This window comes from Anolis carolinensis, chromosome 3 (assembly GCF_035594765.1).
Source record: "Anolis carolinensis isolate JA03-04 chromosome 3, rAnoCar3.1.pri, whole genome shotgun sequence".
Taxonomy (NCBI): Eukaryota; Metazoa; Chordata; class Lepidosauria; order Squamata; family Dactyloidae; genus Anolis; species Anolis carolinensis.
The window spans coordinates 203,049,233-203,317,028 of record NC_085843.1 but is presented as its reverse complement, the minus strand read 5'-3'; the positions used below and the strand labels follow the sequence as shown (position 1 = coordinate 203,317,028).

Genomic DNA, 267,796 nt, shown 5'->3' with positions numbered 1-267,796 from the left:
AATTGTGCACAGCGTTCTGGATGTTTGTATAGCCATGGCGTAATGAGACGGGGTTGAGTATCTCTATAGAATAGGCACTGTAGAAGCACATGTTCCATTGCCTCTATGTGTCCTGAGTCACAGGGGCACAGTCTCTTGGAATATGGGGTCTTCTGGTAACGGCCTTCTCTGCCTATTAAGAAGAAACTTCCTGACATTCCCATTCCACATGTGAGTGATTTCTGGCACGAGAGGCAAAAAAAAGGAGCCCTGTTGCAAATCACACTCATGCTGGAGATCACCGACATGAGGACATGGATGAGATCATCAGGGAAATGTTTCTTGTTCAAGAGCAGAATTGACACCCCCCCCCCGGTCAATCCCAGTGGCCGTTTATTTGGAAATAGAATTTGGGGGACTTTTATGAGCCCAACAGCTTCTAAAGTAAGGTCTACATAGCAGTTATGAATAGGTTATGTATTTGTAACTACCCAAAAGAATTCTGGCAGTTATTACTTTGCTCCTTACCACTGGATTCATGGCACCAATTAGGTCATTTGGAAAGAAAGGCAGGCTGCATTGTCTTCCCTCACCAACCACCCGATCAGCTCACTATTGCACATGTAACTGGCAATTAATAAACAGTCCCTTGCTTGTAGACTTAGGTGTCAAAGCAAAATTTCATTTTGCTATATCAGAGCATAGCGGAGCCCTGGTGGCGAAGTGTGTTAAAGCACTGAGCTGCTGAACTTGCAGACCGAAAGATCCCAGGTTCAAATCCCGGGAGCGGAGTGAGCGCCCACTATTAGCTCCAGCTTCTGCCAACCTAGCCGTTCGAAAACATGCCAATGTGAGTAGATCAATAGGTACTGCTCTGGCGGGAAGGTAACGGCGCTCCATGCAGTCATGCCAGACACACATAGGTGTCTACGGACAACGCCAGCTCTTTGGCTTAGAAATGGAGATGAGCACCAACCCCCAGAGTCAGACATGACTGGACTTAATGTCAGGGGAAACCTTTACCTATATCAGAGCATGTTGTAATATTCAAGGAACAGGAACATATAAGTCTGAAATTATCCAGGACTAGAATTTCATAGAACTCAGACCAGAATCCTATTGGTGCCAGCACAATACTTTTGCTCCAGCATCCAAGGAGATATCAAATACCTTCTTGTTCAACACCTTTGCCCATTCCCAAAGGCCTGATCCCAGGATCAGTTCTCTTTCCCTCCCCCACCCAAACAACTGACACCTACTGTTTGCCCAGTAGGGTATGTCTCAGGTGTCTTTCCACTGTCCTTGTCCACCCAAGATTAGACATACTCCCCCAGTAGATCGATAGTAACTTGGTCCTGATCTCAATGTAGTAATCTCTGATTTTGACAACGTCTCTCTGAGCCCACATGAAGTCTAGAGTCATATCAGCTGATGTAAAATTGATGTCTAGGTCATAAAAAGATAAATTGCCCACTTTCCCCACTAGAGGGTAGCTGGAGGCCATAGAATTTGGTATAGGATTTACCGTGGAAAGAACTGTAAAGGGCATATTTTACTACAATTTTTTGTATGGATTTCCACTATACCTTTTGTAAAGAACTCAGTATTCAGAAATATGAATGATTGAAACTAGAATGGATATATGTACATCAGGACAAAATGTCTTTCTCAACATGCAGCAAAAGGAAGGCGACTGTTTTCGATGATAGTGTGTGATGGCAGAGTATCAGCATGGTGTAGTGGTTGAGCACTGGACTATGACTCCGGAGACCAGTATTTGAATCTTCACTCTGCCAAGGAATCATGAAATCACAGAATCATAGAATTGGAAGAGACCATCCAGTCTAAACTCCTGTCATACAAAAACACACAGATGGTCATCTAGCCTTTATTTAGAAACCTCCATGGAAGGAGACTCCACCATGCTCCAAGGTAACATATTCCACTGCCAAACAGCTGTTACTATCAGGAAGTTCATTCTAATGTTTAAGTGATTTTGTCATTCTCTCTACATGTGATTCAACTAGTCTCACAGTCATGTACAACCCACAGGGTATCACTCTTATGGCCATTGTGTCTGTTGAAGGCACACCTTCAAGATGACTGATATTAAAGACCACATTTCCCAACAAAGATGTAATTTACACCACTCCCAGCCTCCCCACAACAGCAATGTTGTGATTTATGCCATACAGCATTTTCAAATACTGATACCTCCCAATTTTGAATGTAGTACAGCTCTGCTGATAATTTATACATTCATTTTCTTTGACAGGAAAGTCAACAAATCTCTTTTATCTCGAGAAGAAGGATAAGTCTGCAACCATCCTAAAGACATTTATAGAGAAATAAGATTTGACTGAACATAATTGACCTGACTTCTGAGTAAACCTATGAGTTCCAAGTGATGGAGATTGTCAATGTCTAGTTATATTTCATATTAGAAAGCAGATACCGTTTATACTCGAGTATAAGCCGACAGAATATAAGCCGAGGCACCTAATTTTACCACAAAAAAACTGGGAAAACATTGACTCAAGTATAAGCTGAGGGTGGTAAATTTCAGAAATAAAAATAGATACCAATAAAATTACATTAGTTGAGGCATCAATAGGTTAAATGTTTTTGGATATTTACATAAAGCTCAAATTTAAGATAAGACTGTCCAACTCTGATTAAATCATTATTCTCATCTTCTTCAATGTAAATGTGCTTATGTATCCTTTTAATAACAATAGAGTAAAATAATAAATATAATAATAAATAGAGTAAAATAATAAATGTAATAATAATAAGATCAGAGTGAAATAATAAATGTATTAACAATAATAAAAATTAGAGTAAAATAAATGTAATAGTAGCAACAATAATAGAGAAAAATAATAAATGTACCTTATATTCTCGAGTATAAGCTGATCCAAATATAAGCCAACCAGGACCCTCACCCGAGTATAAGCTGAGGGGGGCTTTTTCAGTCTTAAAAAAAAAGGGCTGAAAAACTAAGCTTATACTCTAGTATATACAGTATTTTACATTAATAACACATTTTAAAATTAAATTTAGTCCTTGCCAACAACTGAAAGAGGTTCCTTGTGATTTGAAGCATCTGTAGCATTGGGCCAACATCCCTTCTTTCTGAAAAAGTTAAACTAGAGAACATATCATAGCCTAGTCTATAATTATTTCTCTATAGAGAATTCACTGGAAGAGCTAGTCATATGAATGAGATCTTCTGATAGCCAAGCAAAGCAATAATGTGACCTTCTGCTGTCAAGAATTCAAAGACTGCACGTTGCTTAAGTCGTATTTACCGACCCTCTGCGCAGGGTTCCATACTTTGCACAACTGTTCAGTGCTAAGTCTTCCCACCAAATGGAACTGTAGAGGAGAGTCTACTGAACAAGCCAGTACCTACTGTATACCAGTACTGCCATCTGTTAAGGAGTTACGAAGATGGAGGCATTACTTTTCATTCAACCTTCGCATTTTCAACATGACAGGGCACTACCCCATTATGGTACTAGTGTACAGTGATGGTTTGATCATCAGTTTCTACAGACATTGATTGGTCACCTATGGAATGACCTGTGAGACCTTTTGCTTGTGGGGCCACTTAAAAGATGTCGTGTACACGGAAAAGATTTGAGACATGGATCATTTAAAGGAATACATTCGAAAAACAATTACTGGCATTAGAACAGATATCTTAGAATATATTTACCATGAGTGGGGGGAAAGACTATGTGTGTGTGTGGGGGGGGGGGGGGGGTATAAAAAGAGGTGACCGACACATTGAGAATACTTTGTAAATATTTTGCAAAATATTGTAATGAATATTTTGTAGATAAGAGTACACTTAATTACAGTTTCCCATTTTCCTTATACAGTATATGCATCTTTTGAGACAACCTGTATGCTACTGCGCACACTGCTCTGTCTCCTGTCTCTCCAGCTCCCTCCTCACCTCTCCTTGTGTCCTCACAATCCTCCCTTTCTTTTCTTTTTGTGATCTCCTGTTCACCACTCACTTTCCTTTCCTAATGTATGAAATTATCAGGTGTAATGGTTTATCACAGACTGCAGAGTGCCTCCACATTTTCAGCATTTTTTGGCAAAAGATTTACTTAGTTAAAAAACAAAAGTCGGAGGATACTTGGGCAGATGATGGTTTAAACAGGCACCAGGTGGCATGCTGAGAATCTATATTAAAAACCATGAAGTTGGCAGCCTAAGGACCTCTTAACAAGCCTTCCCCCTTAGTACTGTTTTACTGGCAATCGCTGGCAAAATAGCAAGCATGCGGGGCATCTCATGGCACCTCACACAACATTCCTCCTTCCCCCATCAGACGGGGGGACAGGACAAGGTCCATTGGAGCTATCCGAAAAACACTTGCTGCTCCATAGTGGTCGAGGAAGCGTCTTGCAATGTTTCCTTGAAATGTGGAGGCTCAATGGGATGAATCTGCCGAGGGTCATGTGTTGGTGCTCAGCAAGCTCCTTCCTGGGAGCATTTGTCCCAGTGGGAGCATTTGTACAATGGGGCATTTGTCCCAGTGTAATGAAGTGGCAGAGTATCCTGAAGACATCAAAATTGTTTAAGAATGAGTGGGCTTTTTTAGTTTAAAAAACAGAGGAATGGGTTTTAAAATGCCAGTGTCTTTGGTTGGATCAGGGGTTGTGATAGTGAATGAAGTCCTAAAAGTTCCAGCAGGCAGCCAATGCAATCCTTTTCTCCATCTTAGCTTAGGGGACTCCATGTGAACTAGTTGCTCGTGACTACTTACTTTTTTCAACCTTCTTTTTTCATTTGCGGAATATACAGGGACATAGAGAACAGAGAAAAAAAGAGGGAAGAGAGAAACAGAAACACCCACCCACACACCAGCAATTCATTGAACCTGTCAGCATGAGTGCATTGCATGGTCTTGGTCCTTTCCTGCCAGGCTATTCATGGATCATTGCCCTTTCCACCTGACCTTTGGGATGAGCATGAATTGCAGCCACCTCATGGCTTCAAGGCAAGGGGAGCCATCATTTCAGATTATTGTTTCAAATGCAGCAGGAGGCTGTTGTGCTTCAGACCACCAGCGTGTGCTGTAGGCTGGAAGCTTTGGCTTTCTTGAGGGGGAATTGCAAAAATAATTAGTGAGGAGGAGTGCAACTTGGTTTGAGCTCACAGTTTGTGATCATTAATTTGTCCCTCTCTATTTTGGTTTGGAGTAGGGCAACATAAATGGTCAGTTTTTGAAATTAAGATGAAGACAAAAAATGCATTATAGTATACTGTACTCCCCAAATGTGTGAAGAATACATTCCAAGACAGTAATGCACTTCTCCATGGATATCTGAAACTAATGTGAAGAGTAAAACTTGCATTTTGATTATATTTGAGCTGGAAGCATACCATAGAAAAGCACTGGAGGACCCAGAGAAGCACACAAACATTTCCGACGGGGGAAAGTTTTTTTTGGAGCATGGATAAGTGAAACTGTGGGTATTGAATCTATGCATTAGGGGATCTCAATTATTTATGGATGTCAGAAGGATATGGTTGTTGATGATGACAATAACGATGGCACCATAAAGAGGTGTTTTAAAATAATGTATTTTAAATGAGATATCTGGTAATGCAAAATATGTTCAGGCACACACAAATTTGAATTCATGGGGAGCAGGGGGAAGTTACTAGGCAAATTGACCAACTAGGAAAACATAATCATTTTCTGTGAAATCACTGATTTAACTTCAGATGTCAAAGTGGCTTCTGAAAAAGGGCTACCGATATGGTAGGTCTTAATTTAAACCCAGTATCAAGAAATTATATAGAACTAGCTTTGCCTGGCCACGTGTTGCTCTGGCTTATGGGAATCCTTTGTTGGCCAGATGGAATAGCAGTGAATAGCTTTGCAGTCTCAAAGCCTGGCTGTTTTCTGGAGTAGCTGGAGCTTTTTGTTGTATGAACGTAGAGGCATGGATGAGGAGTTGTTCTGCCAAGTTTAGTGTTTCTGAGATGTGTAGTTTTGTTGTTTTGTCCTAGGCCGAAATTTCATTACCCTTTTATATATATAGATGGAAATTCAGTTAAGTTCTTTTAATTCTGCCATCATACCTGTAACAGGCTAGGTGCTGTATCTTTATATTGATTAAGCTCCCCAAGGCAGACCCTTGTATAATGCAAGAAGGTTTAAAAACAACAACAAAACAAATGTAACTGTAATTATTAGAATTGATCAGAAACTAGGATACAACTAAGTTACACTTCAGTTTATGTTATAGGCTGGAATCCTATTTACTCACAGGATTCCTTAACACTTCTGCTACGTAGCTATAGTTCCATAAAATACATTATATTACAGGATTCTCACCATAGTTGTGTGGGTGAGACCTCAATGACTAGCAGAGGAGGGATTTCAGATGGATCAATTACCAGCTTGTGTTTGTGTTTGAACTGGTGGCTTACACTCTGTTGAACTTGGTGTAGATGCAACAGAGGTAGGTGTATTTTGACTCCTAGACCAGCATATTGTGCATACACACGAGAGAGAGAGAGAAAGAACGAGAGAGCGCAAGCCATTAAAAGATTTTTTTAATGTAAGTATAATGTCAATTTCTGGTGGCTCTGAAACAATAACTGAGAAGATCAAAGCTCCAAAAACCATCTTATGAGGAATGCCTTGGGATGTTGGATATGTTTAGTTTGGAGAAAACAAAAAGCTGTCATTGCCATCTTTAATTATCTGAAGGATAATTAGAAGATGAAGCAAGCTTGTATTCTTTTCTTCAGAAGCTAAGGGTCTCCAAAGACTAGGAGTGCATCTACACTGAAAAATTAATGCAGTTTGACACCACTTTAACTGCTATTGCTCAGTACTATGGAATCCTGGAAGTTGCTATTTTAAATGTTTTTTAGCCTTCTCTGGCAAAGGGTGCTGGTGCGTCATCAAATTAAAAGGGGATTTTTCTTTAACCTGAAATAGAATTTGAGTTGGAAAATAATTTATAGTAAATTATGGATATTACAAGTTGCTTAGGCTGATTTTTTTTTTAAGGAAATAACAAATCACAATAGTATAATTGTTCCTGGGGCTCTCTTTCCAATCTCTGCATTGTTTGTCTCCCAGAGCCTGCAAATTCTACTACCGCAACTCAGACTGATGGTCCATGCACCATGACCTCTTTGATGTCAATCTGTGGGAAGTTTCTCAAAGCAGAGAAACAGTTTTAGCCAAAGGACTCAAGTATAGTTCTAATTCCTGGTGCATTATGTTATTTTTTTTGTCAGTCTGCTACATTAGACAGCATGAGAAGCACAGTGGTCTAAAGAGGTAGAAGCACAGCTTGAGCTACATTAGAAGATTAAAAATGAATCTAAGAAGATGGTATACTGGAAATTTCCATGCTGTGTCTATGTACCAGTGTCATGCTGTTCAGTAGCAACAAAGAGGGGGAAGGAAATTTTTACCTTGCCGATGGTGACAAAATACCTTGAGCTGGGCCTGCCTGAAAAGCAGTACAGGGAATCACATGTGGTCCTTGAGAAGATGCAAATAGTGAAATGCCAAACAGCGTCTTTGCTTATTAATGATACAGCAGTGTGAACAGAACATTTAAAGGTATCTTCTCTTTTGATCTCCAACCCAGAATGTCTCTTGCTGAGAGCCTGCAGTAATGACTGTCAGAATAAATTTGGGGCAATGCCTTTTTCTTTCCTCCCTTGCAAGCAGGTAGCTGCACATCCTTGAGGCAGTGAATGCTTTTACAAACAACTCCGTATAAGTCCAATTCTTAGTTGATATTTCATTAGAGCAGGAGGCTTGTAGGAAAACTTATTAATATGGCACAGTTGGGAGTCACAAAAGAGGCAAAAATGAGACTCTACTGTATTAATAAATAAATGTTTTGGAACAAACAACAGGAATAGAAGCTAGGCTTCCACTTAAATGGTGCTAACTCAAAGATGTGTTGACTGTAGGAGTTGAGCCTTTTCTCTCAGTAGATATGACTTTCCACTGGCAGAATTCTCTTCTGCTCTTGGACTTCAGAGGTCTGTTGAGAGAGCAATTTGCCAGCAGAACTGTTCTGCTGCCAAAGATCTGCTAATAGAATAGACCAAAGAGGCAGAGAAATGGTAGGGTTAGAGGGGGGCTGATTTGAACATCCAAATACCAGGGGTATTACAAAATGCTGGCAAGGTTAGGCTAGTATAGGTTCGTCTTAAGACCTTTCCAACACTCCTAGGCTTTGCAGTCACAACGTTGTCTCACCTAATGTTGGCACATCTGGCTTTCAGCCATCTAGGTGAGTTAGAATTTTTCTATTAGGAGAACGATAACAGCAGAATAATCTCTGTTATCTTTTCTTTCTGGTACTTTTTCTTCACTTTAATGGCCAAAAAATGTTTCCCTTGCATAACTACAGAAGTCAGATTTTCATTCTGAGAAAAAAAAAGTGTCATCTCAATTAACAATATCTATTAGACATCATCAAAACATAAAAGAACATACATTTTTGCCTCTTTTGTGACTCCCAACTGTGCCATATTAATAAGTTTTCCTACAAGCCTCCTGCTCTAATGTGTAGGAGAGGATCAAACTACAGTAGAGTCTCACTTATCCAACACTCACTTATCCAAGTTTCTGGATTATCCAAGCCATTTTTGTAGTCAATGTTTTCAATGTACCGTGATATTTCGGTGCTAAATTCGTAAATACAGTAATTACAACATAACATTACTGCGTATTGAACTGCTTTTTCTGTCAAATTTGTTGTTAAACATGATGTTTTGGTGCTTAATTTGTAAAATCATAACCTAATTTGATGTTTAATAGGCTTTTACTTAACCTCTCCTTATTATCCAAGATATTCGCTTATCCAAGCTTTTGCCGGCCTGTTTAGCTTGGATAAGTGAGACTCTACTGTAATAGTAAGTATGTGTATATGCTGATGAAGCTGGCTGCCACTAGAAATCGCCCTCCTCCCAGAACCATATAAATAGGTGTGAACAAAAAGCCTCCATACTAGCATAACCTACTTATTTTGTTTTCTGCCACAGCCATTCGTCTCTCATCCAAGAATTAATGGGGGATAGATTGAGAGATCTCCCCATACCAATCATTTTGATTCCTCTGTGCCTTGGCTTATCCTACGCTGCAATGTTGATAACTATTGCCACTGACTTCATGGGCCAGGAGAATGAGGAAGCATGTGGATGATGCAACAACTAGATATATTCTGCTGTTCATCTAAATGTCCACAGATCATTATATGCGTACACACACACACACACACACACACACACACACACACACTAAGATGACCACAAAATGGGTGTGGAAATCATATGCTGTCCTAGAGCTTGCCAGAAATGATTTTCCACTTAAAACAATTAAAAACAATAATAATACTGAAAGAATGGCACCTCTAAGGAGTTGATTTATCTATCAATCAAGCATCCATTTACACTATACAATTATAGCACAATCATTTTGCTTTAACCACCACAGTTCCATCCCATTATTCACATGACAAAAGGAAATACCAAATCCTTGATGTGCTACATTGTAGGCTTGTGTAATTCGGCTGGAGGATGATCAGTTTTTGGTATCCGAATTTTGTTGGGTACCCAGATCCGTTTTCAGGAGCCTCCTGAAAATGGGCTGTTATAGTAGTTATGTGGTGAATCCCAACCCAAACACCGCAATCTCCATTTGTCAGTCAGCAACTGCTGCAATCAACAGGGATCTGTTCAGCAGGAAGAAACTGTCTCACTCCTTTGTGCAAGTGTTCTCCATTGTGATAGGTAGAAATAAGATGGCTGTTGGAGTCCTTTACCACAGCAGAAATTGCTCATATGAGCAGGGTAGGTGGGTTGGGTTTGAAGACAATAATCTACCATTTCCTGATGGGGGAACAGACCCCATCAAGCTCAATAGGTGCTGGTAAGGGAGGGGGCGGTGTTGATGGATTTGATGGTCCCTATGTACCCCCTTAAATGAGGGGATATGAAGTAGTTATGAATATATAACTCTCAATTACATATTTGTAACCACCCAATAGGATTCTGCAACATTTAAGCACTATCATCGCTGTGGTGATATCCTATAGAATCCTTGATGTTTGTAGTTTAAGTGAAATCATAGTTCTTTAACTGGTTGCAAATGGCACCAAGTGCTAAATGGCTCTGTACCCAAACCCTAAAGCAGTGGTTCTCAATCTGTAGATCTGCAGGTGTTTTGGCCTACAACTCACAGAAATCTCAGCCGGTTTACCAGCTATTAGGATTTCTGGGAGTTAAAGGCCAAAACATCTGGGCACCCATAGGTTGAGAACTACTGCCCTAAAGGGTGTGTGTGCTGGAATAGCTAACATAAGCCACCAACAGGATTTTGGCTATAATTCCTACAGAAGGTTCATCAGCCATGGCCATTTTGTAAAGTTCCCAATTGGAAAACAAAATGGAGATCTACAGCGATGATGGGCAGCCATGGGCAAACTTTGGCCCTCTGGGTGTTTTGGACTTCAGCTCTCAGGAATCCTATCCAGCTTACCATGTTTGTGGGAGTTGAAGTCCAAAACACCTGGAGGGCCGAAGTTTTCCCATGCCTGATATAGGGGGTTAGGATGTTGACTGGGACTTGCAAGATCTGGATTGTTTCCCTACTGAGCCATGAAACTTACTGCCTGACTTTAGAATAGCCACTCTCAATCAGGATGCATCTAGAATCATGGGATTGTAATTGCACAAAGTATTAACCTTCTCTGCCAAAAAGTGCTAGTGCCTCACCAAACCACAATTCTTATGATTCCATAACATTAAGCTATGGCAGTTAAAGTGATGTCAAACAGCATTAATTTTATAATGTAGATAGGTAGTGTGGAAAGGAAAGCCATGTAGCACTGTTTTGAAGGGAGACAGATAAATATGTTCCTAATTTAAAATAAAATCTACAGGTTGAAGAACAGTGAGATACTTTTGGAAAATTCATTTTAAAGGTGCATACATTCCCTCCAGCCAAGGTTTCTAACAAAAGTTTTTTGGGTTTTTTTGCATCCAGAGAAGAGAATGTGTCACTCACTGTTAGCATTCAGTTCCTCTTGTAAAGCCAGCATTGTGTGACAGTATTTGTATTAGCTGCCTTGGATGGCAAAGTTGACCCAGTTTCTTGGTGGGATTTATTATATTCACTCTGTCATTTTACAAGCTCACAGACATTTTCACAAAATTGAGTCTCGCAACATTTAGGCAATTGACAGATTAGGTTAGATGGATCAACAAACTTTCAGTTAACTAAAATCGTATCCTAGGTTCACTGGACAGGTTTTAAATGTTGTTGATAACAGTGTTGGTGGTGGTGGTGATGATAACAATGAAAGAAATGGCAAAAAAAAAAATGCAAGTGCCAAGCGGTGTTTTATCTTAAGACTGGGCCTATCATTAGGCAAAGGTTGTCTCACATACTGAATGTCCTGTAATTCAACTTGAATATGTAGAATGAGTATCTGAATGTGGGACTTGATAACTAACAAGGAGGAAGATGTTCAACTTTTTGGCCCTAGCATTACACTATATTAACTTGATGTAGGACCTTGGCCAAAATGCTCTGTTGGCTCCTAAATTGCTTGGGAGACAGTAGGGCATCTTCTTCTTTAGACACATATTGCTTTTCCTGCTGTCCTCTCTGTCTATAGTAACTACAATCAGAGGCGGTTCAAACACCAGGCCAACTAGGCAGTTGCCTGTGGCGCCATCTTTTTGGGGGCGCCATCAAGGCAACTCCTGTCTCCTGCAGCCTGCCTCCGCAAGGAATTGAACTGCTTTTTCTGTTGATTTGTTGTAAAACATGATGTTTTAGTGCTTAATTTGTAAAATCTTAATGTAATTTGATGTTTAATAGGCTTTTCCTTAATCCCTCCTTATTATCAAACATTTTCCCTTATCCAACGCTTTTATTTTTCAGTGATTGGTTTGGGGGGGGGGGTGCCAAAATTCTGTTCGCCTACATTGAAAAATACCTAGGGCCGGCTCTGACTACAATCATATTGCTTCTGAAGCCACACTGCTCTCCAGCTTTCCAATTTTGATGGGGACTATCCTAATAAATTCTGTATTGTTACAGTTCTCCAGCTGCTTTTGAAATATCCCAGTTTTTCTCTCATCCTTGCACATTTATCCCTTTATTTGCTTTAATAGCTGCAAGTAGAGTGCAAAGTGCAAAAATAGCTTGCAATAATAATAATAATAATAATAATAATAATAATAATAATAATAATAAAGACTCTGGCAGAAGCCAGTACAGGTGGTCCCGGTGGTGATCAGCACATTGGGTGCCGTGCAAAAAGATCTCAGCAGGCATTTGGAAACAATAGATAAAATTACGATCTGCCAACTGCAAAAGGCCACCCTACTGGGATCTGCGCGTGTCATCAGAAAAAGTATCACACAGTCCTAAACAATTAAGAGCCACATCCACTGTTGTAATGTGGTGAGATGTGTTCCACACTGGGCATGCGTACTCAGCAGCAGAGTAGCAACGCGCAAGGGGCAGATGTCTTCACTGTCTCTGGTTGTGATCCCCAGGTTGTGCCAGTCAGCTTTTGTATGATATTCAAGCAAAACTTCTTGTAGGTCAGAGCACGATCCAGGGTTACTCCCAAGTATTTTGGTGTGCTGCAATGCTCCAGTGGGATTCCTTCCCTGGTAATCCTCAGAACTTGGGAATGCTTGTCAATTCTTAAGGTGAAAAGCACACGTCTGTGTTTTAAATGGGTTTTCAGGTAGTGTCCAAACAGTGCGGTGAACCTTGGATACTATGTCCTCTGTGGAAGGGCAACACCTGCTGTTCTAACTCAGGCTACATAATCTCGTGGGCTGGCCCTATCTTCACTCACACACAAAGGGAAAAGCTTTGTAAATGATGATGCCTATTGTGACATATAATGTCAACTAAAAACAGACATGTTTGCATTGGTAATAATGACCTTTTGTTGTTGTCATTTGTAGTTTTTTGGTTTTTTTTGCCTTCAGGTATTTCCAGCTTTTAGTGATCCTAATGCACACACATCATGAGGTTTTCAGGCCCCTTCTGCACTGCCATATACAATCCAGATTATCTACTTTGAACTGAATTATATAGAAGTATAGACTCAGATGGTGCCCCGGTGGCAGAGTGTGTAAAAGCACTGAGCTGGAGACCGAAAGGTCCCAGGTTCAAACCCCGGGAGCTGCGTGAGTGGCCGCTGTTAGCTCCAGCTCTTGCCAACCTAGCAGTTCGAAAACATGCCAATGTGAGTAGATCAATAGGTACCGCTCCGGCGGGAAGGTAACGATGCTCCACGTAGTCATGCCGGCCACATGACCTTGGAGGTGTATACGGACAACACCGGCTCTTTGGCTTAGTAATGGAGATGAGCACCAACCCCCAGAGTCAGACATGACTGGACTTAACGTCAGGGGAAAACCTTTACCTTTACTATAGACTCAGATAATCCAGTTCAAAGCAGATAATGTGGATTATCTGCTTTGATCATCTGGATTATATGGCAGTATAGAATGGGCCTCAGAAAAGTGTGTATATGAATGCAGCTTTAAAATTATATGATTCACAGATGGAAACTTCTGTAACCACTAATTCTATTTAAAAGTTACTCCTATTGCTTTCCCCAAGTTTTCATTTGTTCAAAGAGGTGGGGTTGGGTCAGAGGAATTGTTTAAAACAATTACTGGTATAATAAAAGACTCATGCACAAAGCAGAATCAATCAATCCTGGTTCTGGTATGGTTGTTTTTCTGAATATCTTCTCCATAGTCTCTTGACTTTGTTCAAAACATTTTGTAATTGTTTTGAGAGAAGGCATACATTTTTACATTCAAAGGGAGCACAAGAGCAGCTGATTTTCTCTGCAGTTAGTTAATTGCATGTATTCTGCTTTAATTCTCAAAAGCTTGGCTGGAAGTGGTCCAAACAATTTGTTTTTTAAAGAAACCTCATAAAATACAGCATCCATGCAAGTAGCATAGTGTGTAGTAAATTAAATATTTCACCAGGAGAGAAGGAGAAGAGTTTGTTGCCATCTAGCGGCAATAGAGATCAAATGATATGTGGTAATAAAGATCAAAATGACAAGACAAAATGTTGTCGAAGGCTTTCATAGCCAGAATAACTAGGTTGATGTGAGTTTTCCGCACTGTATGGCCATGTTCCAGAAGCATTCTCTCCTGATGTTTCTCCCACATCTATGGCAGGCATCCTCAGAGGTTGTGAAGTCTGTTGGAAACTAGACACATAGGGTTTATATATCGTGGAAGGTCCAGGGTGGGGGAAAGAACTCTTGTCTGCTTGAGCCAAGTGTGAATTTTGCAATTGGCTACCTTAATTAGAATTGAATGGCCTTGCAGCTTCAAAGTCTGGCTTATTCCTGCTTGGGAGAATCCTTTGTTGGGAGGTGTTAATTGATTGTTTCATGTCTGGAATTCCACTGTTTTCTGGGTGGTGTGTTCATTATATACTGCCCTGATTTTAGAGTTTTTTAAATACTAGTAGCCAGATTTTGTTCATTTTCATGGTTTCCTCCTTTCTGTTGAAATTGTCCACATGCTTGTCAACAGAAAGGAGGAAACCATGAAAATGAACAAAATCTGGTTCCCAGTATTTAAAAAAAACTGTAAAATCAGGACTGTAAATAAAGAACAACACTCTGAAAACAGGGGAACTCCAGACATGAACAATCAGGGCCAGCAAACATCTCCCAACAAAGAATTCCCTTAGGCATAAAGCAGCCAAGCTTTGAATCTGCAAGACCATTAAATGCTAGGTGATCAATTGCAACATTCACACTTGCCTCAAACAGACAAGAATTCTTTCTCCCACCTTGGACCTTCCACAGATATATAAATCCCACTTGCTTAGTTTCCAACAGACCTCACAACCTCTGAGGATGCCTGTCATAGATGTGGGAGAAACGTCAGGAGAGAATGCTTCAGGAACATTGCCATACAGCCCTGAAAACTCACAGCAACCCAGACAAAACAATAGTTCAGCTGAAAATGTTGAATTTGGTTAGTCTAGGTTCCTAGTTCCATATTAGAGTAAATCTTGGAAACAAAGTTCGGTTATATATCTGCCAACATTTCACAGATGCAAACCAGAATCTGTGTGACAGAGGCCCCTTCTACACTGCCATATAATCCAGATTATCAAAGTGGATAATCCACATTGTCTGCTTAAAACTGGATAATATGAGTCTACACTGTGATGTAATCCAGTTCAAAGCTGGATTTTCTATGGCATTATCAAAGGGGGCTGAGTAACTTCAAATGATGATCAAGGTGGCAAAAGGTATTGCAAACTGTAAAACTTTAGTGGTTTGCTTTTGCCTGAGTCTACAGGGAAAGGAAATATTTCTCCCACTTCTTTCATCTCCTTCCCACTCTTAATTAAATTAATTGAGTGCAAACTCCTTTGAAACTTGAGGATGAAGGGAGGAGTGGAAAGAGATATAGGGACATTTTAAAAACACCAAGAAAGTGGAGTGATCGAGGATTAGAGGGGACTGATCTAACCCCATTCAGGCAGTTGGGCTATATGAAGTCCATGAACTGAGAAAGAACCTAAATGAAAGTATATATGCTACTGTACTGCAGATAATGTTGTGACAAGATCTCACCAGATCCCTGCTTCACACTGTCACTTGCTGCTGGGAAAGGACTGGTTTTGTCAACCTTTAATGACCACTCTTCATGGCCACAAAATTGCCCTTTGGTGCAGCTGGTTCAGTGTTAAGGTGGATTTCAGGAACATTTATGATTGTGCAATGATTCCACAGTGGTAATGTGTCTAGGAAACAGTTATGTGGTCATTAAGTATTATCTATGATGACATTGTTACCGACTGGCTGTCAGACAGGATTTTTATGTGAAATTGCATTTTAGGTTTCTATGTGCTGTATTCTTTTCAGTCTGGGGTTCCCTCGGAATGTGCCTGTTGTACAGCCCTTTAGTAAGTGGTGGCAGCATTTTTATGGATTGATTTATTTTTGCAAACTGCAGCAAATAATGCTTCTAATAATCTGGAGGCTTCCTTTCTTGTCTTTGTTCACATCTGATTTAAGCATCAGCTAAGGAAGAGGAACCTACAATCTCAAATGTCTAATCAGGAAAGAAAATGTAAAAGGAAGATAAGTCATCAGTGGAAACCTAATAGTTAAATAACCAAGCCTGTCCTTTTGTGTTTCATGCTCCAAATGTAGCCCTGGTGCTTTCAAAGGATTTTTTTCTTATGAATGAGTACATTTATGCTTCATTTAATTTTCAGAGAGCCATGGATCGTTAAGGCACAAAGGTTGAAAAACACTTGATGGGCGTGAGCTACATACACAATAGCAACCATGTTTTCCATATGAAAGGATGTTGGTCATAATTAGAACATAATTTCAGAGAGATGTATGCCAGATAACAGAATTTAATGTGTTTTCTTAGGCAAGTAAGGGACAAATATGGTTGTAGGAAGAATTTTTACCTTTCACTGCAATCAGATAGTCTAAATATTTAAGTCCAAATAGGAACCTTTAACGAAGTGGGGATTCCTCCAGATATGAAGCCTTAAGAGGGAGGATGGGTCAAACTGAGGTGGTGCAAAACAATAAATATGGGTTCAACTCAATGTGAGAAAATACTTGTTCAGGCAACAGGTTTTTTCACCCTTTTACTCTTTTGCCCATAGCACCTATATTCTCCCGAAGGTCCCCAAGCCTCCAAGCAATATCGGTTGGGTAGTAGGGAGCTGCAAAAAAGAAGTGGAGTTTATTCCGGGGCTGGGCTGTGGCGCAGGCTGGTGAGCAGCCTGCTGCAATAAATCACTCTGACCATGAGGTCATGAGTTCGAGGCAGGGTGAAATTGCCCCTGCTCATTGCTGACCTAGCAACCCAAAAGATAGTTGCATCTATCAAGTAGGAAATAAGGTACTACTAATAAAGTGGGGAAGCAAATTTAACTAATTTACGACATGAGGAGGTGCTGTCACAGTGGATGATGAAGCAGCTGCTCCCCCCATGGCCAGAATCGAACATCCCCTCAGAAGGTTAAATTGCCTCTGCGTCTGTCTCTGTCTCGGTTCTATGTGTATATGGGCATTGAATGTCTGCCCTATATGTATATAATGTGATCCGCCTTGAGTCCCCTTCGGGGTGAGAAGGGCGGAATATAAATACTGCAAATAAATAAATAAATAAATAAATTCCACCATCTTTATTTGTTCTGCAAGTGGATTGCTACCATTGGATGCAAATGCACGCCACTTTGTGGAAAAATCACATGCTGTCCCTGTCGGGATGTGTCCGTACCAGCTTGAGATGAGCTGAATTATTAGTGAATTATGACATTATGTAATGGGAGACCAGCAAGAGTGTCCTGATCAGTCCCGATGCTGATCAGTTGCTTTGCTGGATTTTCTATTTAGTAATATAACCCTCTTGCTGAATAAGAACATTGCAAAGCTATTCTATTCAATTTCCTGCAGACATTAGTCCACTTACAAAAATACAAATCCTTGTCATTTTAAAAAAGACAAACTTTACACTTTAAAAAAGAACACAGGAATGCTATCTGTAGCTGTTCTGCAATACAAAACACATTCTTTCCCCCATTCATCTTACTATCAATCGGTACAACGAAGAATGACAGGATCATAAGTCCTCCTTTGAGCAATTCCATATTCCTCCTTCACCATTTACTTGGAACTAAAAGCGTAACTTTAGAAGTAACAATTATACTGTGTGCGGGTGAGATTATCCTTTGTTATGCAATGAATGTAATGCCATAAAGTTATTGGTAAAAGGATCTATTTTCAACTACAGTATTCAATTTTTTTTAAGGCAAGCCACTTCTGTCAGTATTGACTGGAGAATTTCATGCTAGTGGGGCAGTGAACCAGGCTGGGTTTTAGTCTGAATTTAGTGTCATGGTTTGCAAAGGTACTATATGTGTGCTAACTGAAAAATCAAATGCATGAAGCTGATTGGCTGAGTTTGCAATGACCTGGAAAATTGGTTTGCAACTGTTGCTGTCCTGCAGCTGGAGAACCGGTTTGAACAGGTGTGTGTGCTTGAATCTACTGAGTACTGGTTGAACAGATGGTTCTGTACTCAGAAAGGCCTGACTATTTCTGAGGCCTTGTTTGCTGCTGACCTTCACTGAAGCAGATTTATAGATTAAGAAAGGACTGCTTATGACTGCTGATTTCTGTAAGCAATCAGAGGGACTATTGTAAATACCACTGTTCTGTGATCTCTTGAATTCAGTAAAAGTTCCTGTGTCATTACTGGTGCATCTTCTGCAGGGCGACTCTGGGCTTATGGGCACACGTAAGAGCTTCTATCTATCATCCACAATCCCCAACACTTAGAAGTTCTCCAAGATGCTAAAACCTTTCACCTAGTAGACAGTTCCTTCACGTTCAGATTGAAACCCAGAACTTTCTATCAATGCTAAAGCTACCGTCCACAAATCTATTGTTAATGTTGTTATGCAGAGATCAATGTACACTCTCACCTGCTATTGCTATTTCTCTCAAGTACAGAAGCATTGCCTGCCACAAATGAGAACAGTTAAGAAGTGATGCTGCAAGGCAGTCTGGAAGTCAACAACAAAAGAAGTTTACTTTTTGTTTGCTGGGGGATCAATAAAAAAAGATTAAACTGTGTGCACAAAAAGCAGGTAAGAAACGGTACCCACTCCTGCTTCTTTCGTTTTGAGCTAATTTTTGTTTAGAAGAGGGGTTTATTGTATCATGTCCCCCAAATGAAACAAACGGTACAAAAACACGAATTAAGCGGCAAAAACAGGTACCGCACACATGACTACTGATAGTACCCCTTCCTTCCCCCACAATTACCATTGCTGGTGGGAAGTTGTGCATGTTGGGGGTGAACTAGACGAAGGACTACTTCTGCTGAGATCCACTGTGTGTCTTCTAGAGGCCTAAATGGATGATGAAATCTGTAGGGCTGTGCAAAGCTTCAGAGGTTCATTTCATAACTCTTGTATGATTCATTAATACAAATCTCTGAATTACTCATCGAAACAAGACCCTTCCAAAGCATTAGGAAACAAAACGGAAGCTTCCCTTTGTCAGCCAATCACACGGCTTTCTGCAAAGCTGGTCTCTTCCCCCCAGTTCTTTGTGGAGTTAATAAGAGAGAAAAAAACTTTTAAAAAATCCTAAAAATTAGTAGATGAATGAATCTTTCTGAAACTTTGCAAGATTGATGCCCTGCTTACGTTGTCTCATTGTGCAGAAAGTCAAGGGGATACCTCTTGTAGCTATAAGTGTGTGTGTGTGTAAATTTGTAAATAAATTCCTAAAACTCAGTTTTACAACTTGGCAGGCTTGAAAGTCATAAATTTTGCCTACAAGTGTGCCATGTTCCATCCTGATAGCCATAAAAATGACAGAGAAATGAGCCTCAAAATTTTCCCCAATGCCACTAATGGAACAAATTTTAATTCAGATTCAGATTATTAAATGAAACGGGACCCCTCCAAATCTTTGCGAAACAAAGCAGGAGCCATCTGAATCTCTGAAACAAATTACTAATCAGATTTCAGCCACTTCGCATACCTCTAGCAATCAGTTTGCATTTCACTACAGGGATTTAGCTAGTCTTCTCTGCTCTCCACCAGCAACAAAAAGGTGATAGGCAAGCTATCGCAGAAGTACAATGATTTCTGGAAAGGCTTTGGATATTGAGAAGAGAACCCAAAGCCCGTCCCGCTCCCCCCCCCCCCCCCAAATCATACATATGTATAAGTTGTGCTACACATATATATGTCACTAACAGGATGGCTGCCATTGTTTCATATGAGGTTTTAAACTATTTCTCCTCTGTAGCAACCTCTCTAGGGACCCAAGTGCATGGGGCAATAGAGAAAATACTCCCACAGTTGCATCCCATTGATTTCAATGGGAGTTCTTTGTTATGGTTAGCATGTTCATTGACACACACATCTTAAGAGTAAGAGGATGAAAACAAGAGACTAAGATCATTCATCTTGCTCCGTAATTTAGCTGATTTTCAGGAAACTTTATTGAATGTGAAAGGCAAATCAAATTATTTTGTGTAACAAATCACAGTCACAGTTTTGTGGAATGATATGGAATATGTAAGATCAGCTTTGCTGTACATAGCTTTAAATATAATAAACCTGTTATCAGTTTTATAAAAAGTTCACTGTGTTCAGCTGATCTCCAAATACACCTACTTCCTATTACTTGGGGGAAACTGTATAAATAATGTGTTTTTAAAAATCCATGACTAACAAAAAAGCTAAAACCTCACTGGCACTTCCACAATTGTGTCCAGGTTCCAGAAATTCAGCTTGATTTTTAAATAAAGTCTAAATGCATTTTTATACCAGCTCTAAAATGACACTATGACACCTAATTCCATGAACATTTAGACCACACTTGTATTTCTTATATCCATGCTGTCACAATGATACTGAGTGACAATGGTTTCTAAAAAATATGTTCAAGGATCCCCCAGTGAGATCTTACGCACATCAGTCAAAGTTTGTCATAAGCTACCTGTAGTTTGATATATAGTTACTAATAAACTGTAAGTATAAATTTTAAGTGATTACTTTACAGCAATCTACTGGATGAAGGAGCTAAATGGTTAGGATGATCTTGGCAGTGTGTTTGAAGCCCACAAGGCAAGTGTAGATATAGCACCTAACCATTTGTTAGCACCAGCCATGATTTTTTATTTATTTATTTATGCCTAGTTAAGAGTGAAAATCAGCAGTGGCTTTGCTTGTCATCTTATAAGCTGAGGAGCTAGAGAAATGTTTTATCACAGTTTATTTGGTGCTGAAGTATTACTTACTCATGGCTTATTCAAACCATGGCTTGAAAACCTACTTCAAATCATGCTTTCATCTTCCAATCTCCCAGGCTATCCTTAACCAAGGTTTAAGCATTTCGACATAATAGCTAATTGCAGTTAAGGAAAACAAATCACATTGTGTCTGCATGGTAGCATGGAAGCTGAATAGTCAGTGCTATCTAAGTAAGTTTTTCCAATAAAAACAAACAAAGAACAAGTTGTTGGTGTTAAAACAGTACAAAGGTCATTCCTAGTAAAATTCATTATTACAGAAACAGCATGAATCACTGATAGACTTCGAACCAAAATACTTAAGAGATATGCCTTAGTTGTAATTCAGGACACAGCTAACAGTTCAGCTGAACACTATTCAAAAGTACTTCACTAGAAGTGTACATGTTTACATGCATGTCTCTGAAGATATATTTATAATACTTGGTGAGATCTGTACATGGGGAAGAAGTGTAGTAATTTCTACCTAGAGAAGACCAGGCGGGGAAATTTTATCCTGAGTAAGAAGTAAAATCATGTTCGTATTCCTGTGGGGCACACTCCCACCCAAGTCCTTTGAATTGGCAGTATAAAATATCCAAATGTAATGTTCTTGGCAATTTCACTTTATAAACATCTGGTCGTTTTAGTTTATAAAGTAAGAGGTACTTGGGGAGTGCAGAAAAGGCAGAGGCTTTTAAGAATTACTGATAATTTAAAAGGAATTGCTCCATAATCCGTCTGCCTCAATGAAGATCAAGGCCACAAATTGATCAACAGTAAGTTTTTTTTAAAGTCCCATCTAAGTCAGAAAGAGATTTAAGCTACAGGACTTTAAAAAGGTTTATATGTAGCTGAGTGTGGCAAATCAGTAATAATCAAGGTTAATTCAGCAAGGTTAATTAAGACAGCGATGTGATATTGGAGCGTCCACCTGGGGGAGCAATAATCTTCTGCGCAGTACGTCTTGCAACGTGGTCATCTGTCTGAGATCCTAGAAGAAGAGATATGTAAGTGAATGTCTGCAAATAAACATGTCGGGAAATATAATGATTAGCATACCATTTCACTGTTATGACTATGAAGCCCCCGGTGGTACAATGGGTTAAAGCCTTGTGCCGACAGGACTGCTGACCAAAAGGTCAGCGGTTCAAATCCGGGGAGCGGGGTGAGTTTCCATCTGTCAGCTCCAGCTTGCCATGCAGGTACATGAGAGTAGTCTCCCACAGAATGGTAAAACATCTGGGCATCCCCTGGGCAATGTCCTTGCGGATGGCCAATTCTCTCACACCAGAAGCAACTTGAAGTTTCTCAAGTTGCTTCTGAGACGAAAAAAACTATTACGACTATGTGAGAGCTACAACAAACTCAATCGATAATAAGATCAATCAGAATCCTCTAAGCCAATTACAAATGTGTAACCTGAATTTACATTCTTGTGACTATTACTTATTTACAATCGACATGTAGCCCCTGTGAATGTCCCCCCAATCCTTACTCACCAGGAAATGGCAGCTGTGATCAATGGGTGTCTGTTTCTCTGTCAATCTGGAAGAACCTGGCTGATGGTCTTTCTAGCAACCTGCACTAATCATCTTCAGGACTAATAGATATTGCAACAGGGCCCCAGTTTTTATATGTTACATTGGAGATTTTCCATTAGAGGGGCTGAAAACAGCAGCTAGCTGTTTTCCAAGCAGCAGGGGAACAGACCACCATAGATCACAGCAGCTGCTTCCTGGTAAAATAAGGACAAATTCCATAAACCTCATAAAGGATTCCGGTCACAGAAAATTCAATTAGAAGTAAGTTTATCTAAGGTTCCAAGCTATTCTCAGAAGAAATGTCAATTGAACCAGATAGTGTTTACTTCTTAAGAGGATTAAACGTATTGATAGCTGAAAACCTGTAAAGTGTATGACTCCACCTGTACTATTGCAGGACAAACCTTTATGCCCACATTGAAAGTTTTTGGGGGGCTGAAATCGAACTGTTTCACCAGAGTATGAAAAACTGAGGAAGTTAAAGTACTTTTTAGGGAAGGTGGAAGTTGGTGCTTAACCTCTCACATTGCAATTAATGAGATTGGAAAGTACTTAGCTTGCTGGACTTGGTCCAAAGGTATTTTTGGACTGCTCTTAATAGCTAAACATTTCAAGACCAAAACAAGATTAAACACATCTAGGGTTTTGTGCTTGAATTGAGGGTAAGTATTATGTTATTCTAAACAATCATGGCAAAAAGTTTTTGAGACCACCACATTGTCAGACAAAAACATTTATTAAAGTAAGTTGGCAATCGTGGATGGTAAGGGGAGCATATTAGCCCCTTCAGGAGTTCTGAGTGTACAGTGGCCGGAAGGTGGAGGTCAAAAGCAGAGTAAAAATATCCTAATGTCCCTTAGAGGCTGTTGGGTGTGTGAGAGAGTATTTCTATTCTGAGGAAGAGACAGGGGCTGCAGAAAAAATCCTGGGGTGCTGCACATTGCCCACCTATATCCTAGAAGCATGGCAGGATTTCTTTCTTTTAAAAAAAGTAAATGGCTTTAAGAGGTATTAAATAACCATGTTAAATTAACTGTATATAATATATTTATATGAAGTCTAGAACTAATTCATATTTCCTTTTGAGCTCAGCTAGTATTAACAAACTGAAGTTAACACCAGTGGGGAGGACAATTCTATAAATCCTGAATGAAGTTTAAGGATTTCAGGCTAAATACCAGATCTAATAAGATGAATGTCATTTAGCTTTGAACCATAATCAAGTTTCTTAACAAAATCTATGCTCCTTTTTATTGCTTGGAAAACTGAGTTGCTTGGACTTCAGGTTCCACTTGTATTGGAGACTGGGGAATTCTGGGCTTCTAGATTTTGTAATCCCCAAAACTAACTTTCCAAGATCTGTTCTTATTTATAGTCTATGCAATAAGACTATAATTCTTATTTATAGTCTACTAGCTGTGCCCGGCCACGCGTTGCTGTGGCGAAGAATGGTGGTATGGGAAATAAAGTATTGAGGAATTGGTGGTAGATAAGGTAAAGGGTAAACGTTTTCCTCGGACATTAAGCCCAGTCATGTATGATTCTGGGGGTTGGTGCTCATCTCCATTTCTAAGCCGAAGAGCCGTCGTTGTCCGTAGACTCCTCCAAGGTCATGTGGGATGACTGCATGGAGCGGCGTTACCTTCCCACCGGAGCAGTACCTATTGATGCACTCACATTTACATGTTTTTGAACTTCTGGGTTGGCAGAAGCTGGGGCTAACAGTGGGGGCTCTGTCAGTTCCCCCAATTCAAACCTGCGGCCTTTCGGTCCAGAAGTTCAGCAGCTCAGCGCTTTAACATGCTGTGCCATCAGGGGACATTATTTCCTAAAGGTTGTGAATATGCAATATTTCTGATTGTTTTGTTTTTTTTTTGTCTGTTGGAGGCAAGTATGAATGCTGCAATTAGGAAAAATGATTAGGATGTAATGGCCTTGCAGATTTAAAGCCTAGCTGTTTCCTCCCTGAGTGATTTGTTTGTTGGGAGGTGTTAGCTGGCCCTGATTGTTTCCTGTCTGGAATTACCTTGTTTTCAGAGTGGTGTTGTTTGCGATATTTTATATGCTTCTACTGTCTGTGGCCCTGAGAAAACAGAGGATTGGCCAGACTTTGATGATGGGAATCCTTTGTTGGGAGGTGTTAGCTGGCCCTGATTGTTTTCTGTGTGGAATTCCCCTATTTTCAGAGTGTTGTTCTTTATTTAGTGTTCTGATTTTAGAGATTGTATTGTTCTGTTTTATTATACCACATTAATTTTTTTATATTCTGATTTTAGTGTTTTTGAATACTTGGAGCCAGATTGTATTCATTTTCACGGTTGACCGCAACACAATAATAATAATAATAATAATAATAATAATAATAATAATAATAATAATAATAGTAAGGATAGTAATAATAATGACTTTGGTAATACATAGTGCTTCACTGCCTTCTCAGCTTCCTTTCTGGAAGAATCCTTTCTTGGGAGGTGTTAGCTGGCCCTGATTGTTTCCTTTGTGGAATTTCCAATTTCCTTGCTTTATTTACTTTCTTTATTTCTTTATTACTGTCCTGGTTTTAGAGATTATATTGTTCTGCATTATTCTATCCTAGAAATTATTTCATATCAAAGTAGAATCTCACTTATCCAACATTCGCTTATACAATGTTCTGGATTATCCAACACAGTCTGCCTTTTCATAATCAATGTTTTTGTAGTCAGTGTTTCAAATTCATTGTGATATTTTACTGGTAAATTTGTAAATACAGTACAGTAGAGTCTCACTTATCCAACATAAGTGGGCTGGCAAAATGTTGGATAACCCAATATGTTGGATAATAAGGAGGCGTTAAGGAAAAGCTTATTAAATATCAAATTAGGTTATGATTTTACAAATGAAACACCAAAACATCATGTTAGACAACAAATTTGGCAGAAAAAGTAGTTCAATACGCAGTAATGCTATGTAGTAATTACTGTATTTATGAATTTAGCACCAAAATATCACGATATATTGAAAACATTGACTACAAAAATGCGTTGGATAATCCAGAACGTTGGATAAGCGAGTGTTGGATAAGTGAGACTCTACTGTAATTACTACATAGCATTACTGCGCATGGAACTACCTTTTTTGTCAAATTTGTTATATAATATGATGTTTTGGTGCTTAATTTGTATAACGATTACCTAATTTGATGTTTAATCAGCTTTTCCTGAATCCCTTCTTATTATCCAATATATTTACTTATCCTGCCGGCCTGTTTATGTTGGATAAGTGAGAGTCTACTGTATATTTCTAATCTTATATTATCTGCTCAGAACTGGATTATCTGAGGCCCCTTCTTCACAGCTGTATAAAATGCCCACTGAAGTGGATTATATGGCAGTGTGGAGTCAAGATAATCCAGTGCAAAGCAGATAATATAAGATTATAAATGGGTTATATAGCTGTGTGGAAGGGCCTTGAGTCTACACTACCATATATTCCAGTGCAAATTAGATAATCTGTGGAAGAAGCCTAAGTGAGGCCTAAATTTGCCTGTCCCCTAACTGAAACCTGGCTGTCCCTTGGTTGCTAGGCAACGAAGTGGGCAGAGATTAGCCCTCTAAACTGGCAGCAATTGGATAAAAACAATTATTGCTCTCCCTCTAATTAGGACTTTATTTTTCTTTTCTTTTTGTTGTATCAACCTAGAGGCGTGGATGATGGGTTGTGTTGTCAAATTTCGAGGTTGGGGGCCCTGTAGTTTTGTTGTTTTGTCCACTGCCCTGATGCCATCACTCTTTTATATATATAGATGCCATCCATCGGGGAAAGGTTCCCAGTCAGACCAGGGTTACATAATGGTGAATGCAACTGAATATCATTAAATAGCATGGCTTCTGCTCTTGGGACAATATAGAATTACCTTGGAGGATTCAGAGATTTCTAGAGGGGTAGGGAAGTAAAGGCAGTCCCTAAGTTACAATCAAGATGGGTTTTGTAGGTTTGTTTTAAGTTGAATTTGTATATTAGTCGGAACAGGTACATCTTTTAAATGTAACTCCAACCTGCCTGCCTGCCCGCCCGCACATCCAAGCTTTGGAAAGCACAGTGAAGGGTTAACACCCCTGTGGTGTTTGTTTTGTTGTCTGTGCTCCTGCTGTTCAGAAGATTTCACCTCACCTTCTTCCCTTGTGATAACTGGATTTTGCAAAAAAAAAAAAATTGCTTATTGTGGAAACAAGGATTGGTGCTAAAGCTTCAATGGAGATACTTTGGTAACTCTTTCAGGAGTGAATTTCCCTTTTGAGGGGTAGATTTCTCTCATTTCCTGTTGTCTCACGCCAATTCTTAAATTTGAGGCATTTGTAACTCTTATGTTTGTAACACAGGGACTGACTGTATACCATAAAATTGCCTGGAGAAACTATTCAATTTCTAGAGACAATTTTCCCCTGGGTGTGGTTAAGTGAAACCACTAATATGGGTTCCACTGTTACAGTGTTCTTCCTGTATTCTCTTTATAAATCTCATACTGCTGTTTATTTTACCCCTAAAATCAACTTACCGGACAAACTGAAGCCTGACTGATGCAGGTTACGAACTGAAGGAATCTGTATTTTGCCTGAACAGGTGGCTATTCTTGAGGTAGGAGTTGGTGCCACGGCTTTTGCAGTTACAATAACATCATGCACAGGTCCATCATAAAGCCCACGAGGAACACCGTGAATTTCGGCCAGCTACAAAACAAGAGGAAGAGTTCTAGTGGAGTGGAATGGTTAACGGATCACTCTGGGACATGTTCATGAGCATGTAGTTTAGAGCTGTAACTAAAAGGTTTTCAATATAATTTTGTTTTCTCATCCTTTTGATAGAAGGTAATTCTTTCCATAAGAGGGACTGATGATGAATTTGACCACTGCTACTATAGGGATGGTGAATCCACTCTTGAGACCCTACTGAATTATACCAATACAGTAGACATTCCACATTTGCAGGGTTTGAATATTCATGGATTTGAATATTCAGAGATTTGATGAATACAGTATTCATAGGACTTTCTAGGTTTTTCACTATGACACTATGATCAGCTTCTATCAGTTCAAAGAAAAGGCAGTTTTTATAATTTGTGGTTTTCCCACATTTGCAGGAATCCTGCACCCCTTTTCCCTTGTGAATGTGGAAGGCTGACTGTACAATTATTTCATTTTAACTGCCATGATTTCATTCTAAGGAATACGGGACTTATAATTTGTGCAGGCACTAGAGCTCCCTGGGTAAGAAATCTAAACACATTGCCGAGAGAATTCTAAAACTTCCCTAAGCTGAAACCACAAGGCTCTATAGAATGTTGCCATGGCAGTTAAGGTGAAATCACAGAATTATAACTGGATAGTGTGAAAGGGTCTCTGATCTCCTTTTAGGGCCCTGCACCAAATTGAATGGTTGCTTATCAGAAACCAGACTCTATTGTGGCATTAGAATGGTTCACATTCAGCTTATCGCAACAGTGGTAAAATCAAAAGTGAATTGCCTATTCCACCAACCACTATTTCTCCGTAAGAGCCTCCCCTCGTTTGATTAGACATTGCCTAAAGTGACAGAATGCAATGAAACTTGAACAATATGGTTACAACACACTATTCTTTTAAGAAGTAAGTTGGTATTATTTTTCTTTGTCAAGCCTCATTCATATACAGAAAGAAGAGTGAGAACCATTTCTGCTTGAGTCTTTTTAGGCAGTATGGGAAATCAAGCTACCACAGTGGCTGAGCCAATCATGTGTTTCTTTCCTACTCAAGGAGGTCAGATATCAATTCAATAGATTTTCACCCATGGGCTTACACCAAGGGGAGGTAGGTTTCATACCGTTCACTCAGTATGGTTCCATTGCTGCAGAATTCGAAGAGACATGGATGGAGGGCTTAAGGAAGAAACGTGCCAAGAGGAAGGCGCATCAAGCCAAACCTGATTGGGATCGTCTTCCAACTGGAAACCAATGTCTTCACTGTGGAAGAACATGCGGTTCAAGAATAGGTTTCCACAGCCACCTACGCATCCACCGCCAAGACACTACACTTGGAGGCCATCATCCTCGGGCTATGAGGGATCGTTGAATAAGTAAGTAATGCTTACGAACAAGAGAAGGTATACTTAACATTCTCTACAGTATCATTAATCTTCTACCTTGTGCCAGCCAACTTACATGTAAATTTCATTACATTGAAACAAAGTCAATATTCGGGACCTGCTTATCTTCATTACCACATTGTCCCTTACGAATCTAAACAATTTCTAAGATGTTCTGGGGAGGCCCTTCTCTCGCTCCCACTCCCGTCACAAGTGCGGTTGGTGGGGACGAGAGAGAGGGCCTTCTCAATGGTGGCCCCCCGGGTCTGGAACTCTCTCCCCAGGGAGAGTACACTGGCACCCACCCTGTCTACCTTCCATAAAGAACTAAAAACTTGGATGTTCCACTGTGCTTTTGACTAGATAGTTTCCCCAAATAATTTTGGCCCCCCAGCTATGATCCAAAACTAACTCTTATACATTACCACTATTCCCTATCTAGAGATATAGTGCTGTCTTTACATTGTCACCCCAGCTCCTAATCTTGTCATCTGTTTGTAGCACTTTATCCATCAGTCCTGTCCATGCAAATAATTTGAACCAGCCCACACACTCCAGCTCAGAATTGTGCAGTACTCAGACTATTGACAGTTGTTAGATGTTTGCTTTATATTGTATTATGTGTGGGGGGTTTTTTTACTGCTGAAATTGTTTTTATGAATTTTGTTGTGTTATATTTTAACTATGTTGAACTTGGGCTTGTCCTCATGTAAGCTGCCCCGAGTCCCTTCAGGGAGATGGAGGTGAGGTACAAAAATAGTTATATTATTATTATTATTATTATTATTATTATTATTATTATTATTATTATTATTAGTCCTGGGAGATAATCAACAGCTCAAATCCTGTTGCTTACTCCCACCTCGAGTGCACTCACTGAATTATTGCATGGTGAATCAACATGGATGGAAATCCAATTGATCCAATGGCTCTACTCTTATCAATATTATCAGTAGGATTTAGGTCGTCATTTTTAGGTTCTACATTTACAAAGAAAAGTGGACCCATACAACTAAAAAACTATGTTCTAATTCACTGCTAATTATATATCTCAAAACCATCACAAATATACATAGGAGTATCTCACAGTTATGGTAACACATAATTAAACTTGGGAATGGAATGATCCCCAACAGTGCTGGTTTAGAGCTCTGGAACACCAGAGTTCGAATTCCTTCTCAGCCATGGAAACTTACAGGGCAACCTTTGAGGGGTCACAACTTTATGAACTGCAGAAGAAGGCAATGGCAAACCACCTCTGAATAAAGCTTGTCAAGAAAACCCTGTCACCATATCATAGTAATCAGACTCAAGCTGAAGACACATAATAACAAAACACAAAGCACAGCAGAATGAATGACATGCAGGATGTTGAAACTGCAATGTCGATCTACTCTAGCCAGCACAGTCAGTGGTGTCACCAACTTAGCATTAATGATAAATTTAGTAAGAATAAAGCTGAGTCATGATAGTTACATACAGTCTCCAGGATAAGGTACATTAAAATTCTGAATAGTGTTCAAAGAGTAACTACTGTAGGAGACAGCTGTTGCCCTTGTGTCCTGCCTGGGGGGTTCATGTTGGACACTCTGGGAAAGAGGATACACTGGACTAGCTTGGCCTTTGTCTGATCCAGCTGGGCTCTTCTTATGTTCTTCCTATGTTGTGTTGTTATTTGACAAGGAAGCAAGAAGGGCAATGAAGACAGCCAGACTGAATGCCCAGAGAATAAAACAGAATTGCCGAAACATATTATCATCACAAGCAATCAGCAACCATCTAGTTTAGAGACAGGGAGTCTATGAACTTCCAGCTCAGCATAAATGAAGATGCATGTTTTTTCAGGAACTTAATTTCCAGGATGATTAAAAATGACACAATGTGTGTTTTTCTTTCCAACATAACATTAATACAGTCTGATTGGTAACAAACAGCCCACAGGACCTGAAACATCTCAGTTGGAAACAGACAGGGTTAAAAAATAGTCTTCCTCTCCTCCCAACTACACTCTTTTGAAAGTGCATAAACAGAAGTGGAGAATAATAATGTAGATGCATCTGAAGCTAGAAGGATATATTCAAATTAATACTTTTTATTCATTGAATGATGGTGATTCCTTCTTAGGTAATTCAGCACTTAATGCCACCACAAGGAAATAATATCTGTGGCAGGGTGGAAATTATGGAGCCCACAAAGGCTTTCTGTGTACTCTATTGGTAAAAAGAGTAGGTGGGAGTTACAACTGGAGCCTGCGGGCTGCATTCCTGATTGAAAAGTTCAAAAGAGTAGTAATCCAACACACTTGCAAGAGAGTTGGTTGGAAATTGCTAGTTCAGACTCCTGAAAGAAGGGGAAAGGGTGACACTAGGATAGTTCAGTTTAATGTAATCTAGGCTCCTTCTACATGGCCATATAAAATCCAAGAGTCCCCCTTGGGGTGAGAAGGGTGAGATAGAAATACAGTAAATAAATAAATAAATAATCCAGTTCAAAGCAGATCATGTGGATTATCTGATTTGATAATCTGGATTATATGGCAGTGTAGAAGGGGCCACAGTATACTGAAATGCTTGGTGACATAACATTTCTCATTTAATTGTTTCATGAGAATGTTTGGTGAATGGATGCTAACTAGTACTTGGGGGATGCAGATGATCCTAGATCTGTCTGTACAGATCTAGGGCAGTAGATCAGCCCTTGGCTCTAAATAAAGCTTGACTGAACTTTTTTTTGACATGTCTAGCCTCTGGTCAAATTCCCGGACAGCTGTGTCAATTTTGACCTAGATTGTTAAACTCTGAGATCCTCTAGGGTAGGCCTGCACAACCCATGGCTTTCTATGTGTTTTGGACTTCAGCTCCCAGAATTCGTGACCATTGGATAAGCTGGCTAAGGCTTCTGAGAGATGGAGCCCCAAACACCTGGAGGGCCACAAGTTATGTAGGCATGTTTTAGGGAGCCAAAAAAATATTACCTTTAGCATACATCTACACTAGTTCCTCATTTTTGGTTCTCAAAAGTTAGTGTTGAGGAATTCATCTAGATTTGGTCCTTAAAGTAAAAGGCAAGGACAATTTAATTCTGTGTCTCTTGCTGTGCACCTGCATTGTTACATTGAAGAAAGCCTTTAATTTCAATGAGGTTTTTTCACCCTTTGCAAATGGCAAGAGTGCCCCTTCCTGCTCAAAACTGGGACCGCTGGAGGGGGCAAATTCCTCCACCACGAAGAATCCTTGATTCACTTTATGACCCTCAACATGTCTTATCTTCTGAGTAGGAAAGAAGAAAGTTTGTTATGCATGCTGTATGTTAATAGAGCAGAGGTAAAAAAAATCTGAATATTTAGATGTTTTGGATGTCAGCTCCTAGAAGCCATACCCAGCATGGCCAATGGTTAAGAGATTGCAGAGTTGTCAGCCAAAGATCTTACAACTGCGCATCCTGTGACAAAAGCAACAATGAAACATTAAAGTAGCATTTTAAGTTCTATTGATTTAATTAATCTAATCTATTTGAGACTAAAACTGCTTCTACCTGAAGAATTAATACACTTTGACAACATGTTAACTGCCATGTCTCAATGCTTTGGAAACCTGGGATTTGTAGTTTGGTGAGGCACTGTCCTCAAATGGAAGCACATTGCCTTCATTCTCCTTTTGATTCTTCTTTCTTCTCCAAGAATCTTGTGTTCCATAAATATTGTTCACTTCAAAGCAAAAACATTACATTTGTATCTGGATCCAATTCATTATTTTCTTTGGAATGTAAAGAAAAGGGTATTATGCAAGCTTACACAGTCTGCAAGGTTGGTATTGAAAACTTGGATCTGATAGGTTCATGGAGGCCTTGCTTATTTTTCAAATCTTCAGAAACAGGTAGTGACATAAAAAGGCCTAAACCAAGCTGTTAATGGGAAGGATAAGTCATCTGTTCCATTGATTCGTTTTATCCAATTGGACTAAGATAGGGCTAAAATCTACCTAATACTTCAATTCTAGAAAACTCTGTGGGTCCTAATTGTTCCAGTCAGTGCTTTGATTAACCTCATTAATTAATTAAGCAAACATCTGCATGTAAGGGAATATTCAAGCAGAAATGGAATGGGCTTCATATTAAAAAAAGTTCTCACCCTGTTTCTTGCTTTTATTCTCTTGTAAACAAAATCAGGGAATGTCTTTCGAGGAACAAAGCGTCCAATGCCCTGGGTGACAAAGAGGTTTCCATCTTCCAACACAACCTTTCCTTGGCTTATAACCACAGTAGGGACACCACGACATTCTATTCCTTCAAATATGTTGTACTCCACATTCTAAGAAAACAAAGAAAAAGAGACTCGGTCTCAAGCATAGTATCAAAAAGTGGTATTCAGGTGTTGTCAATGGGAGCCAAATGGTGAATGTACAGAAAGAATGGTTGCTTACCTTAACTGCATTTCTTTGAGTGGTCATCTGTGAAATCCGCACATACGGTAGTTTGTTGCGCATGCACATCAAACTACCATATATGCAATTTCACAGAGAACATGAAGGAGAAACACTGACATTTGCATAGATTCAGATGAAGAAAGAGAGAAATGGGAACACACTATTACAATGTTACAATCTTCTCAGGTGATGCTAAGAAAAATGTCTAACTTCAAAATGTGCATACCTTGTCCAATCATTTTGTGTTGGGACTGTCCATGCTGCCTCATGAGTGTATGAAGCTAAGATTTCATGACTACTGTCCACTGTAACTTGGACCAAATTTAGTCCCAATTTCCGTGAGCAGTAGACCTGAAATCAATGGGAATAGACAACATGACATCTGAAGTGTATTCATTGCATTGAGTCTACTTGAACTAGGACTACAATTGGATTTAGCCTGATGCCTGGGTAATGTATAAAATATCTCTCATAATTTCAAATTCTCCACTGCAACCCAGTGATTATAGGTATCAACTAGGCTATACATACAATCCCATTTAAGCAATGTTAATCTTTGAAAGTCGCATCAGACAGTTTTGAAAGGCACATGAGCCCTGAGAGAAAGAAACTCCTCATTTCATGGAGTGAATGTTATCATTTTAAGGAAATGAAAAGGCCCCTAAGCGAAACATTTTCTGTCTTGCAATCTCTCTGTTATTCAAAGGGTTTTGTATCCTTCTATATCCTGGGAATGACAGAATCTCCAGAATGTCAGATTTATTTTCAGTCACTGTCTATCAGAACTTGAATTTATCTAAATCTCCCTATGGAAAAAGAGGTGTTAAAAATTAATAATGAATAGACTGCCCATTCTACAATGCCTGAAGTTGTCCTCTATGAATCTATCTCAGATATGGAGCAGATCTGGAATCTGGCCAGTGCATCGGAGACTGATGCTCCAGGGAGGAGCAACATAGACAGGGTGTTAAGTTAGTTTTGCTACAGAATGTTTTTCCTCAAGATGGAATGAGAAAAAGCCTCACCTGAAACCCTGGAGAAGTGCCAGCTGAGCTAGGTGGACCAACAAAATGAGTTGGTATACAGCAGCATTGTATGTTCCACCTTACCATTCCATGTGTAAAATACTAATATAATAAAACAGTATATAACACATGCATACATACATAGCTTTAGACTAATGTTTCCCAAACACTAGTCCTTCAAATTTGGACTTCAACTTCCAGAAGCCTCGGTTGTCTTGGGCAATGACCAGGAATTCTGGGAGATGAAGTCCCAAACACCTGGAAGACCAGAGTTTGGGAAACACTGCTTTAGAAAGGGGGAAAAACCCTTCACATTATAAGAGACTTGAGGCAAACAAAAAGATAAATACATTCAATAACCATTTTCCTCAATGACTGAGGACACATACAAGTATGCATTCACTTGTGATTTAACTCTCAACTGAACACAGTGGGACTTGCTTCTGATATGACATTCCTTTGCACACTTCCTCCTGAATTAGTAAGCTTCAGGTACTAGATTGCATTGCAGTCACAAGTCTATGTTCTTGGAAATCCCAATGAATTCACTACAACTTCCTTGCAAATAAATGCACATAGGATGTATTCATCTCAATTTCTAAGCTGAAGAGCCGCCGTTGTCCGTAGACACCTCCAAGGTCATGTGGCCGACATGACTGCATGGAGTGCTGTTACCTTCCCGCCAGAGCGGTACCTATTGATCTACTCACATTGGCATGTTTTCGAACTGCTAGGTTTGCAGGAGCTGGAGCTAACAGCGGCTGCTCACGCCACTCCCGGGGTTTGAACCTGGGACCTTTTGGTCTCCAGCTCAGTGCTTTAATGCACTTCGCCACCGGGGCCAATTAACTCAGCACCAATTAACTCAGTAGAACTTAAATACGTCAATCTTGGATGTATAAAAGGCTGCCAATTTAACTCCACTCAACACCAACAGCTTGAACTGCAGAAAATGTAGACTACCTACCTACCCCTCCATCCACTGATGCCAGGAGGTGAAGACATTGTTAAAGTCACTGTATCAGAAACTATTGGAAAAGCTAGCAGATCTAACCTTATCAAAACTGCCCCTCCTTATTTACAAATTCAGCATCCGTGGATTCAACCAACCATGGCTAGAAAATATTTGAGGAAAATTATCCCAAAGCAAACCTTGCTCTTTGCCATTTTAGGAAAGGAATGCCATTTTACTATACAACTGTCTATAATAGAATTTGGCTGTCCCTGGATTTTGGTATCCATGGAGGGTCTTAGAACCAAACTTCAGCTGATACAGAGGGCCCACTGTACATTCCCTTTATAAATTATGAAACTTCTAAATGGGTGAATGAAACAAAAATCTCCATTTCTTTTTTTCTTTACCATGTTGTGAGTTTTTCCAGAGATAATCTTCGTAGCTTTAGGATTCCAAATAATCAAATCAGCATCTGAAGCAACAGCAACCCGTCCTTTCCTGGGATAAAAGTTGAAAATCTTTGCTGCATTTGTACTGGTCACTGCAACAAATTCATTTTCATCCATCTTCCCTGTTGCCTAGATATGAAGAAGGGGAAAGGAGATATATTTAAGCTTTTACTTTCATCTCACAATGGCAATCTGCTTCAGGGGAAGAGTGTGTGCAGCCCTGAATATGCCCTAGATATGTCTAGAACACTTTGGGATGCTGTAGCAGCTCTACAGGTCATACAAAATAGTACACAAAGTGGGATCTATCAAAGGAGGACTTTCAAAAAGTACTAGTTTAGCCAATGTCAACTATGAGGTGACGAATCCTGTTAAGGCCGTAAGTTCTTCCCTTATGAATTTGGTAACACATTTTCTTCTGCGTTGCTTACCACACATTTTTCCCAAATGATGGACATTCGTTCCTCAATGCCATTTGTTCCTTCAGGGATCAGGGTGAAGTTATCCTTTCCAACAGCTTTCTGTGCAGTGGTGAAGGTACAATGAGCACTGCCAACCACGTGAAGGTCTCCACTAAGCAAGACAAATCATATGTTAAAGTCAGAAAGGTCCTTTGTTTACATATGTTGCCTTCCCTTGTTATCCTTATGTTAATGCTGACACTTGTTTCAATTTGATTTCTCATGGATACAAGCAATCAAAGAGACAGCATGACCATATAAACCCATTAGGTGATCTCAAGCAAGCGATACTTACCCAGCCTATAAGAGGAATGTAATGACAAACCTGTGTATAAAGCCTGCCAAGAAACACGTGATAGGTGGCCATAAGTAATGGCTGACTTGAAGGTAAATAGAAAGCTCACAAAATAAATGAGTAACAAACATTCAAGATTTTTTTTAAATGGTTACCAAAAATGGGCACAGGAGCTCTATTAATTTTTTATTTTTCTAAATATGTAAAGGAGGTTCGGGGCTTAGAGTCATGTTTTCTACACATGTGTTGATGGGAAAGGGCTAGGACCCCTTCACACTATGCAATTAAAGAAATATGATTCCACTTTAAATGTGATGGCTACATTTTATGGAATCCTGGGTTTGTAATTTGAGAACTGTAATCCCAGAATTCCATAGGATGATGCCAGTAGCAGTTAAAATGGGACCATGGTGCTATAATTATGTATTTTGAAAGTGTTCCGGTTGCAGAAGGTTGCAGAATTTCCACAGGATTGAGAGAACCCTGATAATCAAAGAGTTCCTAACTACACAGAACTTGACTGATACATACTCAGATCTCCATAATAGACTTCCCTGTCTGTACAGGAAGGTCAGAGCAGGAGTATATATCCGTGGTGCCCTCTAGACCTAGAGTGGGTTAGTATGAAAGATCTAGGGGCTTATTTTCTGCACCAGAACCTTCTAGGAGCTGCAGAACCTGTCAAAAAAAGCTCCCCAACCGAGGTGGTTGGAAGTCCTCTTCTTATTCTGGTCATTTTTGGATGTCAGAAGGAGGCTTTTTAGCCTGTTAAAAAGATGACTAACCTTACCTGGAGGCTTACAAGAGAGTAAAGTCATCCTTTAAAAAAAAGTTTTGCTAAGAAACAAAAGGTAGTCCAGAGAGTCTGGAAAGGTCAAAGCTGGCAGTATCAGCCAAGGCGATGGCTGAGTGTATTTCTCCATTCCTGCTCTAGACAACTGGAAGACAAAACACCTGACAAAGGCTAGAAAAGTACAGGAAACAGACTGCCAAGTGTGTATTCATCATCAGTTTTGACGCTGTCACATTTATTACTATGCTGACTTCCAAAATTGAAGATGGCAAGCTTAATGTCACTGCAGCTTAACATCTCAAAACAAATGGAGCAGGGACTGCCACTGATCTCTGTCCAAAGATTAACATAGCTTGCAATTCTTTCCCCTAGCTATAATTGCTCCATTTTAAAAAAAGATACTTGGACTACAATATTTGTCTTAGGAAATCCATATTCATTCTCCTTTTGAATACACAAGCCTTACAAGCACTGTTTTTGTGTTAACAGATTTAAGACCACCTCTCATAGTTCCAATCTCTAAAAGACTGGTTTAAAATTGTCCCTTCTACACCGCCATATAATCCAGATTATCAAAGCAGATAATCTACATTATCTGGTTTGAACTGGATTATGAGTCTAAACTGCCATGTAATCTAGTTCAAAGCAGATAATCTGAAGAAACCTCGATCCACAGTTCCTGCAGTCCAAACACATAAATGTGAAATGGCCACAGAAGAAAACCATGTTATTTTGGAAGAATTTCAAGCTTTTCTTATTTTACCTGTTGTGTCAATGAACCTTAACTGTAACCATTCATGGAAAGAGAACTTCTTTCTTTGATGACTTACCATGCCAAGAGCGAGGTGAGGTAATCAGGTGTGGAGGGGTCTGGGCTAAGGGGAGGAGAGGTCACAAAAGCAGCCGCTTTGGCCCAGTTCTTACTCCAGTAATGTGAGCCATCGGTACCAAGACTGGCGGTGATAGGCTCCCCATATACAACAGTGCCTAGAGAAAAAAAGAACAGTCACAACCATCCATTTTTGAATCAACAATGGAGATAGCTAGAGAGAGAGTCTTCCCTACCAGACAGAAATTTCCCACCTGCTCTGTGATTCTCCCCAAGACCCTCATACAAAGCTACATCCTGCAAGGTGGCTGCCTAGCTTTGAGGGTTTTACATCCCAACTCTTTTTTGGAGGGTTCTCTTTCTTGGTGACAGAAAGAGGGGAAAGAGGCATTGATTTTAGTCTGAAAGATGTAATGGAGATACAGCATAATCCTCATTATCTGTGGAGGTATGTTCCTGAACATAGCATGGAAAAAGGAAGCTGTGGATAACAGCAAACCCTACTGAAATGAATGACTTCAGCCAGAAGTTACTATAGAGTTGCCATGGAGGACCTGGAAAATTTCTAGAGGGGTTTACCAAGTCAGTGGTTCCCAACCTTTGTACCTCCAGGTGTTATGGACTTCAACTCCTAGAAATCCCAGCCAGCTTACCAGCTGTTAGGAAGTGTGGGACTGGAAGTCCAAAACACCTGGAGTACCAAAGGTTGGAAACCACTGTGATAAGTCCTCAAGGGAAACTCTGCAGCAGTGGTTCCCAACCTGTGGGTCCCCAGGTATTTTGGCCTACAACTCACAGAAATCCCAGCCAGTTTATCAGCCGTTAGGATTTCTGGGAGTTGAAGGCCAAAACATTTGAGGACCCACAGGATGAGAACCACTGCTCTACAGTAACTTCTGGCAGAAGCATATCATAGAATCACTTGGAGGACTCAGAAAATTCCAAGAAAAGGCGTATTTTGTTGCAAGTGGATAGGTGAATCCGGCAAACCCCGGATAGCGATATCCGGCAAACCCCATCCCTCCTGGGATTTAGAAGAAAACTAAAAACTTGGCTCTGTGCCCAGGCATTCAGCGAATAAGCTCATAGGCTGATGTAATCGGGTCGCAAATCTGTAATTGTAGCAGTAGTGAATGACTGAGGATGGTGCAATATCGCTGCCTTGCAGCATTTTAATTTTTGTATACTTTTTATCATGTTTTTATCATGTTTTATCATGTTTAAATTGTTTTGTTTTATAGTATATTTGTTGCTGGCCCTCGTGGCAGAATGTAAGCCACTCTGAGTCCCCTCGGGGAGAAGGGCTGGGTATAAATGCATGTAATAAATAAATAAATAATAAATGAAACCACAAGTACCAGTCTTGCATACAGAAAGATCATACTGTAACAAATACAAGATGCGTTTTTGTCTATGTGTTAACTGTTATAGCTGCCAGAAACCTAGTAATCTTTTTTTCTGAGAGATTACAGACAAAGAAATTAATTAAATAAATATGCAAATAACATGTATAGACCCACAGCACAGCAAAGACATAAGGGAAATTGGAGATTTCCCTTATGAGCCCAAATTTGAGCTCAAGGTAGGATCAATACTACTGAAGAAAACCACTGGGGATAGTAAGCAGAGGCTGGACACCTGGGTGAGGATGTACCAGTCTCTGTTTACTATCCTCAGGAAAGGAGAGTCCACCTCTTCCCCACGCGGAGAGATAGCATTAGGAATGTTTCACTGAAATCTGCTTCCTTGCAATTTATACAGGTCTGAGTTCTGTCCTCTTGAATAACAGGGGAAAAGTCTGTTCCATTTACTGCATGCCCTCCTTTGAGATATTTGAAGTTTTTGATAATCTTCAAATCAATTGGAAATGAGCTGATAACACAAGTGAGGCTTCCAGTAGGAAAACATACACAGACAAGTTGCAATTCCTTGCCCATATAATAAATATGAAATGGTACCTACCTTTTCTCTTGGCTTGGGCTATGACATCGGCAGCCCCTTTGCTCATGACCTTTGTGATATATAAAGGGCAATTGGCTTGTTTTGCTATTGTAATAGCACGGTACACTGCTTCTGTTTCAACCTTGAGAAACATGAATACAGTCAGATACTTTTTGCAAAATATTTTTTCAGCTAAAATACCATGCCTAGAAACTACAGCAAAGATTACCAGAATTCAGTTGTGATGGAGTGTGCTACTTATTGTATGTAGCACCTTCTGTCCTAATTGAATTCTGGAGAGAAATTGTAGTTCCAGGAAAATATGAGGAAGTTGGCATTGCATTACAGTGCTTTTAAAAGTCATAAATAATTCAGTCAGACAATAATTACTGTGGGTATTTGAAAGGGCGAGTGGTATCCACATACATATTTGGAAGTGTATCACTTGCTTTCAAAGAGGCTTAGTTCCTAATTAGCACATTTGCAAGTACAGCTGAACAACAGCAGAGCTTGGAAAAGTTCTTTTTGATTACAACTCCTAGAATTCCCAGCTAGCAGGTCATTGGTTAGGGGATTCTAGGAACTGTAATCCAAAAATAATTGTTCAAGTTTTTACGCCTATAAGTATCATCTAGAACAGGGGTGTCAAATTCATTTTCATTGAGAGCCGCACCAACCTTGGATGTAGTACTTCTTAATGAATAATTCAGTTCTTAAACTCAGTAATCTTTTTTTTTTGGGGGGGGGGGGGGACGACGGGAAGAAGGGAAAACCACTTTCAGAAACTTCAAGCTTTGTCACTTCTGAAGTTGATCCAATAAAAGAGATGATATGTGTGAAGCTAACACTTAGCAGCATCTACCAATTTGATCCTACTTTTCTGAGCTACAAATGATTCTTTTAAGCTACACTTACCTCTTCAGGATGACTGAGAACATGACCCTCTGGACCAGTAATCCCCAATTCCAACAGTCTTTTTTGCTCCTGAACGAGGAAATATAAGAAACAATTCATCAAAACTAAAAGTATATTTAAATTCTGCTTTGAAGCTTTAGAATATTATCTTTAAAGCAAAACTATACCCATGATAACTACAGTGGCTTATTTTCTCATATGATGGGGAATTCAGTAGCAGAACAAAGCAGCTTGTAAAATGCTTATTAGTGGTTTACAGGGAAAGCTGAACAGCAATTTCTGTGTAAGATGCTACAAATATTCTTTTAGGGCAAAGTGCTGGACTAGAGGGACCATTCTAAAGAAAGAAAAATGAGGGGAAAATGCTACTGACAGGCATAAAGATTGCCAAAGGAAAAAGTTGGCTTCTCATGTAATCTAGCTGATTAAATATGCATAAGAAGGAGTCTGTCTAGTATCTTTATCCACCTTGATCTTCTACATCAAAGTCCCTAAAGAGCAATGATGCAGTCCAAAATCTCTCCTCTAAGCATTCAGCCTTCTAGGAAGCAGAATTAAGTTGCAGTTTGCCTCATTAAGACCAAAAGTGTAAGAAATGTGGTGCTTTAGTAAGGGGAGAAAGGTTAGCTTGATAGCAGTACTCATGCTTGAATGGACAGGGTCATCAGTTTAAGGTATGATGCCTCAAGTTAACCAGTGGGAAACTTCCTAGGAGAAAGGCTACATTAGACCCACCTATACCCACCAAAGCAAAACAATTCCTTTCCCTCAATGAAAAAAGATGACCTTTAGTCTAATTTGGGCGATGTTATACTTGCACTAGTGGTGACAACAAGTGTCACCAATTTCAGTAGAAGCAAATATAAATGACGGAGAAGGGGCTGCATGTGGGTTTACATATGTTTGATTTAGAATTCAGACATAACTTTGCTCATCTGGAATGGTTAAGTGATCTTGTAGCACCTTAGAGACTTACTTAGGCCCCTTCCACACAGCTGAATAAAATCCCGTATCTGCTTTGAACTGGAATATATGGCAGTGTGTACTTAGATAACCCAGTTCAAAGCAGATATTGTGGGATATTCTGCCTTGATATTCTGGGATATAGGGCTGTGTGCCCTTAGAGAAGGAAGTTGATAGCATATATTTTCATAAACTAAGTGGAGGAGTAGACTTAGTTTACAAAAGCTTATGCTAACAACTCATTTACAACTTCAAAGATAAATCACAACAATAAACTGTTGAGATGCCAGATAATAAATGTAACTGTCAGTACTATCTCCTTTCAGTTTGGCTGTGATCCCAGCCCTCAACCAATTTTGTTCTAACTGTATTCTCAATCATGTAAGACTTTACCCAGTTTCACTATCATGCAACTTCATTTCTTAAATTTTATGTAATTACAGAGAAGTGAGGATTTACTTCACCTCATCAATGATGTCTCCATTCTCAGCATGTACTTGAGCAATGGCACCCAGATCTCGAATAATACTGAATATCTCATACATCTGCCAAGAAAGGAAGGAAAGGAAAATACATTTCTAGAACCAGAAGCTTATGAAGTTACATGGTTTGTTTGTTTTTATCGAATAATAATAATAATAATAATAATAATAATAATAATAACTTTGTTCTTACACTCTGCCACCATCTCCCCAAAGGGATTCGGGGCGGTTTACATATGGGACAGAAAGCCCAACAGACATAAAAGCAAATAATTCATTAAAAACAAAACCAGCACTAAAATAAAATAAGAACATTGTAAAATACAACAATCCATATAAAAAAAACAATTAAACATAAGAGAAGAAACAGTAGCATTAAACTCCATCAGAGTGTTCAACAAAACCAATGACCACAAATTACAAGAATAGGCGTGACCAGGCTATAAAATGGTCAGGCATGGAATAGTGCAAAACAACATACCATAGGGCCAAGAAAATGGATGAGATACAGAGACCAGAGTGCTATCTGGCAACCTAGGGACTGGGCATTTATACCTAGGGACTCTGCTTTCTCAAATGCTTTCTGGAACATCCGGGTTTTCAGATTCCTGTGTAAGGTGGACAGTGTGGGGGCTTGCCTATCTCCCTGGGGAAGGAGTTCCAAAGTCAAGGGCCACCACTGAGAAGGCCCTCTTCCTTGTCTCCACCAGCCATGCCTGTGATGGTGATGGAAGTGAGAAGAGGGCCTCCCTGGCAGATCTTAGGTCCCATGACGGTTCATAGAGGAAGATGCGATCACGAAGATAGTAGGGGCCCAAACTGTTTAGGGCTTTGTAGGTCATAGCCTGCACCTTGAATTGGGACTGGAAACTTATTGGCAACCAGTGGAGCTGCTTTAATAGGGGTGCCATGCACTTCTTGTAATTAGCTACAACTGACCTTTGCACCAGTTGTAGTTTCCGAGCTGTCTTCAAAGGCAGCCCCATGTAGAGTGCATTGTAGGAATTCAATCTGGATGTAAACAAGGCATGGACCACCATGGTCAAGTCAGGCTTCTCGAGGTATAGTCACAGCTGGCGCACAAGCTTTAACTGTGCGAAGGCCCTCCTGGCCACTGCCGATACCTGATTATCAAGCGTCAGCACTGAATCCAGGAGGACCCCCAGACTGCGGATCTGTGGCCTCTGGGGGGTGTAACCCCGTTGAGCACAGGTTGCCACCCTATACTCGGATCAGCCTTGCAACTGACCAGGAAGACCTCTGTCTTGTCTGGATTAAGCTTCAGCTTGTTAGACCTCATTTTGTTAGACCTCAAGTTAAACATCATTTTGCCTCTTATGTCCATAATTACCTGAGCATCAGTGCACTGGAGTTTATCTTTATAAGCCATGAAGACAAGAAAAGAGTTCACACCTTAACAAAAATAGAGGTGAATTAATAACTATAACTGAAGTGAGACCATTAAGTAACATACACTGACAGGTTTATGAATCAAAGCTGACCTAGGCTTATGGTATGCTTTAATCAGAGAAATGATGATGAATTGCATGTGAAAAAATCAACTTGCTTACTCAAAGAAATGCCATTATTATGGGCTTTTTCAGATGAGTTCAAATGTATGCCCAGCTTCACCATATTACAACTCCACATTGTGAGAATAGTGTGGTGCAGTGTTGATTATGTGGACTAGTAAATGTAGTATATTTTTCTTTGCTCAGGGCTCTAGGTGCCATCAGTGTTCGTTACTCATATCTGGCAAAATGATGCTCTAATCTGCTATCAAAATTGGTCAATAGCAAAGCTGGCCATAACCATCTGACATATCTACACCATGCAATTACAGCACTTCAAAATACTTGGTTACTTCCTATGGAATCCTGGGATTTGTAGTTTTGTGATATACTAGAATTCTTTGTGGAAAAGTTATCAGTAGAGACTTTATAACCTTAGGAACAAAAAACCTTTGAATTGCATGTGATGAAACCATAGCAATTAAAGTTGTGTCAGACTATTACAACTTGTCTAGCATGAATACCCCCTACTGCAATGTTTATCTAGGAATCAATTCAGTTTGAAAGTCTGCTTTTGCTATTCCACAGTATGAGTACTGAATATTAAGAAGTTTCAGATAGAACACTTTTTTACTGCAGATTTATTAGCTCCCATATTGCATACAATGCAATGAAAAATAACATATATTTTATAACCTGCCTAACACTGCCTTACAATACATCTCAAATTCTCAAAACACATATTTTATTTATGGAGGAGAAATAATATCATTTATGATTAAATATTTTTTTAAAAAACAACAACAAATATATCTTGTCACAAAGCATAAGTCTGCCTTCTCTATAATTTTTCCTGTGAAGCTACTATACTTCCCCCATCATCTAGCATCTGAGAGCTCAAGATTAATGTGGTTGTTCTTTTATAGATTTAAAACTAATAGTCAGTTTGTATACACTGCAATCTTACCTTTGTCTTTCACAAGAGCCTCCAACTCTTCTTTTATGCTCTCATGCCAACGTGTGATGTCAATATGCAAAGAATAATCACAACATGCTTTACTATCAGCACACTCTTTCCATTGATCATATGCAGTCAGCAGATTTGCTCCAGATTCAGGAAATACATGATCCACTGGAGAAACAAAATTATGATTAATTTCCTATGTTATACTGCCAATGCAATCAGTTCTTTAAAGAAAGCATATCTGAAAGTCTAATCAATGGAAAAAACCATTATGTGCTTATAATTTTCTCAGAAGCTAAGTAGGTTCGGGCCTGGTTAATATCTGACAGGAAGAAAGCAAGAAAATGCCAGGTGCTGTAGACCAGTACTTCTTAGACTATCTGATGTGTTAAGACTGGAAATTGTTGTTTTCTAGTGTGCTCACTGGGTACAGTTTTTCTTTCTTTCCTGGAAAGTTGCCCAGGGTCCAGTCCCAGTTTAGAGACCTCTTCATTCAGTCACACTGCTATAAGATAGAGTTGGAGAAAAACAATGGCAAACAAATTCCAAATGTTCCTTGCAAAAGGAGTGGTTCTACACTGACACCTAAGATGTCTAAGGGCCATTCCACACAGACCCATAATCTGTGACAGGTCACAGGTTTACCTGAGGCATCTAAACGATGCCTCAGGTAAATCAGAATTAACCTGGAGTAATCTGGGATTTCCCAGTTTACTCCAGGTTAATCTGATACCCGGAAAGCTCTAGAACTTAATGTAAGGTCTGGATCTTTCCAGGTGTGGGCCTATGGGGATTGACTCCTCCCTCCCCACTCCCAATCTCCCAACATGTCATTTGGACATGTCAGAAGACATCTTTGAGGGACCTGCTCATGCAGCCAGGCCCCTCCGTTAGATTTTTGGCAAAATGGGGGGCATGTAGTCACCCCACAAATAGCAAAAGTGTGGGGTTTGTAAGAGGTGTGGGGAGCCTAGTTTCTTCTGGGATTTAGCCATGTTTAGAATGGCCCTAAGATGCTGAACTGTGTTGTATAATACAATATTATACTAATCATAATATAATATATTAATTATATATTAAATGTAATATTATAATATTACCATATAATGATATAGTACAATATAGTAATTTAATGCTTATATTGTGCTATGATAATAATATATTATATGTGCATTTGATTTGTAAGCCATTCTGAGTCCCCTCTGGGGTGAGAAGAGCGGGATATAAATGTAGTAAATAAATAAATAAATAAACTGGGCCCACTTTGCAGCCTGACAGGGACTCCATGAGCCACCTCAATGGCAGCAGGTAATCTCTTCTGCGCAGCTGCACTGAAAAGTATTCAGCACCACTGGGCAGTATTTGTACCTGCCCTCCCATGTTTCTCTATGTCTCTGCAACTACAACAGCAACATAGCCACGTACCTTAATCTTGGGGTTCAACAACCTTCTGGTAGGACTTGTGACTCATTTCAGCTTCCTTAACAAGCCACAAGACCTGCTGGAAGGTTGCTGGATGCATGAGAATAAGGTAGATGACATGGTTGGAGGGTGCAGCTGGACACTCTCAGGTCACCTGAGGCTGTGGAGTATGGAATGGTTGTTGAGACAGCTATAACTAGTTCTGCTTGGAACTGGCTATGGCTTTTTCAAGATCCTAAGTCGGGAGAGAACCTGACTTGCTTCAGGAGTTAGTTCTCCCCAAGTTAGCATTAAGCAGCTTTTTCCAGGTTAATTTGGATCAATCCCCATGTGTTGTGTAGCCACCTGGGGCCTAATCCAACCTCACAATGTCCTAATGTGAATGGGTCCTCAGCAAACCCTACGAGATTCATGAGGGTCACAGTAAGTTGACAGGTGACTCTGGAGCACATACCTTACCTATTTTATTTGGAGTATTTAAACTGAGCATTTTGGTCCATTTCAATAGCCATTGTATCCTGAGCCTTCAGTGGAATGTCAGAGAACACATGAAGGTGTATGGTGGACCTTATACAGTCATGGGTCACTCTGAATATTTCCATCTCTGACACCAGTATTTTTATATTACTCAAATGTATCTAACCCACACTTTAGACACTGTGATGCTGTTTTTCGAGTGGGCAAAAAGATGTGACACTACAACCTGCATAACAATTACACAATACCTCACAACCTCTGAGGATGCCTGTCATAGATGTGGGCGAAACATCAGGAGAGAATACTTCTGGAACATGGCCATATAGCCCGGAAAACACACAACAACCCTGTGATTCTGGCTATGAAAGCCTTTGACAACAAATTACACAATAGCTTGATTGAGCACTATGCTTTCATTATGAGCATTTCCACCCAACCCAAAAGTACTTGGAGATAAATATGACTTCCTAATGTGTGATGGTAAGTTGAAGTTTTGCAATAACCAGCTTTCCTGTTCTTATACAAGTCATGTGCAGTCCACATTAAAGAGAATACGTACATATCATTGTAGTTCCTCCTGCAAGAGCTGCTTTTGTGCCTTGATAGAAGTCATCAGCAGAGGTCATTCCCATCACTGGCATCTGTAATCTAGTGTGGACATCTATCCCTCCTGGCATAACTAGCTGGCCATAAGCATCAATCATTTTTACACCTCCAGGGACTATTAGATTTTCACCAATTTGTCTGCAAGTGACAATGGGAGAAACTATTTACAAATTGTAGATGAAGTAAGAACATATCAGATCAAGTAAATATAGATTAAATCCACTGTGTTTCCAGTGTTCATAGTACTGTTTTCAGGAATACATTTTCAAGCTTCACAGTTACATTTTACTGACACGCCTTCCACAACAGTAATTTTATCACCCTAACCAAGGAGCAAAGAGAGCCGGATACCAAATTATAGATATATTTCTTTTAACACATTTCAAAACCAAATTTAACAATGCATCATTTTCCTGATTTTCTGACATTTCAATCTGATTTGCATGTGTTTTATTTGTTCCATTTTATACAGCTTTCATATGAGGCTCTTAGCTCAAAAACATTATTAAATGTCAAGCATTGCTAAATATATACTTGCATGCTACAACAAGCAATGATGTATGTAGGTTGATTAAATATGGCTTGTTGTGATATGTGAATCCAACTTTCCTAAACAAGGATGAGCTATAGTCTCAATCCAAACCCATGGTATCTCTTGTTGTTTTACACATTCTTGCTTATTGTACAAATCATGATTTTTATGACTTCTGAACCCACAACTGTCCTTGGCATGTCTTCTGAGTTGCCTACTCTTTAACTGGATTTAGCAAATGGGGTGAGAAGATCCAGAAACGGGTGAAACAAGTTATGGTTTGCTTGGTTGACCAATTTGTGGTTTAAGCAGTATATCATGATTGACAGAGATCATGGCTTATTATAACATGTATATGCATTCACTCCCACGTTTCCAACCATCATAACAAGGGCACGATACACACATTTAAATAAATAATCATGGCATAAGTTCCAAAATGCACACCAAATTATTCAGCTATTCACTGTATTAAAACTACTGGTCTTTACATATCAGACACACTAATGTGAAACAGTATAACATGTGATTCATGTCGATATGTATCAGCATTGAGACTGATATGTTTTTATCCCTCCATATTTTGGTTGTATTCTCATTTAAATAATTTATCCCCATTAAAAGACTCAGAAAGCGATTTAAATTGGTTTAACACATAGGACTGCATACAAAAGTGCTATAAAATGTTTAAACAACCTAATCCTAAACAACTAAATTGAAAAAACATAACAAAAACAACTTACTTAATCAAACCATCTTCCACATAGATATCGGCGTAAAATGACTGGTCATCATTGACAATCTTCCCTCCCTTGATGAGCAGACGATCACTCTAATTAAAAAATATGATAACTTTAGATGTTTTAAAGCACACATTTAAAATATATAGATTTAGAAGCATGCTTTGGAGAGGTGCCTGATGTTTGTAGAATGTAGATCACAAATTTTACCTGTGTGTGTATACACATGCACAATACACAAGTGCATGCACACACACAAATGCATTTGTCTTCAAGATGCCTGGTAACCTAAAGTGACCCTGTGAATTTCATAGACTTTTCTTATGTAGGGAATACTTAGAACTAGTTCAACCATTTCCCCCCTTTAAAATGCAGTCTAATATGCCTGGTTTTCATTGGCAATCTTCCATCCAGGTACCAATCAGATTGTACCCAACTCAGAGTCAAAGATCAGACAGGATCTGTTGTCCTTAGGTATTTAGGCCACAAGGTTTACCTATACAGCATCTAAACATTTTTCTAGATATAGTAATACAGGGACATGAAATGTCTGTTACGAAAGAAAAGGGCACTTAGGTTTGTACAGGATAGGGATGGACTGGATTTCAAGGGAAGTTATTTTTCGGTTGCTAATGAAGTAGAAATTTTGTTATGTGTCTCGTAAAAATATTTATTCGTTGTTAACTCTGACAAATTAATTCATAAAGAAAGCAATGTACATTCAAAAAAGACAGAAAGAATAAAAGAAAAAAAAGGAAAAAATAATTAAAATATGGTAGTGCTTTGACTCCCTCAAACCTAGATATAATAAAAAGAAAAATAAAGGAAAATATATTTAGACTAAATATATCCTATTAATTAATTACAGAGCTAGTGCAAAGTCTATAAATGATTGCCAATCTTTTAGAAAGTCTTTAATTGGCTTATCCTTTAGAATCCACAATAATTTGGTAATTGGGGCTAACTTAGAGACTTCAGCAATCCATTCTCCTATCATCAGTGCTTCACTCTGTTTCCAAGTATGAGCAAACAATATTTTTGCTGCTGCTGCTGATGTAGTGAAGAAGTGATACATTATTACAGTTCAGTTCTTTATCCATGATGAACAGAAACACCTTTGGTCACATTACAAAATCTACCTTTAACATTTTGAAAATTATCCTATATCATCATGCGTAAATCGAGAGCTTTTACTCAAAAAGAATTACACCCAAAAAACTGGCTCAACTGATCCACTGATTAGTCTAACTACTGTGCACTAACTCATCAAAAAGGGACCACCCCATTCTCTAAGTAAAGGGGTAAAAGGCAAGAGGTTAGTCCATCACAGAAGAACCTAAAAGAAGCACTGGACACATCTACTCTCTCTGCTGTGCGATTTCTGGCCTTTTTGAATGCCTGGCAGAGAAACAATGGGCAATAGCCAGAACCATAGCCCAAAAAAATGGGGGGGGGGGGAGTTGATTTTTTTTTATCAAATCACGAAGAGTAGTCCATAATGCAAAATAATTTAGAAATCAGGTTCCATCGATAAACTTCAGTAGACACTCAAAGGGATTTGGTTAATCAGTTAAAATTCATGAGTAAACCAGTTTTTTTAAAAGACCTGAAAATGTTCAGGGGGGTGAACCCCTCCCCCCTCCCCCCGCTGGCTACAGCCCTGGAATAGCATTATTGTCAGGATGTGTCTATACCAGCTACAACACGCTGCTCCATGCCAACTCCATGCCAACTTGGTTGGGATGGGAATAGAGCTCTGACTTATGATAACAGCCATCTGGACTGGGGAGAAGCCTGGGAAATGTAGCATGTTCTGTGAGGATGGAATGTAGCTGTTAGAAATAGATAGTAAGAGGGGTCATGGGTCAGCTAGATGATATACTGCCAGTTTGGCAGGAACAAGTCAGAACTCGCTTTCTATTCTGCTTGGCAAGAAGGAAAAATAAAGCTGTTTCCAAGGAGTTGCCTTTGTGCGCGTGCTTTTATTCCAAGATCTTCCAGGGCCTGACATTAAAAGATAGCCTTTGGTCATCCCATGAGGAGTTTCCTGTCTGGTGAGAACGCCATGTCTACAAAAGAAACTAAAAACCTGATGGAACCTCTGGTCCCAGAGATGCCAGAATCAAGCCCATGGAGTGCCTTAGCATCGGCATTAGTGGGGGAGTTATCCCCCGTGAGCAGTGAGACTGATGCAGACCTTATGGCACACTGGGTGCCGCTGACTTCTACCCAAGTGCCCTCCGAGAAAGGGGTGACAGTGAGATGAAAGATCCCCATGCTGGTGGGAGAGGTTCCTTCAGAGATGAGAAGGTTGGAGAAAAAGGTTGACACGATGGAACGGAAGTTGTGGACTTTTTCTTTCTAACTGGGTGAGATGAGAAAAGAGGTGACGGCATCCTGGATGGTGGTTGCTGAGCAGAGAGATCAGAGGCAATCTCGTTTCCAAGGAAGGGCAGCATTCTGGCCATCGGGCCGAGTAGGATTTGTGGATGCCGGGAAGGACACCCAGCAGCAAGGTGCATCGGCTTTCCCAGCAGGGCTGTCTGGGAGAAGCCAATTGCAGATCGCGCTGGGCAAGAGAGAACTTCATGTGAAGTTCAATGGAGATCCAAAACAGCTGTCTTACTTTGTAACAAATGTAAGACATTACATGGAGGACTATGGGGATTTTTTCCCTTTGGAGGGGGCGAAGATCCATGCCGTAGGGGCAAATTTGAAAGCCAAGTTTTGTGAGCAGGCGTTTGATGAGTGAATTCTGTTGGCTCGACTCGGTCCGGATTTAGGTTTATGTATAAGGTCTTGTGGATGAATGGCTCAAATATTTTATAATGTATGGTTTTAAATCTATTTATTGTATTTTGTTAAATTACCTAATTGTTTTAATTGCTTATGTTTTATCTTTTTGTATTGTATATTGGCATTGACTTTTGCCAGATTGTGAGCTGCCCTGAGTCCCTTCGGGTGAGAAGGGCGGGATAGAAATGATGGAAATAAAATAAATAAATAAATAATGTCTGACATGTTGGTTTAGCTGAGGGAGGTGCGGATCTTTACCAAACTGGACCTTTGAGAAGGCTGTTGGAAAATGGCTTTTAATTGTCATTTAGGATCTCTCTAATTCTGAGTCATGCCGTTCGGACTTTAAGGCAGTCCCAGGGTTTTTATGCAATTTATTAATGAAATCTTCCATAAATGGTTGTATTAGGAAGTCCTGCAGATTTTGCGGGAAAACCAGAAGGGTCCTGCAGATTTTGCGGGAAAACCTGCTCTATGTTAAGCTCTCCAAATGTGAGTTCCACAAAATGGAATCAGACTATTTGGGCTTCCGTATTTCCACTTTGGGGGGGGGGGGGGCGGGGGGCGGTTGGCATTCGATCTTGCCAAAGTCCAAGATATGTTGGCCTTGGAGCCTCCCAGAACCTGAAAGCAGCTTCATATTTTCAGTCAGCAATTCTGTTTTGTCATAATTATTGTAAACACAGAACATGCTTCAAACACATTGATTTTTTCCAGAATAAATAATATTGCCTCCATTTTACTGCCCTTTGTCCTTAATTCTCATGTGGCTTCACTGAAATCCTTCCAGACAATCTTAACTTAATCTTAACTGACAACAAAAGCAACTTATGAGACAAAATGAAGGCCTGTTATTCTAATACTGTATTATCATATTTCTTCTCCTGAATTATTTTTAACATTTTTGCCTGATGAAACCAATATTGCTCTTTTGTGAATTTTAACCTATTATAAACATGTTATTCAAATTCGGTTTAAAACATGTCTATAATAGATTAAAACATATTGCTGAAGTTATTTTATATCGTGTTTCTAAAGTCTGGAACACAAACAATTAAAATCTATCTCTGTATATTTTGCTTCACCAATTATCAATTAGAAGAAGTCAGGGTTATAAATTTTAACCCTATGCCTTCTTAATGTACTTCTGTTGACTCCCATGGTAATATATCGTTCTTAATTAATATGCCCAGAATTCCATATTATTTTTGTTCTCAACATGAGAAGTCATCGGTTTCTGATGCAAAGCCTTGGTTGTTACCCCAACCCCACAATGCTAGCTCCAAGGACATCACAAGGAATCAGACCTATAATTTGTTGAAAGGTGACTCATTGTGAGCTGACCTTTGCTATCATTTCCAGGGCCCCTAGCAGCTAGGAGGAGATGTGAATAATGTAGAAATGTTCATTGAATTAATTCTGATAAAAGTCACAGAGCTTAGGAGACAGAACAGAAAATGGCAAACTATATACAGTAGAGTCTCGCTTATCCAACGTAAACGGGCCGGCAGAATGTTGGATAAGCGAATATGTTGGATAATAAGGAGGCATTAAGGAAAAGCCTATTAAACATCAAATTAGGTTATGATTTTACAAATTAAGCACCAAAACATTATGTAATACAACAAATTTGACAGAAAAAGTAGTTCAATACACAGTAATGCTATGTAGTAATTACTGTATTTACAAATTTAGCACCAAAATATCACGATGCGTTGAAAACATTGACTACAAAAATGCGTTGGATAATCTAGAACATTGGATAAGTGAGTGTTGGATAAGTGAGACTCTACTGTAGTTTGATCCTCTCCTACACAAGTGGATATTCGAGACCTTTCCTTTATTCTGAATTTTTCTTAGAACAATAAATAATAATAATAATAATAATAATAATAATAATAATAATAATAATTATTATTATTATTATTATTATTTATACCAAACTTTATCTCCCCAAAGGGAACTTTGTAAACAGTACTTTAGCATGAATATTTAAACTTTTTATGCTCTTCTTTTCTCAAAGAAGTCTTCAATGGAAATGGCAGCTTGGGGCATCAAGCTACCAAAGGTGTATAATGTTACAGTAGGGCCATCATTTTTGGAAGGTTAGGTGCACAGGAACCTTGTAAAACTGCAAAAATACATTTTAAAATGATTTTTGACCCTGAAAGAATTCCCATCTAAGAATGACTAGATCCTTCAGCACATGTTCAACTTCTGCCCATCCTCACTTCCTCTCCTAGAGGAATTGGAATAGGGTGGCAAAGTACACTGAGGGCTCTTCTACACTTACCTAAAACCCAGGAGGAAGCAGGCTAAAAAAACCCACTTCTTCCTGGGTTTCAGTCCCCACCCCCACCCCTCCCATAACCCTTGGGCTTTCCCTCAGGGGGTGGCTAGGTGCCATCCCAGGTTAACTAAAGGTTGACCCCAAATGGCATCCAACCACCCACCATTCTCCCTGCAAACTTACTCGGGGGGGGGGGGGATCTGCCTGCAATGCAGGCCCCTCCATAGAATACTCCTGATGCTTGAAAATGACCCATCAGGAGGTTGGGGGGGGGGGAGAATAGGAAATCCCTCCAACCCCCCCCCCCACCCCACACACACACCTCCTGGCGTGTCATTTTGAAATATCAGGAGTACTGTGCAGAGGTACCTGCATGTGCCTGCAGGCCTCTCTGGTAGGTTTTGGAGGAGAAATGGGGGGTGCACTTGGATAGCTCTGAAAATTGACCCCCGGGATCATGAAACGTGGTTCGAGGAGTCAATCCCCACTTAGCGCACACTTGGAAATATACGGACCTGAGTCTTTTTTGTATGTTTTGTTTTATTTTGTGGTTTTTTGAGAATACAATTTTTATTTACATACATTAACAGCTTACTGTGTAAACAGAACACAAAACAATGTACATTTTACAAACACATAACCCCACCACCAAGGCCTGAACAAGTATAATTTTATTTACCATAAATTTATGCATCAACCAGTAAACAAATATCATATCCTGAGCAATTCCTGACCAACACGGTTGTAATGATTTCCCTTAATTTAAGGTCTGAATCTTTCCAGGTGTTTAATTAATGCAGATAAACTGGGAAAATCCAGTTTTCTCTGCATTAATTTGCTTTTACCTGAGGCATCATTTGGACGCCTCAAGTAAAAGCAAGATAGGTCCTATATTTTGGCCATGCCTGGAAGGGTCCTGAGTCATCAAAATGAGCTATTAAAGAAGATCCACCAAAATTGAGCATAAAATCATGCTAGAAGACTGACAAATGCTTAGACAAAGATTCTCTTTTGGAATTTTGAGGTCCTCCAGTGCAACCTAAGGTCACGTTCTGATGGATATTGACCATGATGGGATCGTCCTGGAAGACCTAGAGATTACCAGAGAGAATATTCCTCTAAGAATCTGTATGTCATCTAGTGTTGACTGAACTGGTTACATGGACCCAAAGTCACAGTTTGCTTCAGATTTTTGGGGAGAATTTGGAGCAACATATGACTTTGGTTAACATGATTAAAGACCATGTGTTATTTAGTCATCATCTACCCCAGGTAAAATAATAAAATAATAAATTGGGGACCATAAGGACACAGAACCATGGACATCATCCTCTTACATCATTTTGACTGGGGGGAAGATTTGGCCTGCACTCAAACTGCTCCCCACTGCTAATTTAAAGAAGGTACTATTTAAATGATTTTATCCTTGAAAACAGCCTAAAAGCAATTTAAACAAAGCACCAGTAATCACAATGACATCAGAATGTACACTTTCTTTGCCTGATTTTTTTCAGCCAGCTGCCAAATCTCAAGGTCTGGAAACCTGTTTGTTAATCCCTATTAAAGTAGAACCACTCAATCAATTGTTGCATGGTGAATCTAATTGATCTAATGGTCCTAACTCTTGTTGAGATGAATAATAGGATTTAGACAAAGACTTATTTTTACATCAAGTTGTTTTCCTAATAAATAAAACAGGAGCAAGTAGACTGTTGTCAAAACAATTCCTTAAGCAAGAAATTCAAACTATAGTAAAATCCAGGAAGGTTTTCTCCTTCGTTAGCACAGAAAACAAGAGTTATAACACAAACCAATTTTTGCATTTATTTACATGTTTCAAACCACAATTTGCAACTGAAGTTATATTTGGCAAGGTAAGTAAACTTCTGAAATACATGTGTGAAGCTTCATTATAACTCAGAGTTATAATGAGGCTTAGGGCATACCTACACTGTAGATTTAATGCAGTTGGTACTACTTCGTTGTCATGGCTCAATGTTGTGGAATCATGAGATTTGTAATTTGATTAGATGCCAGCATGCTTTGGAATAAAGACCTTGTAAACTGCAACTTTCAAGATTCCATATAATTGAGCCATGGCAGTTAAACTGGTGTAAAACTGCATTAATTCTACAGTGTAGGTGCACCCCCAGTCATACTTTAAAAGGGCTCACTTAAACCCCAGATGCACTTTAGATCTCTTAATTTCAATAGATCTACACTGAGGATGACTAACACTGGATCCATTTCATAAGCTTACATCCAATTGTTAGTCACTCGTGGGATCAATGGAACTTATGTTAAGTGTAGATTTATCAAGTTCTCATTGATTTGGTGGATTTAGGCTGTAGTCCCCTCGGTCTAATGCTCTAGCTGTAGACCCATGTAAAATGAAACACTATCAATGAGAAGAGTATCAGTAGGATGGCTACATATTCATCCACATTTCTTTTGAAGTCAGTGGCTCTGGGAGGGATTCCTCCTAGCCAAGAGTGCATCTGCACTGAAGAATTAATGCAGTTTGACACCATGGTAAATGCTATTGTTCAATGCTGTGTGGAAACTGTAGTTTTACAAGGTCTTTAGCCTTTTCTGCCAAACCACTGAGTGAGTTTTGGAGTCGGCTGCCATCTCTACACAAATTACATACAACTCTTTTACTCCTTTCCACCTAATTCCAAGGAAGCTCCCCAAATTCTGGACCAATGTCTGACAGCTGTAATGGACTGGATGAGAGCTAAAAAGTTGAGACTAAATCCTGACAAGATAGAGGTTCTCCTGGTCAATTGCATGGCCGATCAGGGTATAGGGTGGCAACGTGTGCTTGACGGGGTTACACTCCCCGAGGACACAGGTCTGCAGTCTGGGTGTCCTCCTGGACTCAGCGCTGACACTTGATGCTCAGGTGTCAGTGGTGACTGGGAGGGCCTTCACACTGGTAAAACTTGTGTGCCAGCTACAACCGTACCTTGAAAAGTCTGACCTGGCCACAGTGGTCCATGCCTTAGTTACATCTAGAATTGATTACTGCAATGCATTCTGGTGCAAAGATCAGCAGACAAATTACTAATTGGGGCTAGCTATACGGAGCATGCCACATCCTACTGAAGCACCTCCACTGGCTGCTAATAAGTTTCGGGACTAATTTCAAAGTGCAGGTTATTACCTATAAAGTTCTGCATGGTTTGGGTCAAGCCTATCTTCATGATCACATCTCCCCCTATAAACTGGTGCAGGCTCTAAGATCTGCCAGGGAAGCTCTCCTCTCAGTCCAGGCTCCGTCTCAAGTGCAGTTGGTGGGGACAAGACCTTCTCAGTGATGGCCCCCTTGCTCTGAATTGCATGGATTTTTTAACCCATACTTTGTCATATTTTGGCTTTTGCTAATTTTTTATGTCTGGTTTGAAATGCATTATTTGTTTTAATGTTGATATAATGTATTTTATATGTTGTGTGGCACCATTGTGTGCTATTTGTAAGCTGCCCCGAGTCTCTATGGGAGATGGTGGTGGGGTGTAAACAAAACATTATTATTATTACACCAGGCAACAAATCTCAGGATTCCAAAGCTTTGAGACATGGCAATTTAAGCTGTGTCAAAATGGATTAATTCTACAATGTAGAACCATCCCAAGTTCATGTTAGGCTCACAGCAGTTTTAGAGACTAAAAGAACCACTCTTCCAAAATTTCCAGGACTTCCACACATAACAATGCAATTGAAAGACACTCTAGCTTTGAATACACATAAGGTCCTGAATCTAACGTAGTTCCAGCTAGAGCAGACTGAGAGGATGGCGAGAATTAATCTATGATGATTCACCCTTAATTCAATAGACCTACTCTAGGCAAGAGGAACAATTAGATTTAAGCCAATATAAATGTTTCATCAGGGTACTACTATGCATAAATCTCCAGAGCTCCCAAATCCACCCCACTTTGTAAGACCTCTTGGGTAAACAACTGTGTAACTATTCTGTCTGGATAGCAATCCTTCTCCATAACAACCAGGGAATGCCAGATGCAGAACACCATCTTTTATTCAATTCATTCCTTTCCAGCCAATGTTTCAAGGGCAGGCGTGGTTGCGAAACAATTGAGAATTTGCCTGCGCCCAGTCCCACACATGTCAGAGAAGGGGGGGAAGGGGAGAGGAGCCATTCAATCCAAGGCCCACCTCTTAAAGAAATCCTTGAAACACTCCTCACCCGGTTGCTAGTGGGTCTGCAAGACAATAGTACAGAGAGAGGGTGGGTGGAGCGAGGCCTTGCCAAACCAGCAAGCATCAATGAATGGCGAACTCATGGGAGAGGGAGGCGGGGAAGAAGGAGCCATCAACCTCTTCTATTAAAGCATCAGGGAATTGATAGGCTGGGAAGTAGAACAAAGGTTCAGAAGGCAAGATAAAACACAGAAGAAGTGATGATGGTGTGCACTTGGAACTCAGCCTTGAAAGACTTAAGCTGTGTTAGGGCTTCACCAAACCTAACAGCAAGGATTCAAAAAAATCTGCTTAGGGACTTGTACGATGAACCCAATAGAAGATCTGGATCTTTTTCTGCCCTATTTGCTGATTCTTTGCAGCCTATCACATACTGGATTTTTAAAAACAACAACCCAAGATTAAAAAAACAGCACTGGGAAAAGCTGTTTGAAAAAATTAATTCTTTTGTCTTTGGGGTTCACTACCTTCATTTCACAATTCTTTAGGCCCTCACTACTGTGCTGTGTTTCCCATCTGATTTGAGCTCCAAACTTTCACTTCATTCAGAACCATGATTTTACTGGTATAAATATTCATATCTCTGGTAAGAAAGAGATAACATAATTTCATAGCGAGGTCAAATGTTTGCTAAGGGGTGTTATTAACACTGCATTTTACTCTGTGTTGAATATTTATTTCTTACAGAGAAATAAATTCCAGACAAGTAGAATTAGGACTTCATTCTAGGGCCCCTTCCACAAAGCTCAATAAAATCCTACATTATCTGCTTTGAACTGGAATATGTGGCAGTGTGGACTCAGATAACCCAGTTCAAAGCTGAAATCGTGGGGTTTTCTGCCTTGATATTCTGGGTTATATGGCTGTGTGGAAGGGCCCTAAAAGTAAAAATGCATGCTTTGCAGAAATGTAATGCTAATATATTTGCAAACAAACGGTGACTACATTTTTAAGTGGAGATATACAAACGAGCACCATAGGTCATCTGCATACAGCTGGAGTTACTATCTTGGAGCTATAGTAATTTCTTGACGATTCACTGTGTGCTACTCCTCCCTCTTATGGGAGGGATAGGGGAAAAATGTAGGACAAACTAAAAGGATCAACATAAAATATACATGGAGCTTTCACAAGATGCCATAGGGAAAAGCGCTGGTGTTCCATTTCCATACCAGATATTACACTAGATTATATTTTACTTTTTTCTCTTTTGTTTTTCTGTTGTTTTTTGTTTTTTGTTTTTTTGTGAGACTTGGAATATCTTGCCACTTTTAAGATGCACTCCTGAGCATGTCTGCCCTTGAATTCAATGTTAGCCTCTGTGGGGTGCTGGAGATCCTGCTATGATAGAGCTCCAGTGGGGAAAAACAAAATAGATGTGTATATGCAGATCAGAATTACAGATCAAAGGAGACGGGTATAACCCAATTCCCACATGAAGCCTTAAATTACACAGACTTCTATCGAACAGCAGAGCAGAGGAAACAGGCAATTTGGATGTGTGGCCTTTGAAACATAAATAACAGGTAAACATAGCCTTGTTGTCTTGCTGTCATGAACAGACTCCAGCTGAGAAGAAAATTCTGCTTAAACCTTCTGGGAGTTCAAGATGGGTTACATTCAAGAAAAGAGCATATGAAAACTCTGGATGGGAAGCTTTCACCAGTATAAGCCTAATATAGTGAGTGCTTGGTATCCACTGGGACCCCCGTGGGTACCAAAATCCATGGATGCTCAATTCCTACTATCTACAGTGGAATAGTAAAATAGTGCCACTTAAATAAAATGAGAAAGGCCCCATCTATACTGCCATATAATATCAAAATGATCCGCTTTGAACTGGATTATATGGCAGTATAGACTAATATAATCCCGTTCAAATCAGATAATCTGGATTTCATAGGGCAGTGTAGATGGGGCCACAATCAAAGTATGCTTTCTGGATATTTTGTGGGGTGAGAGGATATTTTCAATCCATGAATCTGTAGATATGGAGGGCTGATTAAGGCCCTTTCCACACAGCTGTATAAAATCCACATTGAACTGGATGTTATGGCAGAGTGGACTCAGATAACCCAATTCAAAGCAGATACTGTGGATCATCTGCCTTGATATTCTGGGTTATATGGCTGTTTGGAAGGGCCCTAAACTGGCTCCCTGGCATAGTATTATTTCTTCCATTCTCCTCTTTTAGCTCCCATACTCCTAGATTGAAACAACTGTATTTCAAAACCCATCATCAACAAACAAAGGCCCCTTCTATACTGCCATATAATCCAGATTGTCAAAGCGGATAATCCACATTATTTGTTTTGAACTGGATATGAGTCTACACTGCCATATAATCCAGTTCCAAGTAGATAATTTGGATTTTATATGGCAGTGTAGAAGGGGCCCATGAAGACACCAGAATAACCACAATGCACTTTAACAACATACCCTGATTGCCTTTCATGAGCCTTAATATGATAAATACTCAGGAATGGTTGCACTGATTAAGGCCTCTTCCACACAGGGTCCTTCCACACAGCCATATAACCCAGAATATCAAGGCAGAAAATCCCACAATATCTGCTTGGAACTGGGTTATCTGAGTCCACACTGCCATACATCCCAGATCAAAGCAGATATTGTGAGATTTCCTGCCTTGATATTCTGAGTTACGTGGCTGTGTGGTAGCACCCCCACCCCCCCCACACACACACACAGTGAACTGGATTATATGACAGTGTAGATTTAGGCCCCTTCCACACAGCTGAATAAAATCCCATATTTTCTGCTTTAAACTGGAATATATGGAAGTGTGGACTCAGATCACCTACTTCAAAACAGAAATTGTGGGATTTTCTGCCTTGATGTTCTGGGTTATATGCTTGTGTGAAAGGGCCCTGAGTCCACACTGCCATATATTCCAGTTCAAAGCAGATAGTGTGGGATTTTCTGCCTTGATATTCTGGGTTATATGGATGTGTGGAAAGGCCCTGAGATAACCCAGGGCCCTTCCAGACAGACCTTTTACTGTATTCCAGGATCTGGTCCCACGTTTTTTTATCCCAGATTATCTGGTAGTGGAGACTCATATAACCTAGTTTAAAGCAGAAAACCTGGATCAGATCCTGGGATATAGGGCCTGTCTGGAAGGTGCCTCAGTTCAAAACAGATATTGTGGATTATCTGCTTTTATATTCTGGGTTATATGGCTGTGTGGAAGGGCCCTAAGTCCCTTATTGAAATGTGTCAATAGTTTTGGATCTCTCTCATAGGGCCCTTCCACACAGCTATGTAACCCAGAATATCAAGACAGAAAATCCCACAATATGTGCTTTGAACTGGGTTATCTGGGTCTACATTCAGAAAATGTGGGATTTTCTTCCTTGATATTCTGGGATATATAACTGTGTGGAAGGGCCCATAGAAGCTATAGATTTGAAAATACAGTAGAGTCTCACTTATCCAAGACTCGCTTATTCAAGGTTCTGGATTAACCAATGCATTTTTGTAGTCAATATTTTCAATATATCGTGATATTTTGGTGTTAAATTTGTAAATACAGTAATTAAAACATAACCTGACTGTGTATTGAACTACTTTTTCTGTCAAATTTGTTGTATAACATGATGTTTTGGTGCTTAATTTGTAAAATCATAACCAGATTTGATGTTTAATAGGCTTTTCCTTAATCCCTCCTTATTATCCAAGATATTCGCTTATCCAAGTTTCTGCCGGCCTGTTTAGCTTGGATAAGTGAGACTACTATAGTAGAAGTTTTTTTTTTTAATGGCCTAATTATCGCCAGTCTTCAATGCAGCCCTCTAGGGTTCTTCCACACAGTCATATGACCCAGAATATCAAGGAAGAAAATCCCACAATGGGCCCTTCCACACAGCCCTATGTCCCATAATCACGGCAGGAAATCTCACAATATCTGTTTTGAACTGGAATATATGGCAGTGTGGACTCAGATAACCTGGTTCAAGGAAGATATTGTGGGATTTCCTGCCTTGATATTCTGGGATACAGGGCTGTGTGGAAGGGCTCATACGGCAGTGTGGACTTAGGGTCCTTCCACACAGCTATATAACCCAGGATATCAAGGCAGAAAATCCCACAGTATCTGCTTTGAACTGGGTTATCTGAGTCCACACTGCCATATATACCAGATCAATTTCCTGCCTTGATATTCTGGGTTACGTGGCTGTGTGGTAGCCCCCCCCCCCCCCAACAGCTAAATAAGGTCCACATTGAACTGGATTATATGACAGTGTAGACTTAGGCCCCTTTCACACAGCTGAATAAAATCCCATATTTTCTGCTTTAAACTGGAATATATATGGAAGCGTGGACTCAGATCACCTACTTCAAAACAGTGTGGATTTAGGGTCCTTCCACACAGCTATATAACCCAGAATATCAAGGCAGAAAATCCCACAGTATCTGCTTTGAACTGGGTTATCTGAGTCCACACTGCCATATATCCCAGATCACATTACCACATATTCCAGTTTAAAGCAGATAATGTAGGATTTTATTCAGCTTTGTGGAAGGGGCCCCTTCAGTAGAATTAGGACTTCATTCTAGGGCCCCTTCCACAAAGCTGTCTTGAATTTATTTCTCTGTAAGAAATAAATATTCAACACAGAGAAAAATGTAGTGTTAATAACGCTCCTTGGCAAACATTTGCCAAGAGGCCTCCCTAATCTTCTAGGAGGTTTTTTTAAAATCCTAATTTCGAAAAGAGAGGGATGGCTACTGCTGTTTTTGTTTTGCAAAGGGGCTCGACCATAAACACGCCCCCTTCCACCACCTGAGCTGGGCTCAAGCAGGCCTGCGTCCTATTGTTAGCTGGAACCAAAATAAACCCCCTGAATTGCGTGAAGGGGGAGATCTTGAAAAGGGGGGATGAGGGAAAAAAGGGAGAGCAACCAGCTGGAGAGAAAGAAAGCCACTTTCAGTCCCAACCCAACACCCCTTTTTCTTTCTTTCTTTTTTTGTCCTTTGGGGTACCAAATCGTGAGATCTCTAACCGCGTTTTCCCTGCAGGCAGGGGAATGAGTGATGACATGGCCTCTCCCAAAGCAAAAGAGCATATACACCTGTCCTTTTGCATCTCGAAGGCGACTCCTATCCCTCACACACACACGCGCGCGCGCGCGCATCCCAAACAGACAGGTTGCTCACCGTGATCCGAGGGATGTTCTTCTTGCCTTGATACGACATCTTTCTCCCCTGCCGCGGAGGAGGAGGAGGAGGACCAACCAAGGATGTTAGTGCTGCCGGTGGTAGGGAAAGGCGGGAGGGGGGGGGGCTTTCTTGGGGGGTGGGCGGTGAGAGGCGAAGCGGCGGGTGGTGTGAGACGAAGGAGGGGAGGAAGGAAGGCGGGAGGGCGCTGCGTGGGCTTGTTGTGTCGCCGCCGCGTTTGCGTGCGTGAGTGCGTGCGCGCGCGCTTCCACGGCTGGCGGATTGATCTGGCAAGGAGGAGGAGGAGGAGGAGGAGAGCGAGACTGAGCCCCTCGGAGCTGCCTGATTAGCATTCCGCCCCCGTCCAAGCCCAGCCGGTGGCAGACGCAGACGCAGACGGGGCCCCAGAAAGCAGGCAAGAAAGCAACGCGGGCGGGTCAACAAAAGCCTCGCTAGCCAACAAAGGGTGCCAAGGACCCTGGAGGGGCTCCCTCGTCCCTTGCTTCACGACAGAGGGAACAATTCGGGAGGGTTGCTGTGTGTATGTCTCAGAAGCATTCTTTCCTGACGTTTCGCCCACATTTATGGCTAGGCATCCTCAGAGGTTGTGAGGTCTGTTGGAAACTAGGCAAGTGGCGTTCATTTATATACCTGTGGAATGTCCAGGGTGGGAGAAAGAACTCTTTGTCTGCTTGAGGCACGTGTCAGTGTGGCAATTGGCCAGCTTGATTCGCATTGAATGGCCTTGCAGCTTCAAAGCCTGGCTGCTTCCTGTCTGGGGGATTCCTTTGTTGGGAGGTAATACAGTAGAGTTTCCCTTATCCAACATAAACGGGCCGGCAGAATGTTGGATAAGCGAATATGTTGGATAATAAGGAGCCATTAAGGAAAAGCCTATTAAACATCAAATTACAGTAGAGTCTCACTTATCCAACGTAAACGGGCCGGCAGACTGAAGATAATTAGGCAATTAAAAAACAACAACTTCTACTACAGTGGAGTCTCACTTATCCAAGCTAAACAGGCCGGCAGAACGTTGGATAAGCGAATAGCTTGGATAATAAGGAGGCATTAAGGAAAAGCCTATTAAACATCAAATTAGGTTATGATTTTACAAATTAAGCACCAAGACATCATGTTATACAACACATTTGACAGAAAAAGTCGTTCAGTACGCAGTAATGCTATGTAGTAATTACTGTATTTACGAATTTAGCACCAAAATATCATGATATATTGAAAACATTGACTACAAAAATGTGTTGGATAATCCAGAACGTTGGATAAGCGAGTCTTGGATAAGTGAGACTCTAGGTAAAGGTAAAGGTTTCCCTTGACATTAAGTCCAGTCATGTCTGACTCTGGGGGTTGGTGCTCATCTCCATATCTAAGCCAAAGAGCCGGCGTTGTCCGTAGACACCTCCAAGGTCATGTGGCCGGCATGATTGCATGGAGCGCCGTTACTTTCCCGCCGGAGCGGTACCTGTTGATCTACTCACATTGGCATGTTTTCGAACTGCTAGGTTGGCAGAAGCTGGAGCTAACAACGGGCGCTCACGCCGCTCCTGGGGTTTGAACCTGGGACCTTTCGGTCTGCAAGTTCAGCAGCTCAGTGCTTTAACACACTTCGCCACCGGGGCTCCTTATGTCTACATAGGGACCACGAAACGCAGTATCGCCCAAACACGAATCAAGGAACATGAAAGGCACTGCGGACTAACTCAACCAGAGAAGTCAGCCATAGCAGAGCACTTGATGAACTAATCTGGACATAGCATATCATTTGATAACACAGAAATGCTGGACCATTCTAACAGCCACCATATCAGACTACACAGAGAAGCCATTGGAATCCACAAGCATGTGGACAAATTCAACAGAAAGGAGGAAACCATGAAAATCTGGCTACCGGTATTAAAAAAAACTTTAAAATCAAGACAGTAAATAAAGAACACCATTCTGCAAACGAGAAAGTTTGGACAGGAAACAATCAGAGCCATCAACAAAGGATTCCCCCAGGCAGGAAGCAGCTAGACTTTGAATCTGCAAGGCCATTAAATGCTAATCAAGGTGATCAATTTCAACATTCACACCTGCCTCAAACAGACAAAAGTTCTTTCTCCCGCCCTGGATTTTCTACAGATAAATAAACCCACTTTCCTAGTTTCCAACAGACCTCACACCCCTGAGGATACCTGCCATAGATGTGGGTGAAATGTCAGGAGAGAATGTTTCTGGAACATGGCCAAACAGCCCGGAACACTCACAGCAACCTAGTAATTCCAGCCATGGAAGTCTTTGAACAAACATCAGGGCAGATTTTATATGAGTGTAGATGTAGCTCAGGCATCACAGGGAGGCAGCAGCAACCTATGCCAGAAGGCTGCATCTGCACTTTTTCATTCATGCAGTTTGGCACCACTGTGATTTACTATAGCTCAGTGCTATGGAATGCTGGGAGTTGTAGTTTTACAAACTCAGCCTTCTCTGCTAGGGTCTTACAAACTGCAGTTCCCATGATTTCATAGCATTGAGCTACAGTAGTTCAAGTGGTGTCAAGCTGTATTAATTACACTGATTCCCCCCCACTCCCACCCAATAAATCCGAGTCGATTTGAAAGTATAAAACCACCACCGCCTTTCAGTCAAATATTGTTAGGTGATTTCACCCATTTATAAAGATCAGTACTATCTTGTTTTTAAAAATAGTCTTTTGTCTCAATCCCTAAGAAAAATAGCTCCAGATAGGTTCTCCCCTTTCCTGCCAAATTCTATCATATACATATACTATGCATATACATATATAAAAGAGCAGTATATAAATAAAATAAAATAAATAAATAATACTTCAATTACAACCCATGGTACTATAGCCATTATCTGGGTAGAGGCCACCAGGAGGTGGTAGAGACAGAACAATAGTCTATTTTATGGGAAGGGGGAGTTGAAGGTGTAAAACCATTTCTCCCATTTTCGTTGGTTATTCCTCCCCTCCCCCTTTCATAAACAAGGGTTGTTTCCACGATGGGGGCATGGATGGGGGGAATAACAGGAAAATGGGAAAAATTATTTTCTTCAAAACCCACCCTCCACCCCCCGAAAAATGGACTGTCTTTCTCTCTCTAGCACCCCCTGGTGGCCTCCGCATGGATAATCAGGAGAGCCTTTTGTGTTTGGGTTGCGTTGCCATTACCATAAGATTTTACTGTTCATAAATCATAAAAAAAAATTACAATTTGCAGCCTAAGGAAGAGAGGAAGGAGAAGCCAAAGGGAGAGAAAAGGAGCCCAAGCAGCAACAGGAGGAGAAGGAGGTGATTTATCCACACACGATTGGTTGATAAAGACTTAAAATAGTGTATAACTACTAAAATAATGTATAAATATTAAAATAAATATGGTGTCCCTAGTTTGCGGATTTTCACTTATTGTGGGTGGATCTGGAACCTAACCTCAGCGATAAGTGAGGGAACACTGTAATGCTATTATTGTGCTATGCTAATGATATAATATATTGTATGTAAATACAACTTGTAAGCCGCTCTGAGTCCCCTTCGGGGTGAGAGAGGGCGGAGTATAAATTTAGTAAATAAATAATGGAACAGTATCCTATCCATCTATCCACAATAAAAGAGCAACTCTAGATTTCTGAAGTGGAACGATGTACAGGTAATTAGCCTCATTTTGTGTGGATTTCCTTCCTTGGTGAGAGTTACAACTGCTTGATCAAACCTTAAAGCCACAGAATCCAGTGGGAATTATGTTTTTAATGCACTGTTGTCACCCTCGAAAGCATTAAAGTGACCCCTTTCACAAAGGAAGCCTTCTGGATTTGACCCTCATTGGAATGCACATATCTGAAAAGGGGGGGGGGAGGAGGGCCTGAGGTCCATTGCACATGCTCACTAGCTGCTCCTCAAATTCACTCAATTCATTCTGGCCATATAAACACCTGAGAGCACATCCACGCTGTAGAATGAATGCAGTTTACATTTAGATTGCATCCTAAGTGCTATGGCTCAAGGCTATAGAATCTGAGGAGCTGTAGTTTGGTGAGGAACCCACACTCGGACATAGAAAGCTTGTAAATCTACATCCTTTATGGTCCCATAGCCACAGCTGTTAAAGCTGGTTCAAACTGCATTCATTCTACAGTGTAAATGTGCCTTCCATGCACTTGTCCACTTCAGATGATCCCACGAATTTCAGAGAGATGCTTTGGCCAGTTCCTTCCTCTGAAATACAAACCAAAGCAACTGATCTTCCTTGGCAGTCTCTTATCCAAGTGCTAACTAGGGCTGACCATGCTTAGCTTTGACGATCAAACAGAAATCTGTTGCCTTTGAGGGGATTTATTTAGCCCTTTATCTGTAGGAGATACACAGCTGCACTAATATTGCACCAAAACCAGCAAACAGAACTCACCTTTGAGGCAGAGAAAGACGTGGCCGCATTTGGGGAACTAGCAAGAGCTGCTGGAAAACTAGATTAAATAGGTATTGCCTCCTATGTAGCAAGAACCCCTCCAATGTCTACTTTTACAGAGAAGAAGCCACTCGTGGACAAGTTAAACATGAACCAACAATGTGGAGTGGTGGCTTAAAAAGCCAATGAGATTTTGGCCTGTATAAATAGGAGTCTGGTGTCTAGATTCAGGGAAGTCATGCTACCCTCTATTCCGCCTTGGTCAGACCACACCTGGCATCATACTGTGTCCTGGGTTCTAAATGACATTTTCTAATTGATTCTATAACAAAAACATGGGAAAAGTTTATAACTTTGTTTTTGAGGGACATCCTGCAGCACTTTTTGCTATTGTTTGTCCATGAATATCTTACAAGAGTCTCAACCAATTCAACATAGTTTGTAGCAGCCACTAAAATGAAGTTTCTGGAGTAGAACAACTACTTTCAAAGTAAGTACCACACAGTTAAACAGGAAATAACACTTCCAAGCCAGGAACAGAAAAGTTTTCAGATTTTGTTGCATAGTGTTATCATTGCTGATCTTCCCCTTCCTTAGCAACAAATAATCGAGTTGCATTAAATGTGCTGGGAGATGAAAGTCTCCATTAATGCATTGATGTCATGGGGCCTGGGGCAGATAGGTGGGGGCTGCTTCCTTTTTGGATGGTGTTCTGCCCTATCACAGTTTACTTTTCTAGCACTATATTCAATGTTAGTTGCTTCAGCAACATCCTATGCAATCCTAGGATTTGCAGTTTAAGGAGGAACACAGAATTCTCAACCAGTGAGCTCACAGGCATCACTAAACTGCATGGGAGGGGGTTATGGTCTCTTCCAACTCTTATGATTCTAAGATAATAAATAATAAAACTTGGGATTCCCTGTGATGTTGTTAAAGTTTCTGGAGTAGAACAACTACTTTAACATAAAGTATCTCACAATTAAACAGGAAATAACACTTTCAAAACAGGAACATAAATTCTTTTTCTAAGTTTGTTGCATAGTGTAAAATAAAATATATAATATAATATACAATAAATATAAAGAAAAAATAAAATATAATATACAATGAAATATGAAATATAAATGAAAATAATATAATATAAAATATAAAGTAAAACAATGACATAATATACCCTAAAATGTAAATGAAATTAAAAAATGAATATACAATAACATATGAACTATAAAGAAAAATAATAAAATAGAATACAGTAGAGTCCCGCTTATCCAACCTTTGCTCATCCAACGTTCTGTATTATCCAATGCAGTCTTCCTCCTACCCGGATCCACAGCTGTTTCTCTATGCAGCAATTCTATACGTTGTCAATTTTTTAGTAGTCAGTGTTTTTGTGGTTAATGTTTTTAGTACATTATGATGTTTTGGTTCTAAAGTCATAAATACAGTAATTACTACATAACGTTACTGTGTATCAAACTGCTTTTTCTGTTGATTTGTTGTAAAACATGATGTTTTAGTGCTTAATTTGTAAAATCATAACATAATTTGACATTTAATAGACTTTTCCTGAATCCCTCCTTATTTATTTATTTATTTATTTACTTAATTTATTAGTGACATTTATATCCCGCCCTTCTCACCCTGAAGGGGACTCAGTCATATGTACATACAATACATTATATTATTCGTATAGCACAATATAAGCATTATACATTACTATATTGTACTATAACACTATATTGCAATGTTATTAGTAATATTACATGTAATACATGTACATACCATTATAATAGTGTATTATATCCAAAATTTTCGCTTATCCAATGTTCTGATGGTCCGTTTATGTTGGATAAGTGAGACTCTACTGTATTTAATAAAATAAAAATGAAAATAATAAAATGTACAATAAAATATTTGGGAAAATAATATAATATATAACATAAAATAATAAAATAATACACAATAACAGGATTTAATATAATATAAAATATAAAAGTATATAATATAACATAACTATGAAGGAGAATAATAAAGTATAGATAAAGGTAAAGGTTTCCCCTTACGTTAAGTCCAGTCGTGTCCGACTCTGGGGGTTGGTGCTCATCTCCATTTCTAAGCCGAAGAGCCGGCATTGTCCATAGACACCTCCAAGGTCATGTGGCCAGCATGACTGCATGGAGCTGTGTTACCTTCCTGCCGGAGCGGTACCTATTGATCTACTCACATTTGCATGTTTTCGAACTGCTAGGTTGGCAGAAGCTGGAGCTAACAGCGGGCGCTCACTCCGCTCCCCGGATTTGAACCTGGGACCTTTCGGTCTGCAAGTTCAGCAGCTCAGTGCTTTAACACACTGAGCCACCAGAGAATAATAAAGTATAACATAATGTAAACTATAAGGGAGAATAATAAAGTATAATGTACAATAACATATGAAATATAAAGGAAAAATAAAATAATATAAAAAATAAATATGAAAAATATAATATAATATGTAATATAATATACAGAAGAGTCTCACTTATCCAACATTCTGGATTATCCAATGCATTTTTGTAGTCAATGTTTTTAATGCATTGTAAATTGTTTAATGCATCGTAAATACATTACTAGATAGTATTAATGTGTAATGAACTACTTTTTCTGTCAAATTTGTTGTATAATATGATGTTTTAATTTGTAAAATCATAACATATTTTAATGTTTAATAGGCTTTTCCTTAATCTCTCCTTGTTATCCAACGTTCTGTCAGCCCGTTTATGTTGGATAAGTGAGACTCTACTGTAATATAATATAATATACAATGAAAGGAAATGAAATAGACCCTCTCCTGGCCAAAAAGCGGGACAGGTGGGACACATAGTAACCGGAGTAACTTTTCCTCCAATGGGGTGCCTGCTTCCCTCTTACCTGCCGGCAGCCATTGGGCAGCTGCTCGGCTCCTCCGGAGGAAGGCGGGCGCAGAGGCGCGGGGCGAGGCGGGCTGCTCCTCCGGCTGCTCCCTTCGGAGCCCGGGCTGGATCGGGGCCGGCTAGGCGTGGGGCTTCCTCGCTTCCCGTTGCCGTTGAGCGACTCGAAGTCCAGCGTCTTGTTCTCGAAGGCGCCCTCCACGCTGCAGAACATGCCGCCGTACTTCTGCCGGGGCTTGGGGCTGCCGGCGCCCAGGGCGGCGAAGCAGGCGGGCAGCGGCTCCTCTCTCTTGGGCCGCGGAGGCTCCTTGGGCTCCTGCTGCCTTTCCTCCATGGCAGGCTCTGTGTGTGTGCGTGTGTCCGCTCCCTGCCCTCGCTACGGGGAGACTCCTCTTCCAGGCAGGTGAGCGCCTGCCATTGGCAGCCTGCTGGCGGAGGAGCTGTCCAGGGCGTGTGGTGCTGAAAGCGCCTGGCAGCTCGTCCAAAGGGAGAGCCAGTCCAGCCCACCCACCTCCCTGCTGTCACTTCAGCACAGGCGCCAAGTGAGAAGCAGTCACTTTGGTGGACTTGTTGGATTCCACCCAAGGAGGGAGAAACACAGTGACAGGTCCTACAGCTGCGATTATAGGAAGCCTCCCACCCTGTTAGGTAAATTTGTTCTGAAGTTGAACAGGAACATTTTTCAAGTGTAACCCCAGCCATTTATTTATTTACTTACTTACTGTATTTTAACCCTGCTTTATCTCAACCCTGGATGGGACTCAGAGTGGCTTCTAAAGTGGCAATAATTCAATGCCAGGATAAACATAAAAAACATACGAAACACAATATACAGTTAAAGGTAAAGGTTTTCCCCTGACGTTAGGTCCAGTCGTGACCGACTCTGGGGGTTGGTGCTCATCTCCATTTCTAAGCCAAAGAGCCAGCGTTGTCCATAGACACCTCCAAGGTCATGTGGCCGGCATGACTCCATGGAGCGCCGTTACCTTCCTGCTGGAGCAGTACCTATTGATCTACTCACATTTGCATGTTTTTGAACTGCTAGGTTGGCAGGAGCTGGGGCTAACAGCAGGCGCTCATTCTGCTCCTGGGATTTGAACCTGGAACCTTTTGGTCCGCAAGTTCAGCAGCTCGGTGCTTGAACACACTGTGCCACCAGAGACCCCCAACAATATACAGTAGAGTCTGGAAGTTCAGCAGCGCAGTGCTTTAACACACTTCACCACCGGGGCTCAACAACAATACACGTAAATATATCCAATTTAAATTAAATCAACACTTAATAAATGGCAAGCAAAATAAAAATAAAGCAGCATTTTAAAATTACATAAACCACCATTCCTTCAAAATCCCAGCCACTGTTCAAGTGAAAAGGAACAGTAAGATCCAATTTTAGATTTTATCTCATATTTCCAACCATTGGCTGACATTAAGTTTACTCATTTTCAAATGCCTGTTTGAATAGCCAGGTTTTCAGTGCCTTCCAGAAAATGGATAGAGTAGGGTCCTGTCTAAAAACCCCAAGACATTTCAGAGCTGGAGGCCACTATTGAGAAGATCCTCGCCCTCGTTCCCACTTGTGACGGAGGTGGGACCATGAGGAAGGCCTCCCCGGCAGATTTTGGGCCCAAATTGGTTCATAGGGGGAGATGCAGTTGCATAAATAGGCTGGACTTGAACAGTGTAGGGCTCTATAGGTAATAGCCTGTACTTTGAATTGGGCCCGGAAACACATAGGCAGCCAATGAAGATGTTTTAATAGAGGGGTGGTATGTGCCCTATAATTTGCTCCACTCAATAGCCTAGCTGCTGATCTTTGTACTAATTGTAGTTTCCAAGCCGTCTTCATGGGCACCCCATGTAGAGTGCATTGCAGTAATCCATCCAAGATGTAACTAGGGCATGGACCACCATGGCTAGACCAGACTGGTACACACACACTGATGCCTTGAGTTAAGCGTTTAATTTGTTCAGTGACTGATCTCTTAACTTCAGTCACTCTTATCTCAAAGCAAATATTCCCAGATCAATTTTTAAATGGTGGAAGTCCACCATTGTGGCAAGAAAGCACATTTGAGGCAATAAAATGTGTGCTGGCCAGTGTAACAGCAAGGCAAAACCTGCACATTCACATGGAACAATAAAAAAGAAAGACCAACTTTTAAATGGTAGGAGCACACAGTTGTGGCAAGGACGCATAAAGTCAAGAGAGGGGCAACATTTTCTTTATACTGGACTCATTCCAGCCTCCCTTCCTCTATTGCTCTCTCTTTCTCTTCACGAAGCCAAATATACCAGGAATAAAAACCACACAAAATCAACTAACCCAGAGTTCCTCAAAGCGGACAAGAGCAAAGCGGATAGCAATTTCCCAAAGCAGACAAGAACATGAGGCACAAGACACGAAGGCTGCGCCCTTGAAGCCCTAATGCCTTGTACTCTTTTACCAATGCTCCCTCTCATGCTAGCTCTTAACTCAAATGCTGCTTGTATGTCAAAGCAAAACATGGGCCAAGTGACAACTCTTAACTCAAAATGCTCTTAAGTTGGGATGCTCTTAAGTTATGGTTCCACTGTGTGTGTGTGTGTGTATATGTTAACACCCTCGTGGTGTTTGTTCTGTTGTCACTATGCGTCTGTTCAGAAAATTTCTCCCCACTTCCTATCCCAGTGATGCTTGGATTTTGAAACATTTGTCTTGTTGTGAAAACTCCTTCCCTAATGAGGTAGGCTCCCTCCCTCTGGTCTTTTCGTAAAAAAACTTAAAACTTGGTTGTGGGACCAAGCATTAGAGCAGCAGATGCAGCATTAATAGTAAAATGATTTTATGACTGATAACACTACTACAGTAGACTTTCAGTTAAGCAGAACTCAAGCAACCAGCAAAAAACATCAAGGGATAATACTGATTGTAGTGCATGGTAACCTCAAGATTGAACTTCTACAATGTGTTTTGCATTGGGCTACCTCTGTACCTAGCTTGGAAACTCCAATTAGTTCAAAACACGGCAGCCAGATTAGTTACAGGAACATCCAGGAGTGAATAAATTACTAGGCTTGCTCAAATAATTCGTTTTCCCCGTTAACCGTTATTAATTCATTATTTTCGTTTGTTTTGAAGCAATTTTGAAGCATTGGTTGCCACACGTCTGGATATCGCGGTTTCGAATCGCGAGAGGCCGTTTTTCGTTATGTCGTCGTTTTCTTCGTTAGGAAAAAAAAGCTTTTGCAAATCACCCAAACCATTCAGGCCCTTTCCTTTTGCCCCTCAGCAAAAGGGGCGTCACGGGCTCAGCCAATGGGAGGGGGCGAGGGGGAAGGAGGCCGAGGAGGAGGAGGGAGACGGAGGGGGGAAATGGCCGCCGCCGCCGCCGCCTCGCCTCAGCTCAGGCCTGGTGTCTCTCTGTGAGGCGGGAAGATGGCGGATGGAGCTGGGAATGGAGAGACCGAGAGAGACAGAGAGGGGCCCGGCGGTGAGGTTTTGACGTCTGTGCGAAGCTAGGCAAGTGGGGTTTATATATCTGTGGAAGGTCCAGGGTGGGAGAAAGAACTCTTGTCTGTGGGAGGCAAGTATGAATGTTGCAATTGGTCACCTTGATTAGCATTGAATAGCCTTGCAGCTTCAAAGCCTGGCTGCTTCCTACCTGGGGGAATCCTTTGTTGGGTGGTATTAGCTGGCCCTGATTGTTTCCTGTCTGGAATTCCCATTTTCTGGGTGTTGTTCTTTTACTGTCCTGATTTTAGCTTTTCTGTAGCTAAAAATGCATATAAAATTGATTCTATAGGGAGGATAAATGATTGGATTTCAACTCCTACAGCTTGGCTTTCTCTGCCAATAATGGTACCCATCTTGGATATTGTAAGGGATTTATTATTATTATTATTATTATTATTATTATTATTATTAGACCTTGCTCCCAGGAAGGTGCCTTCGCTGTGGCTCCCAACTTATCTATCACCTTTCCACATATTCTCCACATTGTGTGGATGTGTATGTATATTATATATATATAGTGAGCCCCGATGGCGAAGTGTGTTAAAGCACTGAGCTGCTGAACTTGCAGACCGAAAGGTCCCAGGTTCAAATCCCGGGAGCAGAGTGAGTGCCCGCTGTTAGCTCCAGCTTCTGCCAACCTAGCAGCTTGAAAACATGCCAATGTGAGTAGATCAATAGGTACCGCTCTGGCGGGAAGGTAATGGCACTCCATGTAGTCATGCCGGCCACATGACCTTGGAGGTGTCTATGGACAACACTGGCTCTTGGGCTTAGAAATGGAGATGAGCACCAACCCCCAGAGTCAGACATGACTGAACTTAACGTCAAGGGATACCTTTACCTTTACTTATACACACACACACACAAACACACACACACATATGCAGGGACTATATATATATACACACACAGTATATATCACACACACACCAATTTAACAAAGTTACAGCCACAAAAACAAAGTTTCTGAAGTAGAACAATGACTTTCACAGTAAAGACAACCCAATTTAACAGGAAATAAGACTTTCAAACCAGGAACAGATTTCTGCAATTATTAAAAAATGGTTTATTATAAAAGCTATGAAAATTCGCCAAAAATCAGAGGATAAGGGAAACGTTTTGGTGAGCTATCAGTGTTAAATGTGTTCTACCACTGTACCAAGTTTGAAGAAGATCACTCAAAAAATGAGGGTGGGAGAGTCCTGTAAAGTCCTCTCCCTCTGTGCTGTTTTTGGGAATTGCGCATGCGCGTCCGCCATTAACGAATTAATTTAGAAAATAACGAATTTTCGTTAATTTCGAATTTTTTGGGGGGCCAAATTCGGAAATACCTTCAAAAACGAAACGCTGCCCCCCTCTACTTTTGCAACGAGTTTAGAATCAAATTTTTCGTGGATCGATCAAGCCTATAAATTACACCTATACTAATAGAACAAATAAAACATGTCCATTATATTCTTCATGCACCCTTTGGGCCATATTACAATGTACATTGTTTATTCTCTCAATAGCCATTTTAAAAATAGGAGAGACAAAGCTTTGATTTACTAATCATAATTAGCTCAGAATTATTATGATCATGATTATGATTATTTTTCTTCACTTTTATTTCCAGAAAACAAGACCCAAAGTGGCATATAATATTTTTAACAATTAAATATATTATACAATATTTTATACAATTGAAATATTCAAATTTAAAATCTATACATTTAAAATATTCAGATAGATAGATAGATAGATAGATAGATAGATAGATAGATAGATAGATAGATAGATAGTAGGTCCTTTGGTAGAATATTTAAACAGACTTTTTCATGGTGAATGAGAGAATAATAATTCTGTGAAAGGTTTTTGCACAAAACTGACGATTACCTTGAGGCAATAAACTACCCTTGGTTTCACATAACTTCTCCCTGTGTTGTTTGAGCTGATACAGGATTATAGCTCCAGAAAAGAGTTGCTGGACAGAATTAGGTCATCATATTGCAAGGCAGGCAGAAAGCTTGTCCCAATGGTCTTTTTTTTTTAACTGACAGAAAATGGAGAGTTACTATTTATTCATGAAAACACTTTTGGCAATTGAGTGTTTCATGATCTAAAGCACACACTTAATGTAAGAACTGGTCCCAGCATTATTAGGCCCGTTGCTATGTGCAACTATCTGCTTCCATGTGTGGCTTGCTCTCAGGAACAGTTTAATATTGGACAAACTACTTGAAGATTTCAGAGGCTATGTCCATGACCAGGAAATCAGAATCACATATTGGCATACTTCTGTAACAACAAATCTCCTATTTGCTAAGTCTTTTTATACTCACCCAGTCCACTCTCTGTCTACTTTCTTTCTTTTAACAGTATTGATATTGGGAGGATGATGAAGGGTGGCTAGAGCAACACAGACTTGTCTGCAGCAAACAATGCAATGCAGTTTGATTGGGAAACAGCAAGATTGTGTTTTAGATGATTCTATTGTAGACAGGATCTTCAACAGGCAAGATAAAAAGCAGCTGTCTCTAGCATCCCTGGCTGAGCACACACAAGCAGCAAAACTAGGAGAAAAGGGGAGAGAAGGCAAATCTGCTTCACCAGATCCTTCTAGCATTTTTTTTTTACAAAAACCATAGATTAGGCCATCAAAATGGAAATTATAAAAACGTAGAAGCTGATGAAAGAAAAATTCATACCTGGATGCATAAAGAAACTGCCATGTGGTTTCTATAAGATTGAAAATGTTTTTATTTATAGAAGCCTTACCTGACTTAGTTTGTTCATTTCACATGTGACTAAAAGTATTACCTCTATATCTACAGGGGATACATTCCCGGACTTCACATGGATATATCATACTGTGGGTAATAACCAATTCTACTAAGATTAAGGACTCTCAGCTCAATAATATAATAGAATCACACAAAGACCAGAACATAACTATAGAGGATATATTTGCTGGATGTGGATAAACAAAATCGAGTACCAGTCCCATGGATATGGGAGTTGTATTGTTAATTTTGCATAAAATTTGCAGAAGCATTGCCCTTCTTTTTGGTGGTCCCTGTTTCTATCCCTATTATTTCCTCATTATTTCTGCCTCTGGCACCAAATGCTCTGTTAAAGAAGCAATGACCAGAATCACATATACTTTGCTAATTGAAATATAGCTGTATTCTTCTTTTTAAAAAAGGGGTGGTGTGGACTTGTGTGGGTGCTTCCATGCAATATACTGTATTTGAGGACCATGATAGGCTTCAATATGTTCCATCAGTTCTACAGTGCTTAGAACTTTGGAAAGAAAGAAGACAGTCAAGCAGAAGACCAGTCAATTATTATTGTCTTTTAAACATTATCTGCATGGACCAGGATCCTATTGTTGTTTTATGCAAGTGTAAGTTTCCCTATGGAAGCATTAGGATATTTTTGTCCAATATGAAGTGACTATGTTCAGTTCAAAATTGTGAAAGTGGAGTTCTGTAGATGCATGCAAGATGCACATGATTCACCATTAACTTTTCATTTACAGAACAGTGGACACCCCCCTTGTTATGTCAGCTCCACTGGCTACCAGTTTGCTACTTACTGGCTTTAGCTTATAACTCCCAGAAATCCTAATAGATGGTAAACTGGCTTGGATTTCTAGGAGTTGTAGGCCAAAACACCTGGGACCCACAGGTTGAGAATCGCTGCCTTAAACGGTTCTGGCCCAGCTTACCTGTCCAAATGTATCTCTCCCTACGAAGCAGTTAGAGCATTAAGATGTGCCAGGGAGGCCCTGCTCTTGGTCCCACCCCGTTTGCAAGCACGATTGGTGGCGACAGAGAAAGGGCCTCAGTGGTGGCCCCTCGGCTATGGATCTCCCTCCCCAGTGATATTAGATTGGTCCCCTCTCTCCTGGTCTTCAGGAAAAAAGTTAGGACCTGGCTTTGGAATCAGGCATTTGGGGGAATAGTACAATATGGATCTGACTTGAATGCAGCAACATGAAGGACCACCACAGGATTAGGGTTATGTTTAAACAATTTTAACAGTTTTATTGTATTTATATGTTTATCTGATTTATTTAATGTTTATACACTCTCTGTTTTAATGTGGCACCAAAGTGGCCAAACTGTAAGCCACTGTGAGTCCCCGTTGGGGTGAGAAGAGCGGGGTAGAAATATAGTAAATCATTAAATAAAGTGTCCCCAAGCAGTATGCAATAGATCCCTGAGATTACCAGAAAACTTTATTCTATGGGTCTGACAAGCCTGCCTGATCATTTTAATTTCTCAGAGATTTTTAAAATACTGTATATACTCGAGTATAAGCCTAGTTTTTCAGCCCCTTTTTAGGGCTGAAAAAGCTCCTCTCGGCTTATACTTGAGTGAGGGTCCTGGCCGCCTTCTATTCAGGTCAGCTTATACTTGAGTATATAGGTATTCAGAGTTGGACAGTCTTATCTTATTAAAGTCTTAGTATCTTAGTATATTAAAGTCTTCGCCCCGGTGGCGAAGCGCGTTAAAGCACTGAACTTGCAGACCGAAAGGTCCCAGGTTCAAATTTTGGGAGCGGAGTGAGCGCCCGCTGTTAGCTCCAGCTTCTGCCAACCTAGCAGTTCAAAAACATGCCAATGTGAGTAGATCAATAGGTACCGCTCCGGCGGGAAGGTAACGGTGCTCCATGCAGTCATGCCGGCCACATGACCTTGGAGGTGTCTACGGACAACGCCGGCTCTTTGGCTTAGAAATGGAGATGAGCACCAACCCCCAGAGTCAGACATGACTGGACTTAACATCAGGGGAAACCTTTACCTTTACCTTTACCTTAAATTACAGTTTTACATAAAAATTCAAAAACATTTAACGTATTGATGCCTCAAATAATGCAATTTTATTAATATCTATTTTATTTTTGATATTGACTCGTAGCTGCTGCATTTCTCATCCTCGGCTTATACTCGAGTCAATAAGTTTTCCCAGTTTTTGTGGTAAAATTAGGTGCTTCGGCTTATATTCGGGTCGGCTTATACTAGAGTATATATGGTAATTAAAACTATTTCTACCAACTTCCCACAACTCAAGTTTTCTCAGATTAAATTCTTTTCCAATGTGACCACTTCCTGGCCATTTGGGCATCGAGAGTGTTGCAGACAACCATCCATTTATTTGGATGAAAGTCAAAAATATAATCTATGGGGACCTTCAGAAGAACCTTAGAGATCTGTTTGGGTGCATGAAACTGTATTTGGAGCTATAGAAAAAGAACAGGATGCTTGTCTTCCAGCCCATTCCCCTGCATCAGTCATGCCTGGTGTTTCTCATGCCAGTGGGACAGTGTACTTGACCTGTGTTTTCGACCATATTTTAAAGGAGCTAACCAAGGTACTGAACCTATTCTGGGGATAGGGATAGGATTCTGCTGTTTGGGTAAATCTCTGTAGAGGCTAGACCAAAAGTGGATTCACCATCTCACAGATGGATGATGTCACTATGCACCACTGCTGCATATAATATAACAAGTTGTCTTTCAAATGTTTCTGAGCTATCTGGAGAAAAAACACACTCAGATCTTGGTTGATTTAAAAGACATTTTTAATTAAAAGTTTACAATAATTTATGTACTTTACAAATGAATAGAAAGTCTCTGAGATATATTTATATATTATATTATGAACCACAATACAAAAATATGTGTAAAATTTTGTACATATAAGCCTATTTTAGGCCCATAAATTATCTCTTTAGCACAGAACAAAACGTTTAAGTATTTAAGATATGATTATTATGAGATTACATTAGAAAACACAAGTAGAGCATGGCATAGTTATACCATGGAAGAAATCTACTGTCGATGTGTTTGGTTTTTACAGACATTTACAACAGATATTTAAATAAACTGTACAATAAATATGGAAATGTGCTATACATATTTACGATATGATTTCCTGAGCCTAAACTAAATCAATTTCTGTTCAGGTACACATTCCAAACTATAAGGATTTAATGGTGTCATTACAGATGCAAGAAAATTTGGCACCCAACCACCAAAAAATAACTTTCATTTGTATTTTTCTCTCTTTGTGACTACACATATTTATGTTAGCAAGCTGTGTAAGGCACTCGGGGATATAGTGAAGGTTACAGATATTAAATGGGCTGAATACTTTTAAATAACAACCACAGTCCTTCAACAGCTTGAATCACAGGCATAAACCTGCAATATACAACACACATTTACTGACAAAGTAAGCAACAATTCAAATGGATTATAGTTCAGACACAATAATTAAAAAATTGATCCAGAATATACATGTTCTGAAACTAACAAGGAAAAGCCATGTGCAATATAGTTGTGAGCATGATGCAGAGTTAAGGCTTTCCTGAGATTCTGGTGTTACATTTAATATGATCTCTCTCTCTCTATTTTCTTCCAATTTTTCCATATTGAATCTTGTTAATTCAATTAAAGCATCACTGTGAGTTGCTTCAAACATGGCCCTCATCTTCTCAGGAGTACATGCAGTGAGATGTGGGAGGAAATGTTAGGTTTCTTATGTACAAAGAACTTTTAACATGTGTTAGAGCTTTCATTCATAAATTCCTGTTCAAATAAATTCAGTTCATATGATCTTCCCTTTGTTTATATGTCAGAGAAACTCTATTAGAATTGCATGTTATTAAAGTAGGTTATTTTTATTGTATCAGAAGTGAAACTGAGGGATTAAAGTAGGTAAGTTGGTATTTTCCAATCACTGAAGTCAATTAGGCTGTGCTACAGTGACAAGTATTGGTTACACCTTGTCAGTGTAATATAACAAATACTCAACACTCATGACTCTATTAGGATTTGTAGTTTTATACCTTAAAGTATTGATGGCCACCTTTTTGGCACACTTGCTATAAGTCAAATTCAAAGAAGAGGAAGCAATATTATTTACTGCATGGAGAGGTCTTGAAAGACATGTCTTATTAAGACATTGCCATAATGTCATGCTTTTGGAATCTCATCCCCAATGTGATGGAACAGTTCACTTTAGGATTAAATAACCTGGTCACATTTATTCACAAGTAAGTTCAATCAATCTATGGGTGCTTTCTCCTAGTTAATAGGCAGAAGGCTACAATATGAGTGAGATCACAAATGCCATTCCCCTCACTTTACTTAAAAAGTTGAATTCAAAATTAATATGTAGTACAATACATATCTTGAAGTTATTGAATGTGTTATGTGTCACCATCTACATAGTGGGTAAAACATTAAAATGTGAAGCCAGAGGGACTGTCCTAATTTTAGAGTCAGGCAAAATAAAGTAGTTTTGTGTATCAATGTAATGCAAGATCTCCGAGTGTCGGAAATCTTCATTGACCCATTCTTCAAGGTACAAAATATGTGTTTCCATATAAGCAAAAGCCTCTTTACATCACATATTTACATGCTTGTTTACATCCATTCTATACAGATAGAGTGGTGCTTGTAGAAAAAGAAGAAAAGGAGATAACTGACAGATGCAGGGCAAGGAAATGGATTCCAAAACATATATACAGCATGCAACATAGCTGAGAAAGAAAAGTACTCCAACCAGTGTGTTGTCGAAGGCTTTCATGGCCGGGATCACAGGGTGGTTGTGTGTTTTTCGCTATACCTCACAACCTCTGAGGATGCCTGCCATAGATGTGGGTGAAACGTCAAGAGATAATACTTCTGGAACATGGCCATACAGCCCGGAAAACACACAACTACTCCAACCAGTTTTCAAATATATTCGTCTTTACATTCTCAGATCCTGTCCAGTACATCCTATATTACCATGCATATCCAGGCCAATAACAGCATCTGTCTCCCCAATCACTGCTGTACAATAAGACATTTTAATATAATGCATTTAAAAAGATGCCTGCATAACACACAGTACATGTCAAACGTGAATATGTTAATTTGAACTCATATTTGCCACCCAGTGTAACTTTTGTTTGAGTGCATGTGTTGAGTTTCCACAAAAGCAGGCTTCTCCCTTTGTTTTAAAGGCAACATCGCATGCACAGAGGAAACTCTGTTTTGCAGAGGAAACTCTGGATATGCACTAAAAGCTGATCTTTGTTGAAGGAGTGGCAGAACCAGGCTAATCCAAGCATAAAGATTTATGCTGCAAGCACAATAGTCACTGTGCATGGGCTTATTCAGCTCCACAAGTTCAAAAAGGCATTTGAGAGGAGCAGTTACCAGTTTGGGTCCTTCTGAGATGAAAACCACTAGGAAAAAAGCCCATCTTACAAGAGACAAAAGTGAGCATAAATTTGGGGATAACCTTCAATGTCTATATTTTCACTGAACTATGGGCATAATCCAGTCAGATGTATATGTTGTTTTAATGTGTACACTTCTGAGATCAGTGAGAGCGAGGTGTGTGCTTAGAAGTCCTCTATGGACCTAGTCATAAATCAGTCTTACTAAGCTTACTGGGACATAACAAGCACAGAGCTGAAGCCTTAAACTCTCACTGAATCCACATGGCAGTTAAAAAGGTGTAGTCCTGTGTAAATTTACTAGTGCATAAGTTTCACTGGGTTAAGCACTTAAGCGGCATGACAAAAGTGCTTAACTTAATTGAGTGATACTCAATTAAATCTTCCAGCTTCTGTCAATGTAGTGTAAAGGAATGGTCTCCCTTCTAAAAGAGCCCGGAAAGAAACTCTGGTCCAGATAGTCGGGAAAGCACTTGTAGAAGTTATAGGGGCAGATAGAGTTACAAAGAGAATGGAAAATTCCCACGGTTCAAGTGAATTTCTACTTGGATCTTACTCAATTGAGCTTACATATTTGTAGGCATGTTTAAGACTTCAGCTGAAGTGCCACTTATGAGTAAACATGCGAAGGTTTATGCAGACAGGTGCTTACCTTCAACTGGATTGTGTTGTATTTAGAAATAAAAAAAGTCTGACAGTTTTTAATGCTTATGAAATTATTGATGTCCTTTGTACTGGTTTCCAATTAGTCAGTTTACTTATAATGAAGCAGCCAGATTTCCTGTTTGTTACTTTTATGCAGCAGCAGTCAGCTCCTAATTTAGAATATATTCTATTTAATAATAATAATAATAATAATAATAATAATAATAATAATAATAATAAAACTTTATTTATACCCCGCCACCATCTCCCCTATGGGGACTCGGGGCGGCTTACATGGGGCCATGCCCAGACACCATACAATATAACAAAATAAACAGCAAATCATAACACAATATAACAGTGCAAAATCATCGTATATATATTACAACCCAAATCGGAGAAAACAATGAAAACCAGGGCAGGCAACATTGTCTTATTTAAGACAAGACAATGTTGTCAATATGTTATTGGAATGGGCTATATACTTTTCCTCTCTCATCGATATATTCATCTACATTGTAGGCTCCTAGCTCAATAGATTAACACATACAAGTAGAAATATCATTTTAGGGTTCAGCTTTACAAATAAAAACAGTTTCCAAATGTAACATCAGTACAGATTTGGGAAGTGCCGGGTCGCCTCAAATTATAAGCTTGTAAGTAGAATTAAGCTTTTAAAAAAGCCTCCAACAAACAGCAAGTACCATATGGTTTTCTAATGAGTATTTGTTTTTGTTTCCTGGGATTTTCATATTTTATGAGATGGTTCTCCTTTAAGCCATATTTAGTTAGATCTTGCAGTGTTCGCTTTCTGATCTGAATCTGAAAAAAGGACAAAAAAGTCAGTAAGTACAAAATCGTTCTAATAAAATTTAGGTCTGCATGAGTTGTGACTTACTAAGTCAAATTTTGCCTTTGAGCCATTTATAGAGGCTTATCAAAGGCTTGATAGACATCTGCTTTTATTCTGTGGGGGTTGGTAGGCATGTTGTTCTCTTACCCTTGATGCAATGAAAGTTGTACACGCATGATACAACACAGAATAATTCTCAAAGTAAGCAGGCCAAAGAGCTTAAGGTATGATATCACAAGGACAGATAAAACATAGCCAGAAACTAAAATTTCAAATCTTTCTACATTAACAAATAAGTCTGATTGGACAGTTATTATTAACCATATTGTTATGATATGAGAAACTATAACTATTGATTTATGAAATGCATAAGAATCTGACAATAGATTTTATCTTGCATTGAGTCTGTGGATAAGGGAAGCAAAAAGAACAATGTAGTTTAAATTAAACAACATATTGGGCACAACTGGGCAGTCATTGTGCTGAACCTGTTAAATGAAGGAAATGTGGGGTTAAGATCTTGGTTGTCCCATTTGTTAGTCACAACTAACCTTAATTGATTTCAATGACTTTGCTTTAGAGGAATACAACAGTGGACTGGCTTCTATGGTATGTTTAAGTGAGCAATAGGCACTTCTGTCAGGCTCCCTCCCACATAACTATATAACCTAGAATATCAAGGCAGATAATCCACAATATCTGCTTTGAACTGGAATATCTGAGTCCACACTGCCATATAATCCAGTTCAATTTGGATTTTATATAGCTGTGTGGAAGGGGCCTCAGTTTCCACGGATTTCCCTACCATTACCTCACTTTGTATCCTTTACTATTCTTCAGGATATGCTCTTAGAGAACACAGGAATATGCAATTGAAAGGAAGAGATGGATAATCTCTATTCCACAAGGGAAGGCGTGACAACTGTGAGGCTCCCTAGAAATTTTGGAAATGACACTTCAGGTATTCCTCACCATTTACTTAGTTGGTTATGGCTACTGGGGATTGCAGTTCAGCAACACTTGGAGGATCACATGATCTCTACCCGTTCATTAGAGGAAGTCCACTCACCCTTCTTGGAATCTTCCTATTGTTTCACCATATTGTGTATAGGTTTGTGTCCTCAAGTCACCTGTTGACTTATGGATACCTCATGAATTTCATTGGGTTCTCTTAGGCAAGGGATTCTTGGTGGTAGCTTTACCAGTTCCTTCCTCTGAGATACAGCTTATGGCACCTGGTATTCACTGATGGTCCCTATTCAAATACTAACTAAAGCTGACCCTGCTTAGCTTCCAAGTTCAAATGGGATCTAGGGCCTTGGGATATTTAGGCAGTGTTCACTGTACAATTGGTACTCAATAAAGATCAAAAACAGAGTTATCTTCAGCAAAAACAAGGAAGTCAGCACAGAAGTCATATTGAGCCCAGATATCATTCTGCATAAAGCTCAGAGCCTATAACAAGCATATGCACACAGCCTTGAATCTGTCTTTCTCAATGACATCCTTTAAATATATGTAGTTCTCCATAGGCCTAAGTATTTCTAACAGAATTACCAGCAATCTACAATCACTGCAGTTCTTGGAAGGGGAACTGTGTCAGTCATATTAGTATAAAACTGATGAATTAGGGGTGATGCATCCTGACATTCCCTCTATCTTTGCCTTACACTCCACAGAGAAGTGAATTAAATGTATCCTCTGCAGTTGATCCAATAAACCTCTAATACATGCAGCTACTGACATCTCCCCCCCTCTCTCTAGAGGCAAGGGTGAACCAACTGTCTCTTTCCATGCTGTTCTTTGGATGGAAAGAGTGCAGGTCACACGGAAAAGCGTACAAAACAAAAAAAATTCTTATACAGAGCATTTAAAGAGAATGTTCTATACTTTTATACTAAGACATCACATTATCATAACATCATGTAGATTCAGATCAATATGTGAAGATTTTGGAATACTATAAAACTGGCATCAATGACAGTCAGCATCAATGTTAACAAATGAATAAGACAATAATTTGATTGTAGCTAGGTATATGTTTTATGTTACAATTTTCTATCCTATCATGAACATTTGGGTTCTATTTTTAGGGTCTCTGGGCATCAAGCTTACACAAAAGCACATCAAGTCTATATGGAGTGCAGTTGGATCTCGATATCAACAGATTCTCCACAGGTTTAATCATACATGGCTTGAAAATATTAAAACAAATGCAAAAAGGAAACCTTGATCTTGCCATTTTTTTTATAAGGGACACCATTTTACAGTGCCATTGTGCATGATGGAACTTAACATCTGCAGATTTGGATCTCTGGGGGCCTTTGCACCAAATCTCAGCAGATACCAAGGGTCCACAGTATATGCTTCTTTTATTGCAGTGTTACAGACAGTTTTATTAAACAGAGCTGTCACTGTTCACTAAAATGAATGGAAAAAACTATGTTCAAAAATATGCACCATAGCTCTGAACCGAGACACAGGCTAAATGTCACAGGATTTCTTTAAAAATATTTTTTTCTGCCATCAACAAACCACAATGCAATATAAAAAAACCTTTGTGTTGGCATCTTCAAGTGAGGACAATCATTTTCAATTATTTATTATTTTTAAAAAGCATTAGAGGAAGAAGTTCAGCTCTCATGCAAAGCACAAGAAAAGACGTTATGCTTCCCTAGACTTTGTGATTATTAACACACAACTAAATCTATTCCAGAAGCCAGCACAGAGAATATGTGGCTAGATGGACAGGTTTGACAACAGTTTATTTAAACATAGTCTGAACCAAAATTCACAGTTCCATGATCTCTCCTTTAGTAGGAAAATATGAGGATAATTGTGAATGGATACAATTCCTATTTGACACTTGGCAGATGGTCCATCTGTCCTTGCAGTCAGTTCTCAACTGGGCATTAAACATATAAGCCACCATATGGCAGAGAGAAAAAAATCCAGACACTATGAGCATCAGAAGTGGGTTATTTTTACAAAGCTATTTCTGTAAGCTAGAAAAACATGATAAAAATCCTTTGCCAAATTTGCAATGTTTTGCAATGTGTAAAAATGGAATAATGTGTAATACAGAATCATCTCAAATTATACCCATCTATTTATAACCTATTATTCATAATAATAATAATAATCCCGCTTTTTATATATAAAATTTTTCAAGTTGACATTTATAATTTTGTCTAGAGGAAGAAATGAAATGCCATCCTCCCCATTATGTTTATTTGTGATGCGTCTCCCTCCCTCCAACTTGGAAGATAAGAAACGGCCATGCAATTTTTTTCTTTCCACGTTTATTTAAACATTGGAACTGAGAAAAAAAGCTTCTTATTGCTAGATTAATAACCAAAAATATGCCCCTTAGACTTTCCTAAATAGACAATGCTCAATTTTATTTTCCACAGATGACAAATCCTGGAGGAGAAATGGTTGCAGTGCAACAAATTATTTAAATTTTTAACCACCCATTTGGAAAAAATAATCTGTCCCTATTTGTATGAAACAAGGCGATTAGCATTGGATTTTCTTTCAGAAATGTAGATTCAATGCCTGCTATCTCAATACAGTTATAAATATTAGTTAACTGTTACAAATGGAAGCACAATTAACCCAAAACATCTTTTAAGCATTTCTTTAAAATCAATTTCCTGATCTTAAGAACTCAATTTTGAGTTTAACTGAGCATGTATATGGGGAATCTATAATGAAAGTGAGGAAGTGATATAGTAAATCCAGTCCTTTACTGAACAAAGAAAATTGCTAAAATGGTAAGCGCAGGATCACTTATCCAGAAATAGCTTTTCAACAGAAATTTGATCTTTGAACTGTCACCTTGGCTTAATTCCAGCGTTTCCTGGAGAGCTCTTTCTCTCAATGACAAAGCTTCTCAAATAAAATAAAATAAAAATGCTAATCTTGAAGTGCTGTCAAAGTTCATCAGCTGGGCAATCAGCACCGATCAATTCCTCCATTATTCACAGCTTATAAACATTTGGTTGGAAAATTTCCTGAGAGAATACTTCAGGTAGGGACTCTTGGGAAAACATTTGGCACAATTCACAGCTTTCTTCACAGTCAAGAAGGGTGACTGAAATTACAATCACCATCACCCCATTGAGATATTTTTAAGCAATACAATGAAATGACAAGACCCATGGAAGTGAATTCCACTGGGGGGGGGGGCACAGATCTATAAGAGTGTTCCAAAGCTATGTGGAACTCATATGTAAGGAAAGTTAGGATACTAAATGATGCAGAAAGCTTCTAGAGATAGGCAATGTGCTTCACTGCAGACAGTTGCCCTCTACATATGGGCATGTGTTTGCTAAGAATAGCCCAAATAGGGAGGATAATGGAGACTATGCTAATCCCTACTCCTCTTTCTCTCATGTAGGCTCTTCTTATTATTAAGGAAGCTGCATAAGAGTCATCAGTTAATGACCAAAAATCTATTAGCCATGAGCAAATGGCAATGTAGGCAACAGATACACCCCATTAATATCAACCACAATCTAACAGCTGTAGAACTGAAGTCCATTCTTAAAAGACCCAAGTGCTTACCATGAGAGTCGATATATATATATATATATATATATATATAAGAAAATCTCCACAAATCTCTAGTCTTTCCACAGAAATAGCTCCTAGTGGGAGTAGAAGATCTGGCATTTAAGCATCATCCTGTTAAATGAATCTTCATCAGGTTGAAGTACTGCCCTTTAGGTAAAAGTCAAGGTTTTCACTAGACATTAAGTCTAGTCGTGTCTGACTCTGGGAGTTGGTGCTCATCTCCATTTCTAAGCCAAAGAGCCAGCGTTGTGTGTAGACACCTCCAAGGTCATGTGGCTGGCATGTCTGCATGGAGCGCCATTAGCTTCCTGCAGGAGTGGTACCTATTGATCTACTCACATTTGCATGTTTTAGAACTGCTAGGGTGGCAGAGGCTGGGGCTAATAGCGGGAGCTCACTCCGCTCCCCAGATGCGAACTGCCGACCTTTCAGTCAGCAAGTTCAGCAGCTCAGTGGTTTAATCCGCTGTGCTAACAGGGGTTTAGTTACCCTTTAATTGCCTAAATACATGGAACTAATACACAGGATGGTAGATCTGATAAAGGTGGGTGATTCTCTTATTCATGTCTTCATCAGTATTTCTGTTGCCACGAATATAGTAGTAAACTAAACACTGTCCATCAGTACCAGGCAAATTATTATAATACTAATAACAGCTGGATTGTTTCAAGAACTGGCAGAGTAAATTAACTGGTCATTCTTCATGTGCCATATTTACTATCGTTCATCATTTAGCATTCTGAAAGATATCCCAGGCTGAGAGTAAATACTAGAGGGTTTCTATTGGCATTAGCTTGACATCACTAGGGACTTGCCAGTACATCAGGTCTTATTTAGCTCATTAGCCCTCCCCAAAATAGAAGCCAGCAAGTCAGGAGCCATTCAGTCTTTTTTCTGGATTTGAGACAAGGCTAACAACAGAGCATCCTTTGGAGGGAACATATTGGGGCGCCAGCTCTATTTTCACCAGAATTTGCAAAGAAGACGAACAGCTGGTTGTGATATTGGGGGCTAAATTGAACTCTAAACCAATAATGTCCAAGATTGTTGTGGCTCCTTGATTTTCTGTCAGTTAGATGGTGAATCCACTCCAGGTTTTAGCACAGGCATACAGGACCTAAAAACATTCCCAAAACAGCTTTAGTGCCTTGGATATCTTCTTTAGTGTGAATTTAAACCTTTAATGGAGTCATTTCCCCATGACATGAACACTACCAGCTGCCACTGGTCTAATGTATGGAAACGACTGTCTTTTGTTCCATCCTGAATTGCACCAAAAGAGATGGAAGGAGCGGTCCTAAATAACATAGATAGGTTTTCCATTAGACATAAACCCAAGCCTCATGTACTGAGGCAGAAAAGTATTTCCTCATTCATAATGAATATATAACTATTATTACATATTTAACACAGTGGCGCAGTGTGTTAAAGCGCTGAGCTGCTGACTTTGCAAACCAAAAGGTGGTAGGTTTGAATCCGGGGAGCAGATTGAGTGCCCGCTGTTAGCTCCAGCTTCTGCCAACCTAGCAGTTCGAAAACATGCAAATGTGAGTATATCAATAGGTACCGTTCCAGCAGTATGGTAACAGCGCTCCATGCAGTCATGCAGGCCACATGACCTTGGAGGTGCCTATGAACAACGCTGGCTCTTCGGTTTAGAAATGGAGATGAGCACCAACCCCCAGAGTCGGATACGACTGGACTTAACGTCAGGGGAAACCTTTACCTCAACATAGTTAGCTGTTATTAATAGTATTAAGGTAATATAAATATGTTATAGAGAGGTTGAAAATGCCACCAAAATAGAGATGAAGAAGATCAAAGAGCCAGCTACATTCTCTAATAGTAAACTTTGAATAATGGCCAGCATGTGACAGTGGCTTGAGCATTGGACTACAATGCTGGAGACAAAGTTTTGAATCCTTGCTTGGTCATGAAAATGCCCTGCGTGACCCAGGGGAAGTGACACATTTTCAGCTTCAAAAAAAACAACAGATTCACCTGAGGATTGTGTGTCCTTATGTCAGAAATGACATGAGGGCACACAATGACCATAATACTCTGAATACAACATTGATGTGGCCCACAATGGTCTGGGCAAATGGCAATGCTGTGATAGAGTTTGATAAAAGTTAAGGAGGTTGTTGAAGATGTATGAAGCAACTGGGCACAAAATGAGTACACTATTATACTTAGGATCTTGGTTTACACCTTATTCTGAGAATCTTCTACTTGTGTTGCTACAGCTAAAATGAAAAAAAAAACAACAACCCTAGATATAGCAGATAAGTAAGTATTATACACAAATGCCATCCAATTGTTATTTTCTGCATCCCTTTGAACTCTGGCCCCAGCATCACAACTGTATAATTCTGTTTGAGGCTTGAACCGGCTTCATCAAGCCTCTGAAGAAGTGAAAAGGAAAATCTGAAACTAAAATAAATCTGTTAGTTTGAGAGGCATCAGAATATTCCTCTCTGGTTCTCCTATGTACTAAAACTATCCAGCTAGCATCCTTGAATTAGGAATATTTGCTATATTCTATGAGACAATGATGTTCCATAACAATTGACCTTTGAATGCACCTGAACTCTGATAGACAAACCACCTGAGTAGATGGGGATATCCAACAACTGCATTAGTATAATTATTATTGTATTCATGCAGTTCTGCTTAAGAGTTTCTGATATTAAGTCATTTTGAGAGTACTTTTCAGTTTTGAAAGCAGAATTGAAAAGCCTTAATTAAAGAAATACCATAATGGACCAAAGCGTACCAAAAGTAGGCTAATGATTTAATACATATTGAACTGTTGTGGTCTTATAAAGGGCCGCTGAAATGGATGACAAAGACCAGATCTCATTGTTGGCTGCTGCCCATGATCATTTATGGTCTTGTACAGGAAATTAAGTCATAGAGATAAAGGCTGCGCAATAGATGTTCTAGCTCCTTTGGGATTCCTAAATGAACAACACAGTAGTAAAAATCCAGATGCAAAACCTTATAAGCGTCTGCATCATCAATAATGCCTTAAGGAAATCAGATATATGAGAGCTATGTGGCTCATGAAAGAGAGTAGCTGGCTGATTCACTAATGCTACCAGGTAGTAAATAAGGAAGCTTGTTAAAATAGACTAATGAAATTAATCCCCTTGCCAGCTCTGGTAATTTCAATAGTGAATGTGCTTGGGAAGAGTACATGAAACTCAGAAGGAAATAGACTTCCTCAAAGTCTGTTTCCTCAAAGATTAATTTCATGTATCTTTGTTAATATTTGCCCATAATCTAACCTACATGTATTTGTTGTAAATATCATGTGTTCTATCTAAAGGCAGGATATATACAGAACTGTATGTCTCAGCAATAAGAATGATAAAAAAATGTTTATTTTCAAGCAGAAAACAAAGAGTACTAAATACAACATGCAAAATGGAGACAAACAACATCATGTGGCAAACAGATGTCTTTCAACATTTAAGGGAGCATAGCTTGTCAACAATATAGTGAGCATATTCTTTAGTTCAGGGTTCAGCAAGTACTAGAGCAGTGGTTCTCAACCTGGGGCCCCAGATATTTTTGGCCTTCAACTCCCAGAAATCCAAACTCCTGATAAACTGGCTGGGATTTCTGGGAGTTGTAGGCCAAAAACATCTTGGGACCCCAGGTTGAGAACCACTGCTCTAGGAACTGGCGGTCCAATCTTCCCAATAATCACCCACATCCTCATCACCCACATTCCTGTAATCAATGAAAAAGTAAAACAACAACAACAACAGACAATGACAAAAATGCCCACTGGAATCTCTGAGGGATACAAAGGGTTGTTCACTCTCCAACAATAGTACCAAAAAGGTTACAAATCAGTTTTTGCTCAATTTTGGATTCAATTTGGTTATTTGGGGTGCTGATTCAGAAAATTGCATTGAATAGACCACATCAGCTCTAGTTTCTGATACAGAACATATGCCATCCAGTAGTCGCCATCTGCTTGCCCACAGAAAACCATATTTAATAAGCCTCGGCACTATAAGAGGGTTTCGAGAGACCAGCCACTCTCATTGCAATGGTGTAGTAATGGTGAGGCTGCAGACCATATTTTAGTTCTTGTGGGCCACTGGTGGTCCATGGATCACAGGTTGGGAACCACTGCTTTATACAAAATGAAAGGGAACAAGCAAGAGGGCAAGCTTCAAATACATTCCAATATATAAAACAAGGCAAAAAAAAACCCCAAACACTCCATTGGTTTTCTTTAAAATATTTCTGGGGTACAAATATCCATGCTTTTGCTTTCATTTTCTTAATGAGAAGGAATTGAGGGGGGCATAAAAATAACCCCATGGCTGCATGCAGCCCATTGACCAAACTTTTCCTTGTTTGTTCCTTTATTTCAAAATTTAGATGACTGAATGGAACCATTTTCAGCACTCTACTTGTGGAAGATGTTGTAGAGTGCTTAAGAGGCAATATATATATTGCTACTTCATTTTTTGTGTTCTTGGTAATGTATGCAATACATTATTTATGAACAAATACACAAAGTATTCCTTTTGGGAAAATAACAATCATTGTGCTTCTGGGACTACTTAAGAAGCTTTAATATCAGCACTGGCTCTTTTCTTTATAGAAATATCTATTTTTAATATTGTACAATTTGTTTGCAGAGACGTAACCAACATATGACTTAGCCCATTTTGATTCTGCTACAATTCAGTAGCAGTTGTGACAATGGCTTCAGTGACTGCTGAAATGATTTCTGCATATATATAACAAAGTATTATATGGACTATTCCTGTTTCAATGTGCTTTGTGTACAAAATGAATGCAATATGATTGTGATGGACACATTGGCTGGGATCCAATGTCTCCCTCAGTACCGAGTAAATATCTGCATGTGGAGATACACTGAACCAGCACTGCACAATCCAAAAGCAGAATAGCAGTATGTCCCATTGTGCCATGTGTAACCACAATGTGCAACAAATCAGAAGCATAGTGTGCACATTGCTATATGCATATTTTCTTTTTTGCCACTGTTTGTTGTGCTATGGCAAATAGTTTGCACTAGGCTTGTGCACGGATTCAGAGTGGTTGATTCCTTTCAGCCAATCGGGCTTGTTTGGCTTGACTGGATGGCTGTAACTGCAAGGGCCCAGTCGTCACGTTTTTCGTCCATTACAGGACCACGTGTAGCTGATCACAACTCCCCCCCCCCTATTCAGCACCACGCAGGGTGGAAAAGCTGCCACGTGTTGCTTGCACTGGGTTTCCCTGTGAGACCTGCCTATTGGGCCAATCAGAATAGAAGAATGCCATGACATGTCTTATGCAAGCTATGTCCCAGGAAGGATGCTTCCTTAACCCTGTTCTTCAAATCCACACTCCCAAGAAAGGAAGATAGGAAAGGGTCCCAGGAAGGATAATAATAATAAATAATAATAACTTTATTTTTATTTTTATTTTTATTTTTTAATAATAAACAACCTTTATTTATATACTGCTCCATTTCCCCCAGAGGACTCAAGGCGTGCCAAAAAAGTCAATAGTCAAAACATCATACAACAGCACGAACATAACAAACATAATAAAAACAACATCATACAAATTAAATTATTATTATTATTATTATGTACAAATTAAATTCATATGTATTTGTTTTATTTGTTTAAAAACCAGGAGAAACATATACAAAAATTGAATGGATAGTTGTACCCACGAATTTCCCCAATACAGTGAAAGTGGGGGAACATAATGGTAAAGAAAAGTAGGAAAAATAAAAGATAAAAGAGAGAATGAATAAAAAAAAAATACATACATACACACACTTTTGTCGACTTCCGATCTCTTCCATAGAAGTTAGGAGTTAAGCTCCAAGTGTTTTTAAAAGAATATGTCTTTCCTTTCTTTAATATGCAATTACCTCCCTACTACCAAGGTTGATTTTTTTTCTTTTTTTTTCCTTTCAATATATATATATATATGTCCATATATATATAATATTTGGGATTCGACTTTCCTTTTTTCTCTTATTTTAAGTATTCTTTTAAAAGGGTCCAATCTGCTGATTTTTTTGGTATGCTTTGATTTCTTTTAAGGCATTGTGTTAGTTTGTCCATATTCCTAATGTCTAATATTTTTAATTTCCAATCCTCCATCCGGGGAACTTCTTTCAATTTCCAATTTCTTGCGTATATTATTCTGGCAGCTGTCACCAAGTAATTGAATAATATGTCTTTACTTATGTCCATTTCAAAACCAGGCATTCCTAGAAGAAAGTATTCTGGTTTCATTTGAAATTTCAAACCTATTATTTCTTGAATTTTTCCATGAATTTTTGTCCAAAATTCTTTTGCATTTTTACATGTCCACCACATATGGAAGAAAGTCCCCTCCTGAGTTTGACATTTCCAGCATTTGTCTTGTAGGTTTTTATAGCATCTGGCCAGTTTTTGTGGTGTGATGTACCATCGGTACATCATTTTGTACCAGTTCTCTCTTAAATCATATGCATAAGTATATTTCAGTCTCTTATTCCAATTTCTTTCCCAGTCTTCCATTTTTATCGGGTGGCCTATGTTTGATGCCCATTTGATCATACAATCTTTTACCGTTTCGGTTTCTGTTGACCATTCCAGAAGTACCTTATATGTTCTTGCTATTTATTTATCTTCAGTCCTGCTACCTTCCCATATTCTTCTATCTTTGTCATCCATCTCAATATGTTGTCCAGGGGGTTTTCTATAATGCAAATTAAGTCGTCTGCAAAAACTCGGACTTTATATACTTCTTTTCTAATTTTTGTTCCTGTCAGGGTTTTATCTTCTCTTATATTGTTCAGTAATGTCTCTAAACATAATATAAAAAGTAGGGGGGACAGGGGGCATCCCTGCCTTGTACCTTTATTTATCTTAAAGCTTCTTGTATCCGTCCCGTTTATTGTTATGTTGGCCTCTTGATGGTCGTATATCGACATTATAGCATTTGTGAAGTAGTGACCCATGTCCAACTCCTTAATCATGAGCAGTAAAAAGTCCCAGTTCACATTGTCGAAGGCCTTTTCGGCGTCTAAGGCCATCAGGGCGCATTCTTTTTGATTGTTCTTTTCGTAATATTCTATAATATCAATTATTATTCTGACATTGTCCTTTAGGTGTCTTTGGGGCAAAAAGCCTGTCTGGTCTTCCTTAATCCAATCTTTCAAAAAACCTTTTAGACGGTCTGCCAGTATGTTTAATAACTTTATTTTTCTACTCCGCCTCCATCTCCCCAAAGAGGACTCGGGGTGGCTAACACAGGGCGAGGCCCGAGGACAATAAAATAGAGTAAAACAAATAAAATAACATGAATAAAACCAATCATCAGTATAAATGCAATACAGTATCCAATAAAACCACTCTAAAACATGACATATTGAAATGGAAAGACAGCCAATTTGGAGAATGGAAAAGAATTGGAGGGCCTGGGAAGCAAAAGTGCAATAATTATATTATATTATATGTTATATGATGCCTTTAGGGCGGAGAGGCCAAAGTGCTAAGCATACTCAAAACAATGGAGTGAGGTTGAATCTAGTTGAGTCTAGAAGAGGGTAGGATAAAATGCAAGGTATAATGTATTCATTTAAATAAGATTTTGATCCTGGGGACTAGATTATTCAAAAGTGCACTGGTAGAGCCATGTCTTTAGTTCTTTTTAAAAAGATGTTAGGGTGGGTGCTTGCCTGATCTTCCTAGGAAGGGAGTTCCAGATCTGGGGGGCCACAACAGAGAAGGCCCGCTCCCTCGTCCCAGCAAGCTGAGCATGCGATGGAGGTTGGAGCGAGAGAAGGGCCTCCCTGGCTGATTGAAGAAATTGTGCAGGTTCATAGGGGGAAACACGGTCATGAAAGTAGGAGGGTCATGAAGATAGGCGGGTCCCGAAGGATGCTTCCTTAACCCCATTCTTCAAACCCAGACTCCCTTGAAAGGAAGAAAGGAAAGGATACTTCTTTAACCCTGTTCTTCAAACCCAGGCTTCCTTGAAAAGAAGGAAAGGAAAGGATCTCAGGAATGGAAAGGGGAGCCTTGTAAGTTCCCCATTCCCACAAATAGGCTGGATTTTCCCGGATCTTTCAGCTGCGTACTGGAAATGGCTATTCCAGAGTATCCTACAAATGGACCTTGAGCTTGTTTGGACGTTCAAACAGGGGAATGCAGCTATCGTACACCCAGGACCAAAGACTGGAGACCTCGGTACACTCCTTCTATACCTGGGACGTCGTTCTCTTCCACTGAGCGCGCAGCTTCGGGAGGGACACACATGGAGTGGTGAGGGAGGAAGGGGACACCCGCCTAGGCAGCCAGATCAGCCGAATCAACCCTGCCGATCAATGGGGTGACAGATGTCACAGCCAGATCGCCCTCACATCCGAAATGGCTATTCATCAACCCACTCATTTTTGGGAGGAGCACAAAAATGGATCCATGGGTTTCCTGCAATTTGGCCAGCAGAAACAGATTGGCGTTCAGCTGAAATGCACAAGCCTAGTTTGCACTGCATTTGTAGCACAACTTATACATTTATATGTCACTAGTAGAATGCCAGTTGTTGGATATGTTGTATATATCAAAAAATATCTACTCACCCTCAATATATATTGTTGAATCAAACAATTGCTTAATATGCAGATCATCTGCATGTGTCTGTCTCAACATGTCCTCAGATAACTGTATATCTTATAATCCTATGCAGTGAATCAACATATGGCAGCAACAATTCTTATAAGGGTTTCTTTTAGATAGGTCAAAACTATTGGTAGATTGCTGGAAGTTGTGATTTTTCTTGCTGAAATTCTAATTAAAAACAAATAATCACATGCCTTTTCTGTTGTCTGGGAATATTTTTTGCAGTTCCTGGCCCCAGCTGCAACCTTTCATTCCCACTCCTGAGGAGATATAATTTTCATTAAGACACACCAGGTCAAAGAAGTCTCTTCTTCTCCCCCCTCCCTTTAAAAAAAAATAGAATGACACTCTTCTAGGACATTGTATTAAGGACATTACACTTCTGTACTAACAATATAATTTTTATAAATGAGGATAAATTTGCCCTTCTGATCATATAACTATCTCAGTCAACCATGCCTCGGTTTTTAAAAAATCAACTTTTACAAGCGACCTAATGCTAATCCAAGTTATTTCTATTAACAGGTCACCAAAGAATAGAAGAGATAGGTGTGGCAACACTTGGCAAAATCCATCAAAATCAAGCAGCTATACTGAAAGAACTCACACTGATTTAAATCCATCTGGAAGAGGCCTATACCATTAGTCATAAAGATGGGAATTAATCCAAATAGTACATTTTCTGAATTATTTATTGCACCAACAGTCTCTCACAGGATGTCATAACAAAGTACCAATTAAAGCCCATGCCAGTTATCTTAGGTGGTGAGATGCTGGGCATTGCAGGATTTCAGACACCCTCTTAGATAAAAAGGCTGTTAAGAGGCAAGGAGTCATGATTATTGCAGAAAGTGCTTCAAGTGAAAGCATAGTACTATTTAGGAAAGCAGACCGTTAATAGACGGGAAATGTAAAGTTTAACTTAAGGCTATTCCAACCGCAAAACTCAAGGTTAGAGCAGCAAATTCAGGTCAACAGACACCCTTTCGACAATTCATGCTGTGTAAAAGAAGGGGGAGGCACACCAGTGGCACGAGTGTGTCAATTCAGATTTTCTACTTTAATCTCTTTTCTTCTCTTGCTTCAATAAACATGTTTAATGGTATTGAAATCCGGTTATCTTTGTAAGTGCCCCCTTGATGACAGCTTTCAGCTAAAAAAATTCTCTAGCTTTTTAATGTTTAAAATGGATTTAAAAAGCACGTTTATAGATTTATCTGAGTCTGAAATTGTATAATGTTTACAATGACTCCGTTTGGAACATCTGCCACAAATCAAGAACTATGATTCCCAAAGCAATGTGTCCTTCTGAAGTTGGATAATACAGCATTGAAGCAATGAAGCTCACAACTGTGTGTGGGAAATCCAATTAATTGTGCATATTTTAAAAGGTGGTTAAGAAATTAAGAATCCTAGAGACAGAGATGGCTGTAGAGCAGGCATGGGCAAACCTTGGCCCTCCAGGTGTTTTGGATGACAACTCCCACAATTCCAAGTTCAAAACACCTGGGGGAACAAGGTTTGCCCATGCCTGCTGTAGAGGCTCATATTCCTTTCCAGCCGTGCATTTTCCATACGTTGATTACACTGTGTAACACAATTTTTGTTACACATAACTATTAACCCCTTACTCAGGAAGAACAATTGATTTTTCCCTCACTGTGAGAAATGATTGAAAACTGCAGTTTTCGAAGAATATTTGTAGTTTACCACCTATGTTGTGCACATTTTTCTCAAGCTAAAGCCATTTTCTGTATAGAATAAAATAGCTGTACAGACAACAGATTTTCCTCTGTGAAAATACTCTGTTGAAGCTTTTTTTGCATATTAAATGCTTTCAGAATAGAAAATTCTTTATTGTGTATCTAGAATAAACCCCACATGGCTAAGCTTCTCTTTATCAAGATTTTCTAGTATTCAAGAATTTTATTTTGATGATATTTTTGAAAATGCTTTCCATTCTTATCTTAATTTCACAAGTTTCTTTTTTTACATTTTTTACTATGTAAAAAAGGTTTTATTTAGTACAACTCAGTACCAACAGTGGATACATTCCTAGACTTCATAGGGATATTGGGGTGAAACATGCTACAATGGTAGAACATGTTTGCCACTGTTAGCCCATCAAATTTCAGAACGTTTCACTTATCCGTGGGTTTTGGGGAAATTTTCAAAGTTTTTATAAACAACATTTTAAAAACTATAATTTTTCTATACAATGACACAAGATAACAGGGGATAATTCCCCTCAAATCTCAGAAATATTCATACAGCTACCAATTTTAGGGAATTTTTAAAAGTTTTGACAAAAATGTTTTTTTTTAAAAACCCACAACAGCTATCTCCTTGAATGTCTCTCATATTGAACAATAGAAACCAATATTAACCAATTCTACATTTTCATAGAACCGTAGAGTTGGAGGGGACCCCCAAGGCCATCTAGTCCAACTCCCTTCTTCCAGGCAGAAAGGCACCATTCAAAACTCTTCTGACAGATGGACATCCAGTCTCCAAACTAATTCATATACTTCCCCTACTGAGTTGGGAGTGACCACCAAGGGCCATCCATTTAGGGATTTCTTCCCAGCCCAGCACTGATTTAAATATAATATAATAATAATAATAATAATAATAATAATAATAATTACTATTACTACTACTACTACTACTACTACTTACTAGAAGTATCAGCCAGTCCTCCTCTTTGCAGATTGCAACTGTGGCTGGCTACTGCTAGGGAGGGACAAATCTCGTCTCTTATACTGATTGAAGCTTTCTGATGCAAGCTGAATTCTGGGAAATGTAGTTTAGGGCAGGGCATTTTGAGTTTTCTGGCAAAGGGTTCCTTGCCTTCCCAAACTACATTTTCCAGAGTTCTTTCCCAACGAATTCTGCATTCTCCCTGCTTTTTCTCTCCTAATGGTGAGAGGCCATTAATTTAAAGAGGAATGGGAGCCTTTTTGGCTGCTTGCTATGAATATAAAACTGACTTTGGGAGGCTTCTGAGCATTACAAAATTAAAACAAAAAAGGATTGGGTACATTTTGATTCTTAGGTTTTAGGTGCAGAACATGTCCACATGATCAATATCATATCAGAAATACAGATTTAATAAATTTTAATATGTCTTCCAAAACTTCTGAAATGTTTGCACAAGCCTAATATATACCAAAGAGTCATGCTGTGGGATCTATACAATGCCTACAGACTACATATTTTGTCAGATGTAGATAGATGAAATCATGTGTACTGGTCCTGCAGATACATGGATCACATTGCATATGCGCTTTTGTCATGTTCATATACACTCATATATTGTTGATTCTTTTCTAAAACAAGGCATTGCTCACATTCTTCATCCTCTTGTTTGGAATCTACCCAGTGAACACATATACGAACCTAGATATTTTTCAGTAAACATTTCATACATTGTACTGCATGTTTGAATCATCAAAATAAGTCAAGGAAACAGAATTTAGGTTCAGGCTATGTCTTCCAATCCAAACCAAATGTGTCAAAATCACCTTTTAAATTAAGCAGAGTTGTAAAACAGTATGTGCTATTGCATGTTAAGAACTCATTTCTATAATGTGGTTGTAGAAAAACAAAGCATTTAAATAAAAAGGAAATTGGGATTGCCCAGGAAGCAGATGGCTGCATAAGGACCCCACCCTGACCTCACTAAATGTGGGTATCACTGTCACCACTTATTCTTCTTGGCTTATGGCCAAGTAATTGGATTAGATCATTATAATCTGGATTTGAATGTACAAGCAGTACAAACACAATTTAGACAATTATCACTTAATGCAGCCAGACAAGAAACTCTGATCAGCTCCTCATCAAATAATGGAATTGTTTGTGCTCCATCTTCAACAATTTACACATTTTATGGCATGTGTTATTTATTCTCAGGTTCACAAGATACATCAGACAGAAGAAAATGTGCAAAACTCAGGCTTCCCTTGATTCATTTGCAATATTTGCTCAATGCCAGAGCTAATATTTTTTTTTAAAATTATATATTCCATAGATAAATATGCAAGTTTTTATCAGATGAATCCCTTGGCCACCTAGGCCTGGCTGTGCATAACTTATTTGCTGTGCACTCTTATTAAATATTAATTATAATAAATAGAATTAAAGAGGCTAGCTGACAGATTGTATTTTTCCTTGCCTAGGAAAATGAGACAGAACTGATTGGATTTTAAATGGCTTTCTACATTTCTTTCATCCTTGACCCTCTGAATAAACCAGGGGAAATGAACACTTTGACTAATTTATTCTCTCCATTGAACATGGGTCAAACTATTAAATGTGCGTAATTATTGTGTATATAAAATGTAGTGGCACATGTTTTCCAAGGACTATTTTCTGAAATATAAGATAGAACTCAAGCTGTTATCATTTGCATATTGCTTATCATGTGACTATATATTATTGTCCTTACATTAAAGCAGCCAATATCTGATCCCAATCCAACAGAGGCTTGCCAAATGAAAGTCCTTCCAATCCACTGAAATCAGATGGACAAGTGACTCATGGATGACATGATTTCAATGGAAGTGAGGTCCAACAAACTTTAATAATCTACAGTGTGCCTTTCTTTTGCCAATGGAAACTCTTACTCTATAAACCAATTTGTCTCCAGTATATGACACACAGGCCCCTTCTACACTGCCATATAATCCATATTAAAGCAGATAATCTGGATTTTGTATGGGAGTTTAGAAGGGACCCAGGAAGGAGATGGGTATAATGAGGATATTGGACCCACAAAAAGCAGTTTTCCTGGATAATTCAACTTATCATTATTCATGGCTACTATTAATTACATGATTTCTGGAGGGTTGGGAATGTTTGCAGAAAGTCTTGTAAAGAAATGCTTTAGCCTAGTCAAGAATGCATATAAATGTTGGAATTAATGAGCAATGGGATGTAATCCTAATGAATCAATAATTTACCACTCACTCAAACATCAATGTGAGAGTATGATGTTGGATTCTACTACTATATACACTAATTAATCATTTTCTTTAGGCTAATTCAGAGCTTTCTTTGTTCCTGTTTGCTTAATGATAGCAACAAAAATCTGGGATTTTAATTTTTCCTACACATGCATCAGCCTAAACATAAAAGGAAGACCTAATTTTTAAATTGAAATTAATAGATTCAAAAGCACAGACTTAGTACTCTCATTCTTTCTAAGATACTGTTACTTTTCTGTAAAGGTTACAGCCAAAATTGTCTTCACGCTGACAAGCTATCAAATCAGTGGCATATTTAGTGCAAATACATGTTGAGGGCTTATACAGTATACTGTCTAAAGCACTATATTTCCAAAGGGCATGGTGGGGGAAAAAGAGGCAACCCTCATTTAGCTCCAGCATATATGCAGGGCAGAAAAATAATGGCTCATACTAAGGAAGAACTAGGGTGGGTGATGAATACATTTTGCCCTTCCTTCAGATTTTTGTCTTATGCCCTTGACATACATGAGATGAGAGACACTTTAGCACCTCTTTCACATGCAACATCTTTCTCAAATGTAGCCAAAGGTTTTTACCAGGCACTATTTCACCAATATTAAACCAAGCAATAGTTTCTGTGTGAATTCTATTTATTTCAATATGATACCATTAGATTGTAGATTGTGCTCTAGTTCAATGGGACAGACATTGTTTACTTATATTAAAGGCCATAGATTTCTATCATATTATCAATTAAGGGGGAGCCTCCGGTGATGCAATTTGAATACTAGGGATAAGTGAGAACCATTTTTAATGATCATATTCCACCCCTTCTGACTTTATTATAAATCACAGAGTTAGTATGACTGTTCGAAATGGCAGAAATCTGTTCTGTTTTTGTTTTGAATTTCAGGTCCGTCCATTGTCTCCCCCCCCAAAAAAGTTCTGTTTACAAGAAGGTTTTGGGAGATTAGGTGGGAGGCCATTTGGATTAGTAATTCAGGATCTAAAGTCCCATTTCCATTGCGGGAAGACTCTTCCCAAAACAGAAGGGGGCCACCCAGAATTTGAAATGAAAGCAGAACGTATTTCTGCCATTTTGCACACACCTGTGAGCCACCTCTCCACCAAAGTCAACATTGACACTGAAATACAACACCGCCTGAGCTCTGTGAGTGCAGCATTCTTCCAAATGAAGCAGAGAGTGTTTGATGACCAGGACATCCATAGAGATACCAAGGTGCTCGTTTATAAAGCCGTTGTTCTCCCAACCCTGCTCTACGCCTGTGAAACGTGGACGGTCTACAGACGTCACACTCAACTCCTGGAGCATTTCCATCAGCGCTGCCTCAGAAAAATCCTGCAAATCTCTTGGGAAGACAGGCAGACAAATGCCAGCATGCTGGAAGAAGCAAAGACCACCAGCATTGAAGCAATGCTCCTATGCCATCAACTCCGCTGGACTGGCCACGTTGTCCGAATGCCCGATCACCGTCTCCCAAAGCAGCTACTCTACTCCGAACTCAAGAACGGGAAATGTAATGTTGGTGGGCAGGAAAAGAGATTTAAAGATGGGCTTAAAGCCAACCTTAAAAATTGTGGCATAGACACTGAGAACTGGGAACCCATTGAGCGCTCTAATTGGAGGTCAGCTTTGACCAGTAGTGCTGCGGAGTTTGAAGAGGCACGAATGGAGGGCTTAAGGGAGAAACGTGCCAAGAGGAAGGCCCGTCAAGCCAACCCTGACTGGGACTGCCTCCCACCTGGAAACCAATGTCCTCATTGAGGGAAAACATGCAGATCAAGAATAGGTCTCTTCAGCCATCTATGGATCCATCCCCAAGACAACAGAAATTGAGGACCATCATCCTCGAACTACGAGGGATCGCCTAAGTAAGTAAGTAAGTAAGTAAGTAAGTAAATAGGGATATAAGAATGGTATAACATTTTGTTTACTGCCTCATATGATAAATAATGCAACTATTCCTCTTTATTTTAATTCCCCAAATGAAATGAATATAAATTAGAATACAGTAATTTTGCATAGGCTGATAAGCGGACTCCAGAGAATGAATGAAACACAATGCTCTTAAAAAAAGAACATCCACCTGGGAGTGATAAGTATTGATGTTAATTACATGTCCATTATTAAAATAGGATCCATCGAGAAGATGGAATGGCTACAATGTGGATTAACACATTATCTCCCCCACTCAAAACACACACACTGTTATTGTTCCGAGAGGCAACCCTGTACATTTGTTCTCTTTGTCCAGCTGTGTGCTCTTGTTTGGAATCTAACTTCAATGCTCAGCAGGGCTGTCTAATCAATGGCAAGAAGCCATGACAATTTACAAAGTGATGGCAGACTAGTCTTTTGGTTTGCCCAGAAATCTTCGGAAAGCTGTTTGTTCAAATGGCTGGCTCTTGCCTGGAGACATTTCTCCAAAGCTTTTCCAGTCTGAAAACACCAATGTGACTAAATCCTGCACAACAATGGGCTCTTGTCTGCTTGTCCCCAAAGGCCTGGGTGTTCCAGCAAATCACTGGCAGATGGGAGCAATCAATTCTTTACCTATAAACGCTATCACTGCCTCTGATGCAACAGCTGTGAAGAAGCTTAACAGATGTGAGGGCCTTTTAAAATGGTAATTATGGTGGTTAACCCTTACAGCACATGTGAACGACACAGGAGACTAATAAATGGATAAAAGCAATATCACAAGGACCCTAGATACTAAAAATCTTGGTGAAAATCTAACATTATATCAACACAAAGTGTTGAGAGACCCTTGATATATAAACATTTAAAAATATGCTGCCACACCTCCTTCTACATCAGACATTGGCAAACTTTGGCCCTCAACGTGTTTTGGATTTCAACTCCCACAATTCCTAAGAGCCTACTGACTGTTAGGAATTTTGGGAACTGAAGTCCAATACACCTGAAGGGCCGAAGTTTGCCCATGCTTGTTCTACACTATACTACTTTATAATACAGGGAAATGTTGTTCAAGTCTGAAGTAATATACCAGGGAAATCTGGGTAAATATACTATCCTAGAGTTTTGGGACATAATGTTAATAGTGACTAACAATTGTGTTTAAATGTCAATTTTCACCAAATCATAGAATCACAGAGTTGAAAGAAACCACAATTACCATCCAGGAAACACACAATCAAATCACCCCCACAACATAATAGAATAATAGAATCTGGTTTAATTTGAACTTTCAAATGTTAGGGGGAAAATCATCTGTATTCTCAAGTGAATGTCAATATTCCCATTCCTTGGTGGTGCAGTGTGTTAAAGCGCTGAGCTGCTGAACTTGCAGACCAAAAGGTCGCAGGTTCAAATCCGGGGAGCGGAGTGAGCGCCCATTATTAGTTCCAGCTTCAGTTTGAAAACATGCAAATGTGAGTTGATCAATAGGTACCGCTTCAGCGGGAAGATAACGGCGCTCCATGCAGTCATAATAATAATAATAATAATAACTTTATTTTTATACCCCGCCCCATCTCCCCGAAGGGACTCGGGGCGGCTTACATGGGGCCTGGCCCGATAAAACAAACAAATAACAGTAACAAAGCAATAAAACAATTATCCCAGTAAAAAACATCAACATCAATAAAAACAATTATTAAAATCAACAAGCAGGATACAGTGTTAAAAACAGGAGACTAATTCGTAGATCCCAGGCAAAGTGCAGAGTGTTACAAAATGGGAAAAGGAAATTTCACAGTTGAATGGACAATAAAGTGCGGTATAAAATGGCAAGACAACAACAATGGGACTATTATGGAATGGACAGATAGATCAATCCAGCAACAACTAAACATCGAAGGCCTTTTGGAAGAGCCAGTTATAATAATAATAATAATAATAATAATAATAATAATAATAATAATAATAATAATAATAATAATAATAATAATAATTATTATTATTATTGAACCCTGGTCTTCCAGAATTCCTGGGTTGGTGTGAAACTGACAGAGAAGGAAATATTTTCATTGCGCAGATGATTATATATGAAGTTCTGTAACCTGTCTGAAGCCTGGATAGTGCTTATAATACACCACAGAATCTGGCCTCAAAGTGGTTCCAGGATCTGCAATATCCACGGCTTTACAGCAGTTGAAGATTTGGTCTTGCCTACCTGCAATGCACATGTGCAGATTGCAGGAGCGCACATCCCTTAATTGATTTCATAATGGAATGTGGTTTCTACTTAGGTGCACTGTTGGGCATTATAGGTTGTAATATCCTGACTTCGCTTATTCCAATTTAAAGCCCTTAATGAGCATTGCTGTGCTTGTTCATGTTGTGGTAATCTAAACACCATGCTATCAAAATGCCTTCAAACTGTAGTAAGTAGTCAGTATAAATGTGTCCCTAATTTAATACTCAAATAACTACATGCAATCTGCACAAGCATTGTAAGTAAACTCCAGTCCCACTTACTTTGTTTTTACAACCTAAACTCTCATACAAACACACATACACTAACATGCACACACAAAAACACACAGGGTGCCAGGACACCATGGACCCTTTTACACGTCCTTTAAACCCATGATGGGTCTTGGGTTTACCTGAGGTATCCAAACAACGCCTCAGGTAAACTTGGATTATTCTGGAGAAAACTGGGATTTGCTAAGGTTCGGATCTTTGCAGGTGCCAGGCCTGTGTGGATTGACTCTTGGGACTGCTTCCACAGTAAATTTTTAAGGGGAAAATGTTGACTAGATGCCCTCCTGGGTCAACATTTGGTTGACCCCGGATGGTATCTTGCCACTTCTCAAGGGAAAGCCTGGGATTTGGGTTTGGGGGTGGGGACAGGTTTTCGCACAGTGTAGAAGGGCTCAACTTCTCTAGAAAAGGGAATTTCAGTAGTGCTGCTTGCCCCAAGCTTCACACCTGAAATCCTCTCTTCTGCAAACTTTTAAAGGTATAAGAGCTGTGTCCCACCTTTTATCTTTTTTCGCTATCTTTTTCACCATATCATGCACACTGATTGTTGTTGTTGTGTGTCTTATAGTTATTTCCTACTTATGGTGATCCTAAGACTACTGTATCATAGGGTTTTCTGGAGCTCAGAGCATGCAACTTGTCCAAAGTCTTCTTGTGAATTTCCATGACTGACAGGGGAATTGAACTCTGTTTTCTAGAGTCATAGGCTAATGCTCAAGCCACCACACCACACTGGTTGCTATGTAAATGAAATAAAATGAGGACCAGTATTTTATCTACTGGTTCCAAATCACTCTTCCCAAAGAAAAGTATAAACCTGCTGTCATGACAGTCCGTTTGCCATTGACCACTTACATAAAATTGATTTTTTTTTTAAAAAAAAATTACTGATTAAACCTTAGGGGTGACATTTTTCAAATTGTTTGCCAGTGGGGAATAATTGAAACAGTAATGGGAAACTGAAGCTTCACAATAACTAACCACCTTTCCCAGCTGTGAGGCTGCAGCTAAGCTTGAGCCCCAACCATGATGACATTACTCCTGCCTCGGGAACTTCCTCTAATCTCATCACAAGAGGTTGTAAATTCAGGCTGGCAGCGTCATCTCAATTCATTTCAGCTTTCATTAAATAGCTAAAACACTGGAACAGAACTACCAGACTGCACTCTTTACCTGTAATTATTTAGGCAATCCTTATTGTGCATGCTAAATTTCTCTTTCCATATTAATTTGTACACAAGTCTTCAATACATTTTATGTGTGTGTCTGAAGAAAAAAAAAACATTCACAAGAAAATCACTTTCACTTTTTTTCACCTTTTTCTTAGAAATTAGCAAGCCTGAAAGCTCAGTTAGGAACAATGGCCTAAATTCAGTTGTTAATCCCAGTTTGAATGACACAATGAATCCATGTGATTTTTTAAATTCACATTTATGTGAGTCCCATTGATTCAGTATATGCACTCTATTAGGATTAACAATTGGATTTAAATCAATGAGTTCCTTATAAATCTAATTATACTAAGTCTAGGCCCACTGGAAACAATGAGAATGAATTTAATTATGATTAAATTCAGTTTCATTGATTTTAATGAATTTCATATAAGCATACCTAAATCTAGAATCATTTCTGCACAGAATATGCTGTTTCTTGCGCAGAAAAATGGTATTTCCATTCTTCACAAAATTGGTACTCTTTTGGAACTGAAATTTTCTTGGTGCTTGAAAATCACTTAATACACAGCAAATGCTGTTACCTGCACAGAAAATGTTTTTCTCTCTCCCCAAATTACATCGCATGTGTATTTTGCATAAAATAATTCCTGAACTACAAACAACATGTTGGTCAGGGGTATCTTAATCAGGATTTCCAGACACCCAAGAAACACAATTTTAACACAATTTGATCAATGTATTTGAATATTCTTTCCATTATAGAAGAAGGAGTCTGCAAATTATCACTTACTTATATGGTTCATTATGAATCTTTACTGTCAAAGTTAGGGAAAATTATGACTCATTGCCCAAGGGGGTATGTCATATTTTCAGCACTGATGAAACAATGGAAATGTTTAACATTGGCATGAAAAATAAATGTTAAATATAGTTTATTCTTAAAGCATTGTAGGCAAAACATGAACATCATATTCTTTTGAACCACAACTCTGCCATGCTGGCTGGTAGATACTAGAAGGTTTAGTTCCAGAAAAGTAACTCTTACAAATTCTAATTGTTTGAAGACAATAAAGTTTAAGTCAATTAGTCTAGTCTAAATCCAATTGCTATTCCCAACTCAAGTTGACCTACCAAACGAATAGGGTTGATATAATTGTTAAATTAACTTTCAGCAATGAATTCAATAGGTCTAGTGTAGTTGGGACTAGCAATTGGGCATGCCTCTATATTTGCTTAAATATTCTAATGCTTAGAAAGGATTGATTTACACTGAACCAAGATTACCCTCTCTTCTAGTGATGTTACATTATGTTCACATGATGTTAAAGAGCTATAACCAAAATGGGACCACAGGGAAACAAGAGGGAATATAATCATGGGAGGAGAGCCCAAGGAACCATATAAATATAAAATATCCTTGTAAAAGAAACAAAAAAAAAACAAAAACGCAAGTAACTATCTGAAGGAATAGAAGATCGGATTGGGTGAAATGGAACATCATGAAAGGGTGAGGTTCTTTGGCACACTCAATAGGCTCAGGTCTAATTTAGAATCTTTCAGTCTTTAAAGCAGGGCAAATGTGTATCATTCATTACAATCCTGGTGCTGCTAGGTACAAAGTAATCCCCAAACTCCATATTAATAGGGGATGAAATTGAAATACACTTAGGGCCCTTCCACACAGCCATATAATCCAGCAAATCATGGCAGAAAACCCCACAATATCTGTTTTGAACCGGGGCCCCTTTCACACAGCTGAATAAAATCTGACATTATCTGCTTTGAACTGGAATATATGGCAGTATGGACTCAGATAACCCAGTTTAAAGCAGATATTGTGGAATTTTTCTGCCTTGATATTCTGGGTTATATACCTGTATGGAAGGGCCCTTGTTATCTGAGTCCACACTGCCATATATTCCAGTTCAAAGCAGAAAATGTGGGATTTTATTCAGCTGTGTGGAAGGGGCTATAGATACAAATATAAGCATATAGATCATTCAAAGTAATGGTCTCTGCATTAGAACATTCCAAACTCTATATTGCAAAAATCTTATTAGCCCAAACCAAAGGCATAAAAATATATGCTAATTTTTCAACAAATTCCAGATTTCTTTATCAAGCAAGATGTAACGTAGGGAGAGGAAATCAGGTCAAATTTGTTTCTTTGGCCTAAATAAAATATAGCCACAGTATGGATATAGACATTAAAATGCACTGTATTTAATTTTGACTGGAGCTCCCCCATGTGGATGAACCTATTTTTGGAAAAAAGTGGAAGTTAATCCATGTAGTCTAAACATATATGTATTAAGAAATGAATCTATTTCTGATAGAATTTTTTTAAAAAAATATTCTTGGGAGTGTATCTGAAGAACCAAAACCTGGACAAGTATGTAGCTGTTTTACTGAGGTCCCTTCTACACTGCCATGTAATCCAGATTACTAAAGAAGATAATTCACATTATGTACTTTGAACTGGGTTATATGAGTCAAGCATCGAGCTAGCAGAACAATTGTGTTAATGAGTTGAAATCTGATTATGTGGACCATCCAGATTTTCAGGACTGAACGCCGTCAACATATTGTGCAGTTTTCCTTTCTTTCCTGAATTTTTCCATTCTCAATATTCCCTTGACATTCCCAAATTCTGCCCCTGATAATGATCTTACTGGGGAAGGGAAGAAACCATTCCCAAGCCCCTTCCACACAGCAGAATAAAATCCCACATTATCTGCTTTGAATTGGGTTATACGGCAGTGTGGACTCAGATAACACGGTTCAAAGCAGATATTGTGGGATTTCCTGCCTTGATGTTCTGGAATATAGGGCTGTGTGGAAGGGCCCTTAGAAACAGCTAATAGTTCCCCAAAGCAACAATCCTATAATTTAATTAAAGTCTGGGAATCATCAGGGGGATCTCATTGGTTTCCCACCAGATTTGGAAAGGCCATACCCTCCCATTATGCCTTCTGAACTTTGCTAGTATTTTCAAGGCGCCCATGCCACATTTTGAGTCCTACTTGGAGTATTTTAGGTCCAGGAAAGGCCACAATGCTGAAGTAACACATCATCTAAATGTTTATTAATGTCAGTGAATGAATGAAAGATCAACTTCTCACCTTTGTGTAACTCCTTGAAAGTCAGGATCACTTCTGGTCTGGGAGAACAGGTATGTTGTCTCGATCTTCTTCCCTCCTTCTTGAGAACAATAGCTGGAGAACATCAATGCTTTTTGTTATATCCGCTTGTAAATCTTCTTTTGGCACACAGTTGACTTTCTCTTGACAGTTTTATGTGTGTCTTTCTGCTTCCTTTCACAGTTTCTTTGCTTCTTAATTTACAACTGACACTTTTAGAAATATTCAGTCGAAAAGATCCGTTTTTATTTGCTGCTTGTGCTTTATTATTTTCTTAGTCTGAAAATTTTCCATTGTCAACATTATAGCTCCATATCTCTTTAGCTTTCAGTTTTTCTCCTGCTTTTTTGTTTTGGCTTCTTTTTTGGGACAAAGATACCTAGGAATTTAAGTGTAGTATGTACTGTGCCATTTTCCCCCCTTGCAAGTTCTGTAAACAAGCTTCATTGAAATTTCAGAGCAAAATGAAACTTGGAACCTTTTTAAAGAATTCCAAACTTTATTACCAACATCATTAATTTCTGGGGGTTATAAGTAAACAATATCACATATCACATGTTGTGAGACAGAAACAGATATTTCATAAACTATCACTGCCCATTTAATTGCATTTAGAATCCCATTTCCAGTGACTGGAAATGTTTTGGAATACATTTTATGTTTCCATTCATTCAACCACTCAAATATTCACCACTGACTAGTTTGGAACTCTTTCAAATCTCAAGATGTGTATTAATGCAACTAAGAATAACAGTACAAAGGACAGAATTACAAAACAGGACATGTTTACTTCTTGACAGAAGTAGTTTACTGCCTGCTTAGCAGGGAGCCAGAATACACTCATTTCATCTGAATGAGTTTACTGCTTTTCATGTAAAGCTGAAGTTGTTTTGAGCAGCAAAGAGGAGGCTTCTTGCAGATAAGCCTTTCATTTTTTGGCTTCTTCTTTTACTGTTCTAATACTAGTTTGTAAAAAGTTATAGTGTTATACTTGTCAGAAGATCAGACTTCACTTCAAAATAAAATCCACGCATATTCTTCATCTTCATTATAAAAATGGTCAAAAAGATTAGGTCTATAGTTTTCAATGCCAAATACAGGATGCAGTCCAGTTTCTTAAAATGACAATGTCTTTTCCCCAACAACCTTGACAATTACTGTTATGTTGTTCCATCTTTCTTGGCTGAAAGGAAAATAAACAAAAAAAATTCTTTAAAGTACATGAGAGTTTGGATCAAAATTTCCCTCTCTTTATTTCCAAATAATAATAATTACATAATAATAATAGTAATAATAATAATAACAACAACAACAACAACCACACAACTTTAGTCTTGTATCCCACTACCATCTCCCCGAAGGGACTTGGGGTAGCTTACACATGGCACAAGGTATCTAAAAAGAGAACATAAAATAAAACACAATTTAAAATACAATTGAATAAAACATATAGGCATATAAAACAACAACTTGAAACTCAATTACCAATAGCGGTAAGCTACTGTAAACATGGCCAGGCTGTAAACAATTGAACGAGGGAATGGGATAAGTGCAAAGCTGTAACTATGGGACATGGGCAAGGGATGAATTGCAAGGCTGAATAATAATTGTGTAGATCAACTAGGAACTAGGAGTTCTCAAAAGCTTGTTTGAACAGCCAAGACTTCAGGTCCCTATGGAAAGAGTGTGGGGGCTTGCCTAATCTCCCTGGGAAGGGTGTTCCAAAGCCAGGGGGCATCCCTGAGAAGGCCTTTTCTTTCATCCCCATCTACCGCGCTTGTGATAGTGGTGGGACTGAGAGGAGGGCCTCTCTGGCAGATCATAGAGCTCACCCCGGTTCATTGGGGGTGGGGAGGAGGATTGCGGTCATGCAGATTGGCAGGAACCATACCATTTAGGGTTTTTAGGTAATAACTTGCACTTTGAATTGGGACTGGAAACTTATCGGCAGCCAATGGAGCTGCCTTAGTAGGGTTATTGCATGCTCCCTATCGCTAGCTCCAGTTAGTAGCCTAGAAATGTTTGGCTTGTGAGTCTCAGTTGGCCAATCAGCATGGTCACTGAAATGGGGGAATTCAAAATCAAAGTATATTTTGCAAGCTTCCTCCTTTCAACCTCATTTGTAACACCCCATTTCTGTTACAAGGGAATAGGCAACATCACAGTGGTGGAGTTGGACTGATATGTCTATTGACAGACCACACTCTTTCATGATGTAAGCAAAGTATCCAAGAAGATAAGCTGGTAAAAAACCTGGCTACTACAAATGTTGTCAGTTTGACTTTCCATATGAAAAACAGTTTTGCTAAGCATTATGCAAGACATTAAGGTTATACCTCTATGAATTTAAAGGTAATTTAAAGGCCGGGCTGTGGCGCAGGCTGGATAGCAGCCAGCTGCAACAAATCACTCTGACCAAGAGGTCAAGAGTTCGAGGCCAGCCTGTGCCTGCGTCTGTTTCTGTTCTATGTTATGGCATTGAATGTTTGCCTTATATGTGTGCAATGTGATCCGCCCTGAGTCCCCCTCGGGGTGAGAAGCCTTCATTTGGATTTATTTTCAGGGACCTAAGCTTAGGGCCCCTTCTACACTGCCATATAAAATCCAGACTATCTACGTTGAACTGGATTATATGGCAGTGCAGATTCATATAATCCAGTTAAAACCACTTTGATAATCTGGATTATATGGCAATGTAGAAGGGGCCTAGGACTGCAGTATATTAGCACATCTATATGGATCAAGGTGATTTTTGTTCTAGAGGGAGGTCTTGCAATAAATACTTAAAAACAGTTTTTGATCTGAAATTTCCATACTAATGACAGAGGCAGAAATAGAAATATCACTTTTAAAAAGTGAATCCTCCTAGATATGTCTATCCTTACATGAAGCCATATGTTGCTGCCATAAGAGAGCTTCAAAATTTGACAAAAAGCAAAGCAGAAATAGGTAACACTGTGTAAAAACATTTGAAAAGGAAATCTGTTCCTGGTTTGAAAGTGTTGTTTCCTGTTTCGTTGTGCTGTACTTACTTTGAAAGTAGTTATTATACTCCAGAAACTTCATTTTTGTGCCTGCCATTTTTAACCTTTTAAAGTGCCATTTTAGCCTTTCACGTGCCATTTTTAATCTTTTGTGCAGAAGGCAAAAACAAAGCTTTTGCAGTGGAATACACCTTTTCCATGTTTTCACGATAGAACCAATGAGAAAATGGCATTTATAACCTTGGAACAAAAACTGTATTACATAGGGTGATGAGTAAACAGGATACTTACCTCTTGCATGTGGATGGGTGTATTATGACCAAAGGATGAAAGCTAAAGAGAAAAATAAAAATAAAAACAAAAACTAGAAAAAGAAAAAAGGGGGAAAGGAAAATGGAAAGAGAGAGAAAATAAAATTTATAGTAAACCTAGTAAGAAGCCAGCAGCAAGTCTACACAAAAGCAAAGCATGTCAGCCTGTTGCAAAGAGGCCACATAATCACAAATAGAAGTGTTATTATTTACCTTCAAATTGACTCAGATTCATGCCGATCTTTTTAAAAAAGATTTATTCATAGGTGATTTGCCATTGCCTTCCTCTAAGGCCCCCTTCCATATAGCTGAATAAAATCCCACATTTTCTGCTTTGACTCAGATAACCCAGTCCAAAGCAGATATTGTGGGATTTTCTACCTTGATATTCTGGATTATGTGGCTGTGTGGAAGGGCCCCAAGCCTGGGAGGGTATCACCCAAACAGTTATCCCTTTTGAATGGGGATTTAAACCTGGTCTCTTGAGCCTCTTCCATACAACTGAATAAAGTCCCACATTTTCTCCTTCGAATTGGAATATATGGCAGTGTGGACTCAGATAACCCAGTTCAAAGCAGATATTGTGGGATTTTCTGCTTCGATATTCTGGGTTATATGGCTGTGTGGAAGCGTTCTTGGATTCCTAGCTCAACACTCTAACTACTAATATGACGCTGGTTCACCAAGATAGGGCTTTTGTAATTTACCTGCACTATTCAATGCATAAGTGCAGTGTGTTTCAGAAAGAGAGCATGGGAATCTTGACCACTTTGGGCTCCAGCTCTGTTTCCTCCAGACCCTGAGAGCTTTTCCCAATGAATCTAGCAATGTGAATCATTAAATGTAAAAAGGCATAAAACAAAAACAAAACAAACACACACACACACACACACACACAAAACACAACCAAGTTCAACTATCTTTAGAACAATGGAAGGGGGAAATCCAACCTAAGAGCCAAATCCAGCCCATTAAAGGTGCGGATGATGCTCTTTGCCCTCTCCTCAAAGCTTTATGCCTTGGGAATTCCTTGTTGCTCAGGCCCCTTCCGCGCTGCCATATAAAATCCAGTATCTGCTTTGAACTGGATTATATGGCAGTGTAGACTCATGTAATCCAGTTCAAAGTGGATAATGTGGGTTATCTGCTTTGATAATCTGAATTATATAGCAGTGTAGAAGGGGCCATAGTGTAATTCTTTTGAAATGCTGAATTCTGTTATTGCACGTCATCATTTTGCCCATATACATCTAGCTGTTTGGGGGAAAGCAGAGCCCTTGAAGATTTTTCTCTTTATCTTAACAAGTTTTCAACTCAATTAAGATAAAGAATGGGGCTATTACAGGACATTTTTGACTTTAGGAAATGAATGCCAGAATCCTATTGGTCGTTTGATATTTGATGGATTTACATAAGGCATGGCTCATTATATAACAATTGATTCTATTAACATACTCTAATAAGAACCAACCAATAGAATTGAGGCCCATGTCAGTGTAAAGTGAACCTTGAGTTATTTTGACTGCAACCTATCACATCATCACCAAAGCATTTTCTTTTCCAACGAGATGATTAGGAGAGTGTTCTGCTTTGAATGATGCTGTCCCAAATGCACAAGTCTCTCCTTTGTACATTTCTTTCTTGCAGTCATTCAGTCTTATCTTGCAGTCTTGCAGTCATTCAGTCTTATTGCCATACCTTTTCTTCTAATTCCTTTATTTGTCTCTTTTGAGCTTCAATTCTTTCTTCTAGCTCTTTAATCCTCTGTAAAAAAAATAAAATTCAGTGTGAATATTACATTGAGAAGAAGAGAGCAGATTATATTCAAAAGATTCACTTGAAATTTTCAGAAATAGATTGAGCTATGTTACAAATCTGTCAGACATTTCTAATTTTGCTCATAGTACCGTAAGAATTTTCATTCAGATCCCTAAAGAGGATATGTATTTAGGACCTGTAGGACAACTCTATGGTAACGTCTGGTGGAATAGAGTTTTCCCCTGACATTAAGTCTACTCGTGTCTGACTCTGGGGGTTGGTGCTCATCTCCATTTCTAAGCCGAAGAGCCAGCGTTGTCCGTAGACACCTCTAAGGTCATGTGGCCCGGCATGACTGCATGGAAAGCCGTTACCTTCCTGCTGGAGTGGTACCTCTTGATCTACTCATAGTTGCATTTTTTCAAACTGCTAGTTTGGCAGAAGCTGGGGCTAACAGCAGGAGCTCACCCGGCTCCCCGGATTCAAACCACAGCCTTTCGGTCAGCAAGTTCAGCAGCTCAATGGCTTAAGCCACTGTGCCACTAGGGGCTCCTTGTCAATCCAAGACCTGATTAATTTCTTGCTAAAGTTTTGTTCTTGTTTCCAATTCTCTATAGGGGTGGTTTTTGTGTTGCAAGATAAGTTGATTAATTTCTTGTACAGTTACCCCATAATTCTTTTATCTTTTTCTACTTTCCTTTAAATTATTTTGTCTAGTGTGGCTTCTGCTACCTCCCTTCTTTTCATGGCCTGAACTCTACTGGACAGGCCTAACCACGCTATCCTTTGTCTTTTATCTTGTCCCAGTTTGTTATTTTTCCATTGGGCTCCACGAGGTTCCCTACCTTTTTGATACCATTTTCTTTCAGGGCCCTTATTAGGTTCCTGAATGTCTTGCCCTTATTTTCCAAAGTTTCTAATGGGAAATTGTGAATTTTATTTATTTGTAATTTATTTTGCCATTTTTTCCAAATTACCAACATTGATGAGCAGGGGCCAACCTTTAAGTTCTTTAAATCTATTTTGTCTATTCTCTCTCCCATATACATTCCTCTTTTACATCTATTTGCTTCCTTTTCTATTTGAACCCATCTTTTTTTACCCTTCCAGTTCAAATTCTAATAACCTGGCTAACTGACTAGCCTCATAGTGTATTCCCAAAGAAGGGGCCCCCATCCACCCATTTCTGGATTACTGTAATATAAAAATTTGGAAATTCTGTTTTTGTTCCCTCCCATTGCCCATTTTTTGAGAGCATTATCCCACTTCTTAAGCAAATTGTTAGAAATATTCACCAAGGTTTGGAATAAATATAAGAGTTTGGGCAAGATTGTTCTTATAAAACAATTTTAAAGATCATTTCAGTATTTTTTTTAAAAAATCTCTGTACTGTTTCAATTGTTTTTATTTATTAATTGCCTCGTGAACCTTTATGGGCTGATAAGAAATAAATAAATACCCCAACATTTTAAAAGGAGGTTGGCATTTTCTTTTAAGATGAGTTACAAATTCCAGTAGCAGACCTGTATAGTTTGTAAGCTGTACTTCTACTGAAAAATTAACAATTTCCCCTATATCTATTTTAGGAACCCATATATGTTGCTGAAATCACTAAAATTAAAAAGGAGTCACCTAAGGTCTTTTTGGACTGAATTCTCTTGCTCCTACTACAGTCAATTATCACAGCTTGGGTTTAGCATGAGAGTACAGAATAAATGTGGATAAAATTATAACCTTCTATGGGTTTGAAAGGCACTCGCATACTGTCATGGCTTCTTTTCCAGGTTACCTGTTGTGCATGCTGAATGAGTTCCATTCTTTCTCGAAGAATCTGGGAATCCCTTTCTCGGAGTTCACTCATAACTTGCCGCTTCCACTGTTCCACTGCATTCCTCAGCTTGTCTCTCTCTTCTTCTGAAAGAATTTCTGACATTTTGGCTCCTGCTTCCTGCTGTAGGGCATCGTAAAGCATGGCTTCCAATTCCAGAATGTGCTAAAAGGGGAAAAAAATAACATAATTTGTTCATCTTGGGCTCCCCATTAGTATTTTAGTTTTGTGGGTATTTACTGCTTGCTGGACCAGCAAGGTCAATAACCTCCTCTGTAAGCTCAACAAACAGCAATAATTGATGCAGAAACAGAAGGACAACTGGTGTTTGATTAGTGCACAGCCACTGAACTCTGGTAGTAGTTGGAGTCGTAGGTGTTATTGTGTGGCTTCACATCATTTCTGAGTAACAGCAACTCTAAGACAAATCTGTCATGGAATTTTCTAAAGCTGGGGTGCATTAATTTTAACTAATGCAAGCACTATACCTGCCATGGATCAAGGCTATGGAATCATGGGAGTTGTAGAAGATAAAGACCCCATAAGTCTCATCTCATCAAACTACAAATCCTAGGACATTAGAGGATTGAGTTATGGTAGTTAAAGTGTTGTCAAACTTCATGAGTTCTCTGTATGCACCCTACAATTGTGTAACTTGTCCAAGGTCATTTAGTGGTTTTCATGTCTGAGCAGGAATTTGAACCTTGTTTATGCTCAAAGCATTACACCATTTTGGCTCCAAGGGTTCCCCTTAAGGAACTGCTAAATGATTTTGGAACTCTTGAATTGGGGTCCCCTTAGGGATTTCTAAAATGGATTTAAGAAATCAACTAAGCACTCCTGCCATCAACCCCTAGTACTCTCCTGGTCGATGGTATGCCCAAGAACATTTTTTTACCAGGATGAGATGTTCTCTTTGTAATCTCTGATTTGGGGTACAAATCATAAATATTTTTGTCAGAGCTTGGAATTCTGGGGGTGGTAGCTCAAAAAGGTAATTTTCCCAAGCTCTGCTCTTCATCACATTTGTGTTTGACCTACTGTATACTGTTTTAATCCCTACACAGTTATGAAAGAGGGGAAAATATTAGGGAGGAAACAATGGGCTAGCTCTGTGAATACAAGAGAAACTAATTTTACCACTGAGAGTCTTTCCTTGCACCTCTGTGTAGTATAGTAAAATTTATTGTAGGTGTCGTGGGGGGGGGGGGCGCATAATGCTATTCCTGTATTACCTTGCTTTTTCCTCCACTCCTCCACTCCTGGTCCTTAAAATCCTCCATTGATGTATAACCAGAAGCCTGAGCCAAACTGAACCAAAGCCGAACTGAAGTCTCCTCCTCGTTGCTCACATTCGTCACTTACCAGCTATTAGATCTTTTCATGGGATTACACACCGATGGCAGAAGGAGCATTTATTCATGAGAAATAAATCCTCTTTTCTGGAAAAAGTATCATTCTCTAATGTTTAAAGCTTTGAGAAGGACTTTGAGAAGGACTGTTTGATGTGAAAAGATTTCCATATTTTTGTTGCATTTGTGAAGATATTATAGGAAAGGTTATATAGAGTCTCTCTCTAGTTATGTGATAACACAGCAATCCAAACTGTGTGCATTAGGAAGAGTCTGCAGGGACCTTTCATTTCCTGCATTTCATAATCTCGGATATATGATTATGTGTGGAAGAGACTGTAACCATGAACTGTGGATGACTGATAAGCTGAATGCTGAATAAGCAAGCACACAGGATTAATCTGCAATGTTTTCATCCTTTAAATAAGTCAATAAACTAACTTATTAGGCTTTCAGTGATAAACTTCTACTTGCCATTTTCCTGATCCAACCCTGTACCTTCAAAGAGCAATGACTCTAGGGAAGACCATATAACACTTTATTGACACTATTCTTCTACCAGAAACCTCTCCTTGTCCACAAAAACACACAACTCACAAGAAGACACCAACTTTGAGATGAGAATTTGGAGAAAGTTCCAACAGGAATCATTTGAAGAGTGCATGGGTTAAATCTTACATTTAGTGCTCTTTCCAAACCACAACTGCAATTTAAAATGAAAAACACACAGAGGACAGCTGGAAATATATTTAATATCATATCTAAGCTTGGCTGCAGAAATGGATAGAACAGGAATCAACCCCATTCCCATTCTAAAGTACTTAATGTAGGGAGAATCCTCTGATTTTGAATGCCAGTCACTGCAGCATGGAATGGCTATTTGTTGTTTCCTCTGACAAGATACTATCAGCAATAAACATCAATTATTCACTGATAGCATTTGACAATTTTAAATAGCTACTGTCTAGTATTACTCAATACAACCTATATGTGATGGCATATTCCCAATCTTTAAAATATTAATTTTCACGGTTTCTAAATTTGCAAGCAAGATGTTCCAATGTTTCAGGGTCCATTTTATTTGGATTTGGATTAAGAGTCCAACAAGATATCTACTTCTTCACTAGGGTAGATCAGGATAAATAGTTAGTACAATAATTTCTCTTTCAAAACTCTTTGACCTACCTTATGTGCTTGATCTAAAGACTGTTTCCTGTAATCAAGTTCATCATCCAAATATCCCTTTTGTTTACTAAACAGTTCCTATAGACAGAAGGAGAGTTTGTTTGTCTCAGTAAGTTCCAGGTAAACTAACTATTATTCACAATTAACTGTGGTTTAACGCCGTGATGGAGTCCTAGATTACCTTTTCATTTTCCAGGTCTATCATCTTTTGCTGTAATGCTGACTCTGTTACTTCTATCTGCTGCAACCACTGCACAGAAATGATGGAAGATCAAATTCCAAGTTAGGTGATCAGATTTAACAAAAGAACAGTATACCTATCAACTACTCAACTATTATTTTAAGTCTTATGCTAATATGCACTTGATCACTACAGTGAAAATACATGCTATACCACATGTATGTAAGCCAGAACCAAAAACAGTTCTCTAGAACTAACAATGATGACCAGAGCTTAAAGAGGTTACTTTTAATACTAGAACTCCCAGAATTTCCTAGCCAGCATAACTACTGAATGATCATTCCAAGTTCTGATTCTAACTCCTACTAGGCACACCATTGCCTTGATATAGAAAGAACAGTCTAAACTTTGGGCAGAACCCACACATGCACAACAGGGCTGCATATAATATAAATATGTTTACAAAAACATCTGTTATACTAATAACAAAGTCAAATATCATCATATGCCCTTTCTTTAGAAAGAAATAGCCATGGCAGCTAGAGTGAAATCATTGTACCATAACTGTGTAATGTGAAAGGGAATCAGCTCTTTGAATGCTGGATTCAAGTAGAAGACAAAGATAAAAGTAACTACTCTGCTGTACTCTCATTGATTATTATGGCTGCACATCAGTAAAACCCAGTTATAAAAGTGTAAATAGACTACGATTGACCCTTAGAGAAGGAAACAACTGTGTCATTACCTTTTCTGCCAGTGTCAAAACTGTTCTTGCTTGTATGACAACTACTTGCTCTTCATTTGTTAAGTTCTGAAGCAAGAGCAGAATTAAAATTATAATCAGGGTGCAAGTCTTTTCATCTGCTTTCAACTTCTGGGACTATTCTTGAACTGAATCCTGAAACATTTTCTAAAGCTACAAGACAAAACCTTCTTGCACATTGTAGATATTACTGCGTTATGATTGTAGTTATCACTGCATTTTGCTGTCATTCTTTTAAAACAGGTGATCATTATAATCCAGTGGGACACATGGGTATACTGCTGTAAATTATTGTGTGTAAATTATTAAAGCAACGGACTGTCAGCAGAAGAAGTCATAGAATCATAGAGTTGGAAGAGACTACATGGGCCATCCAGTCCAACCCCCTGCTATACAGTAAAAGCACAATCAAAGCACCACCAACAAATGGCCATCCAGTCTCTTTTTAAGATTTCCACTGTTGAACAGCTCTCATGGTGAGAAGGCTCTTCCTAATGTTCAGGTGGAATCTCCTTTCCTGTAGTTTGAAGTCTGAACCCATTGCTCCAAGTCCTAGTCTCCAGGGCAGCAGAAAACAAGCCTGCTCCCTCCTCCTTATGACATTCTTTCAAATATTTATATGTGGCAATCATGTTTCCTCTCAATTTTATCTTCTGTAGGCTACATAGACGCAGCTCGTTAAGCCACTCTTCATAGGACATGATCTTCAGACCTTTGGTTATTTTAGTTGCCCTCCTCTGGACACATTCCAGCTTGCCAATATATTTTGAATTGTGGTGCCCAGAATTGGACATAGTATTCCAGGTGAGGTCTGACCAAAGCAGAAACCAAAATCTCCATCAATATTTTCATCTCACATTATTGAAATCCCTCATGTGTCTATGTTATGCTTATTAAGGCATTACTCTTTTTAGTTCATTTTTCCACATGTAACCATAATAAATGCAGAATTGAGACTCATGACTGGAGGCCACTCTTCTGACTTTATGCCTTGATGAACTGGAGATTGCCCAACTGCTTGTGAGTCTATACATAAACTGGAAGCATGGTATCTTTAGCGACTATTCTAAAGGCTTTATAGAAAAAGGACTGGAAAAATATTCATGGTAGCTCCATGGTGGTTTATCAATTTGCCTTCTCTAAAAGTGACAGACACATGATTTGGGCTGCCTGGATATGTCTGGATGTCACAATAAGAGATAATTCTTGTCAGGAATAAGTCAGCAACTACGTGTTGTCAAAGGCTTTCATGGCCAGAATCACTGGATTGCTGTGAGTTTTCTGAGCTGTATGGCCATGTTCCAGAAGCATCTTCTCCTGATGTTTCACCCACATCTATTGCAGGCATCCTCAGAGGTGTGAGGTCTGTTGGAGCCTAGTTTCCAACAGACCTCTGAGAATGCCTGCCATAGATGTGGGTGAAATGTCAGGAGAGGATGCTTCTGGAAGATGGTCATACAACCTGGAAAACTCACAGCAACCCTGTATAGCTATGGGCAGAAGGAAATAGGCAAGCCTGCTGCCCATATATAGGAAGTCAGAGTTCTCACCCTCCCCAATCAATCTGTATCTTCTTTGCATCTGAAGATTCTGAACTGAATTGGGTTATGTCTTTTTAGTTAGTCACAACCAAAATAGACCTTGCTTTATTGTCATGGGACTTAGCCATGGCTAAAGATACTTAAAAAGTCCAGCCATTTATAAATTCCTGTGCAACTGACTACACAACATACTTATATCACATTCATACAACTTTATCTGAGAAATATAGTTGGTGGCTGACTTAGAATTTTCTGTAGACTAAAGTTTTCAGTTGTGAATTCCCAAGTACCTCAAGAAATATTGAATCCCTGGACTTTACAGTGCACTTAAAGTCATGTTAAATTGGCAGCTAAAGTGGTATAAAGGTGCTAGTACTGTGTGACTTGGTTGATATATCCCTGATCTACACATTAATCAAAGATTAAATTTCGCATGCACCCTAGTCATAATTACATCCTGTACTTATATAGAATACATATTTTATGGCATAAGTAAATGCACTTGTCTGAATATGACACACTTTTCGTTTCAAATATGTATTTAGATAAACTGAGAAGTGTATCTCCTGGGGAAAAACATATGTACAATTTTTGTATAGCTGGATGGATATGTACAGATGAATGTTCAAAGATAAAATCTCATTTTGAATCCACTTTATGTGGATGCTCTTGGTTGCCATTTGGATATAGGTAATGCAGGATGGTAGCTTCAACTGCATATAACTTTAATGGCAGCTATTGTTGGATATTGCAATGACCTGACAAATCTCAGACTTCATTCTACCACTAGCAGCCATCCAAAGCAAAGGTGAAGTTAGCTACATCAACGCCAGCTGATGGCACCCATGCCAATACAGCAGCGAATCTAGGCCAGGACTTGGCTAGCTTTAAAGAAGCTATCCAATTACTGAAGCTATTTTAAATGTTGGGTTCAGCATCTTAAAAAGCTGCTTTAAAGTCCAGATGTCATTAAAACTGTGATATTTGAACACTTCATAACATATCCCTAAGTGATGTGTCTACTAAGGATGGGGCTTGACCTAGAAACATGGAAAACACCATTTCAAATATCATATTAATAGAAGAATTTCTTTGTTAATTAACTAATAGAGTGCATAGAATAAAGAGCAGGATCCAGTTAGATGTAAGTACTTTTCAATCTCATTCACTTCAGTGAAAGGAATTTATTCAGATGCCTAAATGCTCTTCAAAACTGCTATCATGTCCAAACAAATCAAGAAGCAATTCAGAATAGTTTATTTAAGCAAACAGTTCAACTGTTTTGTATAATTATTGAAGTTCCACAAATGACTTTACATATGCCTCTATCACAAATCCTTTTTCCAGAGCAACATTCTTATAATTATTAAAATATGTTTAAAAGAAGCAAACAGCAAAAATAAAGAATTAGGAACAAGGACAGCAAAGGGTCTGTGTTTATTTAAAAAAAGAAATATAAAATAAAACAGCATGATGATAACAATAAACGTGCTAATGAAATATTTTATAGGATCTTATTGGCATTTATGGTAATGACATGCAAATACTGGCCTGTAGTCATCACCTGCCCCAGTCAAAATGTGAGATAAGTCTATAAAGAGCAGCAGACAGTTATAAACATGCTTGGGGGAGTTTAATAATGCCATCTAGACAAAAGGACAAAATATATTAACAGAGACATGCACAATTTATTAAAGGAACATACACTTACGGCGTTATCCCCTAAAATGTCCAGTTTTTTCATCAACTCTGCTACTAGTATATCCTAGCAAGAGAGAAGTATACCAGGGACAGAACATCAGAAGAATAAGACATGATACTATCTTTGAATGAAGAAGGAACTTAAAAAAACCCATCTAGAATTACTTACTGTTACACCTTCTGCCTCACAATATACTTGTAGGGGACTTTTCCCCTCAGTAAAAGGAATGTGATGAAAATTGATAGCTGGAGATCTTCTTTCTCTTTCCTACAATCAAATCAGTGATGTACAAAAAAGGTAATGCTTAATTAAACTAATAAGGTTCCAGTAATATTTGTTTCAAATATAAACAATAAGTGTAAGAGAGAAACTGTTGGCAATTTAGTTATCTGTTCCTAAGACACAGACAACTAAATGACCAATAGTTGCCATCTTATATATTACAGGATGTACTACATATACAAATGTGGAGCATTAATGAGGAATAATGAATAATATTTCTCTGGCATTAGCTTCTTTGTAAACCTGGCCATATATCCTTTTGACACTGACTCAGCTAGCTTATCTTTTTGCATGCAGCACAAGGCCAAACAGCTGCCTGAAACATTTAAAGCTTGAACTGGATGTTTTAGACCAGGGGTCCTCAAACTTTTTAAGTCAAGGGCCAGTTTTGGTCCTTCAGACTGTTGGGGGGCCGGTCTATGGTGAAATAGTCCAAAATTAGGATTGTTGTTGTTGTGTGCCTTCAAGTCATTTCAGACTTAGGTCAACCCTAATGCGAAAGTTTAGGACAGGGGCCAGGTAAATGGCATTGGATGGCCAAATCCAGGCTACAGGCCTTAGTTTGGGGACCCCTGTTTTAGACACATGTCAAATGTCCTAGTATTCCCAACCCACAAAGATATAACTTGAAATGTTTCTTTCTGATGTGCTGAGATGCTTGGATTTTCATATTTTTCATTAGACATCCCCAGTATCCAATGAAAAAAGTCAGCCATACTCTCCTACAGTGCGCAAAGGAATGGACTAGCTGTTGTGGATTATTTAATATGATGCACACTGACCAACAACAAGAAATGCAATAGAATATGTTACGTTAGCACAGACCATCAAAAGCTGTTTATATCACATCAAATTATTTGTTCACCTAGCCTTCATGGCATTTTACTGGTTAACAGAAGCTCCCTAAGGTCTCAGATAAGGTTTGTCTCAACACATGCAACACGAAGAAGCTGCAGATATTAAATTAGAGGCATTCTGCATGCAAATATATTCTTCCTGACACTTTCGGTGTAGGCAATTGTTGCTCCCTATCGGGAAACGCTACAACTTTGAGCCATGATGTACTGCAATTTTTAAAAAAAATGTTTTTCTGTACATTATTAAACAAGAGCAATTTTAAAATATTAGGTTGGGTTGAGGCAAAACCTCCACTGCAATAATGTGATATCACATCCAGGGGGTGTTGGGGTGGCATGTCATCAGAGTCATGGTATCATACATGACACCAGAGTATAGAAAACCACATCAGAAATGTCAGCAAATACAGTGTTCCCTCATTTATCGTGGGGATTACATTCCAGGACCACCCGCAATAAGTGAAAATCTGCAAAGTAGGGACACTATATTTATTCTATGTGTGGAGGAGAGCAATTCACAGACCACTTACTACAATGCACTCTGTACTTTATTTTAGCAGTTACAATATACAGTACACTGGCAGAGAAGAAAAATGGAAGTTAAATAACCCTTTTTTATTTCCAACCCTTCCCTACCCTCCCCCTCCCTTTATTTCTCCCTTTCCGCCCTTCCAAAACCCTTTGCAAAAACCCACACAGCAAAAACCCATGAAACAGCGAAAATACCGTTATAAATTGTTACATTAATATTGATTGAAAACCCGCGAAACAGCAAAGGAGTGAAAAGTGAACCGCGAAGTAGCAAGGGATCACTGTATAGCAAAGAGTGCAGAGAAGGGCTAGATGAAGAAGATAAAGATAATGCCAAGAATACATTTCTATTTACATATTATCTCCAAAGCTTTTCATAAGAGGCTCTGATGGTAGCCAAGTCAGGAAAATGATGCATGTGTACTGAATATGTTCCCACCTCAATATGAATCATAATTTAGTACAACATGAATAAATCAGAATAAATCCAAGTGAGCCTTTGGCTTTCATGCCATCTTCTTTTTCTACTCTCAGTGGGCTTTCTTCTTCTTCCATATTTACTTAATCAAATTGTTACAACCAAGCACATTCAATTAACCTTCTGCCTCCTGATATGGAAGTACATTTAATGATCCCTACAACTGAAGTCACTATCGTTATATTGTTATTTGTTGTTTGGTGCAGAACTTAATGTACCTGTATCATAAGAATCTGTTTTAAAAAAATCATTGTGATAAAATGTGCAAATCTTTGGTTCCTACTTACTTCAAGTTCTAGTATTCTAAATTCCAAGAGCTCGTTTTGATCTTTAGCATCTTGAACATCATGTTTTAACCGAGCCTCTTCTACCTCCATTTGTTTTATCTAGAAAAGAAAAGCAATTAATCCTTCTGTTACAATGTGCAAGAGAATATCCAAAAACAGAACCATAGATTCACAGAGTTGGAAGAGACCTCATGGGCCATCCAGTCCACCCCCCTGCCAAGAAGAAGGAAAATTGCATTCAAAGCAACCTCAACAGATTGCCCTCCAATCTGTTTAAAAGCCTCCAAAAAAGGAGCCTCCACCACACTCTGGGGCAGAGAGTTCCACTGTTGAACAGCTCTCACAGTGCGGAAGTTCTTCCTAATGTTCAGGTAGAATCTCCTTTCCTGTAATTTGAAGCCATTGTTCTGCATCCTAGTCTCCAGGGAAGCAGAAAACAAGCCTGTTTCCTCCTCCCTATGATTTCCCTTCACATATTTAAACATGGCCATCATGTCTCCTCTCATCCTTCTCTTCTGCAGGCTAAATACGCCCAGCTCTTTAAGCCGCTCCTCATTGGGCTTGTTCTCCATGCCCTTGATCATTTTAGTTGCCCTCCTCTGGACACATTCTTCTTTCACAAAGCAGTGATTTTAGATTTGATACAGCAGCTGTGAGTATGAGCTAAAAAATCTTGGGTTTAATTCTTTCATACATAACAATGAATAAATAATGAATTTTTAGGAAAACATTTTCATTCAGCTTGATTACCACATTTGCACATGAGAATAATAGGAACAATCTGTAAGTTTTTTAAAGCAATATGGTTTGAAAACTATATTGTTGTTAGTTAAAGCTGTATTTATGAGGATTTAAATTTCCTTAACATTCAGGATTGAAACAATGCAAACTACAAAGTTGTCTAATATACCATGGGTTCATTTAGAAAATGTGCTATCTCTGTTTCTGATAGCAGTTTGTTCCATTGTGCTAATTTTTTTTTTAAAAAAACCCCACAAAATGATGCATATTTGCTACCTTTTCTACTAGTTCTTGGTTTCTTCTGTACAGTGCCTGCTTTTCTTCAATCCACTTCATGTCCTTGGAAAAATAATTTAAAAACTCATATTACAGGATGCTGATAAAAATTAGGATGATGTATACACAGGATAGCATTATAATCATATTTGGACTTCTGTGTTTTGATTTGGGGTGTATCTACACTGCAGAATCATATCAATATGGCATCACTTTAACAGTTATGGCTCAATGCTATGGAATCATGGGATCTGTAGTTTAGTGAGACACCCGCACTCTTTGGCAGAGAAGCCCAAAAACCTTGTAAAACTATTGTCCCCATGAACCCACAGCATTGAGTCATGGCAGTTAAAGTAGTGTCAGATTATAATGTTGTTTACTATGTTTACTATGTTTAACTTTGTTGTATGGTGTTTTTTGACAACTGAATGTTTTTAATGTTCATGTTGGAAACTGCCCTGAGAGGAGATGGAGTGGTATATAAATGAATTATTATTATTATTATTATTATTATTATTATTATTATTATTATTATTATTATTATTATTATTATTATTGCATTAGTTCTACAATGCATATGCACACTTAGTTGCAGTAGTTTCCCCAAAATAATAATGCCTTCTCAAAAGCACATACCCATATATACTCGAGTATAAGCCGACCCAAACATAAACCGAGACACCTAATTTTACTGGGAAAACTTATTGTCTCGAGTATAAGATGAGTATGGAAAATGCAGCAGCTACTGGTAAATTTTGAAAATAAAAATAGATACTAATAAAATTACATTAATTGAGGCATCAGTAGGTTAAATGTTTTTGAATATTTACATAAAGCTGTAATGTATGTGTATAATAAAGACTTCAATAAGATCAGATTGTCCAATTCTGATTACCTATATACTCATGAATAAGCCGACCGAAATATAAGCTGGCTGAAATATAAGCTGGCAAGTATAGGTCAAGGGGGGCTTTTTCAGCCCTAAAAAGGGCTGAAAAACTCGGCTTATACTTGAATGAGTATGGTAGTTTGTCTCCTCAACAGTGCCATAGTGAACTGCACTGTTACCCCTTCTATAATTATAAATGAATTATAGGTGTCAAAGCCTGCCACACACATATAAAAGATCAATATCACAAAAAAACCCCACAAAATAGCAAAAGGCGGAATGAAGGGTAAGGAAGCATAGAATATCATTGCAAGCAATACATTTGTCAAAATGAAAAATCTGTGAGTAGTTTAACAGATTGGAACTTCAGACTTAGAAGACTGAGATTAAATATTGAGCTGCCCCCATAGTATATGACTCCATTAAAGCCAGAAGTCTAGAAGTAAATCATGAAATTCAGCTTGCCTTAGCACATCTCAGTAAATTATATCAAGGAAGAGCACATATTAATAAGATCCTTGGGCTGTGTATGAAAGTTCTTGTAAACATTTGTCAATAGTTGATGTGGAGGAGACAGATTTCAGCAATAATTTACTCAAGACTTTTTAGAAAAGTTCAGTAAGTTACAGTTTGAAGTATGATGTCTGTTTACACGGTGTTTACTTCTGTGTATGTGCCTTTAATCACCTTATGGCAGCTCCATGCAACTCTGGCTGGATCTACACTGCCCTATAGCCCAGGATTTGATCCTGATTATTTGATTATCCCAGATGATCTGGCAGTGTAGACTCATGTAATCCAGTTCAATGCAGATAACCTGGGATCAGATTCTGGGACATAGAACAGTGTAGATCCAGCCTCCATGTATTTCATAAAGATTTCTTAGGCAAGGAAAGTTCAGAAGTGCTTTTGCCAGTTTCTTCCTCTGAATATACCATGCCTGTTATATGTTGGCAGTCTCCCATCCAAACACTAATCAAGACCCTGCTTATCTTCTAAGATCAAATGAGATCTGGTGCCTTTATGAGATTTCGGCCCTGAGTATTTACAGGATTGAATGAAATACAGAATTAGAAGAAAGTAGGTCTTCTGAGCCTGTCCATTTCTTGTGTTAAGATCTGCACAGTCTTATTTCCACATGCAATTTAACATGCTAATATTCACCTACAAGGTGGAACTATGTTACTAGACAAAAACCTGCTTTTTCATCAACATCATTACCTGGAACTTGTTCTTTGAGGTTAGGTGTATGGCAATCTTTTCGGTGTCAGAAGTCAATGTCTGGAATACTGTTTCTAGAATTATCTACCTGGTATCTATGCTTTATCTTTGGGTAGCAGGCAGCATGATATGACTATTGTTTTCCTAGGTCCCTATCTGAGCTACATCATTATGATGTATTGCTAATATCAGTGTTAGTGAGTTGTTAATCCCCCCAATAGCCAAGGCCTTTGGGGCCCCTTCTTCACCATCCTTATATCTCAGGATCTGATCCCAGATTATCTGCATATCCTAGATTATATGGCAGTGGAGACTCATATAATCCAGTTCAAAATGGATAACCTGGGGTCAGATCCTGGGATATAAGGACAGTGTACAAGGGGCCTGATTTATTTGACTACGAAGTATGCCTTTTATCTCATACATATATTCAACCAACATATTAATGGGAGTGAGCCTATGATGACTTGTCCCACCACAGAACCTCTGTTCATGAGAACATATGATCACATAAAGTTTGAGATTGTGTTTAGGCTTTGAACACATAGAGGATTTTCTTAAGCTCTATTCAGGCATTCTATCCACACAAAATCATATTTGCATGGAGGAAAGGAGTACGCTAGTTGTGCCTTCTCCACTTGATTCCTTGCTAGACTTGTCTGATGCTCCATACATGGGAAAAGGCTACGTGTGTTGGCTACTCTATGTGATTTAGCACATTTGGGGTTCAAAGCATAGCCTTAACCTCATAAAAACAAGTCCCCTACATCAGAGTTTTCTCCGACACTAAAAAAAAAAAGAACAGTTAAATAATCCAGGTTTTATAACAGGCTTGTTTAGAAATTGATTAGAATAGGGCTGCTGTTAAGAGTTGTTTTCCAACTGCAGAAATGTAGGCCATATGGCAGTGTGTGGGCAGTCAGTGTGTATGTGTGAAGCTGGTGATGGACACAGTCAAGGTAAAAAACAAAAAACAAAACATGAGGCCTAACCTTTCTCTCTTTCTCTGCCATCCTTTTCTCTTTCTCTCTCTTGCCCCACATCTGCTATTGCAACACCTGTAGTGAACACACTTACAGAGGGTGTCAAAAGTCATAGTTTTCCACCCTTGAACTAGAGTTCATTTTGGCTTCTGGTTAATCCATAATAATAAGCAAGAAATTGACTAATGTAAGACTAGCCACTAAGGTATTATTTCAACCAGCCATGAAAGATGGGAGGTGGGCGGGAAAAGAGTCTAAATCATTGCTTGAGCACTGTTTTGATAATGTACACACTACTAAATAGGTTTAGCTTTATGTCTTAGCCTTTCCACTGACTTTTCCTTGCTCAGTACCTTTGCTATTATAATGAGCTTAACCTCAGTGGCATTTAGCATTTGTACCTGCAGCTATGTATGAAGTACAAAGAAACAACTTAAGTCTTTTAGCATATAGTGATAACCTTCTTTATCTCAACTTGTTTGCAATAGAAACTGCATTGACACATAGTATTTGATCTCACCTGTCCTTGCTCAGCAAGTGCCTTTTCTAGGTCTTCTATCTGAGCTTGAGCTCTGTGGATTTCTGCTTGAAGCTGTTCACGGGTCTATAAGATAGGATTGAAGAAATGTCAAACTTTCTCTGAAACGTGCTGGGTTAACATGCAGAGTATGTCTACAAATTCAGATTACACTATGTAACACGACTGTTCCTGGGTTATAAATATCTTTCATAGCTGGTTCTATCATAAAAACGTGGAAAAGGTTTAGGACATCTTGCAGTACAATTTTCTAAAGTTTTTCAATAAATATCTCATCGAGTCTCAACCAATTCAACATAGCTTGTGGCAGCCACAAAAACAAAGTTTCTGGATTATATTTCCAAGTAAGTACTGCACAATTAAACCAGAAACAACACTTTCAAACCAAGAACAGAAATTTTATCAAATGTTGTTACATAGTGTTGTTTGAATATCTCCTTGCATAAGGCTGGCTTGTATATTACAAAAGGCCACATAGGATATGCTATCTGTCTAGAACACATTTGCGTGTAGATGTGCACCTTAAGTGGATGAAAAATATGTGAACAGAGTTGGTATTAATTTCAAATGCTGGCAGAGGCACACTTTTGGATCCATTCTCCTGGATTGTCAATCATATGAGTATGCATTTAATAATAGTAAATCAATGTAATATATTCACTATAACAAATACACGACTCTGTAGAAAACAGAATGTGACATCCTGCATTTCCTTCCCCATCATTTAGTTTCTCTTCCTTAAGAGCCATTTGAATTCTAGGTTCAAGCAGCAAATTTCATTGAAATAAGCCAAGTGCTTGCTATGGATGATGGATAAATTATTTTCTATCTAGGGAAGAAGATATCGCTCTGTTTCCAGTTTGTGTCAATTCCATTTGTTTATTCACAAGGCTGTTTTCCATATCAATTTGCAAATTGCCATTAAAAAATCCCTACACAGATCACACAAAATTTCAATGTGTTTTTAACATGATAAAAATGTGCATACAAATTTTCCTAAAACAGGCATTTTTATATGTACTCCTGTCTGAAAGATGACCTTAAATTTGAAATACAATTTTATAAACATTTGATATGTATACAACTGTAACAAAATATGCATTGTGCCATGCAGAAAAATGTGAAAACTCAATGATGAGTGTTCTAATCTAATTCATACTTCCTGGAATCATGATAGGTGGCTTAAAAATGCAGATTGAACTAAATCTTCATGTACTCATGCCGTTTTTGAATGCATTCACTAATTCATTTACTCAATTGCATCGCTGTCTACATTTTGTTTATTAAAATTTGCACCATTCTTTTGCATTTATCTTTATTTGTGTATTTTAAACATTTATTTCTATATTTTAAACATTATTGTGCACAGATGATGCAGAACTCTACTACTCTTTTCCACCCCATTCCAAGGAAGCTCCCTGGATCCTGGTGCCTGGCAGCTGTGACAGACTGGATGAGGGCTAACAAGCTGAGGCTTAATCCAGACAAGACAAGGTCCTCCTGGTCAGTCGCGAGGCTGATTGGAGTATAGGGTGGCAACCTGTGCTCGCGGGGTTACACTCCCTCTAAGGACACAGTCCACAGTCTGGGGTCCTCTTGGATTCAGCACAGACACTTGAAGCTCAGGTGTCAGTGGTGGCTGGTAGGGCCTTCGCACAGTTAAAACTTGTGCACTAGCTGCAACGGTACCTTGAAAAACCTGACTTGACCACAGTGGTACATGCCTTAGCTACATCTAGAATGGACTACTGCAATGCACTCTACATGGAACTGTCTTTGAAGACAACTCGGAAACTGCAATTAGTGCAAAGGTTGGCCAGATTACTAACTGGGGCTGCTTATAGAATAGGAGCATACCACACCCCTATTGAAGCAGTTCCACTGGCTGCCAACAAGTTTCCAGTCCCAGTTCAAAGTGCAGATTATTACTACAAAGCCCTATACAGTTCAGTTCCAGCCTATCTTCGTAACTACATCTCCCCCTATGAACCAGTGTGGGCTCTAAGATTCGCCAGGGAGCCCTATTCTCTGTCCCAACTCCATCGCAAGTGTGACTGGTGGTGACTGGACAAGTGAGAGGGCCTTCTCGGTGGTGGTCCACCAACTTTGGAATGCCCTACCCAGGGATATTAGGCTTGCTCCCACACTACAATTTTTCACCAGGAGCTGATATGGCTCTTTAGGCAGGCCTTTGGAAATTATTAAGACACCTGTTAATCTAAGGACCAAACAATATAATATTGACACTGGCACTTTAATGGTCGAATTTGGGCTGTGGTTGGGATGTTGTTCTACTCATTTTAATGCCAATTAGTAATATGTTTTATTGACTTTAGAATCGGTTTATTTTTGTAATGTGCTGTTTTTATGTGAACTGATATTGTTATTGTCAAATACAGTATGTTGATCTGATGTTACCTGTATTTTATGTGCTATGTGCTTCTGTAAGCCACTCTGAATCCTTTTTGGGAGATGGTGGTGGGGTATAAATAAAGTTTTATATTTTGTTATTTTCAAAATATGCATTTTAAAATGCTTTGAATGTGTTTTTGACAGGGTTTCCATGTGTGTGCCTGCCCTACCACACTTTAAGTTCTCAAGTGACAAGATTTAATGTCTAGAAAACAGAATATATTTATAAGCCTTTATTTTCATGTAATAGAAGTCATTTAGACCTTAACTTCTCGTTCTGCATCCAACGTTCCTCCAACTTGTTCTTGCAATAGGGCATATGCTCTCTGTAGTGCTTGATACTCCATTGTTAGCTGCCGGAATCTCAATTCTGTTTCTTCTTTTGCCATGCCCTGAAGTACAATAATTAAAATGCAATACTTGAAACAGAACTAGATATTATGTAACTTTGCTGACAAAGCAAATGAATGGCATTAATATATGGTTTCTATGGACACAGTAGTTTCTTCTATAAAATAAAACTCTGGAAAAAGTATTTTGCATTACTTATGGGCAAAATTATATAGTTTTATTGGGTATAGATAGCATTGCATTATGAGATTAATAAAAATGGTGTATATACACTGTAAAATTAATGCAGTTTGGTACCACCTTAACTGCCATGGCTGAATGCTATGAAATTATGAGATTTGTAGTTTGGTGATGCAACAATGCTCTTTAGCAGAGAAGGCTAAAGACCTTGCAAAATTATAACTCGCATAATTCCATATCATAGAGCTCATGGCAGTTACAATGGTGTCAAAATGTGTTAATTCTGCAGTGTAAATGCATCCCAAGACAAAACGAACATAATACTGAACACACTGCAGGCATAAGCCTCTTTGTTTGTTTAGCCATTCCTGTTGGGAGGAAGAGCCAAAGTGGAGTCATCAAGCAGCACAAGACCACCATATTGACTTTGCAATTTCTGGCTTATTGTGATATAAGAATCAATTCAGTACACATGGTCAGATGAAGGAAATCAAAGCAAAACGAACATATTAAAGAGTAGCAGATTTATGATAACATAAGCTTCCATGTACTTGAGACCAATGCAACAGATGACTGCCAATTATAAAAAAATCAATTCCTTTAGCATATCCAATAACAATAATAACAATCCATGTATATTTTAAAAATACCTGCTCATCAAATTTAGCCCAGGACTGACCAACTATATACTATTAATAGAAAACTGTTATGACCCCTTTGTAGGCTGAACTACCAATGATTTCATAGTAAATACATATAAGGCAGCAAATATATTATAAAAACAAGTACCCAGCCCCTCTCTTTTTATGATTTGAACTCCCACACTATTTTTAAATGTCTAATAATTTACCTCTTCCAAATCATCATCAGGTGTGCAGGGTGTCTGATCTGTTCGGTCAGTTTGATATGAGATAGAAGACCCATCAGATTCAAGGGAAGCTTCTTCATCGTACCCAAAAAATGTCTCCACAACTGGCTTCTGACCAAATGACAATGTGTAAATGCAAGCAATGGAAAGATATAAAGGCACCCACCCAGTAGACAAGCAGATCTCACTATAAAAAATGACTAAGGTCTTTAAGATGAATTTTAACGTGAAGATTTGCAGTGCTATTGAATTTACTTTTACAAATTTCTCTCTTTTGAAAATGTTATATAGTAACATGTGAAAAATTCCACCAGATGAATGTTGCATTACAGTAAGCATTGATTTTACTGGCCAATGCACATTTTGGTGCCTCAAATGTTAGCCCTGTTTATGGCTATATTTGACATGCTGATTCCAAAAATGGTACCAGTTTTTCTCTATCCTCTCTAGTTATTGAGGTACAGAAAGTATGCCTTCTTCTCATGCATAGAAAATCATGATCACCATATCTAAGCAACTAGAGCTGATGAGGTCTATCCAATGCAATTCTGAACCAACACCCCACATAACCCCAGGAGCCCACATAACCCCAGGAACACACCCACATAACCCTGAGACACCAGGAAACCAAGATTTCTTTTTGTTGGACTGTGTTATATATTAGGTGTTAATTCTACTTCCTGATTTTCACCAAATGTTAATGCAATAAAAGATTACTTGAACCTGACATAAATTAAAGACCTAGTCAAACCTCTTCCTAGAATAGTGCACGATAGCCTATCATATAATATACTTCCAAATTAAAAGAGAGGAGTTGTTAATAATATTCCATTGTCAAACATCTGTCCCAAATGTACGGTATCATTTTTCAGCTCACACAGTACAGAAGATGCAGAAGGTGGAGAAAGTAGAGGATGAAGAAAATGGAGAGAGTAACAGGAAAAATCTTTCACGAGAAACCTGCTGGGCTGTTGAGAGAGGCAAAGGCAAAGAGTTCATGAGATGACAAGCATGCTGGCTAAAGGAAGGAGAAGAGCAGACAGTGAGCTGAGAAATTATATGGTACACTTTGGGCAGATTGGACTCAATAGTCTAATTGCAGGGAGAAAATGGCACAGAGCCGAGATGTAGGTCAGGAAAATTCTTTGTTTGGGAACACAAAAGATCAGCAGAAATAAAAAGACTGTGGGTGATGAACTGAATAGGAATTGGAACAAAGGAGAAGCCCAATATAATTCACATATTGACTTCTCTGACCTTACATTTTCTTACCTTAGCTATGTGTAAAAATCATACATAGTTTCTAAAATATATATATATATATATATATAGTTTTCGTACCTTGGGAAATTTTGCAAATTTCTTTCTTTGCTTCCTGTAACGTAAAAGCTTGTCCCGGTCCTGTCAAAAGAAGTGGAACACATTTGCAATCCATGAAGTATGCCTGAATTCAAGTAAAAACTTTAAAAAAAACCACACACACACATACACTCAACAAAAGGAATGAAACGGCCGGGCTGTGGCGCAGCTGCAATAAATCTGCAATAAATCACTACTGACTGAGAGGTCATGAGATCGAAGCCCGGGTCGAGTTAAGCCGGTAACCATTAATAGCCTAGCTGGCTGTTTACCTAAGCAGCCCGAAAGATAGTTACATCTGTCAAGTAGGAAATTTAGGTACGCTTTATGCGGGAGGCTAATTTAACTAATTTACACCATAAAGTTGCCAGCAGTACATGGAAGGAATGTGGAAGTAATACCATCAAGGACTCGGTATCACAAGTGGACGGTGAAGTGGCAGCTCCCCCTGTGGCTGGAATCGAGCATAGCCTCATGAAGCCAGAAGCTGGAAAATGTTAAATTGCCTCTGTGTGTGTCTATATGTCGTATGTCTAATGGCATTGAATGTTTGCCATGTATATGTGCATTGTAATCCACCCTGAGTCCCCTTCAGGGTGAGAAGGGTGGAATATAAATACTGTAAACAAACAAATAAATAAAAAAAATTAAAATGGAGTTGGGGATTCAAATTTCACACACGGATATAACCTGTGATACAAATCAGAATATTAGCAGAAGACACCAATACTGAAAATCTTATTTTCAGTCTTCAGAAGCACAGTGTTAGCTTTATTTTCAAGGTTCTGCTCTGGAGATCTAAGATGAAAAATTGTGTGCTTAAATGGGACACTGAAAGATAGCTAACTGCTTAAAATCTATATGTGTGTACAGTATATGTGAATACACACACACACACACACACACACATATCTATTGATGGAAAGGCAAATAGTTCCAATGGCCCTGACTGGATTGTAGCCTTCCCCCAACTGACATGCCTATGTACCTGAATATAGTGTAACACCTGTATTGATGGAATAGTGATTTCATTTATCCATGTTTGAAAAAGTATGTCCTCTCTAGGATTTTTCTAGGTTTTCCAGCACAATGGTATGCTTCCAATGGAGGCTGACTATAAAGTTACACTGGAGCACCCATAAATGCTAAAGTATTGTTTGATAGATGTCATTCATTTCAATACTACAGTGTTCCCTCGCTGTTCACTTTTCGCGGATTCGCTGTTTCACAGTTTTCCAATAGATTCTAAAAGACTATTATAAATCATAAAAAATTATAATTTACAGCCTAAGGAAGGGAGGAAGGAGAAGCCGAAGGGAGAGAAAAGGAGCCCAAGCGGCAATGGGAGGAGAAGGAGGCGATTTATCAACACACAATTGGTTGATAAAGACTTAAAATAGTGTATAACTACTAAAATAATGTATAAATATTAAAATAAATATAGCACCCATACTTCGTGGATTTTCATTTATTGTGGGTGGTCCTGGAACCTAACCCCAGCAATAAGTGAGGGAACACTGTATTTACTATTATCTGCAGTTTCATATTTTCACGATACATTCAGGAACATACCCCTCATGGATATGGGGATCGATGAAGAGGGAAATTGTTAAACTTTTTGGTTAAGCTATATGATCTCATAGAGAGTGCCAATAAAGTACATGTATCAAGACAAATCATACAAATTCAGTACTTACTATTACACTCTTCACATAGCCAGCTGTTTCTAGAGTCTGGGTCAAAAGATTAAAAGAAATAGTTATATGCATGCACACTTTCCTTGTTTTCTCAAGCAATTTCTTCTGGCACATTTTTATTGTGCAATCTCCTCCAGATATTAAAACATTTTCAATTGATTATTCTGTTCTTAAGTATTAGGCACAATGCCTTATTATTATTATTATTATTATTGCTATATACACAACAAGATTAGTACACAGCAAACAAGATCACTATGCTGGCTTTTGTATTCAATCACAAGTCGGACACATCCCAAGTGTCTAAGACTGTGTGATGTATCGGCGAATAATGCATGCAGATCTGAATAGGATGGCCTTTTGCAGCTGACAAATGATAATGTATTATTATTATTATTATTATTATTATTAATAATAATAATAATACCCCCCTTTTTTCTCCACAAGCACACTTAAAACGGCTTACATTAGAAGCATTTAAGTACAATTTAAAATCTACAAATATATAAATACTGTATTAAATCAGAATTAAATATCATGGGTATTATTAATTTGAAACAATAGTCATAGTCTCTTTCTTAACAACATCAAATAATTTAGCAACCTGTGCAGGCAGAAAAATGTGTGAGTGACAATCTTGTCAAGTTTTAGATCATTTGCTTAGCCATCCTCTTAAGTATAAGCTGTAGAATATACTATCCTCTCTGCTCATTTTTTATTATAAAGGCAGAATGTATTATATTTTGACAGAGCTGTTGTCGAAGGCTTTCATGGCCGGGATCACAAGGTTGTTGTATGTCTTTCGGGCTGTGTGGCCATGTTCCAGAAGTATTCTCTCCTGACGTTTCACCCACATCTATGGCAGGCATCCTCAGAGGTTGTGAGGTATGGATAAGCTAAGTAAGGAAAGGAAAGAATATATATCTGTGTAGAGTCCAGGGTGTGGCAAGAGTCCTTTTTCACTGGGAAGCCTGCATTAATGTTTCAGTTAATCACCCTAATTAGCATTGGAAAGGTTTTGTCTCTTGCCTGGGGGCATCCTTTGTTCAGTCATTAGCTGCCCTCTGCCCTCAGAGTGTTGGTTCCCATCTACTGTTTTGATTTTGGAGTTTTTTAATACTGGTAGCCAGATTTTGTTCATTTTCATGGTTTCTTCCTTTCTGTTGAAGTTGTCCACATGCTTGTGGATTTCAATGGCTTCTCTGTGTAGTCTGACATGATAGTTGTTGGAATGGTCCAGCATTTCTGTGTTCTCAAATAATATCCTGTGTCCAGGCTGGTTCATCAAGTGCTCTGCTATGGCTGATTTCTCTGGTTGAATTAGTCTGCAGTGCCTTTCATGTTCTTTGACTCGTGTTTGGGCGCTGTGTTTGGTGGTCCCTATGTAGACTTGTCCACAGCTGCATGGTATCCGGTAGACTCCTGCAGAGGAGAGAGGATCCCTCTTGTCCTTCGCTGACCGTAGCATTTGTTGGATTTTCTTTGTGGGTCTGTAGATAGTTTGTAGGTTGTGCTTCTTCATCAGTTTACCTATGCGGTCAGTGGTTCCCTTGATGTATGGTAAGAACACCTTTCCTCTGGGTGGATCTTTGTCTTGACTCTCGGCTTGTTTTTGGCCTTGCAGCTCTTCTGATGTCTGTGGTGGAGTATCCATTGGCCTGTAGAGCCCAGTTTAGGTGGTTTAGTTCACCTTGGAGGAGGTGAGGTTTGCAGATTCTTTGTGCACAGTCTGTCAGGGCTTTGATTGTGCTCCTTTTTTGACTTGGGTGATGGTTGGAGTTTTTATGAAGGTATCTATCTGTGTGTGTCTATCTGTTTGACAGAGCTGTTTGACTTTCATTTTTGAACACTGCCATGTACATTATGAATGAAATAATCATGGGGGAGAAGAGTTGGAGGAGGAGGAGGAGGAGGATAATAATGAAGAGGAAAAGAAGGATGATATAAAGGTAGAGGTAATGGGAAGAAGATTAAACCAGTCAAGACTCACTGTAAGCCTATGGACACCTATTAATTTTTTTTTGGTCTTCATACAAAAGTCTGCTTCCAATGGTTGTTCTGAAAAAGGGCTAGGTGATATCATATGACAATCAGAAAATGATAGGCTTACTCACTGATGATGGTGGATGCTTCTCTTACCTTTGAAAGTTCATCTATGATGTTTTGCTGCTCAAGTATCTGTAACCTCAGAAATTCAACTTCTCTCTCATCTTGACTCTGATCAAGGTCATTTAAAGAACTTGGTCTTCTTATCGTCCTCACCCTTTGTCTCTAAGGTAACAGGATGAACATTGAGAAACTGATTACAGAAGTTTTTCAAAAAGCATGATATCATTTTATCCACTTAGACAACAACTCAACTGACACTAATTCAAAATTTATTTAAATAAGCCGTTTTTCAAATTAAGCTGTGATTCTGTCTAAACAGAGACGAGGGCATGTTGTGGAAAGGGTTGGGCAATGGTGCCTGTGTTCATATTGTCATGATGGGTAAAAATGCACAGGCAATAATCTAGTCTGAATGGAAATGTGAATCCTAAACCAAATTATGTAGCATGAATGGCAATTCACACTGAATCACAAGAGAGGAATGATCAGCTCTAGAAGGACTATTTCTGTAGCAGGTATTTAAAACTATTTATTGGAGCAATGAAGTGCTCTAAATGTTGTGAACTGGTGCTGTTCCTCAATGGCATAGTCTGCCAAGCAAACAACCAAAAAGAAAACAAAATAAAATAACCAGTTCTACATACTAGAACTTTACTATTTTGAATCTGTTTGTATATCTACATCCAATGTTCTTATGTTGTTCTTATGTTGGATCAAATGGGTAAGACTTCTATAGTGATTACTATCTTTAATGGAATGAGAACATAGTTGATTTTAGTATTCTGGAATTAGGAATATTCCAATATGGATGTTAGCTGTTTCTTCCCTACTGCATCCCATCCCATCCCATCTGTTGCAAGATTAGAATGGATAATGTGGGGGGAAAGTCCTGAATTGGGGTGCAGATTATGCTTTATGGTGTCACCGAAGTAAGGGAAAAAACACATCTTCAAGAGTCATACTTAAAAATATGTTTAAATCTTTATTTAAAAAACCCATGTACTCCCTTATATGCATATTAAGATATAAAACTTACCATTTCTAAATTTTCTTGGGTTACAAATTTTAGTTTATTTTCCATACGACGTAAGGCATGGGACAAATCTTCATTCTTCCTACTTAGACGTCTATTTTTATCTAGCAATGGTTTGTACTGGCTCTCAGCTTCTCTTAGACGTTTCAGCTGAAAAACAGATGAAATATTTACACACATAGCAAATTTGTCTGATCTCTCCAAATCCATGGAGCGGTTTAAGAATGTACTAACTATTTTCTATAAAGACCTAAAACAAATTTTATAATAAGATACTATAGTCCAACGGGGCATTTGTGAGGCACACTGGGTTTCCTACTCAAGCCTCTCACTGCCTCCCTTAAATTGTCTGGAAATTGTAAATTATTCTTCCAGGAGCCTCCTGTAGCTATAATTTTCCCTATATGTATATGGAAAAGAGATGGAGGATGATATATATATTAGGGGTCTCCAGGGATTCACTTGGTGATTCGGGATCTGGCAGCCAGACCACCGAAAATGAACCAGATGGGGGAGCCGAAACCTCAGCCAGAATGGATCGCAAGCAGCTGGACCTTTAGGCTAATGGGGGCGATGGAGCTGAGTGGCACTCTACCTGAGACAGAGGCCACAGCAAATCAGGCAAGAGCGGACACCTGGCAGTGGTGGCGGTGGCAACTCCTCCTCCACTTTCTTCCCCGGCAGCCCCCTCCATCCTTTTCCGAAGCCCCCCCCCAAAACAGGTCAGAGAGAGAGGGAGGGAGAGAGAGATAAAGATTGAGAGAGAGAGAGAGAGAGAGAGAGAGAGAGAGAGAGCGAGCAAGCAGGAAAGAGGGCCCTGCCAGGAACTTGCTTTCCCAGAAGCACTTTGCATGGCATGGGCATTGAAGGAGCCTCTGTGCTCCCTTCTGGGGCATGATAGAACTTGAAGTTTGTATCTCCATTTCTCATGTTTCTTTCTCAACAAAGGCCTGGTTGACTGTGTATATTTTCCTCCCCTCTTGTGGCACACGCTGGTTGGGACGTCAATTCCAAGAACTCCCTTTTGTAGGTTTTTAAAAAAATGTTATGATAAAAACTTTAAAATTTTCCCAAAAATCAGTGGATTGATGAAATGTTCTGAAACTTGGCAGGCTTGCAGTCATAAATGTGGCCTATAAGTGAGGCACAGTTTCTCCCGATAGGCCTAAAATGACAGAGAAAAGAACATCTAAAGCTTCTCCATTGGTACCAATGGATCAAATCTTATTGGACCAAAAATGGCACTCCCCTCCTGATTTTGGGAATTTGTCAGTAAACAGAAGGGGGAGGGGGAGGAAAGCTAAAAATGGGACCAATAATGGCACATTTTTGCATAGTTGCACACAGGCCTGTAGCGAGGGGGAGGGTCTAGGGGTTCAACCCCCCCCCCCCCCCGAAATTTTTCAAGTTATAAAAAAAATCTCGTTTACTCATGAATTTTAACTGGTTAACCAAATCCCGATGCTAAGTCTATGAGATGCAAAACATTAAGAGTCCCTCCAGGCACTATCTCAAGCAGATATTGACAGGTTTGTAGCGGGGAGGGGTATGTGCTAGGGGTTCAACCCCCCCCCCCCCGAAATTTTCCAAACCCCTCCCGAAATTTTTTTCTGGCTACGGCCCTGGTTGCACACCATATATATGTGTGTGTGTGCGCGTGCATATGCACGTGTCATCCTCCATCTCTACTCTCTGTTTAAACCAAAAACATTTTTTTTTAAAAACTGAAGGTGACACATACTTCCAGTTTCATAGAAATGGGCAGGTGAGGCCTGCAGAGGTATACAGATGAGTAGGGAAATCTCTACAAATACCCATCCATGCTCTAAACTGTTTCAAGCTTCATCATTAGGACCATCTTTTTTCACATACATGTCAGTGTGGTGGTGAATCCACTGGTGTTTTTTACTTCAGACATCAAAGGAACCATTCAAAGTGGTAGACCAAGTTCAAAATTAGTTCAGCATGCTGAAAGTTAGGATAAAGTCCAGAATATATTTGTTGTCCTATTGACATTAGACCTGCAGCATTTCATATGCATCAGGAGAGGTGAAGGAACTTCAACCTTGCTCTTTACTTTTACCATACTAAGATTAAGTTACTTAAAGATTTACATAAGATTTAAATTACTTAGGTTATAGACTTATCCTTTAAGACTGTAAAAAAGGCAAGTTAAAATGAATTTATCAATCCTGGAATGTTAAATGCAAGATCCCCTTCCATGTCCTGTGACTTCAGATATGTGGAAGAGACGTTTGCTTCCACAATTTATTTTACAGATTACAGGCTTATTTATTTTCACAGATGACACTCAAGCTGTCCAGCAGACTAAATAAAGTCTCAGCTTTATGTCTCAAGAAAAAGCTATGATGGATGATAAACAGCAACCAATACCATCCTTTTAAAAGACACACTTTCCTTGTTTTGTGAAAGAAACATATTGTGGAGAATGTTCAGTTGCAGGCCTTGGAACACTCTTCAGGAAATTGAAAAGAAGCCAAGTGCCTAGGCTATCTGTGATCACAATTGCTTCATCTAATATGCAAACCCCATAAGCAGCATCAGATTATACTGTGGAACTCCTGATCTAATGCCTTTTATAAATTTAACTTATATGGATTTTTCCAACATGCCACCATGCTTTATTGCAATAGCTCTGTGAAATATCTGCTTTGCCAGAGCAAATGCCATTAACTGGCCTTTAAATAGAATTTTATAGGGATGTGGTAGCATTTTGCACTTTGAAGAACTAAAAGGGAAGGAAAATGCCAACAGTGGAACAGAATTAGATAGAATTACACTAGGAAATGCTAGCCACGAGTAATTTCACTAGGTGAGATCCTGCTGAAATGAAGTAGAGGCACAAATCTACAGCAGAATGCATGTTTTTAATAGTGGCTGGGGAATCTTTCATCTCACTAACATTTTAAATAGGTTTTCTTCAAGAATAAAACACAAACTAAAACAATATTTATAAATTAGATTTACCAAGACCACACAGCTACATACTATACATTACAATTTAACATCTATAGAAAACTTCCAACTTCCAACTCTCTATAGGTTGAGAGATTATTGTTATTCCGTAGTAACCAGCTCCATTTAAAGAATAATGTAATTATACTTCTACTTCAAAACAAACACTATTTCATAAATCCCCAAAATGATAAATGCCTCACCAATTGTTGTGAAAAGGTAATTAATAGGGCCCAATTTTTCTTAAAGTTAGTCAGAGATTTCTCCTTAATCATCTAAGGATCTCATCACAAAGGCTCATGGATTTACCACGTGTGGTGAATCCATGGGCCCCTGGTGGGGGGCATGGACAACTCATCACTCCTTTGCCTTCATCCCACGGGAGGACGTATTCCCATCCGGCTTCCCCCCATTGCTGGTAAGGCAACACGGGAAGGCTCTTGTATTGCCGTGGTGATGGCATATGCCACTTCCTCTTCACTTTCTGGACAGAGCCCATCTGGAAGTACACATGTGTTGTCTAATGGGCTCCGTCCTAAAAGAGGAGAACAAGCAGCATATGACAGGCCAAGTAGCCCGTCTGATGAGGTAGTCAATTTGTTTATTCCAGCTATTTCACAGATTTTCATCAGCCATTTTGCTTGCATTGGAATAACTGGTTCCTCCCACTTTTGAGGGCCATTGGCACAACTCCTGGATCTATCACCCATTGGAATCATATGGGGAGGCCCCTTGAGGGACTCAGGGTGTGGAGCACATACTTTGCCTACACTCCCTACTGACTGCAAGACAATATTGAGAAGACACTCAACTGGAACATCTTGGGCCATCCCAAGGTAATAGACCTAATCCACAGGCTCACCAATCAACATGTAAGTTGGTTGATACCTGAATCCAGGCACATGTTGTGTACTAATTCTATCAACAGCTGACATCACACAAATCTGTGATCTATTTCTTCCATTTATTGTGTCTGTCTTGACTGTGGTTTACTATGTAGAATAGTTGTCACCACTGGATGAACAATTAAAATTACAGTTACACTACAGAAGAAGTGAAGCTACCCTTCTTAGGTTACAAAGTACACGTTCAGTTCCCACTACCTCTTTATCAAAGCGCTACCATCAGTGGTTTGTGATAGAGAACATACTCATTCCCTCTCCTCAAAATCTCAACACTACTTGTCATCTCAACACTTCTACATTCTTAGCATGGGGGATAGTCGAGGATGATTGCAGTTGTAGAGCAAAACACCTCGAGCGCATCAAGTTGAGGAGAGCTTATGAGCCAGTGCAACCCCCCCCCTCAGTTATGTTAACTTGTATCTCCACTACAGGCTCTGGAGAAAAGCTGCTGTAGAAAACAGTAAAGTGGGTACTTTCTTACAAGTTCATTCCGTTCCTCCGATAATAATGCATTCCGATCTTCCAGTTTCCTGATGATTGCACTTAGTTCAGCTATTTTAAGTTGGAAGCGCCGAGCATCTCTTTCATCCAACTGCTGTTCCTAAAACAAAAAACAACTGCAAATAACTGTTCACAGAGGAAGTATATATTTACAATCAACCCCCCCCCCCACACACACACACACCTCATCATCTTTCTCTTTGTAATCCATCTTTCCCTAACTAATGCTAAAAAGAGCATAATCTAGGCCTTAATATTGGAATATGAAGCCAATAGAAATTTAGGAAAGGAGATATGTAAGATAGGAGGAAAATGAAAACGGAAGAAAAGAAAGTATGCATATGTAAATACAGAACTACAAATGCTATAGTTGGAAAAATGAAAGAAACATTGGAAATTGCTGCAATGTTTCCTATATATGCCACTGTTGAATTTAGTGCTTTAAACAGGCAAGCCACCCATAATTTCCTTATGATAATATGATATTTATAATGCTGAATATAAGATGCAATAAATAAGTGCAATTCTATCATTGCATATGTTATTTTTGCATGGAACTCAAGACTTTTATACAGTCCATGACCAGCACAGAACATGGAATTGGATATCTGAACATCTAAATGGGTTGCTTGAAAATCTCAGGATTGTCTTTTAATCAATCCATAAGTGAAAATGTTTAACTCAAATAGAAAATGAATACAGATAGAGGAGTTGCTACCTTCATTTTTAGAGTAAAGAAAAGAAATTATAATAGCATTTTAACATTTTACTTTATTCATTATTTGTTATTTTAATTTCTTGAGATATATATAGAAATTGAAGAAATTAAAATCTCGATATTAACACTTTTAAACCAAGCAAACAAATGATGAATATCTCTGGCCTAATGAAACTTAATATTGCTAGGATTCTTCATTCAACAGGTGCAGGAGAGGCTTGAAACAAAGAAGAGGAAAAAAGATTTTGTGCTCATGTTTTTGAAAAAAAAATCTACAATTCAAATCAAGCAGCACTACAAAAGAAATCTTGATGAGGATCAACAATGAAAAGAACTTTAACAAATGTCACAGAAAAATCTCTATCATTAGCAAATTAATGCGGAAGCTGGAAGAGTGGCATAGCTACACAGAAAGCCTGCAGAAGAGGTGAATTTGCATTAAATGGTGCAAGAGATTGCATAGTATGAAAGAAGCATTAAAGAATATGTTAGTTGGCATTCTCATTCACTTTCTAAAGAGCATTTGTGGAAATTGGAAGCAGTGATAAGTGTTCAGGGCTGGGCACAGCCATTTTTAGCCTGAGGCAGAGGTTAAATATGGTGTTTTGCCCTTCCTTTTCATATTCTAGAGCGGAAGCTGGGTTAGAAGCACAGCATACTTCCTGAAAGTAAGACCTAAAACTTCCTTTTCCCTGAGTGTAGCAGCCACCACTTGATCTATCATGGCAAGATGATGGTGCCAGAAGATCATTATGTGGCAGCCTTTAGGCAGGGCTTCACACAGTCCAATGGCAGATCTATCTCCAAGAGGGTAAGATTTGAAGTTAGAAAGCTGACTGTGTGTTGTGTCTCTCCTCCATTGAGTCTCTCCTCCATCACCGCAGGATTATATAGCATTCTCAACAACTATAGTTGGAGGCAGTAGCTTCACTTTGTTCCATTGTGGTAAATTTGGCCCCATTCATACTGCCCTGGTACTAGCAGTGGCACCTAAGCATCATTCCAGAAGTTAGCATGTTACTTCATTTCCTCGAAAATCAATTAACTTTTGCATTCGTTTGCAGTAGGATTAGTAAGCAAGGTGGCCATCTTAAAAGCAGAGGACACTAGTATTGTATCATTCATGTTTGGGTGGAAGTAATTTCAGCAAGCATATCAGACATGACAAAGCTGAAATCCCTCCTTCCATACAACCATTAAAAGGACAGCAGTTCTATCTTCTACATATAGCCACTGGCCACCTTACTTTTAATTTAGGGTGCCTCTGCAATGCAGAATTAAAGTGGTGTTTGACACCACTTTAACTGCCATAACTTAATGCTATGTTATCCTGAGCTGTAGTTTGGTGAGGCATCAGCCTTCTTTGGCAGAAAAGGTAGAGATTTTTTAAAACTACAACTCAATTGATTCCATAGCATTGAACCATGGTAATTCAAATTGTGTCAAACTGCATTAATTCTAGAGAGTAGGTGCACCGTTAGCCTGGGAAATCAGTAGCATTAATCAGTTTAGTTATGCATTTTCATGCTGAGAGTCTCCGAGAAAGCATTTCAAGCTGTCAGATCAAGGTAAGTGTTCAAAGTAAGCTGAGTTTTATTTATGTAAAGGAAAAACAGAAATGTTTACCCTCTGGCAAAATGAAAAAAAAAAAGCATGACCAAATCAAGAGGTCAAACTTTGGTTTTCCCACCATCAACACATTATTAATTGGAAAAAACAAACAAACAAATAAATAACAAAGCCACTTGCTAGGATGTGCTCTCACTCATCAAGATTTTGTCATATTTTGTGTTTTTTTTCTTTTCGTTTTAGGCAAAAACCACTAGAAAGTGCTTACAGGACTTCCTGATTGCTCTGAAGTCTCTCCTGCACCACTTGCATGAGGAAGTTCCCGCTTGGGGCTGCTCAGATGCCGGTCAGCCTCTCTGAGCTGGAAAAGTTGTTCATCTAAAGCCTCCTTTTGGAGCTGAAGTCTCTGAGCATGCCCGGCTTGAACCCCTAACTCTCTTTCCAGCACGTAGACTGCTCTGTCTTTAAATTTGATCTCCTCCATCTATAAGGAGAACAAAGTACAATCACACACATGCAGGCATGGTACAGTTCTCTTGTGTTGCCTTGGCAACTGATCCACATTCCTGTGAAGGAAACACTTAGAAAAAGCAATATCCCCTCCTCCCAACTGCCTGAAAAGGTAAAATGGATCATATTCATTTTTGAAGATTTCACACCCTTTATCAGTTAGAAAGCAGCACAAGTTTGGGGGAACTGAACACTGTTTTTTAATTTGAGAAGACAACCACGCTTCATTTTTTAGATTAAACTGGTCTGAAATTCATACAGCAAAGAAAAAACATGACCATAAGGACACAACTTCACCAACTGTGCACACCATTTCTCTTGTATCTCTGTGTAACTGAAATTTCCACATTTCATTCAATAAGGAAGAAAAGATGTAAATTCCTGTGATGTTCACATCAGGTTCAGTATAGATCGAGCATGCCTTATCCAGAAATCCAAAATGCTCCAAAATGTGAAATTGATTACATGGGAGGTTTAGACTTGTTTGCAAAGGAATTAAATTATAGGTAGGCAGGTAATGTAGTAGTAGTTTTCTAAGAACGAGGCTTTTCTGTTTGTTTGCTGGGATTATTATTATTAATAATAATTGTTATAACCTTTTAAAAGTATTTTCTGAAGGAGAGGAGAGGAGGAGAAAAAGAAGCCAAAGGGTGACTTAAGGCTTTCAGAGCCACCCAAATATTTTTAAAAAGCACACCAAGAGCAAAGAGATACTCTTTCTTTCTCCCAAGTCCCCAAATGCATGCGCACACTCCACCCACCCACCCCGCACTTTCCCAATTCTCAGTCTCACTAAATAAAAAAGAATCAAGAAAATGAAGGAAAATAAAGGAAAATGAAAAGATTCAATGCTAGAGAGAGACCAAGCCAACATAAGCCAAAAAAATAAAGCGAATGGCAAGGCAATTGGACTGAAGCACCTCCCTAGAGCCAGGATGGAACGGAGAGCAATGGAGGCACTTGCCCCATTAAATAGACACAGCTTGCATAAGACACGTCATGACATTATTCTATTCTGATTGATCCAACAAGCAGAGCAAACAGGGAAACCTTCATGTGAGAAAGTAGCAGCCTCTTCGTGTGCTGTGTGATGCCGAATAGGAGATGATGGGATGGAACCGGCAGCCACGTGGCCCATTTTGGCTGAAAAAAACAAGACGGCAAAGCGCTTACCATTACGGCCAACCGAACAAGCTGGATTGGCTGAAGGGAACCGACCAAACCAAATTTAGGCACAAGCCTAATCATCATTATAATTCTTACACCGATTCTGCAAGGTCACACATCATGAATTTGAGGGCATGGAGACTTACTGTGTATAAATCTAGAAGTTTTAGTCAAAAAATCAACCCCTAAAACCTGGGTTGACTTATCCATGGATCATTATAAGTACTGTACCATAACCCTTAACAAAAATGAACTATTTGCTTCTCTGAGCAAAGTGACAAAAGACAAGAGCTTAATTCATCCACGGGGAAACCTACTTTCTTCACCTTTTTGAATGCTTGGGCAGTGAAATTGTGGCATTGGCCAGGGATAGATGAACCTCAAGGTGGCATTCGTACTTTTCCCTCTCTGGTGAATGACCCTCGACTTATTGGCAAGTCATATCAAAATCCACAATTTTGGCCCCTGAAGTTGTCGCCATCCCCAGCTCCTTCAAGATCAAGTCATCACTTCCTTTTTCTTTCCATTTACCCCAACATCATTATCTTCTCCAAGATTTCCTGTCTTCTCATTATGTGGCCAAAGTACTTCATCTTTGCCTCTAATACAGTAAACTTAAGTTGCAAATGTAATTTGGAAAGAGTCAAACTAATGTCCTAATTCATAGCAAATAGTCCAGTTCTATTCATGTCCATGTGATAGCCAATGAGAGTTACTTCCACATAAATGGGTATAACATTTTAGCCTTGGTATCATAGCCCCAAACTATATTGGATGCTAAATGCATCTTTGCATGTATGCTGCATGTTTTGTAAAAATGCAAATTTCATCAGCTGGGGAAATGGATAATTAATGAAATTAAAACAGGCACAGAGGGGGAGAGCTAATCTTCCCTCCCTCTGCTGGAAAATTTCCTCTGAAGATCTCTTGCAATGAAAAGAAATTCCTCATTCACTACATGCACTGATCCTATTAATTATCAGACCTCCAAGTGATGCAATTTGTATTTTAAATAAACATATTTTATAAACAATTTTAATAAACTTTCACATTAAATGTTAAGGTATATTTAACATTGCACATTTGGCTGCTTAGTCACTATGCTGCATTAGCCCCTGCGGTAAATCATATTAAAAATACAACTGACATAAACTGTCATGATGTCAGAGTCAAGTTTGAAAAGAAAACTTCACTTTCAAGATATATAATGCAATTGTTTACAAGTGTTTCCAAGCTAATCACAGCAGAAATTATTAACAGTTCTTCTTTCTAAATGAGTATTAAATATTATATTATATGAATGCAGTCCTGGGGATAATCTGGGCCTTAGGAACAAGATAATAGCATTTGAACATAAAATTTCAATACTGTTTTTCCTGGCTAAAGCTCAAGCTTTGACATCCATATTTTAACATAGATACCTTCTTGTAACATTTTTCATATCATAGAATCATAGAGTTGGGTGGTGCCTCATGGATCACTGAGTCCAGCCTTTTTCTGAAAATGTGTAGAAAATGGGACCTTACTACATCTCAAGGCACTTGGTTCAATTGCCAACTGTTCTTATTGCCAAAAGGTTATTTCTAATGCTCAATCGAAAGCTACTCTCCTATAACCTAAAACAATTAGATTCATTCCTACTTTCAGGGGCAGCAGGGAACAGGGCTGCCCCCTCTCAGTATCAACCCTTGAGGTATTTAAAGAGGGCTGCCTTATGTTCAATCAATCATCAATCATAATACCAAAGGTCCTTTTTGTATGTAGCACTGCTGAGTCATGTATCCTTCATTCTATGCATGAGCCTTTGGTGTTTGTGGTCTTAGGACTTCATCACATGGGTAAATGTACCTGTCATATGACACTTTCACCACAGTTCAGGGACAGAGCCCATTGGACCCCATCAAACGACGTTCATCTACTTCCGGCGGGGCTCCCTGTCTGAACTGTGGTGAAAGCATAAGAAGGAGCAACGAGAACACTGGGGCTTCCCATGTTCTTGTTGCCTACAATGAGGCGAGCGCAGGGCAAGCTAGAAAGCAAAGCTTTCCCCCGTGGGATGAGGAAGGCATTGCCACAGTCGCTGCGGGGTGCTGGATTCCCATGCTGCACCACAGATTTGCCAAGCTGCCTGGTAAATCCCCCCTCTGTCACCCGTGTTGGGCAACTAAATGTGATGAGCTCCTTAATGTAGGTTTTGGTATTTGTCTCTATTTTATTTCATTTTCATACAGTAATTTCTGCCTAAATTTTCTGGTTTACTTAGGTCTTTTTGAATTCTATTCCTATTTTCCCTCTCCAGTTTTGTATCATCTGCAAACTTTATAAGGATTCCCTATATCCTACCCTGTTTCCCTGAAAATAAGACATCCCCAAAAAATAAGACCTAGTAGAAGTTTTGCTGAATTGCTAAATATAAGGCCTCCCCCGAAAGTAAGACCTAGCAAAGGTTTTGTTTGGAAGCATGCCCGGCGCCTGCCAAACAAAACACCATTTAATGATAATAATAATAATAATAATAATAATAATAATAATAATAATAATAATAATGAATCACACAGTCCTAGACACTTGGGAAGTGTTCGACTTGTGATTTTGTGATATGAAATCCAGCATGTCTATCTTGTTTGCTGTGTCATACAATAATAATAATAATAATAATAATAATTATTATTATTATTATTATTATTTTATTTTATACCCCGCTTCCATCTCCCCGGAGGGACTCAGGGTGGCTTACATACCAGTTGTATATGGAAATAATGATAGTAACAAGAAATTCTTGACAGGAGCCACAGTTTGTCTGGTTTAGTTATGTTGGTTTGTGATGACAACTACTGTACAGTATAGAATATATGTTCTTTTTTTTTTGTTCAACAATAAATATGAATTCTTCTTCATGGAAAAATAAGACATCCCCTGAAAATAAGACCTAGCGCATCTTTGGGAGTAAAAAATAATATAAGACACTGTCTTATTTTCGGGGAAACACGGTAGTTAATTGGTAAAAATGTTGAAGAGTAATATCCATAGTATAAAACCCCAAGGCACTGAAAACCTATTTCTAGCTTGAAGCACGGACATTGATGATGACTCTTTGAGCATGGTTTTCCAAACAGTTATGGAATCCTCTGATAATGTTCCAATTGAATCAGTTTGCTAATCAGATCACTATGGGGATCTTATGAAACGCTTTGCTGGAATCCAGATAAATGACATCCCCAGCATTTACATGGTCTAATAAACTAGTGACCTAATTGAGAAAATATTAGTTTGGCAGGATTCAGAAACCTACATTGGCTACTACCAATCATTACATTATCATCAAGATACGTGAGATAGACTCCTGCATTATCGTTTAATATGCTGACTGCTCTCTAGTTTCCTGGATCTTCTTCTCTGCTTTTTTATTTAAAAAGGGGCAATATTTGGCATCTCACCAAATGAGATGCCAAAGATGCTAAGATATCCCCTCCAGATGGAAAGTGAATACATCAGAAAATTCCTTCAGTACTTTAGGATGTAGTTTGTCTATTCCTACAGATCTGAACTTTCTATATAAATGCCTCCCCCCCCCCCCCCCGCCCCCAGTTCTTCTTTGATTTCACTGTGCAACCACGTTGGCTTTTGCTTTTATTTCCCACTTTTCTTTTTCCATTGGATTGTTTGTGATTGTACTTTTTGCAACTCATTCTTCAAGGACTGCCACCCTTATTGAGCATCATTTTCTTCTGGCAAGTCTAGCCATGCAGTCCCCCACCACCACCCAGAAATTCTGTATTTGACTGTATTATTCTTTGCTCTGTCCCAGAACTGCAGTTTTTAACAACTACATGGTCAATTGGTCTGCTTTGATCACTCTCATGGATTTCTGTATAACTGAATTTCTTTGTTATAACAATATTAAAAACTGAAGAACAAAATGAAACAGTTACACAATTTATTAGTCTTCAAAAATGTAAACAAAAATATTTTCCACAGTTGCTCTGATTATGGAAAATCTGATGAGTAGCTGATGACCTAAGCTCTTAAAAGTCTCTCATTCATAGGGGTGCAAACTGATACAAATAACAACAAAATATATTCCCAAAATGTACAGAAAATGTACATTTTGAAAATTATTTATTATTTATTATTATTTATTTCATACATTTATATCCTGTCCTTCTCACACACACACCCCGGCGGGGGGGGGGGGGGACTCAGTGCAGCCTCACCACCTGCAACCATTAGATGCCAAACACAACAATTATAACAATTAAAACTAAAACAAATAGTCAAAACATCAATTATAAAAACATCAATTTAAAATTACATCAATTCAAAGTCATAATCTGAGGTATGTCCATTGTCATTGCCATTGAAAATACCTTTTGAATAGACCTAGGGCTACATAGCTATCAGGATGCTGGGAGTGGTAACAGCATTCCACCCCTCATGAATTTTCTCTTCAATCACCAAAGCAATGCAGTAATTTAAAACTTCAGTCATGCATCTAGAAATAGAGTTTTGGAATCCAAAGTAAAGAGGCAGGGAAAGTTACCAAAGGAATGGAAACATAGCATATATAACAGTTCAAAGTGAACACAACTTTCATCGTCTCAGGCAGTTCTACACAGACACTATAATGCAGTTTGAAGCCAGTTTGAGAGAGGGATGCCCACAAAATGTACACCTCCAATGTCAGCTGCAGCATACATTATGCCCAAAACAGTGTGGTAACAAAACACCAGAACAAATCAGATAATGTGCTGCAGGTGATCAGAGTCACTCTATCCCATGCAGGGCTCGAAACTGGGGTGATCCCGAATTGATACGGATATGCACATTAGTGCATCTCAGCAGACTGGTTAAGAATAAAAATCCTGCATTTTCTAGGATTTTCTATTGACCCACGGATACTCCAGTTCCAGGGTTTGGCTCCAATCCACAATCAGTGGTTACTGTGACCACCATCCAAGCCTCAAGCTGGTTCCTGGGATGTTTGTGTAGGTGCTGCACAGCAAAACTAGTTTAATTTAATCCACTTCCACATTGGATTTTAGTGTCTGTGTAGAACCGCCTTCACTCTCAGCAATGCCAGAATTTGGAAAGTAGAAGAAAATGTCATGGTGGTGGTGGTGGGAGGGAGCATGTCGTATGTGTCGGGGGTGCTTTGAATGCAATTTCCTGCTTCTTGGCAGGGGGTTGGACTGGATGGTCCATGAGGTCTCTTCCAACTCTATTATTTTATGATTCTATGTATGGAACAATGCTCAGATTTTATCTGTCCATGGCTACTCTCCTAGACCTGTTATTAGGTCAGACATGGCAACTATGTGGCTCTCCAAATATTGCTATGTCCACCAATTTGGTAAGTATTCTTTCTCCTATTTTATCTAGTAGAAATATTGAAGAATACTTATTGAAGGACACAGCCTTGCTTAAACTATTTCCTCTAATTTAAGAAGGAACTATTGATGAACAACACTACTGTCTTCTCAGAATGTAAATGCTGTTCCTCCATCTATGGCATATTTGGAAATAACACAAACATTATAAATATACCCTAGGTCTCTAAATAATAAAAAAGGAGCTGTGACAAGATAGTGCTGTTCTTGGAATATCCAACTGCTCTGGATGGAGCACAAAAAAATTCAAGGGAAGACTTTCCAATAAATTCAGGAATCCTAAAGTTTCCTAATTGGATCTTATGCTTTTAACTGACTCTAGTATTTTCTGAGAATATAGGTTAGAAATAGCCCAAATCAAACTGTTGTACTAGAAAAGGAACCATACTGTGATTGTGAAGTTAAATTGCAACTGGCGCATTTCAACATGACAGATCGTCAATATTTGTGATCCTTTACTTTCACCTTTGATATATTATATTTTTAGAGCTGACTTGCAGACAAGACACTTCTGGAGGATAGTTCCTCCCAGCAAAATTGGTTTTTCTTTCTCTTTCCTTTTTCACTCTTTCTGTACATCAAGGAAAACCCTGGGGTTATTCAGCCCCCACTTTATCCTCCAGAGGAGCTGGGGTTTTGTTTGAACATAAACCAGAGAAAACATCAAACATAGGAACCTCTTTCAATCTATACACCTCAGAAAACAACTGCACATGAAGGAGAGAGGGAAGGGGTATCCTTTCTGACACATTCAAAACAATTTAACTATATCCTACACTACATAATGTATCTAGTAACATAAATTTTATTTAAAAGGTAATATATTTTAAATCTAATGTAATAATTATAGTGTATTGTATGTTGCATTATAACAACTTTGAATGCATTTTCCAGGAACTCTAGAAGCAAGCTGTGATACAGAGGTACTTATAAAAAGGGAGAGTGAGAATAAGGTATGAGAATCTGGAGAACTAAACCACAATTTACTTGTACAAACAAAGACATTGTGTCAAATTGACAACATTTTAGCCTGGGAGGAGATTCACATGCATATATCATGTGAGAGGAAAAGCATGTTTCTAAAGAAATTCAGCAAATAGCATTGTCTCTGGGTCAATTCTTCTTTTCTTCAAAGAGTAATACCTGTGAATATTTTGAACTAAGAAATCAAATAATCACAATAAGGGGGGAAACCCCACACAATTTTCTCATATATTTAAGTCATGGATAAAGGACAATTAATGATTTTTTTGAAAAATTAAACATTCACTTATATATTGAGCAGCAGGAAAATGAATAAAAAGACACACATTATTAGCCATACACTCTTTTACAGTCATTTTTGGTTCATATTATCAACACAAAGGAGATGTTAGGAATTAACTCACTGGGAGTGTTGTGTCAGTATCCAGGTGTATATCCTAGCTCAGACATTTCCTTCGTTTTTCAAGAAAAGCGCTGCTTACGATGTCTTGCCTTCCGGATCATTTTCCCCTAGTTACTCTCAATAACAGAAGTCCTACTTGTGAAACACACTGTATGAATATACATGAGGATGATAACCAATCGTCTCCAAGAAAATGGCTTGCTTAACAGCATGGATATTTCCACTTTACATTTGAGCCCGTTGTCTCCACCTAAAATGCTTTTTAATTAATAAACAGCTTGTGAGCATCACTGCTGCCAATTACGCAAGCATCATGCATGAAATATGAGGATTTTGCCCTCCTCTACTCACTCCCCTCCCCCTGTCATATCCATGCCGGCTATTAAAAAAAAATCTAATATTGTTTTTATCCAGCTGGTTGTCAGATCTGGGGTTGTTTTTTCTCAGACTGTATTAAAACCAACATGTCATTTGTAAAACTTCAAAAGCTGCTGATAGCTTGGAAACCTTCACAGTGTAGCAGTGGTAAAAGAGAGGAAAAGGAACAACTACATTTCAATAAGAAAGAAAGCTCAAACAGAAATTTTTGTTGTAAATACGAAATACATTCCAAACATTGGTTGGTACACAACTTACATGTTTACTTGAATGAAAACTAAGAAGAACACAATTAGAATGGAACCAGAAAAACACACATTTTCTAGATCCAGCACTGCAGGATAATAAGTTGCCAGTCATTTATTAGTGTAGAGGTAACTAAAGATCCCAAGATCAAAGACAAAGCAAAGCCTTCTTGGGTCAATATGCTATTATGTGTAATTCCATGTATGCATTAGCAGAAGAGACCAAAATCAATCTTAGAATCTATGAAGTTAACCTTATATTGAACAAGATCATTGGCACACCTAGACATCTGACTGGAACTAGTTCTCCTAGGACTCAGTTTTCCAGCAACTGCCAGCAGAAATCTTTCTTAAATTGGAAAAGTTGTTGACTGAGCCTGGGATATTTGAAGTATGTGTTCTATCACTAATCTTTCTAATAAGGTTTGTAGAAACTATAAAATGAACTATGCACAGCTTTAATCCTGTTCTCCATATAGCCTTTTTGTTTTTATTTTCAAATTTCCCTCTAATATCCCTCCTCTTTTATGAAATATTATCTCAGCTTACACTTTCCAGTCCCTTGGATCTGTAAGAATATAGGGGCTGCATATAAATTACTATACTGGGGAAAGAATTAATGAGAAGGACAGAATTCCCTTTAAAATAACAGTTGGAAGTACAGTACAAACCCCGTATCCGTAGTACTGATACTTGTTTTATTTGCCCGAATCAAATAAAATATTAATCTCTATGTCAGTTTCGATGTAGACTTTATTATCAGTACTGTATACATTTATTAGTTCTTGCATGCAAGGTGGTGATTAGTTGGATAAAAATGTGAAGGCTTCAAAATGTGGAAGTATTGCTTTGATGTGACAGGAAAGAACAGAAAGTGGAGTATGCATGTAGGGTATGGTTGCTGAGTAGATAGAAAATTGTATTGTATATACTCATATATGTCTAGAAATTTTAGTCAAAAAATCAGTCCAAAAGCCTGGCTCGGGCTATCCATGGGTCAATGTGAGTACTGTGTCTTAACTTTTATCAAAAAAGGAACCACCCCTCTCTCTTACTAGAGTGGCAAAAGGCAAGAGGTTAGTCCATCTCAGAAGACCCTAAAAGGAGCACCGATCCCCTCTACTATCTTCCCCGTTGGACCATTTCTGGCCTTTTTGAATATTGAACAGAGGAAGAGACGGTGGCAGTGGCGAAGAATGATTGGTCCTCTGAGGAGGCATTGGTGCTTTCCATTCTTGACTTACCCGTGAGTCATAAAAAATGTGGGCTGCAAAACCTGACCTTGGCTTCTGCATGAGGCCGACTTTGCATTCATATACTTATATGGTATATGTCAGGGTAAATTTTTTTTTCTCAATTGTGGTTCATATGTGCAACCTTTCCTCCAAAACACAAGAACAGGAGAGCACTGATGAATCCATTAGCACACAGGAGATTGCAGAACTCTGAGTATGGTCAACTTTTGCAACTCCTGAAGAAGGATCTAGTGAAGATACTCTCTCTCTCTCTCTATATATATATATATACACACACACACACACACACACACACACGTTTTATATTGTATTTGATGATCTGGTTTTTGTGTATTTGTTTGTTTGTTTGTGTATTTGTTTGTTTGTCTTGCATGCGAAAGACCTATGGTCTAAGCATTAAATAAATTTGGTATTTGGTATATATATATATATATACACACATACAGTAGAGTCTCACTTATCCAACACTCGCTTTCTGGATTATCCAACACATTTTTGTAATCAATGTTTTCAATATATCGTGATATTTTGGTGCTAAATTCATAAATACAGTAATTACTACATAGCATTACTGCATATTGAACTACTTTTTCTGCCAAATTTGTTGTCTAACATGATGTTTTGGTGCTTCATTTGTAAAATCATAACTTAATTTGATGTTTAATAGGCTTTTCCTTAATGCCTCCTTATTATCCAACATATTCACTTATCCAACATTCTGCCGGCCTGTTTATGTTGGATAAGTGAGACTCTACTGTGTGTATATATATATATATATATATATATATATATAGAGAGAGAGAGAGAGAGAGAGAGAGAGAGGGAGGGAGGGAGAGCAATCTGAATTAACCATGATCCGTTTCGGAGTCCCGGATTTCGATGGTGGTCCCAATCCATTTTTCGGGAGCTTCCTGAATTTGGGAGGACAGAAATCTGTTTTTTTGTTCAGGAAGCCGAAAGTTTCATTTTCGATCCAGCCCATTGCCAGCAAGGGGGAGGGGACTATCCAGGCTCTCCTTCCTGTCATTTTAGGCATCGTTAAACCACTGAGCTGCTAAATTTGCTGACCAAAAGGTCGGCGGTTTGAATCTGGGGAGCAGAGTGAGCTCCTGCTGTTAGCCCCTCTTCTGCCAACCTAGCAGTTTGAAAACATGCAAATGTGAGTAGATCAATAGGTGCTGCTTTCAAAAAGAGACTCCAACTACAGAAGAATGGCTAATGAAAATAATGGAAATCATGGACATGGATCTATTGACGCAACTATTATCCCAACATCAAGGAAAACCAAAGAAAACTATGGACTGGGCTCTATTTAAGAACTTTATGAAGAAAGAGAATAGAAAGGTATTTATATAGCTGAATTCAGAGAAATGAGGACAACTTGCTGGCCAAGGAATACAAATGAGAGAGAGGCAAAAGCAAAAGGAGATAATTAAAGACATTATCAACATTGGAGAAAATTGGAAGTTCAAATAAACCCCCCTTTACCCCCCCCCCCATTTTTGAACTCCCTCCCTTCTTACTGGTCCCCTTTCCTACATCTTCGTTTTTCTTCTCTTTTATCACTATATTCTTCTCCCTAACCTTTCACAATTTCTTGTACTACATACTTTCTTTAATCATCCCCGTATCTACCTCATACATTAGTTTACCCCATGATTTGATTCTATCACTATGTAAAACATTAATAAAAATTATTTAAAAAACTACAATAGGTACCACTTATTGGGAAGGTAATGGTGCTTCATGCAGTCATGTCAGCCACATGACCTTGGAGGTGTCTAGGGACAATGCCGGCTCTTCGGCTTAGAAATAGAGATGAGCACCAACCCCAAGTCGGACACAACTAGACTTAATGTCAGGGGAAAACTTTTACCCTTTTCCTAACCCTTGTCCTTATATCCTTCATTAAGACCTGGATTAAAAGCATCAGAGTGGCAGTGGAGCTCATGGCATTACGGCCTTTCAAACCAGCCAAACAAGCCGAAGGCAAAAATCCAAAACGAATCCATGCACAAGCTGTGTGTATATATATAACCAGAGGTTCAGGCCTCTTGCTTAGTATCATGTTCAGTCATATTTTCTGAATCCTCAGCACTAGGGACACATTTTAATAACAGATAAACAAAAAATTGCTAAGGACATACAGAGACAGTTGAATGCAGTTTATGCAAACCCATGTAGAAACTGGAAGAGAAACATAAATATTTTTAGTAAGTTCTTCTCACACCTATGTTTTTGTTCCTTGTTGACCTTTATAGAGCTCCTATGTGAAATATAAACATGGATGTTATTGTGACATGGGTTTCAGAAGCACTGAAGCATCAACATCAGGTAAGTCAAGTGGGAATAGTTTTGTACCTATGTAAACTTGTACAACAAAAATGTTAGGCTTCATGTTGCTACAAGATTCTTCTATTTCTACAACAATTGTATTTAAAAAATAACAAGCACTAGAGAGCTGTGCCCTTTCCTTCATTTCAAGATTGGCATCTATTTCCTATAACATTTCATGTAGATATTGAAAAATGTTCTATTAAACGTGACAGATATTTGTTGTTGGTCTTTGTTTACAAAACCCAATCATTTCAAGAGTCTTCTGGCAACTCAGTGCTTAATTATGTTAAATTCTGTTGCTTTATCCAGAAATTGGTATATTTTGTACTTAAGATATTTACATGATCTTAAAGCATGGCCAGTATATCCTTTGGCTTTATATTTCTTATTGAGGACCAAGGAGCTCTTAGTCGACTACAGAAAGAACAGACTAGAAATCCAGCCCTTGGTCATAAATGGAGACCAAGTGGAGCGGGTGGCCAGTTTTAGGTCACTGTTGACCTGGTTAAGAGGGCCGAGTAGAGATTGTATTATCTAAGACTTCTAAGGAAACATCAACTGAATGATAAACTATTGGTGATGTTCTACGGCTGTGTTATAGAGAGTGTTCTAACTTACTGTATCTGTGCATGGTTTGGTAACGGTGGTAGATAGGAAAGCATTCCAAAGGGTCACCACTACTGCACAGAGAATTATTGGTTGCCCTTTACCCTCTTTGGAAGACGTTTATAAGTCCTGTAGCCTTAAGAAAGCTCAAAACATTCTTAAGGATCCATCTCACCTAGGATATACTTTTTTTTGGAATTATTACCATCTTGCAGATGATATAGGATGGCAAATAGACTGAGAGGTAGCCTTTACCCTAGAGCTATAACTATATTGAACTCTGTGGTTTCACAATGATGTGGCATTGGGGGCTGTGCAGTGGTGGTTGGGATGTGGAGAGATGGGTGTGTTGTTTTTGTTATGTGTACTGGAGAAAGCATTTAATTTTGTTGTACAATGTATAATGAGAATAAAACTATTCTATTCTATTGATAAAATATTTTTTCTTCTTGCTAAGGAGAGCTCTGTTAATATGCCATTATTGTCAGTATGAAGAAGATATAACCATATGTGTAGATCATGATATATGCTCTGCAATTTAACCTATGTCAAAATAGATCAACACAGGTTTGCTCAGCTAAATTACTATTTTGTTTCCTATACTCTTCACAGATGGAAGCAATGTTGAGCATGGTGCACTGTGTTTAATCCTAGAGCTATTACTGAATGGGACTATTGACATTAACATGAAAATGTCTCAGTGTTGTTAGTTTAATAACCCTTTCCTCTTCCTAACAGGCTAGTACTTCCCCAGGCAAATGTTAGCTCTGACTCTGATGCTTTTCTCAGGAGAGCGGTTAACTTTTATGCTTTCTCTGTCTACTTAGGATTTAAATACCTTGACCACACAGGGAACTACTGGGACAGAAATCTAGATTAAAACATGATGTGAGCATTAAATATCGACATTCAAGTTACATTGCAGATCTCTATTAAACCTCTTACATAGAGATCTTTAAACTACAGTAAGCTGCAAGGTATGAAAAGAATTGTTCTTTATTCAAACAGAGTTAAAACAACAAAGGAGAGAAAAAACAGGATGTCAGCAGTTGTGAGATGCTGAATCTTTCACTAGAACTTAATTTTTGATTCCACCCAACAATCAATTGTTGTTCCCCATAAGAGGTTTGAAAGTGCATCTTACTGCTGGTAAGAAGTGAAATTTTCACTAAACGATTATGTTAAAAACATCTCAAGATTAGAGGACATTTCCAAGAATGATCAGTTTTCTGCAATGCATTTAATATTTCAATTACAGTCTACACTCGGTCCTCCACATTCACTGGGGTTGGGTGCAGACTCTTGGGAAAGTGTGTTGTGGCCCAACCTCTATTTGAGCTGTCAGGTGACCCTGAGGTAAGGCCCATTCAGCCTATGATTATGATATACCCCTGCATCTGCCTTGTCAGAGGATGCTGGATTTGGGCCTGAGATGCAACCAGAGTCCCAGTGGATTCTGGAACTAGAGACAGAATGGTTGCAAGTAGACAGTTTGAATCACATTCCCCTATGCAGTCAAGGCCAGGCCTTCTGATGCCAGATGGACATTCCAGTTCAGATGCTGAAAATGATAACACAGAAAGGGCTAATGAGCTTGACAGGAGAGGAGCGATAACTCAACACCGGACAGAGAGGGAGTCTGTGTGAAGGAGTAGACAGCTGCTTTTGAAGAGAACTAATAAGCACTATTCTCATGCTTTGAGGCCTTGAATTTGCCTTAAAATGTTTGCTTTCTCTGACACATTCAGAGGTGGCAACATTGCTAATCCAAGAGAGAAAGATCTTTGCTCTGTGTTCCTGTGTATTCCTGCAGCCGTGTATCTTGCTTCAAGTTCCAGCCTTGCTTCGGCCTTTTAATCTAGTTGAATGTTCCAGGGACTTTGCCGTTTGGATTTCTATTCTAGCCAAGACCCTTGCCTTGTGTTCCAGCATTGACTTTATACTATCTTGGAGTTTGATCCTGTATTTTAGTCTTGTTTCCTGAGTGTTCATTTGACTCATGCCTTGGAATTAATCTTGTTTGGATTATTCTTGATACCTTTCTTGGGACTTACTTTGATATCCAGTTTGGACTATGTTTTTTGAGTGACTTTTATAGACTCTTGTTTCAGATTTTCTAGTCCTTTGTTCTTGTGGATTTAAACCCATTTTATTGACTCTGAACTTTGATTTCACTATTGCTTGCATATAACCTTCAATAAACAGCTTGCTTGCTTATATCCAATGTGGTTTTGAGGTGCCCACATAGCCTAGGGGTGCAACAAAGTGGAATAAACATGACATTTAAAAATGTTATTTTTTATCTGAGGGAATACCTCTCTAGTAACCCTAGGTCCTCCAGTGTGGATGGTGACCATAGAATCACATTGGAGGACCTGCAAATGCCCATAAAAGCTTTCTCTTTGGGAATCTCTGGGTACCCCAGGTTAATTTGACCATGCAATCACACTGGAGGATCTAGAGATTTTAGAGAAAACATATTAATCAAATCCATAAATAATCAAATCTGTAAGAGTTAAAAAGCAAATGTGGAGGCTCACTGTATTCTGTTGAGATTCAAAAAGTTGTTTCAGGGCTAAATTAAATGTCATGCCCACTCGTGTCAAACCATGTGTGGCCTCATAATGCGGCATGAGCCAGCATTTTTAATACCGGTTCATACTGATTTTGTCCTGTGTGGAAGTGATGACATGACAGAGCTTGGAGATGGAAGTCCCTTCTCCTCTCCAAGCTCCACTGCATCATAACTGCAGGCAAAGAAGAGAATGGACAGCTTCCAGGAGCAATTAAAGAAGAGTTCTACTTATTTTGAGGGCAAAACAGGGAGCAGGGAGCGCTGTTATCTCATCTCTCCAGATTGCCTGAGCCCCAAGACTGAGGGATGGCTGAGGAGATGCCACCTGGGATTGTGGATGGCAATCCTAGGTGTCTGTCTCCACAGACCCCATACTTGCAAAAAAGATATGGATATTTGCAGTTAAACTCAGGCGTAAACCAGATGTGCTCTAAGTTAACTTGAGAGTTAGCATAATGTAGTGGCATGAGTGTTGGACTTAGAACTCTGGACATCTTGGATTAATTCTTTGCTCAACTATAGAAACTAGACTTGTGCATAGATTTGTTTTGGCCATTTGCCTTTGCCTTCTTCATTTTTTTCAGATGCCTGTAACAAAAAAGTCTCTGCCACCACGTTTTTTTTCAACCAAGCTGCCGGTGGCTGCCGTGTCATGGCTACCTTCTGCTCTATTTGGGATAGCATGGAGAGGCCACCACATGCTTGCATGGAGTTTCTCTGTGAGCCCTGCCTTTTGGGCCAATCAGAATAGAATAAAGCTGTGATGTGTCTTATGCAAGCTGTGCCTATTTAATGGGGCAAGTGCCTCCATTGCTCAGTTGTGCCCTGGCTCTAGGGAGAGGTGCTTCAGTCCAATTGCCTTGCCACTCACTGTCAACTTTAGCCTTTGCTTGGCATGGTCTCTCTTTTGCCATGAATCTTTTTGATTTTCCTTTATTTTTATTTTCTTGATGTTTTATTTAGTGGGGCTGGGAGATGGAAGTGCTGCACAGTGTTTGGGGACTTGTGGGTGGGTGTGCTTTTCTTTTAGCATAGCTCTGAGCTTTGAGTCACCTTTTAGCCTCTGCTAAAGACTTTAGCTTCTTCACTTATCTCTCCTCCCTCATCTCTTTCAGAAAGTGCCTTTCAAAGATGTGTAGATGTGTCCTTCAAGTGTGGCCATTTTCATCCCAATAGCTCTAAAATTATGGAAAGTCCATTACTGCCCCCCCCCCCTCCAATCTAGCTGCATTTTCCTGTTGCGGACCAAAAATGCACATTCAGGAGGTGGGGAAAAACAGAGCCACGGGTCTCCTGAAATCTGAATAGCAGAAATGGCTTGAGATTCAGCCAAAATGCACAAGCCTAATAGAAACCCACTAGGAACCTCATTACATGGAAGTCCTTGATGCAGAGGACAGCAGGGGAATCCATAGGGCTGTAGGGCAAATTGTGGGGCAGCAGGGCAAATTCGTTGCTTAGCACCCCACATCGCCTGCATCAATCAATCGCCCATCACGTGCCGGAAATTGTACCTTTCCAGCATGCTCCTGCACTATCTCCAGCATTTTCTATCCGAGCACGGGTAGTCTCCCATGTTCAGAGTTCTCTGTTGTACACTTCACTGATGCAGCCAGCATGGAGCCCCACCGGAAATAGGTGTCAATCATGTCATGCGATCTGGCAGGCTCTGTGTTGGATGCATCAGTGAAGTGTTCTGTGATGGTGAATTTTCCAAATGTGATGATGTCCTAGATGACCTTGGGCAAGTCACAGTCTCTTAACCTTAGCCTTCTGAACAAATCTTGCCAAAGAAAACCCCATGATAGGGTCACTCTAAGTTGGAAACAACTTAAAGGCACACCACTACTACAACAATACCAATATGAAGTTAGCTTATCAAGTCTACATTTGGAAAATGCATTAATCTATTTAGTTTTTATATTTGAATTACACTCATTCCCTAAAAATAGCACATGTAGAGGTTAACAATAAAATAAAAAATACAGTTAAAATACCAAATAAATTAATACATAACACAAGTTCTACATTAAATTCTCAGCATCCATTTAGGCTATTGAATGTTTCTGAGCAGGTTCTTGACCATGAAAAACTGGATCATTTACTATGAAACTGAAGATGTATTTATCATTGTCATTCTTATCACAGAAAACAGCAACAAGATCTATCAACATAATAAAGCTGCTGAGGTTCTACATCAAGCATTGATCTGCTATGAATAATTAACTAGAGAAAAAAAAATACCTTGCTACAAATAAGAACCCCACAATGGTGTTGGAAAACATTAAGTACAGGTGTCTTTGTGGCCATGTAAATTTACACCTAGTAACATATTGTAGTAGATATGGTGGTGTTGATCAATACCAAGTAGAAAATATGGATTGCTCAAATAATTGGGCTATCGTAACACCAACTAATATAATAAAATCGATCTGCCCATTTTATAATAGCCCCATTCTTGAGGTGTTGCCAATGCTATATTGCACTTTGTCCATTTTAACTGTGAAATTACCTTCCCCATTTCGGCCCATTTCGGCACATGTTGCACGTTGCCTGGGTTCTATGAATTAGTCTCCAGTGTTAATATTGTATGTTTTATGTTGATTTTAACGATTGTTTTTACTGTAATTGATGTTTTTATTGAATAACTGTTTTATTGCTGTGTTTTGATATTTGATTGTTTTATCGGGCAAGGCCCCATGTAAGCCGCCCCGAGTCCCTTCGGGGAGATGGGGCGGGGTATAAAAATAAAGTTATTATTATTATTATTATTAAAACCTGAAAAATCAAACAGTTGTAAGGGAGATAGAAATAGTAAATTTCAAGAAATGATGTACAAAGAAAATATTAAAACATTATCTTTCCTAAATTTGTATGTAACCTATTACATGTATGTATCCATCACAGAAGAAATATATAATATGTAATAGTACATATCATGAATAATAACATACTATATAGCAATATTTACAATGTAATGTTTTCAGTATCTAATATATGGCAATATGCAAAATAAATGGTATAACAGATATAATATATTTACATAACAATATTTGTACAATATAAGTGAAAATACAGATTGTGTAAGAGCTCCTTTACAAGTTATCCTTTTGGCCACATAGGTTAATTTAGCGATTTGAAAAAAGCTATGAAACTATAAAACACATGATTTCATTACTTTTTTAAAAACTGTAATATATTAATATTTTTATGCACAACATACTGTATGCACAGCCTTCTGTTCACTGGCTATAACCCAAGAAACAAGAGTCTTATGCATGTTTTTTATGGAATTCATTAAACTTCAAATTTGTTGTACCTTATTATTAATCATTTCAGTTAAATCAGTGTAACTGCAATTAATATTGTTTTGAATAGTCAGCAGACACTATGTTTTTTCCCCTGTGTCAGGAGCGACTTATTTCAGCTTAGTCTTCATCTTAACAAAATACAGCAAAAGTCGTCAAGAACTATGACGAAAATATTTCCCTTATTAGCCATATTACAATGAGGAATTGTTTTTATGCTTCAGTAACTATAAAGCTTTATCTAGTGAAAAGATAAGTAGCTTTGCCAAATCATTTGCAAATGTCCTTGAATTATAGCAAGCATCTTAATGTTACAGCTTTGAAACAGAACAAACAAAAACCCTCTGAGTACTAACCAGCACTGAAGTGAAGCTCATTCCTTGTGGAACTGAAATGATCATTTAAACAGATGACATGACAACAGGGCAAGGGACAACCTGGATCAGCATGTTATTTAGAGCAGAGCATATGTTTCTGAGACAACCTCATCACAGGAATTTTTTCATTAGTGCTGGATGAACTTCAGAAGGATCAGAGAGCCTGCCCAGATTAGTAACCCAAAAGCAGGATGCTTGGTCATGGGTATTTAAACTATTTTTAGTGTAAACATAATGGCAATAGGATGATGCCCTTCTCCCTCCTCCCATTAAAACAATCAAAATGACTAAAATCTGCACATACCAATCTGCGAATCTCTCGTTCACACTCTCTCTTTATTCTGGTGATTTCTTCTTGGTGAAGGTGATACACACTCCTTATCTCTGCCGCTTTAATTTTGTCAGCTTGCACGACCACAGATAAAGCCTCTTCCACTTGTTTTTTAGCCCCCTTAAGCTCTGAAATTTCCTGCTGCATTTTGATTTTTTCAACTTCAAATCCTTTCTTGGCCTCTTCCTTTGCTTCGGCGAAGAGGACAGTCTTAACCTTATCAGGCGTTCCATCCCGTACGGCATTAAGCAAGGCCTGTAGTCTTTGAATTTCATTATCTTTAATTTTTATGACTCTAAGAAGCTCAGCTTCATGCTGTCTTAAAAGTCCTTCCCGAACAGCCTGGAGCTCCTTCATTTTTTCTTCATGAAGTTTGGCCTTGAGTTCTGTTACATTCACTATGTTTTTATGCTGTTCGTGTTCTTTGATCTGCCTCACTTCCTGGTTTTTCTCCCTCTCCAATTTGCTGACCTGGAAGAAGAGGAAGAGCAAGAAAGGATCACACAGTATATTTTAGGCTTATCTTATCAACACCTAACACATCAGGGATGCTTTAGCCTTGGATTCCTGCACACACTCAGGGCTGGACTTAGATCATGGGGGAACTTCCAACTCCACAAGTCAATGTTGGACACTCTTCTCATGAAATCATGAGATTTTATTATTGACAACTAAGATCCAACAGAATAACATGGAATTTGTGGATGTATTTAATAACCTATTTTTACTATCAACACCAGCAACTAGTGTGGTGCCCAAATCAGTAAGATTGTAAACAGGTGGCATAGAAAAGATGGGATTAGCAGCAATTCTCAGGACAATACTATCTCCAGGCTGTGTTGTGTAGATGGAAACAGAAGAGAATTTTATTCTACCTTGTCTGGTAGCTTCTAATGAAAAGAGAAAAATGCATGTATAAACTCTAATAAGAGCATGTCCTGCTAAGTGTCAGCATTGGTTACAACTTGGAAGGAAGAATACCATTACATATCTGGTGCAGTAGGCTATATATCAGAGGAAGGAACTAGGAAAGCATTCCTTGCCTAAGAAAACCCTATAGCAGTGGTTCACAACCTGGGGTCCCTAGATGTTTTTGGCCTATAACCCCCAGAAATCCCATCCAGTTTACCAGCTGTTAGGATTTCTCAGAGTTAAAGGCCAAAAACATCTGGGGACCTCAGGTTGAGAACCACTGCCCCATAGAATCCATGGGTTCACTATAAGTCAGTGGTTCCCAAACTTATTTGGCCTACCGCCCCCTTTCCAGAAAAAATATTACTCCCTGAAATTTTTTAAATAGCAATTAAACAGAAATATATGTGTATTAATGCATATGGAAAATGCCATCACCGCCCCCCTGGATCACTGCAGCACCCACCAGGGGGCAGTAGCGCCCACTTTGGGAATCACTGCTATAAGTCAAGGGGCAACTTGAAGACGTGTACATGCACACATTCATTTTCCAAACATCTCTGCAATCATCATTGTAGAGAAGACCCATAACCCTATTTCCCTCCCACCGCTTAGGGGGTTCTTTGATTGTGCTTTTATGGCATGGCAAAAGGGAGTTGGACTGGATGGCCTCTGGGGTCTTCCACTGAAATACTATTAAGTGTATGTTGGTTAAAATTGATCTTCATTTAAAGTATTGTATTGTTCTTTCTTTTCTTTTTTGTACTGTAAATTGATATGTGCACTGTGCATAGAAATGTATTTATGTTTTTTCAATTAGCTCATACAAACACTCTCCATCCCTCTGCCACTGGCCCAGCCCGTCTGTCAGATTTCAAAACGCCATGCCTCAAAAAGGTTGTCCATGCCTGATAGATATACATAATATATATTATATATAATATAATATATAAAAGTTTATTGGGCTCCATGAGAAACTTTTGCTTCAAAAAGGGCTCCGCAAGTGAAAAGGTTTAAGAACCCCTGATATAGAGGTGTATCATTATAGATACAAATTAAATTCAGGCTATATATACAATAGGCCTCTACTTATTGTTTTCTGCACAGAAAATGCTGTTTTCTGCACCAAACTCACCACAAACCCTTATCCCAAATCATGAGGATTTTATGCTAAATGAATATTGAACTGTGAAGATTTGTGTCAGCCCACGATTATTATCAAAAGAGTTTCTTGTAACTTAGAAATATGTTTTCTAGTGCATTTTAATTATACAAATCATAACATTTGTATAACATGTTATAGGATAGCATATATAAGTATGAAATGCACGCAGCCATCCACATAGGATCAAATCCCTCTTTGATTTTTAAAATTAATTATTTTGACTAATATTGAGAGTTTTGGGAAAGTATTTTGAGAATATACATTTTGGGGGCTTTACTTTTTAATGGAAAAAATTGATGCCTTAGTTGTGAAGCTGCTTTACAAGCAATTCAACATCGTAATACCACTGAGCTAGATATTCAACACACCATTTACATGACAACTTTGTGGTAATACTCTGCCTACTAACTGCAAGTGAATTTCAAAGAGATGCAATACATTCAGAACTCCAGGCTGTAATTGCTTGTCTGCAGCTGATATTGAAAATCTAGGTGCAACTAAACTCAGCACATTGCTTGTTTTCCATTAGTGACTGCTTGCTTTGCAACATGCAATAAAATCAATTGTGAAATCTTGCATGGCTTGCATTTATATGCTAAAACGCCCATGTCAAATACTCCTTAACTTATCAGATGAGTGCCCATAGATGAAACAGTGGAATAATGTACAGAAAGTGAAAGTACAAATATATAAATGTACTAGCTGTGCCCAGCCACGCGTTGCTGTGGCGTTGTCTGGTGGTGTTGGTGAGAAATTGTTGAGGTAGTGGTGGTATTGAATGTCTGTTGTATGGTTGTCTTTATGTTTAGTATGCATTTGGTTGTTTGTTGTACTGTGAAAGTGGTGAGGATAGAGGACACTGTTTATGTTGGATTAGTGAGACTCTACTGTATATTTGTAATCTTATATTATCTGCCTAGAACTGCCCCTTCTACACAGCTGTATAAAATGCACACTGAAGTGAATTATCTGGCAGTGTGGACTCAAGATAATCCAGTTCAAAGCAGATAATATAAGATTCTAAATGGGTAATATAGCTGTGTGGAAGGGCCTGTATCTTATAGGCAGTGTGGAAGAGGCCTGAGGCCTAACTGTGCCTGTCCCCTGGACTGAGTAGGTTGCTAGGAGATCAAGTGGGTGGAGCTTAGCCCTCTAACTGGCAGCAATTGGATAAAAACAATTATTCCTTTCCCTCTAATTAGGACTTTATTTTTCTTTTCTTTTTTTTTTGTATCAACCTAGAGGCGTGGATGATGGGTTGTGTTGTCAAATTTTGAGGTTGGGTGGCCTGTAGTTTTGTCCGCTGCCCTGATGCCATCACTCTTTTCTATATATAGATATTAGCACTGAAGGTATCAGCACTTTATACTAGGCCTGTGAGCAGAATTTATTTCTTCTGTTTCCTCCATTTTATTCAGTACCTTCGGTACTTTGGGAGCACGTAACAGTAAGGGCCCTCTCGATATGAAAACCTGCCTGTTAGGAAAGCAAGCGGGAGCTGATCCTCCTCCCCTATTTGGCATCACAGTTGAATCTTTTTTATTTTCCTTTATTTTCCAGTTTCCTCCCATGCTGTCCCCGGTCAGGGCTTCTTCTGAGCATGCTGCTGAGATGGAGCCAGGATGGAGCCCTGCCAGAAGTAGCCCTGCGTCATATGATGGGCTCCATCCCGGCTCCATCTCGGCTCCATCTCTGCTGTACTCTAGGACAAGGGAAAGGCTCTGACTGATGAGGTCCATAGTCAAGAGCAGGCATGGGCAAACTTTAGCTCTCCAATTATTTTGGACTTCAACTCCCATAATTCTTAACAGCCAGTAAAGTAGTTGGGATTTCCGACCCAACAGAAGTTTGCCCATACCTGGTCTAAAGGTAGGGGTGGTCTGGTGATATGTTATTCAAATGATTCTAGTTTCCTTTCTAGAAGAGTTGACTGAAGTTAAAAAAGTTTAATTTTTAAATCCATTACTGTCCTTTTTTTGCTGAGCAAAAACAACTAGCCAACTGCTTTAACTAAAAAACAGTCTCATCCATTATCCTTGGCAGCGCTTGTGAAGCTGCAGGGAAATCACTGGTAATGCTTAGATACACACTCCAGTGATTCATTAAACATACAAATGGGACTTGTTTGACATTTACAGGCTATTTAGAAGTTACAATATTGGAATGTATTTCTTTGTAAGATTTCAGGATTCACTCAGAATGAAAATGACCATATGCATAATTTATACAACCAGCTTTTCTTTGCTGTTTAAATACTGTAGATCCATCCCAGTCTGGTTTCAGGCCGGATACGGGACTGGGACAGCATTGGTCGCCTTGGTGGATGATCTCTCATATGTAGAGAACTGTATAGGAGAGTGTGTCCCTTCTGGTTCTCTTAGACCTCCCAGCGGTTTTCGATACCATTGACCATGGTATCCTTCTGGACCGCCTTGCAGGAATGGGACTTGGAAGCACTATGTTACAGTGGTTCCATTCCTTCTTAGAGTGTCAGGTCCAGAAAGTGGTGCTGTGGGACTTCTGCTCTTGCTTCATGGCCTTTGTCCTGTGGGGTGCCACAGGGTTCAATGCTGTCCCCTATGTTGTTTAACATCTACATGAAACCATTGGGAGAGATCATTTGGAGTTTTGGAATTCGGTGCCATCTGTACACAGATGACACCCAACTCTACTACTAATTTAAACTAAATTCCAAAGATGTACAAATTGAAATTGAATCCAGACAAGACAGAGGTACTACTGATCAGTCATATGATCAGATCAGGTTATTGGGCTACAACCTGTACTAGATGGGGTCGTACTCCACCTGAAGGCACAAGTTTGCAGTCTGGGGGTCCTCCTGGACTCAGTGCTGACCCTGGAGGCCTAGGTGTCCATGGCAGCCAGGAAACGCAATTCACACAATTAAAGCTTGTGCGCCAGCTGCACCCATATCTTGAAAAACATGATCTAGCCACAGTAGTACATGCTTTAGTCACATCCAGATTTGATTACTGTAATGTGCTCTATGTGGGGCTATGCCAAAAGAAGTTTGGAAACTTCAACTGATACAAAAGTCAATAGCTAGACTGCTTACAGGGGCAGGATCTAGGGAAAGAACTATTCCACTTTTTAAGCAGCTACTCCGGCTCCTAGTTTGTTTCTGGGTGCAATTCAAAGTGCTGGCTTTAGGCTATAAAGCTCTAAACGGTCTGGGCCCAGCCTACTTGAGGGACTACATTTCTTCCTTCCAGCCCACACAAATCCTGAGATCATCAGAAGAGGCCCTTTTCTCGGTCCCACTGCCATCACAAGCACGGTTGGTGGGAACCAGAGAGAGATTCTTCTTGGTGGTGGCCCCATGGCTCTGGAACTCCCTTTCCAAAGACGTATGATTTGCCCCCTCTTTACTAGCCTTTTGTGCAGAATTTAAAACCTTCCTGTGGAATCAGGCCTTTACTGATAAGCCATGATAGACAATTGCCAGGCTGCTATTGGTAAGGCAAATCATTGAAGGCCATCTCGGACTTGGCAATGTTTGCACTGTCTAAAGAAGTGGAGCTTCTAGGATCTTTAGTATAATGTTTCATGGATAACCTCAGTGGCTTGAGGTCCAGAGAATTGTAATAGTACATATCGTATTTATTAAGCTTGTTATGTATGGTTTATGTAATGTGCTATTTGCTTATCTGTTTTATTTGGGGCGTGATGTGCTTTTTGTGTCATGTAATTTCTTTTGTTTTAACCATTGTTCGCTGCTTTGAATCCCACCTATGGGAGAAAAGCAGGATAAAAATAAATTAATAATAATAATACAAGTGGATTGATTCAATCAAAGAATCCATGGCCCTGAGTTTGCAAATTCTGAGCATGACAGTTGATGACCCCAGCTTTTGGACATTTTTTCATTCATAGAGCCATCATATGTTAAAGTAGGCTCAACAGCCAAATACAACTGGTGAGATATTTTTTTTCTTTTCTGATGAGGCAGCTATACTTTCCCAGTCATCAGTTCTGCATGTCATTAGTCTCCACACAAAGCAAAGTGTTGACAAAATATAATTTGTCTCCAAGTTTGATAAATTCTGTTACAATGCAAATACGTGCTTTAGGCTGTCACCCAAGCAGTAACCACAGATAATTTAACTTTAGAATTAAGAACTGGATTGTCCTCCATATAAATTTGCCAAGTCAGGCACTTTTAATGTTTACCATAAATGGATTTATCCCATTGTCCCTGATTCTTGGCAGTTTAGCTTCTCAGTGTATGGTACGTGCTGACAATACAGCTGCTTTGGCCTCCATAGGGGACCAATTAGAGCAGCCTCTAAATTATTCATCAAAACTCACATTTGAAGAAAGAAATTGATCTAATGCAACCTTCAGGCTGTATTCGTCAAAAGTCATAGTAAAAGGGAAATATGTAATGTTTATTCCATCTTTTTTCCTATCAGAATCTCATTTTACACACCCAGGACTATGTCCTGTTGCAAAAGATAATATATTGATATACAGGTTTCCTTATATGGAATTCTGAAATATGAAATACTTCAAAACCCAAAATTATCAGCATGGATGGCTGAGATAGTGACACATTTGCTTTCTAATAGTTCAATGTACACAGACTTAGTTTTATATGCACAAAAATATTTAAAATGTTGTATAAAAATAACTTCAGGCTATATGTATGTATAAGAAACATAAATGAATTTTGTGTTTACACTTGGGTTTCCTCCCCAAGATACCTCATTGTGTAATACAGTAGAGTCTCACTTATCCAAGCTAAACAGGCTGGCAGAAGCTTGGATAAGCGAATATCTTGGATAATAAGGAGGGATTAAAGAAAAGCCTATTAAACATCAAATTAGGTTATGATTTTACAAATTAGGCACCAAAACATCATGTTATACAACAAATTTGACAGAAAAAGCCATTCAATACACAGTAATGTTATGCTGTAATTACTGTATTTACGAATTTAGCACCCAAATATCACGATATATTGGAAACATAGACTACAAAAATGGCTTGGATAATCCAGAAACTTGGATAAGCGAGGCTTGGATAAGTGAGACTCTACTGTATATGCAAACAGGTACTCCAAAATCCAGCAACAACAAAAAAAGCCCCAAGCATTTCAGATAAGGAATACTCAATCTGTATATTAGAGCGATACACCTTGTGTCTTTCAAAATTGGAACTATTCAATAAAATGCATAAACCATATTTTGATGACTTATTGCAAAAGATAATCTAATATATAGATATATAGTACTGTGTTAGCTGGATATGCTTTGTATCATGCAAAAGTGGGTCTATTTAATAAAATGTATAGATAATAATAATAATAATAATAATAATAATAATAATAATAATAATAATAATAATAATAATTTTATTTTTGTACCCTGCCACCATCTCCCCAGAGGGACTCGGGGCGGCTCACAGATATAAAGCAAGCATACAGTGATATCAAATACAAATATCAAATACAAAAACACACAAATAAATTTAAAAGGCATAAAAAATCACAATCATTGTAAAACACATGAAAAATACAGCAATAAAAACATAAAATGAGCTGGGCAAAGTGCACTGAGTGAAACTTGTAAACAAGAAGGAAGTTAAGGTGCTACAAGGTAATGGGAAGAACCTTAAACTGGGGTGAACTCTAAGGCTATGTCAATGTAATGAAATATATTAAACCATAGGGTTATTTGCTTTCAGACTGGAAAGAGAGCAATGAAATATTCTAGCACATTTCAGCTCATCCAGCACATGACAATGAGCATATTTTGGAAACAACCAGAAATGAGAGGCACTCCTATTGAATAATAATGGGGAAAGATGCACACCTTACTCTTTTCTTGCTGGAGCTCTATCTGAATGTCTGTGAGTTTTGCCCTGAGGTCTTCATTAGCAGCTTGCAAGGCAGCTAAGGCATCCGGTCTTTCTCCTTTAGCTCGAAAGCTGGCACCCTTCTTTGACATTGTGAGACAACGTGACGAGAGGGGCAAAATCCCAAGCAGAGAGAACCTTGCGTTCTCCTCTATTCCTTGGTTCTCTTCCACGACATTTTCTCACTTTCCTGCATAAAGAGAAATAAACAGTATGGTGAATTTTAGTGCACTTGTATTTAGCTCTACAAGAATACAGCGTGGTAAAATTGAAAAGGTTTGTTGGGAAAAAGCAACCCTCTTTGAAGACGAATGCATCATGAGTTTACTTGGTTAGTGGTCTGAGACTGCAATTTCTTTGTTTTCTGCTGGATCAATGTAAACAAACCTAGTAGGCTCAGCAGGATTTAAAATGTCCGATCTTCAATGGAAGTACCTTTGTAGTTGTAAAAGGATTAAATGTTTGGGATGCATAATATTTGCAAGATTTGCTTGGGAAACGTTTTTTTGGGACAAATCTTTGCATAAACTAGTATCAATTAGCTCCTTGCAATTGTAAATAGTTTTTTTTTCAGAGTCTATATAATATACAAAATGTCTCCCAAATAGGGGTAGGTTTCATCTGACCCTATTGCTGTTGTTGGACTCCTCACAACCAGATATTTGCATAAGGAATGATAGGTAAAGGTAAAGATTTCCCCTGACATTAAATCCAGTTGTGTCCGACTCTAGGGGTTGGTGCTGATCTCTATTTCTAAGCCAAAGAGCCAGCGTTGTCCATAGACATTTCCAAGGTCATGTAGCTGACATGACCGCATGGAGCACTGTTACCTTCCTGCCAGAGTGGTACCTATTGATCTACTCACATTTGCATATTTTCCAACTGCTAGGTTGGCAGAAGCTGGGGCTAACAGTGAGTGCTCATTCCGCTCCCCATATTCGAACCTGTGACCTTTTGGTCAACAAGGTCAGCAGTTCAGCACTTTAACACACTGCGCCACCAGGCCCCCCTAAGGAATGACAGTGCTACAAAAAGAAATGGAGGACCATCCCTCATTCAAAATCACAATTTGGATTTGAATTCCCAATAATTTTCCAGTAATACTCCTTTGTGTCTGCGTGTGTGTGTGTGAAAGAGAGAGAAAGAGAACTAAAGTTTGTGCACACTGATCAATATCTCAGCCTATTCATTTATCCTCTGGTATAGCTCCAAGGAAGAGTTCGGAAATCTTTGTTTCCATTTTAGATTACCCTAATAATTGCCAAACAGTGTAATAGCCTGTTGTAATAGCCAAACAGTGCCAAGTTGTGGTTAATTTTAACTATGGCTAGTTGAAACAACACAACTTCAAGAATATTGACTCCTTTTGAGAAATAAAAGCTAAGATAAACTACAGTTTAGATTGGGACATATTGTGAAGCTATGATTAATTATTATTTGAACTATAAATGGATTCTACTTTGGATTTCATCCTGGGAGAAAAGTAGGGTACGAATAAAACAAATAAAACAAATAAACAAATAAAAAGATTACAATGTGCTCTCTACAACCACATTTAAGGTTCTTGAAAGAAGGAGCCATTTATTTGTACAGCCTGTCTGTTTCTAATATGAACACTTGATGTCACAAATGACCTATGCTACAATTGCACTGTATATAGGGAGAAACATTAAATGGTATGTTTTAATGGGAAGAGATTCTAAAGACTATCTGGAATATTGTATTCTTTATATGAGTCTTCCAAGTTTTAAGAGTCTTATGTCCTTTACAGGCACATTTAGCGATGACATGGGACAACAACTTCTTGGTGACTGCTTTCAACTGTAAAATTATTTGCATAGATGTACCTTACCCTGAACCTGTTTAGCTTATTTGAACAGGTAAATAACTTTTCATTTGGACAAGCATTTGCTAACTAGATAGCTACACAGAAAGGTCTTGAGTGGGGTGTGCATGCTACATTTGCATTTGTTCTTGTCATGTTTTTTAAATGACATTTCATAATTTTAAATTATTGTTGTTTTAATATTGACATTTATTTAATTATTTTAACTTTTTATTATACTTTCATTCACATATCTTGTTTCAGTTCATGTTGTGAGGAATTCAGGAAAAATGTGAGACAAAAACCAATCAATCAATAAGAAAGAATGTCTTATTTCCCAGCCTGATGTAGCAAGAAGGCCCTTTATAGTCTCTATACTCTTGTACAATTAGATGAATAGCAAAAACAAGTCAGCTTCTATGTATGTCAGTTCAAGATGCCCTAGATTCCTTTTGTATTTGAAAACATTGCTTATTATTTAACAGTCTGGGAAATGACTAGAGATTAAGTGCTGTATTGGCTTCAAAGTCTTATCCCTCCTACTTTAAAGAGCTTAGAATTCCCTGTTAATTATATTGCAGAATATTGTTGTAAATAAATAGGAAAGAAAATATGCATTCAGATGCAATTGTATAAAGCGCTCCCTTGAATTAGTCCTTATTAGAAAACATATACGAGGTCTTGTTTAATCATCTAAAAACATGTTTCTGGTTCAGAGATCATGTGTCTAAGTCTCTTTTAGAGCAAGATATTCAATGCGATCCAGATAATTTTACTCATAAAATATTCCACATCTTTTTATGAGGCCAGTAAGGTGTTTCTGATCTAACCTCTCGACTCTTAATCAAAATAACTGTCATTACCAATATCACATGGCAACATGTATTGTGGGTATTCTATGAGGTATTCTGCACACTACTATTACAGTCCATAAATAATATTTCCCCTTGGCATTTTCAGTTTTTAAAATCCCTAGTTTCTAAAGTTTAACAGTGGACCTTTCCTGAGATTTGATGATACTGAGTCAAGGTCTCACCAATTCATTATAAAGTTCCCTTGGATTTCTTCTCCATTCTCCATTCCCCAACCAAATGGGGAATGAGTTGGGGCATGCAGTTACGTAGCTGTGTAAATGTTTCAGGATAAACTCAAATTGCTATTTTCCCAATGCATACAATCAGATGTTTTCCCTCATCAATGGATATTTGTGTATACCCTCTGGAGTAGCACAATAAAATGTCTAATCACTTGGGCATGAAGTGAAAAATTCTTATGCTAGCATTATGATGCATTGTGTGATCTTATGCTATACTAGCAGCTGAATTGATGGCATGCTTGTCCGCATGCACATGCTTGATATCTCATCATTTGATTATAGGTTAGATTAATTGAAATCAAGACAGTATATGCCACTGATTTACACTGTTTAAATTAACAAGAAAAAATAATTCAACCACTAATTTAAACTAACTTTTATCCCCCTTTCCAAAGCACAAACTTTGGGTGCATATTAATTGGATATTCTAATAATGAAAACTGATTGGTGTGTGTCTGAAGACCACCTGTATAATGTCAAAAAAATAATCTCAATCTTCAGGTGCTGCAATGCTATGTAATTTTCAGCATAACATTTATATAGTACTAGCTGTGCCTGGCCACGCGTTGCTGTGGCGAAGTATGGTGGTATGGGAAATAAACTATTGAGGAATTGGTGGTAGTTAAGATAAAGGATAAAGGTTTTCTCCTGACATTAAGTCAATTATAAACGGGTTATATAGCTGTGTGGAAGGGCCTTGAGTCTACACTGCCATATAATCCAGTTAAAATCAGATAATCTGTATTTTATAGGCAGTGTGGAAGAGGCCTAAGTGAATCCTAACTCTGCCTGTCCCCTGGGCTGAGTGGGTTGCTAGGAGACCAAGTAGGCGGAGCTTAGCCTTCTAACTGGCAGCAATTGGATAAAAACAATGATTCCTCTCCCTCTAATTAGGACTTTATTTTTCTTTTCTTTTTGTTGTATGAACGTAGAGGCATGGATGAGGGATTGTGCTGCCAAGTTTAGTGTTTCTGGGATGTGTAGTTTTGTTGTTTTGTCCTAGGCCGAAATTTCATTACCCTTTTATATATATATAGAAGTTACATCAATATTATAATGCACAAAGAAACGGAAATGCATTGTCTTGATTAGACACTAGTCTTAGTGCTTTGTTCTATTTGTGGGACATACGGCTGGGTCAAAAGGTTTTGCCACCTGTGTTGTAAAAAAGTTATGAATGAACATATAACATCAGAAGTTACTACAGATCATAGCCAGACATATTGTCTACATAAAACTACCATTCAACATAGTCACCATCAATTTGTACAAATTTGCACAATCATTTAACCCAGACATCAAAACCATTTTGGAAAAATTCAGGGTTTTGTTTTGTGTCCCATGATTTTAAAACTGTTTTAACATCATTCAAGTCACTGAATCTGAAACCACGTAGGTTGCCTTTCAGAGGTTCAAAAAGTCAACCTACGTAGTTTCAGATTCAATTACTTGAATGATATTAAAACAGCTTTAAAATTATGGGTCATGAAGCAAAACCCTGAATTTTTCCAAAATAGTTTTGATGCCTGGGTTAAACGATTGCACAAATGTGTATAAATTGATGGTGATTATGCTGAATGGTAGTTTTGTGTAGAGCAGTGGTTCTCAATCTGGGGTCCCCAGATGTTTTTGGCTCCAAGAAATCCTAACAGCTGGTAAACTGGCTGGGATTTCTGGGAGTTGTAGGCCAAAAACATCTGGGGACCCCAGGTTGAGAACCACTTGTGTAGAGGATAGTTCAGGCTATGATCTGTAGCAACTTCTGCTGTTATATGTTCATTCATAACTTTTTTATGACACAGGAGGCAAAACTTCTTGACCCACCCTCGTATATATGAGGTTTTGGCTGCAGGCCCACCGCCTGGCATTTTTGGCCAGTCCACAAATGTAGGAAGAGAACATATGTGAAGGCAGCATCAGATCTAAAGTTGCCTCCATTCTTTCATCCAAGGTAATCATCTTTAATAATTTCAGCATAGAGATGCTAGTCAATTCTATTTTTCTTTTCCATCTACATGTCTCAAGGAGGTTATGCGACATTTAAAACCTGAATTTAGAAGTGTTTTGGGGATTGATAAGTATGAACAAGCTGGAGAAACAGATTTTTTTAAATAAACAAAGATTTTAAATAAAAAGATAAACTACTACTAGTTATCGAAGGCTTTCATGGCCGGGATCACAGGGTTGTTGTATGTCTTTGGAACATGGCCACACAGCCCGAAAGACATACAACAACCCTACTACTAGTTACTTGCTGCAATTACACAGAAGCTACTATATCAAAAGGTTTTCTTCTTTCTAAGCAAGCTCCTATTTGCCTTGCCTTTTCATTCGAACAAAACCCCTTGCTGTAGAAGCTATGAGAAAAACACCAATATGTGACCTGATTTATTTTTCATGATCACTAATTACTGTCCAGCTTTCAATAGTCTGAGTGCCCTTCAATTCATGACAACATAAGGATGCCAGGAAAGGCTGCTCAGATTGTTTGATTATATCCAGTCACATTCCATTAATAGGTCAAAAATGTAGCTTGCATCTGTGCCATTTAATTGCACACCCCAGCTTAAAGCTCTCATGTTCCTCCTCACAAGCAAGCAAACAAACACAAAAGAAAATCTACATTAACATCCACAGCACAGAGCAAAATATGAGTCTGTTTGACTTTCTTATATCTACAGCATACCTCGGTCAATAAAGCCTATGACAATAAATCTCCTTTTTACAAAGGCTTTTATATTCAACCAGCTCCTCACCTTATTCCTTTATGTCCTCTGTCTAGCTAGAAAGACAGCATGATTATTGAAGGAGGATGAAGAAGGACTGGAGAAACACAGACATCTAGTGTTAGGCTGCGCAGCATAAATGATGCATTAAATAAAGCTTGAGTTGGAAAAATGGGTTCTACTCTAGGTAATCCAGCTGTAGACATGTGTGCCTCCCTACAACAGGTAAGCTAAATGGCAGCTGCCTCTGAAATCCCTTTGGCTGCATCTGCATGGCCATATAATGCAATTTGAAACTGCATTATATGGTCAGTGTAAATCTATATAATGCAGTTCAGTTGCATTATATGGGTGTCACTGTATACACCAGTGTAACCTTTTTTTGACCAGGGACCACTTTGACCAGAGACCACTCGCCAACATTCGTACCAAAAGGGTTACAAGTCAGTTTTTGGTCAACTTTAGATTCGGTTTGGTTATTAGGGGTGCTGATTCAGAAAATTGCACTGGATAGACCACACAAGCTCTAATTTCTGATAAATATGCCATCCAGTAGTCACCATCTGCTTGCCCACAGAAAACCATATTTAGTAATCTAGAGCTGTTGTGGTCTATCCAATGCAATTTTCTGAATCAGTACCCCAAATAACCCCAGGGACAGGCCTAAAAACGAAGACACCAAGAAAATTTTTTTGGGTTGGGCTGTGCTATTATTTGTAGTAACAGTGAGGTCACTGACCATATTTTAGTTCTTGCAGACCACTGGTGGTCCGTGGACCACAGGTTGGGAACCACTGGTCTACACAGACCATATAATACAGTTTCAAACTCCATTATATGTCAATGTAGATCCAGTCTACCAAACATGTGTAAACAATAAAACAGATGGAAAAAAGGCAGCAGATAAGCCTGTGTCACCAGTTACATACTGGATATTAAAAAATATAGATGACCTATGTTTGGCCATCATAATGGAAATCAGAAGAAAAATCGAGGCTGTGAGAAGGGAAAGAAAACATCCCTGGATGCATTTTGCAAGAAGCCTTCAAGTGGTCTTCAGAACATTAAAAATGTTTCTGGTTACTTATGCAAGTCTTTTCTGACCAGAATACTTCATTTCAATCATATTGTGCATATTGTGAATTTTTAATAGTAGATTTGCTGAAACCCATTGAACAGCTGTCTTTTTATGGCACAGGAAGCAATCTATTCCATGTTATTCTGCCTCTAGTACCACATTTTCTTTGAAAGAAGTAATGCCCAGGAACAGACCTACTTCATTAACTGAGTATAGTGGTAGCCACTCCCAATCAGTGTTTGCATCCTTTTTATGGATCCTTTGGGGAATATCTGGCTGATTGACCTTTATAGGAAACATGATATGGGACTCAGGGTGCATCCACACTATAGAATCAATGCAGATTGACACAGCCTTAATTTCTATGGCTCAATGCTATGTAATCACAGGACTTGTAGTTCACTGAGACACCAGCATGTTTTGAGACAGAAGGCTAAAAGATCTTGAAAAATGTCTTCTCCCATGATTCCATAGCAATGAGCCACAATAGTTAAAGTGGTGTCAAACTGCATTAATTATATGGAGTAGATGCATTCTCAGTTTGATCAAGCAGGGCTCTTCTCATGTACTGAATATATAGCTGAAGGCATCTTTTGGATGATGTATTTACTTTAGTCTATATATTGCAAAATGCATTCCAAGGGCAACTAAGGAGACAAAATTATCCTTCACTTAATGCCTATCTCTGTTCCTGTAGCTGCCTGTTCCTGTTACATAGCTAATGGCACATAATGCTGCAGTACTTTCAACAATTAGACTATGCCCATATAGTACTTGTAATTTTAGCAAAAACAGTAGGCATGTTGCATGTTTTCCCGGCCATGAAAGCCTTCGACAACACAATAGGCATTGTTTATCCAAGGGGACAAAGAACATTTTAACATTTTACAATCTCCAGTTCTTATATATTTGTATCTCTGATATGAACATCTGGTTGTAGGGCTGTGATTTTCTCTTGTTTTCTTCTTGAAAGAAGCAATAAATAACTTCAGCATTTTTCTATTCATTGCAAAAAAGTTTTTGAACATGGTGTGGTTTTCCAGACTACTCACACTTAAGGATTTATTTTGTGTGTGGTATTTTTTGCACAGGAAATAGTATTTAATACAGTTAATAGCATTTCTGCATATAAAATGCAGCTTTCTGTGCAAACAAAACATGTATGAATTGTGCATAGCACAAGTCCCTGGAAGAAATAATATTTTAAGTGCAGAAAATAATAAATACAATTTATAAATATTACTAGCTGTGCCCGGCCACGCGTTGCTGGGAAATAAAATATTGAGGAATTGGTGGTAGTTAGTATATGTTATTTCCTAAAGCTTGTGAATATACAATATTTCTGGTTGTTCCTTTTTTGTCTGTTGGAGGCACGTATAAATACTGTAATGAGCCAGAATAATTAGCATATAATGGCCTTTCAGCTTCAAAGCCTGGCTGCTTCCTATCTGGAGGAATCTTTTGTTGGGAGGTGTTAGCTGGTTCTGATTGTTTCATGTCTGGAATTCTCCTGTTTTCAGAGTGTTCTTTATTTACTGTTCTGATTTTAGAGATTATATTGGTCTGTTTTTTTGCACAGAAAGTCAAATTATACCTCACCCTACATTTGCACAGCATTCCCCATTCATGTTGTAAACTAATACTTATCCATTGTTCCCCAGCCATATTGTAAATAAATATTTATCTATTGATCATTCCATGTCAAGTATGAAACACATACCTGGAAGTACTTAATATATAAATACATTTACAGATTGATATTATATTATAGTGAGCCCTCCACATTTGCTGGGGTTAGGGGCAAACATGAAAATGAAAACATGTGAATAAAATTGCCATTTTAGCGTGTTTCTTTTCTATTGATATTGTATTTCTTTATTGTGTCAAGTGAATTGAGGATACAGTTATAATGTATTTTTTTTAAAAAAAACACAAGCAAAGTTGACATTATACTAGATTTCCTTTGATCAGAAGCTTGCCACTTGGAGTGCCTCTGGTGTTTTATTTATTTACAGTATTTATATTCCGCCCTTCTCACCCCGAAGGGGACTCAGGGCGGATTACAATGTACACATACAAGGCAAACATTCAGTGTCATATAGAATCATAGAATAGTAGAGTTGGAAGAGACCTCATGGGCCATCCAGTCCAACCCCCCGCTAAGAAGCAGGAAATCGCATTCAAAGCATCCCCGACAGATGGCCATCCAGCCTCTGCTTAAAAGCCTCCAAAGAAGGAGCCTCCACCACAGGGGGAGAGAGTTCCACTGTCTAACAGCTCTCACAGTGAGGAAGTTCTTCCTGATGTTCAGGAAGAGCATAGAGACAGAGACAGACACAGAGGCAATTTAATCTTCTCCAGGTTCCAGCTTCCTGAGGGGATGCTCAACTCCGGCCACAGGAGGAGCAGCTGCTTCATCATCCACTGTGACTCCAACTTCCTAATTCCAAACAGCAGCTGGATGATTTTTATGGTGTCGTAAATTAGTTAAATTAGCCTCCCCACATATAAGTGGTACCTAAATTTCCTACTTGATAGATGCAACTATCTTTCAGGTTGCTTAGGTCAACAACGAGCAGGGCTATTTTTATTTTAATGGTCGGGTGCTCACTCCACCACGGGCTGGCCTTGAACTCATGACCCCTTGGTCATAGTGATTTATTGCAGGTGGCTACTAACCAGCCTGCACCACAGCCCGGCCCCTTGTTGCCTTATGAAGGTCCTCCATTGTGCATGTGGCAGGGCTCAGGCAGCATTATAGTTGGTGGTCTGTGGTTTGCTCTTTTCCACACGTTTCCACATGTTGTGGACTCCACTTTCTAGCTCCATTTCTTAAGATTGGCTCTGCATCTCGTGATGCCACAGCGCAGTCTGTTCAGCGCCGTCCAAGTTGCCCAGTTTTCTGTGTGCCCGGGAGGGAGTTTCTCATCCGGTCTCAGCCACTAATTGAGGTTTCAGGTTTGAACCTGCCACTTTCGGACTCTTGCTTGCTAAGATGTTCCTGCGAGTATCTCTGTAGATCTTAGAAAGCTGTTTCTTGATTTAAGGCATTGGCATGCTGGCTGATATCCAAACAGAGGGTGGGCTGGAGATGTCACTGCCTTGGTCCTTTCATTATTGGCTGCTACTTCCCAGCAGATGTCAGGTGGTGTAATACTGGCTGAACAGTATAATTTTTCCAGCAGCGTAGGGCATAGACACACTTTGATAATGTGGCATGTTTCATTAAAAGCCACATCCATTTTTTTAAATGTGGTGGGATGTATTCCACACTGGGCATGCATATTCAGCAGAAGAGTAACAATATTGATATGGTATAAGTCTCAGTAAATAAATATTTTTAAATATAAATTTTTATCAGAGAACACCTCTCTAGAAATGTCTAGGTCCTGAAGCATGATTCAATGGCTGACTTCTGCTGAACCCTGAGCACTGAATCACACTAGAGGACCTTGAGATTCCTAGAGAGAACATTTTAATTAAATCCATGAATAATCAAATCCACAAAAGTCAAATCCATAAGTGTGAAGGGCTGATTGTATATCACAAATGCCATAACAGTCTTTTATACTCTTACAGTGTAAAAGAGACTTTATGAAGCATGCTTCCTTTTATTGTCATTTCCAAGAAATATGTTTTCAATTCAAAAGGCATTCCTACAGAACAATTTCTGAATGTAGGTTCCTATTATTAGCACTGCATAATTTGACTAATCTTGTCTGCATGATTTGTTCACTAGTCAGGAGCAGTTTGCACAAACATACATGATGGAGAAAGTATAGTCGTGGGGGATATTTCTGTTGCATTTCTGCTCTTGAATAGATTAGTGAGTTAAAAAAGTAGGTTACAGTAAATTAAATCTGAATGTCTGAAGAAAGGGGTAAGTATGAGATTAGGGTTTTTTTCTTACAGGGCATGTTTCTGCAATATGTGGTAGCTTACTCCTAAATACAAGAATGAAGTGAATCCACAACTCTCATCCCTTCATTAAATTCTCTTTTTCCAACATTATACCATTCTGAGCAGATGGATGACAGGGTAATTTGTCTGTGTCCAAGCTGCACTCGCATAGGATCCTCTATATCATTGGAGGCCCTTAAAAATCAGAATTACTGTGTAGAATAACTTATGCTCATTCAACTAATCATGCTTACATTTCCCTTTGGATTGTCCACTGGATGGATAGCAGTCTGTTGAGTAAAGAATCACTTAAAAGGCATTTGTATATACAACTCTGAATCAAATTCATGCCCAGCCTCCTTACATGCATTTTTGTGGGTCTCATGCTGCGCTGCCATGGATCAATAAAACTAGAATGCCAAGCAAGGTAAATATTATTATTATAATATTTATTGTTTTTGCTCCATTGTTACCAAGCACCCCATTCTGTCCTTTGACTGAAAAAAATTACCCCGAGCAGTTCACATAAGATCAATAACAAACAACACAGCTCACTGGCTAATAATCTAACAAACATGAGGGAAATATGGTGCACCCCAGTGGAATTGCTACTGAAAACTTTTGATTACTGGTCACTTTGTCTTATACCTTTTTCATAAACATAAAATTATCTTTGCAGCAACAGTGTGAGGCTAGGTGAAAGGAGTGCTTTAGGTTTGCCTAATGGAAAGATCTAATGATCCCAAAGTTTGCAAACATTTTGTCCCCATTTGATTGCCTTAATAGAGGTTAGAGTATTTCAAAACTTAACCGATGTGTAGTTAATGTTCTGGCTCTTCTACTGTTTGAATATCCTCTCATTATTTCTAGGATCTGCTTTATCTTTGCAATGTACTGTAAATTTGTGGATGGATTATCCTGTGAGTAATTCAGGATATGTTAAAATCTTGGCCTGTAAATTCAATTTATACCATGGTTTAGCCTTTGTTTGGCAAAAATAAATAACACACTACATGATAATATGATCATTTATCATTTAGATCAGGGATTACCAGACTTGAATGATTAGACGTTCTTTGAGTTTAGCTTCAAGAAGCCCAGGCTAGTATAACTAATGGTTAATCCCAACAGCATTGGGAATGCAATACTGGAATTCAATGACTGAACTTTACTGAATTTTAAGGAGGTAAGTGAATACAGAACACAAGGCAGCATCTGGAAATTTTCACTATGAGATTTTCTAGTTTGGACAATAAGCAAGTGAAAATTTCAGCAAATTATTTTCCATTGAAGAAAGTGAGAAGCAAAGTTCACTTTCTGCTGGTTCATAGTAGCAGACACAATTAAATCGGCAAGGAAAGCACAGCTAAGAGGGCATTATTGAGCTTAGGACCAAGTTAACGGTATAATGAGATTTTCCAGTAAAGAAATTGGCTTCTTCTAACATTGACAAAGCAACATGTCTGTTAGTGGGATGAGAACCGTACAGAAGATTAACATGAAACTAATTAAGCCTTTCAAAATGGGGAGAAATATAATAAGAATATGTGAATATCATCGGTGACAATGTGTAGAAATGGGGATGATTCATATAATACAGTGGCTCCCAATCTTTGGGCCACGAGACCTAAAATAAGGTCCACGAGACATGCAGGGAAAGTCAACTCTACATTATGGTTTTCTGTGGGCAAGCAGATGACGACTATTGGATGGCATATATTCTGTATCAGAAACTAGAGCTGATGTGGTCTATCCAGTGACATTTTTTTGAAACAGCACCCCAAATAACCAGATCAAAACTAAAGTTAACCAAAAACTGATTCGTAACCTTTTGGTACTAATGTTGGAGAGTAGTCCCTGGTCAAGCGGTCCCTGGTCAAAAAAATGTTGGGAACCACTGATATAATAGAATAAAATTTTATCAGACTCTATACATTTGAATTTTGGGTTTTTAAAAATCAGTTAACATCATAACATATTATAAAGCCAAGCATTCCTAGGTCCCTAAATAAATATTCAACAAAAATACTGTATACATGTCCTTTCAAGTCACCTGCAGACCATTACTTTTATAGGGGTTTCTTAGGCAAATAAACTTCAGAGATAGTTTTTCCATCACTCTTATAGTATATAGCCTGCACCACCTGGCATTCTTTAGTGATCTCCCATCCAAATACTAACTAGGAATAACCCTGCTCAGCTTCTAAGACCAGATGGGATCTGGTACCTTTTGGGTGTTTAGGAATATGAGAAATATTGAGCAAAGTTATTGTTATTTAAGGAGAAATACCAAGCTCATGAGGGGATTCAGGAACGGATGTTTTTTAAACCAAATTAAATCTGTTTGGACCTTCTCTTTTCCTCTCTCATACACCCCTGCACAAAAACATGTGACCCAGTTTTCAAATATGTTGGTGCTTTCTCCTTCAAAAAACAAAAATGGACAGAGAAAGAATGGAAGAGAAAAGAGAAATTATTCCTCAGCAATTATCTGAAACAAGACATGTAGCGGGTTGTTGTGTGTTTTCCGGGCTGTATGACCATGTTCCAGAAGTATTCTCTCCTGGGCGAAACGTCAGGAGAGAATACTTCTGGAACATGGCCATACAGCCCGGAAAACACACAACAACCCTGTGATCCCGGCCATGAAAGCCTTCAACAATACATCAGGCATGTAGCCTTTATATATAGAGGAAACCATTGTTGGAAGCTATGAAAGAGTTGGTGTTTGCTTGTTTTACATCATTCTGGTTTTTTTTTTCTCCTTTAAGCCTCAGCTTTGTTAAATGTGAAGAAAGAGGATGGTATTTGCTTGTGCATATCTGTGCTTATAGATGATTAATCAAGGCCATCTGGGCACTGGTGGACATGTGCCAGAGGAGATTGCTCCCTAGTATCACATAAGAGGGACTTGCCATGATAAAACTTCAGAAATGCCTTGCTTAGACCAAAAGGAATTGTTTCAGCCATCATTTTATTTTTGGCAGGGTATAAGATCAGAATTTTCATTTCTTCAACTAAAGACACTATTATCAATTTAAAATAAAGCAAACCCCGTTTGTTTCAGCAAACACTTTGGGTGTGTCTGTACTGTAGAATTAGTGCAGTAACAGCACTTGAGTACTCGATGCTGTGGAATCATGGGATTTGTAGTATGTTTTTTTCCATGTCAGAAGCTACTTGAGAAACTGCAAGTCGCTTCTGATGTGAGAGAATTGGCCATCTGCAGGGACATTGCCCAGGGAACGCCAAGATGTTTGTGGTGCAGCTGGTTAAGTAGCCAGCTGCAATAAATCACTCTGACCAAGAGGTCGTGAGTTCAAGGCCAGCCCGTGTTGGGGTGAGCACCCAACAATTAAAATAAAAAATAGCCCCTGCTCGTTGTTGACCTAAGCAACTGAAAGATAATTGCACCTATCAAGTAGGAATTTAGGTACCACTCTGCGGGGAGGCAAACTTAACTAATTTACGACACCATAAAACTCATCCAGCTCCCGTTTGGAATGAGGAAGTATCAATCAAGATGCCACAATGGATGATGAAGCAGCTGCTCCCAATGTGGCCGGAATCGAGCATACCCTCAGGAAGCTGGAAGCTGGAGAATGTTAAATCGCCTCTGCGTCTCTGTCTCTCTGTTTATATGGCATTGAATGTTTGCCATTATATGTGCACATTGTGATCTGCCCTGAGTCCCCTTTGGGGTGAGAAGGGCAGAATATAAATACTGCAGATAAATAAATAAATAAAATGTTTTACCATCTTAATGGGAGGCTTCTCTTATGTCCTCACATGTGGAGCTAGAACTGACAGAGGGAGCTCACCCACTCTCCCTGGATTTGAACTGCCGAACTGTCAGTCAGCAGTCCTGCTGGCACAAGGGTTTAACCCATTGTGACACAGGGGGTTCTTGTAGTATGGCGAGGCACCAGCACTCCTTGGAAGAGAAGGCTAAAGACCCCATAAAGCACTGAGTCATGGTAATTAAAGTAATGTCAAACTGTATTATTTCTACAATGTAGCTGCACCCTAATGTGTTAGCAGGGGCCCTTCTAGACTTACCCTCAAACTGGGGTTGATCCGGAGGCAGTAGGGCAGGGGTCCCCAAACTAAGGCCCGGGGGCCAGATGTGGCCCTCCAAGGTCATTTACCTGGCCCCCGCCCTCAGTTTTATAATATAATATTTTATATCATTTTAAATAATATAATATATTGTATATACATATAATATTGATAATAATATAATGTTATATAATATAATTCTAATAATAATACCATATAATAATATTAATTCTATATTACATATAATATTACAGTATAGTGGTATAGTTCAATAAAGTAATATATAATGCTAATATTCTGTTATGCTAATAATATAATATATTGTATGTACAGCTGCTCTGAGTCCCCTTCGGGGTGAGAAGGGCGGGATATAAATGTAATAAATAAATGTAGTAAATGAATAAATAAATAATTTTAGACTTAGGCTCGCCCAAAGTCTGAAATGACTTGAAGGCACACAACAACAACAATCCTAATTAGCTTGACTATCTCATTTGCCAGAAGTAGGTCCACATTTCCCATTGAAATCCTGATAGGTTTATGTTGGTTACAATTGTTTTCATTTTTAAATATTGTATTGTTCTTTCATTGTTGTTGTTTTGCACTACAAATAAGATATGTGCAGTGTGCATAGGAATTTGTTCGTTTTTTTCCCCAAATGATAATTTGGCCCCTCTGCTTTAAAAGATTGAGGACCCCTGCAGTAGGGAGTCACCACTGCCCAGCCATGCTAAACAGAGGTTGGTGCTGCTGGGCCGGGACCTCAAAGGGGGAGCGCTCTCACCCCATGCCACAGCTATCACCATCTGCAACATCCTGACTTACCTGTCTCTTGGTTTGCTAAGGAGACTGGCAGCACAGTCTCTTTAGTGAAGCCATGGACTGGCAGATGGCTGCCAGATTGTTGACAACTCGGTAGGTTGGAGTGTTGCAGCTGTCGTTAACCATGACACAAGGAGAGAGACAGTATTCCCACGTTACTGACTTGCCTGTGTCTACGGAGCATGGGATGACTGTCAATACAGCTGCTGGTAGTTCTGGTTAGATGGTGGTTAGCTATTTTGACACCCCTTAACCCAGGGGACAACCCAAATCCTGCCTCGGGATTTGGGATTTCCCTCGAGTTAGCTTAGTCCTGGAGAATACCACAATAAGCAGCTTTGCTGGGTTAAGCCGGATCAGCATTGTATGGCACATAGATGTGCCCAGGGGAAATGAGAAGAGATAGATTCCCTATTTTGAAAAGCTACTTTTGCAACCTGGCCAGTTTTAGAAGCTGTGATCATCATGCTTTCTCAGACCTGGCCTGCCTAAACTCAGTAGACCTTATTTCTGAATAAATATATTGCCTGCATACTTCTCTTTATGCATATGGCAAAACAGGATTCCTAAGGTATACAAAATAGGTCAACATGCTGTTTATTCTGTCTAGTGAGAGCTAAAGGGCACACACATTTTTATTTTACACAGGATTTGTCTCAGAGAAGAATGTAAATCTCCCTTAAAATTGTGATTCAAAACATACACACCTGTCCACTGAAATAGCTTGCTACCCTGGAAGGAGGAAATAGAAAACAATTGTTTGGATTTTGACTTTCTTTCCAAGGACTACAAGGGCTCTTTCCATTCAAAGAAATTTTTTACTATCCAGAAAGTAATTCCATTGATAGCCTAGACTGGGCAATTTTTGCTTACACCAAGCAGCTGCTCCATAACCAGAGTTCCAGAGGATTTGAAATGGACACGGAACAAATTTCGAAAGGGTCACAAATGGAAAGCAAGAAAGACAATAGATAAAGATCTCTTTCCACCAGCAACCTGGAGCATAGATTTCAGGATTCAATGCAGTATAAGAACATTGTAAGGTCATACTATCCAACATTTCACAGATGAAAATCAAGACATGTGTAGCCAAGCAACATCAGAGCGTGTTCAAGACAACACAAGCTACTAAAGAGGAAGAACAGATAAACTAGGAGGGTCTGTATGAGCTCAATGCGAGAGGTAAAAATTCTGCTCTCCAGTGTCCTCCAACTCCTCATGAGTTATTTGAGTACAAGCTACTTTTGTACTTTGAAAGCAGTTTGAAGCAACTGAAGTAACCTGAGGACAAAGGAGAAACTGAGAGGAGGAGAGAAAAACCAGGACATTTTATAAACAGCTAAACAAGGGGGAAAGCAGAGATTTAATCAGGACTGCCCTTGTCAAATTGAGACAACTGGAATATCTAGGTGTCTACTTTTTTACCATGTGAGATCACTGGATTATTGAACATAGTGCTGTTGAAATTAACTTACCGATGTTCTCGAGTTTTGAGCAGTTTACCTGAAAATTTGACATGCAAAGCACACGCTTGAATCATTTATACATCTGGGAGTTCATCTGTATCACCAGAACAATAAGGAAACTGCCATATGGAGTGGGGATTGAGCAAGTCTACGCATGGAAAGAAATAGAAAGTTTTGCTATAGGCAGCACAGGTGGAAGAGAGGGCCTTTGTGTTCATTTGGCACAAACTCCATCTGCTTACAGCCTCTAGTAAAAGGGCTATTTTTGGGAAGGATTCACAAAGCCCTTTCTTACATTGAGATAACATGATTAAGCAAAGAAGGATAGGAACACTTTTGCTAAGTTGTTCTTTTAATGGGCAAAGCTAGCCTTGCACTTATGTGGAACTGAACACTTAGGAAATCTTCAAAGACCATCCATTAGCAGTCCAATTTCATTCCTCTACTATCTCAGTTTCCATTTTATTTTACAGAAATAAGAATCAGTCATGCAAGAAAGGGTGTCTAGGCAGCTGTTGGTAGCACCCTTTAGGCTATTCAAATAAAGCGATAAGCTTACTGATAGGGGAAATACATTATGTATATAATAATGCCAACTGCTTGGTGTGAAAGATGGTGGCATGAATAATGCATTATCATTACCTTGAGTCAAATGGAGATCAATTCCCTTTGGGCAAATTATCAAGGCATGTGGAAATCCCATTTTAGAATTTATAGAATAATCCTACTGAATGACAATAGTATTGTATTTTCTCTCTAGGTAATACATTGCAAAAAATAAAATAAAAGGAATAGCCTTGTTATGGGAGATATATTCTGTTTGCACCTGTTTCAGACACATCATTGATAATCCACATTCTTACTCTTAAGACGTATATCAGAAGAATTTTAAACAGTAAAACACACTTTTGTTTCTTCTTTTCAAAAATTCTAACTTTTCAATGGATTAATTGAATAATATGGAAGATGGTATTAAGTAAAGGCCTTGTATGCAACAGGAGGCAGAGCTTCAAGAACATTCCAGGCTAAATTAATTCCAAGGCTTTATTTATCGTGTCAGAAGCAAATCGGGGACACTGTTATAATGTATAGAAAAACTACAAAGAAAGTTAAAAACTTGGCATTATAATAAATTTCCTTTGACCAGAAGCTTGCTACTTGGAGTGCCTCTGGTGTCGCTGTAAGAAGGTCCTTCATTGTGCATGTGGCAGGGCCGAGACTGCACTGTAGTAAGTGGTCTGTGGTTTGCTCATCTCCACACACCAATGTTTGTGGCCCTATTTCTTAAGATTGGCTCTGCATCTTGTGGAGCCAGAGCACAGTCTGTTCAGCACCCTCTAAGTCGCCCAGTCTTCTGTGTGCCCTGGGGGAGTTTCCCATCTGGTATCAGCCACTGATTGAAGTTCTGGGTTTTGACCAGCCACTTTTAGACTCTTGCTTGTTTAGGTGTTTCTGCGAGTATCTCTGTAGATCTTAGGAAGGGTGAATTCACCCTAAACAATTATATTCCACTTTAACTACCATGGTTCCATCTAATGGAATCCCAGGGTTTGTAGTCTGATGAGACATGAGAGCTCTCTGATTGAGAATTTAGATGCCCTTTCCTGAAATGAAAAAATACCAGTATGCCATAAGATATTGTCATTGCAGATAAAGTGGAATAGTAGCACTATAATTCTGCAGTGTGAATGGGCCCCAGGTATATGAGACAAAGTATTGGATTCAACATGTGTGTAAAATTCAAGGTGTGCACTAACCAAAATATTCCTTTTTTAGATGCCGAAATTTATTTATTTATTTATTTATTTACAGTATTTATATTCCGCCCTTTTTACCCCGAAGGGGACTCAAGGCGGATCGCAATGTACATATACATGGCAAACATTCAATGCCATTAGACATATAGACAGAGACAGAGACGAAGACACAGAGGCAATTTAACATTTTTCCAGCTTCCAGGCTTCACGAGGGTGTGCTCGATTCCGGCCACAGAGGGAGCTGCTGCTTCATCATCCACTGTGACACTGAGTCCTTGATGGATTGCTTCCTCATTCCTTCCTGCACACTGCTGGATGATTTTTATGGTGTTGTAAATTAGTTAAATTAGCCTCCCCACATAAACAGTACCTAAATTTTCCTACTTGATAGATGCAACTATTTTTCAGGTTGCTTAGGTCAACAACAAGCTAGGCTATTTTAAATGGCCTTGGTGGCGTAGTGGATTAAAGCCTTGTGACTTGAAGGTTGGGTTGCTGACCTGAAGGCTGCCAGGTTCGAATCCAACCCAGGGAGAGCGCAGATGAGCTCCCTCTATCAGCTCCAGCTCCATGCGGGGACGTGAGAAAAGCCTCCCACAAGGATGGTAAAAACATCAAAAACATCCGGGCATCCCCTGGGCAACGTCCTTGCAGACGGCCAATTCTCTCACACCAGAAGCAACTCAGGTTGCTCCTGACATGAAAAAAATAATTTAAAAAATGGCTGATCGCTCAATCCGACCTGGGCTGGCTTCAAACTCATGACCTCTTGATCAGTAGTGATTTATTGCAGCTGACTACTAAGGGAACAGGTATATTTTCATTGAGAAGGAGATAATTTTGGCAATTTGTACGAAAATGTCACAGGGCCCAGAAGTGCCACTAAGCAAAATTTATAAAATATTGGATGTAAAGGATCAGGAAGTATGAGGAATACAAAATAAGAAACATTTATGTTCTGACACCAATTTCAAAGAAAATGCAATAGGATGGGAACAGAGAGCACAAACTGGTAGAGACTTAAGTGGTTTAATTTCAGGTCAAAATTCAAAGTGTTTGTTATGACCTATAAAGCCTTGGGTCCAGACTATTTAAAAGCATGTATCTCCCCATGTCAGGAAAATTTCAGATTCCTGGATGAAGACTTTCTTTCGGTCCCACCACCTTACCATGCATGTTTGGAGAAGACACAGGAAATATGCTTCTTGGGAATTATGAACATGGCTATGAATGGCAAAAATTAAAATTACATATTTAGCTAGGCTAACATGAGATTTCTGTTTTGGTAGAAAGAAAACAATGTTCAGTGGTAAAATTGTCATTTCTAGGATGCTGTTATGCTGTGGTGAGTAGTGTGACCTACAGCAGAACAAACTTGTGGCCTTCCAGGTGTTTGGGACTCCAGCTCCCAGACACTCCAGCTAGCTTGTCCAATGGTCAGGAGTTCTGGAAATCAAAGTCCAAAACAGCTCGAGAGCCACACATTTGACACCATTGATCTATGGGATGTTCAACTCACAACTAGGAAACTTGAGTTCAAATCCACATTCAGGCATGATATGCAATGTTAGATCTTGGCTTAATCTAACTCAGAAGGATGTAATGAGGACACAACGGATATCTTGAGCTTCTTGGAGAAAATAAGGATGTAAATATGGAGGGTTCCACTCTTGGTACAATTGTCTATGATCTGTAATATCCTGTGATTTTAAAGTCAGAAAATGGCGTTATCATCCGGAAAAAAATTCCTTATACAAGGTATTCTGGACATTCTGTTAAGAATGAAATGCTGTTGTGTGTTCTTTTACTGCATCTCTCTCAAAAATTAGTTTGCAGCTCTGTCAGCATCTGAATTCTAAATTAGATTTATCTGGCTCCAGCTGAGTGAAAAATCAATACCCATTTGATTAATGGACTTTGATACCAGGAAGCTGTCCTACATTGGCAGAGCTGATGTAGTAAAGCTTGTGAGAAGGTGTGGCACAGAGAAGGAGACCAAAATGGAAATGGAGGAAACTGCGTATTTTGATATGCAGTTTGAGGTAATAGGAAGGTTATATCTCTATCCGTTTTTAAATCTATGATGATTGAGTTGCAAAATGCAAGCTATCAAGTGATGAAACATGAATAGGGCTCCATAAGGCAACTCTTTAAAAAGTATTCCTAAGAAGCTGAAATGTTTCTGAACATTCCATGAAATCACAATAGTCAATAAGTCATACAAGTTGTGATCCACTTCATGCTTATTTAAAAGTAAGTTCCAGTTAATTTAGCCATAGAGTCGAGTCTCACATGATCATGCCTTCTAACCCTTCGTCTTTATTAACGACTTAGACGAAGGGTTAGAAGGCATGATCATCAAGTTTGCAGATGACACAAAACTGGGAGGGATAGCTAACACTCCAGAAGACAGGAGCAGAATTCAAAACGATCTTGACAGACTAGAGAGATGGGCCGAAACTAACAAAATGAAGTTCAACAGGGACAAATGCAAGATACTTCACTTCGGCAGAAAAAATGGAAATCAAAGATACAGAATGGGGGACGCCTGGCTTGACAGCAGTGTGTGCGAAAAAGACCTTGGAGTCCTTGTGGACAACAAATTAAACATGAGCCAACAACGTGATGCGGCTGCTAAAAAAGCCAATGGGATTCTGGCCTGCATCAATAGGGGAATAGCGTCTAGATCCAGGGAAGTTATGCTCCCCCTCTATTCTGCCTTGGTCAGACCACACCTGGAATACTGTGTCCAATTTTGGGCACCACAGTTGAAGGGAGATGTTGACAAGCTGGAAAGCATCCAGAGGAGGGCGACTAAAATTCTTGGTAACTGAGAGAAAAATGTATGATCATGATCAGCTATACCCAACTATACCCAATTTCTCTGGTCTCTGGAACCACTAGATTTTTCTTTTTGCCTTTGACGTGTGCCATGATATAATTTCCTTAGTGTGTTCCTGCATCTTTTAGGACGCAGCTCTGTGTCCTCCCCAGAGATCATTAGTAGTGAAATTAATGTGTCTTGTTTCTAGTACAGGTTGAGTCCTACTTATCTGAAATTCTTGGAACCAGAGGGGGTTTTTTTTGTTGCTTTCTTTCTAGATTTTAGAATGCTTGCTTTTACATCAACATAGTGAATGAGGGATGGGGGAAAGGGTTAGGGTTAGACATATTTATACATACATATGTTAGGTCATACATACTGAAATCTTCAGGGAGATGTAGGTACGTGCCTACCCATATTGCCATGACTCATTTAGTCTTCCACATGTCCAGCCAAATGCTTGAACAGAGATACACAAAATGTGGATTTTAATTTATATTTGTGATTATAATTCAGATTTGAATAGCTGTTTGATACTTCCAGTGGACTAACAGTAAAATAGGAAGAGTTCTGTGTTCATCATGACAGCATGACTTCAAAGAAATTCCAAGAATGGCAGCAGCTGCATCCATTCATATTAACAAAGAAGAGACAAATATATTAGGAGGTTACTAGAGACTGCGGTATTGTTCCTTTATGTCATGGGTTTTTTAAAAAACATTCCAAACTATGGTTGTTGCCTCAGTCTATTTTCTGGCAAATCCCAGCACCAAAAGCAGTTTTAGATCCCACCTCCCTTGAATGGATGTTTTAATTCCAAACATGTTCCAAACCAAAAAGTTTACTTCTTAACTCTACCCTACCTTCCTTTCTATTATTTATTTATTTATTTATTTATTTGCAGTATTTATATTCCGCCCTTCTCACCCCGATGGGGACTCAGGGTGGATCACATTATACACACATAGGGCAAACATTCAATGCCCATAAACACATCAAACAGAGACCGAGACAGACAGACGCAGAGGCAATTTAACCTTCTTCTGAGGGAATGTTTGATTCTGGCCACAGGGGGGAGCAGCTGCTTCATCATCCACTCTGATGGCACTTCCTCATTCCAGGTTGTAATTATTATTTCTTTTTAGAGTTAAAGTGCTATCTAGTGAGAATTTGTAATACAGTAGTGTCTCACTTATCCAACGTTCTGGACTATCCAACGCATTTTTGTAGTCAATGTTTACAATGCATTGTGATACTTTGGTGCTAAATTTGTAAATACAATAATTACTACATAGCATTAATGTGTAATGAACTACTTTTTCTGTCAAATTTGTTGTATAACATGATGTTTTTGTGCTTAATTTGTAAAATCATAACCTGTTTTGATGTTTAATAGGCTTTTTCTTAATCTCTCCTTATTATTCAACATATTCGCTTATCCAACGTTCTGCCGGCCCGTTTATGTTTGATAAGTGAGACTCTATTGTATCATCAATGTGGAGAAAATGTATCCTTCAAATTATAGGTCTGCTTGAGCACACCATATTCTTTACAAAAAAAGAACTTTGGAAGGTCCATGCTGTTAATAGAAGGGATTGCTATAAATTGCCCTCAAAAAGAATGGAACAAGTGAACATGGAGACACAAACTATCAGAAAAACATTGAAAAACACTTAGGAGCTCTATTGTTGGAATTCACATTTCTCATTTGGGCTAGCTGAAATTCTAGCAGCTTTCACTTCCAATACAAACAGGTACAAAATAGGTGATTTATTTTCATCTCCCATTAAGACCAACACAAGATGCTAAAATAAATTGTTGATGGATAATTTATTCTTCATTCACTGGACCTGGAACCTGGCTCTTAAACTGGGCTGGGAAGCAGGGCTAATCAGGAGATGTTACTTAGCTATGAAGATGTAACTAAGTACCAGGATACCAGAAAACTGTGTCTCTGAAGCAGGGCCCAGATTACCTAAAAGCAGGCACCTGAAAAATAGGCCAAAGCCAAATATCTAAGATTTGTTCAAAATACAGAACATAATAGGGAAGGACTAGAGAAGATGTCATTCTCCAAATGTCATTGGACTGCAACTTAGCAGCCTCACCCAGCATAGCCAGGAAAGAAGGGCAATGGTAGCAACAACCTCTGGAGAGCTACATGTTCCCATATCTCTGTTGGTGGTGTTTGTTTTGCTTTCAATGCTCCTGTTCAGAAGATTTCACCTCCCTTTTTGTCCCTGTGATAACTGGATTTTGGGGAAAAAAATTGGCTTGTTATGGAAACAGCAAGGATTGTTGGGAAAGCTTTAGTAGAGACATCTTTTCCACATGATCACTCTTGTCAGGAGTGAATTTCCCTTCTGGGGGGTAGATGTCTTTCATTTCTTGTTGTCTCACCTCCGTCTATAAACTATGAGTCATTTGGATGTTTGTAGCTCAGGGACTGCCTGCATATAACAAACAGAGATGATAACTGAAAGATTTATTGAGACATAAGCATTTGTGAGGCACACATCAAAACTGGCAGATAATACTGATGGGCAGTATAACTCCTGTGAAGAATATATTCCTGAATTTACCATGGGGATACAAACTATGGATAATAGTAAACCTATTGCAATAAATGGCTTCTGCTGAAAGTTACCATAGAGTCACCCTGGAGGTCCTAGAAAATTCATAGAGAGGTATGTTATCTAGGAATTTGCTTGGTTCTCCAGCATGACTCTATTATCATGACCTGGTAGAAGCATACCATAGAATTACCTGGAGAATAGTTCTAGACCATTCCTAGAGAGGACATACCATATTTATTCAAGTTTAATGTGCCATTGATTGTGCCTGATAGAATAGAAAGGAGAGGTGGAAATGTATAAGGATGGGAAGAGGCACAGGCAGGTTTACATGCACAATTGTAATGCAGCATCAAATCTAATGCGCAACTCACTTTTAGCTATGTAATTTGGCCAAAAAGCTGAGTTTTAGATTTGAGTAAATATGGTACTTTATGAGAAGCAAGTAGGTGAATCTCGGAATATGGGTCCCATGGAACAAGAGCTGCCCTGTACAATTGTGTGCATTTGATGGGGGTGAGGGTGAGAGGTAGATGAGAATCCAAGAAATACAAGAATGAAATGTTGGATTCAAACACTGAAGGAAAGCTGAATGCTTCAGAGTCTTTGCTGGTAGAGGCAAAGGCAATATGGCCCTGGAGATCCTAAAAAAGAATTGACTTCTTTATTTTTGTTGACTCAGAATTCACCTTGACTCAGAATTTTTCAACATATGAGAGGACGGTGAAATGTATATGTATCTTTGCTTGCAAGGTTGTTCCCCTTCTGAGATGTGTTTAATTCCACCTGTGGATCTGTTTATTTTTTTTCTGTGTATTTATTTGCTTTTCTTATTGCATTAAGAGACCATAGGAGTGCCAGCCATTCCTTTTTTTTTCACCACATGATAAAAGAATTACTTCTTACATTCCTTGTGGCATGGCCTGTTACTTTTTCATTATTTTCTGTTACCTTTTGAGGAGAAGTCTTTAGGATTACCAAGTGATTGGACTTAAGTTTGACAATCTCCGGTGAAAAGGCCACTAAAATGTCTTTTAAAAGTAACCTTTAAAAGTTTCTAAATACTTTCACTTATTAGAAACCATGACATAATTTTGTTATTCCTTTCTATATGACTAGTAAATGTTATACCTCCATTACTCACAAAGGAGTAATTAGTCAAAGTTAGTGATGATATTTGTAATGCAAAGCTTCTGCAATATCAGTATTCACATCATGGGAAGAAATATATAACAAACACAATTCCAACTACTCCCAGGAAATCATGTCCAGCTCTATATTCAACTAGTAAAAGGACCCGAGAGAGCACAAAATGAGCTCCTTGTATTTGTAACTTGAGTTCTCCGCAAAGGTCAGAATATCTGTTACTCTGATAATGCATTTTCACTAGGGATGTTTCTTTTTGGAAATGAATAATTTTAGTAAGCATCTTCTTACTGCAATTTGCAGTTTTCAAAGCCCATTCACAATTTTAATTTATTCTGTGTAAAATTTAGAGAGGACCTAGCATTTTCTGCAGAGGATACCATATTTTCTGTGTAGAAAATATTATATGCAGCAATATTATTTTCTGCACAGAATTTTTTTCCCCACAAAGCAACCATATACAGTAGAGTCTCACTTATCCAACACTCACTTATCCAACATTCTGGATGATCCAACGCATTTTTGTAGTCAATGTTTTCAGTACATCGTGATATTTTGGTGCTAAATTCATAAATACAGTAATTACTACATAGCATTAATGTGTAATGAACTACTTTTTCTGTCAAATTTGTTGTATAACACAATGTTTTGGTGCTTAATTTGTAAAACCATAACCTAATTTGATGTTTAATAGGCTTTTCCTTAATCCCTCCTTATTATCCAACATATTCACTTATCCAACATTCTGCCGGCCCGTTTATGTTGGATAAGTGAGACTCTACTGTATAAACTTTGTGCAGGGTAAATCCCAAACTTGCAAAAAAATCTAATCATTCAAGGATTCATTCACCAATGTTTCTTGACTCATGAAAACATTTCAACAGTTGTTCACATATTTTAAAAGCCCAAACATCAGCATTTTCTCTCAAGCACAGGCCTTCCTCAAACATAGGCCTTTTGCAACTTAGGTCAATCAAAACATATGGGACTTATAGTCATTACAAGTATCTTTGAAAATTCTTTTTAAACCCACGTCTCCCTCATACAAACACCACCTAAACCAGGGGTCCCCAAACTAAGGCCCGAGGGCCGGATGCGGCCCTCCAAGGTCATTTACCTGGCCTCCACCCTCAGTTTTATAATACATTTTTATATCAGTTTTAATAATATAATATATTGTATATACATATAATAGTGATAAAAATATTATAATGTTATACAATATAATGCTAATAATAATACCATATAATAATATTAATTATATGTTATATATTACATATAGTATTGCAGTATAGTGGTATAGTTCAATATAGTAATGTATAATGCTAATATTGTGCTATGCTAATAATACAATATATTTTATGTACATACAGCTGCTCTGAGTCCCCTTTTAATAAATAATTAATTTTAGACTTAGGCTCACCCAAATTCTGAAATGACTTGAAGGCACACAACAACAACAAACAACAATCCTAATTAACTTGACTATCTCATTGGCCAGTAGCAGGCCCATACTTTCCATTGAAATCCTGATAGGTTTATGTTGGTTAAGATTGTTTTCATTTTTAAGTATTGTATTGTTCTTTCATTGTTGTTGTTGTTGTTTTGCACTACAAATAAGACATATTTTAAAATATTCTTTCCCAAAATAAAGTTTATAGCATGCTTACTATTAACCATTGAGAGTTAGCTATTATTACTGTTAAGTGCAATCTGTGAGCCTTTATACATTTGTGGAGTGTTTTAGTTTATCCCTTCAGTATTTTGTTTGTCATTAACTCCTCTCTCATGATAGCCAATCATTGTAACCTTCAACAATACATAATTAGGAATTAGTAGGCAGCAGATCATTTTCCACATTTGCCCAGTCCATTGTGGACATTTACGTACTACATATTATTAAAACCAAGTGGTAGTTTAAATGAAAAATATGTAGTTTGACTTGCACAGGCTAGTATTGGTTTACTGTCTTTTTAATTATGAAAATGGCAAACGTGCCATTTTCAAAGCAAAAAAAATATGTAAATAGGCTGTATATTTTTCTGTAAACCAATAGAGGTCCCTGAGGTTTCATATAAAAAACAGCAAATGAATCAATTTAATGGGCTTTTGAAGATATTTCCAGTAATGCATTGTAAAACCAACCAACCATTTTAAAACACAAAATGAAATAAATACAGAATATGTAAATTCTAGTTAAACCATTTACTTCTGTGTTCATAAAGTTGGAAGAGACTTCGTGGGCCATCCAGTTCAACCCCCTGACAAGATGCAGGAAAATCATATTCAAAGCACCCTGACAGATCCAGCCTCTGTTTAAAAGCCTTTGAAGAAGCAGCTTCCACCACACTCCGGGGCAAAGTGTTCCACTGCTAAATAGCTCTCACTGTTAGGAAGTTCTTCCTAATGTTCAGATGGAATCTCCTTTCCTGTAGTAACGTTGTCCATGGATACAATTTCCAACGGAACCCTATTGCCATACAAGTTACACGCATTACAGGAGGTGTTTTAACTAACAAGGTGTGTTAAACTATGCTCAATTACTAGAAATATAGTATTATCTTTTAAAATATCCAAACCTTAAGAGCCATACTAGAATTTCCATATGACCTGGATGAAAACCAGACCACTTATAGGAAGACCAATTAAATTACTCGAATGGGAACAGATGTGGAACAAAAAATATATATATACCTATGCAATAGATTTAAAAGAGAATTGGTACAAAATGATGTACCGTTGGTATGTGACCCCACAAAATTAGGAATTATGTACAAAAATACACAAAATAAATGCTGGAAGTATAGTCTACAAAAGGGTACATTCTACCATATGTGGTGGACCTGTAAAAAAGCCATCAATTATTGGAGAATGGTCCAGGAAACTTGTCAAAAGATCTTAAAAACTAAAATACAGATGAAGACAGAATATTTTTACTGAGTATGACAGATGAAGAAATGGACCTAGATACAAACAAGGACATTTTGTTTGTGTATTTGTCCAATGCAGCGAGGATGGTTTACACTAGACCATGGAAACTAGAAGACGTCCCACTAAAAGATGAATGGTTAGGTAAAATAATGGAAATCAGGGATATATTAACATTCTTATTGAAAAAACATACAGGAAGACCCATGAGACCTACTGATTGGTGCTTCTGTAAAGATTACATGAAAATGAATTAGAAAGAGAGAAAACAAGTATCAATTGTAGGACTGGAAGAAGGAAAGGTCCCGGAATTAGACTGAAGAAAAGGAGTGAAGATTTCAAAAAGAAATGTAAATAAGAAGTACAAAAACTTTATTATATTGCAAAGAAGAAGAATGGAAGTACCAATCCCCCCATAATCCTCTATTTTTCCTTTACCTTTTCTGTTCACATCTCATTCCCATCCATTTCCCCTTTTTCCAAGTCTTCCCATTCCATTTTATCTACCTTTGAAAACTTTTAATAAAAACGTATTAAAAAAAAGACATCTTTAATTCCCAGAGTGTCTTACTTGTTGGAATAACGTGTGTGCATGTGCGTGCGTGTGCATAATGTATCGCTTGTTATTTTTTAAATTATAGATATATCCATAGTTAATAAAATTTATAATCTTTATTTTTACCCCAAAACCATCTCTCCAAGTGCCGCATATAAACAACAATAAGGTAAAGGTTTCTCCTTGACATTAAATCTAGTAGTGTCAGACTCAGGGGGTTGGTGCTCATCTCCATTTCTAAACAGAAGAGTTGGCATTGTCCGTAGACACCTCCAAGGTCATGTGGCTGGCATGACGGCATGGAGCGCCGCTACCTTCCTGCCAGAGTGGTACCTATTGATCTAGTCACATTTGCATGTTTTCGAACTTCTAGGATGGCAGAAGCTGGGGCTGACAGCAGGAGTTCACCCCGTTCCCCTTTCGGTCTGCAAGCTCAGCAGCTCAGCAGTTTAACCCACTGGGCCACTGCGGGCTCCTAAAGAACAATACATAACTATATATACACAGTATCATGAGTATAAAAACAACACATAGTTAGCAGGCTGCCTTTCTTTTTTTAAAACATCAGCCTTTGGTTTGGCAAAGATTCCTCTTTCTTTCTTTCATTCTCATGTCAGAAGCAAACTGAGGGTACAAGTTGTAATGGATTTGCAAACATAAATTTTTTTAAGAAAAAAAACTTGGCATTAATGCTAAATGTCTTTTGCTCAGTAGCTGGCCACTTGAAGTGCCTCTGGTGTTGCTGTTAGAAGGTCCTCCATTGTGCATGTAGCAGGGCTCAGAATGTATTGCAGTAGATGGTCTGTGATTTGCTCTTCTCCACAGTTGCATGTTGCGGACTCCACTTTGTAGCCCCATTTCTTAAGGTTGGCTCTGCATCTCGTGGTGCCAGAGCACAGTCTGTTCAGCGCCTTTCAAGTTGCCCAGTCTTCTGTGTGTCCAGGGGGGAGTCTCTCATCCGGCATCAGCCACTGATTAAGGTTCTGGGTTTTAGCCTGCCACTTTTGGACTCTCACTTCCTGAGGTGTTCCTGCGAGTATCTCTGTAGATCTAAGAAAGCTATTTCTTGATTTAAGGCGTTGGCGTGCTGGCTAATATCTGAACAGGGGATGGGCCGGAGATGTCAATGCTGTGGTCCTTTCATTATTAGCTGCTACTTCCCGGTGGATGCCAGGTGGTGCAATGCTGGCTAAGCAGTATAATTTCTCCAATGGTGTAGGAAGTAGACATCCTGTGATAATGCGGCATGTCTCATTAAGAGCCACATCCACTGTTTGAAAGTGGTGAGATGTATTCCACACTGGGCATGCGTATTCAGCAGCAGAGTAGCAAAGCACAAAGGCACTGTGTCAGGTTGTGTTCCCCAGGTTGTGCCAGTCAGCTTTCATATGATATTGTTTGTATTGTTTTTGCCTGATATTCAAGTAGTGCTTCTTGTCAGTCAGAACACGGTCCAGGGTGACTCCCAAGTATTTTGGAGTGATGCAATGCTCTAGTGGGATTCCTTCCCAGGTAATCCTCAGGGCTCGAGAAGCTTGTCCTTAAGGTGAAAAGCACGTGTCTGTGTTTTAGATGGATTAATAATCAGCTGGTTTTCCCTGTAATAGGCAGTAAGAGCACCTAAAGCTTTGGAGAGCTTCTGTTCAACCATTTCAAAGCTCTCTGCCTGGGCGGTGATGGCACTATCGCCAGCATAGATGAAACTCTGTCCCTTCTGGCAGTGGCTGGTCATTTGTGTAAATGTTAAACATTGATGGAGCAAACACGCTCCCCTGAGGGAGGCCGTTCTTCTGTTTTCGTCATCTGCTTCTCTGACCCTGGAATTCAACAAAAAAGCTCCTGTTTTGTAGCAGATTTCCCATGAAGCGGGTGAGGTGGTAGTCCTTTGTGATATTATAAGTTTTTTTTCAGGAGAAGGTGATGGCTTACAGTGTCATAAGCTGCTGACAGGTCTATGAAGACAGCTCCTGTAATCTGCTGCCTGTCAAATCCATCTTCCATGTGCTGAGTCAGGTTCAACACTTGTGATGTGTAGCTTTTGCCTTTCCTGAAGCCAGCTTGCTCTGGAATCAAACATGGGTTTATTTTTACATAATTCTATTCAAATTAAGTCTCTCCAGAACTTTGTAAAGATGGCACAACAAGGAGATTGTTCTATAGCTTTACCTGGTTTTAAGATGGCTATGACTCTTGCTTTCTGACAGATTTTGGTAATCTGATAGGATGCAATGCAGGGGGGATGTGAGAGAAGCCTCCACACAGGATCATGAAATCCAAGTATCCCCTGGGCAACATCTTTGTAGACAGCAGATTCTCTCACAACCAGAAGCGACATGCAACTTGCAACATGCAAGCAAACAAAGATTCCTCTGTTTTGTCAGGAACGTATGTGCATATCTATTTGCACAAACATTGGAAAAATAAGTTCAAAAACCCCCTGATGGATTGCTTCCTTTGATTTCTCTTATTACATGGTAAAGAATGACACCTCTTGTAGAGTTAGAGCTGACATTGCTAAAAGTAAGAGAGCATCTGTAAGACAGTGTTCAGAAAAAGAAAAATGCTTGAATCAAAAGGGATGGGAGGAAAGACTAAAAAAAGAAAAGAAATGCTTTGTGTAGTTTGACACAAAGGCTGTAACTGTCTACAGCAGATAAATGAAGAATTGTTGAAGTGAAACATGTAACTCAGTTGCACTGTTACCAATGACCTTGTCAAGGTAATTTTCATTCTGGCTGGGTGACAGGCAGACCCATGAAGTCCATTATTTTAAAGTTCATATATGAGGCTAAGAAACAAAACAACTTTGATCTAGATAACTAACCTTTTGTAAAGTTAAGGCCGCCAAAATACTTTTTACCAGTTGCCCTTGTGCAATATCATGCATTATTCATTGACAGCATAATTAAGGATGAATATGGTGGCTTTTACAGAAAAAGTGTCATTTTGCTTCCAATAGTAAGTTCCCATTAGAAAGCTCACTACAAGGGCAAAAATCAACAGAAATTGAGGCTACCTTAACTAGCACTCAGACAGGGGCAGCTGAAACTATACATGGGGGAAGCCATTGAGGGTGGTGGCAAATCCACTAGGAGTGCCATTGAGGTGCCCGGAAGGGAAGGGAGGGAAGCTGCCTGAATGACTGGCAGCCCCTGGCTGTCTGTCATTCAGGAGGTTCCGCCCCTTTCCTTCTTGGCTGAGCACTCTGCAACGCTATTCAATGCTAATCAAGGTGGCCAATTGCAACATTAGTAATTGTGGGAGTTAGTGGAAAATAATAATCATGAAAATGAACAAAATCTGGCTACCAGTGTTAAAAAAACCCCTCTAAAATCAGGATAGTAAATAAAGAATAACACTCAGAAAACAGAGGAATTCCAGACATGAAACAATCAGGGCCAGCTAATACCTCCCAACAATTATGCCCCCAGGCAGGAGGCAACCAGGCTTTGAAGCTGCAAGGCTATTTAATGCTAATCAAGCTGGCCAATTGCAACATTAACTCTTGCCTCAAGCGGAAAAGAGTTCTTTCTCCTACCCTCGACATCATTCCCACAGATATATAAACCCCATATAATATCCATAATTTTATCCTCAAAACCATCTCTCAACTTACTATACATGAGGTTGATGTATAAACTGAGGGAGTAGCAAATTCGGCCTTCTTGAAGGCTTCTGGGATGTGTGGCTGCAACTTTGGTGAATTTTCTACAGCAGTGGTTCTCAACCTGTGGGTCCCCAAATGTTTTGGCCTTCAACTCCCAGAAATTCTAACAGCTGGTAAACTGGCTGGGATTTCTGGGAGTTGTAGGCCAAAACACCTGGGGATGCATAGGTTGAGAATCACTGTTCTACAGGGTTTGAAGGGTTAGGAATGTTAAGCTACCCAGGTAATCTCATGCAAGTTGCATACCGCACTTCACCCATCTTTGATATATGTCCTTTATAAACATTCTAGGAACCATTGGTTTAAAGAAATTAAGATATGGAAGCCCCAGACCCACAGTCTTAGCACACTTCCATTTTAAAACCACTTGACAATTTTAAAAATGGGGCAAAAAATCCCAGAACCTGACAGTAAGTCCACACAGAGATCTATCAGGCCTAGGAAATGCTCCCTAACCATCTTCACCCCTTCCTTTGAAGCATATCAAGAAGGAGGGCAGACAGGGGACATATTTTTTTTTAATCTCTCCTAAATGCACTGAATCTCATATACGCACATGCAGAGATCAAAAATGTACACACAAGCAGATTTCTTATATCTCTTTTCACTCAACTGTTAATGTAAGCACTGTTCAATATTATAAGAAAGAAAGAAAGAAAGAAAGAAAGAAAGAAAGAAAGAGCTATAGAAAGTTCCATTTGCTTTCCAATTGTGCATCCCTTGAGCCACCTGTGTGTCTGTGGATCCATTTTTTGACAGCACAATCAGCTGTTTTGGGCTTTTAAAACATGTGTGCTGGAACAGTCTACACAGGAGGATGGGAAGGAAGTCAAATATTTTGCATGACTGCAGGCATATACAGTCATGTGAAGGTGTATATTTGGGGGGGGGGGGGATCAGGTTTTAAGTGCACCTTTAAAACATGTGCTTTTTAGATGTTAACCCGATTCTGCCTGCACTTTCCCCAAACATCATTTAACTACCTCTCCGGGTTTTACTACATGTGTAGAAGGACCTTTACTGGTCTGTAAAAGAACATATTGCAGTGGTCAGAAAACCGTTCTAAGTTTGATGTTGCTATCTGAAATTGAAGAATCTATGTGAGCACTGAAATGCACTTGAGATGGAAAGCCTTCTCCAGAAATTTTCAATGTGGTGATTTACTTCAAAGGCTGTATAAACCCTTTTCTGTAGCTTCTGAAAGTTGCTTATGTTGTCTCTATAAATGTGTGAGCAACTGTAGCAACATTCTTATCAAAGAACTGTGTGTTCACCAAACACAGAAGAGGGAAAAGAGAAATATCTGGTCTCTACAATTCCAGGCAAATCTCATTCAGCAATGCTGCAATACTGTCCAAAGGCCAGCACTATTTCCTTCTTATATATTATTAACCATTAGCAAGAAGACAAATTGTGCCCAGATCTCTAAGTAGGAAATAATGCATTAGGGAAATAGGAAGCATCATGCTCAGAACCTAATGAAAAACAGACCTCGGCATCACTTGTCAACTATACGCTGACAGCAGCTTGGGGGAGACCATCTCATGATTTCATATCAAGCATCTTAATGTGTACAGAGCATAGAAGTGACTAATAAAGAATTTCCTTTATTTACCAACCCAAGTTTTATCCACCACCAAGCTCTAATACACAAGAATACAATTAATCTTCATTAGAAACATGTTTACCCCATTCAGTAAAATATCAGAAAAATGGTATTAAATAATTTATTGTGGGAATAAGACTGATCAATATTAGATCTCCCACTATGAGCAATGAAAACAAGAATCACTTCAATACTATCCCACAATAAACCATCTATATATATAAAAGAGTGATGGCATCACGGTGACCAACAAAACAACAAAACTACAGGCCCCCCAACCTCGAAATTTGACAACACAACCCATCATCCATGCCTCTAGGTTGATACAACAAAAAGAATAGAAAAATAAAGTCCTAATTAGAGGGAGAGGAATAATTGCTTTTATCCAATTGCTGCCAGTTAGAAGGCTAAGCTCCTCCAACTTGGTCTCCTAGCAACCCAATAAAAAATAATAAAAAACACTAAAAATAATTAAAAACACTAAAAGATTAATACAATAAAATACTATAATAACAGAAAATAACTAAAAACAATACAAGAAAATAATAAAATATAATAAATAAAAAGATAACTTACAATAAAATTAATTTAAAAAATACAAATAACGTCAAATAAAAATTACACAACAATTTTTAACCAATACCACCACCACTTTGCCACAGCAACGCGTGGCTGGGCACAGCTAGTATTTAAATAATAGTGTTATCTTTCTCTGACAGTTAATAAGAAACTTCAGTGAAACTTCATTAGATGGCCCAATCATGAAATCTCAGCATGGTGAAGCGTCAGCATGGAAATTGCTCCACCTGTGCTAGTCTATTATGAAAAATTACTGGTGATTGTGAAGTAGTTCTGCAGGCTTCATTGATAAATACACAGCAGGAACAATTTAAGCTTTTCACATATCCATAAGAGCAGCAACAAAGACATATAAAACAGACAGATTTACAGCACAATCTAAACATGTTGATTTGCATAGAGTTCTATTGAGTTCAATAGAATCCATGCATTTCTAATTTACAGGTTGCCACGTTTCCTAGCTTTGTTCACATGCAAAATATGCCCTCTTCTCATTTCTATCTTTGTCTTATAAACGTTTTTGTTCAAAACAGAAGATAATAGCCTTATTCATACATTGTGATGACAACAGAAAACCATACTGGCAGGGCAATGTATTTTTATGGGGGATGGACCCTTATAATAAAAAATAAAATATATATTTGACATTCAGGGTTCCATTTTCTTTTAAGTCATATTATTTTTATTGGATTAACATTCACATATTGGAAATTCGCCAGGAATGTCAAGCAGGAAAACCCAAGACTACTTCTTGCGATTGGGCTGGGAGGACACTGTGAGTTCCCAAGATAACTTACTGTATGTAAGGGGCCGGGCTGTGGCGCAGGCTGGTTAGCAGCCAGCTGCAATAAATCACTCTGACCAAGAGGTCATGAGTTCGAGGCCAGCCCGTGTCGGGGTGAGCACCAACAATTAAAAATAAAATATAGCCCATGCTCATTGCTGACCTAAGCAACCCGAAAGATAGTTGCATCTATCAAGTAGGAAATTTAGGTACCACTTATATGTGGGGAGGCTAATTTATGACACCATAAAAATCATCCAGCCGCCGTTGGAATGAGGAAGTTGCCGTTGTGGTGGATGATGAAGAGGCTGCTCCCCCTGTGGCCGGAATCAAGCATACCCTCAGGAAGCTGGAGAAGTTTTAAATTGCCTCTGCATCTGTCTCTGTCTCTGTTCTATGTTATATGGCATTGAATGTTTGCCTTATATGTGTGCAATGTGATCCGCCCTGAGTCCCCTTCGGGGTGAGAAGGGCGGAATATAAATACTGTAAATAAATAAATAAATATGTACATTTGTTCTTTGTTCTCTAATAGTTAAACAAAACAGAATAACATTGCATAATTATGATGTGATCTTTATTGTATGTCATTTCCAACTTATGATAACCCTAATGTAAACCTATCATGGGATATTCTTGGCAAGATTTGTTCAGAGATTTGCAGTGGCCTGCCTTTGAGGTTGTGATTTATTCAAGATCACCCAGTAGATTTTCATGACCAAGTGAGGATTTCAACCCTGATCTCCAGAGTTGCAATCCAATACTCGAACCAGTAGACCATGTTGGCTCTCTAAACAAGTTTCAATCCTATTTAGGAGTAATACCAATTAGATCAGCCCCCTCCCTCCTGACCTTCCGTAAGAGTGAAAACGTTGCTTTGTGACCAAGCCTTTGGAGAACTTGTGCAATAGATAGATATGGAATGATGTGCAATGACTACTGGAACGGCCCGGGCTACATTTGTGGATAATGTGATTAATTGTAATGGTATTGTTTAAAATATTTTAATGGTTTTAATTGTATTTTATAATTCTATTTTAAATGTTTATTTTAGTTGTACATTGTTTTAATGGCATCAGATAGTTGGAGTCCCTGATGGCACAGTGGGTTAAACCCTTGTGCCAGCAGGACTGATGACTTGAAGGTTGGATTATTGATCTGAAGGTTGCCGATTCGAATCTAACCTGGGGAGAGCGCGGACGAGCTCCAGCTCTATGCAAGGACATGAGAGAAGCCTCCCACAAGGATGGTAAAAACATCAAAACATCTGGGCATCCCTGGGCAACATCCTTGCAGACGGCCAATTCTCTCACACCAGAAGTGACTTACAGTTTCTCAAGTTGTTTCTGACATGAAAAAAAAAATGAAATAGTTGCCTATGTGTAAAGCTGCCTTGAGTCCCCTTCAGGGTTGAACTAATTAAACTAATGTTTAACAAGTAATATACAAAATATACAAATAATATGAATTAACAAAACCAGGCATAGGAAAAAATGGCTTTTGATAGCAATGTTGTGTGTTCATCTTCCCAATCTGGGAAGTGGGAAGTGAGGGTGGCTCCATAATATAGCTGGCTCAAAGAAGTTCTGATAGCTCTAAATGAATTCCATTTGCGCTCATTTATTCCAATGTGGGCAATTTGCAGCATTGTTTGATTTGCTTGTAAAATCCTATTGCCATTACATATTTGTAGCTCCTTAGTAGTACAGTAGAGTCTTACTTATCCAACATAAACGGGCCGGCAGAATGTTGGATAAGCAAATATGTTGGATAATAAGGAGGGATTAAGGAAAAGCTTATTAAACATCAAATTAGGTTATGACTTTACAAATTAAGCACCAAAACATCATGTTATACAACAAATTCGACAGAAAAAGTAATTCAATACACAGTAATGCTATGTAGTAATTACTGTATTTACGAATTTAGCACCAAAATATCACGATGTATTGAAAACATTGACTACAAAAATGCGTTGGATAATCCAGAACATTGGATAAGCGAGTGTTGGATAAGTGAGACTCTACTATATTTCGAAGGTGTTTTGATACACCATATTATCCTCCTCTCTGGCCCACGTGATGTTATCTTTAGCTGAACTTTCTTTTAAAGATATATTTTTCTGAGTGAAGCGGTCCACAGCAATTTTGAGAAGCACCAATTGTCCTACTATTTTTTCTAGCCTTTCAAAGATAGAAACAACAGTGTGGGCTGTAAGAAGACATTGGTTCATCACAAAGTCTGGGGTAAATGTTTGCCTTGTATGTTGTTTTATCTCAGTAACGAGGGAATTCTCTTCTGAAGCATCTGTTTCAATTGACTCCAAGGACACTCCTTCATGATATGTAGCCAAGTTGTTGTCAAAGGCTACTGATAGGGGCTCATCAGCTTTATCATGAAGAATTAAGAAAGTAGCGTTGTAGTAGCACTTGCTCAGCTGGTCCGAGATTTCGGGCTCAAGTGTTATCAATATGCTGACGACACTCAGCTTGTGTTAAAGAGGGAAGGCCAACCAGAGTCTGTACCCGACAGTTTTCATCAGTGCCTCGAGGCCATTATTGGATGGTTGCGTTCCAGTAGGTTGAGGGTGAATGCAGCAAAGACTGAGATCCTATGGCTGGGCCAACTGGGCAGTAGGGATATCCAGTTGCCAACCCTAGATGGCGAAGCGCTACGCCCGTCTTTACAGGTAAAGAGTCTGGGTGTCCTCTTGGACCCTTCCTTGACGATGGAGGCCCAGGTCTCCACCGTTAGCAAAACTGCCTTTTTTCATCTTCGGCAGGCTAGATGGCTAGCCCCCTATCTGTCTAGGGACAACCTGGCTACGGTGATCCAGGCTACGGTAATCTCGAGACTAGACTACTGTAACGCCCTTTACATTGGCCTTCCTGTGTCGGTGATCCGGAAGCTCAAATTGGTGCAAAATGCAGCTGCCCGGCTCCTTGCGGGAATCCCGATAAGATGCCACATAACACCAATCTTACGGCAGCTGCACTGGTTACCAATTGAGCATCGGATCACTTTCAAAGTGATGATGCTTACCTTCAAGGCCTTACATGGTCTAGGGCCGATGTACCTGAGGGATCGCCTCACTCCCTACAAACCCCAGAGATCCCTCCGTTCTGAGGACCAAGACCTATTGGAAGTCCCCAGTTTTAAGACCTTGCATCTAACAGCAACTAGACGGAGAGTCTTTTCAGCAGTGGTGCCATCTCTCTGGAACATCTCGCCACCTGAAGTTCGTGCCTTGCGGGACTTGTCGGCCTGCCGCAGGGCATGTAAGACACACCTGTTTTGACAGGCTTTTGAGTTCTGTTATTGATGTTTTAAAATGTGCTTTTAGGTTGTTTTTAAGATGTTTTTTAAAGATGTTTTTAAGATGTTTTTAAATTGTTGATTTTAGCCGGTTCTTGTAAGTCACCCTGAGCCCTAGGGGAATGGCGGCATATAAGTTTGAAAAATAAATAAATAGATAAATAAATAAAATTAGGTGCCTTGATTTATATTCCGGTTGGCTTATACTTGAGTATATACGGTAATCACATTAGTGGACCTAGAGTTTCCTAAAAAGACATTCTTTATAAAAAAAAAATCTCTAGGCCTTCAGAATGACTGGAGGAAACTGACCATAGAGTCACACTGGAGAAGGCATCCTCGAACTGCAGCCCTCCAGCTGTTTGGTCCTCCAACTCCATGAATTCCTGGCCGTTGATAAAGCTGGCTAGGGCTTCCGGGAGTTGGAGGCCTAACAGCTGAAGGGCTGCAGTTTGAGGATGCCTGGCCTGGAGATTCCAGCAATGTGGAGGGACAACTGTACTAATAATCACCACTTGCAGTCATGTGGCTGTATTCACTCTCATGCATGTATGCATACACATGTGTGAGAGGGTAAATTCTTATATCTTTTTGGTTATGCAGTGCAATGTGATTGGGTAGGCAGCTTTCTTGTCTTTGGGCTATGTCATTTTCTTTAACTTTTAAACAATCATAAATTGCTCAAATCAGCACAGGATCCTGATTCACCCCCTTGCTCTCATTCCATTCATTCAGAGAGTGGCACAATCAATTTAGAGTGGGGTTCTCAAACTTTTAAAGCCGTGGAACCCTTTTTGAAGGAAAAGTTTATCATGGAGCCCCAAGAAACCTTTGGACACAGGGGTCAGGTTGCATTTTAAAATTTTACAAATAGGCTGGGCCAGTGGCAGATGGGTGGAGAATATTTGTGTGAACTAACTGTGCACAGTGCACATATATTGTTTGTAGTGCGAAAGAAAGAAAAAAGAAAAATATAATATTAAAAACGAAGAACAATTCCAACCAACATACACTTAACAATATTTCAGTGGAAGACCCCAGGGGCCACCCAGTCCAACCCCCTTCTGCCATGCAGGAAAAACACAGTCAAAGCACCACCAGCAAAGATGGCAGTCCAGTCTTTGAAATAATAATAACACCAATAACAGCAGCAGCAACAACAATAACAACAACAGGAGCAACCCAGGGGCCATCCAGTCCAACCTGCTGCTGTCTTGCAGGAAAAGCATAGTGAAAGAACTCACAACAGATGGCCATCTAGCCTTTGCAATAACAATAACAGGAATAACCCAGGGGCTATTCAGTCTAACCTGCTTCTGCCTTGCAGGAAAAGCACATTCAAAGCACCCCCAACAGATAGTCATCTAGCTTTTACAACAACAACAACATCAATAACAACATCAATAACAACAACAACAGTGGTAGTGGTAGTAGTAGAAGCAACCCTGGGGCCATCCAGTCCAATCCTCAACCCTTTTCCTCCCTTCTCACATCTTTTCTCTTCAACCTGCAGTTGAGATGCACCAAGGCTATTCTTTCCCCTCCTTTTCACCTTCATCCTTTCCCCCCTCTTCCCTCTTTTTCTTTCCTTTCTGACATGGCTTTCTCTTGGAAGTGCATCCACCAGAAGCAACTTGCAGCTCCTGACATACACAAAAAACCTTCTGTTCAGGTTTTATCTGGAAGCTTCAGGAGACTTTGATGGAAGGTGGCCCAGGCTGTGCTGGGGAACCTCTATAGGCCACACCAACTGCAGTGGGGCTCCACAGGCTGTCTACTTCCTAGGTAGTGGAAGCAAAGTCTGAGAACCACTGATTAGAGGAATTCTTCTTTGCTTTATGCTTTCTCTCCACAACTTCAGAAGTAGAGCGTCTCCAGGATGTTAATGCAAACGAGCTCCAAAGTACATATGACATTATAATAATAAAAAATTATTTGTATTCTATCCTATCTCCCCGAGGGAATTCAGGACGGATTCCAATATACAACAGCAAACATGCAATGCCTCCATAAAACAAATACGGACATAAAATCCCAGAGATTTGGTTTTGTATATTATTGCATTTAAAAAATTCCATCTAATTACTAACAAGATCCTGACAGGCTGTTCTCATTCTGATGAGGTTCTCAAGTTGTTGTGTGGTGAATGGTGGATCCCAAAGCCTGACATACCTTGTCTATCCCTATGTTGATCCTGTTAATTCTCATGCTGCATACACACACAAGCAGATGCAGTTTGCATCTCTTTAAAACAACGCTGTACATTAGTTATAATGATCCATGGGAAGGTCCTGAGACTTTCCGCTCCTATAACTGGGACCCCCTCCCACACCAAAGGGATTGGGCCAGGCAACAATAAAAAAGACATGGACTTTTTCTTTCCCTATCTGTTTTCACTGGTCAGCTTTTAAGGTTCTGCAAGATATTTCCTTCCATCCCTCCCTCTGTCTCTCTCAATCTCTCTCTTTTGCACAGCAACAAAAATCCTCTTGTATATAGTTTGGAAAAATTCATCTATTTAAACTGATTAATCTGTAAGAGCAAACAATTGCACATACAGTGCACATATGTGAGATTTCTCTTCCCCCCAAGAACCCTCCTCTTTGAAGAGCTCTGAAAGCAGATTAGCAGAGCATTTTCTAAACATCTCTCTCCTAATTACTCATCCTATGCATTTGCCTCCTGGGCTGATTTTCCTATTAACAAACATCCCAGCTGTTCTGAACACAACACAGTTTATATCTATGGTAGTTGTGCTAGAAGCATATCTACTTGGAAATCACTCCCCCTGAGTTCAATGAGATGTACTCCTAGGTTATGTGTCTGTACAGCATTGTGGCCTAAAATACTAAGCGACAGATAGACACACTAATAGAAGTTCAGAACATCTGGTGAATGAAGAATAGGGTTGACATCGTATAGTCTCTTCCTGAGAATAAACCTGACTAAACACACTGAAATTGCATCCAAAATAAGCATGCATAACACTGAAGGATAGCAACAGCAAAACTGCTGAAATGTCTTGCTATAAAGCTGTTACCTGCTTTTTCCCAAAGGAACTCAAGACAGCTGCATGTAAATATCCCTCCTGCAAGGCTTCATTTAAAAATAAAATGAGACAAATAAAAGCATACATTGCAATCTCTACTGAGCACAAATAGAAATGTGAGAGCAATTAGACTGGATTTGTATTTGATGCCCATTTTAAAGACCTTTCTAATTCTGAGAACAACCAAGACAATAAATACATTCAGAAAGTACTCTTCCTCACCTTTGCTTCCACCTAAGACCATAACCATTCCTTGGCTTCCTAAACTCCAGCTACTGTGCTTCAGCTCCGAAGGTCTGTGACTCAGCAAAGAGGTCTGCTTTTATTTTTCAGATGGAACTTACCAACATGTGAGCACATTAAGGGGAGGCTGTGCTGCCACCATCTATTTCTGAACTGTCTCTGTGAGATAGCACTGCTATCCTCTCCCCCATGCATGTTACTTTACAAAAACGCAGATGGTTGGTTTTCATTCGGCAAATAGCAGGCAAAGACTGTCCAGAAGAAATGCCATTTAGGAATTAGACTATTTCAATGTATCAGACTGTGGAACTGGAGATAAAGGAAACAAATAAAAAATGCTATGAAGGAGTGATGCTGGAGAATCCAACAGTGCTGAGTGTGTGAGTTAGCTGTAATCAATTAAGTACTGTATAGCGTATCTGTTACTGGTGTCCACTTCTACATAAGGGTCTGCTTTGCATGTAACATGAAATCAGGTGCAGAATATGTATGGCTCTCCAGATATTGCTTAGCCATACTTCCACCAGCCTTAGATATCATGGCCAATGATAGAAGTTGCAGTGATGATTATTTGGAAAGCCACACATTCCCCATTCCAATATTAAATAATAGTTAGCATTGTGAAGCTTAGTTCCAGGGCATCTATGCTATACATTAACACTAGTGTCTGAAGCAATAGAAATAACAATTGCTGAGGAAAATGCTGTTGGATTTACATCCTGCTTTGGATTCTTATAGACTTGGTGGGCTACTGCAGTAAAGAATGATGGATAAGATAGGACTCTAATCTGATCCAGTATGGCCTTCCTGTTCTCCTACCCTTGCATGCTTCTCTCTAGTCTCCACCACTGTAGCTGTGAGGAGGAATTTGAAAGTGTTAACCTCAGGTTAATCATGGTTTCCTGTGCTAAACACATGAAACATGTTTCATTACAGTTCATGAAATACCGCAATTCAAACCATAGTTCAGGAAGTTCCAATATCTCAATAAGCCACAGCAAAAATCAACCAAAGTATGGATGTAGCCTTAAACTATGATTAATCAGTGACATAGAGGAAGAACAAGGTTTGCATATAGCTTGTGAGACACAGGTTACTCACATGTGGTTTATTAGGTGCAAACTACTGTAGATCGAACCTGTCCAGATAACTAATCTGGAAATAATCAGTGAATTACAGAGGAACACAATCATGTCAATTAACCTGCTTATCTAATCTGCTATTTTGCCTATGCTAATTGAAGAATGATTCGATTCACCAATAGTGTGGAGAGAACACACGGTTTCAACATGATGCTGCTGCTCAGTCATTTAGTCGTCTCCGACTCTTTGTGACCTCATGGACCAGTCCACGCCAGAGCTCCCTGTCGGCTGTCACCGCCCCCAGTTCCTTCAAGGTCAAGTCAGTCACTTCAAGGATACCATCCATCCATCTTGCCCTTGGTTGGCCTCTCTTCATTTTTCCCCAGCATTGTGATCTTTTCCAAGCTTTCCTGTCTTCTCATGATGTGGCCAAAATACTTCATCTTTGCCTCTAATATCCTTCCCTCCAGTGAGCAGCTGGGCATTATTTCCTGGAATATGGACTGGTTGGATCTTCTTGTGGTCCAAGGCACTCTCAGGATTTTCCTCCAGCACCAGAGTTCAAAAGTGTCTATCTTTCTTCGCTCTGCCTTCCTTATGGTCCAGCTCTTGCTACCATAGGTTTCTATGGGGAATACCATTGCTTTGACTATGCGGACCTTCGTTGCCAGTGTGATGTCTCTGCTCTTCACTATTTTGTCAAGGTTGGCCATTGCTCTCCTCCCAAGAAGAAAACGTCTTCTGACTTCCTGGCTACAGTCTGCATCTGCAGTGATCTTCACGCCTAGAAATATAAAGTCTGACACTGCCTCCACTTTTTCTCTCTCTATTTGCCAGTTATCAATAGGTGTAGTTGCCATGATCTTGGTTTTCTTGACGTTTAACTGTAACCCAGCTTTTGCACTTTCTTCTTTCACCTTGGTGATAAGGCTCCTCAGCTCTTCCTCACTTTTGGCCATCAACATGATATCAAAGGCATAATGGGCTATCATATAGAAACAGTCACAATGTAATTACAACTATAGGAATTGTTTTATCATATGGTATCTTGTCTCCAGCCTCTGCCACAGTATATCAGAAAGACTGAATCACACATTTGGTATGCCAACTTTGTAACTACAGTAGAGCCCCTGTTATCTGAGATAAAGGGGCGGGCCCCATCTCAGATAACTGAATGGCTCGGATAGAGCAAGGTCTCTCTGAGGGATGTCCTTCCGCGAGGCCTCGCCCCTTGGGAAGCGCCTCACCATCGCTCCTGTATAGGCAGGAGCGATGGCAATGTGCTTGCCTGGGCCTAGGTCTCGCCGAGGGATGTCCCTGGGCAAGGCCTCGCCCCTTGGGAAGTGCCTCGTCAGCGCTGCTAAGCAGCAGCTATCATGGGGCACTTCCTCCTCCCACTCCCTCTCCTTTTCTTGAACTCAAGAGAAGGAGAGGGAGAGGGAGGGGCACCCCCGGCAGCGCCTCGGATAATACAGAGCCTCGGTTAACCGGGGCTCTACTGTACCATCACTCTGTGTTGAATTCATTTGGAGAGGAGGATATGGCAGCTTTCTTTAAAATGTTTTGATTTAGGAAAGGTGACAAGTGAGTTTAACAAACCAAGATTTGCTTCCTTAAGGGGGGACAAGTAATTGAATGAATCTTGTCCCTATCAATATGATTTATGAGTGAATGTGGTGTAGTGATTTCAGCATTAGATTAGGAATATGAAGACTAGGGTTTCAATCCCTAGTCAGTCAAAGAATTCCACTGGGTATCATTATGGAAGTCATACCCTCCCAGCCTCAAAGGAAATCAATGACAAACCCTTTCTGAACAGATATTGCCAAGAGAACTCCTTCAAAAACTCCTTCAAAAAACTTGGAAGCATAAAACAACAACCATAATTTATTACCACTACATGAGCAGCTAATATATCTGTTTTGTTGGAGCTCCAGAAAAACTGGAGATGGAATTGACAAGACAGCCTACAGAGCTCAAAACTGTACATAATTCATCTCCATAATATATCAAATCAAGCTAGTAAACTAATACACATTTCCCACTTTTTATCATTTCTGAAAACACAAAGTTAAGAGATCTTCAACAATATTGCATTACTTTGCATCCGCCATGCAGGTACTAAACTTACAGGAAGGGGTGATGGCTACAATTTGGGCGTTGTAATCATACTTTCAAATTAATATTAATTTCATCATTCTGATTAGTCTATTTCATATTTTGAGGATAAGCTATCTACAACTATGGGTAAAATAGTCATTACTGTTTCATAAGACTGGGCTGTGGCGCAGGCTGGAAAGCAAGCCAGCTGCAACAAATCAACAAATCACTCTGACCAAGAGGTCATGAGTTCGAGGCCAGCCCGGTGCCTGCATCTTGTCTCTGTCTCTGTTCTATGTCATGGCATTGAATGTTTGCCTTTATGTGTGCAATGTGATCCGCCCTGAGTCCCCTTCGGGGTGAGAAGGGTGGAATATAAATGCTGTAAATAAATAAATAAATAAATTTGCTCACAGTTTCATCAGAAGCCAAGAACATTTACCAAGATCTCTTGACATCTTCAAAGCACAATTCCTAGTGTCTTAGATTTGCTGGTTTAAACCCTGTGTGAATAATGCATCTGTGAACAGTGAAAAAAGTCTCAAATGTAAAGAAGGGCAAAAAGACCTGCAAATGATATTGAGAATGACAGGGAAACAATGAGGAGAGTTCCCATGGTTACGATATCAGAGAAAGATGCAGGGCTGTTGTGGAGCAGGAGCTTAAGGGATGAGCCACTGCCAAGTGTCTTAAATGAACAGGGACAATTACATAATCTGTCACTTCCTTCAAGCCTTCCTACCCCCTCTAAGATTAGCTGTAAAACTGATAATACAGCCCCCCCCCCCCCCCCCAATTCTTGGTCTCTTGGTTTTTAGGCCGGTTTCTGGAGATATTTGGGACACTAATTCAGAATACTGCATTGGAGAGACTACATCAGCTTTAGTTTCTTAGTTATCATTATTTTCATGAGCGAGCAGATGAAGATTGATATATGGCATCTGTATCTCAAAAACTAAAGCTGATAGAGGAAAACTGGTGCAATTTCTGAGATCAGCATGTCAAATATAGCCAGAAACAGGTCTAACATTTGAGGCACCAAAATGAGTATTTATTGGGCAGTATAATTCTTCTAGTCATTATTGAAGAGGAATTTACATACTTGTTTTATGAGATGAGACTGTGTTACTGTGTTGTTTGTGCATCCAGGTTATTTCCACTTTATGAAGACCCTAAAAATCAAACTGAAAGCCATCATGATATAGTGGCTTGAGTATTGGACTATGATAATGGAAACAAGTGTTCAGGTCTCTGCTCAGGCATGGAAATCCATGTGGGTGAAAGTCAGTTAAAGTAGTGTCAACCTGCACTGATTCTACAGTGTATAACCCCCCAAGACAACAGAGTTGTTCTTTATAACAAACCTGCACAAGGGATAGGAGCTTGAGTAGGAAGATGAGCTCTTGCTCTATTGAACCTGAGATGTTGGGAGAACATCCAAGAAGACATGTAAATGTGAGGGTGATATGCAGAACAGCATTTCAGGTAAGGAATAATAAACAGAGCAGAAGGAAGAACCCCTATGATAAAATCAGCATTAGGCTATCACTTTCTGTAGTACATTCAGAAATGAAAAAAAGAAGTGACAGAAGGAACAGTTTTCCCTCTAGGTAGAACAGCAGTCTGGTGTCTAGCTTGTCCTTCAAATCCTATCTAACTTGAAACTCTTTACAGTTACTTTGCAACTCCCTGACAAGGGCAAAAAAAAACAAAACCCAAAAGCAAACACAAACATCTCAGTAAAAGTAATGAAATTTCTTAAAATTAATGGAGGATAATGGCTAAATATTTTGTGAGCAGTTTCAGCTTCTGAACACGAGAGCTAGGATTCATTAACAGGAAGTCTTTACATAGGCATCTAGTTAGCCAGTGTGGGATACATAATGCTGAACTAGATAGGCCTTTGGTCTCATCCAACAAAGTCTTTAAAGTTCTTAAAACAGAATAATTTTTCTTCTTGCTTTCTCTTAAACACACATTACCAAGTGCAGTTTTGTAGTAAATCAAAACCCAAGAAAATGAAAGAAACAGTTACATATTTGGGGAACAAACATTAACAAATATAATCACGTGAGCCAGCATGATTTTGTGGTTTGAACCTTGGACTATGACTCTGGAAACCAGGGCTTAAATCCACATTAAGCCATGGAAACCCACAGTTTGACCTTGGAAAAGTCACATTCTTTTAGTCTCAGACATGTAGCCAGGGTAGGTGGTGGTGGGGAATTCTCAGGGTGGTCCGTGAGAAGGCCTTACATTTATTATTTAAACTGTTATGTTTATTCATATCATGATCTGATCACCATGCTCAATATATTCCATATGCATGGGGCATTTGGATAATGATACAAAAGCTTTGCTAGGTTGATCCTATCTCGCTCAGACTCAGCCCCCCCCCAAAACCAAAATCCCCCTCCCCCCCCCCCCCCCCGAATCAAAATCCTGGCTACAGGCCTGGTCTCAGAGAAGGATGAGGGCAATCCTCCTCTGAGCAAATTTTGCAAAGAAAGCCCAGTGATACGTTCACCTTATTGGAGCCATACGTTGCAAAAGACTTGAAGCCACACAGCAACAAAAAATCTGGGAGGGGATAAGCACATCCCTCACTGTCTTCCTTAAGCTTAACTTCTGTGAAACCCTAACTGGCTATCTCATTGTGGTGTAGCAGTGACTCTGGGCTCTCAAAAATATGCCAGTGCAAGTTCAGGTAGAGTCTTCAAGCTACTAAGGTTTCAGATATGTCTGCCTACTCAAAACCCGCTTCGTGAGAGGCTAGTCACCAGGTGATGACAACTGCTATCAAAACTAGACCGAAATAGTTTCAAGTCTTTTATCAGTGGGGGAATTAACTGTATTGATAAAACGATGGCATTCAAAATATTCATACTGAACTTGCAGCTAACCTAACAATTTGATCCTGCAAAGGAGAAATGTTATTAGTTGTCCTTAAAAGAGCAACTTAGTTCATAAAATAACTCGATGAAATATTCTTTTCACTAGTTTTAAACATTAAAACATGTTGGGATCAGCATTGTCCATTTTAAAAATGGTTATTCCATACTCTGAACTGTTCTGTTTGCTATAATACTAATTCTGGCAATTTTAAGATGAGAAACCAGTTCTCAAATTATTTCAATAATATGCTCAATTACTTTTTTTTTTTTAAAGGGGAGTAAATAATATTGAAAAATCTGCAATACACAGGACACCTTATTACATTACATCATATTGGAAGAAGAGAATAAAACAAGGACAGAATTATCACACCACAGATTTTTGTAAAATTTGTGCTACCATTTATCTGGTATTGTTTAGGACAGTGATTTTCTGGTGCTTTTACTGAAATAGAATGACATGGCTACCTTTTTAAATACCATTCCCTTTTTGAATGTCTTCTAGAGGGAGTTAAGAGACAAATGTGGGTCAAGGAGTTGGTTGTTATGACACGGAATGTCACAAAATATTACAGAGTAGAAGAAGAAGAAGAAGGAAGGACAGATTTAGATCAAATATTACAATGGAAAACTGAGAAAGGGAAAGCAATTATGGGATTCATATATAACAAACTAATAGCCCATATTACAAAAAAGAACACCGAAATGCTGTTGGCATGAATGTGGAGAAACTGGAACATTTATCCATATGTGGTGGGACTCTGCCAAGAAACAAGAATCTATAGAAAAATTAAGGGGAAATGGAGGAATTATTAGAGCAAAAAAAGGATGGAAAACGGCTAATATTACAATTATATATAAAGAAAATTCAGACCCAAAAGATGTTAAAAACTACAGATCTATATTCCTCTTAAATACGGATTATAAAATATTTATAAATGCCCTAGCAGAACTCTTAAAATAATTTTTGGAAGACTGGATACACTAATACCAGACCAGCTTTCTTCCTCAAAGACATATAAAATTGAATTTCAAAGCCATAATAAATATAATAGAATATTATGAGGAAAAATAACCAAAAGGAATTAGCATTGATAGCACTTGACGCAGAAAAGGCATTTGATAGGTTAAACTGGGATTTTTATACTATTATTATTATTGGAATTAGATATGGGCTATCTATTTATAAATGCAATTAAATCAATTTATAATCAACAACAAGGAAAAAATAAAAATAAATGATCAATCAGCAAAAATATAGATATATGTAAAGGAACAAGACAAGGTTGCCCAATATCTCCTCTACTTTTCATATTCTCAATGGAAATTTTATTAAAGGAAATAAGAGAAGATAATAACCTGACTGTAACAAAGATTAAACAAGAAAATTATAAAATCTGGGTATTTGTAGATGGTGTAATGTGTATAGTTGAAACTCCCTTTGAAAATAGACAAAATTGGTTAAAGAAAATAGAACAATTTAGAAGATTGTCAGGATTTAAAATGAATAAGAAAAAAAACAACAATGATACTAACAAAAATATGTCCAAACCAAGACAGGAAAAACTATTGGAAAGTACAAGAATACAAAAAGTAATTAAATATTTGGGAATAAACATAACTGCAATAAACCCTCAACTCTTACTAATAATTATGAATTTAAATGGAAAGAAATCAGAAAAGATTTAGAGAATTGGAAACACCTGAAATTGTCATTAATGGGAAGAATAGCGTCAATTAAAATGAATATATTGTCAAAAATGCTCTATTTCAAACAATACCTATCCTAAGGAATCAGCAGATGAAAAGAAGAGAGGGATCTTTGGGCTCTACAATTTTAAACTTTATTATTAAGAAAGTGGGTAGACTGGTTAAAAGAATGGACAACGCTGGAAAAAATAAAACTATTGACACTGGAGGATCACAACTTGAGACAGGGATGGCATGCATATCTATAGCAATCATTTCATAAGAACAGCACTAATTAAAATCTGGGAGAGATACAAAGATAGATTTTACTCTAAGACTCCTCTATGGATTGCACCCTTGTAAGCACGCCAGAGACAGGAAATAGGAGGAGAGAATTGGCTTACATATAAAGAAATATAAAGAAGACAAGACAGGAACTTTGTGCTGAAAACACAGGAAGAATTGAATTTGCTACAGAAAAAAAATCTTGGTTCCAGTATATGCAAATGAGAGAATATTATAATAAAGATAAGAAGAGAGGATTTGTGGAATAAGAAACGTAATGGGACAAGGTAATAAAGACACAAAACAAATTAATTACGAAACTATACAAGATACTGCTGGAATGGTCAACAGAAACAGAAATTGTCAAGGAATGTATGGTGAAGTGGTCCCACAATTGGATTAGAAGAATGGGAGAAGATTTGGAACACTAAATTAAAATACACCTATGCATATGATATTAAACAAAACTGGTATATCACCCCAAGTAAATTAGTAAAATGTAACAAGAATATGAATGCAAAGTGTTGGAAATGTGGCATGGAAATTGGCACTTTTTTCATATGTGGTGGAGTTGTAACATGGCGAAAACTTACTAGATATAGGCCAAAAAAATCTAAAAAGGAAATGAATTGGACTTTATTGACAGACTTTATGAAACAAGAAAAAAATAAAATAATGCTTTAAAGCAGGAAGAAAAATGGGCACATGTTCTCCAGGGAACTTAAAATGCCAAAGGAGGAAAGGCTACATGAAACAGATATTTTTTATGGAATATACATCACAATGAAGAGTATTGGAAGTCAACAATATTTTTGTTATCATTTTTCTCTTTATTTTTATTTTTCTCTTCCCTTTCCTTCTAACCTTCCCCATTTCCCCCATATTTTTTCTTTTTATCTTAATGAAAACGTCTAATAAAATTTATTTCAAAATAAAAAAATACAGATGCTCTAATTGCAATGAAACCCTGGAAATTAATACAACATTTCTTATCATATTCCATCTTTCACCATAGTGTTAGTCTCTTCTGAATTTACACAGCTATATCTAATGGGTCATGATATGTCTAAATGGAAACTATAACTTACTATAGTTTTGTTTTGCTTTATAAAGGGAATGACAATGTTAATATGAAAAATGTCTCTTAATGTAAATGTTAATATATTTTCTTTTAAATTGATTGTTTTCATTCAATAAAGTTTGAAAACTCAAAAAATTACATTATGGATAGGAAAAATAAATATACCAATGGATACCCTATGGGGAAATGGGAAGAGAAATGGGAAAAACAGATAGCCAATGAAAAGAATTACAGAAAATATTAGAAACTGGACTATCCTTATGATCCAACAAACAGAATGAATGATAAAGGAAATGTCCGACTATTCCCAGAGGGAGGGGGGTGAACAGGAGGGGGAAGGAGAAAACAATGGAAAAGGGATGGATACAAATAGGTGACGAGGGCAATTACATAAGATTTTTTAAATTTCCTTTTTGTTAAATTGTTAATATATATATACCATATGTTGTCTATGTTATCTTTTAAACTTCTTCATGAAGAAAAGTGGTTATGTTATACTCTATTCATTTGACCCAAATAAATTAACAAAAAAGAATGTCTTCTAGAATGGGGCATGAGCTACACTGCAACTTGAAATTACAATAAATATCAGCAAGAAAGAGAGAACACTTCTGTACCTTTCTTGTATGTGTAATAGCAAACATAGAATCATAGAATCGTAGAGTTGAAAGAGACCTCACGGGCCATCCAGTCCAACCCCCTGCAAGAAGCAGGAAAATCTCATTCAAAGCACCCCCGACAGGTGGCCATCCAGCCTCTGCTTAAAAGCCTCCAAAGAAGGAGCCTCCACCACAGTCCGGGGGAGAGAGTTCCACTGCCGAACAGCTCTCACAGCTACATCCACGGCATTCCCTGCATCTACCTAACATGTAACTATATTGAAAAAAAGATCAGATTAGTGTGGCATGATTTGTTTTTTGTAAATCCGTGTTGACTATTAGCAATTACAGCATTTGTTTCTAAGTGTTTGCAGACCACTTCCTTAATGATCTTTTCCAGAATCTTGCCTGATATCGACATGAGACTAAATGGACGGTAATTGTTTGGGTCATCCTTTTTTTCCCTTCTTGAAGATAGGGACCACATTTACCCTCCTCCAATCTGTTGGGATTTCTCCCATTCTCCAAGAACTCTCAAAAATGATTGCCAGTGGTTCCAAAATAACTTTCGCTAGTTCCTTCAATACTCTTGGGTGTAGTTGATCCGGCCTTGGAGACTTAAATTCATTTAGAGCAGCCAGGTATTCCTGGATGACTTCTTTTCCTGTTTGGGGTTGGATTTCCCCCAATCCTTCATCCACTCCATGTTGTGGAAGTTGAGGCTGGCTTTCTTTTTGTGAGAAGACTGAGGCAAAGAAGGCATTAAATAGTTCTGCCTTTTCCCTATCCCCTGTCAGAATTTCTCCATCTTCTCCTCTCAGAGGCCCTATCACCTCCTTGTTCTTCCTTTTCCTACTGACGTAAGCAAAGAAGCCCTTTTTATTGTTTTTAATGTCTCTGGCAAGCCTGAGCTCGTTTTGCGCTTTAGCCTTGCGAACCTTTTCCCTACAGGAGTTGGCTATTCGTTTGAATACCACGGACTGATTCAAATCTCCTCTTGCCTTGAGGCTAAGTGTCTCTCCTACTGCAGAGCATTAGCATTTTTCAAAGTCAGTGCTTCATTTTGCTGACCCATGTCAGCAAAGACTAACGGAGATGAGAGCTCAATGCTTCAGGGTACTGAAGGGAGGCCCAGGGTAATGGTGAATGTTCTTTGACTATATAAAAGGGTACAGGGCAGCATAGTGATGGAACAGCTACTAGCCAGAGGCCCCCCTACACATAAGAAACTGTTGGGAAGATGATGGACATTCATCCCTTCCAGTTGTAAGTCATATATGTATTTGTTATGTCCTCATCAAGTATTGTTGCTCCCACTCCTCTTCTTCCCCCATGGTTGTCACTGGCAAAGTACCTACCTTAAATTTTCATCTCACAATGTGTCTGCTTAAGGTTTCAGATATTTGAGCCAACTAACACTATTGAAAAGAAATGTGCAACCTACTGCTATTATGGGTACTTCATAGAATAAGTAAGTGATAGTAACTTCATAGTGCCATGTCGTCAATGGCACATTGAGGAATATACTTTCCATACTGTTGTGTTATGATGTGTCTTCAAGTTACTGACTTCTGCAGCTGTAAGGAGAACTTATCGCAAGACTGATGAAATTTGTCCAGAGTTTGCCTTTGCTTTCCTCTGATGTTAAGTGAGTGAGACTTGGCAAGGGTCATCCAGTGGGTTTTCTTGGCCAAGTGAAGATTTGAACCCTGGTGCAGAGTCATAGTCCAATGCTCAAACCAATACATCATATTGGTTCTCTCACTATCATATTCAATACAGCTTTCAAACATTTTAAATACTGTTTTCAATAGGTTGGTGCCACCTTCTTATCTACTTCAGACATTTATAAAGAAAAAAGTGACTATTCTACCATTTCTACCAAACTGATTTAATACATTTTGAAGTTTCTGTCAGTGGTCTGACCCTAAACAAGTATACTCAGAAATTAGCCCCATTTAGTTTAATCATGCAGACTCCCAAAAATAGCTTTATCTTCCCCTGTAAATCATCTTCCCAATATGAGCCAAGACTATTACCCTTTGGTTATGATAGTATAATGAGCACACTGCTGTTATGGAAACAATGCCTTGTATATAAAGCCATTATTTAGTATACCAACATCAAACTTTGAAGATGATTTCATTATTTGTACAGCAATGTGGTCTCTAACTTATACCTGGCATACTTTCAGTGCCACAGTGAGATGCAAAAGTACAGTACAATAATGTGCATATTTATACTGCAATACAGTCCAATGAGTTCAATAGTGCTTCAACCCAAGTAATTGCTGGATTATAGTCCTAAATCCTTTGGAAATCGACTGTCTTAGGTGAACTTTCCTCTGTGTTATGTTGTGGAAAACAAAGTTATACACCCCTAACCCCATCAGACTAATACAAACCTGTATTGCGTTCTTCCCAAAATTATTAATTCAATTTCAAAATACAAACAATATTACCTGCAATCACTATACATAGTATATTTAACATGGTTGAGATTACTTTCCTTCACAAATCTGATTAGATTCTAAAATGATCAACATTTCCACAACAGTATTTACTTTATTTCTCCTCCCACTGCAACTCCCAGTAACATTTATGAATTGCTTCTTTTTCTTTTCATTTTCTTTCTCTCTCTTTCTTCTTCTTTGAACCCCCTTAAAAGGACTGGAAACAAAAGCTTGTAAAGCACACATAGTGCAACCACTTTGCCATTTCAGTGCCAGGAAAAAAAATAACATTACTGAATATTTAAAGCCTTCTGTATCTGAATGGCTGCAGTTGCTAGGAGACATGGACCACATACGCGGAAGCATCCTGTTGTGGTGCTGTGTTGTGCTATCGATGAGAATCTCTTTGCATAAATTTTATGGAAAGGCTGAGCAGAATATCAACTGTTCAATTCAATACAGTAAGAGTACACACATTTGTTGAAACTCAGCATCACACAAGATTGCCCCAGAGCAACCTGGGTTAAAGAACAGATTTGAAGGCAAAGTGGTCCCTTGGGCATGTCAAAGTCACTAATAATTGTAATACACATTGTGGCAATGTGTTCTTCTCTCACTCCAGGAGCTTCACTCTCTCCAGGAGATTGGTAATCACAATTTATGAAATTAAAATACAGTTTTAAAAAATAAACAAAAAGATGCTGACATATACGAGCCAAGTGGGACTAGCATCAAAAAAAAAAGTAATAAGTGAAAGAGGGCATTGCAAAACTGTTTGAGTAGAGGGCTGGGGGGGGGGGGGGTGGTTCTCTAGCCTTTACTCAATTTCTTGTCTTCCAATCCATCAAAGAAACAGTGGATTATAAAAAAAATCACACCAAACACAAACTTTTCCTAGGTTATTTCTCAAAAGGCTAGTTGTGTTTCTGAGCCACTCTTGAGTTCTTCTCCCATAACTTGAGAAGGATGCTTCTTCTGACCTTCATATCTGCTATCATTTCACAGTTGAAACCCAGTATACATGTGGCCAAACAGCAACAGAATGTGTCAAGATGTCAAAACTTATTGAAGAGGCAAGCCAGAAGAGGATATAATAGTTTGCTTTTGATCAAGTCTATAGGAAATGACAAGATTCTGACCATTCCTGCCCATCTCCCTGCTGAGTTAACTGAGCACATGCTACTTTTTGTAGCTGGAACTCATTTTACAGCAATTAAAGAAAGCTGAGACCAAAGTATGAAAATGGGAGGAACAGAGAAACTGGGATTTTTTATAATCAGCTGACAAAGGGCAATGACAGGATTAATCAGAACAGTTTCTGCCAAATTGGGACAGTTGGAATATATGTCCTCTCTCAACATGGCATAAGGAATTGTGCAGAATTTCCACTTGAATGATGTCTAAGTTGTACAGTCTTCCTGGAATTACAGCTGAATTTGAAGCAGTATGGCAAAAGATCATGACTTCCCCAGCCCTTGCATGGCTGCTAGAAAGCAAGACAGAAGGATCCTTGCCTGGCACTGCAGTTGCATCAACTATTCTGCCTCAATAAAAGGGAAGAAAAAAAAAAGATAGAACGGGGAGAAGGAGAAAGCTGTGTAGACCAAAGATGAGAATGGGGCATAAGTTATGCTGATTTAGTATCTGTTTTTATGAAACAGAAAGTCTCTTTCAATGGTAATGTTTGAAACTGTCTTCAGAGTTTACTTTGAAAGAATTTCTTTAGCAAAAGAGGGCTTCAATTTGGTAAATGAAGCACTGAGAATGCCTCTCTCACATTCTCTAGAGCAGACATGGGCAAACTTCGGCCCTCCAGGTGTTTTGGAGTTCAACTCCCAGAAATCCCAGCCAGCTTACCAGCTGTTAGGAATTGTGGGAGTTGAAGTCCAAAACAACTGGAGGGCCGAAGTTTGCCCATGCCTGCTCTAGAATCAATCATCTCCTCTTTATTGAGTAGGGCCTATTCTTAGAAGGCAAACTGAGCTTCATTACAGTACCAGAACAGAATGTGGCACTGCCTCTTCTGTAAGGGTACAATGCCAAACAAGAGCAGACATGCCAACAAGCAAGGCAACCCTGTCTGCTAACCATTTGAGGTTGTGATAGCATCTTCTGCCATGATTCACAATAAAATAGTTGAGATCCTAGAGGAAAAAAAGATGTTTTCACTTCCATAGGATTTCACAATAACAAAAATCCTTATTACCATATATACTCGAAGATAAGCTGAGTTTTTCAGCCCTTTTTCTGAGCTGAAAAAGCTTCCTTCAGCTTATAATGGGCCGGGCAACAGAACCTGGAGGCCATTGCTTGCAATATATGATATATTTCTCTCTTATCCTCCCTTATCAGTGTGTTTTCTTTTGCAAAGCCTCCCTCACTCTTAAGCAAGGGAATGTTTTGAAAAAGGAAAGACACCCTTGCACGTAAGGAAGAAGAAAAATATATATCCATTAATCTTATAAAAGCATTTCCCCCTGAAATATTTGTTAAACTCTCCTACAGATATACAGGCATTAACCCCCTGCATGCATTTGCAATCCCTATCTATTTATATATCTGTATCTATCTATCTATCTATCTATCTATATACATTAATTTTATATATGATTTTCCCCCTCATATGTTTGCAGGTCTTTGCAAATCCTATATACATATAGACCCATGTACCTGCATATCTGTATCCATATATATAGATTATTTAACTTACTGATGCCTCGATTAATGTAATTTTATTGGTATCTATTTTTATTTTAAAATTTACCAGTAATTGCTTCATTTCCCACCCTCGGCTTATACTCAGGTTGATAAGTTATCCCAGTTTTTTGTGGTAAAATTAGGTGCATTGGCTTATATTTGGGTTGGCTTATATTTGAGTATATACGGTAGATCCTTTTTGTTGTTATTATCCCTCCATACCAACTGCCACTGCAGGGGAGAAAAAGAGGCAGGCATGGTTCCATCATTTCTAGGCCCAGAAGCAGATGAAAAGCCCTCCATCCATCCCAAATGCCACTGCTCTTGCCTCAAATGGAGAGAAGAAAAGGTACTGCTTGCATCACGCCTGGCCCAGAGGCAGGTGAAAGACCATCCATCCATCCATGCAAACAGCCACCACTCTGGCCTTGGAGGAAGAGTTATGATTCCATCATATAGAATCATAGAATCATAGAATAGTAGAGTTGGAAGAGACCTCATGGGCCATCCAGTCCAATCCTCTGCCAAGAAGCAGGAAATTGCATTCAAAGCACCCCCGACAGATGGCCATCCAGCCTCTGCTTAAAAGCCTCCAAAGAAGGAGCCTCCACCACGGCCTGCGGGAGAGAGTTCCACTGTCGAACAGCTCTCACAGTGAGGAAGTTCTTCCTGATGTTCAGGTGGAATCTCCTTTCCTGTAGTTTGAAGCCATTGTTCCGCGTCCTAGTCTGCAGGGCAGCAGAAAACAAGCTTGCTCCCTCCTCCCTATGACTTCCCTTCACGTATTTGTACATGGCTATCATGTCTCCTCTCAGCCTTCTCTTCTGCAGGCTAAACATGCCCAGCTCTTTAAGCCGCTCCTCATAGGGCTTGTTCTCCAGACCCTTAATCATTTTAGTCGCCCTCCTCTGGACGCTTTCCAGCTTGTCAACATCTCCCTTCAACTGCGGTGCCCAAAATTGGACACAGTATTCCAGGTGTGGTCTGACCAAGGCAGAATAGAGGGGGAGCATGACTTCCCTGGATCTAGACGCTATTCCCCTATTGATGCAGGCCAGAATCTCGTTGGCTTTTTTAGCTGCCGCATCACATTGTTGGCTCATGTTTAACTTGTTGTCCACGAGGACTCTAGGCCTGGAGATAAATTAAACACCCATTCTCAATCCCAACTGCCACTGCCCTCACCTCAAAGGAGAGAAGAACCACCACTATCTGCTAGAAGTAATCCCTTTGCTTTATGTGTCTGCCTGGGGGTCGGTAACTCAGAAATTAACTGTTTATAAGCTGCTCCGAAAAATGTTGTGACTAGAACATGGAGTATAAATATTCTGAATAAATGAATTTAATGCAGGCCCTTATGGATCATGCAGCAAACATCCTATCTTCTCCTAAAATCCTGTTTAAGACATCCAAAGATGCAGTTAGCAAAAGTGGCATATAAACACATTAAGTGAGCATTTTGGTATACTGTATACAGTCTTTATATTTTGAAATGAAACAATGTCCTTCTGCCAGCATAATCCTATTCTGCCAGAGGATGTCAGAGATCTGTTGACAGTGCAATCTGCTGGCTAAAATCTGCCAGTAGACAAGAAAAAAGGGGACATAAAAGAGGTGGCTTGAGTGAGAAACCGTGTTAACACCAGACCCAAACATTCTCCAGGTCATCTACATAGCCATTCTGTTAGCACAAAGGTTGGCCAGATCAAGTCAGCCCTAAATAATTTCTAGCACTCTAGGCTGGAACAGGTTTGGATTCAGCACTTTAGTTGACTTAGTGTCAATTTACCTAGTCCCTTTGGGCCACTACCTTCAGTTAGGATGAGGCTCATAATCACCTGTCTCCAAAATGCTCTTAAGACAGATAAATGTTAAGGCTCCAAAAACTGTGAAAGAAAATAAAATCCAGTTCTTTCTGGTGTTGTTTTTCTTAAATAGATTGAGGGAAGTGATAGTATACTTTAGTCTGCTATGGTCAGACCTCACTTGGAATACAGTGTCCATTTCATGGCACTATAGTTCAAGAAAGTACTGACAAGTTGGAGCTTGTCCAGTGAAAAAGAACCAAGATTATTTATTTATTTATTTATAATGTCGAAAGTGAATTGAGAATACAGTTATAATTTACAGAAAAACCACAAAGAAAATTAAAAACTTAGCATTGTACTAAATTTCCTTTGATCAGAACCTGTCCATTTGGAGTGCCTATGGTGTTGCTACAAGAAACTCCTCCATTGTGCATGAAGTAAGTGGTCTGTGGTTTGCTCTCCTCCGCACTCGCATGTCGTGGACTCCACTTTGTAGCCCCATTTCCTAAAATTGGCTCTACATTTTGTGGTGCCAGAGCGCAGTCTGTTCAGCATCTTCAAAGTCGCTCAGTCTTGTGTGTGCCCAGGAGGGAGTTTCTCATCTGGTATCAGCCAGTAAAGATGATGAAAGAAAACCAAACCTTATGAGGAACAACTTATGTTTAGCTTGGAGAAGAGAAGATTGAAAAAGTAACTTGATACCCCAAAGAGAAGTCAGGTAGAGATAGGAGCAAGTTTGTTTTTTGCTGCTCCAATACTAGAATATCAACAAATTGATTCAAATGAAAAGAAAAGGTATTTCATGTAAAACATCGGGAAGAATGTTTTTGCTGTAAGAGATGTCCAACAGTGTCATGTATTGCCACAGAGACTGGTTGACTCTCTGACTTCAGAGGTTGGATGAACGTCTTTCAGGAATATTTTATTTGTGTAGTCCTGCATGGCAGGTGGTTGGACTAGGTAACCCTTGTAACCTTTTCCAACTCTCTAGTTCAATTATTTCATGTTTATGTATTTATTTTGTCAACTTTTTTTTTTACCACAAACAGAAAGTGTGAATAGTTTCAAAGAGGCACATTTGTAACATGTAGAAAAAGATCAGACTATCTTCAGATTGTATCAATTCTGCATGTATTCAGTCTTTTTTCATTAATGGAGTGTGTTTGTAAAATCTGCATGAAAATTAATAATATCATACACATTTAATCCTGAAATGCACATTTTAACATGCATTTTGATGCACTGATGCAACTCTTATCACAACAGTTGAAAAACTAAACAGAAGGATAATCATGAGGATCAGGTCAAGTTGCCTTCTACATGAAACAAGTAAAATCCTGTAGAACCCCATGAAGAAAATAACCACCAAGAACATTTCACCCTATAATGGATACAAAAGATGTGCAAGTGATTACTGGAACAGTCTGGGCTACATTTGTGGATCACATGAATTATTATGTTGTAGAGTCTCACTTATCCAACATGAATGGGCAGGCAGAACATTGGATAAGTGAAAATGTTGGATAATAAGGAGGGATTAAGGAAAAGCCTATTAAACATCAGATTATGTTATGATTTTACAAATTAAGCACCAAAACATGTTTTACAACAAATTGACAGAAAAAGCAGTTCAATACATGTTAACATTATGTAGTAATTACTGTATTTATTAATTTAACAGCAAAACATCGCAATTGACTACAAAAACATTGACTATTAAAAAATTGACTTTTCACAGAAGTTAAATCTGTAAAAAGTTCAATCCTTGCTGCCTAGAGAAACAGCTGTGAATCTGGGCGGGAAGCAGACTGTGTTGGATAATCCAGAACGTTGGATAAGCGAAGGTTGGGTAAGTGAGACTCTACTATATTTTACAACTCTATTTTAAATGTTTTTTGTTGTACACTGTTTTTAAAGGCATTGAATTGTTGCCTATGTTGTAAAGTCGCCTTGAGTCCCCCTTTGGGGTTGAGAAAGTTGGGGTAGAAAGTTGCAATAAATGAATGAATGAATAAATAAATAAATAAAATTCAAGATGCTAGAACTCTTATATGATTCAGCTTAACAGGCTTCCAAACTGAATCAGTCTCCGCCTGTGCTGTTTAGCAAAGGCAAGGTTTGAGCCTAGTGCTGTACAATACATTTCTTTCTCTCATGACCTCAAACATCCAGAACCCAGCATTGCCCAAAAGGGCTTTAGATTTTTTTGTGTGTGTCAGAAGCAACCTGAGCCGCTTCTGGTGTGAGAGAATTAGCTGTCTGCAAGGACGTTGCCCAGGGGACGCCCAGATGTTTTGATGTTTTTACGATCCTTGTGGGAGGCTTCTCTCATGTTCCCGCATGGAGCTGAAGCTGATAGAGGGAGCTCATCCGCGCTCTCCCCGGGTGGGATTCGAACCTGGCAGCCTTCAGGTCAGCAACCCAACCTTCAGAACCACAAGTGCTGTTGGATTGAAATTCCTATTATATCCAGGCCACACGGCAGATAATAATAAGAACTCTCATCAGGAGTTGTCATTCAATAACATTTGGTAAAACCTAAAGAGCACTGATTGCTATGGAAAAAAAATACAGTTGGCCTACAAATTATCCGTCCACGGATTCAATGGCCCTTTGAAGGCAACCATAAAGCTGAGCCCCTCCATGATAATGAGCTTGACATCCCGGCTAATAAGACTGATGGTCAGATTTCAAAAGAAGAGATTTAAAAAGAAGATGAATTGGAAGTGCTAAATCTATAACAGGTTGCCAAAGGGCTTGGGCAGATGCCCTTGTTCTTCATTTTGCATTTCTGAGCAATTTTCATTTATAACTCAATTACCAGATTTCTGAAGAACCCAGCTCTTTGAGCAATACTCCAACATGTAATGTTTTCTTCTCTTACATTTTAGTGGTGTTTCTATTGTTCCTTTTAAGTAGCCTCCTTCTCATACCACACTTGTGATTAAAATACTAATGAGGATTAAAAGAATCTGGTGGCTTTTTACAAAACATTGCCCTCTGATTTGAATCTCCAAGAGAAAAAGCTGTGTGTGTTCATGCATGTGTGCTTTGGATTGGAAATACAGTGTGTGTGGGCAGAAGTGTGTGTTAAAATAGTCCTTTGCCCTATATTTTCTTGTAAAAAGCCATTTTAAAAGCCAACATAATTGTGTTATATATGTGTATACACACTGTGGCTAGATCTTCACTGTTTCAATGTATGCACCTCATCTCTTTAAATATCTCCAGGAAGATGTGACCCAAAGAAAGACTTATATTCAGCTTGCTGATACATTAAAGTCCCACAAGATACATGTTGGCAGGTTGAGCTAGTTTTTCAGACCTAATGGGCTTCAATTTATCTCAGTAGGGTAAGGAAAAATGATTTGTCCAATCGATTTTTTTTTTCATTTTCAGGTGTGTATTTCCTGAATCCTGTAAGGTAACCTGATACAGTAGAGTCTCACTTATCCAACGTTCTGGATTATCCAACACATTTTTGTAGTCAATGTTTTCAATATATCATGATATTTTGGTGCTAAATTTGTAAATACAGTAATTACTACATAGCATTACTATGTATTTAACTACTTTTTCTGTTAAATTTGTTGTATAACATGATGTTTTGGTGCTTAATTTGTAAAATCATAACCTAATTTAATGTTTAATAGGCTTTTTCTTAATCTCTCCTTATTCAACATATTCTCCAACATATTCTCTTATCCAACATTCTGCCGGCCTGTTTACGTTGGATAAGTGAGACTCTACTGTATATGGAGACGGGTTTCAATAAAGTTGCAGAGCTCCCAATAGCTTTTGATTTAGATTACAATTGGCCCCCCTAACAAAGGTTCAACATTTAATGAAACATGTCATAATTCCCTCTAAAGATTTGATAAAAACACAAAACTACTGAACAGCAGTACTAAGGAATGCTCATCTCCTGGTGTTGTTCAATTGGAAAGCCCATAATTCTTGGCCACTGGATAAGCTGCTTAGGGCTGAAGAAAGCTGTGCAGCTGGAGGGCAATGTCTTTGACACACATTTCTGGGGTTTGAGTTCATTTTCAGTGGAAGGAACACTTCCGCACATGAAAACAATGCATGTGGAGTATTGCCACTGAAGCGAATGAGAACAACTTATATCCATAGGCACCCCTTGTTTGTAACTGTGTGTGGAATAGATATCACCCATCCTAATACGAATGATTTCAGTCTATTTGGATGACAATTGAAAGCATGGATGAACACGGATAACTGTAAAAAAAATTATTGGATTACAAGTCCTATTAACCTTGATTACTGACTATGCTGCTTGAGATTGATTGTGCTGTGGTCCAATATATCTAGAATGCCACATTTTCCATCCCTGCTTTGAAGTTCTGGTCTTCACCTTTTAAGATCTTTATGATTTCTCCTGTTGAGATCAGATGTATTTTTCTATCCCCAACACATACCATCAGCGCAAAGCGAGTTTTGATGCAAGACTCTGCTTTTGGCATCTAGACTTTTGCATGCTCTTTCCAGAAAGAATTAATTGGTCCAAGGATGCTTACTTTGAGGAAGGCCCTTTCCAGGAAAACTGTATTTTCAGTGCCAGATGAATGCCCTCCAGTAGGTAGGTTTTAATTTGTAAAATCAGTAGGTTATGATTTTACAAATTAAGCACCAAAACATTATGTTATACAACAAATTTGACAGAAAATATAGTTCAATATGCAGTAATGTTATGTTGTAAGTACTGTATTTACGAATTTAGCACCAAAATATCATGATATATTGAAAACATTGACTACAAAAATGCATTGGATAATTCAGAACCGTGGATAAGTGAGTTTTGGATAAGTGAGACTCTACTGTATTTTGATAACAGCGTGATCTTTTAGTAAATGTGCCAAGAAATAATGAGTTATGCTGTTATCCTTTGCATGGGTACTAATCTATCAGTGCAAACCACTTGGTCTCTCCTTCACAGAGACATAAATACAGTAGAGTCTCACTTATCCAAGCCTCGCTTACCCAAGCTTCTGGATAATCCAAGCAGTTTTTGTAGTCAATGTTTGCAATATATTGTGATATTTTGGTGCTAAATTAGTAAATATAGTAATTACTACATAGCATTACTGCATATTGAACTACTTTTTCTGTCAAATTTGTTGTCTAACATGATGTTTTGGTGCTTAATGTGTAAAATCATAACCTAATTTGATGTTTAATAGGCTTTTCCTTAATCCCTCCTTATTATCCAAGATATTCGCTTATCCAAGCTTCTGCCGGCCCGTTTAGCTTGGATAAGTGAGACTCTACTGTACTCAAGGAGAGCTTGGCTGGATCCAGTCAAAGCTCTGTCTTGCCACCCAAGAAGCACAGAAACATGATATAAAAACAGCTAAGCATTAATCTTGGCTTGCCAGGCAATTTGGCTTGAGGAGACAGTCATGTTGCAGGACCACATATCATATTAATCTTATTGAAGCCATAATCAAAAAGAAAAGGCTGTTGAATTGGCATTGCATTGAAGCAATATGTGCAATGTAAGGTGATTTCACAATGGCAACTGCAAATGGATTTTCTTTTTAAAAAAAGAATTTTCCTACAGTAATCAATAATATATCACATTCCCGGGGGAACCATTCACACTCAGCTGGTCAGGAAAAGATGCAGTTACTAAGCACCATTGGGAATTCTGCCAGTTTTCAATTGTTTTTAACATCTTGAGTCATTCCCAAACTGCGCTTTGAACTTCTACTGGTAAGAAATGTGGATGCTTTAAATGTGGTTAGATATGTATAGATTTTTTTTCAAGAAAATATTTTAATTTAATTTGCAGCTTTAGAAAATCTACATAAATTGCCACAATGTTTGCAAAGACTCCTAAAACCCATTTCCCATCTGAGGGAGCCAATTCACTCAAGGATTAGTTCAAAAAACGGAGCAATGGTGTGTGTGTGTGTGTATGTGTGTGTGTGTGTGTGTGTACACACACACGTACACACACACATATTATCCAAAATTCCATAGCCAGTATCAACAAGTATTATCAGAAGGTGTGTTTGTTGTCTTCTCTCAAACATCATTGCCATGTTTGTAATACAAAATATTCAATCTCTCTTTCAAATGCAGCAAGAACCACAAAAAGGATAAACAGATTTATTATGTGAAAGGTGCAAAAACAATGGAATTTTAAATTGAGCATTGAAGGACCTGCTCTCCATTTTATTCTCTCCTATTGGCCCCTATTTCTTCTATCTTTCTTTGTCTCTGTGGATGTTTATCAAGTTTGACAACTGTATGTTTTTTTGTGTCTAGTGAGAATGAAGAAAGCAAATTCATTGTGAAACGCGGGGCCTAAAGCTTGTTGCCCAAATCTGAAACATGCTGGAGTACGTAGAGGGGGAGAATACACTTGGAAGTGATGCTGTACGATGCTGTACGTGACCAGGCAATAATACAGACTCCAGAATCAATAAACATTAAATAAGAATAATAAAAATGGAATAGGATCCTTTTTAAAAAATTATTTCAGCTTCTGTTCTAATAAAAAAAAGCCTGGTATAGTTTGCATATCAATAAAATGAGATGTCAAATGTTTATTTAATTAGTTTTTTTATAAAGAAAAGCTTGGGAGCATTTTATAAGACATAAAATAACAAATGGACAGCCAAGTAAACATCTTTACAAGAAGTTAATGGAGTATATAGTTATCAACACACAACCTTTTAGCCTCTTAATATTGCTCTTTCATTTTCAAGGCAGTGTTACTAGTGGAAGTCTGCACCAGCCTTTCCATGTTGGTATTGTGGTGTGCCTTCAAGTCATTTCTGACTTTTGGTAAAGTCAAGGGAAACTCATCACAAGACATACTTGCAGGAACACCTCAGCAAGCAAGGGTCCAAAAGTGGCAGGCTAAAACCCAGAACATTAAGCCATTGCTGATACGGAATGAGAGACTCCCTCCTAGACACACAGAAGACTGGGCAACTTGGAAGGCGCTGAACCGACTATGCTCTGGCACCACGAGATGCAGAGCCAACCTTAAGAAATGGGGTCACAAAGTGGGGTCCTCGACATGCAAGTGTGAAGAGCAAACCACAGACCACCTATTACAATGCAGTCTGAGCCCTGCCACATGCACAATGGAGAACCTTCTTGTAGCAACACCAGTGGCCAGTTGCTGGTCAAAGGACATTTAGTATATTGCCAAGTTTTTAACTCTGTGTTTTTAAATACATTACAACTGTAGTTATTTATCTGATAATATAAATAAATAAATAAATAACTGGAACATAACATGAGTAATGAGATCTTAGTGACCATTCAAAAGTGGGCGAGAGCATATTTCTATTTTCCAGATACTTTGGAGGATATTACATTTTCTGACTAAAGAGTTCAATAGAATGTTAAGTCAAGTTTATAGAAGGCCACTCGTATAAGGAACATAAATTCTAGCCAGGGGATAAGGCTTTTTTGGATGTTGCTTCTCAGTATAGAAAGATGTGGGCAAGTAAATGAAAGGGAGAATATATGTCCATTAAAATAATTTTTAAAATTATATCTGGGGCAGGTGAAATGCAACTAATTTCTTTCTTTTATAGTTGTGGCAAGGGAAATGTACTACATAAGATATTGGAATAAATGAATGAATCCAAACCAGTGATGTAGTACTTATGCTGCTAGAATAGGCCTTGAAAAATAAAGGGTCAAATCTCTACATAGCCAAACTGATGTGCTTTTAGTTTAGGAAGTGATAGTGGCATGTATTACACCTCCATATAGCAAATAAATACATGTTTATGGAGGTTAGGAATTTCTAAGGCCTCTACTATGGCTCTATGATCTATTTTGCTGGAAGCTGACCATAGAATTGCATTGGAGGACCTAGAAAATCCCAGGGAGATCATCTTAATCAAATACACAAATAATTAAATCTGTAAAAGTAAAACCTGCAAATGTGGAGAGATGAACATATTCTTCTCAATAACAGTTGTTCATTTGAGTGCAATGTCTGAACCTATTTCCCTCTATGATCCACCTTGGAGGTTAAGATCTTTTGGGGAGGCCCTCCTCTCGGTCCCACCTCATTCGCAGGTGGGGAGAAGAGACAGGGCCTTCTCCGTGGTGGTCTCTCAGCTGTGGAACTCCCTTCCCAGTGAAATCAAAGCACCCCTCTCCCTCCTGACCTTCAGGAACAAAGTAAAAAAAGTGGTTATGGGACCAAGCTTTTGGCTAGCAAGTTAGTGCAATACGTGTATATGGAATAGTGAAATGACTAATGGAACGGCCTTGGATCTTGAGTTTGGATGACGTGATCTTAATAATTGTTTTTAATATTGTTGTTTGATTTTTGGTTTTAGTGTATATGTTTATTTTTACTGTATGTATGTTTATGACATCAAATTACTGCCTTTCTGCAAGGCCGCTCTGAGTCCCCCTCTGGGGTGAGAAGGGTGGGATATAAAAGTAGTAAATAAATAAATAAATAGCCATGAAACTCATAGGATATCCTCCAGCTCAGTGGTTCCCAACCTTTGGGCCTCCAGGTGTTTTGGACTTCAGTTCCCACAATTCCTAACAGCTGGTAAGCTGGCTGGGATTTCTGGGAATTGAAATCCAAAACACCTGAAGGCCCAAATGTTGGGAACCACTGCTCCAGCTAGACCAGTGGTTCTCAACCTGTGGGTCCCCAGATGTTTTGGCTTTCAACTTCCACACATCCTAAGAGCTGGTAAACTGGCTGGGATTTCTGGGAGTGTAAGCCAAAACATATGGGGTCACACAGGTTGAGATCCACTGAGCTAGATTAGTGTTTCTCGAACTGTGCTCCTCCATGTGTTTTGCACTTCAGCTCCCACAAAAACCCAACCAACTTACCAGATGTTAGGAATTGTGGGAGTCCAAAACATCTGGAGAAGCACAGTTTGAGAAACTCTGATCTAGACACACGCTCTGAGGTTGACCGGCCTGAAAAGGTAGTTGTAATGATAAAGTGTGATCAGGAAAGCCATTATTGATTGTCTTGCACTAACTGGAGCAAAGGCACGATAGAACTGTAACTCATAATAAAATATATGTAAATATCTTTTGAGAGAGGATAATTCCCAATTTTAAACAACTGATACCTATTCTGTATATTTAAGCAAAGTGCAAAAAAAAAAAAGCTTCTTCTGGAAGTTGGAACAAAAATGAAATGGTTTGTAGAATCAGAAATAAGAATAAATGAAATGTTCATCATCTAATGATATACAGTGTCATCAGCATACATTGTTAATTTTGTGTAATAATGAACAAATGAGATTCAACTAATTAGTTTTCAATCACATAACCAGTGGGAGTCTATACTACTATGGATCTTCACATTGTTCTTTGCATCATGATCTTTATATTAAATAATCTCAAGTTGATTTGTGCCAGCACAAAATCGACATTGCAGCAATAGTTCTAGTAAAATTTACCATCAGCCTTTGCACTATGTTACCATTACAGGCACTCTGTGTTAAAATGTCTGTTATATCAGAAGATACCCATTGAGGATGATACATAATATCAAGATAAAAAGAGATAATAATTTATCAGCTAAATAGAATATGGAAGTTATGCTACTTGGCTGTTTGTAAAACAGAACCATGGTTGTACAAAGAATGCCAGATTTTATCTCTTTTTGTAAGATTGATATTTCAGGAACCTACACAATGCTGTTGCTGTTAGTAATCCATTCATTTTCTATAGGGTCCTTTCAGTTATCATCAAAAGGTTATTCTGGAAGCAAATCCTATTTTCTCTAAATAAAATGTTATCTATTGGTATAAACAGGAAAAGCTGAGCTTTCAAAATATTCTCTTCACTCATAGCAAATTTTTACTGAGGTTGCTTATGCTGGAAATTTAAATTTACTGAATTAAAAAACTGAAGTGTTTACTAAAATTAAATGCACTTTAGGGAGGGTTAAGAAGCAAACATAAATTCTTGCTCAAAAGAAGGAATCTTCAAACAATAATCCACTTACATCAACACCCAGATAAGTTGAAATAGAAACAAAATTTCTACCTATATTTTCCCATCAATTACAATTACTCCAACTTGTAAGTAACTCCTACTGAATTTATTGAGTCTTAATATTGCTGGAGCTTGATTTTCTGGCTCACACTTTCAATTTTTTCAAATAGATTGGTCATCTTGTAAATGTGGTCGTTGGTTTCCTAACAGATGCTTAAGAAGTCTGTTATGAAATGAACAACAGCTAAGTTGCAAAGTGATAATTTCTTCCTACATGCTTCCCTTCCTTACAGTTTCTTCACACACACACACACACACTGCCCACAAGCCTTCCTTGAAAGTCCAACACAAGTGTCAGTAACAACATGCAACTTAAGGCATGTAGGCCAAAATGATACATCAGAAACGCAAATCCAAGGACACAATCCTATTCTTCCAAGTGAATCCCTGAGAGTTGCAAATATCTAAGGCCCTATTGTACAAGGATTGCTGGCAGCAATACAATTCAGATTTACCATCTTAATGCTTCAAGTTCCATCTGAATTTTAAACTAGCTGCTCTTATCCATTAGTGTTATATTTGTAACACACAAGAGAATACATGGCACGAATATGCGAAATTTCCTTTTAACTTGTGATAAAAACCCATTGTTCATATAACAAATTGAAGTGATGTCAGAATTGTCCAGGGAAACAAGAGTTCACCACAACTTAGAAGAGCCTGGGGTCATGTAGAATATAATGCCTGTGCTAAATAATGTACAGAAGAGCCTTGTATCGGCAGCAGTTTAGCTCAATCCAATGCTCTCTGAAGTATCCGAATCAAGATGGGTGCTTGCTACCTTATGCAATAGAATATAGTGCCACAAAATTGGCAAGGCCTTCTCTTTTCCAATCATCATCATCACCATCATAATCAAGGAACAACATCTCTATCTATTTAATAATCCAGCTATCAGACCTAGAAAAAAAATGATGCCCGGTGCCATAAGCAAAACAGATTTTGGCAATGGATCGCTTTAAAACGCCTAGGCAAGCTGTTATATAACTGTGTGCAAAGGCACCGATCCCATTTCAATGCAGAAAATAAGGGAATGCAGGGAAACTAACCTTACAGGCATGCTCCATCATGATGGAAATGCTGCCGGTCGGCTTTACCCAAAGATAGTCCAGTTCCTGGTCTTGCGGTAGGCTTCATTCTGAAACCTGTAGGTTGTTCCTAGCAGACAGATTTAAAAGGGCATATTTGGGGTCTGTTGTGCCATTTGCAATCCCAAGCAGCTCACAATTCATGAGAAAAATCAGAAAGTCCACTCCATCCCTGCTGCCGTATCCTTTGGAGAGTGGAGAGAGCAGAGAGAGATGCATGAAACTATTCCAGGGGAGGAGGAGGAGGAGGGAAATACGGGAGGAGGGAGGAGAAGGGGCTGGAATCAACCATGCAGGGGTTGAAGAAAATCTGCTCACCATGCACACACCCAGAAAGTGGAGAGTGTCTATTATTGAGGGAAAGAGCAAGAGAGGAATTTCACAGGGAGGATGCAGCAGTTGCCGAGGGGATGTGCTTCAGGTTGACTTGCCTCTCCCTCCTGGGAAAATGAGCTCACTGCCAGCATCCAAGAGCCGCCCCTCAGCCATTGCAGGGACACTGCAGAGAGAGCAGGAGGCACGTCATGGGAGGTGATGGCACCGAAGGGAACCCAAGCTCTGCCTCTCCAAGGAACAGGCACCAAAGCCCTCTGCAATCTCACCCCCCTTGGAGGCTGGAGGGGTTTTTGCAGTGACTTGTTTGCTTGGGAGGATTTAAATGTCTGTGTGTGTGTGTGAAAGGGAGGGGATGCTTTCCTCTCCAGCATCCTAGGAAAGGGTGGTGCGTTGCCAAGGTTACTGAGATTTCTCTCATCCTTTCCTTGTCAAGAAGCAATTGGGCTGAAAGGATGCTGGCACCGGAAAGCTGAGCATTTCCTAGGATGTATCCACACTGCTTCTTTAGAGAACCTTAAGGTGTATCTACACTGTAAGATTAGAATCATAGAATCATAGAATAGTAGAGTTGGAAAAGACCTCCTGGGCCATCCAGTCCAACCCCCTGCCAAGAAGCAGGAAATCGCATTCAAAGCACCCCCGACAGATGGCCATCCAGCCTCTACTTAATAGCCTCCAAAGAAGGAGCCTCCACCACAGTCCGGGGCAGAGAGTTCCACTGCCGAACAGCTCTCATCATTTGGAAGTTCTTCCTAATGTTGAGGTGGAGTCTCCTTTCCTGTAGTTTGAAGCCATTGTTCCGCGTCCTAGTCTGTAGGGCAGCAGAAAACAAGCTTGCTCCCTCCTCCCTATGACTTCCCCTCACATATTTGTACATGGCTATCATGTCTCCTCTCAGCCTTCTCTTCTGCAGGCTAAACATGCCCAGTGCTTTAAGCCGCTCCTCATAGGGCTTGTTCTCCAGTTCCTTGATCATTTTAGTCACCCTCCTCTGGACACTTTCCAGCTTGTCAACATCTCCCTTCCATTGCGGTGCCCAGAATTGGACACAGTATTCCAGGTGTGGTCTGACCAAGGCATAATAGAGGGGGAGCATGACTTCCCTGGATCTAGACACTATACTCCTCTTGATGCAGGCCAGAATCCCGTTGGCTTTTTTAGCAGCCGCATCACATTGTTGGCTCATGTTTCATTTGTTGTCCACAAGGACTCCCAAGATCTTTTTTACACATACTGCTGTCTAGCCAGGCGCCCCCCATTCTGTATCTTTGCATTTCATTTTTCTGCCAAAGTGAAGTATCTTGCATTTGTCCCTGTTGAACTTCATTTTGTTAGTTTTGGCCCATCTCTCTAGTCTGTCAAGATCGTTTTGAATTCTACTCCTGTCTTCTGGAGTGTTAGCTACCCCTCCCAGTTTGGTGTCATATGCAAACTTGATGATCATGCTTTCTAACCCTTCGTCTAAGTCGTTAATAAAGACGTTGAACAGAACCAGGCCCAGGACAGAACCCAGGACGGAACTCGTGACTTCTTTCCATGATGAAGACGGTGCAGTATAATGCATTATAGATGTACCCTACACTGCATTAATCTCACAACCTCTGAGGATGCCTTCAACAGATGTGGATGAAACGTCCAGACAGAAAGCTTCTGGAACATGGCCATACAGCCTGAAAGACTCACAGCAACCCAGTGATTCCGGCCATGAAAGCCTTCGGCAATTCATTAATGCAGTTTGATGGCACTCTAACTGCCATGGTTCAATGTTACAAAATACTAAGAGTTGTAGCTTTACAAGATCTTTAGCTTTCACTGCAAAAAAAGAACTGGTACCTCATCAAATTACAACTCCCAGGATTCCATAGCATTGAGGTAGTGTCAAACTGCATTATTTTTACAGTGCATATACAGTGTTCCCTCACTACTTCGCGGTTCACTTTTTGCGGATTCGCTGTTTTGCAGTTTTTCATTAAACTCTAAAAAACTATTATAAATCATAAAAAACTACAATTTACAGCCTAAGGAAGGGAGGAAGGCGAAACCAAAGGGAGAGAAAAGGAGCCCAAGCGGCAACGAGAGGGGAAGGATGTGATTTATCAACACACTAAAATAATGTAGGTGGAGCCCCCGGTGGCGTAGTGGATTAAAGCCTTGTGACTTGAAGGTTGGGTTGCTGATTTGAAATGTGCCAGGTTCAAATCCCACCCGGGGAGAGCGCGAATGAGCTCCCTCTATCAGCTCCAGCTCCATGCGGGGACATGATAGAAGCCTCCCACAAGGATGATAAAAACATCAAAAATCCGACCGTCCCCTGGGCAACGTCCTTGCAGACAGCCAATTCTCTCACACCAGAAGTGACTTGCAGTTTCTCAAGTCGCTCCTGACATGAAAAAAAATAATAATGTATAAATATTAAAATAAATATAACGTCCCTACTTCACAGATTTTCACTTATTGTGGGTGGTCCTGGAATCTAATCCCCACTATAAGTGGGGGAACATTGTACTCCCATAGAGTTGGGAGAGATCCCAAAGGCCATTCAGTCAGTTCTGTTCTGCCATGCAGGAAAACACAATCAAAGAGAGCCTGGCAGATAGCCATCCAGCCTCTTTTAAAAACTTACAGATACGGAGACTCCATCACTTTCCAAGGCAGCATATTCCATCGTCAAACATCTTTACCTTTGGGAAGTTTTGAAACGATTTGATACCATTTTAACTGTGATAGTGCGATTCTAAGGCAAAGGTAAAGCAATTTATTGATCAGCCAATTAGCCTTATCAAAACACACACAATAAAAACAGTATAAAATATACATCTAAGGATTATTGAGATTATAGTTTTTGGAATATTTATAATTCTCTATAAGAAAGTTGGGATGCTATTAAAACTCCTCTGCAAAGTGCATTTAATAGGATGGAGCCATGACAGTTAAAGTGGGATCAAACTGCTACAATTGTGCAGTGTGGATGCATTTCTTATTGCCAAGGAGTCAGTATATTCTTAAATAAATTCTTACAGGTGGCCTGTCAAGGGTTGGGTATAAACACATTAGCTTTCCTGTTTTAATTAAATTGTCTTTCGTAAGTATTTTAAGCCCTTGGTATCTGCTAGAGTTTACCTGCAGGACCCTCGAATCAATGGATGTTCATTTTTCATTATATACAATGGCATAGTAGAATTTTGTTTTTCATATAAAATGACAAAATCCAGGTTTGCTCTTTGGGGGAAAATGGGGAATATTTTTGTACCATGGAAAGTTGGGTCTGATGGTACAGAATCTATGGATGAGGGGGCTAATTGTACAATGTCAGATGGTAAATTTGATTGGTAAAGAGGCAATAAGTTCAGCAAGCTTCTTTCGAAGTAGTTGAGCATGTAAGACTTATCAACAACCTCTTTATAATATCTATACTGTCATGGCACTTAGAATTTTTGTATTTATGGAAACTAGAGATTAAACAAAGCTGGTAGCAAGCAAGTACTAAATAAACACGTTTGAAATGTGGCACTAGAGGACATTCCTATGGATCCCATGGACTGAAAACAAATTAGTTTTAGAATAAATTAGGCCTGAAGCCAAGATGTCTAAACAGAGGCTGTCATATTTTGACATAGAATGGGATGACATGACTCATTGAAAAAGATGCTTGCCACAACCCTGACCTTATAAAACCTGAGCTGGGCAGTTGATGATTGGGGATCGTAGATGTCTCTAATTCATAGGGTTGTTTTAAGCAAAAGTCAGCTTGATGACAAATAACAACAAATACTTTATGCTTCCTATTTGGATTTGAATGGTTGAAGTCTCCTGTCCTGATAATAATTAAATATTAAAGAAGTTGCATCTGCAGTCCACCCTTAAGGAATTGAAAACCTGGTGGTTCCGGCAGGTTTTTGAATAATCCATCCTGGTATACTGCCAACTTATGGCCTTGAAATATGCTGTATCAGATTCATCTATCCCTAAAAACAGATGATGTCAACTCATTCGATCAATGATGCTCGTCCCCTTGATCTTAGGTTGTTGTGATTGTCACTTATTGTTTTTATTCATAGGTTTTAATTTGTTTAATAATGTGTTTTATGAAGCTTATGTAATGTATGCTGTCTATATTTATTGTTGGAAACCACACTGAGTCCCTCCGGGAAGATAGAACGGTATATAAATAAAGTTGTTTATTATTATTATTATTATTATTATTATTATTATTATTATTATTATTATTATTATTATTATTATATAGCCAGCCTACTGAATGTTTTAATCCATTGGCAAAACAAATCATTTTGCGTCATCAAAATTACATAGTTTCCAAAGCAGCATTGGGATGAATGAATATTCCTGTATGTATCTGATAATCATCTTTAATATATGGCTGCAGCTGGATAAGCCTAATTGAAAATGACATTCAATTACTGCAGTATTGCCTGGGCAAACCCTAAAGACCCACAGATGGGGCAGCAGGTGGTTAGAGGCTATATCTTTTTGTTTATATTGAGACACTGGTTATTTGATGCAACTCAATTAATTTCTGGTGTGTGCTGTTAATAGAAGCAATTACTCATATAACAGGGACATCAAAAGCAGTATGGGGACCTGGTGGTTTTTTTGAGAGGGGAAAGGAGAACTTGTTGTTTTTGAGCTTCTTGGTGAACCCAGAGACACTGCCACCTACAACCAGCACCTTCCCATGGTCGCCCACCCAACTTATTGATCTATACCTAGCTTTTGCACCTTGTGCATTATGCTTCTCTCAGTGTGTAATCTAGGGTAGCCATGAAATGTTCATGTTAGGGGGTTGAACTGGATGATCTCTGTGATCTTTTCCAACTCTTCTTGTTCTCTTCCTCCTCCCATTCTCTGACACTTGGAGCAGAATCTTTTAAAAACTCTCTAGAGTTCATTAATGGGGGCTGGTCATTAATAGAGCTCAGCCCTTGGAAGCCCATCGTCCACACTGAAGGAAGCCAATTTTATACACAATGCTTAAAAAACATGCAGTGGCAGCAACAGAGCAATAAGAGGTTGCAAGAGTCATACAAACATACCCATAAAGAGTAAAAACTACCAGTATTTCCAAACTATGTATGTAACATTCTTTATACAGTGTTCCCTCGCTACTTCGCGGTTCACTTTTTGCTCCCTTGCTGTTTCACAGGTTTTCAATAAATATTAATGTAACCATTTATCGCGGTACTTTCACTGTTTCGTGGGGTTTTGCGGTGTGCAAAGGGTTTTGGAAGGGGGGGGACTTTAGACCCTTTGGACACCAGTTGCTCACTTCTTCCTACAGCCGCAGCTGCGCATCATCCCTCGTGGCGCCGGGGTGTCAGGGAGGGTGCCATGGGTTCACCTCGGAGGGCTTCTTCCCCTTGGGGAATCCTGGAGGGCTAGCTCTGTCGCCTTCCCTCCCCACGTTGCCTGATCCTCGCCTTTCCCCATTGCTGCAGCTCAGGAGGGGAAACCAGCTCAGCACACCGAGACTGGCAAAGCGGTGCAGGCAAAGCCACCCGGACTCAGGTGTGCCCAGCCTCCTAATCCCAAGCTTTGCCCCTTTGGGTCGGAGTATTAACAGCTCAACAAGGCACCGGGTCCCAGCAGCAGTAAGTCTGGGTTTGTTGTTGTTGTCCTTGCGGGGCAGGAGGAGGAGGAGATAGCCTGACCCGGGCAGGAGTTCACCGCGGTCGCCATAACCTTCCTTGCCAACATCGTTTGCAAGCATTTGCAAAACCTTAGAAGAGCAATTTGCGAGGGACAATTCGCAGCTACAGCTGCAGGAAGAAGTAACCAACTGGTTGAAGATGCAAGCAGGAGAATTTCATGAGGAAGGAATTGCCAAGCTCATTCATCGCTATGATAAGTACTTAAATTTGAATGGGGACTATGTTTAAAAGTAGTATTTAAGTGTGGCTTTCAATTGCATATAATAAATATTTTTTCCTATACTTTGTTCATTTTTACTTTCAAAATGTAATCTACTTTCTGGATAACCCTCGTATCTTTGTCCTTCCGACCCAAGGGATGCTTTCTGCCAAACAGATTATAATCTGAGTACCTTGTCCAAGACTATCCCTGCATTGACTTTGTAAGATGTCTGGCTGGACTGACAGAAGTGATGAGGCTCTTTTGTTGTATCACCCTGACTTTCAAAACTCCTTCTAAGGACATTTCATCTTGTACCAGCAATGTTGTAATCTGCTAGATTGTTGGTGCTGGTGCCAGTTTATGGTGACCCTAAGACAACCATGTCTTGGGGGTTTCTTGGCAAAATTTGTTCAGAAGAGGTTTCCCTTTGCCTTCATCTGATCCTGAAAGAGTGTGACTTGCTTAGAGTCACTCAATGTGTTTCCACTGCTAATCAGGGATTCATACCCTGGTCTCCAGAGTTGGAGTCCAAAGCTCAAACCACTACACTCCTTTGCATATCCAATTAGATACCCACAACATGGTTTTTTATAGACCACTAGCTGTACCCGGCCACACGCTGCTGTGGCGAAGTGTGGTGGTATGGGAAATAAAGTATTGAGGAATTGGTGGTAGTTAAGGTAAAGGGTAAAGGTGTGGAGTCCAGATAATCCAGTTAAAGCAGATAATATAAGATTATAAATGGGTTATATAGCTGTGTGGAAGAGCCTTGAGTCTACACTGCCATCTAATCCAGTTAAAATCTGATAATCTGTATTTTATAGGCAGTGTGGAAGAGGCCTAAGTGAGGCCTAACTCTGCCTGTCCCCTGTGTGAGTAGGTTGCTAGGAGACCAGGTGGGTGGAGCTTAGCCTTCTAACTGGCAGCAATTGGATAAAAACAATTATTCCTCTCCCTCTAATTAGGACTTTATTTTTCTTTTCTTTTTGTTGTATCAACCTAGAGGCGTTGATGATGGGTTGTGTTGTCAATTTTCGAGGTTGTGGGGTGTTTAGTTTTGTTGTTTTGGCGGTCACCAGGATTCCATCACTCTTTTATATATATAGATTTTGATAAAATCACTACTGCTTAGGCATGGAAACCCTTGAGCAAGCCACACTATCTCCAGTTCAGAGGAAGGCAAAAGCTAAGCAAATCCTACAAAGAAAATCATGTGACAGCTCATCTTAGGCCCCTTCCACACAGCTGTATAAAATCCACATTGAACTGGATTATATGGCAGTGTGGACTCAGATATTTCAGTTTAAAGCAGATATTGTGGATTATCTGCCTTGACATTCTCGGTTATATGGCTGTGTGGAAAAACCCTTAGAATTGCTATAAACTGGAAATGGTGTGAAGGTAAATAGCAACAGTGTTGGGGGCAATAGTATAAAATTTACACAAATAAGAAAAATTAAATAATATGCTACTTGCACAAGAAGAATGAGGCACAGAATCAAATGGTGCCAAGATGCTGAGAATGTACATTGATTGCTTCATTTTGAAATCAGGTAGTATACATTTGAATTCAATCTACATCATGTTAATGAAGACCTCATATCAAGTTTCTGGAGTAGAACTACCCAATTAACGGGGTTTGTTTAAAAGTTCATTCATCATTCAGTAGTTGATCCAGAGGATCTACTCTAGTTGAGTCTGACAATTGGATTGAGTCCTATTTCTTTCTTTGCTTTCTCTTTTTCTCCTAATCACACATGAATGCATACACCTGAGCTGCTGTCCTTTAATGTAGTTCTAAGCCCCTGGGACAATGTGTGGATGAAGCACCTGGCCAACATGCTTAGAGCAAGAGCACTACATACACAAGTGACAGCCTGAAATAAGACCAAATTGTACACAATTCTGTTTAGTATAAGTTTCAAAATGAAAGGGCAAAGGGAAAGTTTTACAGGTTGAACATTCTTTATCCAGTATTCTGTAATCTGAAGTACAGCAGAGTCTCACTTATCCAAGCATTGCTTATCCAAGTTTCTGGATTATCCAAGCCATTTTTGTAGTCAATGCTTTCAATATATCATGATATTTTGGTGCTAAATTCGTAAATACAGTAATTACAACATAATATTACTGCATATTGTACTGCTTTTTCTGTCAAATTTGTTGTAAAACATGATGTTTTGGTGCTTAATTTGTAAAATCATAACCTAATTTGATGTTTAATAGTCATTTCCTTAATCCCTCCTTATTATCCAAGATATTCGTTTATCCAAGCTTCTGCCAGCCCGTTTAGCTTGGATAAATGAGACTCTACTGTAATCCAAAATTGCCCACATGGTTGACTGAGAGTGACACCTTTGCTCTTTGATGGTTCAGTTTACATAAACGTTGTTTAATTAATCACATTGTTTAAATACTGAAATATTGTGCATCATACCTTCAGACTATGTGTATAAGGTATATATGAAGCATACATGAATTTTAAGTTTAGACTTGGGTTTCATCTGTAAACTATCCCATTAGTCATAGACAATTTTACAATCTGACCCTCACCCCCAAATATAGAACATTTCCAATCCCAAGCATTTCAGTTAAGGGATACTCAGATCTCATATCATCTTCTTTTAACAAAATACAGGAGAATCACATTTCCAGAAGGCTTCGGGGCATGCTGATTCTAAACAAGCCAAGCAATCTTGCATGTAGGCGTATTTCCAGCTATCCAAGCTCATTGTCCTAATGTGCTTTCAAGGCCCCTTCCACACAGCTGAATAAAATCCCACATTATCTGCTTTGAACTGGGATACATGGCAGTGTGAACCCAGATATTCCAGTTCACAGCAAATATTGTGTAATTTTCTACCTTGATGATGATGATGATAATAATAATAATAATAATAATAATAATAATAATAATAATAATAATAATTTATTTATATACTACCCTATCTCCTGGATAGGACTCAGGACAGCTTCCAATCATAAAAACCACACATATATTACATACCCTGGGGTTGTTGTATGTCTTTCGGGCTGTGTGTCCATGTTCCAGAAGCATTCTCTCCTGACATTTCGCCCACATCTATGGCAGGCATCCTCAGAGGTTGTGAGGTATGGAGAAAACTAAGCAAAGAGGTTAATATATATCTGTGGAAAGTCTAGGGTGAGAGAGGTCAGTGTGAATGTTGTGTAGTTAATCACTTTAATTAGCATTGAAAAGCTTATCTGCTGTCTTCTTCCTGCCTCTGGGGCATCCTTTGTTTAGAGTCGTTAACTGCCCTTGGTTGATTCATGTCTGGAAATCCTCTGTTTTCAGAGTATTGCTTTTTATTTACGGTTCTGATTTTTGAGTTTTTTTAATACTGGTAGCCAGATTTTGTTCATTTTCATGGTTTCTTCCTTTCTGTTGAAAGGAAGAAACCATGAAAATGCAGCGCCCAAACAAGAAAGGAAGAAACCATGAAAACGCAGCGCCCAAACAAGAGTCAAAGAACATGAAAGGCACTGCAGACTAATTCAACCAGAGAAATCAGCCATAGCAGAGCATTTGATGAAGCAGCCTGGACACAGAATACTATTTGAGAACACAAAAATGCTGGACCATTCTAACAACTATCATGTCAGACTACACAGAGAAGCCATTGAAATCCACAAGCATGTGGACAACTTCAACAGAAGTTTCCCTGAAAATAAGACAGTGTCTTATATTAATTTTTGCTCCCAAAGTTGTGCTGGGTCTTATTTTCAGGGGATGTCTTATTTTTTCATGAAGAAGAATTTACATTTATTGTTGAACAAAAATTGAACATTTATTATATACTGTACAATAGTTGTTATCTCAAATCAGCATAACCAGACAAACTGTGAATCCTATCAATAATTTATTACTACAATTATTTCCATGTTCTACAATCTATGGTACGTATGCTTCCAAACAAAAACTTTGTTAGGTCTTACTTTTGGGGGAGGCCTTATATTTAGCAATTCAGCAAAACCGCTACTAGGTCTTATTTACTGGGGATGTCTTATTTTAGGGGAAACAGGGTAACAACATAATAACACATTATTAAGTAAGGTAAAACAATACAATTATATAGCAATAAATAACACTTACACAATCTGATCAAGGGGATGGAAACCATAAACCCAATATATTAAAGTGTATCATTGTAGGCTAGATAAATCTTGTGCAATATATTCAGGCCCAGAGATCAGTGGTATTCCAATGTAATTACTCAAAAACCTGCCGACACCACCAGGTCTTCAGTTCCTTACGGAAATTGGATAATGTAGGGGATTGTCTGATCTCTTTTGGCAGTGCATTCCAGAGCCGGGGGGCCACTGCCGAGAAGGCTCGTTCCCTCGTCCCCACCAGCCACAGTTGAGACGGTGGTGGGAACGAGAGGAGAACCTACCCGGATGATCTCAAGGTCCGCACTGGCTCATAGGAGGAGATGTGATCATGGAGATAGGTAGGGCCCAAGCCATATAGGGCTTTATAGGTCAAAACCTGCACCTTGAATTGGGCCCGGCAGTTTATCGGCAGCCAGTGGAGCTGCTTTAATAGGGGCATTGTGTGCTTCCTATAGCCGGCTCCAGTTAGAAATTTGGCTGCCGATCTTTGAACCAGTTGAACCATATTCTAGGTTATATGGCTGTGTGGAAGGGCCCCAAGTCAACTTCAGCTTATAACAACTATCTCCTGCGGTTTTCTTGGCAAAATCGATTCAAAGGAGGTTTGCCACTGCTTTCCTATAAAGCTAAGAGAGTGTGACTTGTCCCCAGTGGGATTCCATAGCGAAGCAGGGATTTGAACCCTGCTCTCCCTAGTGCGGTATTCAGACCACTATATAAGGAAGACTCTTCATCAAGTTTCAGTGGAGATCATTTAAATGCCATTTGCAACTATGTTAGCTATAAGGAACTGTCAGTTCAGCAGAGTAAATACACTAAATGTTGCAAGCTTAATATAAACTAGACCACAGTTTTCCTTGGTTAGCTTTACATCTGATGCCCCATGATAGAACTGTAATTTTTTTTTAATTTACAAAACTTAATGAGACAAGTTGCAGACAATGTCAATGGAGTAAACTGATCTGATCTGCATAACAAAACAGAGTGGTCAGATAATAGAAGATAGCTCTCTAGGATGCTCTGACTGCTAATGAGGGAAGAGAGGCCATTTCAAGCAGCAGCAAGAAAAACATGGTGCAGACTTCTGAAGCACTCAGAAATTATTAACATGCGGCTTTAAAATCATTGAGCTGTACAGTGTAAAGATACTCCTGCGAGTTCAGCCTTATGAATCTCTAAATAGTCCTTAATCACTGCTGTTGACTACACTAGCTTTCAGTGTGTGCACTTGCTCAGAGATGCTGACATGTGTTGCAGTCCTCCATTTTCATGCAGTTTGTCTTCCTTCCACCCAGCTGCCTGTTCATATTCAGGCTATGTGGGTAGTAATGTGATACAATTAGGCAGAATATTACATTATAGTATCACAACTGGTATTATAGAGCATGTATGTGTCTATCTGTGGAGGAGAAAGGTGAAGGGGAGGGTTGGATTTTGTCCCAGTATGTTCATACATTGTTTTCCACATCCAAAAATATTTCCTGTGAGCTTCCAGGATTACCAAAGACTCTTTATTCCCATCTCTCAGGTTAATTTAAATTAACCCAGTACTTTCCAAAATGAAATGCACTGGTTATTTGCTATTGTCGTCGTCTTCTCACTCGTTTAGTCGTGTCCGACTCTTCATGATCTCATGGACCAGTCCACGCCAGAGCTCTCTGTCGGCCGTTGCCGCCCCCAGTTCCTTCAAGGTCGAGCCAGTCACTTCAAGGATACCGTCGATCCATCTCGCCCTTGGTCGGCCTCTCTTCGTTTTTCCGTCCATTTTCCCCAGCATCATGATCTTCTCCAAGCTTTCCTGTCTTCTCATGATGTGGCCAAAATACTTCAACTTTGCCTCTAATATCCTTCCCTCCAGTGAGCAACTGGGCATTGTTTCCTGGAGGATGGACTGGTTGGATCTTCTTGCCGTCCAAGGCACTCTCAGGATTTTCCTCCAGCACCAAAGTTCAAAAGCGTCTATCTTCCTTTGCTCAGCCTTCCTTATGGTCCAGCTCTCGCAGCCATAGGTTATTATGGGGAATACCATTGCTTTCACTATGCGGATCTTCGTTGCCAGTGTTATTTGCTATGTGTTTCTGTTATTTTAGACACAGTAAAATAGCCACCAAGTAAGAACACCTTTTGTTTCCAGGGCACAAATTCTACAGAGATCAAACAAGGAAAAGAAGACTGTTCATGCTAAAAATAAATGACCCTAATGTTTAACTATCATAATACTACTAAATTATTGTAGCATTTGCATTTAAAAATGGTTCAGTGGAAACTGGTGAAAATCAATTTCTGAAATGTTTCATGAGATTGGATGTGACACATGGAGTGCATTTACATTGGCAAATAATCCATTGTAGAGAGTGCATTAGCCTGGAGTGTCCAAACAATGCACCAGGCTAATGCCTTTTAACCCACAATAAAGCTGTTCATCCAGATTTATTCTGGGTTTAAAAATATCTGCAAATGTCCAGAGCTTCCAGGAACCCAGGGAGATAGGATGGCAATGCCTCCCTCCCCTTCTTGCCCCTTGTTTTGGCCTTAAAAGTCATGAAATGCATCTTTACGAAGGCATGAATTTTCTCTTAGCTCAGTGATGCTGAGAAATGATTCAACAGAGCTTTGGAGAGGTAGAGAGAGGAGGGAGATGATGTCCTCGCCCATCCGTGCCAACACCGGATTGACACAGGTGGGTCCCCCACCAATGGGGCAGGGTTTTCCCCAGGTATGGCCACAAATGCAACACAAAGCAGCATTTTAAATACTGATGTGTGTCACATTTTGGCCTGTGTAGAAGGATTCATAGTCAGTGAGGCCCCATCCACACAGCTAAATAAAACCCCACATTATCTGCTTTGAAATGGGATATATGGCAGTGTGGACTCAGATATTCCAGTTCAAAGCAGATATTGTAGGTTATTCTGCCTTGACATTCTGGTTTATATGGCTGTGTGGAAGGGCTCTGAGAAGGAAAGGGGGAAGAACTCAAGAGACGAATGGAGGGAGAGAAGGAAACCCATGAATGCAGGTCCAATCCAAATGAGACTAATTCAAAACTCTCAATATTTTGAGACTGTCCAGTTGAACCCTGTTTTGAAAAACCCTGAGACTTACAACAACATACACAGCAACCATTCAGCACATTTGCCCCATCTAGGTAAAAGGTAAAGCATTCCCCTGACGTTAAGTCCAGTCGTGTCCGACTCTGGGGGTTGGTGCTCATCTCCATTTCTAAGCCGAAGAGCCGGTGTTGTCCATAGACACCTCCAAGGTCATGTGGCTGGCATGACTGCATGGAGCACCATTACCTTCCCGCCGGAGTGGTACCTATCGATCTACTCACATTTACATGTTTTCGAACTCCTAGGTTAGCAGGAGCTGTGGCTAACAGCGGGTGCTCATTCTGCTCCCAGGATTTGAACCTGGGACCTTTTGGTCCGCAAGTTCAGCAGCTCAGTGCTTTAACACACTGTGCCACCAGGGGCCCCGTGCCCCATCAAGAGTAGCCCGAATTCGTTTTCTGTGACCAGTGTGCTGTGTGCCTCTCTGTTCATGGAGAAAGGGCTTTCAATTTTCTCTGTAGGGGAAAAATAGAGCAGACCAATTTGTCCATGCAGCAAGGGGGGCAGGAAAGCCCTACTCAGTCTTTTCCAGCACGATTAAGACATACCCCCCAAATCCCTGTGAGTCTCTATATTGCTTGTATCAAGGTTATTTGAAGGACCATCACTCTCTTTATGAACTTATCAGAACACTATCATTTGAAGAGGGCCTTTTCTTTGTCCCACCACTCTATCAAACTGGTTTAGTGGAAACAAAGGAGAGGGCCATTTTTCATGGCTACTTTGAGACTCTGGAACTAAGGAGACAAGGATGGTCTCATAGTCAGGGGAAAAACATAGTCAGGGAAAAACAGCTCCCTGCCATTGGGCATTTATGGTATGATGAGGGAGTGCTTTTGGAGATAGAGTGATGGGGATTTTGGGGTAGTTTTAATAATGCAAATGGTTTGTACTTTAGTGTTTATATTTTAATGCATTTAAATTGTTTTAATTTGCATTGTTTTATATTTATTATTAGATGGCTTGAATCCCTATATAGGGAGAAATATGGAATAATAATAAATCCTTTAGGCAATCCCTAGTAGTTCGAGGATGATGATCCTCCATTTCTTGGAAGACGCCTGTGCAAGATTTTTTTTTAATGTGTGGAGGTCAGTGCATGGCCGGTCAACACACAGTCTTCACAGTTTGAGGTCCCAGCAGTGGTGTGATTAACACAACGACAGTGGCTTCTCAGTCTGTTGCAGCCTTCTTCTGCCTTCACAGCCGTTGTAACATGTACCATGTTATCCTCTGCCTGCTGCGTCGTTGAGGTCTTTGGGTCTTTGGTTCTTGGTCTGGATCCTCCCCTGTGGCCACTCCTGGGAGTGTGTAACTCCTGTGGTTGTGCCTGCAGGTTCATTGGAACACGCAAACTCCCTCACCACGTCAAGGTGACAATCCATCGAGGGGAAAATAATAATAATAAATAACTACAATTCTTGCCCCTGGCCTACATGAGTAGAAGAGAATCCACTGTTTAGAAAGTGGCTCTTCATATGAGAAGACTGATGCTTCCCTTGCATGTCTACCTTGCCCACTACATTTAGAACACCTGGACAGAATAGCTATGTAAGTGTCTTATTGTTTACAATTTTCTCATTTGCTATGCCATCCAAACTGGTCAAAAGTATTGATTTCTTATTCTAACATGACAGAGTGATGGATCCTACTGCCCATCGATATATTAATTGAAACAATAACCCAGAGTTTAATCCAATAGTTGTTACCCATAGAGGAGACCCACTGAAACTAATGGGACTTCAATTAACAGTGAATTCAGTTTCTGTATGATTATGCTAGAGTGTATTATTTGTGGCTTTAAATCACTGATTTGTGCTAGGTCTTTTTAAAAAATTCATATGATCATGGAGATTGTACAAAGGTAGGTTGAGATTACAGAGGCTGAAAGCAAAATGCAGAATACATAGGTTTTGTGTTGATACTGAAACCAAGTTTTCCCAGTGAGACGTATTTGAAAGCAAACTCACAGGCCACCAGATCAATAGGCTTGTAAATTATTTATAACTCTACAACTTACAGCTAGTACTGAGTTTATGGTGAAGTTCATTGCATACTTGTGTGAAGGCCACTTTTGCCAGAAGGCTCACATACCAACAACTCTTTGATTTAATATTTGATATTGTGTAGCGGTTGGAGTTTAGGACCACAACTGGAAAGACCCAGGTTCATCTCACTGCTTGGCCATAAAACTCACTAGGTAACTTTGGCGCTATGACTTTCTCAGGCTAGCTCATCTCATGATAGAGTGAGGAACAGAAGAGACAAGTATCTTAATATAAGTGGAGAGAAAAAGAGATAAACTGTAAATATAAATAACTTAAATTGGGTTAAAAATTATGCAGACCTGTAGGTTTTGCTGGTCTGCAATTTCCAGCATTCTTTACATTTGGCTATGCTGGTTGTTATGGTTATCATTATTATATTTATTTATACCCAGCTTTATGTCTCCTGAAGGAGACTCAAAGCGGATTAACATAAAAGCCCCTGGTGGCACATTGGGTTAAATCCTTGTGCCAGCAGGACTGCTAACCTGAAGATTGGGTTGCTGACCTGAAAGTTGCCGGTTCAAATCAGGGGAGAGCATGGATGAGCTCCCTCTGTCAGCTCCAGCTCCCCATGCAGAGGCATGAGAGAAGCCTCCCACAAGAATGGTAAAACATCAAAACAACCGGGCATCCCCTGGGCAAAGTCCTTGCAGATGGCCAATTTTCTCACACCAGAAGTAACTTGCAGTTTCTCAAGTCGCTTCTGACACACACACAAAAATAATAAAAGTATTAGCATACAATTTAAAATATACAAATATGCAAACATTAAAACAGAATTAAATATAAACTGTATTCTTAAAAATCATAGTTAAAATCCATTAAAATATATTCAAAGTTAAAAACCACAGCACCCTTGATTTGATCTTAAAAACTTTCATCTTTAAATGCCTGTTTGAATAAAAAGATTATATCCTGCTGCTGGAAGCTAGGACTTCTGGGAGTTGAAATTCAACAGCACCAGAATGGACATGTGATTCCTTATGCTGAACGAAATAAGCAAAGTATTATTAAGGGCCCTTCTACACAGCCATATAAGCCAGAATATGAAGGCAGAAAATCCCACAATATCTGCTTTGAACTGGGATATCTGAGTCCACACTGCCATAAATTTCAGTTCAAAGCAGAAAGTGTGGGATTTTATTTAGTTGTGTGTAAAGGGCCCAAGTGAACTATAGGTATATTGTGTAAATCATGGGCTTTCAAATTTAATTCTCATGGAGCACCTTGATTTGCTCTTGGCTATCTGGCCCTCCCTAAATCTAAGAGTAGAAAGAGTTCTAAATATCACAAACCCTGCCCTGCACTATGCACTACCACCAGATGAGATTCAGCTCATCTCTGGTTAGTTTTGTAAATATGGAGTGTGGTGGGGATGGCATTTGATTCATTGTTTTAGGTAGCAAAAGCTCTCAGGTTGATCCAAGAAGCATGGGATATTCCTGAATGATGTGAAAAGAAACAACAGAAAAGGGGAACCTAATCATCCATCCACCCAATGCATTTAGCATTTTGCAAAAACATCACTCAGGGCCCATCCAGACAGGCCCAAAATGCGGAAACTGTCTGGGTTTTTAACCGGGGTGTCCAAATGTGTCCCCAGTAAAACAAATTAATTTGGAATAACCTCGATTATGCTATATTAATTAAATACCCCATTAGATCTGGGCCTTCCTAAGAGACTCGAGTCTAATGGGGTATTGGGTCTGTGAGAATTCACTATATAGGGAGTGAGCCCCCATTTGCCATGGCAAACCTTTTGGGCTCCTAGAGCACAAGGTCCAGGATGTTGCTCATCCACCAAGCCCCCCATTTCCCCTTAAAAGGTAAATAGAACTTATCTGGTCACCAATATGGTCCTCTGCACACCCTCCTGAAGTGAGAAAATGATGCTCCAGGAGACTGGGGGGCAGGAGGCTTCCCCCCCCCCCTAACCTGGCACATCATTTCCTTGACCAGGCGTGTACGAGGAGGACCATAATGGTGACCAAGTAAGTTTTATTTACTTTTTAGGGGTTAGTTCAGGGGGCTTTGTGGTGGCTCCATGCCATCCCGATAGTAGTCTTGGGGGGGGGGGGTGTTCTGGGGACAGAAATGTGTGCCAAAGTAGGTTTTTAAAACCAGCTGTGGTGCACATTTCTGGCCTGTCTGGAAGCACCCTCAGTTTTTTCATGTTCGTGTTACTAGTTAATCAGAACTGGCATTCCTTTGCAGATTCTGTGTAGTGTTGTGGGGAGGAACAGTAATGCATGTATAGTGAGAAGTGTTCCACTTAGGCATGAAATGTAGATACAAAATCCAGTTCAACAGAGCTACTCTCAGGTTTGATTTCCTCATTCTTCTATCTGGATGCTTATGTTGTTTCTGGACACCAGAGGGCACTCGAGAGCTGAAATAAGAGCATTAGGCTGGATCTATACTGGGATCTGGGACCCAATCCAGTATTGGATCCCAGATTATCTGTTTATCCATAGGAGCCCCCGGTGGCTCAATGGGTTAAGTTCCCTCTGTCAGCTCCAGCTCCCCATGCAGGGAAATGAGAAGTTTCCCACAGGATGGTTAAACATCAAACATCCGGGCATCCCCTGGGCAACATCCTTGCAGATGGCCAATTCTCTCACACCAGAAGCAACTTGCAGTTTCTCAAGTTGATTCTGACATGAAAAAATCTGTTTATCCCAGATTATCTGGCATTGTAGACTCATATAATCCAGTTTAAAGCTGATCACCTGGGATCAGATCCTAGGATATAAGGACAGTGTAGAAGAAGCCTTAGTTTGCTCTAAGCTTTGGCCTAAATTATAATAAGTTGGGGGTTGTTATTAAAGAGTATTTGCTTGTGTTTATATATACATTCATGGGGACAGCAAGTAGCCGCATAATGGCATTCTATCAGATCTTGTATGGAGACATTTAGCAATCAGGACACTTTAAAACTTCATGAAACAAGTTCTCAAGAGCTGCCATATTTATCAGAATATCTCCCCCACATGAAAGCAGCTATTAAAAATATTGTGGTAATTGCTAGTAGAAAACATCTCTGATATTACACATCTAAATTAAGTCCTGTGACATATGGCCAAAATAATTTCAAAAAGAAAGAAAAACTGGAACATTTTTAGACATTATTTTCCCAAGGGAAATGTTCCATTTCTTACACATAGGAAAAAATATCTGCTACAATTGTGGTAGGTAAATGTAAAGGTTTTCCCCTGACATTAAGTCTAGTCGTGTCTCACTCTGGGGATTGGTGCTCATCTCCATTTCTACACTGAAGAGCCGGTGTTGTCCGTAGACACCTCCAAGGTCATGTGGCCGGCATGACTGCTTGGGGCACCATTACTTTCCCACCAGAGCAGTACCTATTGATGTACTCATATTTGCATGCTTTCGAATTGCTAGGTTGGCAGAAACTGGGGCTAACAGCGGGAGCTCACCCCGCTCCCTTTTGGTCAGCAAATTCAGCAACTCTGTGGTTTAGCCTGCTGTGACATCGGGGCTCCTACAAATGTGGACAGCCACTATATTTTATGCACAGTACTTTGGGACTAATAAAATGAATTTGCCAACAGTTTGCAATGGTTGTTGTACTGCCTGTCTTCAAAATGTAAACAATATCAGAAAGGTTTGCTCTTGTTGTGTGCCTTCAAATCATTCGTGACTCATGGTGATCCTAACATGAAGCTATCATGGGTTTTTTTTTTTTGGAAGCTGAGAGTGTGTGACTCACCTAAGTTCACCCTTTTGGTTTCCATGACTGAGCGGGGCACCATCTACACTGCCATATAAATTGAACTGGATTATATGGCAGTGTAGACTTGTATACTCCAGTTCAAAGCAGATAATGTGGATTATAATCTTTGATAATCTGGATTATATAGCAATGTAGATCCAACCTGGGGAACCAAACCTTGGTCTCCAGAATTGTAGCAAGAAAACAATATGTGTGGGTTTCTTCGCTTTTCTTCTTTGTTGGATTTTTCTAAGGCTACTACACCACATTGGGAAAGGTTTCTTAATTTTTTTGCAAGAATTTCAGTAAAAGAATACACTTCAACATGCTTTTAAAGTTGCGTGAATGAAACAACATAGCAGTTCTAAATGTGTGCAAGCATGTCGATGGATTGTATTTTTGGAGCCCTCCCCCCAATTCAAAGGCCTGCCAGATTTGTTCAGGAGGGCATTACTAAGGAAGGAGCAACTTGGGCCTTCATCTCTTTTCATGTTCCTTGGATTTTTCTTTCTCTTTTTTTTCTCCCACAGGAAAGAATGAGAAGGAATTTATACCCATAAATTCTGGCGCTGGTACATATTTCCTGCCCTCGCTAGCCTCAAATCTGAGCCACACCTAGGGACCTGCAGGTCCAAACTCTTTTCTGATCCACCCATAACATGCCCTGATCTGCCTCGGTATGACTCTGCAGACACCAGAGTTCTGATGATGGAAGTCTCTGGTCACAGAGATTGCCACAGAGGTCAAGAAGGAGAATCTGAAGTTAATTCTCCCTTTCCAAGGGTAGAATCTGACCAAGTGCACTCTGCCCTGAAACGGTTTGTTTTTGTCCCTACTTGTGTTGCATAAAAATGTTGCCAAAGCATTTTTTCATGTTTTTTCAGATGTGTATTTCTGACAGTTAAGAGACCTAAGATTGTCCAGGATCATGCAGACCCATTCTCAATATACTTCAGTGTCTTCTTTATAAGCTATTTTTCCAATGGAGGGGTTAGCGTTGTGACTGCTGTTTCCACAGGGCTTTGTTTTGGGTCTTAGGTTGGCAGCACGCATGTCTTCGTTGATGGTATCCATCCATCTTTTCTTTGCCCATCGATGTGATCATCGTCCTGCAATCTCCAAATGTGGTGCTGTTTGTGCTACTGATGTTGGTTCTCTTCTCATGACATGGCCATACTACCGTAGTCTTGCTTCCTGCATTTTCTTGCTGATCGCTTTTATTCCTTCAACTGAAAATACCCACAACAAAGTATCTGGAATGTGGCTTTCAAATGAGAAAAACAATTCAAATTAATGGACAAGCACTAAAGAAGGCCGCCCAATTTTAATACCTAGGGGCATTGGTCTCCATTGATGGCGACACAATGCCCGACATATGGTCACAAATAATGCAGTCTGGTTAAAATGGTGGCAAATTATTGGCATTCTCTGTGATTCAAAAATGTCTGAACAATTCAAAGTTAAGATCTACGCTACAGTTGTTTGCTCAGTAGCCCTCTAGAAGGAAGAGTGCTGGCCAGCAACAAAGGAACATGAACAAGCCCCTTAACACAATGGAGCACGTAATGGTAAGGGCCCTCCTGGGTCGAAAACCAGCCTGATATGAAAGCAAGCCAATCTTGGCTCCTCCTCACCTATTCGGCATCACAGTCGAATCTTTTTGATTTTCCTTTATTTTCCTGATTTTTTTTCATTGAGTGGGACTGACTGGGAGTTGGGGACCTGAGGAACAGTGAGTGGGGTGCACAAGCCTGCATTTGGGGGCTTGGAGACAGAGAGTCACCCTTTTATTTTATTTTTCTCCTTCCCTTCCCCTCCTTCAGAAAATACTTCTAAAATATTATTATTATTATTATTATTATTATTATTATTATTATTATTATTATTAATAATAAAGTATTATTTAAGATAATCAAGGGAGAATACTTCTACTGAGCTACAGATCATAGCTCTTTCTTCCCCGGGCCTCCTTAAAATGTATCTTGGAAAGCTGCTTGATGTGTTGCTGGTGCTGTTGAGAGAAAGCACTTAAGTATGGTTCTCCTGCAGCCGAGTGTTCTTCTCTAGAGTAGAAACAGGTAAGAAGCCTCCTTAAAGGCGCACCTGCCTGCAGTCGAGTGCTTCTCCTGTAGAATAGAACAAACAGCTTAAATGCTTAAAATGATTGGAAGGGGAGCCTGGGAAGCCCCTCCCCCCGTAATGGGCTGATAGAAAACGTATCTTTTGGTACCCCCAGAGCAATAACAGATATCTGCTCTCCCATATTCAGGAAGTTCCCAAAAAATTTATCGAGGCCTCCACTGAAAGCTGGGACACAAAACGGCTAGAAGTTTATCTGTATTGCACAACTCTAATATACATATTGGGAAATAATGAACATAACACCCAATGACATCTTGCTTGTAGATTGTAAAAGATTGTTACACTTTATTATTATATGTTCTTCCCAACCTCTTTCTGCTACTAGACCATAGTATCATTGTTAAGATCAGCTATTAGAATGTGCTTATTTCCCAAGAGGATATTGCAGCCTCAAGTCAATATTTACACAAGATAATGTTTAAAAACAAAATAAAATACTTTGGCGCCTGGGAATACTGGGTCATTTTATGGTTTCTGCTTTCAAGGCTAAGACTTGCTCCATGGTTTTAGTATATTCACAATAATTTATAATGTCAGAAACGTCTCCTAAGCAGTTTGTGTATGCACAAAAGTGGCTGGCTCAGATAAGTCATTGTGTGAAACAGTAATAGCATAGCTTTTTTGTTAGAATGTTTCTGATTTTGATATTGGAAAACACAGTTATTTCAACTGTTGAAAGAGGTGCTGGGAAGGTTTGAGTAATCAAAGATATAAGGATTACTATGTCTGGAACATGGTTACCTGCACAAACAATCTGAAGGACTTTAAAAGCAAGTATTCCAGTATAAACAATGGGCAGGTTATCTTTGGCCATTGAGATGTTTTGGACTTCACCTCCCATCCTAGGTGTGGCTGCTGGACATTGTAGGCCATAAATCTGTAGAGCAGTGGTTCCCAGAAATCCCAGCCAATGTACCAGCTATTAGGATTTCTGGGAGTTGAAAGCCAAAACATCTGGGGACCCACAGGTTGAGAACCATTGCTATAGAGTCTTAAGATTCCTTTCCCTGGCATACTTTCCAACATTTCACAGATAAAAATAGGACAGAAGTGGTCAAACAACATCAGAGTATGTTCAAGTTGGCAAAAGCAAAAGTCAGGAGAGGCTGCAGCTATTT

General features: G+C 39.1%; 2 protein-coding genes across 22 annotated transcripts; both read right to left on the bottom strand.

Annotated features, from left to right (window-relative positions):
• Window positions 1–20,037: 20,037 nt before the first annotated feature.
• On the bottom strand, window positions 20,038–70,514 carry dpysl4 (dihydropyrimidinase like 4). 2 transcript variants are annotated; one of them, XM_003218555.4, is made up of 14 exons: window positions 70,100–70,514; window positions 48,284–48,372; window positions 46,962–47,146; window positions 44,507–44,671; window positions 43,380–43,441; window positions 42,011–42,091; window positions 40,584–40,652; window positions 39,690–39,810; window positions 37,729–37,885; window positions 35,781–35,922; window positions 35,308–35,478; window positions 32,626–32,805; window positions 26,935–27,106; window positions 20,038–21,847 (listed from the first exon to the last, which is right to left on the bottom strand). In XM_003218555.4, the coding sequence occupies exons 1-14, from the start codon at window positions 70,430–70,432 to the stop codon at window positions 21,756–21,758; spliced, it is 2,019 nt and encodes a 672-aa protein (XP_003218603.2). In that variant the 5' UTR covers window positions 70,433–70,514; the 3' UTR covers window positions 20,038–21,755. The 2 variants fall into 2 exon arrangements, with proteins under 2 accessions (XP_003218603.2, XP_062832169.1); XM_062976099.1 differs by lacking the exon at window positions 70,100–70,514 and adding an exon at window positions 62,766–63,015.
• An 8,629-nt stretch (window positions 70,515–79,143) lies between these two features.
• jakmip3 (Janus kinase and microtubule interacting protein 3) lies at window positions 79,144–245,950 on the bottom strand. 20 transcript variants are annotated; one of them, XM_008106707.3, is made up of 25 exons: window positions 245,623–245,948; window positions 245,266–245,489; window positions 175,453–175,685; window positions 167,515–168,012; window positions 147,946–148,161; window positions 145,371–145,490; window positions 141,012–141,158; window positions 140,006–140,137; window positions 137,867–137,902; window positions 136,152–136,211; window positions 134,793–134,921; window positions 133,675–133,803; window positions 130,982–131,065; window positions 127,369–127,431; window positions 126,352–126,450; window positions 124,085–124,183; window positions 123,920–123,979; window positions 120,656–120,721; window positions 119,911–119,979; window positions 119,730–119,807; window positions 117,154–117,357; window positions 115,305–115,370; window positions 113,587–113,659; window positions 110,294–111,494; window positions 79,144–83,280 (listed from the first exon to the last, which is right to left on the bottom strand). In XM_008106707.3, the coding sequence occupies exons 3-23, from the start codon at window positions 175,585–175,587 to the stop codon at window positions 113,609–113,611; spliced, it is 2,541 nt and encodes an 846-aa protein (XP_008104914.1). In that variant the 5' UTR covers window positions 175,588–175,685; window positions 245,266–245,489; window positions 245,623–245,948; the 3' UTR covers window positions 79,144–83,280; window positions 110,294–111,494; window positions 113,587–113,608. The 20 variants fall into 20 exon arrangements, with proteins under 20 accessions (XP_008104914.1, XP_062832164.1, XP_062832159.1 ...); XM_062976094.1 differs by lacking the exon at window positions 147,946–148,161 and adding an exon at window positions 149,238–149,330 and having other exon boundaries at window positions 145,371–145,484; window positions 245,266–245,949; XM_062976089.1 differs by having other exon boundaries at window positions 145,371–145,481; window positions 245,266–245,949.
• Window positions 245,951–267,796: the final 21,846 nt, after the last annotated feature.

Excerpts from the sequence above, each read along its gene's own strand:
- dpysl4 (XM_003218555.4), bottom strand. The coding sequence starts at position 70,432 with ATGGAGGAAAGGCAGCAGGAGCCCAAGGAGCCTCCGCGGCCCAAGAGA. Across the intron at positions 32,806-35,307 it reads CTGGAAAAACTCACAACATG|AATGTGGAGTACAACATATT; the intron begins GTAAAGAAAAAA and ends TTGTTTTCTTAG. Across the intron at positions 27,107-32,625 it reads GAATAAAAGCAAGAAACAGG|CTGGCCGAAATTCACGGTGT; the intron begins GTGAGAACTTTT and ends CTTGTTTTGTAG.
- jakmip3 (XM_062976088.1), bottom strand. The coding sequence starts at position 175,587 with ATGTCAAAGAAGGGTGCCAGCTTTCGAGCTAAAGGAGAAAGACCGGAT. Across the intron at positions 134,922-136,151 it reads AATTTGCAAAATTTCCCAAG|AAGCCAGTTGTGGAGACATT; the intron begins GTACGAAAACTA and ends TCATTTGGTCAG. Across the intron at positions 115,371-117,153 it reads TCATTCAGCATGCACAACAG|AGGATTAAAGAGCTAGAAGA; the intron begins GTAACCTGGAAA and ends TTTTTTTTACAG.